Raw genomic sequence first — 243,793 nt, forward strand, 5'->3', positions numbered from 1 at the left:
AGGGCTTCCCGCCATAGGGTTAGGGCTCCTAAGGGTGGGGCACATGGAGCTAGGGTGAGGATTCTAATGGGTAGGGTGCCCCACCCTAGGGTTACAGTTCCTATGGGTAGGGCACTTGGAGCTAGAGTTAGGGTTCCTATCGGTAGGGCGCCCCACCCTAGGGTTAGGGTTCCTATGGGTAGGGCACTTTTAGCTAGGGTGAGGGTTCCTATGGGTAGAGGACTTGGAGCTAGGGTTAGGGTTCCTAAGGGTAGGGCACTTGGAGCTGGGGTTAGGATTCCTATAGGTAGGGCTTCATGCCCTATGGTTAGGGTTCCTAAGGGTAGGGCACTTCGATCTAGGGTTAGGGTTTCTATGGGTAGGGCACTTTTAGCTAGGTTTAGGGTTTCTATGGGTAGGGCTTCCCACCGTAGGTTAAGGGTTCCGATGGGTAGGGCACTTGGAGCTAGGGTTAGGGTTCCTATGGGCAGAGCTTCCTGCCCTAGATTAATGATTCCTAAGGGCAGGGCACTTGCAGCTAGGGTTAGGGTTCCTATGGGTAGAGCTTCCCACTCTAGGTTTAGGGTTCCTAAGAGAAGGGCACTTGGAGCTAGGATTAGGCTTCCTAAGCGTTGGGCATCCAGCCCTAGGGTTAGAGTCCTATGGCTAGGGCACTTGCAGCTAGGGTTAGGGTACCTATGGGTGGGGCATTTGGAGCTAGGGTTAGGGTTCCTAAGGGAAGGGCACATGAAGCTAGGGTTAGGGTTCCTAAGGGTAAGGCATTTGGAGCTAGGGTTAGGGTTCCTATGGGTAGAGGACTTGGAGCTAGGGTTAGGGTTCCTAAGGGTAGGGCACATGGAGATAGGATTAGGGTTCCTAAGGGTAAGGCACTTGGAGCTGGTGTTAGCATTCCTGTGGGTATGGCTTCCCGCCCAAGGTAAGCTTTCCTAAGGGTAGGGCTCTTTGAGCTACAGGTAGGCCTCCTACGGGAAGGGCACCCCACCATAGGGTGAGGGTTCCTGAGGGTAGGGCACTTGGAGCTAGGCTTAGGGTTCCTATGGGTAGGACACCTGGAACTAGGTTAGGGTTTCAATGGGTAGAGCTTCCTGCTCTAGGGATAGGGTTCCGAAGGGAAGGGCACTTGAAACTGGGGTTAGGGTTCCTAAGGATAGGGCACCCAGCCCTAGGGTTAGGGGTCCTATGGGTAGGGCACTTGGAGCTTCGTTTAGGGTTCCTATGGGTAGGGCATTTGGACTGAGGGTTAGGGTTCCTACAGGTGGGGCATTTGGAACTAGGGTTAGTGTTCCTATGGGTAGGACGCCCTGCCATAGAGTGAGGGTTCCTATGGGCAGGGCCCTTAGAGCTAGGGTTAGGGTTCCTATGGGTAGGACTTCCCGCTTAGGGTCAGGGTTCCTAGGGGTAGAGGACATGGAGCTAGAGTTAGGGTTCCTATGGGCAGGGTTTCTTGCCACAGGGTTAGGGTTCCTATGGGTAGGGCACTTGCAGCTAGGGTTAAGGTTTCTATGGGTAGGGCACCCAAACTTAGGGATAAGATTCCCATGGGTAAGGAACTTGGAGCTAGGGTTAGGGTTCCTATAGGTGGACATTCCCACACTAGAATTAGGGTTCCAAAGGGTAGAGCACTGGGAGCTATGGTTAGGACACCTATGGGTAGGGAACTTGGAACTAGGATTAGGATTCCTATGGGTAGAGCTTCCTGCCCCAGGCTTAGGGTTCCTAAGTGTAGAGCAGTGGGAGCTAGGGATAGGGTTCCTTGGGGTAGGGCTCCCGGCCCTAGGAATAAGGTTCCCATGGGTAGGTCACTTGGAGCTAGGGTTAGGGTTCCTATGGGTAGGGCATTTGGAGCTAGGAGTAGGGTTCCTAAGGGTAGGGCACTTGGAGCTAAGGTTATTGTTCCTATGGGTAGGATGCCCCATCCTAGCGTTAGAGTTCCTATTGGTCGGGCAGTTGGCCCTAGGGTTAGGGTTCCGAAGGCTAGGGCACTTGAACCTAGGGTTAGCGTTCCTAAGGGCAGGGCACTTGGAGCTAGGGTTAGGGATTTCATAGGTATGACTTAACGCCCTAGGGTTAGCGTTCCTATGCGTAGGACACTTGCAGTCAGTGTTTGGGTTCCTATGGGTAGGGCATCCGGCCCTAGGGTTAGGGTTCCTAAGGGTGCGGCACTTAGCGCTAGCGTTAGGGTTCCTATGGGTAGGATGCCAGACCCTAGGGTTAGGGTTCCTATGGGTATGGAACTTGGGGCTAGAGTTAGGGATTTCATAGGTATGGCTTCGCGCCCTAAGGTTAGAGTTCCTATTCACAGGGCACTTGGAGCTAGTGTTTGGATTGCTATGGGTAGGGCTTCCCGCCAAAGGGTTAGGGTTCCTAAGGATAGGGCACTTGGAGCTAGAGTTAGGGTTCCTATGTGTAGGTCACTTGGAGTTAGGGTTAAGTTTCCTAAGGGTAGAGCACCCTGCACTAGGATTAGGGTTCCTATGTGTAGAGCACTTGCAGCTAGGGTTAGGTTTCCTATAGGTTAGGCACCTCACCCTAGTGTTAGGGCTCCTATGGTTATGGCACTTGGATCTAGGGTTAGGGTTCCTATAGGTAGGGCTGACCACCCTAGGGTTAGGCTTCCTAAGGGTAGAGAACAGTTCTTTTGTGTAGGACACCTGGAGTCAGGGTTAGGTTTTCTATGGTAGGGCTTCCTGCCATGGGGTTAGGATTCCTAATGATAGGACATTTGGAGCTAGGGTTTGGGTTCCTATGGGTAGGGCGCCTCACCATAGGGTTAGGGTTCCTATGGGTAGGGCACTTGGAGCTAGGGTTAGGGTCCTACGGGTAGGGCTTCCCGCACTATGGTTAGATTTCCTAAGGTTAGGGCACTTGGAGCTAGGATTAGGGTTCCCATGGGTAGGGCACCCGGCACTAGGGTTAGGGATCCTATGGGTAGTGCTTCCTGCCCTAGGGTAAGGGTTCGTAAGGATAGGGCACCTGATGCTAGGGTTAAGGTTCTTATAAGTAAGACACTTGGAGTTAGGTTTAGGAATCCTAAAGGTAGGGCTTCCCACCCTAGTGTTAAGGTTCCTAAGTCTAGGGCAATGGGAGGTAGGGTTAGAGTTCGCATGGGTAAGGCGCTCCGCCCTAGGGTTAGGGTTGCTATGGGTAGGGCACTTGAAGCTAACGTTAGGGTTCCTATGGGTAGCGCACTGGGAGCTAGGTGTAGGGTTCCTTCGGGGAGGGCTTTCCACCAAAGGGTTAGGGTTCCTAAGGGTAGGGCACATGGAGCTAGGATTAGGGTTCCTATGGGTAGAGTTTTCTGACCTAGGGCTGGATTCCTAATGGTAGGGAACTGGGAGCTACGGTTAGGGTTCCTATGGTTAGGGAACCAAGTCCTAGGGTTAGGGTTCCTAAAGTTAGGGCACTTGGAACTAGGGTTAGGGTTCCTATGGGTAGGGCACCCCGCCCTAGGGTAAGGTTTCCTATGTGAAGGGACTCCCGCCAAAAGGTTAGGGTTCCTAAGGGTAGGGCACTTAGAGCTAGGGTTAGGGTTCCTATTGGCAGTCCACTTGGAGCTAGGGTTAGGGTCTCTATGGAAAGGGCTTCTGACCTTACAGTTAGGGTTCCTGACTGTAGGGCACTTTGAGCTAGGGTTAGGGTTCCTATGGGTAGGACACTTGGAGCTAAAGTTAGGGTTCCTATGGGTAGGGCTTTCCGGTGTGGGTTTAGGGTTCCTAAGGGTAGGGCTTTTGGGGCTAGGCTAAGAGTTCCTATGGGTAGGGCTTCTCGCCCTAGGATTAGGGTTCCTAAGGGAAGGGCACTTTGTGCTAGGGTTACAGTTCCCAATGGTAGGGCACTTTGAGCTAGGGTTTGCGTTCCTATGGATAGGGCTTCCCACCCTAGGGTTAGATTTGCTGAGGATAGGGCACTGGGAGCTATAGTTAGTGTTCCTCAGGGTAGGGGAATTGGAGCTAGGGTTAGGATTCCTATGGGTAGGCGATCCCGCCCTAGAGTTAGGGTTCCTATGGTTAGGGCACTTGGAGCTAAGTTTAGGGTTCCTATGGTTAGGGCACTTGGAGCTAGGGTTACAGTTCCTATGGGTAGGGCACTTGGAACTAGGGTTATAGTTCCTAAGGTTAGGGCAGTTGGAGCTAGAGTTAGAGGTCCAATGGGTAGGACGTCCCGCCCTACGGTTATTGTTCCTATGGGTTGGGCACTTGGAGCTAGGGTTAGGGTTCCTATGGCTAGGGCAATTATAACTAGGGTTAGGTTTCCCATGAGTTGGGCATCCCGCCCTAGTGTTAGGGTTCCCATGGTTAGGGCACTTGGATCTAGGGTTACGGTTCCTACAGGTAGGAATTCCTGCCCTAGAGTTAGGGTTCTTAAGGGGAGGGCACTTGGAGTTAGGTTTAGGGTTCCTATGCATAGGGTGCCCCACCCTAGGGTTACTGTTCCAATGGGTTGGGCACGTGGAGCTTGGGTTAGAGTTCCTAAGGATAGAGCACACCGCCCTAGGGTTATGGTTTCTATGGCTTGGTCACTTGGAACTAGGGAAAGGGTTCCTATGGGTAGGACTTCTCACCATAGTGTTAGGGTTACTAAGTAGGGCACTTGGAGCTAGGGTTAGAGTTCCAAAGGGTATAGTATGCTGCCCTAGCATTATGGTTCCTATGGCTAGGGCATTTGGTGCTAGGGTAAGGGTTTCCATGGGTAGGGCACTTGGAGCTAGGGTTAGGGATCTCATAGGTATGGCTTCCCACCCTAGGGTTAAGGTTCCTAAGGATAGGGCACTTTGAGCTAGGGTTAGGGTTTATATGTGTAGGGCACTTGTAGTTAGGGTTAGGTTTCCTATGAGTAGGGTACCCCACCCTAGTTTTAAGGTTCCTGTGGTTAGGGCACTTGGATCTAGGGTTAGTGTTCCTATGGGTAGGGCGGTCTGCCCTAGGGTTAGGGTTCCTATGGATAGGGCACTTGGAGCTAAGGTTAGGGTTCCTATTGTTAGGGCACTTGGAGCTGGGTTACGGTTCCTAAGGGTAGGGCACTTGGAGCTAGAGTTAGGATTCTTATGGGTAGGACGTCCCACCCTAGGGTGAAGGTTCCTATGGGTAGGGCACTTGGAGGTAGGGTTATGGTTCCTATGTGTAGGGCTTCCTGCCCTAGGGTTAGGGTTCCTAAGGATAGGTCACTTGGAGGTAGGGTTAGGGTTCCTATGGGTAGGGCTTCCCGCCCTAGGGTTAGGGTTGCTGTGAATACGGCTCTTGGAGCTAGCATCAGGGTTCCTGTGGGAAGGCCTCCCGTCCTAGGGTTAGGGTTCCTAAGGGTAGGGTACTTGGAGTTAGGGTTAGGGTTCCTATGCATAGGGTGCCCCACCCTAGGGTTACTGTTCCAATGGGCTGGGCACGTGGAGCTTGGGTTAGGGTTCCTAAGGATAGAGCACGCCACCCTAGGGTTATGGTCTCTATGGCTAGGTCACTTGGAGCTAGGGTAATGGTTCCTATGGGTAGGGCACCCCACCCTTGGGTTAGTGTTCCTATGGTTAGGGCATTTGTATGAGGGTTAAGGGTTTCTATGGCTAGGGCTTCCCACCATTAGGTTAGGGTTCCTATGGGTAAGGCACTTGGAGCTAGTGTTTGACTTACTATGGGTAGGTCTTCTCGCCCTAAGAGTTAGGGATCCTAACGTTAGGGCACTTGGAGCTAGGGTTAGGGTTCCTAAAGGTAGGGTACTTGGAACTACGGTTAGGGTTTCTATGGGTAGGGCTTCCCCCCCTAGGGTTAGGGTTCCTAAGGGTAGGGCACTTGGAGCTAGGGTTAGGGTTCCTAAGGGAAGGGCACTTTGAGCTAAGGTTAGGGTTCCTAGGGATAGGGTTTCCCGGCCTAGGGTTAGGGTTGCTAAGGGTAGGGCACTGGGATCTATGGTTAGGGTTCCGATGCGTAGGGTGCCCCGCCCTAGGGTTACGGTTCTTAAGGGTAGGGCACTTGGAGCTAGGGTTAGAGTTCCTATGGGTAGGGCACCCCGCCCTAGGGTTAGGATTCCTAGTGTTAGGGCACTTGGAACAAGGGTTAGGGTTCCAATGGGTAGGGCATTCCCGCTCTAGGGTTAGGGTTCCTAAGGATAGGGCACTTGTAGCTAGGGTTAGGGTTCCTATGTGCAGGGCACTTGGAGTTAGGGTTAGGTTTCCCATGGGTAGAGCACCCCGCTCTATGGTTAAGATTCCTATGGCTAGGGCAGTTGTAGCTGGGGTATCATTCCTCTATAGGTAGGGCACTTGGAGCTAGAGTTAAGTTTCCTATGAGTAGGGCACCCTGCCCTAGTGTTAGGGTTGCTATGCTTAGGGCACTTGGATCTAGGGTTAGGGTTCCTACGGGTAGGGCTTCCCGCCCTAGGGTTAGGGTTCCTAAGGGTAGGGCACTTGGAACAAAGGATAGAGTTCTTTTGTGTAGGGCACTTAGAGCCAGGATTTAGGTTCCCATGGGTAGGGGTTCTAACCATAGGGTTAGGGTTCCTAAGGGTAGGGCACTCAGAGCTAGGGTTAGGGTTGCTATGGGTAGGATGCCAGACCCTAGTGTTAAGGTTCCTATGGGTAGGGCACTTGGAGCTAGTGTTAGCGTACCTAAGGTTCGGGAACTTGGAGCTAGGATTAGAGTTCCTAAGGGTATAGCATGCCGGCTTAGTATTAGGTTCTCTATGGGTTGGGCACTTGGAGCAAGGGTTAGGGTTCCTGTGTGTAGGGCACTTGGAGCTAGGCTTAGGATTCCTATGGGTAGGGCTCTTGGAGCTAGGGTTAGGTTTCCTATGGGTAGGGAACCCCACCTTCGGGTTAGGGTTCCTCAGAGTAGGGCAGTTGCACCTAGGGTTAGGGTTCCTATGGGTAGGATGCCCCGTCCTAGGGCTAGGATTCCTATGGCTAGGGCACTTGGAGGTAGGTCTAGCATTCCTATGGGTAGGGCACTTGGAGATAGAGTTAGGGTTCCTATAGGTAGGGCACCCCGCTCTAGTGTTAGAGTTTCTATGGTTAGGGCACTTGGATGTAGGGTTTGGGTTCCTATGGGTAGGGCTTCCCACCCTAGTGTTATGGTTCCTAAGGGTAGTGAACTTGGAGCTAGGTTAGGGTTACTCTAGGTAGGGCTTTCTGCCTCAGGCTTAGAGTTCCGAAGGATAAGGCACTTGGAGGTAGGGTTAGAGTTCCTAAGGGTAGGGCACATAGAGCTAGGGTAGGATTCCTCTGGGTACGGGTTCTCGCTGTAGGGTTAGGATTTCTAAGGTTAGGGCACTTGGAGCTAGGTTTAGGGTTCCTAAGGGAAGAGCACCCCATCTTAGGGTCAGGTTTCTTATGGTAGGGCTTCCTGCTATTGGGTTAGGGTTCCTAAGGGTAGGATACTTAGAGCTAGGATTAGGGTTCCTATGAGTAGCGCACTTGGAGCTCAGGTTAGAGTTCCCATGGGTAGGGTACTTGGAGCTGGGTTAGGTTCGTATTGGTAGGGCTTCCCGCACTATGGTTAGGGTTCCTAAGGGTAAGACACTTGTGGCTCAGGTTAGGGCTTCTATAGGTAGGGCACCCCACCCTAGGGTTCAGGTTCCTACGGGTAGGGCACTTGGAGTTAAGGTTCGGGTTTCTATGGGTAGGGCACTTGGAGCTAGGGTTAGGGTACCTATGGGTAGGACTTCCCACCCTAGGGTTAGGGTTCCTATGAGTAGGGCACTTGGAGCTAGGGCCAGGGTTTCTATGGGTAGGGCTCCCCACCCTAGGGTTAGGGTTCCTATGAGTAGGGCACTTGGAGCTAGGGCCAGGGTTTCTATGGGTAGGGCTCCCCACCCTAGGGTTCTGGTTCGTAAGGGTAGGGCACTTGAAAGTAGAGTTAGGGTTCTTATGCGTAGAGTTTCCCATCATAGGATTACAGTTCCTATGGGTATGGCAATTGGAGCTAGGGTCAGGGTTCCTAGGGGTAGGGCACTTGGAGCTAGGGTTAGAGATCCTATAGGTAGTGCTTCCCGCCCTAGAGTTAGAGTTCCTAAGGGCAGGGCACTAGGAGTTATGGTAATTGTTCCTATGTGTAGGGCGTTCTGCCCTAGGGTTACGGTTCCTATGGATAGGGCACTTGGAGCTAGGGTTAACGTTCATAAGGGTAGGGCACTTGGAGCTAGGGTTAACGTTCATAAGGGTAGGGCACTTGGAGCTAGGGTTAGGATTCCTATGAGTAGGGTGTCCTGACCTAGGGTTACCATTCCTATGGTTAGGGCACTTGGAGCTAGGGTTAGGGTTCCTATGGGTAGGGCTTCCAGCCCTAAAGTTAGAGTTCCTATTAGTAGAGCATTTGGAGCTAGAGTCAGGGTTCCTATGGGTAGTTCATCCCGCCCTAGGGTTAGGGTTCCTAACGGTAGAGCACTTGGAGCTAGGGTTAGGGTTTCTATGGGTAAGGCTTCCCGCCCTAGGGTTAGGGTTGCATGAGTAGGGCATTTGCCTCACCCTAGGGTTAGAATTCCTATAGGTTGGGCACTTGAAGCTGGGGTTAGGGTTCCTATGGGAAGGCCTTCCCACTCTAGGGTTAGGGTTCCTAAGGGTACGATACTTACAGCTGGGGAAGGGTTCTTATGGGTAGGGCTTAAGTCCCTAGGGTTAGGGTTCGTCAGGGTAGGGCAATTGGAGCTAGGGTTAGTGTTCCAATGGATAGGGCACTTGGAGCTAGGGTTAGGGTTTCTATGGGTAGGGCTTCTCGCCCTAGGGTTACGGTTCCTAAGGGTAGGGCACTTTGAGCTAGGGTCATGGTTCCTAAGGGTAGGGTTTCCCAGGCTAGGGTTAGGGTTGCTAAGGGTAGGGCACTGGGATCTATGGTTGGAGTTCCTATGGACAGGGCGCCCCATCCTAGGGTTAGGGTTCCTAAGGGTAGGGCACTTGGAGCTCGGGTTAGGGGTGTGATGGGTAGGGCTTCCCATCCTAGGGTTAAGGTTTCTAAGGCTAGCGCATTTGGAGCTAGGGTTAGGGTTCCTATGGGTAGGGCACTTGGAGCTAGGGTTACGGTTTTTATGGGTAGGGCTTCCCGCCCTGGGTATAGGGTTCCAAAGGACAGGGCACTTTTATCTAAGCTTAGGGTTCCCATGGGTATGGCTTTCCTCCCTAGGGTTTAGGGTTCCTAAGGATAGGGCAGATTGAGCTAGGGATACGGTTAGTAAGGGTAGGGCACTTGGAGCCAGGGTTAGGGTTCCCATGGGTAGGGGTTCTTACCATAGGGTTACGGTTCCTGTGAGTAGGGCACTTGGACCTAGGGTTAGGGTTCCTATGGGTAGAGCTTCTCGCCCTAGAGTTAGAGTTACTATAAGTAGGGCACTTGGAGCTAGAGTCAGGGTTCCTATGGGTAGTTCATCGCATCCTAGGGTTAGGGTTCCTAACGGTAGAGCACTTGGAGCTAGGGTTAGGGTTTCTATGGGTAAGGCTTCCGGCCCTAGGGTTAGGGTTGCTATGAGTAGGGCATTTCGAGCTAGGGTTCCTATGAGTAGGATGCCTCACCCTAGGGTTACAATTCCTATAGGTTGGGCACTTGGAGCTAGGGTTAGGATTCCTATGGGTAGGGCATGCCGCCCTAGGGTTATGGTTTCTATGGCTAGTGCACTTGGAGGTGGGGTTAGGGTTCCTATGGGAAGGGCTTCCCACCCTAGGGTTAGGGTTCCTAAGGGTACGGTACTTACAGCTAGGGGTAGGGTTCCTATGAGTAGAGTGCCCGACCCTACGGTTAGGGTTCCTATGGGTAGGGATTCACGCCCTAGGGTTAGGGTTCCTAAAGGTAGGGCACTTGGAGCTAGAGTTAGAGTTCCTATGGGTAGGGCTTCCATCCCTAGGGTTAGGGTTCATCAGAGTAGGGCAATTGGAGCTAGGGTTAGTGTTCCAATGGATAGGGCACTTGGAGCTAGAGTTAGACTTCCTATGGGTAGGGTTTCCGTCCCTCAGGTTAGGTTCCTATGGTTAGGGCACTTGGAGCTAGGGTTAGGTTTCCTGTGGGTAGGGCACCCCGCCCTAGGGTTAAGTTTCCTAAGGTTTGGGCACTTGGAGCTAGTGTTAGGGTTCCTATGGGTTGGGCACTTGGATCTAGAGTTCGGATTACTATGGGTAGGGCTTCTCGCCCTAAGGGTTAGGGTTCTTAAGGGTAGGGCACATTGTGGTATGGTTAGGGTTTCTATGGGTAGGGCACCCTGCCCTAGGGTTAGGGTTCCTATTGTTAAGGCACTTGGATTTAGAGTTAGGGTTCCTATTCCTAGGGCTTCCCGCCTTAGGGTCTGGGTTCCTAAGGATAGGGCCCTTGGAGCCAGGGTTCGGGTTACTATGGGTAGGGCTTCTTGCCCTAAGGGTTAGGGTTCTTAAGGGTAGGGCGCTTTGTGCTAGGGTTAGAGTTCCTAAGGTTAGGGCACTTTGATCTATGGTTAGGGTTCCTCTGGGTAGGGCTTCCCGCCCTAGGGTTAGGGTTCGTAGGGTTCGTTAGGAAGTGTGGGGCCCATTCAAACAGTTTCGACGGGGCCCTGGCATGGATGACGTTAAAAAAAACCCATATGTAAAAAAACACATGGGGCTTTTATTCACCGGGCGGTGCTCTGAGTCTTTGGTGGCACTCTGGTGGTGGGTCCTTCACTTGCTCCAGATCTTCAGCGGCATTGAAGGACCCACTGCCGAAGTGTTGCCGAAGACCCACAGTAAGCGAAGGACGCGCCGCTGAAGTGCCGTCGAAGATCCGGAGAGAGTGAAGGACCCGCCGCTGAAGTGCCGCTGAAGAGCCAAATCGCCGCCTCGTGAGTAAAAATTAAAAAGGCGCCTCTAGCCAGGGAAGGGATTCTCACTGGGCATGGGGCCTTCTTAGGTGCAGGGCCCAATTCAGGGGAATTGGTGGAAGAGGCCTAAAGCCGGCCCTGCCCCTCACCCCTGCTCACATAGAGCAGGTACCTACCTGGTTCTAGCCCATTCTCTTTGTCTCTCTCTGCACTGAGCTGCCCCTCCTCCTGCAGCAGCAGGACAGGTTCTCTTCCAGCCCTCTGGGGTGGGTGTTGGGAGCGGGAGGAGCGGAGGCTAATGTGGTTACTCCTATAACTGGACATTTATTTTCCAGTCAGCACTGCTAACCGGACACTTAGGTCCCGTTTTCTACTGGAGTTTATAGTCTAAAACTGGATACCTGGCAACAGGGCTGCCAGAAAAGCCTGAGGGCGAGAAGAGGGACAAGCAATCATTTTTAAAAGTAAGAGGGCTAAGCCTTAAGGGGGAGGGGGAAGTGGTGGGTGGGCTAGGGAGTGGAGAGGAGCTAGTAGGCAGGGCCATGTGTGCTGTACTTCCCAGTAGGTTGGAGACAGTGGCGTAGCCAGGTTTTAACAGCAGGGGGAGCAAGCAAACATAAAAAGGCGCCCCCCCTTGGCTCCTCCTTTGGCCATGCCTCCCGGCTCCTCCAGCCATGCTCTGCCCCCTCCCCCCCTTGGCTGGCTCCTCTGGCCACATTGTGGCCATGCTGCACACCCCCCGGCCACACCACCCCCACCTCCCTCATGGCTGTACAGGGAGGCTGGCAGAGGATGGAGGTACGAGAGGAGGTGAAGGGAAGGGAAAGGCAGGGGCACGGGGTACATGGGAGGGGTACACAGGGTATGGAGTTTGGGGAGGGGTTACCAGGGATGGGAGTGGGCTGGGGTCCCCGGGGCTCTCCTAGCAGAGGGGGCTGGAACTGCCCCCGGGACCGGGAAAGCAGGGAGGTGCTCGCCGTGTGCAGCACCAGCCCAGGCTCAGCGCTAGCCCTACCCCTTGTGGGGTGGGGAAAGAAGGCAGCGAGCCTCGCCAGGCGCAGTCCAAGCGAGCTGCAGCCCGGCTCGCCTGCTCAGCCGGGGGGCGCTGTCCTGCCCAGGTCTGCTGGCGGAGCCTGGCTGTGGGTGAGTCGCCACGGTGGGAGGGGGAAGCGCTCTCCCCTTCTCGAGCGAGTTTTATTCCGCCGAGGCTCCTGCTGGGAGTGACCGGCCGCGGGTCTGCCTTGTGTGGCTGCCATGAACAGCGCAGAACCGCAGCGTCTGCTCCTTCTCCATGCACGGGCTCTGCCGCTGCCTCTGCTTTGTGGCCGCACTGTCGGGGCTCTCCTGGGCCAGCAGGAATTGCTGGCAGCGCCAGCCAGCAGGCGCCGCTTCCGCATCTGCCGTCCTGAGGGGAAATGGCTGCTTCCACTGAACCCCGCTAGCTACGCTACTGGTTGGAGACTGTGGGGATCTGCTGACACAGTGTACAGGGCCGGTGCAAGGATATTTTGCACCCTAGGTGAAACTTCCACCTTGCGTCCCCCCGCCCTCCCCAGGGCGTCACTTATTATAAGTTTTCAAAAACGAATACAGTGGAGTCACATCTTAGGCAGGGGTTAGGTTCTAAGATCAGCGCGTAAGAGGAAAATCACATACAATGGAAATTACCATAAACTACAGTATACATAGTATACACTGTATACACTAGAACAGGGGTCCTCAACCTACGGCACATGTGTCAAGGGTGGCAACGTGAGCTGATTACTTTTTTTAATGGCAGGCTGCAGATCCCAGCCCCCGCTGAACCTACTGCTGGCCTGGGATTCCGTTCACTCAGCTGCCAGCCGGGGTCCCAACTGGCGACTCCGCTCAGCCTCCTGCCGTTCACTGAGGCCGGCAGGAGGCTGAGCAGGGCCAGTGGCCAAGATCCTGGCTGGCAAGGGGCCTGCAGCCAGAACCCCAGATTATCAGTGGGCTGAGCAGGGCCAGTGGCTGGGACCCTGGCTGGCAGGAGCCATCCCATGCTGGCCCTGCTCCGCCCACTGCCAGCTGAATGAACAGAACTCCAGGTCGGCAGCAAGCTCAGCAGCAGCTGGGACCCACAGCCTGCCATTAAAAAAAAAAAATTGGCTTGCATGCCACCTCTGGCATATGCGCCATAGGTTGAGGACTCCTGTTCTAGTGTGTACTGTACTTTATAGTAATTTTCACTATATGCGATTTTCCTCTTACGCAGTGACTTTAGAACCTAACCCCCATGTAAGCTGTGACTCCACTGTAATGTAAAAAAATTTTTTTAGACACCACTTTTTGGCACCGCTAAATCTTGGCACCCTAGGAGGTCGCCTAGTTCACCTAGTGGTTATACTGGCCCTGACAGTATCTCCAGCCCAGGTGATGTGACAGCTAGTGGTGGATTTAGAGTTGGTGGGGCCCCCCAGCCCTGTGCTCAGTTTCATTTTTGGGGTTCCTTCTTGGGACCCAGTCAGAAAAAGAACATTCTCTCTTATCTCCCCCTGCCCCCATTTTTCATTCTTTTTGTCTTTATCCTTCTCCTATAAGTAATAGCAAGTAAATGAAAATAAAGTGAGGGACCTTGATTGTTCTTGTAGTCTAACTTATTTTTCGATAGACCACTTGAAAATCACAGAGGGTCTCGACGGACCACTTAATGATCTTTCCAAATATTGTAAAAAAAGTCTTTGGATGCAAGGTCTGGCTAGGAGCTAGGGCGAGAGAGGGGGCTCAGGCTTGGGGCAGGAGGGTAGGGTGTGGAACGCTTACGTGCAGCAGCTCCTGTTTGGTTCTCAGGATGGGGGTGCAGATGTGATGGGGTGCAGGAGTCAGGGCAGGGGTTGTGTGTGTGTGAGGAGGGGATGCAGGAGCGCTTACGTGGGGCAGCTCCTGTTTGGTTCTCAGGATGGGTCTGGGGAGGTGTGGGGGGTGCAGGGGTCAGGACAGGGGGCTGGATGTGTGGGGGGTGCAGGAGGCTGGGTGTGTGTGTGGGTGCAATGGTCAGGGTGGTCAGGGGGCTGAGGGTGTGGGGGAGGCTGGAGTCAGGGCAGAGGGCTGGGTGTGTGGGGGTGCAGGGGTCAGGGCAGGGGGCTGGGTGTGTTGGGGGGTGCAGGAGTCAGGGCACACGGTTTGGAGTATGTGAGGGGGTGCAGTGGTCAGGGTGGGCAGGGGGGCTGAAGTCATGGGGGTGCTCACACAGGGGGCAGGAGGAGGTATGCCCCTTCCCCAAGGCTTCATCCTCGCACCTCCTCCTCTTCCTCCCCGGAGCGGCGTGCTGCGGCTGTCTCCTTCTCCTCCGTTCTGCTGGCAAGCAGCTGATCAGGAGCAGGGAGGGGGGAGGGAAGGTAGCATGCTGGGGAAAGAGGTGGGAGAGGAGCCAGGCTGCTGCCGGCAGCATCAAGCTTCTCTGACCCCACAGGAGAGAGCGCGGGGCGGACAAGAGCGGGCCAGGCCCGGGCCCCTTTTAACCGTGGGCCTGGTGCCAGTGGTGCCATTGGAAATCCGGTATTGCCACTGGTACAAGTGAAGCTAGAGGCAGGTTGGAAAAATTTGGCCCAGCCAGGACCTGGTTTTTTGAGGTGCTGCCTGGTCACTGCTACCAATCCACTTCAGCTGGCGTTGGGGGTGCTGAGCCCCTTGGAAAATCTGCCTCTCTGGTTCTGTCTTCCTTCACTGCACTGTTTTGTTCTGTGTCTACTTGTCATTCACTCAGTGCCTGTTTCCCAAGCAATTCTCTTTCCTTTTCCCCTGCTTCCTCTGTCTCAAGTGTCCCCTCTCTACTTTTCTTGGCCCCTTGTAAATTTTTTACATAAGAACAGCCACACTGGGTCAGAACACAGGTCCGTCTAGCCCAGTATCCTGTCTTCTGATTGTGGCCAATGCCAGCTGCCCCAGAGGGAATGAACAGAACAGGTAGCACAGGGGGATCCAGTGGACATAGTGCACTTAGATTTCCAGAAAGCCTTTGATAAGGTCCCTCACCAAAGGCTCTTACATAAATTAAGTTGTCATGGGATAAGAGGGAAGGTCCTTTCATGGACTGAGAACTGGCTAAAAGACAGGGAACAAAGGGTAGGAATAAATGGTAAATTCTCAGAATGGAGAGGGGTAACTAGTGGCGTTCCCCAAGGGTCAGTCCTAGGACCAATCCTATTCAATTTATTCATAAATGATCTGGAGAAAGGGGTAAATAGTGAAGTGGCAAAGTTTGCAGACAATACTAAACTGCTCAAGATAGTTAAGACCAAAGCAGACTGTGAAGAACTGTAAAGATCTCACAAAACTAAGTGATTGGGCAAGAAAATGGCAAATGAAATTTAATGTGGATAAATGTAAAGTAATGCACATTGGGAAAAATAACCCCAACTATACATACAACATGATGGGGGATAATTTAGCTACAACTAATCAGGAAAGAGATCTTGGAGTCATTGCGGATAGTTCTTTGAAGACGTCCATGTGGTGTGCAGCGGCAGTCAAAAAAGAAAGCAGGATGTTAGGAATCATTAAAAATGTGATAGAGAATAAGATGGAGAATATCTTATTGTCCTTATATAAATCCATGATACGCCCACATCTTGAATACTGCGTACAGATGTGATCTCATCTCAAAAAAGATATACTGGCTTTAGAAAAGGTTCAGAGAAGGGCAACTAAAATGATTAGGGGTTTGGAGAAGGTCCCATATGAGGAAAGATTAAAGAGACTAGGACTTTTCAGCTTGGAAAAGAGAAGACTAAGAGGGGATATGACAGAGGTATATAAAATCATGAGTGGTGTGGAGAAAGTGAATAAGGAAAAGTCATTTACTTGTTCCCATAATATAAGAACTAGGGACCACCAAATGAAATTAATGGACAGCAGGTTTAAAACAAATTAAAGGAAGTTCTTCACACAGCGCACAGTCAACCTGTGGAACTCCTTGCCTGAGGAGGCTGTGAAGGCTAGGACTAACAGGGTTTAAAAGAGAACTAGATAAATTCATGGAGGTTAAGTCCATTAATGGCTATAAGCCAGGATGGGTAAGGAATGGTGTCCATAGCCTCTGTTTGTCAGAGGGTGGAGACGGATGGCAGGAGAGAGATCACTTGATCATTGCCTGTTAGGTTCACTCCCTCTGGAGCACCTGGTATTGGCCACTGTCGGCAGACAGGATGCTGGGCTGGATGGATCCTTGGTCTGACCCAGTATGGCCATTCTTATGTTCTTATGATAATCAAGTGATCCACCCCGTGTCGCCCATTCCCAGTTTCTGGCAAACAGAGGTAGGGACTTTTAGTCATCTCTTTTCCAAGCTGAAAAGTCCCAGTCTTATTAATTGCTCCTCGTATGGAAGCTGTTCCATACCCCTAATCATTTTTGTTGCCCTTTTCTGAATCTTTTCCAATTCCAATATATCTTTTTTGAGATGCGGCAGCCATTTCTCCATGCAATATTCAAGATTTATATAGAGGCAACATGATATTTTCTGTCTTATTATCTATTCCTTTCTTAATGATTCCCAACATTCTGTTTGCTTTTTTGACTGCTGCTGCACACTGAGCAGATGTTTTCAGAGAACTATCCAGAATGACACCAAGATCTCTTTCTTGAGTAGTAACAGCTAATTTATATCTCATTGTTTTATATGTATAGTTGGGTTTACGTTTTCCAAAGTGCACTGCTTTGCATTTATCAACACTGAATTTCATCTGCCATTTTGTTGCCAAGTCACTCAGTTTTGTGAGATCCTTTTGTAACTCTTCGCAGTCTGCTTTGGACTTAACTATCTTGCGTAGTTTTGTATCATCTGCAAATTCTGCCACCTCACTGTTTACACCTTTTTCCAGATTATTTATGAATATATTGAACAGGACTGGGTGCTGTACAGACCCTTGAGGGACACCACTATTTCTCTCTCTCAATTTTGAAAATGGACCATTTATTTCTATCCTTTGTTTCCTGTCTTTTAACTAGTTACTGATCCATGAGAGCGCCTTCCCTCTTATCTCATGATAGCTTACTTTGCTTAAGAGCCTTTGGTGAGAGACTGTAGCAATGCGCAAATCACCCCTGGGGCACCTCCTGCTGGTCCTGCATGGGAATTAGCTCTACAGCCTTGGAGCACCCTCTGCAGGCCAAAGTCCCACTGTCGCTGGCCCCATGTCCCTCCCGGACCCCAGTGCCCCTCTCCCTTGGGTGCTGCCCCCTGGCAGTGCCCCCCCTCTCTGGGCTCCCCTCTCAGGGGAATTCCCACCCTCTATCCCCACCTTGCCTCAGTGTTCACTACCAGTCCTGATCTAGCCTCCATACTCTGGGGCAGAGTGCAGTCTATATCACTCATCATTGGCAACGCGGAGTTTGAACCTGCTGCCTCCACTTGCCCCCAGGCTGCACATCTGCAATCCCAGTTCCTTTTCAGGCCTTCGGCTAGGCCTGCAGCCTGGGGGTTTTCCAGGCAGAAGCTCCCTGGCTCCCTTGTCCTATTCCCCAGCACTGTTCTACTCTGGTACTTTATTCAAGTCCCAGGCAGCCAGGCCCATCTCTCTCTGCGCCTAGAGAGAGACTGCCTGTGCTCCCGGCCCACAGCCTCTTTATAGGGCCAGTTGCGGCCTGATTGTGGTGTGGCCCAGCTGTGGCTATTTCCCCAATCAGCCCAGGTTTTCCCCTACCGCAGCCCTCTCCTAGGGCTGTTTTAAGCCCTTCAGGGCAGGAGCAGGTGGCCACCCCGCTACAGGGACCTTGTCAAAGGCTTTCTGAAAGTCTAAGTACACTATATCCACTGGATCCCCCTTGTCCACATGCTTGTAGACCCCCTCAAAGAATTGGCAAGTCATAATTTCCCTTTACATGTTGACTCTTCCCAAACAAATTACGTTCATCTATGTGTCTGACAATTTTGTTCTTTTCTATAGTTTCTACCAGTTTGTCCGGTACTGAAGTCACACTTACCAGCCTGTAATTGCCAGGATCACCTCTGGAACCCTTTTAAAAAATGGTTATCACATTAGCTATCCTCCATTCATTTGGTACAGAAGATGATTTAAATGATAGGTTACATACCACAGCTAGTAGTTCTGCAGTTTCAGATTTGAGTTCCTTCAGAACTCTTGGGTGAATACCATCTGCTCCTGATGACTTATTACTGTTTAGTTTATCAGTTTGTTCCAAAACCTCTTCCAATGACACATCAATCTGCTACAGTTTCTCAGATCTGTCACCTAAAAAGAATAGCTCAGGTCTGGGAACTTCCCTCCCATCCTCATCCATGAAGACCGATACAAAGAATTCATTTAGTTTCTCTGCAATGGCCTTGTTGTCCTTAAGTGCTCCTTTAGCATCTTGATCGTCCAGTGGCTGCACTGGTTGTTTAGCAGGCTTCCTGCTTCTGATGTACTTAAATTTTTTTTTTTTTGCTATTACTTTTTGAATCTTTGGCTAGCTGTTCTTCAAATTCTTTTTTGGCCTTCCTAATTACATTTTTATACTTCATTTGCCAGAGTTTATGCTCCTTTCTATTTTCCTCACTAGGCCCTAACTTCCACTTTTTAAAGGATGCCTTTTTGTCTCACTGCTTCTTTTAACTTGGTTGTTTAGCCAGGGTGGCACTTTTTTGGTTCTCGTACTATATTTTTTAATTTGGGGTACACATTTAAGTTGATCCTCTATTATGGTGTCTTTTAAACCTTTCCAAGCAGCTTGCTGAGATTTCACTTTTGTTACTGTACCTTTTAATTTCTGTTTAACTAACTTCCTCATTTTTGTGTCATTCCCATTTCTGAAATTAAATGCTACAGTGTTGGGCTGCTGTGATGCTTTCCCTACCACGGAGATGTTAAATTTAATTATATTATGGTCACTAAGTGGTCCAGCTATAGTCACCTCTTGGATCAGATCCTGTGCTGCACTTAGGACTAAATCAAGAATTACCTCTCCGGTTGTGGGTTCCAGGACTAGCTACTCCAAACAGCAGCCATTTAAGGTGTCAAGAAACTTTATTGCTGCATCCCCGTCCTGAGGTGATATGTACTCAGTCAATATGGGGATAGTTGAAATCTCCCATTATTATTACAGATGCTCCCCGGGTTACACAAACTCGACTTAGGCAAATCTGCACTTACGGAAAAAGTTCTGTAAGTTCCATAAGCTTTTTTTTTTGGCATGTGATTGTTGTATATACGTTCCCGACTTACGCAAAATTCGACTTAGGCAAGGTGTTCTGGAGCGGAACGCTTGCGTAAGTCAGGGAGCGTCTGTATTGAGTTTTTTTTATTTTTATAGCCTCTCTAATCTCCCTGAGCATTTCACAGTCACTATCACCATCCTCTCTACTGCTATATTCTTATTATTAGAGCATGGAATTACTATCCATAGAGATTCTATGGTACAGTTTGGTTCATTTAAGATTTTTACTTCATTTGACTCTACGCTTTCTTTCACATATAGTGCCACTCTCCTACCAGCACGACCTGTTCTGTCCTTTTGATATATTTTGTACCCTGGTATTACTGTGTCCCATTGAGTATCCTCATTCCAAGTTTCTGTGATGCCTATTATATCAATATCCTCATTTAATACGAGGCACTTCAGTTCACCCATGTTATTATTTAGACTTCTAGCATTTGTATACAAGCCCTTTAAATACTTGTTACTTTTTAGCTGTCTGCCATTACATGATGTAATTGAATGGGACTCTTTTTCATTTAACTGTTTCTCCTCAGATCCTACCCATATGTAAGCAGAGGAATGGTTCTGCTCTTCTGGGGAACTTTCCTGGCTTCTACACTACCCCGGTGAAGTGAGCTAGTGAAAGGATCTGAGTCCTCACTCCCACTTCCTTTACTCAGAGGCCTCCCTGCCCTTGAGGACTCCCCTTCCACTCTCCTGTCTGGCAGAGTCCTCGTAACCCCAACAAGGCTGGGCCCAGGATTCCTGGGGGGACTCGACCCCTAACCCTGCTGTGGTCAACTGGGACAGGGGCTAGGGTGTCCCCACTCCAGGGTACTCTGTGCACTGGGCACCTCCCTGACCCACTGATCACATCATACAATTTAAAGCAAATACAAGTTGTTTAATTAACAATTAATTAAAAAAAATAAGGAAAAATGGGAAAGGTTAAAGGAAAATATATCACCCTGCTCTGTGGCAGGGAACATTACAAAGAGTGTCTCTGGATATCAAGGCAGTTCACAGTCTGTTCCCTGTAGGTCCCAGATCTCCTGCCCAGGCCCTGGCTGTGCTGCAGGGACACTGCAGGTTGGACACTTGCTCTAGCGGTGGCCACACGCTCTCAGGCTCTAGGTGGCAGGACCCTTCTTCTCAGCATCGCCCCCACCCTGTCAGGGTTATGATCCCCCTCTAGGTTTGGCCTGCAGAGCCTCTTGGCTGAGGCGTCTCCCTGTGCTGGTCCCACTGCCCAGGGTCCCATTCACTCTCCCCAGCTGCTCACCGCACCTGGCTCTGGACTGCTCCAGCCCCAGCTCCAGACTGCCTCAGCACTGCTGCTGCTGCTGCTTTGCCTTCAGCTCCCTGGGCTGCTTCTCTGGCCTCTCTGGCTCTGGTTGCTACAGCTCTGCTCCCAGCACAGGATCTGCTCTCTCTGGGCTGTGTCTCGGGCTCTGTGACTGCGACTTTGTTCCCAACACAGGATATGCTCTGTGGGCTGCTTCTGTGACTCTGCTCCCAGCTCTGGGCTGCTTGTCTGACTCTGGTGACTGCAGCTCTACTCCCCAGCTCAGCTTGGGCCCCTGCTCTCTCCTTAGCTCCGCCCCACTCTGTCTGACCCAGGCAATTCCAACTCACATGGAGGACGGGACTCACCCTGGCCTCCTGTCTCCCTGATTAGCCTGCCCATCCTGTCAATCAGGCTGACCTGGAGCATTGGCCTCTCCCCATTGTTCCCGGGGACTGTCAGTCTCAGGATCCTGATTTCCCATTGACCCCTTCCCTTTTAGTGCTGGGAGCTAGCCAACCAAAACACCTCCACTGAATGTTAGTAAGGGGGAAACAGTCCCCTTACACATATTTTATCATCTTCCGCCCTCTCCTCCTTACTAGGACATAGAGAATCTCCATTAGAAAATTCTTTCCTAAGGGAAGTCTCTGTCCAAACCACCTGCTCCTCTGCACCTGTCAGTTTTCCATCAGCCCTTAGTTTAAAAACTGCTCTCCGACCTTTTTAATTTTAGGTGCCAGCAATCTGGTTCTATTTTGGTTTAGATGGACCCCATCCTTCCTGTATAGGCTCCCCCTTTTCCAAAAGTTTCCCCAGTTCCTAATAAATCTAAACCCCGCTTCCCTACACCATTGTCTCATCTACACATTGAGACCCCACAGTTTTGCCTATCTAACCAGCCTTGCATGTGGAACTGGAGGCATTTCAGAGCATCTATATTATGGTAGCTACTAGAGGCCACTACCAAGATGACAGCTTCTGTCAGGGTGCTGGAACAATTTGTATAGTGAGGGTGCTGAGAGCCATTGAACCAAACTGTAAACCCTGTATAAAATGGAAACCACTTCCAGCCAGGAGGTGCAGCAGCACACTAGCACCCCCAGTTCCAGAACTTATGGGGTCTGTACACACACAGACCCTATCCTGAAGAGTTTATAATTGAAATAGATAGGCCAGTCAAAGGGCGGAAGGGGTCACACAGACACAGAGTGGTGAAGTTGGAACTCCTGCTGCTGGTAAGGTGATGGGGGGGGGGTTGGGTAAGGAAGCAGGGGGTTCTGGGGGGCAGTCAGGGAGGAGGGGGCAGTTGGATAGGGTGGAGGTTCTGCGGGGGGGGCAGTCAGGGGATGGGGAACAGGGAGGGTTGGGAGTGGGAGTCCCAGGGTCACCCAGAAGGTCAGTGGGAGAGCTGGGAATAGAATCCAGGATTCCTTAGGCCCAGGCCAGAGCCCCTAAAGAGACAGGGATGTTGTTCCTGGTGTCAGCTGGGCTATTTCCACTTTTAACTTTTTCTTACTGAGGTTTTATTTTCTGTTTGTTTATGAATTCTTTCCCAATGTTTTTAAGTTGTCCGGTGTGTCTAAAGGGGATTTGCATTTTTATGACAAGGCCTCATCAGTGTGTTTTTGAAATACACATTGCAGGAGTGGTTTGCTTTTTACAACTCTATTTTTTCTGTGACATTACACTTTGTAATTTCTGCAAACTTGTAAATAAAAGGGAAAAAGAAAATGACCCTTCTGTGTTTAACAAGCTCACAAAGCAGCATAACTATGCTTGTTTTAATGGAACTGAAGGATATAGTCCCTGCACAACTGTCTGGTAGACCTGGATTGCATCAGGGATGTACGTGTCTGAGTAAGTTCCAAATGTCTGTTTTCAAAACAAGCTGATGTTAAGCATGTTTAAAACATCTGGCATTTATTATTACTAGGCCTTGTTCCTGGACTAATACATGACATGCAGTCAGGCTAGTAATTCACACTAGTAAAGAATATGGTGTCCAGATCTGTAGTAGTCTTCATGACTCAGCTTGACGTTTGTAGGCAATGGGGTGACACTGCTTTGGAATGGTCCCCACTTCCTGAACTGGATTGACACAGGAAGGTTTCAGGCACTGATAGCACAGACCCTGATGTACAGTGCAGTCAGGGAGCTCTTAAATTCTAGAGTTATTGCATGTTATTTATACAATAACCTCACAGCAGAAAACAGAAAAACAAGCTGCATTACAGAAAAACACTGACCTAGGCATACTGGCCCTGGGCTGACTAGAATAATAAGCTGGATCTAGCTCAGACGTGGCCAACTATGGCCCACGGGCCACATCCGGCCCAAGGGGCCATCCTGCTTGGCCCCATAGCTCTTGGCTGGGGAGCCTAGTCCCTGGCTCCTCCCCTGCTGTCCCTCCTAACCTGCAGCCGTGCTCTGGCCCGCCACTCCCGTTGGGCAGCATGGGGAGCGCAGCTGGCTCTGGACAGGTGTTGCAGCTGAGAGCACCTGCTGCTGGTAAGGGGATGCGCGGTGGGGGTTGGGTAAGGGAGCGGGGGGTTCTGGGGGACAGTCAGGGAGGAGGGGCAGTTGGATGGGGTGGAGTTTCGGGGGGGGGCAGTCAGGGGATAGGGAACAGGTAGGGTTGGGAGTCGGAGTCCCAGGGGGCCTGTCAGAGGGCAAGGATGTGGATAGGGGTCTGGAGGGCTGTCAGGGGACGGGGTTTGAATGGGTTGAGGGTTCTGAGGGGGGCACTCAGGGGGCAGGAAGTGGGAGGCAGCAGATGGGGGTGAGAGCCAGACTGTTTGGCCCCTCCCAGATCTAGCTGCACAATCAGAAAACAAGGGATTAGAGTTTAAAAGTTTTTTAACTAGATGTCTGAAGCGACGTTCCTAACTCCATAACTGGAAACCTAAAGGGAAGGAGCCTGGTTTTCAAAGGTGTTGAGGATCTACAATGTCACTTGAAGCCAGTAGGAGCTGAGAGTGGTCAGCTCTTACGAAAATCAGGTCACTTCTATTGAGATGAATTTAGGAGCCTAACTTTAGACACCCAGGTTTAAAAATGTTGGCTTCTGTCTTTAAAGCATCATTTCATGCTAATCTTTGTCACTTTCATGTGTGCGTGTGCACGTGGCCTAGGGTTGCCAACTTTCTAATCACACAAAACACCCTTGTCCTGCCCCCTACTCCACCCCTTCTTTGAGGCCCTGCTCACTCCACCCACCCCATTGCTCACTCTCCCCCACTCTCACTCATTCATTTTCACCAGGCTGGCTTGGGGGTTGGAGAGCGGGAGAGGGTGAGGGCTCTGGCTGGGGTGTGCGGGTTCCAGAGTGGCACCAGAATGAGGGGTTTGGGGTGCAGGAGGGGGCTCTGAGCTGGGGGTTGCAATGCAAGGGGGGGGTGAGGGCTCTGGCTACGGGTGGGGAGGAGGGGCTTGTAGTACAGGAGGGACCTCTGGGCTGGGGCTGAGGAGTTTGGAGTGCAGAAAGGGGTGTGGGGTGCAGGCTCCAGGCAGCACTTACCTCGGGTGGCTCCCCGGAAGCAAATGGCATGTCCCTCCAGCTCCTAAGATGGAGGAGTGGCCAGGGGGCTCTGCACGCTGCCTCCGGCTGCAGGCACCACCCCCACAGCTCTCATGGGCTGTAGTTCCCAGCTAATGGGGTGGGAGCAGCATGTGGAGGCCCCCTGGTCACCCCTATACCTAGGAGTCGAGGGACTTGTCCAGTGTTCCCTCTAATTTTTTCCATCCATGTGTGGAATGAATTTTGGTATGTGCACCATATTGAAGTAATGTGCAGATGTGCACCACCCGTAGAAACAAAAATCAGATATAATATATATGTTTTAAAAGTTATCATAGGGATAATTATTCCAACCAGGACAGGTTAGGCATTTTAGAACTCACTACTCAAAGAATTAAATTTAAGTGTAAGAGAGTAATAAAAATTATGAAATGCATAGACCAGTTAAAAAACTAAAACAACACACTTTGAAAGAAGTATCAAGAAGTAACAACAACAACACTGCCACCATGAGTATGTGTTGGCAGGTAAGTGTGAAAGACTGTGTGTGTGTGTGTGTGTGTGTGTGTGTGTGTGTGTGTGTGTGTGTGTGTGTGTGTGTTTGTGTGTGTGTGTGTGTGTGTGAGAGAGAGAGAGACACACACACACAAAGGGAAACCAAATGCATTTTAATACTATTTGTTTCCAACAATGAAATTAAATATTTTTTGAAATTACACACGTATGTTTTATTAAAACAAATATTAAAGTTATATGAATGTAAATATGGAGCAACTCTATGTTAGTTAATGTAGTTACTCTGGATTTACACCCATGTAACTGAGATCAGAATCTGCCCTGGTAAATCACTTCTTTAAGACTCCAATCCGGTAAACCATCCCCATTCACAAAGCATTTAGGTACATGCTTAACTTTAAGTACATGCTTTTAAATCCATTGATTTTAATGGGACTTAAGCACATGCTTCAAGGTAAGGGAGTAGAGATAGACTGGCTTTAATTGCTTTGCTGCAACAAGGGGCACTGGTAGGGGCAGTGTGCTGGGAGAGAAGCTGAGCCCTGATTAGGGTGCGAGGCTTCTCTGCTTAGGGGTCCTATAAAGGTAGCCAGCCAGCAGCACAGGAGCCAGTGAACAGAACTGTAAACAGGGGAGTTTCAGTGGGAGTTTGTGGGGGAGACTAAGAGACCTAGGCAGAGGAATAGATAGGCTAGTGAAGGGAGTGGGTGGTGTTCTGGTGCCTGTTGGGGGTTTGTTTTGCTGTGGGGGGTGGTGGTTTTGTTTTGTTTCCTGGACTAACAGGTTTTAGGTGGGAAGGCTATGACCGATACAGAGGTAGCAGTGAAAGACACAATGAGGATGACTGGATGTGGAAGCTGCGGCATGTACGTGATCCTGGAGGGGGTACCTGAAAAGAGTTTCACCTGCATGAAGTGCTGCCTGATAGAGCTGATGGAAGAAAAGATCTGAGGACTGGAGATGCAGGTGGAAACTCTGGTTGAGTTTAGAAGGGGGTTTGAGCAGATGATTGAGCAAAGACATGAGGAGGCTGAAGGGAAGAGCTCAGACTTGTAGATGGAATCAGGACCAAAGAATTCTGAGCAGAGACTGCTGGGTGAGGAAAGTGGACAGTGGAAGCATGTGACTAAGAGAACCAGGCAGAGGAAAAGATGGGCTAGTGAAGGAGAAATAGAACTCAAGAACAGGTTTGTGGAGTTGGAAAATGAAGAAGGGGCACAGCAGGTGGTCGCTGAAGGTGAGAGGGCAAGGAAGAAGAGAAGAGCAACTAGTCCTATAGGAAGAGGGGAAGAGTCAATGGAGATAACACCAAATGTGAGCCCCAGGAGGATACAGGATGGGTTGCGGAGGATTACAAGGGACAATAGAAATCGAGAGCACTTGCAGTCAGAGGGAACAGGGGATAGACCGGAGAATCATACCATCACCAGGAAAAGGCAGGGCTATGTGACTGGGGACTCCTTACTGAGAAGGATAGACAGGCCTCTAACTAGAGCTGATCCAGAGAACAGAAGGGTGTGCTGTCTGCTGGGTGCTAAGATATGGGATGTGGAACTGAGACTGAAACGGATCCTAATGGGAGCGGGAAAAATCTGCAGATTGTCCTTCATATGGGAACAAATGATACGGCTAGATTCTCGCTGAAATGTATCAAGGGAGACTATGCCAGGCTGGGGAAGACGTTTAAGGAAATTGAGGCTCAGGTGATCTTCAGTGGGATTTTGCCTGTTCCTAGAAAAGGGCAACAAAGGTGTGACAAGATTATGGCGATCAACAGTTGATTCAGGCAGTGGTGTGATAAGGAGGGCTTTGGGATGTATGGCACTGGGAAGCATTCATGGACAGAGGACTGTTCTCTTGGGATGGACTTCACCTGAGTAAGGAGGGAAATAGACTTTTAGGATGGAGGCTGGCACAACTGATTAAGAGAGCTTTAAACTAGGAATTTGGGGGAGAGGGTCGCGAGATGTCCAGGTAATCTCCAGGCTGGAATTTAACATTGAGAGGGAAGAAAACGAAGTAAGAAAGGATACAGCTGTGAGTAGGAGAATAGACATAAGGAGGAAGGGGAGTGTAGATACCAGTCTAATAGGTGATACTAGTGGTAGAATGTCTGTGCCAAATCGGGTAAAGAATGTCAGTGAAGCCAAATGGCAAAAATGAAGATGTTTGTACACTAATGCGAGGAGCCTAGGTAAAAAATGGAGGAACTAGAGCTACTGGTGCAGGAAGTGAAACCGGATATTATAGGGATAACAGAAACATGGTGGAATAGTAGTCATGACTGGAGTACAGGTACTGAAAGCTATGTGCTGTTTAGGAAAGACAGAAATAAAGGCAAAGGCAGTGGTGAGCTGCCCATTAGCAAGAATTTGTAATGAATCAGTAAACTCAGGGGGTTGTACTGTATAACTGGAGAATTGTTAACATAGTTCCTATTTTTAAGAAAGAAAAAAAAAAGTGATCCGAGTAACTATAGGCCTGTTAGTTTGACATCTGTAGTATGCAAGGCCTTGGAAAAAATTTTGAAGGAGAAAGTAGTTAAGGACATTGAGGTCAATGGTAATTGGGACAAAATACATGGTTTTACAAAAGGTAGATCATGCCAAACCAACCTGATCTCCTTCTCTGAGAAGGTAACAGATTTTTTAGACAAAGGAAACGCAGTGGATCTAATTTACCTTGATTTCAGTAAGGCATTTGATACGGTTCCACGTGGGGAATTATTAGCTAAATTGGAAAAGATGGGGATCAATATGAAAATTGAAAGGTGGATAAGGAACTGGTTAAAGGGGAAACTACAACGGGTCATACTGAAAGGTGAACTGTCAGGTTGGAGGGAGGTTACTAGTGGATTCCCTCAGGGATCGGTTTTGGGAATAATCTTATTTCATCTTTTTATTACTGACCTTGGCACAAGAAGTTGGAATGTGCTAATAAAGTTTGCGGATGACACAAAGCTGGGAGGTATTACTAATACAGAGAAGGACTGGGATATCATAAGGAAGATCTGGATGACCTTGTAAACTGGAGTAATAGTAAGAGGATGAAATTTAATAGTGAAAAGTGCAAGGTCATGCATTTAGGGATTAATAACAAGAATTTTGGTTATAAATTGGGGACACATCAGTTGAAAGTAACAGAGGAGGAGAAGGACCTCAGAGTATTGGTTGATCACAGGATGTCTATGAGCTGCCAATGTGATATGGCCGTTAAAAAGGCTAATACAGTCTTGGGATGCATCAAGCGAAGTATTTCCAGTAAAGATAAGGAGATGTTAGTACCGTTCTACAAGGCACTGGTGAGACCTCATCTGGAATAGTGTGCAGTTCTGGTCTCCCATTTTTATCTGGAACAGGTGCAGGGCTACTAAGATGATCTGAGGAACGGAAAACCTGTCATATGAAAGGAGACTGATAGAGCTTGGCTTGTTTAGCTTAACCAAAAGGAGGCTAAGGGGAGATATGATTGCTCTCTATAAATATATCAGAGGGATCAATATTAGGGAGGGAGAGGAATTATTTAAGCTTAGTACCAATGTGGACACAAGAACAAATGGATATAAACTGGACATTAGGAAGTTTAGACTTGAAATTAGACGAAGGTTTCTAACCATTTGAAGAGTGAAGTTCTGGAACAGCCTTCCAAGGGGAGTAGTGGGAGCAAAAACATATCTTATCAAGACTAAGCTTGATAAGTTTATGGAGGGGATGGTATGATGGGATAGCCTAATTTTGGCAATTAATTGATCTTTGATTATTAGCAGGTACATATGCCCACTGGTCTATGATGGGATGGGATCTGAGTTACTACAGAGAATTCTTTCCTGGATGCTGCTTGGTGAGTCTTGCCCACATACTCAGGGTTTAACTGATCACCATATTTGGGGTCGGGAAGGAATTTTCCTCCAAGGCAGATTAGCAGAGGCCCTGGAGGTTTTTCGCCTTCCTCTGCAGCATGGGGCACTTGCTGGAGGATTCTCTGCACCTTGAAGTCTTTAAACCACGATTTGAGGACTTCAGTAACTTAGACATAGGTTAGGGATTTGTTACAGGAGTGGGGGGGTGAGATTGTGTGGCCTGCATTGTGCAGGAGGTCAGACTAGATGATCATAATGGTCCCTTCTGACCTTAAAGTCTATGAGTCTATGAGAATCTACATCAGGTAAAAGGCAGCCGGTAGAATGTTGTTGTGAACTCCGGTCTCTGACCTGCTCCAACAGCTACCAATAAGATAACAAAAGCTACACCACTCATTTGGTGCTCTAGAAATAAAATATCTGGGACAGAATGTTGTCCCAGGGTCAGCCATAAAAATGAGAGTCTTGGCTTTTCCCCAAAACATTTATTGTGGATAAACACCTTTTGTGTCACCTCAGGATTTATTTAGGAGCTCAAGACCACTGACCTTTGGTGTTGTACAATTCCAGGGACATTATTTGTTAAACCCGTTGATCAGATGCATATGGCAAGGCAGATAAGCACCCCTCAGGAGAGGCCAGAATATACAACATTAACATTTAAATAGAGAAGCCACTAGCTAGAATATGTAGCCTGACAAAACAAAACAAATTTAGAGGCAAGGAAACCAATAGCCTCCAAAAATCAACCCCTGTATCAAGGAAATGGCATCAACCTCGACAGATGGATTTTGTACTATAACAAGTTGTTGAGGGGACACTGATTGATCGCCACCAGGATGATGTTTTGCAATAGAAAACTTTTTACTGAATAAATCTTGGCACCAGGCTGTTCCTTAGAGAAGCTAGAGATGAAATCCGACCCAGCGCAAATGTCAGATATTGGTGGGAAGCAGCTTTAGGAGAGAGGTGATCATGCAAACATTTTATGGTCTGGAAGATCTCTTTAATGTGAAGCTGGAACTCCCTAGAGAGGGAAGAGGAATAATATGCAGTTCATAGGCAACAAAGAGAACAAACCAAATTGTAACTAATTCTAACCATCACAGACCAATAAGAATAATATAAAGTGCCTGGGAATTAAAGAAGGATTTGAATCCAAACCTCAGATGTGCCCATCCCCTCACATTTTGGTGAAGCTTAGATCTGTACACTGAAGCTTGAGCTCAGTACACTGCTACTGAAGATCATATTTATCTAAACTTGTTGTGCAAATCTAAAAACTTTAGAACCCTAAAACTTAAAAAAAAATTCCCTTTGTAGTTAGTCTTTTCCGAAGACTTCCATGGGCTGTTAAAAAACAACCAACCTACCAACACCCCCCGCCGCCCCTAGAATATTCACACCAAATCCTAGTCAGTGGGAAGACAGGCAGACAGACATGGACTTTGCAGTGACTTAAAACAGTTTAATGTAATTCCAAGACAAAGTGTGATTACATTTCTACACATATACAATATGCATATGTGAGTTTACAAATTCTGATTAATAACTCGTTTCACCTCAGAGACCGAAAAAATGATCAAAAAGAAACCGTGAATAACAAGCTATAACATAGTTCACCACAACGGGACCTCCTTTCTCACCCTACAGTTAGTAATATTACAATTAAAATAACTATATTCTTCTATAATGTATTTTCTGTTAAAATCATCTCATAAATTTACAATGCTATTATTAGTTTCCAAGACTAATATAAATTCACTCCATTTTTCTACAACGAAAATGATTATTAATTAGAAGCACACAACGTCATGATGAAAAACACAAGCTTTTTTTTTTTTTAGTAGCAAGAACTTGATTGGTTAAGAATTAGTTTTCTTGTAAAACATTCTAAAGCCAAGTAAAATATCCATTCTTATAACATACCTATAATATGAGCCTAAGGAATAGGTTACATATAGGTCTACAACACATCAGTTTGTTTGTTTTTTTAAAAAAGAAGAAATATATATTTACCAAAAAAAAGGGTGGGGGGGGGGAAAGAAAAAGACAAAAAGGAAAAAGAAAAAAAGAGAGACAATTCACATAGGAAAAAAGCAGTACACAAGAAAATACCGTTGCATACAATTTTCACAAAGATTAACACTCATATTACAGAAACCATACAGTGGAGGAACACAACAGATCAGGGCTTTCATGGGGTTAGTGGGCTGAGATGACACTGTAGAGAAAGAACCATCCAAGATACCGGGAGGGGGCCAGAGGGCATTTTGTCCCTTGCATTTTTGATATTTTCATGGTTTTTTTCCTCTCTTCCTCTTTACAATTCTGGCACAGTGTATGCTAACTTCCACTTTCCATCTAGAGTACACTGGGTTTGTGGACAGTCAAAAGATATAAAACATTTTCTTACTTTCCCCTTTTATAAGTGGATTCACTATTTAGAAAAACTGTTTCACCTCTTAGTTTTAGTTGGCTACCCTAGTCTAGACTCTTCAACTTCCAAGATGCCCCTTTCTTTCTCTCTCTCTCTCTCTCTCTCCTTTTAATAAAGCTATTCATTACACTTCCTCTCCTTTCAGAAATTTGGTTTGGTATAGAATATACAAGCTACATTCTAATTCTGTCCAAGTAGAATCCGATACCCCCAAAATGCCTTGTTTACTTTGTTGGTAAAACACATGGGATGAGCAGATACTTTCTACATCTGAAATGGCTGTGCCCTGGAATATCCATGGAAGTATCATTTTAAGAATACGAAAACCAAAACTAAACAAATAAGGAATAAAGCAAAAACAAAACAAAAAAAACCCCCCAAAAGTGTTGTATGTAACCACCAAATGTGGAAGCATTGAAGAATATTGTATTTCCTTTTGGAGGACAGAAGTGCTATATGTAACCGTTCAGATTGTAAGGGATGTGCATTGCCAGTATTAGAAACCCCTTCTTGCTTTACAAGTTCCAAATATTTAAAAAGCTCTGCAGCAACGTCAGCCAAGTGAGCTGGTATTTCCAGGACTGGCTCGTGCCACAAAGAGGCAGAACAGGCTGTTGCTGAGGGCAGTAAAATGGTTAGTGGCTGTTGATTCTGTGACTGTGGCCAGTTAGGGGGTGGACATTTTCCAGTTTGCCCAAGGGCTGCTAACAGTTCTCTGTTTAGTTCACCAAATGGCAACCTCAGTCATGATAAGTTATCGCTTTGGTAATGTGAGTTACAGTGAGGGAACCTGGCACTGAATGCAGTTACTGGAGGGGCTTGGGACTAATTCTGCTCCCATTGAAGTCAATGGGGAGTTCTGACACTGATTTTACCAGCAGCAGCACAGGGGTCTAACTGTAAAGTGTCGCTGTTGTTTTCTAGTAACTTCATTCAACTGCCAAGATCAACAGTGTAGCTGTGTCAGGCCTCCCTGAGAGATGCAAGGAGCTTTGTTGAGATTACCTGAGCTCCACAACTGAAGCTCAGTACTTCAGACAGATTTTTTTTAAATGCCAATTCGTGTACTTTTACTATCTAAAATTACCACTTTGCCCAGCAAGACATTTACACTGTTCATTGGTTACTCAACTGAAAGAAAACAATGACAAAACTAGACAATACTCATGGTGTAGTGAGACTGAAAAAAAGAGGTTACATCAAAATGCAAAATATACGACAACCCATAACAATGAAACAGCACCAAACGGTACCACCATTCACTAATAAAATTTACAGAAAAATGGTCAATGGACTTTGTATTTAGTTCACTGGTTCAAAACGTTTCTAGGGTGGAGCCACTTGTATAAAGGGATGAACAGAATGAAAGCCAAATTACAGCATTGCCTCTCTGAGTGGCTGTCACACAAAAAAACCCCACAACAATTCCAAAACAAAATAGAGATTCGTTAGTTCAGGAATCAATAGTTCCGCTAATGAGTTATGAACAAAACAGTACATCCCTTCCTTTGAATATCCTTCTTTCTCATTATACAGGTATCTTCATCCAGGTTATGGTCCTACAGAGGATAGTTGGTTTGGACGTATTGTACTCCATGCTTCAACCCAAGGACTTTCATTAAAGTTTGTTATTAAAAAATAAATAGCTCATGTGTTGGACTATACTTCAGTATGCGTGGAGCGGTTTCTTAACCATACTTTGGAATAAGGTGGATTCTTTCATCTGAACTCACTTTCCAATACTATGTTATATCTCAAAACAGAATATATGTAATAAAGACACACCTGTACTTTTCTGTTTTAAAAGGGCAAAATTAAAAAAGAGGCAGCTGTATTGAGTTTTTGAAGGTGTCATTTACAAACAGAAATTTCCCTTAAAAAGTACCAGTTTAAATGTAAACTATAAAACACTGCAATAACTATAAAATGTAGCCAGAAAACTGTTTAAGTAGCCACAGTCTATTATTCAGTTCATATTGGTTTGAAATGTGACTCATTAAATATCTTCTAGAAGGCCAAAGCATTTTACAGTAGCTATAAACATATATACTTACATGTGCATTTTAACAATTGATTACAATACATAAAAGTGTAATCTATTCCTTGGTTTCTTTTGTTTTTGTTTTAAAGAATCACGGTCTTCAGAATTCACTCAAGCAACAATGACCAGGGTGGGCATTTATCATTATTCCGCCCATACAGAGTTTATAGTCTTTGAAACCCAAGTTCAAGCTGGCTACATGTTTTCAAAAAAGGCTAAAACCAGGATGAATGCCCACATTTGAGGTAATTATTGCCATTAGGTCACAGTTTGTGTAATATAAGTGTATCTAAATCCTTCTTCAAAAAACGGAAGGTATTCCACTATAGCTCCAGAATACCCTTTAAACCAATCAGAAACCAGAATCCTGATCAGATGGGTTTGCTTCCAATGAAGCCAATGAGTTCTAGAATGGTAGAACACATATAGGCCAACCTAGAACCCAGGCAAACAAGCCTCTAACCAGTCAAAGATGAATTAAGAAACAAAATATAACAAAACCCTAAGAGGCGCCATGTGGCTGATGAACAACATTTCTGATCAGAATTCCAGACTAAAGCTTTTCTAACTTACTTTCTCCTTTCCAGTCAATTCGCTGGAAAAAAAAAATCAAAACACATCTGCATTAACATCAACTCCATGCCAGTACTGCAAAAGCTCCTTGGCTATGTTCTGAAAGTGGGATAAGCTTTTCTTTTGCTCTCAGCATTGCTGTCCATTGCAAAGAGGAAACGGTTCCATTTTTATTTTTAATTTTTTTTTAAGAAAGAAAAAAAAAAGTCCCTGGCTGTCAGACCCACACAAGTATTTACAAGATCTATGTGAATCTGCACATAATTCCCCCTACAGCTAAAGAGTTAAGATCAGAGATGTCACAATATTTATCAGTGCAGTAAAAATATCATTTTTGGAAAAAATATACCTTTAGTATTGCCTTTCTTGGATTAACTATGACAAGCAAAAGATTAAAAACAAAAATTTTATCTTCATACACACATGAAGAGTCTGTTATAGCAGCACTGCTAAAACTGGAAGGACAAGCTAACCCGTATGTGAGAAATGTAAATTTCAATCTCATTCTAGAGATGCAGAAAGCAAAGCCTCATAGTATGCTTCATAAGACTCCTGTAAAGTCAAGCTAATTTCCCATTCAAATTTCACACTTGATGCAATATGTGGTGTTTCCTTCTCCAGTGAGAGCATCTTGTGTTTCTGAGATCAGTTTTGGTCTGCTTATCTAGCGCTGGATACTGCAAACATTTGCATACTTGAGCAACTTTACACACGAGTGGGTCCAGGAACACGCTGGGACCGAAGTGGAGTAAAGTTATTCAAGGGCATAAGCACCTGCAGGACTGAGTTCCAAATTAGTCATCTGGTCTGAACTCTTAACCCTGCAGTGACATTGCCTAATGCAATTAAGCAGCCTCAGGGCGGGGCTATGCTGCAGCCGCTGGGTGGCATCGGAACACAATGGCGTACTTTGAAGGGCTGGCATCTCGTGGTGACATACTATGTACCTGGAACCCAGGGCAGGCAGCATGGGCTATGCCTCTTCTTAAAAACAATTCTACAGCAATGAGCCAAGACACTATAGCTTACAGTAGTGTGACTGCAACATTGGCGACCTTTGCTGTAAAAGAATGTGTATAAAGGGTATTTGCTCAACGCGACTGATCGTCTTGACTCAGTCTTCACTCAGGCAAAATTCCCATTGGCTTCAAAGGGAGCTCTGCCAGAGTATGACAGCATATGGACTCAAGGACTGGATGCCCAGGGCTCAGGCCCATTTTCCTTTCTCTACGAACTGAGGCCTTAAATGCAGAGGAACTAAAGTGATCCCAATGCACAGGACCAGACTCCAGAGAGGGAATTTGGAGGACTCCACACATCATGCACATTGCAAAGTAGTTATCTTCACAGGCTGTCTCTATAGTAGTGCAGAGGAGATTTGGGGATCAGCAGGGGTATGGCCAGAGTGTCCACAACTGCAGATCCACTGACCTAAACATCCACACAGGGGAAGGGGAACACAGTGGGCACAGATGCTACTGCAGCCCATGGCCTGGATCACACTGGTGCTTTGCACTCTGGCAGGGAAGGAGAGGATTATTTCCCCCAATGCCTGCAGAACTCCCCGAACAAAGAATATTTAGTCAAACCCTGCACTCACAGCTGGATTTGGCCCGTAAGCAGCCCTACACACACCTTTACTGGGCTGACTGCCAACCCATGGCAAACCTGCTCAAACTTCCACAAACAATAATTCTGCATTTGCCCAACTTTGCAGAAGTTTTGTCCTTACAGGAGTTACAGCATTGCATTGACACACAGAGATTGCAAACAGAGTCCTAAAGCAGGAGAGTTAAATGCTACAGAAGCACGGGGCACTTACGGAAGCTTATTCCCATTACTCAGTTTACAATTTCAACACTGCGTTGTTGCCAGTGATAATATACATGGTAATTACTATGACTAATAATAAATAATAACAACAACAACAACAGTGAAAGAAGCATAACATTTTTGATGTCCCCTAAAGTTTAGGATAGCAGCAATATTTTAGTGTGACTGAATTTCTCCACTCAATAAGCTAGCTAAATAAACATAAACAAGTGACAGAAATAGAGAGAAAATAAAAAGGAAAAGAAAGAAAGAAAGAATTCCATGGCGTGTCATTATTGCCTGACAGTCAGGGCCTGTGACTTTATCCTGTATCTGTAATGGGTAGGGTCTCTTTCTCTCTCTATTTAAATGTATTTATTAAGCTTCTTTGGTTAAAGAAAGACATGGGTTTTTATCTTCCTTTCAGGTTTGGTAATGGAATTTCTTTCAAATAAAATTCGGAGGGATAATCCCTTGAGAATATAAAAAAGAAGTATGACAGAAACAGAAGCTTCCCTTTCCTGGAATGTTTCTTGACAGAACTATTACGGAGAGAGAGGGAGTAAAAATCTCCCCAGAGGGTCAAATGCAACCCTGGTATAAGCAGGTGCAACTCCACTGAGGGGAATGCAATTGCAGTTGCTTCTTCAAACAGCTGGATTTGGCCCAGTTTACACTGAGAAAAGTTCTAGCTTGTCCATTTATGCTGTTTCATTCTGCTTAAGGTAACCAGTCCTTCCACCTCTTTGTATATGCTGGTTTCATAGCAGCACTTTGAATGTCCAGCTGTAAGAGAAGCAATGTCTGTTCACCTCTCCCGTTTCCAGCATCAGACGAAAGCAAGACACAGTGCCGGGGAAAGGGGTTCCTTCTACACTGTGCCAACCAGGAACCACTGGTAATACTTCCAGTACTGAACCATTCACTGCCTACCTCAAGTTTCCAAGCAGTTTGCTCCACACACACAAAGAACCCCAAGCTCATTCCAAAACACATCAATCCAATTTCCTACTCCAAAGGTCTCTGCAAGCTAAATAATTCAGCTATTATTACTTGTATAGCACCAACAGTGTGCCTGCCAAGAATTTAGCTCCTCTACTAACATTATCTGCCCTCCTATGTGGCTAACAGTACTGCACTTACCATACTGTATTTTCAGAGAGAGAGAAGGAGGGAAAGGCATTTTTTTGCATCCCCCTACCGAGCACAAAACTCAGTCCTCAGCATTGCAACATAAACACAGTTCAAAACTACGGATACATTGTTAATCCTTATTACAACCTCTTCTAGCAACACTGACTCTGACAGCACTGGGATCAGAACCATTGCTAGCTTGGCTCTGCTCAGCACAAACAGGACAAATAACTGCCCCTTCCACTTTGCAATGCATTCCTTCACACCACAGAATGCACCGTCGTAAGCTCTGTCACCCTATTGCCACAGAAATCAGATTTGTGCGAGGTGGAGGAACGAAACAGACCCATGTACAGGCAAAACACAATAAATAAATGAAACATTCTGGTAAGTGAGATTAAAACCAACCCTTCCTCTCTTCCCTGCTTTACTGGCCCCAAGATAGTGATGCACTTAAGCAAATATTTTGACTTTAAGCATGTGCTTAAAGTCCATCCTTATTCAGCAAAGCACTCAAGCATGTGATTAAATGTGCCGCTGAATTAGGGCCTTTAAACAGACTCTACACCCACAGCTTTAATAAGAAGATGTAACAGAAAACATAATTCCATACAACAAAAAAGCTTAATAAAATTTCATAAGTAATAATTAAAAGACCAGCTATATCAAGGAGGAAGAAACACAAGCCAAATACCTTGGCCATATGGACACACCTTTAGTCTTCAGAAATGGTAGAACAGGAAAGGTATCTTGCTATTCCTGCTGCTCGGTTTTAATAAGCTAATATCTTCAGTGTCTGCCAGTGTTGTTTATCCAGTGACTGGACTGGGAGGTCACATTCTTTCCTCCATTCGGATTCTCTCATTCAGAGCGTGGAGGGTAGATAGGGCACCTTTTGAGGAGCCAACCATTTGTTTTCCCCTCTGAGAAACTGAGATCTAATACTTAGCCCCAGCTTGGGTTAATTAAAGGGCTTACGGGGACGTGGCCTGGTCTTGGTCTCATACAAGTGCCTCACCAAACATGCTACAATGTGATGGTGAGGCGGACTTTATGGACCCAGGCCCTCATGCTCTTTTAATCCAGCCCTGCTGCTAGAAAATGATGTAGGTTGCTGTTTGCTCTCTGCCTCCAAGGGAAAGTTTCTGGCATTGTGCTGAAATGCAGGGGTGCCATCAGGGATAATGGTTCACCCCTAAAGGACACGTTCTCACAGCATGTCCCTTCCCTGCTCCCTCTAGCTTTCTGCAGTTTGTCTTCTCAGAACAAAACTCTCTTCCTCTCTTCCTGCAGTTCTCACAGACACAATGACCCATCTGATGCCACTGATGAAGAGAAACTATTTATAATAAAATTAACAAAACAACATCAATAATAATACTAAGCGAAAAATAACACAAAGATGCAGGAATGCATGTGCAATTAAAACCCAGAGTAAAATATAATAAAATAATAATAATCAGAACAATCATACAGTAAAATAACAATATTATTCCTTTTAATGACACAAGCGGCAAGACGCTTTCATACCTGAACAAATAGGACATGAGAGGAATGCAACGGAAATGTACAGGGAGAATAGGGAATTTCCTGGCTTTGATAAATGGGAAAGTGTGGTCTTTCTAAAGGAAGAATGTAAGGTGCATGGACTGCTGAGAGATCAGATCCTGATTTACATTATATTTAGTAGGAGCGAGGGAGAGATGGGAAAATAAAACCGTTCAAGGATAGCCCATGAATCTGAAATGGCAAACATGAGGGATACTTGATGGTTTACCAAAATAAAATAATCTTGCCCAATCTATGCATATTGAGATCCCTTCCTTCTTCAAGGCTGGAGAAATGCTCATGAACAGATATTACAGCCGTGCTTGTCTCTTGCCAGTTTCTCTCTCTCTCTCTCAACCTTTTCCTTAACTCCATCCATGGAATCCATCCCTCTTCACTCTGCCAATTGACCTGCCATTTTCTAGCATCTTGCAGTAAACCTTGAAACACTCCTTGCTATAGTGGCACTGAATGGCCATGCAGACCTAATCTTTGATGGGCACACGCCACCAAACCTTCTTTTTATTGGGCTCTTCTCCCCTCACACTCAAGTACATATGAAATTCTAAGTATTGATGCAATGGTGCACCTATTTTTATTGCCTTTTCCCTCTTAACCCTCTCAGCTGTAAGAAAATCTCTCTTTGGAAACTACCCGAAAACAAGACCGTTTAGAGTTCCTTTGGAGCTGAGGACCCAGAGCAAGAATTTTTTCACCAAGTTCAAACAGCATTCTAATACAGCTTTTATACAAATGGGATGTGTGGGGGAGAACACGGTCATAACTACATTACAACAGGTAGGGCCTCGATGTCTCAAAATTTTCTCTTTTCACTCAGGAAACCTGAGTTTGACTCTCTAGACTGAATTCTCTCATTCTCTTGCTTTCTTTTCCCCCCATCTTTGGAATTCTACTAGAAGTGTTCTTAAGCATTCCCCTTCTGATGGATCAAATCCCCACTCTCCCTTCTCTCTGACATAGTACTCTGACAATGTAACGCTCTAGATGTTTGTAAAGCAAAGATGGGAGGAATCTGTCCTTCTAATCCTCTAAGAATGTTAGCAAACAGCAGAATGAGAATTAAACGTCTGATGGGGAAATTTTTTATTCCCAAAGAGGAAAAAAAAACAGTCCCACAACCTTTGACCCTTTGGGAAGCTACATGTTGGTCTCCTGACAATCTGGTCACTTCTAGCCTGTATATTATTAAACAGATATCTGGGGGTATGTCCTTCCAGCCCCCACAAGGCTTCCTGACACCTGCATGTTGGCAAATGACTACAAAGCAACAACAGGGGTGGAAAAATAACCTAGAAGAAGAAAATCAACACCACCACAAAATCAACACCACCGCAAAAGAAGAAGAGCTCAGATGAAATTCTGACTAGCCTCAGTCAGTTTCTAGGAGTACCAGTGGAAGTAAACCCTTAAACCGCATCTGTAGTTCGGTAAGGCACTACGAGGGAATGATGTAAAACTAAGACTGTGACAGTTGTAATGGCTGTGCTGAGGAACACACCACAAAGAGAAGGCAGCATCTGCACGCGTGCACGCACACACACACAAACATACACTCACATATACATACATACCTGGACAATCACATTTGTTACATGCCTATGTTATATCTTTTTTTTTTCGTTTTTGTTTTTGTGCAATCACATTGAGGAATAGTCTATTGGTATCATTGAAGTTCAACACAATATAGTAAAAAGGGTGTACGTACTGTATAGTGCTACATTCTACCAAGGGGCCAGAGAAATTTTCTACTCCTACATTAAAAGAGCTGGGGGTTAAAAAGAAAATTTCCAAATAAAACAAAATAAAGAAACTGAAATCCAACATACACTATTAAAGAATTTTTTAAGAATAACATTTCTCAGGGATTTATCCAGGGTGCTCACAGAAAGGGAAAAATAGCCCCAAATGCATCTGATCTTGACAAATGGTGTGTATTCTTGTTTGTGTGTACACATTTTAAGCATATCAGTGCTAGGTCTGAAATTAAGAGTGATGGAAAAAATTCCTTCTCTTCCCCTCCTCCAGCCCTGTCTGCTCCCCTCCTTTTACCTTCCCCCATGGAAAACACCTCATACACCTTTGGGTTACAGAGACCAGTGCAAAAATGGGGCATGATCCCTTTGAAATTTCTGGATAAATCCCTAATCTGTAGATTTACTGGGTTAAAAACCTAATGGATTTTGTTTTAGGTGTTCTGGACAACAAATTCCTAAATGTAGCTCATTATCAGATTAAAATAATCTTTAAAAGTCTATTGGTGAAGTACTCCAAAAACAGGACCCACTTTGGGTCCATCTGTTCCCCCCACCCCCGCCCCAGTTTGGTGCAGAATGATTTTGTATTTTGTGTTTTATTTTTCTCACTTTTTTTTTCCTTTTTCTTTTTTTTTAAATAAAAAGTGTAGAATTAGTTCTTTCCTTCTTTCCTTTCTCATTTCCCTCTTAAAATCTCCTTCGTTCAAGTTTCAAGTGAGCCTCCCATTGCATTGTTTGTCATGTTCTTCAATATAAAAACAGCCACCTCACTCCCTCTTTGCAGGTTTCTCTCTCATTCCAGTGTTTAGATGTACGGGTACTGGTTGACCTTGGCGGGGCTCAGCGGGTATCCAGTGTAGACTGTGGAAGCGGGTGAAGCACTGATATAGGTCTGATGGGCAAACTGAGCCTGGTACTGACTTGGGTGGATGGTGGGTGATGGCAGAACCCGAGGGCCCATGCTGACAGGAACCTGGTGGACAATGCTGGCTGGGTAAGTGGTGTGTTGCACAGCATGACGAGCAGACCCTTGGGAGGCCACCAGGTGAGCAACGGTGCCTGTGGAGCCCAGAGCAGCGGGAGCGGTGTATGTGTAGAGGTGGGGCTGGGTGGGGAGGTGAGCCGCTGCTGCCGCAGCCAGGTGGGGGTGGACCGTACCATGGCTGGGACTATTGTGTGGGAAGGAGTACGGAGCCTGAGCTATTGTTGGAGTGATGTAGGCTTGCTGTCGCCGGTGACTCCCTGTGCGATCAGTCGTGATGTGCTGCTGGGCCTGCACAAAGAGAGCACAATACAGGACAGTTAGAAGACAATAGGTTTTTCTTTTCCTCTAGCTCCTGGAGTGAGCTCCTTCCAGAGCCAAGGTGATTTCTATGATGGTTCTCGGGGCACCAAGGAGTATGAGTCACCTTGTTAACCCCCTGCCTCCAGGGGAGAGACCTTCTTATGCTCGAGTGGGACTCTGCTCCCTGACACCTCCAGCCTGTTCACTATCCATGCACTCTCCTCTGGGCTATGCCAGCCTTTCCTTTGCCTTGAAGATTAACAATAAGGGCACCCCCGTCTCTGAGCCCCATTGAAGCATTCCCCTGTAGAGTCCAACCCCTTCTTCACTGAACACTTACAGAAATACCAGGTCTGCTGTCCCCAAAAGAACAGAGTGCACACCAGCTTGAATGATTCAACTCATAAGAACAGCCACACTGGGTTAGACCAAAGGTCCATCTAGCCCAGTATCCTGTCTTCCGACAGTGGCCAATGCCAGGTTCTTCAGACGGAATAAACAGAACAGGGAATCATCAAGCAATCAATCCCCTGTCGCCCATTCCCAGCTTCTGGCAAAACCGAGGCTAGGGACACCATCCCTGCCATCCTGCTACAAGTCATTGATCAACCTATGCTCCATGAACTTAGCTAGTTCTTTTTGAACCCTAAACTAAGGATCAGCTCATTGTATAATACCACAGCACTGAGATATGTTTATAGAAAACAACAGTAAGGTTATCATCAAAGATTCAAGAGCGAGAGACAGTAAGGCTAATGGAAACAAACGGGCTACCAGATTTCTAGAGATTATACTTAACAGGCTAACCTTCTGTCTAAAGAATATAACCTCCCCTCACACGACCTTTGCAGCCTTTCAATCAATCAAGTTTAGTTGTGATCCCATTTTCAGGAATGCAATCACACTGCCCAATTATTTCCTAGCTGCAGATAAAGGGCTGCCTTTCTAGCCTTCTCCTTATGCCTCCCAAAGTTCATTGTCTCTACCCAAAAGCAAGATAAACCCATGTGACTTATTCTCCAGTCCGTCACCCCACTGATTTCATATGTAAATAGGGCTTCCTTTGTGTTGGCGTACAATGCTTAATTTACATGCAGAGAGATAAGTCAATAAATATCTTTTGTCTGATAGAAAACCTGTCTGTCAACTCTGCCTTGATACAGACTTCAGAACGTATTTCCAGTATATGGACATAACTCTTATACAGTGTCTGTACATACATTTCACAACAATATTAATGACCATCATGATCCTGGCTTTCTTTTAAGACCTCACATGACATTCCTTGGTAAACCAGAATGGACACACCTGAATCAGGAGATTCTGAGGGGTTTTGGGGTCACAATTTTCCATGTGTTTTTCCCCTCCTCCTCAAATCCTCAATGTCACAGTAAACGTCTCTTGGAAGCAGCGGGGCTGCACAGGGTCCCTCAAAAACCTATGTTCCATGGGTCCACCACAGCAGCTCTCTAGAGAACATTACAAGATTGCTCTCATTGCCTGGAAGGGCAGCTAACATGAGGACTCCCACTACCTTGCATCGCAGTGATGCAGTAAGAGTTTCTGCTGTGAGATCCACGGCTAGTTTCAGACAAGCCTTTTTAAAATTTGACAGTGAATTTAACACTGATGAAAACTGCTGAACTGAAAGCCCTGGTGTCCAACATGGGCAGAGGCAGTTGTATTGATTTAATAATGGTGGTCTTTGCTGCTCTTACTTCCTAGGTTGGCAGCCTAACATACTCCCCCAGCAACCCCGGGCCCCAACAGATCCTGAACACTGTCCTCTCTCAGAACTCTCATGTAATGAGCTGTAACTTCTTGAACAAAGGTAACTTCTGTTCTTGCCTTAAGAGAGAAGATATGTTCTTCCCAAACACTAGGGATTTTCTAAGATGGTTCCTTACATTGCATGATGGTGCCAAAGTGTTTCCTCAGTCAGTTACGACTATTGTGCAATCTTATAGTCAAAGTATTAAATAACCAAGAAAACAGGAACTAGAAAACAATTGCCAAACAAGAATGACACTGCTCCATTTTTCTTACTTCTATTTTCCAATTCCCCTTTATCATTTTCCTAAATCCTCCCCCTGTAATCTTTAAGGTCCAGAATGTTGCAGACCAGCTACACTCTCATTCTTGGAAGCAGGATCCCATCATCTCCACCTTTCACCAGTTTCACTCACTTTTATTCCCTCACTTTTAATTTAGAGATGGTTAATTTTTTTTCAAATTTTCAGTTAAATTTTGAAACATGGGCTTTGCCAGAAAATGTTGTTATTTTTTGAACAGCTTCTCTTTTATTCAGCGCTGTATCAAAGTCAACACTGCCCTCTGAGTTCTCAGAGCTTCCCACTCCTGAAATCTTGGCATCTTTGCTGTCCCCTCCTGAAGGCCATTAACTCAATAGAGAAGAGATGGGTCTCAGATGAAATAAACACAAAGAATATTCTTATTGAAACTGTTGGGCAGAACTGGGCTTCTCTGGCTCTGACTCAGAAACACATCTGGTGCAGCCTGCTGTCACCCAGCTGGGGTTGCTAAGTCTTGGCCCAGATTAAGCAATCTTGAAATGGACTTCTGACTACACTACATCTCTGGCTGGGCACAATTTGTATGCCCATTCCACTTGTCACCTCTGACTGGAAATGTCTTCCACCCCGACAGCCAGTCACACCCTCCCTTCAAACCTCACTCGAAAGGCATTGTCTTGAGATTTGACTATCATTGAGATGAATCCTCACCCCTTTCTTATACCCTCCCCCTCCATTCTCCCCTATAATCAGCACACAGACCTGTCTGTCTACGTTACTTCTCTTTTCTCTCAAGGTTAAATGTTTTAACTATTCAGATACTTTGTACATGCAATGTACGTGCAACCCTGCATGGTTTGTTAGCAGTGCGAATTGAACTGGGGACTTCTGGTTCTAAAAGCATGAGCCCCTCTTCTCTGTGCTGAAAGTTCCAATTGTCCCACACACCACTAGAGGGCAAGAGAGTACTACACTGAGTGGGTTTGGGTTACATAAGGAAGATGCTATGTCAAAATACACATTAGATGGCACATTTTTGTGGGACCTACTTGCTGCCTCCTTCCCAGGTTGCTTACCTGGCTGAGATTAAGAGGCTGCTGCTGCTGGAAATGTGGTCCTGGCCGCTGCTGCCTATAGGCAATGGCTCCAGACGAGCTCCCTGAAGAGTGACCACTGGTGGAGGTCACGATGTTGGAGGACTTGGACTTGTAGGAGGATGAGTGATGACTGGTGGTAACTGTGACGGGAAAGAAAACACATGTGTTCTTAAATAATGTCTTACATCATCTAACCAACCCTTCCCTCACTGAATCGCCTCTGGGTGGCTTGTGGAAGGAGACACATAAGAAAGGGTGCATTGGAAATGGCTCCTCCTAGCTATAGGAAGGTACTTACCTAACAGTACCTCTGGGAGCTCACAAATATGGGCCTGCCAGTTGCCCCCAAGGCAACAATACAAACTCCACTATGTGAATCGCTAACTGGGTCTGGAGGCTGGTTTACAGAACCCTCAGAAGTGCCAGAAAGTGTCCTGCTTGGGGAACGGCAGGAAGCGAGTGGGCAGATGCTAAGGAGAGAAAGGAAAAGATAGAGGCCTGGAATGCAGAGCAAGAAAAGCCCTTAGCTTGGCCAACCTCACTGTGAATAGGGAGGGAAAACAAGGGAGAGCCCACGCTCTGAGCCTTGGTGCACAATGTATGACACAAAAGGACAATCACACAGCTCAGAACCCAGCGCTCCAGGTGGGAACTGCAGAAGAGGGCCCTTTTTGATCCGGTGTGTTTTCCAGAACAGCAGAGGCTCTGAAGGTGGGTGAGCAAACCTGACACACCCAGTCCAGGGGAGCCTGTTCCCTAGAAACGCTAGCAGATTTGGATTAAAAACAGGGCTTTCAATCTAAGTAACTCTTGCCCATTTCAAAGTAAATATATAACCTTACACGGCAGCTCAAACTGGTGTAAGGACCCTGATATCAACGTCTGCAGTAGGGGCCAAATTCTGCTCTCGGGTGATCACTGATGTAACTGAGAAAAAACTTAGCCCTTATGACTCCCAGCTACACTGAAGTGCCTCTGTGCAACATGTTAATAATGCACTACGTCTCCCAAGAACAGCTGTGCAAAGTGTGCTGGGAGAGAGAAGGCGCACACCATCTATTTTTTAGAGAACCTGAAGAGTGAGATTCTTCCAAGATTGCTGTTTATTTCTTATGATTATTTTCTTGAGGGAAGAAGTGCAATTTACCTGGTACCAGGCTATCGCATTCTACCAACACCTCACTGGCTTGGGTTTTCAGTGGTGGCACGATTATAGTTCGGGGGTTTCCGCTGCAGTGGGTCTCTGGTACCCCTTTTGTATCATAGGTGTTCCCATTATTGTGCGGCCCACGGTGTTGCACTGAATAGGGGCTGTTGTTGCTGGAGGAATCAGAGTAGGGCGAATCGTGCACTGTGACACAGCTGATGACGTTTTTTCTTTGCTTGGACAGGGTGCTGAAAATCAAACAACATGGAAGATAGTGAATAGGCAAGAACTGTCTGAATACCAACATTCCATTCCATCCTCAGCCTACTCCTTAACAATGGGGGTGCTCGCAGGCTTAAAATTAAGCATGTGCTTCAGTGCTTTGCCAGATCAGGGTCACCAAGACAAATTTTGTGCTCCTAAACTCACTTCTTACTATTCAGGCAAAACCTCATTGAAGTCACGTGAGTTTTGTCTGAGCAAGGACTGAGTAAAATCCCGAGCAGGGATCTTATAATTGACCTTACATGCACAGCTTAGAATAGCGCTCAGACTGACTGCTAGACTTATTTCCAAGCTATTTACTATCTCTTGGCAGGAGAAGCTCAGCAGAGCACACTACACTAAGTTGCATTTCTTACCACTCACACAAAAATGCAGCATCTCCCCCCTCGCCCAGCAAAGATTTAATAATAGATGTTACAGTGAGGTTTCATATGATTAAAATTCCATTTTTACAAAATATATTTACTAATGCACTATAGAGCATATATATTCATAAATACTTGAAATGAAAGGACAGCTGAAGAAAATCAACAATGTATATTTGCTATGCAGAATCCTTGGGTTTTATTCTCTTGTTAATTTGCAACATTCAGTAATTCGCAACAGGTCTCCTGACATTAATGCGAATTACTGAGGTCCTGCTGCACCTAATCTATCTACGGCATCAAAGAAGTGATTAAAAAGGAACGTCAACATCAACATTTCCAGGATTATTGCTAGAAGTTCATTAGGCTAGACTGCACCCGCGCTGTTGGGATTCGCTCCACTACTGTGTCTAATTATTCCTGATGGTTTATCCTTCACATTATGAGCCTGTTTAGAGAAAAAAGAGAGAGAGGTGGGGGATGGGAGACAGGGGGAAGATTTGCTTAAATGGCTCATATCCTTGACAGCGCACAGACCTTGACTACAGAAAATAGCTGCTATGTTTCACTGATTGCATTATGTTGTTATGGCAACTGAAGTTTTTAAAATGATGAAAAGAAATGGATAGCGCATAAAGAGCTAAGTAATTAGACTCAGTAGTGGAAACAGTCCCAACAGGAACAAAAACACCATATAGAAATAACAGCACATCTCTTAACCTCTTGAGTGCCACTCTTTTTTCCCTTTTATTCCCTTCCCCATTGAGGCTCAGCTCAATTCCTTCCCTCCGACATGTTGTTAATTCAAGAGAGGATCTGATTATTCTGGATTCAGCCACTGGTGGGCATTTTGTCCTCGGCTCAGCATTACTAACTATCCAAGTTAATGTAGGCAAATGTTGCAGACCTCCAGACCAGCTTGCACTACAAGCAATTTTTATTTATTTGTGCATTTATTTATTTATTTTTACAGTGCAAGAAAAAGTGAGCTACACCTCTTTAGCAGCATTATTGATTTCACCACATTTCCCTGATAAAGAATCTTTCCAGCAGCCTTCCTTGGTGGCAACTGTCCAGCTTCCCCTTGCTTCTGGGGTTTGAAAAGCTTTTATTTAATTTTTTGTCCTTCACATGAAACGTCCACTAACGTGCTGCTTTAAAAACCAACTTCTCCAGTGCCTGATTCTGCAACGCTTTCTCAGGCGAGTAATCCTTACTCCAGGAGCTCCACAGATTTCAAAGGCTTTATGATTATTACAGGAGCACATAGGAAGCCCAGACCTAGATTAGAGCCTCAGTGTTCTAAGCACTGTACAAAATACATAGTGACAGTCCCTGTTCTGCACTTACAATTTAAATAGACAAGCCAGATAAACGGTGGGAGGAATGGTGACTCCATTGTACAGATGGGGAACTGAGGAGCAGCGAGATTAAGTGATCACAGAGGAAGCCTGGAGTAGAGCACAGAATTGAATCCACTCCTCCCATGAGTAAAGGACTTCTTTTAAAAGGGTTGCAATAACAGACTGTTCTATTCTTCAATTTAATCCCCTCTTCCATCAAGAGATGGACAGGGTGCTGTGTTTGAAATGGAGAGAATAATGGCATGTCTTAGAATGACAACTGCCTTATTCAAAGGAAGATGTAACAGTTTTGATATGGTGCTGCAAGAAAGAACGTTAAGCTGATAAAAATGACTCTTATCAATATTCCATTTGTCTAATAGAAATGCCGTAATTTCACATTTACGAGTATCTGTAATATTTGCCCTTTGCAACTGCCCTCTGCTGCCTGAGAAGGAGAGACGTATGTTCTCTAACACTGAGCGTTATTACCTTTAATAAAGAAAAATCAAGTTACTGAACTGTGTTCTGACAACTGATAAGGATCTGACTGCATTTCTTTTATAGCCCCTTCCTTACATACAGGGCTCAGAGGCTGAGCTGTAAACATTTGTTCCTGGCTGATACTTGGTATGCAAAGGGCTCAGCTGTGGGAGTGGAAGAGCACTTTTTCCTAGACATGAAATCTGGGTGTTTTATTATTCTAGACTTTTCATATTTTATGCCATTGTGATTGAGAGATCTTGAAGGCAGGGTCATCTTGTTGTTAGATGTTTGGACGTTGCCTTGTAGAACAGGGCTGGAGCCACCAGCCTCTTCCTATTACAAATAACAACAACGACAACGTTTAGTTATTTTCTTTTGCTACAGGAGGTAAGCTGGCATCATCAAGGAAAGAACTATGCTTCCATCAGCAAAGTTTTCCTCCTCAAGGTGCATTGGTTACAATAAGAAAAGCAAGAGCACTAGAAATCAAACATATAAAATGAACAAACCCCCAGCCCTCTAAAAGAGGGAAGAGTATTATGATCTTCATTTTACAGACGGGGAACTGAGCGAGACTAAAGCTCCAATCCTGCCAACACTTATGCATCTGCTTAACTTTACCACTACAAATAGTGCCAATGTAATTAATGGGCCAACTCCAGGTAGTAATGTTAAGCACATACGTAAACGTTTGCAGGATCATGGCCTAACCATGGTGCCTAACTTTAAGAAAATGAGTAGTTCCACCAAAAATCCAAGTTGATTTTCTTTATAAAAGTTAAGAACTGTAATCACTGTTAGAACCCATATATCTCTCCCTAGAGAACAGAGAAGCCAAATAGGACAACTCATATATTTACAACTAGGTACCTGCTTAAGTACCTTTCTGAAGTGAGGCCAAAGAGATTCAGGATGGGATTTTCAAAAGCATCTAAGTGAGTTAGTTGCTCAGCTTGCACTGCAAATAAATTGATTTCAGTGAGACTATTCTTGGGCTTAAAGTCAGGCATCTACTTCAACGGGCCTTTTGAAAATCCCACCCTGAAACCAAGGCCACACAGGAGCTTTCCCTTCTCAAAGCCTTCCAAGTAGCAAATGATTATACTCCCTTCTGATTTCCCATGAGAGTGTGATATGGGCATTCAGTCCATTGCCTGCTGTGTTACAGTACTAGGCCTGGCAGACCTATGTGAATCTGGGGAGGGGTGTTAATTCCCGGCTCACTGAAAATCAGAGGTCCTCTGCATCCTGTCACATGGCACTAAGGTAGCCTACTTGGCAGGCTTTCTGTATTTCTATAGCACAGCTGTAGCTTTCTGTGGAAGTTCTAGGTTATTCAGACACATAGTTAAAAACACTGATGTGGTCTGCACCCTTCTTATTACACCTGCGTATATTCACGGCTGCTGCCTGGACAGCAGCTCTCCCAGCTGCAGTCATAGTAGCCCATGCAAGCAGTCTCGAGAGGGGAGGCAGTCCACACTCACAGATAACAAAGTATCCATTCTGCAGCCAGGACTCCAAGATGCACTGTTATGTTGCTCTTAAAGTAGCATCAGCAAAAAATGTCTTTTAAGATGACTATTCTTTATTAATTATAAATTCCTATATGTATGCCTAGTGTTTTAACCAGGTACATAGAAAGAAAAGTGCCCTGCCCTACTGAGCTTGAGATCAAACTCAGACCACAGAACAGTTCACCTCCAAGAGGTATAGAGGCACTGAGCATGTCCGTGCTCTCAAACATGCACGGACTGCTTCCGGTGACTTCCATCAAAATGGCCTAGGTGCAGCTGAGAGAAAGAACTGGGCCCCTTTTCCAAGAGGAGATCAGCATAGCAAGGCCTGTGGTGTTTCAGAAGGGATTTGAAGGAGGAAAGGGAAGACGCTTGGTGCAATGGGAGAAGGTATGAAGCCAGACGGAGGGGCGGTCTGGCCAAATGGTGTTGTGATCTGGCCCTGGGGCAGTGATGTGCAAACTTTTCCGATTGTGCACCCCCTTACAAGTAACAGAATCTGTCTGCACCTCCCCCTCTCCATTACTGCACTGCCATGACTTCTTCAACAGTGGAACCTGGGCTGAAGGTGGAGCTGGGGGCAGAACTGGGGATGAGGGAGAAAGGAGCTGGGGCTACAGGTGAAGCTGGGATATGTTGGGGGTGGAGAGGGAATGAAGGTGGAGCAGGGGGCAGAATGGAGCTGTGGCTGGAGGTAGAGCGGGGTTGGGGAGCAGAGCAGGCCTGGAGGCAGTGCAGGACTGGGGGTTGAATGGGTTTGGGGGTGGAGCTGATCTGAGGCAGAGCGGCACAGGGCTGGAAGCATGGTGCTCCCTACCTGCCCCACCATGGGGGCTGGCACTGGACTGGAGACAGAGCAGGACTGGGGGCTGAATGGGGTTGGGGGAGGAGTGAGGTCGGGGTTGGAGCTGGTCTGGGGGCAGAGCGGGGCTGGAAGTGTGGCACTCCCTCCCAATCCCCCATGGAGGCTCTCCCTGGCCCTGCTGTGCACCCCTCTGAATGTTCCTCCACTCCCCCCTAAGGGGGCGTGCCGCCAGTTTGGGGACCACTGTACTAAGGTCTGGCACGGCAGCCTTTGTAAATCGACATCTCTCTATAGAAGCGGAGTTCTGCCCACTGAGGATTGGGCCCTGTGATGAGCTGCCAATATCTTAACAACTGGTTCCCTATAAACGTTCTGATTTAAGGGATGTGCCACAGTACGTATATTTGTACCAATAGGGTTACCACACGTCCGTATTTTCCTGGGAGGAATTTTTAAAGTTCTAAAGTTCTTTTTTAAAAAGCGTGGCCTGAACTAGAAATGAGCTCTGTTTCACATGTGTGGGTTCCCGCCACTCCCTGGAGGGTGTGCACATGTGTGGGTCCCAGCTGCTCCCTGCCCCCCTCATTGAAGCAGGTGGGCAGGGTTACTGCCGTGGGAACTGCAGGGCACCAGTGGACGTGGGGCCTGCTGCAGACAGGGGCATGGGGCTGGCTGCGAGCAGGGCAGGGAGTGCAGAGCTGGCTGGAGACAGGAGGGTGCGGGGTTGACTGGAGGCAAGAGGGTGTGGGGTTGGCTGGCTTCGGGCAGAGCCACAGGGGGGTGCAGCAGGGGTTGGCAGGGCTGGAGACAGAGGAGTGCGGGGCTGGCTGGCTTAGAAAGAAAGGTGCGGCAGGGGTTGGCTGGAGACAGGGGAGGGTGTGCGGCAGGGGCTGGCTGTGGGCAGGGCAGGGGGTGTGAGGCTGGTGCGGGCAGGGCAGGGGGTGTGGGGCTGGCTGCGAGCAAGGCAGGGAGTACGGAAGGGGCTAGCTGCAGGCAGGGAAGGGGGTGCGGGAGGGGCTGGCTGCGGGCAGAAGGTGCGGGGTACTCACGGGGAGAGCTTATCGGAGCAGCCTGAGCAGCAGGACGCAGCCCAAGCTCAGCAGAGCAGCCGGGGACCCACCAGGCAGCAGTGGGAGCCCCAGGGCCAGGCGGCAGCCCACATGGCTCCTGCAGTGCAGCGCCCCCAGTGGCCGGAGGAGGAATTACACACTTCCTGGCCAGAGCCCATCAAAGCTGCAGTGCCCCCTTCTCGCAGGGAAGCGGGTTAATAAGCGGTTCTAAAACTGCTTCAAAATTTAACAACCGGTTTACGCGAACTGGCTCCAGCTCACCACTGATTGGGCCGTAAGTCTTTTAGGACTGACGGTTTTTCATGACCAGGATCTTCTTTTCCTAACTGAAAATATCAAGTCCTAGAAGATGCGAAGGTAACACACTGGTCAGTATGTGTCAGGGCCTGTTACAGCTCTCAGCTTGAGAGTCTGCCTGCTTAGCTCAAACTGTGGCGACTCATGCTTCCAGCTGCGGAGGCTCCCTGGTTCAGGCGCCAGGGCTGACAAAAATGGCAGCCATTTCACAAACAGACCTTTTGGTTCACAGGCATTTACACCATACCACCTTACCTCTCTAGAAACCACATCATAGTGCATTCTGACATGGCCCAAAGCACAGAACAGGGTTAACCCTATAACACTCTCTTCTATGGCTTTCAAGGCCCAATAACTTGCAGCTTTCTGAATTGTTGCCACTTCAGAATGAACCACAATAAACTCTATGCAAAGAAAGTTTACTCACATAAACCCACAAAAACTAAGGACATCCCATGTGAAGGCTGAAATCCCCTAACACTGAAACATGACTTGCCACTTATTTCAGTACTGGGACCTTATGTATCTTTGCCATTCCACCTCCTCACCTGACCTCTGACATGTCCTACTATTCTCATTTCACCTCTCTTTGTGCATCACACAGAACTGTACAGTCAGTGCTTGTGAAAATGAGAAATATTCATTAGAAACTATATTGAGCCCACTGGATATGTTTTCACTTGTCTGAGACCCAACCCGGAACTTGAACTTGATACAGAATAAGCTGTATGTGTGTTCATCACTGTCCTCTACTGGAGGGAGTCAGACATGCTAAAGCATTTAGCAGTTTCTAACGGTTCTGCTACTGCAGGCCTGGTGGGAGAGCTTCTGCTGTCTGTTATTCCAAGCACTAGCTGCCTGGGGTAGTTTATTTGTTTACTTGTTTTAGAGAAAGGATAGGAATTCTAACTTTGTTCTCTGATGATTGTGATTAGTCAATGTGATGGCTATGTAGAACATTAATAATAATGCCATTATATATTAAATACCAAGGGTGAAATCATATCCCCATTAAAGTCAACATGAGTTTTGCCCTTGACTTTAATGGGGACATGATTTCATCCCAAGTACTTATGTGTATATAAATTAGACAGTACTTTTTTTGCTTTATTCCAGGATCAGCAACATCCCTTGGCCCGCGCCGCTTCCCACAGCCCTCATTGGCTGGGAGCGGTGAACCTGTGGACATGCCAGGTAAACAAACCAGCCTGGCCCGCCAGCGGATTTCCCTGATGGGCCGCATGCCAGAGGTTGCCGATCCCTGCTTTATACACTATGCTCTATGCTTCCTGCGTGTTTGTAAACAACACAATGGGCCCTGATCCTGACTGGGCTCTTTGAACATTACTGCACTGCAAGCATACACATATACACACACAAAGAAACCATGCTCTAGATCCTCAGTTACACTGAATTTATGCAACCCAAGGACTCCCCCCCCATGTAAGAAGAAAACCCAGCTGCCCTTCTAAGGAAATGCTCGTTGCCTTTGCAGTGTGAGGAGCAAGAATCTGGTCCAACACATGTAATATAGTAAGTATGAATAACAAATTAATCTCCTCATAATCAGTTGTATAAATGATAGGTCTCATACAGTTCTTTTTTAAGTTACAGGTGAATTTTGTGATAGTGAAGCGTGCCAATGCCTGACAGGTCTATAGGGCACAGTTACACTCTGCCTGCCTCGCCTAGCAGGATAGTGGCTCCTGTATGGAGCCTTTAGTCTGAGGGGTAGAAACAGGAAATGGAGAGGGGTGATCCTTAAGGCAGTGGTGTCCAAACTTTTTAGTAAGGCAACCCACCAGCTGCATTTTGTCTTTTTTGGGACTCACTCAGAGTCCAAATTCATGAGGGAGGGCCCAAAATCACAGCCCAGTGTCTTCTCCTTGTCTTCTGCCTCCTCCTCACCCCACTGAGGGGGCACCAACCACCCACAGCAGCTCCTCCATCCTTGCACCACAACCCTAATCCCACCCACTTTTAAGGAGAGGCCCCAAGGAAAGAGGGGTTGGAGAGTGAGCCTGCCCCTCACTCTGCAACGGCCCCTCCTGTCCCATGGGTCTGGGCCCCGCTCCAGGTGTTGGGACCTGGCGCACAGAATTGTTTTGGCCATGGAGGGGCAGCTGGGTCAAACCTGAGTGGCTCTGCAATTCTGTGCACCAGGTCATATCACCTGGAACAGGAAGCCAGGCAGAGCCCCACAGGACAAAAGCCACTGTTTTGGGGTGGGCTCACTCTCCAACCCACCTCCCCTCCACACTGGGCCCACAACCCATCTACAACCTTCCCACAACCCACTGGTGGGTTAAAACCCACCTTGGGACACATTGCTTTAGGGCGCCAACAGGGCTATAGATAACTGGGAGGTGAAAGATCTCATGCTTCCTTGTGGGTACAATCGCTGCTTCTTTTCTCTTTTAAAAGTCTCCTCCTAAGCCAAGGAATCATCAGTGTTTTCTTTTTAGAAAATTGTTGTGGGGGTTGTTGTTTTTATTGTTATAAAGTCATGAAGGGCATCTCCTCACTGCCCTCCTTTCAATCACTGCTTCCTGCCATGCTCTGCTATGCTAGAGTTAGCGGCATGTGAAATTATACCTCCTGCTGCTATTACCACTGGCCTAGTCCTGTATGTCATTCATTCACGAGCAGCACACGCACTCTCTCACTCGCTTATATCCATAATTTATTCATCCCAAGATGCACTTGTGCTTCTGTTCTATATTTAAGCTGTTTTATTTTTCTCCTGTTAACTTCAGAAGTATTTAATCAGCTGAGTATGTACACCTAAAAAAAGAACCTACAAAACGAAAAGTTATGGAAGGGCTACATAGCTCAGGCGACTATGAGTGAGGAATAGCAATCAGTTTGGCTGGCTGGCTCCCATTGCCATAGTATTGGAGGACTTTAGTACAGAAACTTACAAAAATGCCAAGTCTCTCAATTTATAAGAAATCTGTAAAATCTAAATTTTGTTTTGAATTTCCTCACGCCTCCAGGGAAACCAGTGGGACCTAAACTTCTCTCCCCAGAGAAATAACTCACAGAACTGTTGTTCTTCAGCCTAGCAGTAACCATCTTTTTTTGACCGAAGGATGCTGAGCTCAGGGGAGTTTCTTTGGAAAAGACAGTGAACTGAGAATGCCGTCTAAAGATCTCTTGGTGGTAAAGTCATCGTGCAAGCCTTACTCTTCTCCCCTTTGCAATCTATGGCAAGGACGATAATACCAGTCTCCAGTAGGTGGCACTCTTTTGTAATACTACATTGGAAACCACACGCTTCCAAAGACCCATAGGACTTCCCATGGAAACTTTATAGCTTCCTGCTGCTTCTGAGAACGGGGGACTCGCAATTTTTAAAAATATCTGTTGATTTTAAAATAGTTAAAGGAAGCTATACATATCAACAATGTAAAATACACAGAAGAATTAAACAAAAGTCCTGGACTGCCTGTTACACCACCTTGGCAACTTCTCAAAACTTTCACTTGCACACCTGTATTTTCCATTAGATAGGAAAGAAATTCTTCCCATAGCATGTGGAATTCTCCTTATTCTTACAGATAAAGGGTCTGACCCTCCTTTATTAGAAAGCCACTTTGTACTGCCCTGGCATTGCAGAAGCACCTTAATGTAGGAGTAAACTCTCACTTTAAGGCTTATTCTTCTAGAGCACTGTAAAGGGGCTTTAGCATAACTGAGGATCAGGCCCAATATATGCAAGTGGGACAATTTTGCCCATGTCAATATTACCGGTCTTTTAAAACTGGAAGTGCGACATAAGAATATTTTTATCTGCTAAGGATCAATCTCTGCATAACCATGGCCAACTGCAAATGGACTTTATTTATTTATTTGGGGGAAGACGACTTTCTAGTCCCAGGGACTCAAGGAAAATCATGTAATAAATTTAGGGCTAAATCCAAAATCAGGGAAGACAGTGGAAAGACTCCACTGACATCAGTGAGCTTTGGGACAGACTGTTAGTTCTGACTCAGCAAATTATGATTCCATACTAATTCTGTAACATTTGACCAAAAGTGTCTAATATTAGGACCTTGATAAATAATATGTGCCAAGTTACCCCCTTGGCTTTCACGCTACCAGCACTCATCGTTGCTGAACAGGCTAAAATTTCCACAAATACGTATGAGTCCAGTAAAGCCTTTGCATGATTTCCAAATGTTACAATTTTATTTTAAGTATCAGAGGGGTAGCTGAGTTAGTCTGAATCTGTAAAAAGCGACAAAGAGTCCTGTGGTACCTTATGGACTAACAGACGTATTGGAGCATAAGCTTTCGTGGGTTAATACCCACTTCGTCGGATGCATGTTGTGGAAATTTTCAGAGGCAGGTATAAATATGCAGGCAAGAATCAGTCTAGAGAAAATGAACTTAGTTCAATCAGGGAGGATGAGGCCCTCTTCTAGCAGCTGAGGTGTGAACACCAAGGGAGGAGAAACTGCTTTTGTAGTTGGCTAGCCATTCACAGTCTTTGTTTAATCCTGGGCTGATGGTGTCAAATTTGACACCATCACCTGTGGCCAACTACAAAAGCAGTTTCTCCTCCCTTGGTGTTCACACCTCAACTGCTAAACGAGGGCCTCATCCTCTCTGATTGAACTAACTAGTTATCTCTAGACTGATTCTTGCCTGCATATTTATACCTGCCTCTGGAAATTTCCACTTCATGCATCCGACGAAGTGGGTATTCACCCACGAAAGCTTATGCTCCAAAACGTCTGTTAATTTTATTTTAGGCTCATTTGCAGCCCCTGTTGTACAGTCCTGTATAGTTGGCCATTCTCTCCCTTCAAACACATATCCTTAATCTGAATTCCCATCTTTCTTTGAGAGGCACAAGAAGGATGATGAGGAGAAACTTAGCTAAAGGTAGCAAACTTCAGATAGGACACTACAGATTAGAACCTCGATTTGGCCATGTCAAGGGTCCCAAGCAACCTGACTTCAATTTCTCTGATGCTTTCACCAAAGATAACTCCCTCATCCTGGACTCTCTTCTCCCTCTGCTTCTGAGACTCTGGCCCTTCTCTGCTTCTCCAGTCATTCTGCTCCGAGCAAAGCTGGTGAATTTTTTTACGTGAATAGTTTTTTCAACAAAAAATGCAGATTCAGGCTGAATCAGAAGCATCCATACATTTTGTTTCAGCATTTCCAAAAAAAAATGTTTTGATTTTTCATTTGAGAAAGACATTTTGTTTCAGAATTTTCCTTAATTTAATTTAAAAAGATTTTAAAAAAATATTTAAAACTCTAAAACCAAAATGAAACAAAAATAAACTTGGGGTTGAACAAAATGTTTAGTTTGATCTGAAATGTTCTTTTTCCAATTTTTCATTTTAGTAGAGAAAAACAAACAAAAAATGTTGCAGTCCAATCCAAAACTTTTGGTGGGGGGGGGGGGAGTTCCAATGGCCAAGTAGAAAAATTGATTATTCAACTAGCCCTAGTTTGGAGCTTCTCCTCTACCTGTTCTCTGGCCAATGCCCTTCAGGCCTCTGTCCTCAGCCCACTCCTATCTTCATTTTACAAGTTATCCCTTGGAAACTTCATACACTCTTCCATGCTGTCATATTCTAACACTGCCTCTCCTCCTCTGACCTCTGATTCCTTCATCCAGCCTCTCCTCTGTCTCCCTCACACGTTAGAATGGATACTGTGCTTCCAGTTCAAAATGTAACATGATGAAAACTCCTGAGCTCCCCATTTTCCATCCTTGACGATCCCACCATCCTCCTGTTCACCAAGCCGCACAATGTTAGTTTTCAACTTTTATCTTTCCTTGTTCTCACAATACTAGCTGTTGCAAACACCTCCCCTCCAAAAAAAAACAAAACAAAACAAAAAACCTGGCACTATCTCTAAAATCCATCCTTTCCTTTCCATGCCTTGGTCATCTCTCACCTTGACTATTGCAACCACTTCTCCCCCTCATCCTCCAGCTTCCAACTTGTTCCCTTCCAATCCAGATAATCTTTCTGCTCTGCCATTCCAATAATCCTGGAAGACCGTGGCATTCTTCTAGACAGATGCTGTGGACTGGACTAAGTGAGGGGTTCTCTCAGATTTTTCATTTTGTGGATCGTTGTCCTCTTAACCATCCTTTCACGGGCTTTTTGTTCTAAACTTCTAGGCCCTGCAGAAATCCACACCTCTTTACCTCTCTGATCTCCTCTCTTTCCCCAGCCAGGCCTCTCAGCTTCCCTTTGTATCCCTCTCCCATTCTCATCTTTATACCTTCTCCCATGATATCACCAATAGTTAGAATACCTCTCTCTTACTGCACCTGGCTTCCACCCTCTCTTCCAAATCCTTTCTTGAAGTACACTTTTTCTGTGAAACCAACCGACCAAAGAAGTGTTATAATAATTATTTACAACAAAAAAAATGTAAAATATCCTGCGCTGCTTTATGATCTCTCCATCTTTCCAGTTCTCTGGTACATGACAGGCCTGATTTTGAGAGGTGCTGAGCTTCTACCAATCCAACTGAAATCATAGGAGTGCTCAGCACCTCTGAAAATAAAGCCCTGTGGTTCCTAGTTTCTCTCTACAAGGTTGTAAGATCACTGAGGCAGGCACCATCTCGTCTGTTCTGTACACATTTTCGGTGTACCACTAATAATCATCACAGCACTGAGATTCAGAGATATAGATATCTCAGATGACTGAAGGCCAAGCTGCTATGGAGCAGGTTCTAAATAAAGATGCTTTAATTTTATCTTTTATTATCGAAGGGACAGGGTTAGAAAATTCCCAGCTGAGTTAGTAGCGCAAAGATTCTGTAATTCTTCAGCTATTTGCAAGGCTGCTTCTCTGCAACTCCTAAAACAGACTGACATTTTGTGACTGGTGTAGGATGGGGAAACCTGGAGTACTCAGGCTTTGACTGTGCGCATGTGAAGAAAGGTGCTGAAATGAGAGCCTTGGAATAAGAAGTCCTCGCTTTATTCATGGACCAAGAACAGCAAAAGCAGCTTCCCTGTACCACTGTATCTACTGTGACTGGGTGGATCAATTCTATGAGAAGAGGGACGTTCAGTCTTCATGGTCCACTTGTGTTTTGCCTCCCTGCTGAGGCAACCAATGGGGTGCCAATTAGTTCCAAAAGTAGTGATATTTTTTGTGATATGACCACCAATGAGAACTGGACAGATACTCCTCACAATTTATTTCACCTAATGAGGTATTCATGACACACAATCATTAGAGTTTTTCAAGAATAAGTTAGGAGAAGCACTGTATATGGACATAATAGTGTGGTAGCCTTCTTCACAGAGGCTGAGGATTGGACTAGATAAGATATTCTCCAACCTTTTCATTCTATGGATCACCTAGAAAGAGAGATCTGATCCTGAACTATCTGCTCTCCCAACCCCAATTCCTCACTGCTTTGTTCTGTGTAGCTACCTTAGGCATTTATATAGCCCCTATTACCTTAATATCTGAGCACCTCACAATCTTTAATGTATTTCTTCTCACAACATCCCTGTGAGGTGAGGAAATATTATGTCCATTTTATAGATGGAGTAACTGAGGCACAAAGGGATCAAGTAAATTGCCCATGGTCACACAGGAAGTCTGTGGCAGAGCAGGGAACTGAATCCAGCTCTCCTGAGCCCCAGGTTAGCACTCTCATCACTGAACCATGCCAACTTTCTTTAGGGCAACTGCAGGAATTGTTTTCCATGCCACTGTTGGCCCATAGATTGTGTACCAATGGACTAGATTGTCTAGGTGGTCTTTGAGTTCCAACCTATTTCCTAAGACTCTATGGAGCTTCCCGCACCCCAGCCAAGTACAGAATCACTGCTCACCTGGTGGGTGCATGTTTCTGTTCTTCTTCTTCATCTGTGTCACTGCTGATAGTGATGACACTGACTGCAGGGCTGGGTGTGTCGGGAATGATTATCGTCTGCCGCTGCCGCTCCCGCGTGGTGCTGGAAGCCATGTCTCCCCACCCACATGTGACAGAAGTGCTGCAGGCAGGGCTGTTGTGCACCATGGCACAGCGAGGGGGGGTATTCTCCTTCACGCGTTTCGATCGCTGAGGGGAGCTGATGGCCTGAGAGGATGAAACCTCATATGTAGACACGTTTCTGAAAATGACAAAAATAATCAGCTGGTTAAAACTCGGATTGCTCAGATATTACTGTCTTTTGAGTCCTGGCATCAACTTCTCTCGCATTCTTTGTTGGTGACGGCTGGGCACACTACAAAACTGGTGTATTTGCTTCTTCAAGGGAGGGAGGAAGGGAGTGCCTCACATCACTCATCACTAGAGCTGGCTGAAAAATGTTTGGGTTTCTTTCCTGTGGAAAATTTAGATTTTTTTGGCAAAAAATAAAAATCGGTCTGAAAACCAAAATAGTTCAATTTGGAAATGCTGCCTCATGGGAATGCCTGGCCATGGTGCATCCTGGAAGATGTAGTCCAGCCAAGCAGCTTACCACATTGAAGAGAATGGGAACATGAGGCACCACAACTCCCATGAGGCACTACTGCTGCATTTCCAAATCAAAATATTTGGTTTTTCACCCAAAATATTTCAGTTTTTTAACACTCCCTCCCACCCCAATTGAAGTTTTCCATGGAAAGCAGACATTTTTCATTTAAAAAAAAAAAAACCTGTTTAGTCAAAAATCCAATTTCCTGTCACTCCCCCACCACACACACGCAAAAAAGTTTTGACAGAAAAATTTTGCCCAGCCTTCCTTATCTCAACAGCATTGCGGAGCAACACTGAGATGTTCCAGAGGGGGAGAGACTCAGTTTCATTTAGCTCTGATGTGAGGTGGCAAAGGCAATGGATGCAGGGTAGAAGAAGTAAATAGGTTTTTCTTCACTAGAGGAGAAATATTCTCAACTCCCTCCTTTCTATCTTCCTAGTTCAATCCCAGGCACTAAAAGTAAATAAGGAAAATGTGGGTTTATTTGCATCAGGACCCTAAACACAGTGCCTGCCCATCAGAGGGTAGAGGCAACAAAAAGCCCTGACTGAAGAAGGATTCTCTAGTATTCACATGATTATTCTCTAAAAAGCCTTTTTTCCCTCCCCCCAGCAGAACATTTTCAGAGTCAAAGGAAAAAAGACAGTTACCTTTTCTATAACAGGTGTTCTTCGAGATGTGTTGTTCATGTCCATTCCATGTTAGGTGTGTGTGATTGCCACATGCACTGGTGCCAGAAGTTTTTCCATTAGCCGTATCCTTAGGGGACCGGCTCTGGCACCCTCTGTAATGGCATCTGCATGGCGCGGTATAAGGGGCGCTACCAGTTCCCCCCACTTCAGTTCCTTCTTGCCGGAAACTCTTGACAGTGAGGAAGGAAGGCGGGTCATGAAATGGACATGAGCAACACATCTCGAAGAACACCAGATATGGAAAAGGTAACTGTCTTTTCTTCTTCGAGTGCCTGCTCATGTCCACTCTGTATTAGGTGACTCTAAAGCAGTAACCCTGGAGGTGGGTAGGAGTTAACGGACGTGTCTATTGGAACCCAGCTCTGCCAAACCCAATGTCGTCCCTGGCCTGCTGAGTGATGGCATAATGAGCAGTAAACGTATGAACAAAGGCCCACATTGCGGTTCTACAGATGTCCTGGATAGGGATGTGCACCAGGAAAGCCGCCGAAGATGCCTGCACTCTCGTTGAGTGGGCTCTGACAATCAGCAGCAGCGGAACCCCCACCAGGTTGTAACAGGTCCTTATGCATGAGGTTATCCAATTGGAAATCCTCTGCGAGGATACCGGGTGACCCTTCATCCTATCCACTGTAGCGATGAAGAGTTGAGTCGATTTTCGGAAAGGCTTGGTATGTTCTAAGTAGAAAGCCAAGGCCCTCTGGATGTCCAGGGCGCGAAGATACTTCTCCTCACTGATCTTGTGTGGTTTGGGACAGAACACTGGGAGGAAGATGTCTTGGTTCATAAGGTGGAGACCACCTTTGGCAGGAAGGCTGGGTGGGGCCACAACTGAATCTTATCTTTGTAGAAGTCCGTGTATGGAGGTTCTGAGGTCATGGCTTTAATTTCAGAGACCCGACTTGCCAATGTCACCGCAACCAGGAACGTGACCTTCCATGACAGGTGGGAAAGGGAGCAGGAACCCAGCAGCTCAAAGGGTAGACCGGTGAGCCTAGAGAGGACCAAGTTAAAATGCCACTGCAGGACAGGAGTCCGTACCTGCAGGAAGAGTCTCTCGAGCGCTCTCAACAATCTGACCATCATGTCATGGGAAAACACCATCTGTCTTTGGATCGGTGGATGAAAAGCAGAGATGGCTGCTAGATGCATTCTAATGGAAGAGTGTGCCATACTTCGGCTCCTCAAATGGAGCAGGTAGTTCAGGACAGCCTGTATGGAAGCACGCGAGGGAGAGATGCCATGCTCAAGACGCCTAGTGGGAAAACCTTGTCCACTTGGCCAGATAAGTCAGTCTAGTTGAAGGCTTCCTACTCCTCAGGAGGACCTGTTGGACTTCTTTCGAACAGGTCCACTCCTCCAGGTTCAGGCACGCAGTATCCACACCGAGAGGTGGAGGGACATGAGGTTGGGGGGTAAGATCCGGCTGTGATCCTGTGACAGCAGGTCCGGACAGTTGAGCAGGGGCCAGGGAGGGGCCGCTGACAAGCTCATGAGCATGCCAAACCAATGTTGGTGAGGCCACGACAGGGCAACCACGACAACCTGTGTTTTGTCTCTCTTGATCTTTGCCAGGATCCTGCTGATGAGTGGAATTGGAGGGAACGCGTACATCAGTCCCCCTGACCATGACAAGAGGAAGGCATCGGAGAGGGAACCTTTGCTCAGACCTTGCCGAGAGCAAAATCGGTGGCATTTCCTGTTCTGTCTGGTGGCGAACAGGTCCACTTGGGGAGTTCCCCACCTTTGGAAGATCATGCAGGCTACCTCTGAATGGAGCAACCACTTGCGGTGAGAGAAGAAGTTCCTGCTAAGCTGATCTGCTAGTGTATTCTTGACGCCAGGAAGGTGACAAGCTTCCAGGTGGATTTTGTGGCTGATGCAGAAGGCCCATACACGGAGTGCCTCTTGACAGAGAGCTGATGAGCATGCTCCCCTTTGCCTGTTGATGTAGAACATCGAGGCTGTGGTGTCCATCAGGACTCATACCACCTTGCCCGACAGCTGGGGCAGGAAGACTCCGCATGCCAGTTTGACTGCTTGGAGCTCTTTGACATTATGTGCAACTGCGCCTCCTCTGGAGACCACATCCACTGTGTCTGGAGGTTGTCAAGATGCGCATCCCAGCCAAGGTCTGAGGCATCTGACACCAACTCAATGGAGTGACGGGGGTTGTCAAACGGAACCCCTTCCAGGACTGTGCTGCGGTAGGTCCACCATTGCAGCAAGATAAGTATTGCCTTGGGAATGGTAATGATCTTTCCCTCTGGCCTGGGAATAGACCACCCCCAGACATTGTTGCAGGGGCCCCTTCCGATGCCTGGCATGGCGGACCACGTAGGTGAATGCTGCCATGTGACCCAGGAGGTGCAGACAGACCCTGGCTGTAGTCAGAAGGAATGTGGAGACTTCTGCAATGAGGTTCATCAACGTGTGGAATCTTTCCAGCAGCAAGAACACTCTGGCGTAGGGCGAGTCGAGGACCGCTCAGATGAACTCTTCCTCTGCACTAGCACTAATGTCGAGATTTTGTCATTTACCAGCAGGCTCAGAGAGCGGCAAATGGCCTGAAGCACCACAACATCCCGTTGGACTTGAGAGCTGGAGTTGTCCTTGACGAGCCAGTTGTCGAGGTATGGATAGATCTGAATACCCCGGTGCTTGAGGTAAGCCGCTACCACTGACATGCACTTGTTAAACAATCACGGTGCTGTCGCCAGGCCAAATGAGAGAACCGCAAACTGGTAGCGGTGGGGTCTCACTGTAAACTGGAGGAAGTGTTTGTGCCCTTGAAAAGGCGCTATGTGGAAGTATGCGTCCTTCAAGTTGAGGGCGGCATACTAATCTCCCAGATCCAGAGAGGGGATGATAGAAGCCAGGGAACCCATTTTATAGGATTTCAAAGTTCGCAAGAACAGAGAGGGAATCAATGCTAGTCAAAGCAGCAGACGTTCCAGCACCATCACTGGCAGCAACAAGGAACTGAGGGAGTGGGGAGCTGGCAGCGCCCCTAAAACCACGCCATGTGGCACCATTCCAGAGGGCGCCAGAGCTGGTCCCCTACGGACACTGCTGAGGGAAAAACTTCTGGCATCGGTGCATGTGGCAAGCACACACAGCTAATACGGCACGGACATGAGCAAGCACTCGAAGAAGCAGCAAAATTCTGGTTCTGGTTCCATTTTACAGGCAGGTTTTGACTGTTTTTGGTTTGGCCCGAAAGCTAACAAAAGGAACAGGTGGCATGTATCAAAGGGAAGAAATTATGGACATATCACACTGCACTGACTTACACAGGGTCCTCTGCATAACAAATGACTGCACAGTAGCATTTGCAGTGCCTTTTGAATACCAAAGAGAAACATGGAATATCCTCTACTCAAAAGGAGCATATCCCTCATTTGGATACAAAAGCATCACAAATATCGTAAAATAGAGGACTGTGGAAAGCAGCTGCTCTGAAAGTGTCGGATTCCTTCCTGATGCAGACACCCTTGTGCCCCGGTGGCAGATTACTGGGGGTGGGGGAGACACTTTGTATGTCCAGATGTATTGTGATTTATTCCCTGTTTTACTGGCTTGTTGGGTCTTAACTGGCTCTGTTCTATATTACAAATGAGGTAAGACGGCTGGAATCCTCCCAAAGTAAATGAAACATTACACATTAGAGAGCAGACAAACGGGAAGGATTTCAACACTGGCATCTTAAATACAGTGGAACTGGTTGTGAATTCAGTACAGTTTCTTTGGCCCCAATCTGGTCACCTAAGAGCTGTGAGCTCCTCTGTTTTTCCCCTTCCGTAGGTCCAGCTACCCTGCAGCAGCAAGTCTCAGAGCCCAGATCAACTCACTTGGTTTCACAAGGCTTGTGCTATGGGGCTAAAAATAGCAGTTTAGATGTTCCTGATCGGACTAGAGCCTGGGATCTGAGACCCTCCCCCATCCCAGGGTTTCAGAGCCCAGGGTCCTGCCTGAGCTCGAACGTTTTACACTGCTATTTTTAGCCAAGTAGCATGAGTCTGAGTCAGTTGACGCGGGCACTGAAACTGGCTGTTGCGGGTGTTTTTTTGCTGTGTAGACTTACCCTGTAAGAGTGGCCCATTTCTGAATCTCTCTCTCTCTTGCTCTTCCTTTTCTTAGAAAAATTCAGTGCTCAATAAAGGTGCTGGTTTAACAGCCCTAAAGACTTCAGCTCTCTGTCCACAGCCCAGGTACAGCACAAGCAACAGCTAAGTATACTTACATACCCACCCTGCCAGTGTGCCCCACCCACAGGGATTACCACAGGAGTGAGGAGGGTTATTGCACATGCATTCTTGCATTTTGTTCATGCAACTGCATACTATGGGCCAGAACCTGGCCCCACTCCTGAGGACAAAACATTCATAAAACTGATGGATCCAGCCCCCCAAAATTCCCGTGTAGGAGAATCCTTGGGTGGCACAAAACTCTCATATTGTCCTCTATGCCACTTCCCCTCCCAGACCTTGGCACAGGAGATGTCCTTATGCCCCCATGATTCCCCTGGGGCTACTGTAGATGAGCATAAGCTAGGGCAGCCAGAAGATTGCTCTAATGTATGCCAGGGACACATCTAGAATGAGAGAAGAGTACAGGTAGCTTAGGGCTATCTTTGCCCTTCACTTTGTGTTGAGTGCATCGCAATTGGACCAGTGGATCTATCCCTGCATATATGCAATCACCCATTTGCTCTTGAATGGATATATTCTAAGTGCACACCTAACATCCATTGTTTCTGAAAATGTGGCCCTTTGCAGGGCTGCCCAGAGGATTCAGGGGCCCTGGGGCAAAGCAGGGGAGCTGCGGCACTTGTACTCACCTGGTGGCGGTCTGGGTCTTTGGCAGCATTGCGGCGACGGGGGGCCCTTCAGTCGCTCCACGTCTTTGGCAGCACTGAAGGGCCCCCTGCCACCGAAATGCCATCAAAGGCCCAGACCACTGCCGGCCCAGGGCTCGCAGGTCCCCTGCGGGGCCCAGGGCAAATTGCCCCACTTGCTCACCCCTCCCTCCCCCAGCGGCCCTGGCCTTTTGGGGGGATGACAATGTTGAGGAAATGTGGCCATTTTTAGGAGTGTCATTGAGATCAGATAGAGGGAGACAGTCACACTTTTTGTCTGTGGATATGTTGGGATTGGGGCACACTGAATCAGTACATTTGAATTGCATAAACAGAACACAGATAGTTTTTTGTGGGGGGAGGGAGGGAGGTAATAAGAATTTTGATTGGCGTTAATTTGTGGAGACCTGTATAACTGACCTGTGGCTCTCCCACTCACAGTGTGGTGGTCATCCCAAACACAGGGCATTAAAATTGTATGCCACCTCACTTCATCATGCAGTCTATATTTATACCTACTCTGTTCTATATATATTCACTGAAGTTGAAGCAACGGGGCTTTTAAGTGGTTCAATATCCACTAATTCTGCCAAGACATCAATTTAATGGATTTAAACAGGCACGATTGCATGGCCTTCTGTTTGAGTGACTTTGCCTCTCTCATGGAAAGCTGAGCAGAACCCTACTACAGGATATATGTACACACACACACACACACACACACACACAGAATCAGAATACTATGGGCCTGATCCTCCTCTCACTTACAACTAGTTCAAGTCCACCTAGTTCCTCCTGATTTACACATGGTACACATGAGAGAAGAATCAGGCCATATGTTGGGAAAAAAGGATTTCCTCCCCTCTCTTTATACAGTTTCCACCAAAATTGCCATTAGCCTAAGTGCATGCAGCTCCGTCAACTTCAGCAGTGAATTTGGCCCTCGGAGTCCTTAGGCTGCCATTGTGCTCCTTGCCACTTACCTCGTAGACGACTGGTGCTGCTTGTTCTTCCTGGAGGAAGTGGTGCTGGTTGGCTGTTGCCTCATGACATGAGCCACACCCACATTCAAGGGCTGAGCTGCGGGAAGAGTCACGTGACTAGCTAAAAGCGCAGGCTGTTGCATGATGGGATTATAATGGCTGCCGTGTGCATGTGTGTTTCTGCAAGAGGAGAGAAATTGGAGAGAAATGCATTTTAAATGTGTATCAGTTCTTCAAAAGGCTTCCATTAGCCTCAGAAATGCCCCCAGCTAAAGGTGACCTTGGGCATGCCAGTCCTGGCATCAAGCTTGGGTTGGTGTTTTTCTCATGAAGGGCTGCTTCCCTTTGTTTTTCAGAGGCCTTTGCTTCATTCTCTCGCAAGGGTGGGGGAGGCATGCCCTAGGTTTATATTCAGGACACTGGAGCCACTCAGGGCCATTGGCTGAGCTGGCAGAAGAGGGCAGTTGAGTGTGATGCATATTGCCCTTTCCGCTGGTGCTGAACTCACTGCCTCTGCAGTTCTCCTATCTCCCCTCTGCCTGAGGAACAAAGGACTCAGCTCAGTATCAAACCAAACCATCTATGTGGCAGTATAAGCCCTGTCATCAGACTATAACAGTATGCCTGTGGATAAGGCTTAAAAACAACACACAAACACACATATTCCTACTTTGACCACTTGGGTATCTTTTTCTATATCGCTTGTTGTTCTGCCCACAGTATCCACCTTCACGCTCCAACCCCCCCCCCCCCCCCCGTCCTTCAGGAAGAACTCCTCCAGCTCCTTCAGGTGTGACTAACAAAAGCAATTCCCCACAACTCAGATGTCACATCAGGCTATCAGAGAAGCCAGAAGAAGTTTCTGAGTCCCAACGGTAACCGACACTCCCTAAGGTCCCAGTAGAACAAGGACTTTGGAGTGAGGTGCCAACTCACAGTGGAGTATCAATCTCCCACCAGTGCTGTTCTGTGGACCACCTGGGTATGGCATATAACCCAGATCATCAGGCCCCCTCTTCCAACTAAGTTTCAAAGTAGAGACGATATGCACAGCCCCCAGGCAAAAGGAGCGGAGACAGCCTGCTGAAACAAAATCTTCCACCCACCAACTGTTCACCGAGAAACCCTCCGGGAAAGAAACTGATGTTTTCACGCAGTAGTAATGTATTTATTTTCTGGAATAAACCACAGCAATGGAGCAAGTGACAATCTGACCAGGTTTCTTTGGGGATGGACAATGACGCACAGATTTCAAACTCCTTAACTATGCTGTGCTTGTGACTGACTGTCTTGGAGACTACAAGAGCAGAGTTACCATCTCTTTGGTGCCTGTTTTTATAGAGTACAAAGGGTGAAAATGACACGGGGACTTGCCAATCTGACATCTCATATGCATTTGCTTCAGGGGCAAAGGATTTGGCCTTCCAAGAGCCTCGAGGGACTCCCCATTTACCCGCCACTTTAATCCTCTTACTTTCAAGGCCTTGCATTTCTGCTCCCATCCTCACTACTGCCTCTCCTTTCAGTGCCTACTCGCACTGACCCTTTGAAGAAGTAAGAGCAACTTGATAGTGGAAAGACTATCAAAGGCAGACAGTCAAGACAGCATCATTGGAGACGTGCCAGGTAGGGATGTAAATATCAGTTAAAGTCCCACAGGCCCGACTGTGCCCAGCCAGAGCCCCTTCCCCAGCAGGCGTGGCTGCCTGGGCTGGTGTCCCTCCGACTGGTACGGGGTTAACGGTTAAGGGTAAACCTAATGCTTACCAGTTAACCTTTTACATCCCTTGTTCCAGGAGAGATGAAATAAACCACTAATAGAATGATTTCGGGAAGGGTCTACTGTGATAAAAGGGTTCAAAGTAATTGGCCTCAGAAGTGCCTCCCCATCCCTAATCCTTTGACAAGGGTCAGGATTTCACAAACAGCTGCAGCGCAGACAGGACCCTGCCAGAATTCCATTCCCACTCTGCCTGAAAACGCCAAAGACCCACTATCCATGCCCACACCGAGACTGCAAAGGGCCAAAGCTCTCCTGCATAACTCTCCACAGATGTCGCCCCCTCACAGAATTATCCCATTTCTCAGGAAGTTTTCACCAGCGCAAAAAGTGCTGCAAACCAAATCTGGGATACAACACGGAACAAAACAATAGAGCTATTCAGCTTTTTAAACAAGCCAAGGTGGATGTGGGAGAAGATGCTGGGATCAAGAATGGAACGTGTGTCTTTTTTCTTGTAAGATGTCATCCTGTCACAAGGACAGAGCTATATGGAGCAGCTTAAGAGAGACTAGACCTGCATTTGGTTTTATGATGGATGGTTCCCTTCATACTCAAAATATCCGAAAGCACCTTACAGACCAAGTCAGATTCTGGGAGTCCAATGGGCAAGGACTGCGCCCTCTGTGCACTCAGCATTAGCCCAGACACACAGCCTGGGATATTAGAAACTACTCAGACACAGAGGCTGTCAGACAGACATTCACATATAGTGGGTGTCTCACAGATATACACACAATAGTTCAGGTTTACCTCCATTCTGCCAGCGGCTGGGTCCCTGCCATGGTCTCTGGTATGACAGTTGCATGCTGGACTGAGGTGTGGGTGGCTACTCCAGTCAGTTGCTGCCAGGCTGGAGGAAGCAGGATCTGCTGGGTCCCACTAGGCCAGGCCTGCTGTTGAAAAGAAGAGAAGCTGGTGATTAAAAAGAATCATCATTCATTGCTTTGGTGTCAGCCCATCCTGGCAGGGAGGTTTTAATGCCTTCAGGAAACTACAGTAAAATAGTTTTCAGTACAGAGCACACAAATGAGTAGAGAAATCCCTGCTAATGTATTCCAAGGCTGCAGCTGGGTCACAGTTAGGGATAGGAAAATTAGAACTGACCCGAATCTCAACCCAAACTTCAACTAGAACCAGAATTTTTTATTTCTGTTTTTCAGATAAGTTTGGCTTAGAGGCCCCATCACACTCCCTCCCTCCCTCTCCCCCTATTGGGACCTCTGCCTTTGTGGAAATGCATCTTGGGGTCTCAGCAGGCCTGGAATATTTTCCTGGGCTGGTTGCTGTCTTCAAATCTCATTAGTTCCAGGGCTTCCTAAGAGTTGGTCAATAAAACCTGGGTCATCTCTGAGCTAGGGACATCCTAGTCTACTAAAACTGAAACAAAACAGCTGGCTAAAGGCCAACAGATAGTGTGCTAAATCAGAAATATCTTCTTTCTTGCCACCCCAAAGAGAACTGAACAGAATATAGAGACTCAAGAGGATCAGGAAAGGGAAAGGATGGGCTAGGAGGATTGGTGGGAGAAGCAAGAGGGATTTAAGGGTCAAAGACGGAGTTATGTATTAGGACTCTTGCAATAGAGAAGCAGAGAGAAAGAAAAGGGATAGTTGGAGGGAAGGAACTGAGAGTCAGGGGAATGGGAGGATGAGATCAAAGAAGAATGAAGGAAGGATCTAGTTGAACTGGAGAGAGAGAATGTGAAGGATGTGATGTGGAACAGGTCAGGTAAAAAAATAGATACTTCATGAGATTCAGCTAGGCATATCCACACAAAATTTACTTCACTAATTCCAGTTAGTTCACATGGAAAAATGTGAGATTTAAAAACTAAATTCAAACATAGACTACCAGAGGCAAAAAAGAGTCAGTTCCCTTATCCCTAATCCTAACACATGTATGATGATTAAGGGCCAGATTGTGCTCCCTTTACTGACATGGGTAATACTTTATTCTCCATACTGTCTCGTTGACATCAAGTGGATTTTCCACAGAGGAAAGTGCTATTCAGCCTGAGTAAAAGTATCAAAATCTGACCCTGAATTCACTTCAGCTAAAGGAGCTTTAGTATATGCAAGTCACTCAGGTGTAAAGCAGCTGGTTACTTTATACAAATAACAATTTCTGGTGCATGAAAGGTGTGAGCATCATGTTTTCACACTGATTGCAAAACAGTGGATTCTAAGCACTAATGCCCATTTTCACTGACTTGCTCAGACAGTAAAGGAGAGTTGAGGGATTTGGGAATGAGAAATATGCTAGGACCCTGTCTGTGCTGGAATACAAAGCACGAGAGTCACCATCTTGCTGGAAAATTGTTTGGAAGCACAGTTCTGCCAGCCAGCAGGCTTTGGTGCTCCAATCTGGACAGATAGTGTCAGCCTGGAGCTGGGGTGGGGGGCAATTTCCAGTTCAAGCAGACATACCCATGCTAGCTCTAATCAAGCTAGTGCACTAAAACTAGAAAGGCAGCCGCCTGAGTACTGAGACAGGCTAGCTGCTCCAAGTATGATCGCATCTGGAAGCCTAGGCACATAATCTGGGTGGCTAGCCCCTCCTGCTAGCTCGATTAGAGCTAGTGCAGGTTTGTCTGCTTGAGCTGGAAATTACAGCTCCAGCGTGGATACACCTAGGTTATTTTTTTCCGAGAAAAGTGCTAGCCAGAAGTGTGCATAAATTATGCCCACTAGCAGAGTTCAGGCAAGTTTCTTTAAAGTGGTTGGACTACGCTTGGTAATTGTGTTGAGTTACAAAACACACACAAACATGTTGCAACTATAACTGTGTTTGAAAATGGCTTCGAACATAGTTACAAGCTCTAGAGTTGACAAGGCCAAATAGTTTATCTTTGGCAAAAGACCATTTCACATCAGCTCTTGATTACTCCGTGAAAAGGGATAACAGGAAGAGATGTTGTTAGTAGTAGCAACTTACATTGATGTAGCACCTTTCAAACAATACACAAAGATTAGCTCATTCACCAGGGGGTGAAACACAGAAGCAGTTTAACAGCACATAGCAACATTTCCCAACAATTCAGGAGAGGAAGCGAAGGAGAATACTGTGTCTACGTGAAACTGCAAAGAGAATCCGAGGGAGTTGAAATGTAAGTTGCTCAGAGGTGTATTCTGTCATCCCTATTCCTGCATATTTGTATTTTACTCCACAAGCAGTTCCACTGAAACCAATGGGAATATTTGTGGGGTAAAGTATTATTCAGTGAGAGTCACTAAGTTAATATTTGCCAGAGCAAATGCATTAACAAATCTTTTCTTTAAAAAGTTCTCTAAAACCTTTAAGGCCTGGAAGTGGTCAAGATCTTGGTTTTAATTCATCTGAAGGGTGACACCTGCAGAATCAGTGTCCCTCCAACCCTGTTTCAACAGTAACTCAGAGGGAAAAATACCATCTAACAGATCACCAACATCCATTTTCTTCAGCACTTGGGACTCCCATCCACACTATGTCTACACTGCAATTAAACACTGCAGCAGGCCTGTGTCAGCTGACTTGGGCTCACAGGGCTCAGGCTGTGGGGCTGTAAAACTGCAGTGCAGACATTCAGGCTCGTGCTGGAGTCGGGGCCCCTCCCTCCTCGTGGACTTCTGGAGCTCGGGGTGGAGCCTGAGCCCAAATATCTACACAGCAATTTTACAGTCCCACAAGCCCAAGTTATCTGACACAGAACAGCTGCAGTGTTTAACTGCAGTCAGGGCCAGTGCAAGGATGTTTCACGCCCTAGGCGAAACTTCCACCTTGTGCCCCCATGCCCATGCCCTGAGGCGCCCCCACCCACTCTTCCCCCCGCGACAGCTCCCTCCCTCCACCTTGAGGCCTCCTCCTTGCAGCAGCTCCCCATCCCCCAATCAGATTACGTGCCGCAAGCCTGGGAGGTGGGAGAAGTGAAACAGCCATGGTGTGCTTGGGGAGGAGGCGGGGCAGGGGTGAGCTGGGGTGGGGAGTTCCCCTGCATGCCGCCCCACCCCTTTACTTGCTGCAGGTGGCCCTCCCCGTGATCCCCTGCCCCAGCTCCCTCCGCCTAAATGCCGGCGGCGATCGGGGCGGCTGAAGTTCGGGCCGCCGCAGTTGCTGCCGAAGAAAATGGCGCCCCCCAAATCTCAGTGCCCTAGGCAACTGCCTAGGTCACCTAAATGGTTGCACCGGCCCTGACTGCCGTGTAGATGTATCCACAGTGGCCCAATCCAACCCTGCTTAGCTTGTGAGATCTCAGTGAGATCACAGCACACAATAGCTTCTTGGTGTAATTGTCTTCCTGTTCCAAATTTATTTCTAATTTCAATTTTAATTGATAATCACAGAATTCCTATGGCTGATGAACAGAGGTGACAGTGGTAGCTGCTTGGTATTCATGAAGGGCTGCTTTCTATAAGCAGAGGAAATTGGCCATTATCACTAGTGCGAGTCATTAACATACAAAAGTGGATTTATAGCACATAAAAGGAATATCATTTATTTGTTAAAACCTAACAGTTTCTGCTTGTGCCCCCTTTAATGTTCATCCTTCCTTCTTAAAGATGCACATGAGTCACAAGCACTTTTACAGAGAACAGCCTTACCCAATGGTGCACAGTATACCAGAGCCTTGGAGCCCTATCAGTCTTATTCTTTAATCACCTACTCCTACATGAATGGGGCTTTCAGTCCATTATGAGCCTGCCCTGTCCAAACAACCCTATATTTTGAAATCAAGACCTACTGGGCACCAAGTGAGAACAAATGGCAGATGAAATGATAGGGGCAAGGGTTTGCAAACAGACAAAATCACTCCTTACCTCCTCGAATAACCTTTACAAAACATCAAGTGAATTTAGTGTTGGACTGACCTCCCTGGGGAGCGAACTCCTCTGGTTAGCCACGCAACAGGTACTGTGTAGCACAGGCAGTGCCACTACAAGCTTCCCCCACCCTGACCCTCCAACGTTCCCTCCAGCCGGACCTGGAGCCATCACCCCAAGGGATGTCTTTGAAACCTTCCTTCCTTAACTTCTTTGTTGAGGCCTCTAAAGGCTGGCAGCTGATATCTCTTGGGATGGTGGTTTCTGTGACATGAACATTTGACTGCTGGGAACTGGACTGAGACTGTTATCCCATTTCACATAGATCATTTAACAGTTCCCAGTAGGAACAAACTTTCAGCGATTACTTCCTTGGCCTGAATTCAAGACAGGGACAAGGATAAAAATGTTCCCCTGCCCATTACCAATTAGCTCAACCATCCAGTACCCAAGGAGACAATTTCCATAGCGGGAGACTGGAGGTCTTCCACATGGGGCATTTACTGCGCAGCTGATTGTGCTGTTTTCTTCTTCTGTGCTGCCTCCTTCTGTCTCCATTTCTGATGAGCACTTCAGAGGAGAATCTAAAGGTGAGCTGCAAGTGAACCAATCCCTGCCATTTTTCCTACCTCAGACTCCTCCTCTTAATCAGCCAAGTTTTTGACTGGGATTTTTAAAGGAGCCTTAGGGGAGTTAGATGTCCAAATCCCACAGAAATTCCCTTCCATTCTATACTATTAGACTATCCTATTCTAATTCTCTGTTGGGCTCCTTTGAAAATCCAGCCTTAGTGTCCAAAGCTGTATTTAAAGCATAATGGGTTAGAGTCTGCCCTCAAATATATATGCAGATCTCCCACCAATTTCAATGTGAGAGTTGCATGGATGCCTCTAAAGGCAGAATCAGGCCAAGTGGCTCGTGCGCTTGCCCCTAGCACAGGGGTCGGCAACCTTTCAGAAGCGATGTGCCGAGTCTTCATTTACTCACTCAAATTTAAGATTTTGCATACCAGTAATAAATTTTAATGTTTTTAGAAGATCTCTTTCTATAAGTCTATAATATAAAACTAAATTATTGTTGTATATAAAGTAAATAAGTTTTTAAAAATGTTTAAGAAGCTTCATTTAAAATTAAATTAAAATGCAGAGCCCTCCAGACCGGTGGCCAGGACCTGGGCAGTGTGAATGCCACTGAAAATCAGCTTGCGTGCCGCCTTTGGCACATGTGCCATAGTCTGCATACCCCTGCCCTAGTCACTGCCCGGCACAGCATCCCACATCACTGCTTTGGGAATGGCTGCAGCGTGACAGACACTGCTTAACACCAAAATCCATTCCATATGAACAGAAGATAGGAGTATTTCAGTCTAGCAAACAAGTCTGTGAATTACATTTGTCCTCTCCGTACCCTCCCTGGTATTTTCTAAACTGGTACCCTTTAGTGCCAGAGCTAGACTCTCTCCCCTGCAAGCTCAGCAATCACATCCCTGCATACGCATCAGTCCAGGCACACTATTACAGATATTTCCCAGGGTCATCTTGCTCTGATGACTCAATTTAGGAATTATATAATCTTTTACAACCTGGTCATATTCAGATGCCACCAACGTGAGAGCAAGGCAGCTTAATCTTTCGAGTGCTGCCCTACAGAGCGTGCGTGCTCAGAGACTGAGCCATGGAATTCAAGGGCATCAGCGACATCCCTCTCTAGGGTCATATCGGTGCCACTGGGTCCACATTGTGTAGCTACAGAGCACTGAGGGGGCTACACTATAAATAGAGTCTCTGCTTGAAGGTATTTCACCCTGTTCCTTCCTAAGCCAGATTCAGAGATTGATTAACACAAAAACTCTAAACCTCTCCCCACCCTGTAGCCCCTCCAGCCCCTGTCCCGTTCCCACCACCACCACCAAAAAAAAAAAAAAAAAAAACCACACCAAAAACATGCTTTCCAGCCCAGCTCCAAATGTTGATTGCCTTGAAATTTTCTGCCTTGCTGAGTCAGATGAAAGGGCTGCTATGGTGGGCTGCAGAACCAGGACTGGAAAGGGTACTCAGTCACAGGGCCCTGGAGAGCTGTTCACAACACTCTGCTATGACAAAGGACTAGCACTGGCAGGCAGGTGGATGAGGGGGTGGGGACATTTTTGTTTTTACAGCTTTGGTTTAAAAAAGGTAACTGAACTGTTGCTGCTCCCCTGCCAGAGATTACCGGAGTTTACATGCTAAAGCCACTTCCTCCCTCCTTGGGGAGGTAGCCTGAATTTGTTCAGATCTCCACCTCTTTTAGTGCTTGAATCTAGATTCAGTGTCAAGGCCCAGGCACAAACTCTCTACGTATCAGGTAAGGCCCACGGAATCATTTCCTCGGCAGGAAAAGATTGCTTGGGCTGGTCCATTGGGACAGTGCTGCCATGTCCACTGCTTCGAGTAAGACTGCCTGGGTGTAACAGAGCATACTTTGGCCCCTGGTGTCTCAATCCTAGGGCCAGATGAGGAAAGTGGGAGTGAGCCCTTTCAGCTGCATCAGAGCATAGCACGAATGGAGGTGGCCTATTTACTTGGAAGGGGCTGGTGGCAGTCGAGCAGGGTTTCCTGCCTAGGAGTGCTGTTGGGAAGGAGTGAAAGTGAGAAAATGCAGGGATGCAGAACACTCCTGAGGGAGAAGGGAAGGAAGGGACAAGCACTGGATCAGGCTTTTCAGTGTGTGACAACATCAGTCTCAGGCTGGACAAAGACACCCCTGAAATACATGGTGCCCTGCCCCTTTAAAATGTGAAGCTGCCAAACTGTTAAAGACTGGAATCAGAGCATCCTTGCACCTGCCTCCCCACTGCAAGCAGGTATACTTGCTCATGTGGGTGAAAATGGACCTGGTAAGGTAGGGTGTAAGGGTTATTTTCACCACCTGCTTTGCAGATTGCAGTCAGTGGTTTAGTCTAACTTTTCATTTCTGCAAGAACCAGCTTACAGAGACAATATACAAAATACACTACTATCCATCACCAGACGTGATGGCAGAGCTTATCCAAGGGCCTCAGGGTGAGGGACTTGCAGTCATTTGCAGAGCCCTGCTTCCTGGATTTGAAAGTATATAGAGAATAAGTGGTGAAGGGTCCAATTTTGGCTCTCAGTCACTACCAGTGCTGGGGTATATTGAAGTGGCGATGAGCACCAATGGCTGCTCCCAGATGGATGCATTGTCCACACTCACAGCAGCATGTAGAATACAGGCAGTACATGTGTAGCTACATGATGCAGTGAAAGCAGGCTGCATTCACACTTGTCACAGCAGCGTGTAGCTCTCTGCAGCTGTGAATGGCTCTGGCAGTGAAGAGGCAGCAAGAAAAGGATTTAGCAGTTCCCACTACCATGAAAGGTTCTGGCAGGGGGAGGCATTTGTGCAACCACAATTGCATGTGCTACATGCTGCAGTGAAGGCAGGTTGCGTTCACACTTGTCACTATGGTGCGTAGCTCCCTGCAGCTATGAAAGGCTCTAGCAGGTGGGAGGCAGTGGGGAAAGGGCCTGGCAGTTCCCCACTGCTGGAGACTGTCACTGCATCAAGGAAAGGTTCTTGCAGGGGGCAGGCATTTGTGCAAATGCAATTGCATGCACCTAATTTCAGTTTGCACATCTTCCTGCTCCTAACTTTGAAAATCTGTCCTTTTCGTTTCCACTGCTCTGCTTCTCAGATACCTGCTTTGTACTGAATGGGATACAAGGCCCAACCTTGCCATGCTGAAGGTCATGACAGTCATCAGCAAAGATGGATTCCATTTTGTGGCAGACTTACGCCAAGAGGCAGCTCTGTAACAAAGACTCTTTTATTGGGAATGGGCGGGGCACATAGCTAGTGAAAAACACACAGGCTTTAGCTTGTGTTTCTTTCTGTCTTCACCAGATAAGCTCAGTTGGCAGCTGGCAAAGGAAGTAATCACAACAACACTCGACGGCACATGTAACCCAGGGAATCCAATGCTCGGGCATGATTTTAAAGTCTGTTGAGATCTGAATGCAAATGAACATTCTGGCATGAATGAGTGCACAGTAGGCATGTACTTTACCTCTGGATCACCTTTTCCAGGAGGTATTGTGATGCTCTATGTGCCTTACGTTAAGTATATTTGTTCTCCATCAAAGACATTCCTCATACCAACGGAACAAATAAGTCTCATACCATTTAAAAAAGCAAAAGTTGGCCAGATTCACTGAAGCTGGCACAAGGAGGTACAAGTTGCATCTCCCACTAGGGTCCCCTCAAGCACTGCGCCAATAGAGGCTGCTTCAGAGATTCCCTGACTCAGCTGCCCTGGCCCTCCCTTCTGCCTATTCACCTTTTCCCACTACTCAAAAACAAGGCAACATTCAATAAAACTGAAAGGAAACCAATTTAAAACTAAAATAAGCAAAACATTTTTTAAACAATGCACAATTTACCAGTGGAACTCGTTGCCACAAGATGCCATAGGGCCAAGAGCTTAGTAGGATTCAGAAAAGTATTAATGATTAATTCTCACCATCGGCCTGACAACTCCCATCACCATCTCCCATTGATTGCAATTGGAGTTGCATCAGGCCTTGTGAAGAGGAGGACTGAGAAAGAGAATGAAGCTGGTAACTGTTATATTGTTAGAGCCTTTCAGAAATTAAAATTGGCCTGCAAGATGAAAGAGAGATTGAGGAAAGACAGATGCTCCATGGAAAGTTGGAGATGCTCGCTTGGGTGTCCCACTCTAAAACTGAGGCACAGAGGGACTGGGGAAAAAACCCTTCACCCTTGCCCCACTCCACATAGTTAAAGTAAATGAAAAAGACTTGCTCTGCATAGGACTATTCAAGTGTCACCTGTACTTGCCCAATCCATTTACCCAGACTAAGGAAATTACCTGTGCGAGGAGACCTGGCTGGATCTGCAGAGGCTGGGCCCCGGGAGCCTGAGTGACAATGGGAACAGCATTCTCCATCCGTACAGAATAGCCAGCATGCTTTGAAGGGGAGGCTTGTAACCCTGTTCCGTGAACAGAGAGGGACAAAGTTAATCATCATCAGCACCGCCCAGAAGAGGGGCTTGATTTTCAGAGGTTGTTCTACTGCCACGACTCTAACTGAAGTCGATGGGAACTGCAGGTGCTCAGCACCTCTGAAAAATCAGGCCCTCAATTCCCACTTATTACATCCAGCCAAATTTATTACACTCCAGCCCAGGAGATCTATCAGATTTTGGCAGACATGACACACACGAGGCTGAAGACAAGACATTTCCAAGGACACCAGGAGATTACCCCTCTTTAAACCTTGTGCATGCTTTTGGAATGTCTCAAACTTAGCAGAGACATCATAACATAACCTACATCTGGAGGCAATTCTACAAGAAGGCAGAAGTTAATGGTTTGTTTTCGAATTAAGCTTGTTATTCTCCAGAATAGAGTGTAGAGACAACCACCATAGATGGCTAGGAAAATACACTCCAGGGTGAGAGTGCTGCCTGCTGATGAAAGTGGGAGATTGGGAATCAAGAATACAGGGTTCTACACTCCACTCTGCAGCAACCCACTTTGTAACTCTAGACTTGACTAGGATTTAAAGGCATATCATCAGAACACATTAGTCAACACATTCCAAAACTATGGTGTCATTAATGCCCTGTCTACTTTGGGGGACTCTAGGCTTCAACTGGTGTGAAAGTTACAGTGCAAGATCCTGGTATAAAAGGGGTTAGAGTATTGCCAAGGATTATTGTTGATAGATCCTGCCCTACCAGGACCAAATCTCAAGTCTTGTCTAGCCTGGGGATTTGCCTCTGATATAGCTATTGGTGTAACTATGCAGGAGCAGCCCCCATCATAGACAGGCAAAGCTGCTATGTGCCCCAGTGCAGTACTTACCCTGGTTTCAAGCAGGAGTACTGTCCACTGGGGCAAACAGCAGCTATGCCTGTCTACACTAGTTGCAGTGGTGCAGCTGTACTGATGACTGGCCACTGACTGGGGCAAATTTCCAGGCTGGACATCTTATTCTCCAGCTCATTAACCTGCTGAGTCACTCTGTGGAAACTGGATCACTGAACCACCTCGCGATTGGTCAGTAAAATATTCCGTTCTTGTCATGTTTGCCAAAACTAGGTGGAGGTTCTTCAAAATACCCTGATCAGAGTAATGAACAATGAGCATCACAATCACACCTCCCTCCCTCCACCCCAGAGTCATCAGCCGCAACTCAACTGCTCCAGAGGTTCTCCTCACTTCCTGATTTTCTTCCTTCAGAAAGATTTACTGGAGAGAGTTTTCAAATGAGAACCCAATCAAACAGCAGAAGGGCTGGTTGCGAGGGGGAAGGCTTGTTTCTTACCTTGGAAACCTGGAGGGCATACAATGAGGGCTTGCTGGAAGGGGTCAGGCCGGGCACAGATCTGCGCCGTTCCCGTCTGCAGGGGCATGCTCCGCTGGGCCATTGCAGCCATGGATGCTGCTGAAGGCTGGTAGAGTGCAGATTGGTAGTTTAGTATGGAGACTTCAGGGTTGGCTAAGGAAATAGTGGCACTGGTGGAGGTGGGAGCCAGGTTGGTGGCCTAAAGGAATGATGGGAATTAAACAAAAAACAAAACAAAAAAAAATGAGGGAGATGGTATGTTGGAAGAACAAATCTAAAAATAAATGAATCTAAATAAAACCAGCAAACAAAAAATAAAGGAGGAGCAAAACAGGAAATTGAGGAACGCAGAGGTAAGGGTGGGTGACATGGGCAAAATGAGCACACTGAGCATGATCAGTGAGGCCTTCTATCAACTGGGGCTGCTTCCAACCACCCCACATCCCAGTTTGTTGTCCAAGAAGTCTCCAGAATGGAGCACGTCTCCTGAGGATGGGTTTGATTTGGGAGAATAGGGAGGAGACAGGAAGAGAAAGGGGCTCAAAAGGAACCAGTCACACAAAGTCAGGCTGCTCTGTAAATGCTTCTGGCACTTCCTGTGGGAAACTTGGCAAGATCAGTTCTGCCCCCAACACAAACCCTTTAGGAGAATTTGGAAATGCCCACACAATATTTCCTCCCATCACAAATACACATTTCTTTTGCTAAGAGAACCCAAGGCAGCTCTTCTCTCTCCCCCCTTCAAATAACAACAACAAAACAAACCCCTCCCCCCACAGGCGTTAGATGATTGGAAACCTAACCTAGGGATGGGAGATGAAATAGGAGAAATGGCCCATAAGTCTGGCTTTTGACTTACAGTAAGAATGTTGGAACTTCCTAATACTGGCAGAGCCTCACCCAAATCTTTGCTACTGTTTGACACGCAGGGACAGATTCTTCCACCCATATTCAAGCTAAGCAGTGCTAACAGTCTCATTGGAAGGAACTTTTGGTGGAGTAAGGAACTATTCAGTGTGAGTAAAGGTGACAGAGTCTGGCCCTTCCAGTAGTGATGATGGTGTCTGGTTATAGTAAATGCTGCCAATTGGTGCTTGGGAGAGGTTAAGCAGCAGGAATTTGGGGAGTTTGTAAGCAGTCTTACTCTCCAGTCTGAGTTCCAAAAGCAAGCATGGATACCTGTATTTTTAAACTGATAACCCACCACATTTAACCATGACACACTAATGACCCGTCATTGTGTACAACTGTGGTGCCCACTGCTTTATAAATAATGTAAAGAGGCCTTTTCTCAGCATAAGTGACAAAAAACTGAGCCAGCATGAAATCTAGATTTCTAAGATACATGGGATCACTTTGCAAACCTGGATGGACTCTTTTGGGGCTTCTATTCCTGTGGCACCAGTCCCTCATGCTACAGTTATGTTCATCACCCTTAAATCTTCTTGTTATAACATCAAAACAAGGCGGCTCCCACACCAAAGAGCTCTACAAAACCCTAAGGATGACAGGCTCACCACGCTTCAGTCTTTTACTGTCCTATCCATGAATACCTCCCCTTCCCTTTAGTTACTATAACACAATTCCAAGGGGAACAATTTAAGCTACTGTTTGTTTAAAATATGCCAACATTGTACATATCAAGATCATGTGATGGTCCCACTCTCGTGCACACGCGCCCTCTTAAAATCTTTAAAAACTCTCCTATGATGATACAGGAGATCAAAGTGCAGATAGTAGACCTGAATCTACTAACTTTGACTGCAAGCCCTTCGGGGTCGGGACTGTATCTCATTGTGTGTACATACAGTGCCTAGCACAGTGGGATCCCCATCGCAATGAGAGCCTGCAGGCACTACTGTAAAGACAAATAATACACAAGGAGAAATACCACCACCCAATGCTAAGACAAGAAGTGAGAGCACTTCATTTTGCTGATGCTGCAGAGTATTGTGTCTGTGATACGAGGATTTAATTTACCTCAGCAGTAATATGAAGAAATCACTCGTGTCTGCCTGATTATCGCTGAGCGCAATCCTACTTGTTGCATAAAGGGATACCACCAGATTTTTTTTTTCATACCAACTTTCCAGGGAGGCAGGGCAAATCATCTTCAACAAGATAGACTAAGAATATTTCACAGTCACACAAGTGCCATGGAATTAGTTCTCCTGTATCAAATACCACGCTACTAGACAGGACTCAAGGAGGAGGGTGACATGTTCTAGTCACAAGGCAGAAAGGAACCATCTTATCGAGTGTGTGCTGAGAGGAGCACTAGGTTCTGCTCTCCAGTTCCTAGGGCTCTCTAGCTTTCGGGCCCCAGCTGCTGCCAATTCCCATACCTGGTTGTGGACACTGTTCAGCTGGTTGTTAAAGGTCATGGTCAGGTTGGTTGATGTGCTCGGGGCCACATGAGTGATGAATGGTGTCTTGCTCTGGTTTACTGTGTCATACATATTCACCCGCCGCTTGCAAATCTCCATGTTCTGGAAACAGGACTTGACACTGTTTAGAAAAAGGGATGAGAGGGTGAGAAAGAGGGGAAAAAAACCCAGTGAGCATAGTTAACAGTCGGCTTCAGGTCAGCATTTCTTTGATGGCCGAGACAAGTGATCAGGCCATGCTTGGCACTTGCTAGATTAATCAGTGTTTGAATGTCCCCTTCTCCCCACAGCCCAGGTTCATACTGTTTATAATGAAAGTGAACTAGCTGGCAGTGAACAGAAGACGGCTTTGGCTTAGGATTCTTGAGTGTCCCATCCAGCCTCAGTCCTGCAGCATAAGTCACAGCCAGCAACCAAAGCTGTCAGCAGTCAGGTAGGATGGGAAGAAAAATCAAACCAAGAAATAGCGGGTCTTCTTTTGTAACCTGACAGAGAATGGTGAGGTGGGGAGAAGGGCCGGCTAGTCTTGGCTCATTTGGGATTTTTTTTAAGGCAGTTTTCAAAGTCTTTCCCTCTTAGGAGGAAGATTTTGCTGTGTGTGGTCAATGAGATATCTGAAATCTTGCTCAGCACTTTAAAAAAAGTTGGTCATTTGAGCTCAATCCTGCAAGATACTCAACACATTGGCCCCACTCCAGCATGGCACTTAAGCATTTGCTTAACTTTAAGCATATGAGTAGTCCTTTTGAAGTTATATGGCGTAAGGGTTTTGCTGAATCAGGGCTAGAATGCTCAACACCTTGCATGATCGGGCCTTGAGGTTGTCCTAACCTGAGAGCCAACAGTGGGGGAATGTTTAAATTCCCTCCCCTAGAATCCTTCCACACTACCAAAAAAAAACCCTACTTATTAAATGCACACACATATATATTATATGGCAGTGGAAGTATTGAAAAATATTTTTCATCCTCAGAATGCAGCAATATACCGACAGTGCAATATATTGTATATAAAACATGGCTGCCCTACTACAATACAGTCCTTGTGAGGTAGGTAAGTACTATTATTATTTCACTGCTACAGCTGGGCAAACTGAGGCACAGAGAGGTTAAAGGGACACTATCAATTTAACTATGGGCAAAATCTACTGCCTGACCAGGACCTTTACCAACCAGCTGAACACTGTCCACAATCAGGTACTTTTCAATGGTTTTAAAATCCAATTCAAATGGTTATTTTCCATCCAATATTTCTCCCAGAGTGTGATACCCAAACCTGAAACTAAGAACTGACAGTGAAACTGATTATAAAGAAAACAAAAATGCAATTGATTTCCTTGATTTTCATTTGCTAAACTGAGAGAAATTTTTTGAAATAAGTAATGTGCATCAGGTTTGAATTTGTAAAATTATTTAACTTTTAATAATCTCAGCTGTTATCAGTAACATAAGTAAAGCCGAGTGTTTACTTATGATACTTTATTTTTAAGATGATAGTGTCCATTTAAAGAAACGTGCCCCTGACTATAGAATGGTAAGGAACAGAATCCAGATCCCTTGACCACCCAGTCCTGTCCCTTAATGAAGAGACTATGCTTCCTCTCAAAAGCTCAATAGCTATTTGGTTATGATTATATCTGTTCAATAATTACTCAATGTTGAATTAGATGTAAGAGAAGATGTATATACTTTCATTGTGTACATACTTTTTAAATCTATGAAAGACAAGTAATCTGTAAAGTATTTAGAAATCTATGTAAAAGTAAAAAATCTATGTGACAAATGTAGAATGCTATTACATAGATTTTGTTGTTGTTGTAGGTTTGAGCAATTAACAACTATTTTTCAAAAAACTTTATCTCAAAACACTGAAAACAGCATACTTATATTTCATAAGATACTACCATTGCACGTTACAAAAAAGAGGACAGATGCTCCCCGGGTTATGCAAGACCAGAGTTACACAAATTCACACTTACGGAAAAAGTTCCATAAGCCAGAAATAGGATTTTCAAGTTGCGGAAATTTTTGTGCCATGTACGCATATGCGTTTCTGATTTATGCAAAATTTCAGTTATGCAAAGCTTTCCGGAATGGAACAATTGTGTAAGTCAGGGGGCATCTGTACTATAAAATATAACCTGTTCCCTGTAAGTTAGTGCAATAATATACTGTGTATGCAAAAACATGCATGGAAAGGCAACCAAACAGGTCAGAAAGACTGGCCTTTCCCACAATTTAATATCCATGCAATCAGAAATGCAAAGCTAGACACTGGACTCACTTTGCTGCTGCTTTGGGACTAACAAGTACAAAACCTCAAGGGTTCTTGGGACTTGTAGTCTCTCTCTGAAGCATGTCACAGTAAAAACTGCTTCCAGCAACTATGTCTTCTCTACATTTGCATCTGTTTCCTGATTTACTTTCAAGATAGATTACAGTCCCCAGCATTCCTGGAGGCTTTGAAGTTCCTATTCTCAGGACAATCACAGGCCTGACTTCAAAATCAGCCAACCCACATTGTTTAGAGCTTGTTGCAGTTCTGACCAATCAGCATTTCCAACGGAGGAAGAATGAGGTTACACACTGAGCTGGTGGGATGTTTAGCATCTAGAGACCTGATCCTGAAGGTCTAACTCATACAAAAATGTCCACTGAGTTATTTCTGAATAAGAGCTGTTAGGAGTTTCGCCCAAGAAGGGCAAGGGTAAGAACTTCAGAAATGAGGCCCTGATCCATGGAACGATTCTGAATGGCAATGGACTAGGCCCTGAGTCTCTAAAATTTTAAGCAGTTACTGCACAGGTAGAAAGGACTGTTGCAAATGAGAGCATGTGATTGCAAATATAAAAGTAGATTTTTGTATATTATTTCAATATTTTCATAAAACACTGACTTATTTATGAACAGCTTTGAATGAAAGTAGAGTTTATTTTCTCTCTGTTTATAACAATTATCCTGTGTTCATACTGCATTCATCACCTCAGTATCTATTTATCTATCTATGCAGTTATATGGTCCACAGGGTCTGAGCACCTCACAATTTGCAACGTATTCGTTCTCACACCAGCCCTGTGAGTTACGGCAACGCTATTATCCCCGAATCACAGACAAGGCGCTGAGGCTCAGACAGTCTAAGGCAGGAGTAGGCAACCTATGGCACATAGGCGGCACGCGAGCTGATTTTCAGTGGCACTCACCCTGTTCGGATCCTGGCCACCAGTCCAGGGGGCTCTACATTTTAATTTAATTTTAAATGAAGCTTCTTAAACATTTTAAAAACCTTATTTACTTTACATATAACAATAGTTTAGTTGTGTATTATAGACTTGTAGAAAGAGACCTTCTAAAAACATTAAAATGTATTACTGGCATGCGGAACCTTGAATTAGAGTGCATAAATGAAAACTCGGCACACCACTTCTGAAAGATCCCTGGTCTAAGGGCTAGATTATTAAAGGTTTGTAGGTATGTGCTGACGCAAATATGCACCTACTGGGATTTTCAAAACCAGGTGCCTAGGTCACTTTGAAATCAATGAGTTAGGCAGCTAGACACTTTTAAAAATCCCACTGTACACCCATCTTCATCTACATATCTCTAAAAATTTGGCCCTAAGTGACTTGCCCAGGGTCATACAGGAAGTCCATAGTGGTGAGGGAACTGCACCCAGGTCTCCAAAGTCCCAGGCTAGTGTATAATGCTGTTCAGGCCTTCTTATAAATGAGAATCAGGCCCTAATGAACCATGCCTTATAACATCCCTGTCGGGCAAGAAAGTATTTCTCCATTCTACAGATATGGAAACTGAGGTTCAAGTGACTTGTTCAGGGTCACTTAGCAAGTGTGAGAGAGAGCTGGCCATGGAACTGAGATTTCTTATTTCCAGTTTCTTGCTCTAAATCAGGAATTTTTAACAAGAGGGCTGCAAACAAGCGTTGGGGTTACAACCACTCTGCCCTCTCTCCAGACTGTTAAACAGAGAATGGTCCTGACCAGACTCCAGCTAGATGGGAAAGGGTTTCTGGGAGGAGAGGGTGGATTCCACTGTGGATAATGTTGAGAACCACAGCACCAGCCCCTGGACTATGCTTCCTCTGCCACATGCATAAGTCGAGTAGATACTATATCATACGCATATATTTTTTCTGTATTTTAATATGAATGTCTGTAATTACTAAATATTTACACAATGAATGTAATATTTTCTGCAGTCTTTTGAATGCTGTGCATCAGCAACACATTTCTTATTCATATCAGGTTTGTGGGTTTTTTTTTAAACAATTAAATCTCTGGGCCTAAACTCCTTAATGGTGTCCCTTTAAAATACTGTTGCTAGGCCCTTTTATCAACCAGATGTCCACCCTACAGCCCAGTCTCCTCTCCCACCCTCTTGATCTGCTTTTTCTCTCTGAAAACCCAGCCCAAGGCAGAGAGGAGGAAGCGTACTGTGTGCTATGGGGGAAATCAAGCAAGTGCGTCATGGTGACAAAGGGGTGGTTCAGAGTTTCAATCGGAGTTATCCTCTTATCCGCATCTATAGTCAACATCTTCTTTAACAGATCTATAAACTCCCGCCGGTCTGCCTTTTCCACCAACATATCGCTTCCTTCTAAATCCGTTGTCATATTCACCTGGAAAAGAAGGGACAACAAACAGTTAGACGGGAGATGCAGATAGTCAGGTCTCCAGCAGATCATTTTCTCTCTCCTGACTCCACCAGGTTTCTGTCTCTGGAAGAACAGCTGCTGAGGTCACAAGGAAGAATCTGAGCTGGCAAATCAAATCACCATCAGGCTAGTGCAAGACAAATCTCTACACAGGCTGTTAAGTATCTAGCTCATTTGGGTCAATGGCTGCTGAAGATCTTAGTCACCCTTTCCAGCTTTTGAACAGCTTCTGTGTGGTAATAGACAAGCTCTGACAATCATTATGTATCACATAAAGCACCATACAATTAGACTACTTAATTATGTGTCCTGCAACGATGACAACAACAAAAAAACCACAAACAAAAAAAGATCTCAGTAAGTTTACGGGGAACATCGCTATTTATATATCACGTGCCAGGAAAAGCCTTTATATTAAAATCTTTCCTGATCCCAAGCCTCACTTTCTACATTTTAGCTAATGAAGCTAAAATATCGAGAGTTATCTTATACAAACTCTGGATCAAAAATACCCTGAGTCATTTTGTTGGCATTAACTTTAATAACCCCATACCAAGTCCTCTGTTACAACAACAAAACAAATAGATAATAATAATAAACACTTTTCCTTTACAGGTAGCAAAGCGCTTTACAAAGTGGGTAAACATCCTCCTTATTTTACAGGCTGGGGAACCTGAGGCCTAGAGAAGTTAAGTGGCTCATCCGAGGTCACACAGGAAGTTAGTGGCAGAGCTAGGAAGAGAACCTAGCACTTGTGAAACTCCTAGTTACTCAACCATGCTGCTTTATGTCACTTATATATCTGGTCTTTTCTGGAGGGATCCAATGCAACACATGACAACTGGGAGTTGGCTGGATTGGTGTAGACCTGGTGTTTCTCAGGGGTTTGCCCAAAGCAGCATATATGCAGAAATGATGTCGTGCTCCATTTCTTTGCCTTGCACAGAAGCACTAGGAGAGATCTTGTTAGTTACTCACCAACATTCTTACCTGTGCCATATCATCCAAACAGTTGAAAATGTACTTCCTTGCTTCCTTCGACTTAATCCCCGTCTCTGCCTCATGATCATCTGGTGTCTGCTCAAGACAGGGGAAAGACAGTTACCTGGGCTGCCCTTGCATCTATGTAGGGTGATATGCCAGCTCAGATGGATACCTCAAAGCCCACCTCTATACAAAGCCATAGGCAACATTTGACTCTTATATTTGGGGGGGGGAGGAGCTCCAGTCGGGCCAATGGGGCTGCACAAGGGGGGGAAATTCCACGCCTATCCAAGGCTTGCAGTTTGGGGGGCAACATTCCCCATGCCCTACCTCCCAAAACTGCACCATGGACAAAGCCGCTTGTCTCTTCCCTGAACTAATAACCAGAATAGTAACTGAATACATTTATATAGCACCTCTCATATAGCCTAAAGAATCCCAAAGTGCTTTACTGACTAAGATGGTCACAATCATTCTAAGCTAGAGGGTGTCGAGAACACCAGACACAGAGCAGCAGAACATGTTGCTATCACTGATCTGGTAACCAATTTTTGTACTATTATCTATTTTAATTGTTAAAATGGAAACATGTGTCTCAACTAGACAGGTAATAAAAACAAATTCCACCCAGGGGCAGGTGAAATTAAACATCACTTCATCACCTACAACTATCAGCCACACATAGGGAAGACATAAACAACAACCTGAAATTGATGGGATAGTACTTCTCTCTCTAAGGGTATGTCTACACTGCAAAAAAACCTGCCTGTGGCAGTGAGTCTCAGAGCCTGGGGTTAGCTGATTTGGAAGCATGGGGCTTGCGCAACAGGGCTAAAACTAGCAGAGTAAATGTTTGCACTAGTGTACCCAGATTCTGAGACCCTTCACTGCGTTTCAGAGCCTGGTCTCCAGTCCAAATGGGAACATCTACACTGGTATTTTTAGCACCGGAACACAAGCCCAAGTCAGTGGACCCATTATCTGAGACTTGCTGCCAGGGGTTTTACTTGGCAATGCAGATATGCCCTTAGTTAAACTAAAATAATCCCGTCTGCAATATCCCCAGTCTGGGCAGCTCCTGATTGGAGAGATTTTAAGGTTCACTTTGGACTTAAAGCTTCTACAATGCAGTGCCAGGCACTAATTGCAAAGCCATTGGCCAGCCAAGGGCTGCATAATTTTGTTACAACAGCTTTACCTCAGCTCATATCCATCCCAGCATCTCAGTTTTTGGAAGCATCTCAATGCATTGCGAAGAGACAAGACCCATGCTCCGACTTAACAGAATGTCGTCTTACTTCCAGTCTACTATTGCAAGATGAAGGAAACAAGGAAATATCTTCCTACCTTTAGCCTCCACAATGGATACGGTGAGTCTGTATCCCTGTTGAAAAATCTTGTCGTCTTTGTCCCTGAACTTAACAAATACTCTGCTGGTAAGCCCTGTGTCTGTGAAATATAGCGAATCTGTAAGAGAAGGATGAGAGGTCACTGTTCATCCTGTGAAGATCTGTGATGGTCTTCATTTCAGGAGGGCAGGAGACATTTAAAATAATGGAACAAGGAAAGAGAGAAAAGGGTGATGTCAAGTTAGGCTTTATCAAGGATATACTAAAAGGAATGAAAGAAAGAGAATTCCCATAGACTTTAATGGCATTTCTATCTTTATTTTTAATGTCTCAAGACATTTACCCTGAAAGTCTATAAAACATTCTTCCTTTAGTTTCTAAAGTCTGTGGGAATTTCTCCCTTTATCTTCAGACTTTAAAGGTGAAAGAGAATGCCCACACCTTTTAATGGTGTGTTTTTATTGACTTAGAGCTTTTCATGGTAAGTTCTCATCTCTATAAGGTATGTCATTTAAATAATTTGGTACTACTTTTATTTTCTTCGGAGCAACTCAGACAATAAAGCAGATGAAGCCAATATTGGTGAACTGAAGCGGCCTATGTATTGAAGCAAATTTACATCTGCATTCTGTATCATGTACTAAATCCTCAGTATTTATATAGCTTACGGAATTTGTCATGTCGATGGCTTTCATGGACTCTGCCTAGCTGGCATACACAGAACCATGGGATGTTATGCATATATGTCTAAGAGTGGAGAATTCTTTTTTCATTTAGTAGAGAAAAAGTATGTGAGCATGTAATTAAAGGCTGACATAATGTTGACATATGAAACCTTAACTTCAGCATTTCCTGACTTCTTGATTGCCTCACTTTGAAAACTTAATATTCTTCTAATGCAGGAAATGCCACAGACAAAACACTAGGTATTTTTAAAAGAAAAAAGATGGAAAGAAAAGAAAAAAATCATATGCAGCAGCTGCAGTCCTGAGGACTTCAAAACGCTGCTGGCCCTCGCCCATACAAAGTGCCCACTCCTGCTGTGGAGCTCCTTAGGTACATCCAAGCAAGGCTCCCTCCTGCACACTTTACAAACTTCAGTAGCCCCTCTTCAGCCCACTCCCAACCTTACAAATCCATATAGGCCCATTTCACAAGCCCCACTAGAGCCATCAATATACTTGATTAGAGCAGACTTTGCACTACTATAAGTCAACCGCATACATGCGTGTGATGAGTCCTTCCTCAACAGTGTACTTTGTCAGTTTATCTCTGGAGGGGAGTCTACTGCTCATGCTCTGTATGCGATTTTCAAAGGCACACAACCGATTTCCTCTGGAACAGCTAAAGGCACTGAATCTCAGTGAGAGTTATTTCCATGCCAGATTTCACTTTTAAAGCCATGGCTGAAATACTATTAAAAAAAGAAAACTCTCAGGAATTTTTCATAATGGGAAAAGTATAGTATATTTCGGTTCATCACTCTTCTTTTCCCTTAGGCTTTCCCCAGAAAGATCACTTTCAGACAGAGCCCAAGCCCACAGTTTCAGAAAGGAATGAGCAACTGAAAAGAGATGGTTAGAACAGAAACTGCTATCTAACCTGAACTGTAGAGGTTGCTGCATCTCCTGTTATAGAGATAGCTCAGGAACATTAAAGTCTATGGGGCTGATCTTCAGTTAGCTTTAATTATCACAGCTCAGTTGAATTCAATGGAGCTATCACAGTTGACACCAGCTGAGGATCTGCCCCAAAGACCATTCTCTTTCTTTTCATTGATTTTAATATATGTCCTCATTAGGGGATTATAAAAAGCAGCTGAGTTCATACAATTCCTTATATTATAACAAATAAATCTTCATTTAATACTTGCTGTTAAGTGGAGTAAGGATGGCAGCTCTGTTCAGTGATTAGAGATCATCTACAGAGCTTTCTAGTCAATAGGAACTTATACTCTTGATTGACAGTTCACTTAGGCAGTCAGTTCTTAAAGGCACAGTACTAAATATCTTACTGATTACCTAGACCACTACAAGTGGATGCAAAAGTAGTCTTAGGATATTAAAAATCAAACACACACCTCTTCCATTAGCAAAGACTAGAATGTTAAAAATCCGACCCTTCTGACACAAGAAGGAAAAAAGTTTCTGTGTTTTTGTTAAAAGCAAGTGCAGCATCCATACCAACCTGATCGTACTCTGACGCTCCCGGGTATAAAGGCCAGCCCAAGAACAGCTCTGCAATAACACATCCCAGGGACCACATGTCGATTGCTTCACAGAATGGTAAACCAAGGATGATTTCAGGGGCTCTGCAGAAGAACAGATGAGGAAGCATTAACCATTGTAAAACACACACAGGCATTTGTTCCGAATTCCATGTAATCAGCAACCCTCAAGAAGCTATCTGCAGAGAACAAGAAGTTGTATTGGTCCCACAAAGCCCATGAACCATGGTATATATTCCAGAGTTCTGTCTTCTGGCATCTAATCTGTTAACCAACTACTAACACACATACAGACATCACCTTTATAGGACACTCCTATAACACCAGGTTTCAGAGTAGCAGTCGTGTTAGTCTGTATCCGCAAAAAGAACAGGAGTACTTGTGGCACCTTAGAGACTAACAAATTTATTTCAGCATGAGCTTTCGTGAGCTATAGCATCCGAAGAAGTGAGCTGTAGCTCACGAAAGCTCATGCTGAAATAAATTTGCTAGTCTCTAAGGTGCCACAAGTACTCCTGTTCTTTTTCCTATAACACCATATACTGAGCGCTAATATTTCACTTTTCATCCAAAGATTTGAATTTCCTTAACAATAGAGATAAGTGTCACTATCCCCATTTTACAGATGGGACATTGAGGCACAGTGTTGAAATGACTCGCCCAAGGTGCTGCAGCTGGAAATAGCACCCACGTATCCCGATGCTCTGCCCAGTGCCCTAGTCATGGCATAACCCTGATTCTCTTTTACATAAAGATGTTCATGTACAAAACTCAAAGTGATTTACAAATATTCATACACTAATTAAGTTTTACAACAGTCCTGTAAGGTACAAAAGCATTGTTGCTTTCATTTTACAGATGAATGTACTGTAGAACAGTACATGGAGTTATGGGCAATGCCAGGAAAAGAACCCAGGAGTCCTGGCTCTCAAGGTTGTGTTGAAGGCACAGGCCACATTTTCCATCTGCTTTCAGCTACAGAAGGGAGAAAGCGGATATTTAGGGTCCCCTTATCTGTCTCTCCAAATATGACTCTACGTTTGTTCCAACAGATGCCAACTGAAGCAAAGCAGACATCTGCGCGGCACATTTTAACATTAGCTCTGCTTAGGAAATGTAAAGAAGGCACTAAAGTCTCTTACTCCTGAGGCCGTTTGATACTGTATTTAATGATTAACTTAATTAAGTGCTTAAGAGCAAAAGCCATCTACTATCATCAAAGCTTTGGTCCATTCAGGTCAGCACAAGCAGAGACACCCATGCAACAGGCGAAATGCTTTTCTTCTGTTTTTAAACCACAGACTCCAGCAGTAAAATTGAGACCATTTAAAAAACTTACATTATGCTTCCGCAAACCACTAGTGTCCCAAAAATACTTTCATTTTCCTAGTAACTTTAGTCCAAGAGCTTCAAAGCACTTTATAAACAATGAAAACTCAACACCCCTATGATGCCTCAATACCCTTGTGAAGTAGATAAGTATCATTATCCCCATTTACAGATGGGGACATAGTGTTGTCAACTCTTGTGATTTTTATTGTGAGTCTCACAATTTTATCCTGAGTATCACACTACTTGATATTTCCTTAAAGCCTCAGTTTCTGGAGACAAGTGATTACGTTAGATTCTCAACTTCCTTTTCCTGCAGACAAAAGCTTAAAAACATGAACCCTAAAAACTCAAACACCATCAGAAAAATAAAGTTCCCCAAATGTATTATTTTTAAAGTATCATGATTTTTAAACTAATCTCATGATGGGGGTGTGTGTGTCTCAAGGTTTTCAAATGCTTTGGGTTGGCAATATTGATCAAATGCCTCAGTCGATATTAGAGTGAGAATTAGAACCCAGGAGTCCTGACTTCCAAACCCCTTCTCCAACCACTATACTGTCTTCTGAAGTATGTTATTTTTCATCGAGATAGCAGCAGGAGATTCAGACCTGCTAACTGCAGTTGAAAATATATTGTTTTCCAGCAAACGCCATTGCTTACTCATGAAGAGACATAACTTCAGAGAGGAGATGTGAAAATGGGGGAAGTTTTCTTTATTTAAGAATCAAGCAATGAGATCCCGTACCCCAATCTCAGCACAAAACCCTCTTCAACACTGGGCTGACTTGCAGCGATGAAAACATAAACTGTTGGCTCCAAACCCAGGAATCCAGAATCTGAAAATTAAGGCACCTTAAGCCTGGACTGATTCTGCCATCCCCACACAGAGTGTACTATAAGTCTGAGTTAAAAAAACCAATCATCCCTCATCAGTGCTCCTAATTTCTTTTGTGATTGCTATAAGCTTTTATTCTCAACATTCCTTTGCATTAGCATGCCTGTCACTGCCAACTTTTTATTCCAATATTACAGCGCCAGTCAGGAGAATGGCAAAGGGTTAATTTCCAGATCTATCATCTATATTCCCCTCCCTTCCTCGTCCGCTTCTTCATTCCTTCCACACTGTATGACACTCAGATGAAAATGCAGAAAGAGAAAGAAGACAGCTAGAATGACCTGAATCTCATTACTATGTAAATCCTGCATTCAAAGCCATCTGCCTCTCCCTGTCTGCCTGCATGTTATGAATGAAGCCTCCCTGGTCACTAATGAGAGTTCAATCCTGCACTGTCTGAACTTGAAATCCCATCCACTAACTCCCTGCATCAGGGAGGAGATAGAATGTTTCCCAGAAGCCTTTCCACCCATGAAAAATCATCTCCACTGCTGCCATACACAGGTATCACCCTTCCACTACCCACAACAACTTCCTCATCTCGACCATACAATGACATCCCTGGACACTGCAGTCCTCTGTTTCCCCAAAGAACAAGCTTCCACATGTGCTTCCAGATTATCTGCCATTGGATACCTCCTTTGTGTTTTACAGGGCTAAAATTCATATCAATTTTTGGGAGCATAGGAATTGACAAACTGAATCAGGTCTTGGTCCATCTGGTCAAGTACTTCAGAGAAGGGGGCCAGAAACCTTGTAAAGGAATAACCTGCCCATAGAAATTTTTTCCTAACCATTGTCTGTTAGACGTTGGTTTATGTCTTGAAGTATGGGCAGATGTTTGTTTTATGAATTTTATATAATCTAATCTAACAAGGGATAGTCTTCTTTTCCATCTATAGGGGCATAATCATTTTTTTAATTCTTACTAAGCCATTGACCTCAGTGATAAACTGTGGCAATGAGTTTCATAGGCTATGTGTTGTGTGAAAGTGTATTTGGTTTTATAGGATAAGTTTGTTGCCTTTCACGTCACGTTCCCTTGTTACTATATTGGGCAAAAGGTTAAAAGGGAGCACTGGTTTCATCTTCTCCTATGCCATTCATTATTTTTATACCTCTCTCATTTCCCTCTTATTTGTGGGTCTCTCTCAACTAAACAGTTCCAGTCTTTTTCAGTTTCCATCACGAGAATGTCCTTCCATGCATCCAATCATGTTTTGTGCCTGACTCTAAATTCCTTCTATTTTTACTATAATTTTTTAGGGATAGAGTGATCAGAAGTGAATATAGTACTCAAAGTGGGGGCGTACTATCAATTTACATAATGGTATTGTAACAGTTGCAAAATTATTTTACATCCCATTCTGATCCTAGCATTTTGTTTGCTTTGGACTGACACTGCATTTCAGCAGATGTTTAGCCTGTATACCACTACACAGGTATTTCTCCTGAGTGGTTAGAATCACAGAATATCAAGGTTGGAAGGGACCTCAGGAGATCATCTAGTCTAACCCCCTGCTCAAAGCAGGACCAATCCCCAGATTTTTACCCCAGTTCCCTAAATGGCCCCCTCAAGGATTGAACTCACAACCCTGGGTTTAGCAAGGCAATGCTCAAACCACTGAGCTATCCTTCCCCCCAGTTACAATTAATTTAAAACTCAACAGTATCTAGCAGTAGTTCCATTTTTTTCGCCTTTCAGCGTGCACTACCTTATATTTGTTAACACTGAATTTCATCTGCCACCATTCTGCCTATTCCCTGGTTCGGTGCCTGAGAAGTTCTTCACTGTTTTTGGTAGTCTTGATTCACCTACATAATTCTGTGGCATCTGCAAATTTTAGCACCCCACGGTTCCCTATTTTTTCAGATGATGAATAAATATATGTAATAAATTCTGGTTCTAGTATGAGACCGTGAGTCAGCCCTTTGTTTATCCTTCTATTCTTAGACCATTAAAATTTGGTTCAGATACTCAAAGAGTGACATAATTTTATTCCAAAGGAAGGAAAAGTTTGTCATATCTTAAGCACCATGTCAGCTGCACCAGCGTCTAGCAACATTAGGAGCCCTTGCATGCATGGCTCTACCATGTAGGGTGACCAGATGTCCTGATTTTATAGGGACAGTCTCGATATTTGGGACTTTTTTTTTATAATATGGGCTCCTATTATTCCCCATCCTCTGTCCCAATTTTTCATACTTGCTGTCTGGTCATGCTATCACCAGCCATTTTAAGCACAGAGTTAATTCAATCTGCTCAAAGTAAGTCTGGCTGAGGTTGTGTTGAACCAGTGTTGCAGGGGGACCTCGCGCAGGCTAGTGCAGCAGTGTAAGGTTCATGTGGTACCTGCTGTGTGCGTGGTGGATGCTGCGCTCCAACAGGACTGTGACTCCCTGACTTCCTAAGCAGTGACTGCTGCTCTAGGCTTGCCAATGCTGGAAAAAAGTTGTGAGGAGAAGTATCTCCCAGCCTGCCTAAGGCAATGAGGACCTAAAACCTCTGCTGACAGAGTAGTTCAACCTCCTCCCAAGGTCAGGAGTTTGTGAGGAAATGGGGAAGGTTCTTCAATACCACAGGAAGGCCCAGCAGAGACAAGCAGAAGATAATGGGTAGCAAATCACACATCAAAAACAGCCAGCAGAGTTTCCGAAGCCACCTGTGCAGTGAGGTTAACTGGAGCTCCTCATTTTCAGGATTATACAAATGCACCTTCCACATCCATCCCTACTCCTCCCCCACTCCGCCCTCCCACACCCCTCTCCACACACTCCAGCCCTACTCCCCTCCCACCTCTCTCTACTATCCGTGTCTAAAAGCACAAAACCTGGTCTGGGTGACTCACAATTTTCTATCCCAGGCCCTAAGGGGCCAGGAGTGGGGGGAAGGGAAAAAGAGAGAAAAGCAAATTTTGTATTTTGGATAAGCAAAACCAAAACTAACTTCAAGCTTTTATTGCCAATAGCATCCCACTCTTCAGGAACGCGCAGTAGAGCTGAGGGCCAGTAGGAAAGGAGAGATTCAGGAGCTAGTGAGGTAGCAGGGTGAGCTCACTGGACACCCCACCATGTGCAGGAATGTCCCAAGTTTATAATCTCTGCCCTGGCAATGCACGAATGTGTATTTAAAGCCCTGCTGCAGTACAGTCTGTGGCTCCAGCATTAGTCATTAGCTACGTGGGAAAAAACACTCCCTGCCCTCCTCTTCCACACACCTCCTCAAACATCTTTCCAACAAGACACCTCCCTCCACTCCCTACCCACAGGAATGAACTGGGTTTAAAGAACACAAAATCTGAGTAGTGTGACTAGGGGATAGAAAGTAAAAGCTTTCTGCAGCCAACCTGGAGGAGGTCAAAAAAGGGTTTAAGCCTCTGAAATAACAGCAGCCAGCCTTGCCCCCACCTCTTGGCACTCTCACCCCTCTTCCCAACTTAATTACTGCACCAGGTGAGCTGCAGTAAAGTGTCTGTAATGTTAGTGGGAACTCAGTGCTGCCTCCTTCCATTCCCTCCCTTCTCTTGGAGCTGAACTAGACAGCGGTTTTAGCTGGCCTGGGAACTCGGCCCTCTCTCTGTTCACTCAACAGGGATGCCAGCATCCTAAACCTGCTTGTGATGCCCACAATTTTCCAAATGAGGAAATGCGGCTTCTTTTGTTTGCTCGCTCCAGCATAGGGTCACGTGGCAGCTTTTAGGCCTGCCTCTGGCAGAATATTTACTTCAGTGACCCTGCTCTGCAGCAGGGTAATTTCATTGTCTGGTGTTTCTGTCAGGAAAATTAATTACCAGTCTCGTTCGCTGGCTTTTTCATCCACCTATCACAGGACGTCGAAAGCGACCGCCAAGGAGTTTTGTTTCCACAGAGTCGGATTCTGACAGCTGGACTCCTCCTGAATTTTAAAACTGCCCTAGAGGATGCCCACCCTCAGATCAGTGGTGGAGCTAACAGGGACCTGGGGAGGGGTGACCACACTTGTAGGTGTTATGTGTGGTACCTTTTCAAGCACATTATGCGCAGAGATGCTTTAGGCATAGGCAAGCTCGGCAGCTGGCTAGGGCAGAAGATTTGCAGGAAGCTGGGATGTGCTCTATCCCTCGAGCTTGCTGCGGTGTGGACTAACTATGTGCACCCTGACTCGTATTAATGGTTTCTTAACAAGCTTTGATTTAGTCCTCTCTGCATCATCATCAACACACCCATAGAGGTCACTGCATGGATCAAGTCCAGCCTGGGGGGGGGCCCACAGCGGTCTCTCCCTGGACCAGCTCGAGCAGAAGTGGTTCCCCAGGGCAGGTGGGAACCAGAAGAACAAATGGGATGGCAGGGACTAGGATGTGCAGTGGCCACCTCTGCCCCCATCTCCCCATGTCCTCTCCCATCTCAGCTGCCCCGGGGTCCTGCCCTGCCCCCTGCATCCTACCCCCACCTGCCTGCCCTCCATTTCCTACTGTTTCCTAACCCCCCACCTCCGCTTCACCCCTCTGTGTCCTAGCCCATCTGCCACCCAGCGTCCTGCCCCAACATCTGCCCCTCGGCTCCCAAGGGCCTGCCCCATTTCCAGTCTTCCTACCCAGCAGGGTCCTGCCCCCATGCCATCAGCTCCCTTCTCTAGCGTCCTGCCCCACCTGCCTCTGTATCCCATCCCCTCTATAATCTGTTTCATCTTCCTAGCCTCCCACACAACCACCTACCCTGCATGTAGTCCCTGCCATCCTATTTGTCCCCCACTGCATCCTGGACCCCACCCCGTCTGTCCCCCATGTCCTGACCTCCATCCCCACCCTGTGTCTAGACTCCAGCCCACCTGTATTATCCCCGACATTGTTCCACACACGTATGGTATGTCCCTCCTCTTCCTCCCACTTCATGTCAGGAATATCCCCTCTGGTCTGGGGCAGCTCCTCCTGCACCCTAGGGTACCCTTCAGATTGACACTAGGCAGATCCCAAGTGGGATGGGGGGAAGGGGACAGATGGAGCCAATGTTGCAAGTCTCGGTAAATATGTCCCTAATGCAGGGCTGGGCAGGGCAGCTGGCTCCTCAGGGCAGGGGATCCCAGTGAGGGTCCTTCCAGGGAAGCCTGTTTACAGAGGAACATGCTGATATATTTGCTCCTCTGTTACCCGGAAAGGGAAATTGACCTTGGGGGGCGGGGCATCAGAAGACTCAGAGAGTCATTCTTATCTGCCTGGGACGCCCCCTTTGAAAGGTGGGTGCTGTCTAGGTCCCATACACCTTTATACCAGATCTGGGCAAGAGGCGGTGGGAGTCATAATACGTAGGCGTGATAACGTGCAAAAGTACCAGCCAATAGACAGAACTGAAGGTGGAACTTACTAACAACCCATCACATAGCTCAGCCCACACTTGCCAAACCCGGTGGACATTATTTACCTCTCTTGGTGGCCTACATGAACATGAAATTGGTTGTCTCAGTCCAATTCCTAGCGGACAACTACCCACATCACAAAAAACCATCACCACACCCTTGGCACTGACTGGCACCCTCACTAGACTATGCTACCCTCTCACCCCCAATGGGGGCCATTCTACCAGAAGGCTGTGGGAAGCAAGGGGAAATTTTCACTGATGTTTCCCATTCTGTAGATGAATAAAGTATTTCGGCATCCAGGGCTATGCATCTCATATCTTTCAGTGTCCTCTAGAAAAGGCAAACTATGAAACACAACAGCTATTCACAGCCTGCACATCAAAGGCAGTAAACATTCTCTTCGGTGAGTTGGCAATTGTTTTAATTATTTACTAGCCAGATAACTCTGTTTCTTTGTCCAAGCTTCCACTATGAGATTTTTCAGGTCACAGGAAAGTGAACTGTAGTTCGGAGTGGAAGCTGTAGAGTTTGAGGAATAACCATTTAACCGGTGAAATGCCCCCTCTCAAGATATGGACTCACTGAAGTGAGCACTGGAGGGCTGGCTTCAGAGTCTGTCTAAGCAGCTTCTTACCCAGCCAGAGGAATTCCTATAAAAAAGCAGAAATTCATCAAGACCTAACAGGGCTTAACACCAGCTAGGTGAATTATGGATTTTTTTCAATTTGTAATGAACATTTAAAAAAAATAGCATGCAAGTTGAACGAAACATTTCATTTCAGTTTTGAGCATTTAATGTTTCTGAAGTGTTTTGGTTTTTTTTTTACTAAAATTGAAAGAAATGTTTAATTAAAAATTAAAATGTTTCATGTTGAAAACATCAAAATAAAAGAGTTCGATTTTTTTTGTTTCGTTTAGGTGAAACAATCTGACAAAACCAATACGAATTCAGTGCCACTGAATCGACATTTTTCACCAAAAAACAGTATTAGCGCCTAGCTCTAGTTAGCACCCTATCCCTGTAGTTGCCCAGCTCCAGTCACAAGAGATCTGCTATGGACCAGAGTCTCTCACACAGCACAATAGAGCATTACGACAAGCACTAGGCCAGAAAAATGTTGCATTTTTATAATGATCAATAGTCATAGACAGCTTTCAGCCGGGCCAGAGGACAGTGAAGGGGCAGAGAAGGACACAAGAAAGGGATGCCACCAATTCCATCAGATACATAGTGTATTGGGCACCCATTAAAATGTTTAATTTGTTTATGCTTGTAACAGAGGACAGAGCCTCTGATGGGCACCACTAACAATCCACCATGTTTCATTTTTCACTCTTCAAATACAGACACACCCAACTTCCTGCTAAGGATTCTGGGTGTAGCCCAGCAATCATTTCCTGTGTTACGCAGTATTGTCGTCATATCCATCACTAGAGAGCACTCATAATAGTATGCACACACCTATCATCATGATGAATCCCACAAGATTAGTTTCCAGGACATTCCTTCCCTCCCCCAAAAAAGGCAGACATTCAGCTCTTCAAACTCTGTATGAACTAAGAGGAATGAAGGTTGTATCACAGTGGTCCCCAACCTTTTTCGTCTGGTGGGTACTGGATGACGAGATACCGAGGACCGTGGCCGGTGGACGAGCATCCGCCAAAATGCCACCGGGAACCGGACACATCAATAGGCGTCGCCGCCGAAAGGCTGCCAAGAAGCAGCGTCATCCAGAGACGTTACTGCTGAAAATCAGTGGCATTTTGGCGGTGACACCTCTGGATCACACTGCTTCTCGGCGGCATTTCGGCAGATGCTCATCCGCCGGACAGTGAGCGGGCGCACATAGATGCCATGGCGCCCACGGGCACCGCGCTGGGGACCACTGTTGAATCAACTCAGCATTCGGTAAGGGTTTATGTTACAGCACATAAATATAATGGGCAGAACATGTATACTCGCCAATGACAAGGTTACAGTAATCCCTATATTTCTGTGCTAAGTAGCATGCAACTGGGAGTGCTGGAGGGAAGGGTGGGGCAGATCTTACTGTGTATTTACCAAGTGCATGCACAGTTAAATCTGTCTTAAGAACAGAGGGCATGTTACATGGGAATTACTTTTGGACCCAGTATGGGTAATTACCAAGTAAGCTTCAGGAACCTGTAGTTACTATAGAGTATTTAACAACAAATACGTCTCAGAATCAGGGACTAAAACAACTTCCGTCTGAGACTGACTATTAATGACCTAGCAGCATGCTGATAGGTAAGGCTGAAAAATACCTGCCTTGCCTCATCCCCAAAGGCGCAGCCCTCTGCAATTAAATGGAATAAAACAGCCGAGTATTGCCTATTGCATATTGTGCTTACTTGCAACATATTGTCAATCCAATATCTATATAATACATGTGAAAAAGTGTAACTTACTATTATGCCTTTGTTTGTACTCATTTTCCCTACTTGGCTTCACTCCACTTTTTTTTTTTCCTTTCCTTATAAAAGAGCATGACAACTCTTTTCCTGTTGGTCTTCAGTGATTGTTTCTTCGTTAACTTATCTTTCTTCTTCTACCTCCTTACCTCACTTTCTCTCTCTCTTTTCCTGCATTATGTTCTCTACCTCCTCCTCGATGTCTTCTCCCTCCAAACTCTCTAACCCCCCTCCTCTCCCGCAACTCCCATGCTTTCATCCTCTTAAACACATATGGCTAGGAAATATTAATCCCTAAACACATAACACGGGTGTACATCATCCTATGCATGCAGAAAAATGTGTGTACAAGTAGAACCATAGATGTGCTACTAAAGCAGTGGGCTGCACAAGTGCAGATTATGCACATCCACTTTTGCAGATGCAGTCATTTACAAGCACCACAAGCAGACACACAAGTCAGGAGCTGACAGAAAATATGACCTACACTGGGATCCTCACGGTCTGAAAACTGCTGAACCAGAGTTAAAAGAGGGCCTCTTCACATTAAGGAAATTGGCACTAGTTAATCCTGTAACTTATCCAAGCAAGCTGCAGGGGTGTAAGTCCTGTTTTGGGCCAGTGTTGCACATCTCCATTAGGGGTTTTACAGGGAGTCCTACATCCATGCGTACACCAGTGGGAATTGCCTTTAATAGAGACAGGGTCTGAAAGGAAACCTCCCGCTCACTTCAAACAAGAGACGGAGAAAGAGCATGCAAACAAACAGTGGAAGCTTTGAGCTGGAGAAAACAGCACAGCTGCTCACAGAAACAAGACAAAAGGTTCAGAACAGTTGCTTCGCCCCCTCCCTCCCCTTGTCATGTTGTTTACTGAAACCAAGGACTGAAATTTTGCAGGCAAAGCCACTGATAGCAGCCTGTCAGTCTTGGAGGGAGGGGAGCAAGGGCTTCTTTCAGGATTATGGACCACTGCTAAATTGCTCTATCAATTATTAAACCTATCACTCAACTCCTGATAACCAAAATACAGCAGATAAAGCATTTTTTATCCACTCTCCACCAGCTGCTCCCCTCTAGAGCCAGAGGGGAAAATCAAAATTCACCTGGTTTATACTTCATAAACATCATTCTGATTTTCCCCTGTGCCTTGGAAATGAGAGACCTCTCCAGCAACTTACAGTGTGTGTGTGTGGGGTGGTGGGGGTGGTGTTATGGAAAGACCAAGACTCTGGAAGTTCAAAGCGACTCCTGTGATTATGAAAATCATCACTGATCTTCCTGATTTTCAGGGGGCCACAGAGTTAAGTGAGCCTCTATAGATATAGTGAACGATGGGCTCAGCATTAGTGGCCACAGATTCCTCCTGGCCATTCCCACATGGCAAAGCATAGTTCAGTTGCACTGTAGGTGCAAAACACTTGTTATCTGAGGAGATCAGGAACCGCAAAGGGTTCTGATGCAATTCCAGTGGCTGGACATATAGAGTGAGACAATGCACACCCCTTTTTAAATGGGGAGAAAGTATTGTGGTTGGTAACAGGCCCCATGTGGCTGAAAGTGGGGGTTGGAGGAAAATCTGATATCCAGAACTGAAAGGATGCAAGCCTATTGCCTGGTGGTCTGTGGCATAGCTAGGAGTGGAAATCTGGGTGGGCCCCAGCTTATGGTGGACAAGCAATGACCAAAGGTCTGACATCACAGCAAATCATTTATGTTACATATAATAATATGTTACTGCATATCTGATTGTGGCCAACCATGGGCAGGTTCTGGCACATCTCTGCCAGTGGACAGGCAGTAACCAGGGCTGGGTGGCGTAACAGCAGAGCCCTTCTCTATTGGCATGATGGAGGGGAAGCCGGACTAAATTTCACGGGCACTGTAACCTGGCGCATGGGCTCCTGCTCCCAGTCCTGGGCTCTGCGAAGCCTGTGTCTATGGGGGAGCAGAGCAAAGCAGAGGCAGAGACTAGAAACAGCAGGACTCCATGTGCCAGGTTGCAATGCCACACAAATTTGGCCCAGCCACCCCCCTCTGCCAGCAGGGAAGGTGCTCTGCCATTACAGCACCCAGCCGTAGGTACTGCCTTCCCATTGGCAGACATGCACCCAGACCTGTACGAGTGATAGACAGGTGGTTGGGCCATTGAGCGGCTCTGTGACCCAGTGCATGGTGTCCCTCTGGCTCCCAGTCCCAGCCTCTGCTTTGTTCCCCCTTCGACACAAGTTTTGGCTCTGTGCCATGCCCACCAGCTCTGTTTACTTCCTCCCTGATGCATTACAGTGGCGCAGCTGCACCAATGTAAATATGTAGTGTAGACCTAGGCTGACCAGACAGCAAGTGTGAAAAATCGGGACGGGGGTGGGGGGTAATAGGAGCCTATATAAGAAAAAGCCCCAAATATTGGGACTATCCCTATAAAATCAGGACATCTGGTCACCCTATGTAGACCGGTCCTTAGGAATATTCCTATCTGGACTGGCTATGGCCCTGATTCAGCAAAGCACTTCAGTACGTGCTTACCTATAAGCAAGCACTTACGTCCCATTAGGATTTAAGTACATGGTTAAAAGTTAAGCTTTCTGAATTGGAGTCTATGGGCATGTCCTACTCACGCTTGAACTGCGAACCTTGTGATGCACAAGAAGCAATTCTCTCAGGTGAGCCAAAAGGAAACTGTGCCTTGGCTGAGCCAGTAACTGTGCTAAGCTTGTCTCAGCTGGGAGTTTCCCTGTGCATCTCTCAGGAAAGCCTTACCCAGTTGATCATGAGGATACACACAATGAATGGAAAGCACCACTGCTATTATCCGTAATGCATGTTCAGCTGCATGAGGATCCAGAAATTTAGAAAAGTGGGAAACAGCAGCTATATTCAATACGACGTGATCTTTTGTTGTGTGACACAAAGGATGGGGGCACAGAGTAGGGGAACGGGCCATGCCAGGGTTTTTCCCAGGTGATAGAAGAAATCACATAATAGAAAAATAATAATTTGAAAACAAAAGCCCTGTCCAAGGCTGGCCCTGAATGGATGAGAGACAATGTACTGGGTGGTGAGCTCCCCTGGAGGAGACATCTGATCAGAAGGGGAAGAATGTCAATTATGTGCTTCCATTCATGCCACAGCAATGAAAGCACAATTCTGATTCCACTTTCTGACCCTCACTATGCAATTTATGCAAATCTGAGCCACTCTCGCTTCTCTCAGAGCCAAACACCCACCAGTGCCAAGCTTTGGCTCTAACTCCACCCACCCTCTTTTTCATCTATTGTTTTCACTGTTAAATATTTAAGACTTTTTTTTTTCTTTAGACGGGAAATTCAAAAAAAAAAACAGATTCAGTCACTGGAGCTGACATCTTGTTGCTTACACCCTCCCTATCTTCCATTCCCAGCTCTGCAAAGGCAGCTAGCTCCAGCCCCTTGTTATTCCAGTCCTGGGCCCCTACCCTGATCAGCCCAACAAACATTCGCAGTTCGGACTTATAGCTCTCAATGCTGTTCCCATCCAGAGCAGACACTGCCAGACACACCAGGCTGTGGTGGCTTTATGACCTGGGCAACCTGGGATTACACTGACTATCAAGGTGATCGCCAATAGAAAGAGAATCCAGAGGCTTTCTACTTTGGAAACATTTATAAAAAGCTGACTCAGGCCACAATCCAGTGACTCACCTAATGGAGGCAGACCCCTGTGCCCAAGTAAAGCCAGTTGGCAGGATGTGGACCTAAAAATGTCAAATTATTTCAGGTTTTTCTAATTTTTTCCATTTACACCTCTACCCCGATATAGCGCTGTCCTCAGGAGCCAAAAAATCTTACCGTGTTACAGGTGAAACCGGGTTATATTGAACTTGCTTTGATCCACCAGAGCATGCAGCCCCGCCCCCCTGGAGCACTGCTTTACCGCGTTATATCCGAATTCGTGTTATATCAGGTCGCGTTATATCGGGGTAGAGGTGTATCTATGTGTGCTTGTTTTTGAAAGTTAAAAAAAAAAAGTAAAATATTTATACTACAAGCACTTCAGAGCAGGGACCTTGCCATTACGTATTTGTTTGTTGAAAGCTGTGCATATTTAATATTAATGTTATCTATATTAGTGTGATACACCCAGGCCCCAACTATGATTACAGCCCCATTGCACCAGGTACTGAACCCACACACAGAGAGAGACAGCCTCTGCCCCGAAGGGTTTACATTCTAAATAGACATATGGCAGGAGGTGAAACAAAGGCACAGAGAGGTGAAGGGATTTGCCAAAGATCACACAGCAGGTAAGTGGCAAAGCCAAGAACAGAATCCAGGTTTCCTGACTTCCAGTCCTCTACCCCAGAGGTTCTCAAACTGGGGGGCAAGTGGGATGCATTCTGGGGACTGGGGCGTGAGAAGCTTTAGGGGGGAAAAAAAAACTTTACTGTACACATTTAGACTTGGTTGGCCAGCAAGCGAGAGCTGCTGGCCAGGCACCCAGCTCTGAAGGCAGCGCCTCTGCCAGCCGCAGCACAGAAGTAAGGGCGGCAATACCAGACCATGCCACCCTTACTTCTGCACTGCTGCTAGCAATAGCACTCCCTTCAGAGTTGGTTGATTGGCCAGCAGCTGCTGCTCTTTGCTCTGCCTCCAGAGCTAGGTGGCTGGAGAGTGGCGACTGCTGGCTGGGTGCCGGGGGTGGGAGGGAGTAAACTACAACAAACACAAAGAAGATGGGGCATGGTCTCTACCGTGTTCACACTAGACTATTTCCCCTCCCATTTATGATGGTCTACAAACACTAAGACCTGGCTAACAGGATTTTTCTTTAAACTTTAAATTTTAATAATAGCATCAATAAACACTTAAATATCCTTAACTCCAATCATACCCAGCTAGGATGAAATTATACCACAAAGCAGAATACGTAACAGAGATGGAAGCTCTCAGTACAAATGACTGGGCACAGTGCTGAGAAAAATTATTCTCCTTTACAGAATTAAATGAACACATTAATTATGAATCACCTCTTTATTTCATTATTATTGTTTATTTGCATTGCAGTAGAACCTACAACCCCCCATCTGGGTCCTACTGTGCTACGTGCTGTAGAAATACATAAGAAAAAGACAATCCCTGCAGTCAAGAGCTTACAGTCTAATTATAGAATCCCACTCACTTGGGTAAATGGAACCTACCTGTACCAAGTAGTATTATTTGCTAAGCACTGACTATATAGTCAGACTACACAACACATAGCAGATGCAATCCCTACCCTAATGATCTTACAATCTAAGGCCTGGATCCTACAAATACGCTGCAATTCGTAACTTTATGTCCCACTGAATAGTCCCAAATAGGTCTTATGTAGACAACTAACACTCCACAGTCAGTTATTAACACAAATAACAAAATCAGGGGTAGGCAAATCTCCAGAAGAGATCAAGGGTCCTCTCTGGAATCTCAGGCTGCTGATAGCAAACAGCTGCCCAGAATAAGACAGTTTAGAATCTAGTGTTTGGAACTTGCAATAAAATATGGAAACCAACTATCATTTACCATCTTTTCTGAACTAGGCATCAGTGCTTAAGAGCACTCATGACACTGGAGAGGTGAGGTGCTGGGGGAGCCCTCAAAGAGCCAAAGCCTCAAATGCAGAGATGTGGGGCTCCCTCTTTCCACTGCAGACCCTATGCATAACTACTGCCCATCCTCCATCAGGTCCCTTGCACCAAAGTCCTCCCCCTTCACTCCCACACAAATCCCAACTAACATCATCTCTCTAAAGCCCTGCTTTACTCCTCATGTCCCTGTTCACTCTGCTTGCCCCCTTCCACATCACTGCTCATCTGCTTACAGTCTCCCCTAGAGATCATCCTAATACCTTCCAGTGCCCAGCCTGCCTCCCTCACTCCCCAATGTGTGCAGAGCACAGCTGGGAAGTCAGAGATAGTGCAGGTGGAATATTATCAATAAGAACAACATTCTTCATGAGCTCCCCCCCACCCATTTTCTCTACACTTTGTCAGACAATAACGTTTTTGAAAATTCTCACTTTTTTTGTTAAGAACAGACATAGCAGATGGATCAGAGCTGTTCTACTGGCTTGGGGGTAAAGTTGGTTGTGAGGAAAAAGGGGAATGTATTTAATTTCTAAAGTTCAAGAACCACCTTTGTAAGTTCAAAAACAGTTTGCGTGCATATAGTTTGTTGGGCCTGTGGCTGCTTTTCATGAAAAACCCAAAGAAATGTGAGAGAAACCAGGCAAAATTTCAAAAAGAAAACATTCTTAAATGTTTCCTCTGAAAAAGTTAGCTAATATTTTAAGCACAATAATACATAGAAAATTCAGTTGTCCTCCAAAAAGATACTGTGCCAAATCTGGAGGTTAAATTCAATCATTCAAGTGTGAAACAGAGGGATTTAAGTCCTGCTATAAGTGCAAATTTTAACACAATCTTAAGTATGGAGTTGCTACCAACACCTTCATAATATGTCAACACATAGTCATATATTAGTTTCTGGGACTCTTCAAGTGTCTCCTTTTCCAGGTGCCAACGCACATTTTTGAACTTACTTTGATGTAAAAAATATGAACATGTCGTGCATGTTAAAATCTTAGGTGACTAGGATACAGAATCACTGGAGATATGAAACTTAGTAGTTTTTTTTTCAAGTTAAATTTTTCTTTTCCTTAACCAGACAATGGTAGAGTTTGGAAAGATTCCCATCTGACTTACTTTAACTTCTGTCTTTGGCTCTCGCTGCAATAAGGATGTCATTTTTAAAATGTGACTGTTTTTCAAATAGCCAATACAGTGCTTGTAAATGATGAAGAAATTCCCTTTTTAACAGAAATTCTTTTGGCTGATGGGAATTCCACAGTTACTTTAGGGATACAAATGCCACAATCAAAGGAAGTTTCCAGGACATGGAAACAAAGGCCCATCCTTTCTATAAGATAGAGACCCACTTGTGTGTGCATTTGGGTCATGCAATTACTATGACTGCATGTCAGACAAGTATCTGCACACCATTCTTCCAAACCCACTGTGTATTTGGAGAATTACCAAAGGCATGCTTCAAAATTTCTGGCATGTTGGAAGCTTTGTTTGAAAGTCACAAACTTCTGACTCTAATGTGCCTGAACCAAACTCATTGTTTTTATCCTGGGTATACTGATTTGAAGCATCCATGTCGTTACAAAGAGTTCAGAGTTTAAAAACACCGTGGTGATCCTCACCAGGCGGATTGTTTGGGGGCTGTGGTTCAAATCAGTTAGACAGACAGAGAAAGTGACACACTGTAGACTGGGAAGGTCAAATGGTGACAAAGTCAAGCAGCAGGTGAAACAACTGGAGCACCATTTCCGCATGACAATATCTTTTTCTAGGCCCATGACACAAATCTTAGGCACATACATTAGTCACCTCTGCATCTTAGCTTAGGCAACTCCACTGTCCTGAACCACTAATCTTAGTGCACAGTTTAGGTGTCATCACCTCTCTCACTCTATAACACACGACTCCATTTCTGTTAAAATCCCCCCACCTGTGTCTATTTCAGTTCTACAGATTGTTCCATTTGGTTTAACAGCAACCCTGCCAGGTCAATATCATGTTCAGCAGAGTTGGCGATTATTACCTGAATGGGCAAACAATCTCTAGTATAATAAACTGTTTCCTTGCATGGGGGGAGAAATGACTATAAGGACTCTTCAAAAGGCATAATTTCTATTTCCCTTCAATATGATTTGCTACCCACAAACAGCAGTGTTCAGAACACAAGAATAAGGCTGAACCTGAGCGCGTTACTGAAAAACAATACTGGGAAGGGAATAACTATATTTCCCCTCTCAGTCTAAAGGGAAGTTCATGAAAAGGTCAGAGAGAAAACAATGCAGGCCATCGATCACAGAGACGGCTAACCTAGAAAGGTTACTGTGAGTTCCAAACTCATTTTTCAAATCTATAATTACCTCACAGTCTGATCCCGCCCTCCTCTCCCCAACATCCTACCGCTTGCCAAGAATTGAATACAACCCACCACTGGTTTATTAATTATGCATTTCGTTTACACTTGCTGCTACTGCCCTGCAGCATGGCCCAGTGGCTGAAGGATTAAACAGCACAACTCCTGCTAATTCCAGATGGACATGTGGAAAGGGGTCTGATTCCACCCCCCCCCCCCCAGCATGCAACACTGGAGGTTCAAAACACTCAGAAAGATCAGCGTGGGAATATATGGGATACAGAAGGCATGAGAACGGGGTTTGATGTTTGTAATGCAATGTAAAAAGGCAAAGCAAGATGTGTGAGGCAAAGACAATTCCTTCCTGGAAGTTTGAGAGTTATCTATAGATTTTCGTCAAGATGAAATCACTGGGACCACTGCTGAACATACAGCAGCTTCTTAAAGTACACTTTGACTCTGAACAGCGCCCACCTGAAAATGGTACCATGTCCCTCACTAGTGCCTGAACAGATGTAATCAGATTACAAAGAAAAATATGATTTTTCTCAGTGCCAGTCCTGCAAACTCAACTTGGGCTCTGAAATCAAGCTGGGCTCATTTCTTCTCACACATTCTCAACTAAGAATAAACTTTATTCAGGCTAAATTATGTTCTCAGTCCTGTGCAACATAGTGTTATATGGCTATAGACAAGTGAAACTCAAGGCATAATTCAATGACAATGATGGAGGAGACTCAGTAAATTTCTGTTTCAAAGTATGGTTCAGTGTTTCTGATATAAGCAGCCTAAGAATTTTCCCGTTGCTTTGGAAGGCTCACAATAACTTATTTTAAGAATCTATACTCTATTCTTATCTATATGATGCAATATTTCTTGATCCAACATTCCCTGTAGTGGGACAGAGGTAAATTTGTATCTAAAATAAGAGAACTTCCTTGTGCAGCAGTGACACAAAGATACTTCAAGCCCCTCTATCTTTAAAATAAGCTGATGCACAGAAACACTGGTATGCACTCTACCACCCTGAAAGTATTTTCCTCACCTGCTCTTTTTTCTACCCCATTAGAAGAAAAAAAAGCATTTAATTAGTTCTCCAACAGTGTTAAATGTAGGATCATGATTATGTTCTAATTTTAATAAACACATTTATGAAGCAAATCCTGCATTAATGCAAAGCTAAACTTAAAAATTTTAATTGCACAAAAAGTCAAGAAAATCAGAATTACGATTCCAAACGTAACCTTAGTTCTGCCCCTTTCCTTACATGTGTTACAACAGCATCTCTCATTACATGACCACTATAATGTGGTGTTCACCCCACACCACCCCCAAAGGGGTTAAAATGGCTCAGAAAGAACTACTTCCCTGGATGTGCTGCACGTGGTGAGGTGTAGGCTGGATATACAGCCCTAACTGAACCTGAAGCCCAGCTGGGCAGGAAGAGGAGGGGCTTGCATGAAGTCAGTCAAGCTGGGCAGGCATGCAGCCTCATGCTCTTTGTGTCCCTAGCCTTTGTTTGCCAGAAACTGGGAGTGGACAACAGAGAATGGATCACTCAATGATGGCCTGTTCTGTTCATTCCCTCTGAAGCATCTGGCATTGGCCACTGTCAGAAGACAGGATATTGGGCTAGATGGACCATTGGTAAGACCCAATATGGCCGTTCTTACATTCTTATGTCAGAGAGAGGTATGCAGAAAGGACTGCTGGGGGAGAGAGTCAGCAATCACTCAGAGGTTGAGAGAAAGGAGTAGGAAGACGTCTAAGGAAAGCAGCAGTAAGGGTGAGATGGCATGGACCTTAGCTGCTGATTGTAGGGTCCCTAGACTGGCTCCTAGTGTAAAGAGGAGGCCTGGGTTCCCCTACCAGCCACTGGAGGAGTGGCATGTACAGGGCAGTGGACTTTGAAGGCTGCCTGAGGCAGTTCCTTTGATACTCCAAAAGTGGCATGGAAACCGTAACGAGTTGGCCAGAGGGCCAAGCCCCGAAGAAGCACTGCAGCTTGTGGGGCATGAGAGGCTGCACAGTGAGAGATTAGGACAAGGGGCTGAGAAACCACGAGAGGGGACATCAAACCAGTAGTGAGCTAATCCTCACATGAACCGCAAGGAGGTGCCCCAGTGGTTGAGTGAAGTGAATCCAGTGACAATACACAACATGCAGGAATACAAAATGCCACAAATTTGCATCTAAGGGAACAGAAAAAGGGGAAACTTACAATAGTACACAGTACATAAATCTTCCCATGTACATAGGCTAATCAGACAGCCTCTTTGGCACCAAACGGGATTACCCTGCTTTCAAACTACAGTGATTCCTCTTCTAAAACCAGTGCCTGTAGAGGTTTAACATGGAAAGCACGGCAAGTGGCATATCACTCATACACTCCCATACATTAAGCCATAAAAAGGTGATGCTTGTGGAAAATCATTATGAAAAGTATAAGTGAACCAAAAACACACAAGAAAATGAAACAACCTTTCCCAAATACTGCATTCTCTCTTTATAGACAACCTTCCATCCTTTAGATTTGAGAGAAAGAGAGTTTACTATGCACAACTGACCTTTCCTATATATTATATTCTCTCTCCTCTTTAAGATATATTTGTTACCACTCCCATTTTATGCCCATTCTCCCTTCCCCATTTTCCTTTCTTTGCCTAGGAAGCTTCAAATGTGTGCAATCCCTGTAATCACACACTTAATTTAAAGCACTGCGCCATTCCAGAAAGATGATGAGCAATTGGAGGGAATTCAGAACACAGCAAACAGAAATGATTAATGGCCTGGAAGGACTGACTTATAATGAAAGATTAAAAGATCTAAATACCTGAGCCTTCGCATAAATGATGGGAGATGGAACTGCCTACAAATACTTAAAGGGTGTAACCCCCATGGACAGCATGGAACCGTCTGGCATGGATACCATGTTACTAAGACTAATAGCGTCATTAAGAAAAGAGAAAAAAAATAGACTGAATGTCAGGAAAACTGTCTTGATCCTCTGAATTGTGGAACAACTTCCCACACAAAGCCCTGGAACCCCATCCCTGGAAAAATGTAACACTAGTCTAAATAAAGCACTAGAGAGAGTAGAGCAGGAAACAGTCCTGCACTGGCATGGGAATAAACATAGCTTTCCCCCATTTCTAATTGCTAGGATTCTGTAATCCAAATATCTTCAGCCTCTCCTCCCAAACTCCCCAGTAGTAGCTGGTATGACTGCCTGCCTAAAGTGTACTGGGGCATTATTGTATTGCTTTGTTTTGTTAAGTTTTGGCAGCAAATTGTCCAAGAAGTCTGTCTGGGGACAGCATTTCAAATGTGCCTAAGGGATTTAAGAGCACAAGTCCCATTAGAAATCAACAGGGCTTGGGTTCCTAAATCAATTCAGGAAATTTGAAAAATCTTCCCCTTCGCAACCTCTTGAGAAATCCTAAGCCTTCATTGACCAAATTCCTTCCTTTCCTAGGCTTTTTTTTTTTTATAACTGCATGTACAGTTCTACAGTATTCACATGAAACATACAAAGAGGGAAGATTGCCTTTAGCTGAAAATGCATTAAAGATGTAAGAACTGCAGGAGTAGGTACAAGAGCTACCTCTCGTTTTTCATGCTAACTGCGGCAATAAAGTACTTACCAGGGGCATCTCCATATCAGACCCTCCCCACACAACCTTTGTAGCTCCCTGTTTTACTCAGTGGAGGATCCCATTGTTAAAACTTCTATTTGTTCTACAGAGACCATTGCTGATTAAAGGCATCCTCATATGTCTGTCAGGTCTGCCAACCAGCCAAGACCAAAAGCAAAACCTTCTAGGGGCTCTGATTTGGATTTGTTTCCATTTTTTTTAAAAAAGAAAACCCTGCACAACTCTTTCTTGAGCCTGACCTTTTTTGTTGACATTATCACATGCCCCTCCTTTGTTGAGGTGGTTCTTGACAGCTAAAAATGGTGTCAAGAGTACTGAGCTTTGCTATATGCTAAAGGACTGTACCCTCAAATCACAGTCCAGATCCCCAGCTGGTGTAAACAACTGTAGCTCAATTAAAGTCAATGGAGCAACTTCTGTTGGCACCTGCAGAGGAGTTGGCCCCCAAATTTCCATCTGAAAATGTTATACCTACTGCTGTTACCAGTAACCCCCGAAGATTTTTTTGAATTCTTTTGTCTAAGAATGTATTGTCTAATTAGTCAGCTTAAACAAAAATCAAGTTTACAGTGTCCCTTTAAGCAGCAAAGTGTGCGCTAGGGGAAGGAAGTATCTTAATTTTCTAAAACTATAAATCTTTTTTTTTTCTTTTTTAACTCCCCCTCCCCCCCAAAGCAAGAACAAAATAACCAAACCGTACAAAGCTGTATGATGTGGGTAAAAGCACGAGAGGCACCATGCTCAGTTTTCAGATAGGCCATTTGGGAACTCATTTTACTTACTTTTAAGAAATCCCTGCTTTGACATTGCTCACATCATCTAGCACCCCTCTACAAGGAGGAGTAATTAGTTAATGTTTGTAGAGCCCTTGGAAGATGGAAAGTGCTAAATATTATTTTTATTTTCAAGTTCCTCAATCAAGTCAAGAGCAAAACCCCTATTTGTTTTAAAAAGTAGTTTTAATATGAATGTGGAGCTCTGAATTCTTCAGAGGCAGAGGATGGCTTTCCCATGCATGTGGGAAATTACAGAAGTGGTTTTTTTACACACTTGGCATCTAATTGCTGATATTTCAGTATATTCCTTTTAGTTACACAGTCTTGGTTTACCTCCCATGCACTCTGTCACAGGAGTGGCTGAATGCTGCACTGGAGTTCCACTCTAACAGGCCATACATAACACAAAAAGATACCTGTGCTATCACACCGCCGCACAATAATTCTTTGGCAACTTCGATGGAAAAAACAAAGTTTACAAGTGGATCCTTCATGTGCCGGGCATGACCCTGCCCTAAAAGGACTGGACTGCAAAGGAAGACAGATCAGGACTGAAATGTATTAGCAGAGCTATGTTTGGGGCTTTGGACAGGAATAGGAGGGGGGCGGTCACAGGTCAGGACTGAAGCATGTTGGCAGTGGAGGAAAAGGGCAGGGAAGTTTGCCTGGTGTCTGCTACGTTATACCTTCCTCACAACAGCGCTTTTATCACATTTTTACAACAATGTTCACTTACTTTTTTTTTTTTTTTTTGGTAAAGTTACAGCACATTAGGTCCAAGTTGAACTGTTGGGTGCTACTGTAACCTAAATATTTTATTTGTATTACCAGTAATAATGAATGCCCAACTTCAGACACACCTCCCCACTGACTAGGGCTAATGGTTTCTACACTGGGCCTTTGATCTATGAGCTTTGTTTCACCTCACATGCTGTCAACGCAGCACTGGAATTCCACAGCTGCTAGGTTCTGCCCAGTCTATAAATTCAACTATACAGGGAAAGTGTAGGAGCACTCAGTTCAACCACAGTAGCCCCACCACCTGGGTAAAATAGTTCAGTCTTGCCGTGCAGACAGAAGCAAACCATGTTATAACAACTGCGTTGCCAAATGATGCTGCCACACAGATCAGGAACATGGTTCACATATAACTTGGTCCCATCCACACTGTGAGACCAAACTGGTTTTTAGCCATGTTCTGGGATTACCATGTTCTAACCAAGACCCTTACATGGCTAAGCCTAGAACGCAGACTAGATATTAGATACCACATGCCTGTTCTTTCCTGGTGGGTGAAAGCACTTGTGCAAACAGAGACTTTGCAAAGAGGAGTTCAGTTCATCTATGCAGCACTCTGGGGAAAGTTGAGGCCTCAAAGTTAGTACAAGAGCCATTTGTGTGAATGGGGAGAAGAAGCTCGATGGATTTTTGGCCCTCCAGTAAGACAACAGTGAAAGTAAAGTGTGCACAATGATGGCTCAATGCAAACATTCCAAAGGATAAATCACACAGTTTTCCTAATGAAGGGATTCTCTCTCCCTTCTTCCCTCTAATATCAGTGGTAGAACAACCCAGTAAGTAAATGCAAGGAGCTCCCTCTCCTTTCTCAGCCATTTCAGCGCTGCCTTTAATGGAGAGCAGGTGAGCAAGTTACAAAAGTTCTCCTTTCTGCCAGTTAACCTGCCATTGACACTTAGCCCTATGCACATGGACCAGCTACTTGTTCTCAGGATGAATTCAGGAGTGGCTGATTTATTCCTTAGAGTAAAGACAATCCATTTCCCAGGGTCATGATAATCAGCTTCCACCACAATAACCATAGTATTTCAGCTCCTAGGGTCTAGTAATCAGATTACAGTTGCTAACAGTTAACTACGTGCAAGATGGTGAGCCTCCTTCTGGAAGGTCCTCCCACTCCCACCCCATTCTTACTCCAAAGTCGCCACTCCTGCCTATCTCCCAACCTTCTGTAATGCACCTGCCGAGCGACCAATCTATCACCCTGCCTCCCTCGCCACCAACTCCCAAAGTCACAGATTTATTAGATAAGCCCCCAGATAGCTGCCTAAGATAATGTGATAACAACATTAGCTTGATTAGCATATGCTGCCACTGAATTCTACACACAACACAAAACAGATGCACAAGGCGGGCTAATGCCTAGGATAAGCAATGATTTGAATTTTAACAACCCCTGCCACTCTGAATTAAGGTAGGTAACAGCACTCTTCAGCCTGACATTCCCTGGGGGTGCTTAGTGCTCACTGAATGCGTTCTTTCAGATAAGCGCAGTTCAGGTCCAAGTTGAGGGCTGTGGCTTGTGTAGAGAGCTTGTGTTCTTCCCCTTATCTTTTTCCTCAGTTTTCTTTGGGGATTTTTTGATTCCTTTGTCTTTGTCTCCCTCCGATCCTTTTCCACGCTCTGACTTGTCATCAGGGCTGAAATGGTTTCCAGACACAGTTACAGCTGGACATATAGCTGTAGCATGATGTGTGCCCACATTCATCATGGGGACAGATGCTCCTGTACTTGCAGCTACGCAGCTCCCACTGTCTTCACGGCAAGTTGGGAACGTAGCCTCATGGTTACCTCACCCACGTTCTATGGTTATTCAAAAAAATCCTTGTCTACAGGGAAGCTGTGCTACAACCATATTAGCAACAACAGAGCTGGAAAGTAGTTGTCAGGCACAATTTTGGCAGTGCACGGTTGTTGCTAACGTGGCTCAAGGTATAAAGAGGGCAGGCTCTATTGTATGTAATGTTACATGAAAAATAAACCAGGAGGTACTGCACAATCCTGACATTCTGGGGCAAGCAAAATGACAGTCTGAGGACAATTAAGACATTGCCTATTTATTTTTACTTAAAAAGAAATATATTTGCATTTCCGTGCTTAGACAGCACTGAAATCCTAACATGCCACTCCCTCCTTCCACCTTCTCCATATAATATTGTACACCGGGCATAAACAAATATGCAAATAAGGCTCAGAGCAAAGACAGTAGATCTTATTTTAGCACATTAGTGCAACTCCAGGGGAACAGCTAGAGGAAAAATCCTATGGGTGAGGGAGAAAATATGTCTTGAAGAGCTTCAGGTTATAGGGAGAAATGTGTGTGTGCGTATGCACACACCCGCCTGCATGCACTAGGGACGAAGGTACTGAATTTCACCATGAAAGAGGGAGGTTTTTGGCATCACAATGAGGCAATACATTGTATCATGGAAAGTGCTGTGATCGAAAGACATAACGGTTAATCCTTTTAAATTACAGGTTGCAACACTGCTGTGTGAGAACTGCACCCTGAGTTTGCCTCTGTAAGGCTCTGTCTTGTGAAACTTACTGAAATGGTTCTGTTCTGCAAAGTGACTCTGTAAAAGTGGAATCATGGGATCCTATGTTTATACTGTCTCACTGATTCCATATCAGTTTTGATCAGTTTCCAGATAAAAGGTTATTTGTCTTTGTTTTGCTTTTTCCCACATGCTAGTTAGTCCTGCAAATACAACCAGGGATCTGAGAGCCAACCAGTTTCTTTTCTTCTCATGCATCATCACCAGTAATAAAGACTCTGCAGGCCAAATTCTACCCACACTTATGCTACTGGTCATCAGTGTGGTTGCAAATGTGCTTAGACATGAAAGCGAAGAGGACCAGATAAGTATCTAGCTAGGCATATCCAAAGATAGTTAACAGAGCTCAAATTCTGCCCTGACTTGCACTCTGCACAGCCCCTTTTGAAGTCGATAGCATTGCATCGGGTATAAACTAGGGCAGAAGTTGACTGTGGGTGTTTGCTAAATATACTGATTATGGTTGGAGCCAACTACTTTCATTAATTGGCTTTGTTTAGATATGTGTTGTGAGGATGGGTTAATGTTTGAGAAGCACTATGAAGATACTAATGTTTTACATTTCTATAGCATCTTCCATCCATAAAGCTGAAGCTCTTTATAAACATTAACAAATGTAAGCTGGCAACAGCCATGTGAGGTAGGTAAATATTATCCCTGATTTATAGATGCAAAAGTTAGGAATGTATAGATTAAATGACTTACTCAAGGTCACCCAGGAAATGTATGACACAGACAAGAATAGAATCCAGATCTCCTGATTCCCAGCCTTGTGCCTCAACCCCAAGACCACCCCTATATAAAAGAGCTAAGTTTTATTAATAATAGCTATCATTGCATTTTGCAACATCACATTCAGAAATATGATACTTTAAAGAGAGACTGCAATTTGTAAGGTTATATCGAGTACTTCCTGAGAACAAACAGTTTAAGATGTGTCACCTTTGGTGAAGAACCATTTGGAAGCCAGGTTCCCGCCTAGAAAGCTCACCTGCTGAAAGTGACAAGGGAATTAGGGCATGTGCCTGGACCAATAAAGTAGAGTTGCCAGGTGTCCGGTTTTCCACCAGAAAGCACGGTTGAAAAGGGGACTTGATAGCGTCCAGTCAGATGTACTAACCCGACACCAAAAGTCCAGTTACTGTGGGCGGGGGAAGCACCAGGTCATTAACCCATGCCAGTCCCTGCTCAGTCAGGGCTGCCTCCTCTCTGCATCACGTGGGCAGGCAGACAGCAGGCACTGCATCAGGCTGCAGCTCCCATCCCAGCCCTGGAGCAGAGGATTGAGCAAAAAGGAAAGGGATGGTGGAGAGCAGGAAGCAACGGGATGCAGGATGGGAAAGGAGTGAATGGGGAGCAGGGAAGTGGGGGGAAAGGCGGAGCAGGAGGTCCGGTTTTCAAGAATCAGAAAGTTGGGAACCCTACAATAAAACACAAAAGCAAAGTACTGCGTTAGGTACTACACACCTCCAGAGAGCTGGATTATAAGAGAGAATTCAAGCCCTTAGGAGAGAAGAAGCACTCAGCAGTGACACTTCTAGAGGATTAAGCAGCAGGGTTGGCAAGACTTCAAAGGGGCACCACCTGTCAGATGGAAGGATGGTGGAGGATGTTACACAGAGACTCAAGCACAGAAATGGAAGCAAATAAGGGTCCTTCGGAACAAAGCAGCCATGGAAAAATGAATATAAAGAACTTCTCTCTGTCCTTCTAGAGGACTGCTGGGCCAAACAGGCGACCTTGATGTGCTTCCTCCACCCATTGTGTTTGAAGCTTTATTCAAATATATCTTTAAAAAAGGGTCCTGGGAAACAAGAGAACAACTGAAGTCCTTGCACAGTTGATGTTTTTATAAGGAGTCTGAACCAAAGGCTGCTCAATCAATGGAGCAACTGCCATTGACGTCAATGAGCTTTGGATCAGGCCCAAGATGCACTGCTTTTCTGTGAATCACATACTGCACCATTATCTGAGAGGCTGTTTATTATTATTATTATTGCAGCCAGCTCTATAGGTCCATGTCTGTTCACTGGCAATGTCTTGTTTATCTGGGAAACATATACCTACAGTCGTTTCTATGTGGCACTGTGGGGGTTACCCACCCTCACACATCCTCTTCTGATGCTCAAGCAGCTTTCTTAGCCATTTTGTTTTTAAACGTCACCCCCTTTTTTTCTCCCCTCTTTCCCATCTCTCTCTACTCCACCTGAGCCCTGCAAGATGCAAAGGGCTTCCACATAGAAAAGAAGAGCTGATTTCCAATGCAGAAGAATGAAAGAACTTTCAAAAAAACATGGAGGACGCCTAGTTCCCATAGCAGATCTGGCAAACCCAAAGTCTGGAAAAAAAAAATCTTAGATCCTTAGGAAAGCACCTAACTTTTCCATTAAGTGGAATTTTGACAAGGAGGAACTAGATAATACCAGATGGATTATTAATGGACTATGGAACCTTTCACTTTTAGATTGCCAGTTTAAATCCTACCCAGTCTGTAGTACAGTATGTGAAAGTTGTTTCTCTCTAATGGCTGTTTGGTAACCTATGTGAAATACATTGATGGTTGCAATTCAGCCTCCGGGAGACAGGCGCATTACAGCAGCAAATACATTTGGTAGAAACTAGCACCATTTCTGACAGCCTTAGAGAGCTTAAAAACTGAATAGGTCAGGAGATTGATACACTCCAACTAGAGATGTGGTCTGTCCAGGTCATGAAAAACTGAAAAGTACAAAGGAAACTTCACCCACATATGAATAACGGGTAAAATTCTCTCATCAGAACCTCACAGTATAATACGCATCTTCTGTACCCGGCTCTCCAGCATGTGCCAAACTGCTGTTGAGGTAAGCAGGAGATCCTACATCTAAGGAAAGCACAATCTTAGAATTGAGTACCATGGTGTACATCTCCTAAGATGGGTGGGGTTAGTGGCCTGCAATATATACCAGAGGTCAGACCAGATGCCTTGGTGGCCCTATCTGGCCTTAAACTCCAAGACTCACACAGGTGTCACAGAACTGAATCTGACCCAGTGAGCACAGGGTCAAGCTGTCAAAGGTAAATATTTAAAGCCACACTATGCAATGAATAGAGAGACCAAGATCCAACTGGCACATGTTGCCACCCAGAAACTCTCTCCCCTCTCCCCCACCTTCCCTTAGCCTTAGTTTCTAACTGGTACTCACCGTTTTGGCTATTAATCACACAGGAAGAGTATTTTCACTAATACTAAAAAAACCTCCAATGTCTTTGCTAGGCCTCACTCAGCACTCAGATGAAGGGCTGACAAAGGGATGCTCCTCTTATAGGAACATGTACATATACACCATACTCAGGGTGTGAATAGGGAGCATTTACTATGGGAACTCCCCTCCCCTTATTAACATATGTTACATTCATCTCTTTGATTTCAAGGAATGGAGGGGAAATCACCACTTCTCTCATTCCCCCTGCATTTGAGTTTTGCATAGATTTCCCACAGACTCTGGAAGTACAGCATATAGGGTCAGGATGGTAGGGAACAGCATGGAGAAGCAAATGGAGATGTTATTACCCCCAGTGGGACAGAGCATATATAAAAAAAAAAGTCTCTGTCAAACAGCTAAGAGGACGTTGGAGTATTTTCTTACCTCTTACCCACCTTTTCTCAGCTGGCTCCCTGTTTAGAAACAAGGCTTGAAAGAAACAATTCAGCAGCAGTTTTGAAAATCTTTTTGCCCCAACTTCCCATAACAAGACCATCACATCTGTTAGAAGTTTTTTTGTTTTCTTTAAAAATGATGTTTTCCCATTCCCATGTTTTCTTTAAAAATTAATTTTCCCACTCTCTGTTATTGGGTCAAATCCTAATATTCTTCTTACTCAGGTCCAGTTCTCACTGCGGCCGGTCAGAGCCATGACCTCAGAATTTGGCCCACTATCTTTAGCTGCTCCAGTTACAATAGTACACTTAAAAAATTCCCACCTAACTAGGTTTGATGCTGAAAACGATGAGGACTTGGGGAAAACATTGGAATAAACAGGTATGGAAATTGAAGGTAAAACAGGCCTTATAGCCTCTGGGGTCAACCATGAAAAACTTTATCTCTTGGGTTACCCATGTTGCATTAGTGTTTGTTTCCCACACTCCCACCTCCCAGGAAATGAGCTAGTGAGTTAAGGGCCAAGTAGCCACAGAACGAAACTTAGGAGCAGAAGACACGTACCCTCTTCCTCCTTCCCCATCCTTCAGATCCCCTGCTAACCACCCCCCAGTTCAAAGTCACTGGAGGCCTTGGTTCTTATCATGGAATGTTCTGCCAAATCAAATATAAACAAATGACATGCACAGTTGACATGGCAACAAAGCAGCACTGCACGCAAGGGTGGCAGCTGCAGCAATCAATTCTCCTGAGCTCAGCACAAGTTTGCTCTAAAGGCCAGCATAGCCAGGAAACAAAGAACATATAAGGTGAGACCATTTCAGCTGCAGCCTGGAGATACGTATGGTTTAGTTAATTCACTGTCATTTGTTGAAGAACCAACTGGTCTCCCCACAACAAGGTGGCTGCTGAGCCTTTTAATTTTTCTGGATAATTTTAGATGGCAGGAGAAGGGCTCCAATAAAATAGCACCAATGCTCAGAAATGGAGACCAGACAGGATTATTAATTTTTATTATACAATGCCTAGAAGCATGCCAGGCACGCCTGTCCCCAACAGTTCATGATCTGAGGCCCTGAGCCTTCAAATTGCAGTGTGCAGGCACATCTCTGAGCCTGTGTGCTTCCCCACTCATTCCAGTGGGGCTCCATGCAAGTGTAAGGGTCTGCCCACACAGAGCTGCTTGCAGGGCCAGAGCCAAAGTGTACGCAGAAGGCGGCAGGGGAGGTTGATACACAGTAAGGAAGAGAATGTGGCTAGGAAGCACAAGGGAACTGCGATACAGTAATATGGTTACTCATTTTAGAATATCGGTATAAGTCCTAACAGTGCACCAAAAAATATAACCCTAGGCATAAAGAAGAAAAGCAGGGACAGCCAATATATTTTGGTCCACCTTAGACTGTGATCACGTCACATCTAAGAGCTGAGTAGGGTCAGACATGGTTAATACTTAAATCAAACACAGTCATTAGGTTGTCAGCTCTTCAGGGCAGGGACTGTGTGTGCGCAGTTTTATTGTGCCTTGCAAAATTGAGCTCCTTTGGGCCTTGTAGTTTCAGACAGATACAGTATTCTTCATTTCCTGCCCTAAAATATCAGGGTAAATTACCATGTTCTGTTAAGCAACTCCCATATTTGACCCCCGAGGTGGATGCATTTTAGTGGCAGGTGAAGGGATTCCTGTACAGACTGTGTGGTTTGTAAATCCTTTGGGATCTTTCACACGGAAAAGTGCTAGGTAAATGCAAAATATTATATTTTCATTTCCCTGAGAATCATGTCCAATCTCTGCGCTCCCTTCTGAAAGGAACCTGGCCAGGCATTTCTAGTCTACAAGGCAGAGTCCCTTTAAATGTCATCAATGCTAAGCTAAGCATCCAAGCAGCAAAAATAAGGAAGCTGGCTCTTAAATAATGAGTGTGGATGGTCCCCTCTGCTTAGACTCCCAGCCTATTTACTTACGTGGTTAGCTCATCACCATGTGCCTTTCAAATGTTTCTATCTAAAAATAAAAGATAACATCATTTGGAACAGGTAGAATGTCCACATAGGTGGGGTTCCTTTACTAGGGTCCCATTCACTTGGTCTCAATTTTAAGTGGGATGACAACACAAATAAATATTAGACTTACAAAACAAATCATTTTTCTTTAAAATGAAGGAATCTGAACTTTGTGAATTTGGGGACTAATATTACTGACTACTGGGAGACATCTGCTTGGGCAAGTACTGTACAAACTATTCTCAGCCCTCACTCCAGCTCTGCCAATGGTCCCTAGTCCTAGCCACTTGTCACATCCCTTCTTATTCCAGGTCTGGGCCCCTATCCAGCACTGTCAACGCATCTCAGTTCTAACCGACAACAGTCTCTGCTGTGCCAACCCTGGATTTGCCTGATCAAAGTCTTGTCATTAGTTTAGTGAAGATCACACAGGAATAAACATTTAACCATGAAACTTGCCTTCATGTGTAAGGTTAAATAGGAGTTGAACAAAGGTCACCAGATTTGAAGGGCTAATGCACTAATTCACCAGTGCTAAAGATTCCCCCATGTCAGCATATCTTATTGTTGGGGGTAGGGATAGGACAGGGGAAACCAGAGGGTGTGGAGGAAGTTGTAGGACCCTGCATCTGCCCACAGCAATGCAAATATGAACCTGCAGTTGTGTGTAGAGCAGCAGGTGCCTCGTCAGAAGCCTTCCCACCCTATTCCTGTGATGGTCCCTAGCACAGCCAGCCACAGGAGCAATTCCCACATATGAAGCCACAAGCTCAGGCAGCAACTGGCTGCTCATGCTTCTACTCTCTGCTCCCACATCTCTGAGCTCAATCTAGCCCGCACCAAGTGGCATGTTGTCTTATGCTAAGTCAGGAAACACAAACCAAGGCCCCCAATCCTGAAGGTGGGCAGACCTTTGCACTCACTGACAAACCCAATTGGGCTTCCTACAAGGGCGAGCTTATATGGATTCAGCTACAGGATCAGGACTCCAAGGTGCAAAATGGGAAAAGTACAGAGAAAAGGGAAAAATGAGAAGGAATGTACAGAGAGAACAGAAGCATAAAATGACAGGAGAGAAGCAAATCGACAGAAAATGATGCGCGCAAATATGCCAGGGCATGGACTAGGGTAGAGGTTCTCAAATTTTTTCTTTCTGAGCTCCCCCTGCCAACATGCTATAAAAACTCCATGGCCCAGCTGTACCACAACAACTGTTTTTCTGCATATAAAAGTCAGGGCCAACATTAGGCAGTAGCAAGCAGGGTAATTGTCTGGGGCCTTACATCACAGGGGACCTCACAAAGCAAAGTTGCTCAGGCTTCGGTCCCAGGTGATAGGGCTCGGGGCCCCGGACTGCAGTCCTGCATGGTGGGGCTTTGGCTTTCTACCCTGGGCCCTAGTGAGTCTAAAGCTGATCTTGCTTGAAGGACCCCCTGAAATCTGCTTGTGGCTCCTTAGGGGCCCTGGACCCCTGGTTGAGAACCATTGGACTAGGGTACATAGGATGGGTTTGTGTTCACTAGCACCCACAAGGGGGAGCCCCACCGGGTTAAGGCTGGGAACCAGTGCCTCAAGTGGTAATTCTCTTATGAGTTTCTGGAATACGCTTTTCCCCTTTAATTTGGCACCAAAATTTTGGCTGTAATGACTACCCTGGCACAAATCACCTGCCTCAGAATTTATCACATGCTTTTATACAAAGCTGTCAGAATCATTTATAGTTTCATATCTAACAATATCTGCTTTTGCTTCAGTCATTAAGGAAACCTGAGGAAGCTGGAAAAGAGGCGATATGAAAAAGGGGCCTTTATATGGGAAAAACAGCCATATTTGTTATCGAAGATCAGCAAACTCTACTCTGACTTAAAAAGGTGAGTGGCCACTCTCTGCTGCTAGTGTGGCTAATATGATGGATTACAGTAATAGCTTATTTTTCAAAATGCCACCTGGTTACTCTTCAAGCCAAAGAACAGTGGATTCAATTTTCAGTTACTCTTCTGAGCAATAGTGGATTCCTGTCTGAGTGGGGGCAAAGAGGTCATGGGACCCCGTATGGCCACATGCTGATGGTATACAATGGAGAAGTAATCGAAAAATAATCAGCAGCCTACTACCTCAATGAGAAAGAAGTCAGTAAACAGTAAATGGATTGCTTTCTGGATGAGCGCTGTAAGATACTGTCTTTTTGAGATCTATAATTTATGATAGATTGTTTTTATGAACCAGTAAACAGTGATTTATAACATTAATAACCCTGAGCACTGCTAGGTAACTTCCCAAATCAGAAAGAATCTCTTCTATATTATATACATATAATGAGAGAGACAGTGTGGGAGGTAAAATGAAGGACTGGTAGCTAGGATCTGACCCTACAAACAAAGGTGGGTGAAATTTTTCAATTGAAACTTTTTTTTTTTTGGCCAAAAAATGCAAAGTTGCGTGGACTGGAACATTTAGCAAACTCATGTCGATTTTGGTGAACTGTATCGATCAAACAAATAAATCAGCAATGAGCCATTTCAATTTTTTGGGCTACATTCACATGGAGCCTGAAGCACCATTCACAAAACCAAGGGTGAGGGTGATGCTGGTGCCACATCCCACCCCACTAATAGCCCGGTGGTTAGGACATACTGGGTTGTGGGAGGCCCAGGTCTGAATCCCTGTTCTAGAGCAAGGACTTGACTCTAGGTCACTCTCCTCCTCAACAAGCACTCTAACCTCCAGGCTATAGGCTGTTCTGGGATGGGTTGCTCTCAGTCCCTTCTGCTGAAACTGCTCCACTTAATTAAATATTAAGTGGAGCAGAAACTAAAACCCAGTTGCACTCCCTCCCAGGTGCGTGCCCTAACACCTGGCTGAAGAGTCACTCACAAACACACACATTCTCTTGCACCGCCAATGGCCCACTATTGCAAGATCAGGACCCGGTCCAAAACAGCCTATAGCCTGGGGGTTAGGGTGCTTATCAAGGGGGGCAGGGAGACTTGGACTCAAGTCCTTGTTCCAGAGTGGGGCTCAAATATCCCAAGCAATGTCCTAATCAGTGGGCTACTGGGCATCTCCTCCTCCATTTGGTCAATCTGGTCCTTTATTTCCTTTTCTTTTTATTAAGACCCTAGGTCAGATTTTCCCTCCTTTCAACAACCCTGGAATCCCGCTGACTGCTTGCCAAGACCAAATGCCAAGGCCGACGTGAACATTTTTTCCCTTCTACAGTATAGCTCTGGAACAGATTTAATGGCTCGGAGAAATCCACTACACCTACCCCAAACTCTCCCTGACAAGTTCTCATGAATTTCATAGCTCAAAAAAAAAAAAATTAACTGCCAAACAGTCGTTTATGACCCCTACTTCACCCCTACTTCCCCTGGAAGCCATGATTCAAAATACAGTTGTTAATGAAGACGTGCCTTTACCTCTAGAAAGCAATTCATTAGGAAAACAGGACAAAGGGAGTAGGGGAGACTTAGGCACAGCTGACAAACTATTAACAATTACTCAATGAATCTGGAGTCCAGTCCTGGGGAATACAAGCCGTAAATTGCTGAGTGGCTTTCTTTAATCTAATTATTTCACTTGCAATTCAAATTATTTCCCATTTAAAAATGAGCTAACACATTCTGAAATGTAAATCAGACTCCATTACCTTTTGTAATTGCAGTGCCGGCTTTATTCCCCTCTTTCCTCCAATGGATAAAAGTCAGGGGCAGATTTCAGTACATCCTTCCATAGTCCAATATATATTTGGATTATTTCATGCAGTATTCACTTGTTTCTCCATCCTCTCCTCATCTCCCTCAGCACCATGTGAAACAAGTTTGGTGTTCTCTGCTCAGTGAGCACAACAAAGTCCAGTGATAGAGGGTGATAAATTGCTCTCCTCTCTTTAAGAGCTCAAACCTAGCACCAAAGCGAAGCCTCTCTGTATTGCTGGCCATCACCGAATGTCAATGGTGGGCAAAAAGGTGTTTTCCAAACCTTGCCCTAGAAATAGAGCTCATTTTGTCTTCCTCATTCAGTGTAGATCCACTAAGTCTGATGATACTGACGCTGGGCTTACATTTCCCTTGCACTCAATGGCAGTGTCATATGAGAAGTTGAGGTTGAACACTGAACGGCCTGTCCACCGAGGGGTAGAAAGCCCATCCAGCTAATGAGGGAGCTATTGCAAACCAAGGCAGGGCACCTTCCAGATTGACATCCTCCAAGCCAACTTGTAGTGCTGTCGCAATCACTGAATCTTCTGCAAGCATCAATCTCTTCTGCCTCACATCACCATCGAGACAGACCTGGCTCCCTTTCCTCCAAGGACAAAGATTGAAGCAGAGTTCAGCCTAATACTCTGACCTGTAAGCAGCTCTCGCCCAGGATCTGGGGAGCTGCAGATCTCCCATAAAGCCTCCAGGAGGCCTGGCCTGAAGAGTTTCCCAAAGCAGCTGTGTCAACAGACCTGTTGGCGGTATTTCCATGAGCTGTTCCATCCAGAAAGAGGTATTTCAGTTCAGACTCCCTGTATCCTCCTAATGACACACCAGGAGTCAATAAATGTGTTTAATTTTATCTCTGATATTTTAGCTGCCCAGCCTGGTACTCTGCTAATTTAAGCACAACTGAGGCTCATTACTCAATAGCTTCAGAGGGCTTTCTCTGTCTTTTCATCTCTGAATCCCGGAGAGGCAGGAGGCTCGGGAGTTTCAGGCTTTTCATTTCCACTGGAAAAAGCACATAGGAAAGTTTAACCATTTGAGCGTCAGGCCTCCAAGTCTTTTAAAGGCGGAGTCCATTATCTTCAGTACAGCAGAGGCATGGCATGCAGCATGTATCCACAGTGCCAAGTACAAATGTCCTTCCTCGGTGCTTCCAGGGCTTGGAGGGATGAAGAATTGCCACTGGTAGGCTAATTTAGAGTGAGAGACCAGGGCTAAATAAGCACGGGGAAGCAAATACCCACATGCTACCAGTTATACCCATGGTGAGAAGGGTTCTTACAGCTCTAGATCTTTGGGTTTCAATATTTTTCATACTCTAACATATTTTAACAGAGAAAAGTTTTGGGACCTCATACCATCTTACCATAAAGAAAAGCAAGGTGGTTGTAACACCTCCAGACATGATCATGACTTCTCAGGGATCACCTCAGACTACCTAGCTTACTGCCAAAAGTCTCCAGGTGCCTGATCCTGCACTCCTAGCACCAGCAGAACTTCAGTTAACTCCAATTTGAGTTCTGCCTGTGTTAGGACTCCAGGATTGGCCCTTGGGGCTTCAAATCATGTCAAGTATAATATATATATTAAAGACTAAAATGAAAGAACTGGCTATGAGACATATATTCAGTGGGGCCAGTTTACTATGCCCTGCATCATCAATCGGTTTGTGTTGAAATCTCTCTCAAAGCACATGGATCATATAGGCCAGTCTGCATTTCTCTCTTGGTTGATGTGGACATCTGGTCAGAGAGTCGATGAACTAACTGAGTACTGAGAATTCCTCCTGACTGAATCAGGAATGTGAACTGAGAAGTCACAACGATAAGTAGTGTGGGACAAATTCTTCTGTCAGTTACACCATAACTCAGTTGACTACATTGGAGTGACTTCAGATTTGCAATGGTATAACTGAGAGCAGAAATGTCCCTACATCCATAAGATCACTGGTTCAAATTCTGCACTGATTTATGCCTCATGAAATTCCATTGATTTCAGTGGGATTGCATGAACATAAATCAGTGCAAAATTTACCTGCTGTTGGGTACAAATCTACTGTGATTTAAACACCCCTCCTCACCCTTCATTGTCTGTAACACCCTCTCAAAATCCTGAAAATAAAATTTCTCTTCCTACCAGCTCAGCACCTTCTTCATATGGCAAACATTAATTCCTCCCTCTTCTACTGAAGTTTGAAATTAACATGGCTTTTTCATTTCTTTCTTTAACAGCTCTGTGAAAACACTATTTATTATTTAACTGCCATTGCACAGGAAACCAAGAGGATAAAACAAGATTTTTGTTTAAGTCCTAAATGAAGTATTACATTTTTAAAAAACAAATCCTCTAAAGATGTAAAGGAGCGGATTTAAAAAAAAAAAACAATATATATTTAAAATCTGAAGGATGTAAACTAGCCAATAAGAGTTATAAGGTGACATGCATTCTGGGTTTAAACCACCACCAGTACCCTTTTAAAAATGTATGTAGAGATGTTTGAGAAGCTTCAGCCCAGAAAATGCAGTTTTAGAAAGCCTTAATAAGCCAGTAGATGGCTGCCAGATGTAATCATTTCATAGGGAAGGTAGAGAATAGATCCCAAATCCAGATCTCCTGTAACCACTAGAAAAACCTTCATAAAATTTGACTATTGATTAGTTTGATTATTGATTAGTTTGATATTTTAACCTTACATTGAAGGTAACATTGATGTTACATCATATTATGTGTTTCTCAGTTTTAAACGATTTATTGCCTGACACCGGCCAGGTTGGCGAAGAAATAAAGCTGGACTTTGTCAAAATCCTTCCTTTTAGACGGGCTCGCTGACTATCAGAGCTCCTCCATCTCTGCCCCTCTCAGTGGTTATTGACAAGTTCTGGATTTTCTGGCTTTGATCTTTTACACATTCTTTCCCTATAAAAATATTTCTAACAAAACAACAAAGCATGTAGTGGCCTTTTGTTGGACTTACTTTCTATTCTCCTCGTTTTCGAATCTAATGGCCATATATTCCCTTCCTTCCTGATCCTCACCTCCTTTTTGCATTGACCCTTGGCCACTTTGCCAGTAACGCCTCCATGACTATTACATTCTCCCTTTGTTTCTTCATTGGTTTACTTCCTGGAAAGTTTGTTCCTAATCTTAAGGGGCCAGAAAGTGCTGCCTGGATCTGCGCATGGAGAGGACCATCCATGTGCAGATTTCCCTGCTTCTGAGGGGGAAGTTCTAAGGGCTAAAGCCACATCCATGGCATCCCTCATGGAGACCTCTCTGTACCACACAGTGCCTGTGCTGAGGAAAGAGGTAGAGACTGGGTTAGCCTGGGGAGGAGGCGGTCGGCCTGTGGAAATCAGCCCCTCCAAAAAGATAAAAACAGCCCAGGCTTTCCATACAGCCCCACCAGGAAGAGTAGGGGCCAGCATGGCTGGGGAAGGCCATGGTGGCACAGCTCCAGTGGAGCTGCATTTAAGAGTTGCCAGGTGTCCAGTTTCTACCACAATGCCCAGTCAAAAATAGACCCTGGCAGCTCAGGTCAGCACCACTGACCAGGCCATTAAAAGTCTGGTTTGTGGCGCAGCAGAGCTAAAACAGGTTCCCTCCCTGCCATGGCTCCCAAAGGCAGCAGCATGTCCCCCCTCCAGCTCCAACGTGTACAGGCAGCCAGGACACTCTGCACGCTGTCCCTGCCACAAGTGCTGGCTCTGCAGCTCCCATTGGCCAGGAACTGCAACCGACGGGAGCTGTGGGGCCAGCACCAGTGGACTGGGTGGTGCACAGAGCCGTTCATCCACGCATCTATGTAGGAGCCGGAGGGAGAACATGCCGCTGCTTCTGGGAGCTCACTGAGGTAAGCGCTGCCTGGAGCCTGCACCTCTGACCCTCTCCCGTGCCCCAACTCCTTGCCCCAGCTCTGATCCCCATCCTGCCCTCCAAACCCCTTGATCTCAGCCCGGAGCACCCTCCTTCACCCCAAACTCCTCAACCCCAGCCCCACTCCAGAATCTGCACCGTCACCCCGAACCCTCACCCCCTGCCCCAGCCCAGAGCCCCTCCCATATTCTGAACCCTTCAGCTCCACCCCAGCCTGGAGTCCCCTCCTTCATTCCAAACCCCTTATTCCTGGCCCCAGTCCAGAGCCCACACTCCTAGCCCAGAGCCCATTCCCCGTCCCACACCTCAACCCTCTGCCTCAGCTCCCTTCCATACTCCAAACCCCTCAGCTCCACCACCCAGCCCGAAGCCCCCTCTCACACCCCAAATCCCTCATCCCCGGTCCCACCCCAGCCGGAGCCCTCACCACCTCCTGCACCCCACCCCTTTGAGCCAGCCCAGTGAAAATGAGCGAGTGAGTGAGAGTGGGGAGACCAAGCAACAAAGGAAGTGGCAGATGGAGTGAGCAGGGGCGAGGCCTCGGAGAATGGGCAAGAGGCGGGGCAAGAGTGTTCGGTTTTGTGTGAGTGGAAAGCTGGCAACCCTAGCTGCACTGCCAGGGAGTTAGACCCTGCCAGAGCGCACTGCAGAGGCACCGAGACTTCAGAGTATAACTCTGGTCTCCTGTAGATACTTGAGATTCCCAGGTTTGGCGTGGGTCCCCTGGGCTTCTTCATGGGGGATAAACACTGCCCTACCCTCCTATCACATACAAGGCAATAATGCATGAAGGGGATCTCCATGAGGGGATTGCTTTCTGCACAGAAACATATCCATGTGCTTTTTCAGATAACTGCAAAGGAGCTCCAATCTGAAAGCCCCTTTCTATATTAATAATGTGTGTGTCTAGGGGTGTGGGGGTGTCAACACAACCTGATCCTATCTGGGAACTGGAGGACCAAGATCTCTATGAGTTAGACCTCTTTGCACTTACACCAGTGTAAATCAGGACCAACTCCATGGAAGTCAATGGAGCTGCACTGTTTTAGCTGAGGGGAGAATCAGGGCTGAGTTTAACAATGTCAGACAGCCTTCCAGATATTTCCTCCCCCAGAATCCCCTCCCACAGATTTTCCCATGGGACAAGATGATCTGAGCTGGTATCTTATATTTGGCCACCCATTTCCTCAATTCCTCACTGACTTTGTTTGGTTTTTTAAAAATGTGGCTTGTTTACTAGGTTGCATTGTACTTTATCCATGGTATGTTGTACGTCCACATCCCTAAGCAAGGAGGCACTTAATAAATTATATTGTTAATAGAGAAGGGTCCAAATCAAAACCCTGGACTAGGCTGGCCCTAGATAAAAAACTTTGCAGGTGTTCCCCTGATTCACATTTGGACTTTGCAAATGGCTTTTATCCTTATAATGGGCTGAGGGAAACCACTGGATCAGAACACCTAAAGACTGCAGGGGGACAACATGTTGATCTGTGTTTTGAGGCTTGAATGGATTATTTTTATATTATGGTATTAATACTTTATTCCGATGGTGTCCTACCTCTGAGAGAGTTTCTGTAGGGAAAGTTAGAAAGCAGAAGGGAAAGTCAAAGCTCTCTCTTCTCAAATCAATCAAGACTGGGGGAGGGGGAGGGAATGCCAGTCTTTTCCACTCAGAACAGTGAACAAGAATGGCAGAATCACAATAAGCAATCAGGCTTTTTGAGGAGGATGAGGGCAAGGACAATCTGTGGACAAGTCACCTGGCTAGGCATATCCTCTTCCAATATTGCAAAACCCTAACTATTCAATAACCATTAGTCAAGCCCCCAAAACTCCTGACATCTGAAAAATCTTTATACATTTGGGGTCTTAATTGATCATCTTTTTTTTTAGCCCTCAGAAGTCATGGTTTCAAGTTTTTCTCCATAATCACAGGGCTAGAAATGTATTTTTTCTGTTTAAAAAGTGGAATATGAGATTCCCCCAAATCCCAGAACTCCAGGAGCTGAGACTTTAAGGAAAAAAATTCCACTAAATATGAGATTCATGATAAAAATCACAAGAGCTGGCAACACTGTATCTGACCTCAGTGAGTGGGGTCCTGGTTTCCTGCATGGGTAACTTGGTATTTTCACCCATCCTTCAGCAGCCTCAGTGTTTGACATCAATGCTATGGCGACTGCACATTTCTGTCCTGATCCCTAGCGAGAATCTTATGCCTCCAGCTGGGAGGACAATAATGCAAATCTAATTTTGGTCACATGACCACTTGTTAAACCAATGTAATTGGTTTGAAAAATAATCCAAGGGGTTAATAAATAGAATATATAATGGGATCTTGGTATGACATTTATCTTCATAGCCACTAGAGTTATCCTATCTCTCCTCTAGAATGAAGATAAATGTCAGACGAGATCAGCCATCATGTATTATACATATACAATGCATATTTTTTTCCTCCTGCTGTTTTGAAGAGCTGAAACGGCTTTAGATGACATGCATGAAATATTTAGAGAGAGTGTTCAGAATTTGTTGGAATAGAATGTTCTGAATCCTACTCAACTTTTAATAATTTGGAAGTTGTGATATCACCATTAGAACAACAACAGGGAGGTTTCTTTGCCAAGAAAAAACAGCTGAGGGAAACAGCCCCATTGTCACTGCACCTATAGGTATTGTTTACTAGGAAATCAGTTGTAATTGCTCTATAGCTTTGCTATATTTGTGCATTGTGCCATTAGTTTTAAAAATTATTTTAGAACAATGTTCTGAATTCAGTGAAATTTAACCAAGAATTCTTAGTGTAAGAGTATTAACATGAAATGTAACTTGCAATAATTATCAGGAAGAGCAAGATACACAGAAATTCTGTTATATAGTAGAGACACAAACTACTATTGTTTATTAGGTCATGGTGATTTTGCTTTCAGTTATATTTTATAGAACTTCATGGACACCGGCCTCAGAAATTCAAATTTAATATTACCACACAGCATGTTGTATTTGTGTATATATAGATACAGATGCTGTATAAATGCCCACTGCACCCATTTTAGCGCGCTCCTGTTAAGGGAAGCAAAAGTTTCTTTTTTTCCCCATTCTCAGTCAGGCACAAATATGTCCATCTATTCAGAGGAATTATTACACTAACAATGAAGCAAGCGATAATGTCTTGGAATTCAAATAGCTTTTGCTCAACCACCTTTGCAGCAGCACTCTGGAATCCAAACCCATATAGACTTTCAAGTGCATCACTTCTAGGATGACCAGACAGCACGGATGAAAAATCAGGATGGGGTTATGGGGTAATAGGAGCCTATATAAGAAAAAGACCCCAAAATTGGGACTTTCCCTATAAAATCAGGACATCTGGTCACCCTAATCACTTAGGGTGACCAGATGAGTAACTTAGGGGGGAGGGATAGCTCAGTGGTTTGAGCATTAGCTTGCTAAACCCAGGGTTGTGAGTTCAATCCTTAAGGGGGGCCACTTAGGAATCTGGGGCAAAAATGGGTCCTGCTAGTGAAGGTAGGGGGCTGGACTCAATGACTTTCAAGGTCCCTTCCAGTTCTAGGAGATCGGTATATCTCCAATTATAAGATTAAAGACGCTAAGACTCTTCAGCTTGGAAAAGAGGAGACTAAGGGGGAATATGACAGAGGTATATAAAATAAAATCATGAGTGATGTGGAGAAAGTGGATAAGGAAAAGTTATTTACTTATTCCCATAATACAAGAACTAGGAGTCACCAAATGAAATTAATAGGCAGCAGGTTTAAAACAAATAAAAGGAAGTTCTTCTTCACACAGCGCACTGTCAACTTGTGGGACTCCTTACCTGAAGAGGTTGTGAAGGCTAGGACTAACAGGGTTTCAAAGAGAACTGGATAAATTCATGGTAGTTAAGTCCATAAATGGCTATTAGCCAGGATGGGTAAAGAATGGTGTCCCTAGCCTCTATTTGTCAGAGGATGGAGGTGGATGGCAGGAGAGAGAGATCACTTGATCATTGCCTGTTATGTTCACTCCCTCTGGGGCATCTGGCATTGGCCACTGTCAGTAGAAAGATAATGGGCTAGATGGACCTTTGGTCTGACCTGGTACAGCAGTTCTTATGTTCTAAAGAGACACCTTCAGCACAGGAGCTTTGGCCATTCCCATCTGTGGCAGTCCAGAGAAGTCCATATATCCCCTTGCTTTTGCTCATAGTGACCTGGCAACTCTGTGTTTCCCCACCGTGGGGCCTCCCAAGGCATGGATCATTTCACTCCTATGCCCTCCTCCCCTTTCTCTGAAGGATTGCTTCCGCTTGAGTGGATGTTGAAAGGCTTGGTTTCCTGGAAAGCATCAGATTCTTGCTTAACCTAGGAATTCTTGTTAAGGAAGCCCAGTTCATGCAGGCCTTTCCTTCTTCCCCTCCGATCCGACCTCCACCCCAGTTTAGGAAATTCATCTTCCTGGAAGTCTCCACTGCGTCACGGCTGAATCCAAGCCTGGGAATAGTTTGTGATAGTTTTTTCAGTTGTGTGCAAACCTTTTACCTCCTGAATCATCCCAATCAAAGCCTGCACGGAGTATACAATGTTAGGGGAGTGTTACGTGTATGAAAGGACTATGTCGTGTAATGCAAACACAAATAATTTGCACATGTATCTTCACATGAGTGTGCTTCTGTTTGCCTAGCATGTGAGTTTGTAAGTAAGATCCTACTGCAAAATACTCCAATGATTCTTTCGCTCTCTCTCCTCCCCCTTGTTTTTTCTACCCCTCTCCCTTGGCATTCACTTAGGTGCTGTCACACCAAGTTTGTTTCATTTTGTGAGCACTGGCTTTCAGAAGCTACTTGGTGGAAGTTATTAGGGCTGCTTTGGTAAGGGGGAAAATCTCATTAACATCAGCAAAAGGAGGAAGAGTTCTGAAAAGCTCCCAGCTAATTTGCTTTCTTTCAATTTTCTTGCAAATGTAATAAGCAAGCATTGCTGCACTCTGGATAACTGAGTCTTTATCAGTGTGGCAGGGTCTTTGCTCTGCATCTGCTGTTTCCCAAGCTTTTAACCTTTTGATGGACTACATGGTTCCAGAACAAATGGATTTTAGTCATTTTCAGTAATTACTCTGCATGGTGGAAAACCCCTACTTAATCTGTTTGGGTTTTCTTTGGTTGGTTTTGCAGTCATCACAGTGATACTGATTTCCCACATCCTTTGCTTGGTATGAATTCTGTTTCTCTTACTGTAAACCTGGTTCCCAGTCTGTTTTTATAATGCTGCAATCCAGTTTTTGCTGAAAAAAGGACAGTGTTGCATATCCTGAGACAACTAAGTGGCTGATTTTTAAATCTCCTTATTTTTTCCTTCACTGTTTTGGAAAGCTGAAAAGTGATCCGATTGTATCCCAAGTTTCACCCTTACGTCTATTTCATTAACAAATGGGGAGGGGAGTGAAGGAGCTGACTTTGGTAATAGGATATGGAATCAGAACTGGTTGAATTCTCGCTCTCTCTTTTTTTTTTTTTTTTTGTTGTTAAACAAAAAGCTTTTTCCCCCCTCAAAAATGGGATTTCATCATTTTTGATAAAATGTTTTCACTGAAAACCCCCAAACCAGAAAAAGTCAATTTTTCAACAACTTTTCAGTTTTCATTTTTTCCATGAAAATCTAAAAAGTTTTGGTGACAAATTAACAAAAATGATAAAAAATTGGGGGGGAGGGCAAAATTTTGGGAAAAGTCATTTCCCAACTAGCTCTAAATGGAATCTTTGACCTCTAGGTCACTAATCTGCATCTAGTAAAGGTCAGTAAGCCCCCAAAACATCTGATGTCTGTTTCTATATTGCCAGCTTTCCTGATTTTATCAAGTGTTTCTTAAAACCTCAGCTCCTGGAGTCATGTGATTTTCAAAAATGTAATGCTTATGTAAAGCTAGCTTCTAGACTTTGTGGCTATGACAAAGATCTTGAAAACATGAACCTTAAAGGCTGAGAAAACAGAAGGCAAATACAAAGAACCCATTGTTTATTATTTTTAAACTCTCATAATTTTTAAGCCAGTCTCATGATTTTGGGGAGCTTAACTTGTGATTTTTTTTTAAACACACAATACTACTATTTAAAGAGCTGGAAGTTTTTCATTCTTGCTCCTGTTGAACACCTCACAAGCCAGCATTCACAATAGACCAGCTTGTTGACAGCCTGTGCACAGAGACTTAATATCACAGCAGCATGGAAACTTTTCTGTCCTCATCCTTAAATGAGGTCTCCCCAGGAAATGATTGATCCATCTTAGGAACTTATTAAAGCAGTTTGAGGGAAGCCTGCACTGCGCCTGTCTATTATGTACCTGTTCTTTGCAGCACATAAGTCTCCAAGGCTGTCACTCTGGCACATTTCAAACAGCACTAAATTGAGTAAAAACTGCATTGCACATGAAAATTAAGTGGTTATGAAAACTGCTGTTAGGTGAGCCCTTAACTGGACACATTTGTATGAAAAGCAGCTTCTTACATGTGAATTGTAAATAGCAGAAAAACCCACAGTGCCAACATCGGAAAGCAATTAATAAGTAAATTCTTTGTGTGTGGTGTGGAGGGGAAGAATGAAGACACATTGTTCAGTCCCTACTGAAATGCACTTGATTATATGGGCTTTTTGAATGGACAGAACAAAAAAAATATTTACACTCTTTATACTATTTTAAACTGTCAGCATGTAGATGAATTTTGCCTACACAGTATCATTTATAGGTACTGTACATGCTACAGAGTAAACTCACATTAGTGTGTTTGTCTATACATTTGACACTGTTAGATTCTGCTAAACACCATTTTGGGCACAACAATCACCATCACCCAATAGAAAAAAAAACAGCCAAAAGATCTCTACTCAAAATTTTAACACTCAATACATAAATTCACCTTGGGGGCAGAGATCAGGCAAGGAAAATTTCAGTCAAATGCATGAAATTTATAAAAAGCTGTGCACAAGTGAAAACAGGATTATAATGGAAGCAGTTTTGCAGACTTAACTACCACTAATAACACTTAGGTCTTCTTAGTCAAAGCATTTTACAAATATGAACTAACTAATCCTCATTATGCCCCTGTGAAACAGGTACATATTATGACCCAGTCTTTGGAGCTTTGCCCATTTACAGTAGCTGACAGCAGGGCTCAAAATTCCTAGTTTATTGACAAGGCAGAGAGATTAAGGCCCACATTTTGAAAGTGGCCTCTAATTTTGGGCGTCTCAGTCTTTGGATGCCCATTTTAGGGCCCTATATTCAGAGGGACCAAGGATCCACGGCACCATCTGAAGTCAGTGGCAGATATGAGTGCTAGCATCTCTGAAAATCAGAACCTGGGTGTCAAAAGGTGGACACTGAAAACGAAAATTAGAAGACATTTTTGAAAATTGGCACTAAGTCACTTGACCAACACCAGAGGAACACCACAAAGCAGAAGTACATCATTTTGTGAAAAATATTGTTGGACAAAAGCCATCATTTCATGACATTCCTGCTCCTCAAGGCATGGTTGTTGTCTGCAGGTTAGCAGGAACGTTGAAAACTTTCCCCGTTTCACAGTCAGAGATGACTGTTCTCATTCAGAATGTTGATTTCATGTCCTTCCCACAATCATATGATTAAAACCAGCAGTGGCACATGTGTTTGTGTAACGTGACTGAATAGCCAAGTAGACTGGATAGAGCTGAGCAAAATAATTTTGTCCAAAACTGTTCTCAGAGGAAAATGCAGATTTGGCAGCATAGAAACATTTTGCAAATTCTTGATCATTTTGCCTAATTGTTTACATTGGGGGGAAAAATGTAACAAAATCCAAAAAATCTTAACATTTTGTTTGATATTTTAAATGAAAATTTTCTAAGTTTTGATCAAAACGACTTTTTGTTTTGAAATTTCCTCTGGTTTTAATTTTAAAACATTAAACAATGATTTAAAATGCTGGAAATTTGAACAAAGTATTTAGTTTGATCCCAAATTAGTTTGTTTTTTTCAATTCACTTTAAAAAAAATTCAGTGATTCTTGGGTCCACAGTTTTTGAAATTGCCACCGGACTGAAAAAAATCAGTTCTTTGCACAGCTCTAGCTATGGAATCTTTCATGTGGAAAGAATGACACTGGTTTGAATCTGATCGACAGGTAGTGACTGAAAGTGGTTGTAACTGAGGGCTGTTTGATGGCCTGAGACAGACGTCTCAGTTTAGCTCTTAGCGGACAGGCCAAGGACTGAATGCTGAACGTCCTTTGCAGCATTAGAGTTGGTCCCCTAGAACAGGCGAGGCCATGTTGGCAGTGCAGCAGGGAAAGCAGCACTGCATGTGGTGGACCTGCTTCGAGGATAAATAGAGACCAGTCTCTAGTGCTGTCAGGCCAGCACCAGCATTCACTTAATTAAATGACTATCCTGATGTCTTGAAGAAAAGATGCTGAAAGAGTCAATTCCTCCCACCCCATTCAATAAAATTCTGTTCTCCCCAGAGCTATAGATTAATGCTGAAACACTCGACAAGGTGTTTTTTCCCCACCCATGCCACAGAATAATTGCTGTAGTATAATTTCTCATGATGGTTCTGCAGTAGTAAGTTCACTCCCCCACAAAAGATAAACACAGGCAGATAAGTTCACAGCTCACTTGTTTGCGTACAAACGCTCAGCTTTCTCAGAGCAGGAATCCTTTTACCAGCTGCTGTGCCTATATCTGATACCTATTTCTATGTCTTTTAAGGGGCCCACAATGAGAATGGGGTAAGGAGGGGCAAACACTATTATTTCAGAGTTATACAAAGCCAGAGGATGGTTCAGATCCCAATTTATTTGAATCCCCAAAGTTCAGGGTGGCAGGATAAATGGCTCTGAGTTTAGCCCATTTGTAGGCCCAAAGTTTAACCAGTTTAAAAATATTTATATCCAGATGAAGAATGCTTCCTGAACCTTAAATTTAAAAGCAGCAAGATGCTCTCTAGTTTGTCACTACATGTAAAAATAAAAAGCAATCATTTTGGTTTGACTTTCCCCACACTCCTGTGTGAAAGCAACCCCTGCTGGCTCTGGACTATTCACAGCTCTGTGCACATGCCAGATAACACCATTGATTTTCTTGTGCAGACACAGAGAATCCAATTTTTAAAAGTGACATTGGCTTCTGCAATATTTGCTAAGTAGATAGAAAAACACTAAGGTCACTAAGAAAAGTAATGCCATTTTCAAGCTACTAAGAGCTTGTTACAAAGGACGGAAAGCTAAAAAAATTCACTATAAAAATGTAGCTGTTTGACTTTAAATTACTGGTTTTATTTTCCAGATCCAAACAGTAACTCAATGACGGGGGAGTGCTCCAGCATTTAGACAGGAGATGCGGAACGGAAGGCATTCAAGAGCATTTAATTAAAATTAGTTGCATTTGAAGCATGTACACATGCAGGCAGGCAGAGAGACCCCAACACAGGCAAAGAGAGAATCATTCTGAGTATTTGCAAAGACCCTGTCTGCTTTTCAGCTCTTAGTTTTAGCAAATTAAACAAACAGCCATTGCACAGATCACTGAGATCTTTCCTTCTGCATCTGCAGACGCAGCTGCACTGCAAACAAAAATTATTATTCTCTCATGGCTGCATTAGACAACAATTGCTTTTGGATAACAATTCTGAGTTTTTTCTTTCAGGCAGTACCATTTGATCTTTTGGTTTATGTTATGTTAGTTGTTTTATATACACACAAAATCTTCATATATTAGCTAACAATTCACGGGGACATTTTTAATTAAAGCAACATTTTAACATGGACCCTGGCAGATTAGGTATACAAGATACACACATAACATTTGATACAGCAGTTATTGCATCTCAGTTAAATGCGATGGTCAGATTGTGAACTTGTACATGCACTGCAGAGCAATCACTCTTACAAGCTGTCTCACTGAATTCTATGGGACTATTTAGGTATGAACAGCATACCAATGTGAGTAAGGATTTTATAATAAGGTTCCAACACAGTATTTCAGATACTTATTGTGGCTGAACTACTACATTAGAGGTCTTCCCTGCCCCCCAGATTCTGTCAAATATTCCCTGATCCCTAATGAATGTCTTTATCACTGTTGTTGTTTATGAAGCACCGCTGGCCTGCAGGATAAACAAGACGTTATTTACAGGGTAAGGGCCTAATCCTGCTCCCACCAAAACTAACGGTAAAACTCCCGCTGATTTCACTGACGGCAGGATCAGACCCAGTGTCATCACCTTTCCAGCAATCGTTGTGCCACCATTATTCCCAATGTATCTAGCTGTCCCTTGTAAAGCCACAGCAACCCCTGCCCTGGCCTTTCCACTCCAACGTGGTTCTTCTCCCATGTCCGGCTGTCTGTGCAGTCCTTCATTATGGCAATCTAGCTGCTGACATCCCTGCTGCCCTACAGGTCAGCCAACAGAAGCTATGGCTCACCTGGGAGGAACGTACACACGCCATAGACACATGCACATGCTTTCCTTGTTGGTAATAAGGGCTTTTAGCCATTACAAAGCAGCAAGTGATATAACCCCAGCCCAGCCATACCATCAAAAAAAGTTTGTCTGCTGTTGGGAGAAGAGCTGGAACAACAAGTATAATGAGCCTATATGTACTGCACAGGCTTAAATCCATATAAATCAATAGGATAATAAAACACATATTACTCTCAAAGTGATGAAGGAATGAATGACAATACTGATCCATTCGCAGGGACACACAACACCTGCCTGGATCTGAAAGGGGAGTAGGGGAAATGAAATAGAAGTGGGCATCCAGAAAAGTCACCTGGGAATGACAAATAGCCCCCACAGGCACAAAGACCCAAGCCAGCCACCCCTCAATGCTACTCAGCCCTTGCTAGCCATTTATTTTGATCAGCCTGAGTGAGGCAAACAGAGAAAATCAGATCGTGTTTCTGCAGTAAAATAAGCAGCTCCCTCTTCAGTCTCCCCCTCCCATCCAACTGCCAGACTGTCGTCCTTCACAGAATTAAAGATTACAATTATTCTCAGTGTTTAGGGTCCTTACACACCTTAAAATACCCATTTCTATGTCAGTGATCCATTTCTGGGAATGCTAGTTTCAGTAGCCCCAGGCTAATGTAAAAGCTGTAGATGTGTCTACATGCTAGAGCTCCAGGGTTATTAAATAGCACACCCCTTAAACTGGATGTGACCCTCTCCAGAAACCCATATAAAAGACAACCCCATAGACCTGGGCTGTGAATACTCCATTCCTGGTAGGCGTATCAGCAGCCCCGCAGCAACCCTGGGCATGCTATTCTATAGCTTCCCTCTGCTCTCTATCACTTCCCCACTGTACTGCTGCTGCTTCTCTCTCAAACTTCTGTTGATTTAAGGTTAAAATCTGCCCTTCGAAGCCTGACCAACGTGTCAGACTTCCCAGAAAACAGTTTCTCTATGAAAATCATGCTGAAAAACAGGAACATGTCCAAAATGCAATTTATAGCTGGGACCAGTTTCGCATGGCTTCTGTCAGCTGAACCAGAGCAAAGCTCGCGATCAGTTCCCTTGTCAGAGGGGCTTCCGTGCACTAGGCAGGTTCTAGTCTCCGCTGCAGTACATGCAAGATGTGTGTGCAGCAGACAGGAAGACTGTGCACTGTCTGGGCACCAGCTGGCAAAAACAACATAATAAACACAATTTTATTTAAGATAATACCCAGCTATATGTACGCAGATATGCACATCCAGTATACGTACGTACAGTGAACACATTTCAGATGATTACCAGGATTCCTCATTTTGGCCCCCATCCAACATAGCACTTAAACACATACTTTAATATTAATTCACAGCTCTCGAAGCCAAAGGGGTTACTCACATGTTTAAAGTTAAGCACGTGTGTAAATGCTGCACTGAATCGGGGCCCTTAAAGGCCTTGTAAGATTGCAGGAACCAGGAATGCTTTAAAACTAGAATTACTATTTAAGTGTACCCATTGTGTATTTATATGAATATAAATATATACATCAAAATAAGTGAAAGATTTTTATTACTTTGCAGAAAAATGCACACAGACATTTCATGGCTTTTCTAGTATCAATATTGCATCTCCTTACTTCCAACACCACAGATCAGACTCGAAGGATTACTGATTATGCCAGTCAAAAAAGCTGTGTTTTCTTTGGGGTTTTGGTTTTTTTGTTTTTAGACTCTCAAGAACAGCCCTTATAATTCTGCCAAGGGCCAAAAACATGGCTACAAACCTTTTTCTAAATGATACAGCAAACCTAATTTGATGCTAGTCCAAATATATCAGTGGTTTTCAAACGCTTTTTCTGGAGATGCAGCTGAAGAAAATTGTTGATGCCCGCGACTCAGCGGAGCTGGGGATGAGGGGTGTGGGAGGGCCTCAGGGCTGGGGCAGAGGGTTGGGATGCGGATGTGAGGGCTCTGAGGTGGGGCTGGGAATGAGGAGTTCAGAGCTGTAGCAGGGGGCTGGGGTGCAGGAGGAGTCAGGGCTCTAGGCTGGGGGTGCAGGCTCTGGGGTGGGGATGAGGGGTTGGGGGGGTCAGGAGATTGGAGTGCAGGCTTACCTCCGGCGGATCCTATCAGCAGCGCGGTGACTGACTTCCCACCTGTCCTGGCACCGCAGATCGTGCTGTCCCCCGGAAGCGGCCAGCAGCAGGTCTGGCTCCTAGGCAGAGGCACCCAAACAGCTCCATGCGGCTCTCACCCACACGCACTGCTCCCCTAGCTCCCATTGCCCAGGAACCGGCCAATGGGAGTGCGGAGCTGGTGCTCAGGGCAGGGGCAGTGTGTGGAGACCTGTAGGACCCCCTCACCTAGGAGCCGGACCTGCTGCTGGCTGCTTCCGGGGCACAGTGAGGTGTCATGGAACAGGTAGGGACTAGCTTGCCTTAACCAGGCAGCACCACCAACGGGACTTTTAACAGCCCGGTCGGCAGCGCTGACTAGAGCGGCCGCAACCCAGTCCCTTCCATTCCATCCCACGGTTTGAAAACCACTGATATATATTATGTCCCTTTGCGGCCATAACAAAACTGAGAACAAGAGTTAAACAAAAGGCGGGGGGGAGGGGGGGGGAGGCAGGGAAGAAGATTCCTGTAATTACAGCATAATTGTTTGCTGAAAATGACATCAGCACTAATAACATTATGTCTCCTGAATGCAGTTTTATTATCTTTCAGCCCAGATAACAGTGCCTTTCTTCGTCTTCCTTCATTATATTATACATGAGGCCAGCTTCTGACCTCATTTACAGAGGTGTAAATTGGGAGTAACTCTACTGACGTCAGTGAGATTCACCAGAGGTATGTCAGTGTAACTGAGATTACTGTCTGACCCATGTTCCTGCATCTGCGCAGAAGAGATAGGGTATCAAATGAGTCTCCAGGAGACCTTTGTAAAACTGCTATATGGCTGGATTCTGTGTTTGTTTGTACCCAAGCAATCCCATGAATCTGGTCCACTGATTTACAATACTAACAACAACTGCTACATTTTGGTAACTTGGGGGACTATATCTCATGGGTAATATTTTTATTTTTAATAGAGGAGTTTGCCCCCCAGCCTCTTGCCTGCTGAAATCAACTTGTAATATTTCATCATCCACATCTTAGTGTAGTAGCTTGGAAAAATCAGCCAATCTGTTTACCTTTTAGATTTCAGCTGTCTTTCTTAATAGCATTTGTGACACTCAAAATGAAACACTCCATTTTCCTCTTGACTGAGGATTCCTTGTTTTTTAATCCCCCAGTGGCAGTCAAAATACTATTCTTAAGAAGTTTAATTTATTGTGTCTAAGAGACCAAATACTCCCTTTCCACCAGAAGTTTCCTCTGTGTCCATAGCCTTCAGTGTTGTAAATAGCAGCAACCAGTTTAAATCTGAATGCTTACCCTGTTAAACATGATTAAAAGACCATCCCTAACAGTTTTCACACAAAGAAGTACACACTAGTCCTCACAATCACATACATAATCACCCCCAGATACATTCACACAACTCCACTCCAGTTCTATTCACCCCCCAGACACAGATCCTTAACTCAGATAAACTTTCTCTAAGAGTATGCCTTCCGCGAGCAGTGATCAAGCCAGTGGGGATCGATTTATCGCATCTAGTTGACCCTTGAGCGCTCTCCCGTTGACTCCTGTACTCCAGCTCAGCAAGAGGCGCTGGCAGAGTCGAGGGGGGAGCGGTAGCAGTCAACTCACCATAGTGAAGACACCGCGGTAAGTCGATCTAAGTATGTCGACTTCAGCTACGTTATTCACGTAACTGAAGTTGCGTAACTTAGATCGTTCCGCCCAGTGTAGACCAGACCTAAGATTGTAGCAAATAGGAACAGGGTAAACTCCCTTTAAATAGTTTGTGAGCACTCCGATGGTACTCTTTGTATTCTGTATTTACAAGATGCTAGAAACCAGTCAGAGCAGAATGTGTGTGCAGCTAGGCCTGCCATGTTTGTATACAGTATATTTAATAAACACAGTTATTTAGAACCCAACTATACATGTGTTTTCTTCATGTTGTTTATTGTTGTGTCAAGAGGAAGAGACACAGAGATGTAATTTTTCCTTATGGAGCAACAGTTTATAAATAGCTGTGACAGTGCCTTGATTGCTCTCCTCTAAATGAAGAGAGGCCACCGTCATTTGTCTATCATAGGGCTGCCAGGTGTCTGGTTTTCAACCAGAAAGTCCAGTCGAAAGTGGGACCTGATGGTGTCTGGTCAGATCTAGTGACCAGATACCCAAAGTCCAGTTACTATGGGTGGGGAAGACAGGGAGGCACTGAGTCATTACAAGGCATGAGCCCCTACTCATCCAGGGCCACCTCCTACCTGCATCAGGCGGCTGCAGCTCCCAGCCCCGGCTCTGCAGGTGAATCCCTCCTGACCCACGCAGGGCCTCAGCAGGGAAGGGGTAAACAAGGACCAGGTCCTCAGGGGGAAGGAGCAGGGAAGGGGAGGTTCTGGTATTCATGGTGGTGTCCAGTTTTTAAATATTACAAATTTGGCAATCCTAGTCCATCACAGTTTCTCAAGTTTAAAAAATCGTGTGTGAGAGAGAGAAGTGGAAATGTTATTAACAGAAGCACAACTTATATATCAAGAAGAGAAAACCTTTCAACAGACTAAGCATAATGATTAAGCGTTAAAATGCAAGCAGACAGCTCATTACAATACCACCATCAGACTTAGCTGGAACATTACTGATTTTTGTTCTCAAAACCTGCACTGTCATTACAATCAATTACAAGAGCATGCACAGCTCTCTCTCTATTTTCTAAATACTTAGGCAGGGTAAAAACTGCCTTGTGAGCCAACTGCCTGAGTCTGGGTTCTGATGAGCACTCCAAATTTTGGATATGCCTGTGAAATTCATCTGAACCTGTTGAGAACTCTGATCTCCAGGCTTGAAGCAGCACAAAAAATTCTCTCTTGTACTTTGGAACTTCTGCTTCCACTCAGAACTAGGAACTGCAGAGATATGTGAAAAGGAAGAATAAGGAGAAAGAACTAACCTAACTCTGTGAACTATACAATTTTTGGTTCAGGTTTGCTTCAGTAAGATTACGGTAAATACTCATAGATCAAGACCACTCCTATCCTCCTCACAAAATTGCTTTGAGAAACAGCTCTGAGGTGTGTAAAGGGTTTTATGGGACAGAGCAATGCATAGAAAGCTTTTACTTCCCCTCCCCTGGAAATGGATGGAGGGCATACAGGGATGGGAAGTGGCAGAACATTGACTTCAACCCTCAACACACCAGCCAGGATAGCCAAGCTGGCATGAAAGGGTCAGAAAGCTGTGCCAAGTAAGGGTCTGATGCAGATTACTTCTGCCCTAGAGTCACTGGACCAAGGACCAATTTGTGACAGAGTCCCAACCAGAGCTGAGTGAATAGCTGATCTTTCATTTTGATGTCTAAAAAAAAAATAAAAAAATCTGAAAAAATAATTGTCAGTTTCAAACAGAAACTATTTTTTTACAGGGGGGTTTCATCAAGATGAAAAAAAAAATGTTATGCCAGCCAAACAAAATGCTTCAAATATTGATTCAAAATGAAATATTGAAAGTTTGTGTTGAAAATGTTTAAACAAAACATTTCAGTGCTTTCAAATTTTGGTGGGGGAGGGAGTGTAGGGAGCAGCAAAACTATTAGCCAAATTCAACCCAAATTCATGAATAGTTTCAGTGTCCACAAATTGCTTTTTTTAAAGGAAATTTACCATTTACTTAGAAACATTTTGCCTAGCTCTCATCTCAAGTTGTTCCTGATCTGCTCCTGGGGCAGCACAACTATACACCGTCCTTTACTCAGGAGTTATGGTAAATCCACAAGCAAGTCCGCTGAAATCAATGAAATGATTCACAGAGTGAGGAACCACTCACAGTGAATAAGAGTAGTAAAATCTAGCCTTACATTCCTCCCCACACCTTTTTTTTACCCAGGGAAGATAGCCTCTCAGGAACCCACATACTAGGGGGAAAATTGCTTGCCAAGTGTCTCCCCCCTCCAGGATCCTAGAGACATTCCTCTTTGATTTCTAATTCCCTCCTTGCACCAAATGTTTGTCATAGGGTACCTCTGTGTCCTTTTTCTTTTACAGCACCACAGAGTTCACTCTTCACAACCCTTCCTCAAAGGGCACAGCAAACTTTTTGTCTTTATTTCCCTATTTAAACAATTAACTAAGTAGCTACAGCTCAGTTAAAAGTGAGGCAGTGAGACAAGTATTACCCAGACAAGGCAGAAACTCTCATCTGATAGAAAATGTTCTTTTCCTCCAGTTTGACCTGGAGAAAGATACTGCAGGTGTTAGGTACTTCCTGACAATCAGCTACCTTTACCTCCAGCTGGGACTAATTTAAAGCATCACAGGTGCAGCAATAGTTTGCAGGCACGGAGGCAGAAACTTTAGGCACCAAAGTCAGTCTGGATGGAGTCAGAAGAGTGTGATTCTCTAACCCTCTTTTTATATATATATATTGACCAAGGTCTCTTCAGGTAATTTACCTCCACTTGTTCTGATGCATCCTTTTATAAACCAACTCCAATCACTTACCTAGCAACACCCCTATTAAGCAATAGGGTGGGAGATACTATCCCCAACTCCATCATGCTCTAGGGATAGCTCAGTGGGTTAAGTATTAGCCTGCTAAACTTAGGGTTGTGAGCTCAATCCCTGAGGGGGCCATCTGGGGCAAAATCAGTACTTGGTCTTGCTAGTGAAGGCAGGGGGCTGGACTTGATAACCTTTTGGGGTCCCTTCCAGCTCTATGAGATAGGTATATCTCCATATATTATAAGGCTAGTGTAATTTAGTTTCCCGAATGCACTGTACTGGCGAGTAGTTCACATGGACCTCATCAAAGAACTGAATTGTCTAATACACCTGTCTCTGTGTAACACATCCAGCTCTTGATTACTAAGAGCAATGTTGCTGGAAGAGGGGGCACTTAAGGTACAGGCTGATGTATTTAAACATTTGGTAACAAATCCCAATTTGGGCAAAACATCCATTGAAGTCCTGTGTAAATGGTGTCCTTAGCGCTGCCTTTTTATTCAGTAGGCATGGATGACAAATCTCCCTAGTAACTAATCTTATTTTCACACTTGGGGTGCTGATCTAGTGCCAATGGTTTGTCAGCTCATTGCGGTTCTCGGTGGCCATTCGCTAGCGAGCACAGTGACCTGGCACAAGTGTTGAAATAAGTGGCAAATGACACACAAAATGACATGTTATTTTGGCACTTTCTCCTTCATCAGCCACCTCTTGCTGGAGCAGTGCTTGTGGGTTGCCATGCTCTGCTGTTCCTAAAGAACAGCTGCCACCGTCCTGTTAAAATTCCTGAGAAAATGAGTTCTCTCACGTCAGTTTAGAGCTAACTCCTACCTCAGCTCCTGTTTAGGCCCTGCTAATTGTGCTGTGACTTGGAAATGACAATGAATAGGAAAGTACCTCACAGTATATTTTAATGTGTTCCTTCCCACCAGAGGATTATGGGTATATTTACTACCATGCAGTACACCTCTCACCAGTAGGGACCAGCAATCTAAGGTAGTGTTGCCAGGTGTCCAGTTTTCGACCGGAATGCCCAGTCGAAAAGGGACCCTGGCAGATCCAGGTCATTAAAAATCTGGTTGGCATGGGGCTGGCAGACTCCCTACTCAGCTCCTGGAAGTAGCCGTGTTTCCTGGAAGTAGCTGGCATCTCCCTCCACCTCCTAGGCACAGCAGCAGCAACGGAGGCTCCGTATGTTGCCTCCACCTCGAGCAACGGCTCTGCAGCTTCCATTGGCCGGGAACCACAGCCAATGGAAGCTGCAGGGGCAGTGCCTGTGGATGGGGGCAGCACACAGAGCCACCTGTCTGTGCCTCCGCCTAGGAGCTGCAGAGACATGCTGGCTGCTTCCAGAAGCCGCCCACAGCCTGCACCCAGAACTCCATCCTGCATCCCAACACCCTGGCCCTAACCCTGAGCCCCCTCCCGCACCAAACTCCCTCCCAAAGCCTTCACCCTGCACCTCCTCCCAAACCCCAATACTCTGCCCCAGCCAGAGCCCCCCTCCCACACCCTGAACCCCACATTTCTGGCCCCACTTCGGAGTCTGCAACCCCAGCCCAGAGCCTGTACCCCTTCCCACATCCCAACCCCCTATGCCAGCCCAATGAAAATCAGTGAATGAGCAAGAGTGGGGGACAGTGAGCGATGGAGGGAGGGATCCTGGAGTGACAGGGGGTGGGGCCTCACAGAAGGGATAGAGCAAGGGCACAGCCACGTGGTAGGGGGGTGGGGCAAAGGTGTTCTGTTTTCTGCAATCAGGAAGTTGGCAACTCTAATATAAGGGTATGTCTACACTGCATACTAAGCCAAGCTCTGACTCAGGTCTGAGCCCACGCCTCCCTTCTGTCCATATACAAATCAGTCTGACTTGGATCAGCAAGAACTCAGAACCTGGGTCCTACGACCTTTCTAGGGGCATGGATCAGAGCCTAAGTCCTGCTTTGACTCAGATCCAAGCCCTGTCATTTTGCAATGGGGATGCAGCTCAAGACACAGATCCAAGTCAGAAGGCCTAAATAGTGCAGTATGGACACGTTAGCACAGCTGTGAGACCTGATCTAGCAACTGTAAGTCCAGGTTTACAATGCATAGACTCATAGACTCATAGGTCAGAAGGGACCAATATGATCATCTAGTCTGACCTCCTGCAATATGAATGCTTGAGCATGGGTTTGGAAATACCAATTCCACAAGTCCGAGTCTGTTTACAATGTAGTGCAGACATTCCCTAAAGTACCCCAGCCAAGGGCTGAAACAGGATGCTTTGGATTTCTGCTGCTAAATAAAACAAACTCTTTATAGCCATTTCAGGGCCTGCCCTGGTACAGTAAATAGCACAGTGACCTTGAATTTTATATCACCTTATCAGGCTGCAACCCAGGAAGAGACTTGTTGTGCTTATAGAACTTGAAAGAAGAAAACAGAAGGCAGGAAATCCCGTGACTTGCTCGTTCTTGTGGTAATATCAGAGACAGAATATCAGAAAAGAATGTGACTCAGTCTAATGTATGGGGAATGTAACCTTGAAATCCTGATCATTCCTCACAGCTTTACCAAAACTAGTTTTCCAGCAAAAGCAGGGATGATAGGTATTACACTACGATGCAACTCTGGCTGAATGATTCACTGAGTAATTCACTTAGTGCTCTGGCTCCTGGGTTACTGTAAATGGAGCTATGCAAACCGCTAACAAAGCTTATTTGACTGTTGTCTTCTTTTCTGTTCACAAGTGTTCTGATCAGATCACAATTTTCCTCGAATTATGTGGTGTTTGACATTATTCACCACTGAGGTTTGGTGAATAATACTTGCAGGTATTTGAAATGTCAGCTCTTGCTTAGATTTGATGTGACACCCTACAGTACAGTCCTATTCCCTGACTGGGTAAGTGTAATTTACAATCAAGTTTCCAATGCAAAATTGTCTACATAGTCAACGCTGGCTTTCCGTGGTTCCTCCTCAACAGCCCTTAAAATCTGGAATCATTCCTGCCAGGAAACTCATTCGCTAGGATATCGGTGGAAAGTGGATACCAGAGGTGTGCAGACACTGCCGAAGCATCTTTGTTTCAAAACAGGGATGCATGGGGTTTTTTGTTTATAGTGTTTGCCCAGTTCTGGAGGTCAGCAAAGATGGCATTCACAAGGGTGGATCCTCACCCTGCCTCAGGTCAATGCACAAAACAATTGTGATGCTATATCCTGATGTTATGTTGCAATGTGTGTGAAATATACCTTGCCAGCTGTCAAATGTATCTGTGTATGTCTCCTGGCACTGGCTCAGAATATGGCGCTATATCACAGTGATGCAGATGTAATAACATAATGGCAAGATGTTACTCTGTAATTATTTTGGGGCTCTGCAACTCCACTTAATACAAAGATGGCCCTGTAGCTTTGCCACGATAAGTACCTCTGCGCTGAAATGATACCACTACCAGAGGCTGCTGCATTAGTCACCTCGATCCAGGCACAGAATCTCTCTTTATCACCCAATAATCCCTACATTTATTTGTGTAATGGTAGTGTCCTGCCCAGGGTTGGGGCCCCATTGTGCTAGGCACTGTACAAACACACAGAAAGAGAAAGTTCCTGCACAGAGAGTTTAAAATCTAAGTAGACAAGACAAAGGGTGGGAGAATAGAAATGTTATTATCCAACATTTTACAATTGTGGGTCTGTGGCATAGAGAGATGAAGTGACTTGTCCAAGGTCCCACAGGCAATCTGTGTCAGAGCTGGGAATTGAACTCTCAGTACCAGTCCACTGCCTGAACCACAAAAACATCTGACCATTTAAAGGAGACATACACAGATACATCTGAAAGCTGTGGCAAGGTATATTTCAGAAGGCACTGTCTGTTTTAAAGTTTTACACCTGCTATGATGGCGAATCACTGACACACTTGAAGAGCTGCTGATGCTTTGGGAAAACATTCTTTTTTTTGTAGAAACAAATTTGCATTTCTCTTATTTTCTGCATTTCTCTTGTTCTTTTGAACAATGGCCATTTTCATAAAAACAGGATCTTTGCTTAGAAATTCCTCTGCTCCTGCTGCTTATTTCCACACCTGAAGTCTTAATCCACCTCTGTCATTCTTGAAATTCTGTCCATTTCCACATTAACCAATTGTGATGCCCCTAATGTGCAGGGATTGTGACTTCAGGTCAGGGAGATAAGCAGCTGGAAATTATCAACTGTTCAGAAACAAACATCCTTTTTAATGCAAATAACCCTAGCAGCAAAGAACAATGGGAAAGAAATACAGAAAATACAGGATATAGATAACAGATGGGCTAAAGCCCAGACTGTACAGTGCCTTTGGGTCTCTGGTTGCTCCTCCATTTAACGGTGACTTTGGGGGCAAAAATCTTTTTTCACCTGTATGTGCAATGGGATGTCTGCAACCTTTCCTCTCGGATCTGGGAACCATGCCTTTGTGTCTCGTTGGATTATTGCAATGTTCGGAATCTACAGCCACTGTAGAATGAGCCGGCTCACCTGAACAGCAGTGATAGCCATTGGGAACATATTAGACCTGTCTTCTAACCACTATGCTGTCTTCTTGTTTGCTTCTTGGTACAATTCAAGCTTTTAACTTTGCTCTATAGAGCAAACTCTACAGAGTAACTGGTCTGGGGCCTGGCTCTCTCTCCATGAGCTGCCAGGAAGCTGAGATGGGCTGGGGTGTTTTATCTCAGAGGCCCTAGACTTAGTCACCTAGAGTAGTGGCTCTCAACCTTTCCAGACTACTGTATCCTTTCAGGAGTCTGATTTGTCTTGCCTACACCCATGTTTCACTTCACTTAGAAACTACCTGCTTACAAAATCAGACATAAAAATACAGAAGTGTCACAGCAGACTATTACTGAAAAAGCACTTACTTTCTCATTTTGACCATATAATTAGAATATACATCACTTGTAACATAAATATTGTACTTCCATTCCAGTGTATAGTATACAAAGCTGTATAAATAAGTCATTGTTATGAAATTTTAGTTTGTACTGACTTCGCTAGTGCTTTTTATGCCATCTATTGTAAAACAAGGCAAATATCTAGATGAGTTGATGTATCCCTTGGAAGACCTCTGTGTATCCATTGCCTTAGGGACCATTAGATACAGCATTCTAAGTAGAGAGCCCTCAGTTCTGGAATTCATTTATTCTTCGGCTCAGGCAGAAGCATGGATTAACCTTTAGAGCAAAGCACAGGACCGCTCTCTTTCCTCAGGCTTTAGGGGCTTGGGTTGGGGATGTTTGGATGAGAAGTGTCTCTGTTCAGATCAGCAATGTTCTGGGAAGTGTCCCTCTATTTTCTTCTACACAAATAATGTGTTTTATTATTATTATTATTATTGTGTATCTTGTGATATGCATAACTGGACATATTTTATACATTTAATTAATAAATACATAAACAATCCTTTCTTGAGCCTCCCTGGAACAGAATGGCAGCCTTTAATAGTCTGCATAGGGACGGATACCAGGCTCCTTTTTTTTAGTTATCCTGTCAAGTGCCTGCCCCAGGCTGAGAGATGCAGTGTAATTACTGCTCAGTGATAGAGAAAGGGGTTGCTTGTTAACTCCAACAGGACAAAAGAGGAGCTGGAATATCTCTCTCTGGGTACGTCCAGACTACCCGCCGTATCGGCGGGTTAAAATCGATTGCTCGGGGATTGATATATCGCGTCTAATCTAGACGCGATATATCGATCCCCAAGCGCGCTTATATCAATTCCAGAACTCCATCAACCCGAACGGAGTTCCGGAATCGACACGGAGAGCCGCGGACATCGATCCTGCGCCGTCTGGACGGGTGAGTAATCCGATCTTAGATATTCGACTTCAGCTACGTTATTCATGTAGCTGAAGTTGTGTATCTAAGATCGATTTCCCCCTCCTAGTCTGGATGAGCCCTCTCAGTGGCAGGAACTAGGGGTGTAACAGAGGAGGTTTTGCAGGGAAAACCCTGGGGTCAGCCAGGCTTGAAGAGAAAGCTTAGGGTGAGGTCTAAGTTTTGTTATTCTCAATAAAACCGAATCCCAAGAAGAGGGTAAATTTAGAATATACAGAGTGCATAACCTCTGTTCAGAGCAGGGTGGGAGCTCCACTGGCTTTTCATCCCCATTCTGTGGTCATTTAGATAAAATGGAACCTGGTTGAGAACCACTCCTGTTTTGGTTTTGCAAAACCAAAGCCATACTGGCTTGGCCATCAAGAGCTGTGAGAAAGCCAAAAGCTTTCAAGCTGGAACCTCAATTTCCCTCCCAACTTTGGTGGTTTAGATAAAATGAAACCAAGATTCAGCTAACCCCAGCATTGGTTTTGCAAAACTTCGTCAGCTTAGCTTTTGTTCTGCAAAAGCAAATCCAAACTCCAGCCTCCTTGGTACATGTCTGGTATAGATGCAGAATTATTTTAAATGGGATATTTGTTTTCTCTCCACCCCACAAGCCTTCTAAAATGTACTCGCCATTCTGCAACACTGTGGCACCCAAAAGTCACTGCATGAAACCTGAAATTTTTGCATCCCTGAAATGGGAGGAGAAATTAAATAGACCAGACTTTACCAACTGCGAATAGGAACTCCAGTCACTTCCCCTTATAAAATCCAGTATTGGTCTGTATCGTCTCTGCTATAGACTATAGTCCAAAGTACCTTTATATCACAGCCAACCCACTGGGACGGAGACAAGGGAGTGTGAGAGACCAGTATGGAAAGATGAGGGGACCTCTCATGTCAATACAGATGGGAAAGGAAGATGTTCACACTCTTGTACCTAGGAGCACATCTGCAGGCTAATGTGCCCATCAGCTTGCAATAAGATGCTGGTAAAGGGGATTATGGAAATGCTTTTCATGGAAGAACTTAGACTGACCTTCACTTCATACTCACAAGTTCAACAAAAATTAAAAAGTCCAGGCTGTCCAGCTCTGAAAAGCAGGAAAGCAGGCTGGCCAGCTCTGAAATGAGCCAATGGAGCTAGCCAACGGGTGCAGAATGCATGGCCTTCCTAATCCCTTCAGAGCTGGATAAACGGCTCTTCAGGCTTCTTACTTTTTAAAGTGAGGACCTGAAAATAAAGACTCACAAAGAAAATTCAGCGATGCAGCAGTGAGAGGGGCAGCTTAGTGGAGGAGTAGGAAGTGCCCTGTAGGTAGTGAGTTTGTGCACTTTGCATTTAGTTCAGTTCAGGGAGGCTTTGTGACCTTAGATTACCAGTGATGAGCTTGGTGGTTTCATTCTAGTCGAGAGAAGGAACAACCTCTCAAAACCATCAGGTAGTGTTGCAAAATTGACGGTCTGGACCTCAGAGACACACAGGACAGGCAAAGCAGAGAAGGACTAAAGCGCACTGGGAGAGTGCACTGGGTGTGGCAAGACAGGAATAAGGGGTTTTGACAGAGCTAAGGGTCAGGAAATACTATGTCCAGTTCTTGCCATCACAAATACCAACGTTTACCTGGCTAATCTAACAAATTCAGGCAAAAGAAACTTGTAAAATAGCCAGAAAGCCATTTACTCACTAAAATAGTCTAGAAATTTGTCAGCCAATAAGTGTGTAGTATCATATGGCTAGTATTTCCAGATACGGCAGGAAAGCTTTGCACACAATATCTATACATTTCCCTACAGCATCTGAAATAGTGGCAACAATGAAATCATCTTTCCAAGCTGCTCACAAATATTATTCTCGACAGCCTGGATATTTCAGTATTTCCCACTTACCTCCAGCATAAGTATCCAAAGCCCTGGCCACTTATACTACATTCCAAATGCTTTTAAAACAAAGCATTCCAATTATTTTTGTTTATAGGGCAGAGGTGATAATCATAATCTTACATTTGTAGTATTCTGCCTCCTAAATGATTGCAAAGCATGTTACGCGTTGTATTTTATATATATATATATATATATATATATATATATATATATATATATATATATATATATACACACACACACTTCATAAAGTGATTATTTCCCCACAAGTGAAATATAGCAACCTCTGCAGTGAAACACAGCAGCTGTTTTAGCAAGGCACAGCAATACCATTTGGCAGACAAGAAATGGAGAAGAACATATCCAGTTGAAACTGCAGGGGAATTTAGGCATACAGAATGTAATTCCCCAAGCTGGAATTTGACTGGCGTGAACATCCCTATTCATAAGAAAAGTGACATGGGACCTTTAATGACTGCCTGGAATCAAGACCTCAGTTTTATGTGTAATTCGAAAGATTGTACTTGTAAGAGTACAGTGACCCCTAACACCAATGAGTAAGTGCTGACTCAGATGGAGCAGTGACACCTACTGAACCACGGTCACCACTCTCCACAAAAAATCGGTTTTCCTAGAAAGTATCCTGTTTATAGATTCATAAATTATGAAGTCAGGAGGGACTGTGGTGATTAGCTAGTCTGACTTCTTGCATAACATAGGCCATGGGGCTTCCCTGAACTAATTCCTGTTTGAGCTAGAGCAGATCTTTTAGAAACCCATCAGATCCTGATTTTAAAATGTCCAGTGATGGAGGATCCATCACATCCCTTGAAAAGTTGTTCCAATGATCAATGACCCTTACTGCTAAAAATTTGCACCTTATTTCTAGTCTGAACTTGGCTAGCTTCAGCTTTCAGCCATTGGGTCTTGTTTTACCTTCGTCGGCTAGACTACTGAGCTTCCTCTGGTCATATTTCTGTTCCCAGGGTAGGTACTTATAGATTGTCATCAAGTCACCACTTAACCTTCTCTTTGAAGGTTCATTGGTCAGACCCAAACCGCCTTAGCTTGTGATACTTGGCAAGAACAGAGCCCCTGGTTATTGGGATGCAGGTTAGGAATCATTTCTACTAGAAAGTTAAAGCAGCACCCAGCCGTATGCACGGGTATCATTTTATCTACCATTTAGGCATCAGGCAGGGTAGAGGAGTGATATAGGATGCATATTGGTCTGATTGAAACTGGCATGATTTATATCGCAGTGAAGAAGTCGAGGAGAAAAAAGGCTTCTCCTCACCACACCGCACTCCCCTTTTCACCGACATCTCTGACCACAACACTGACAAAATTTCTGCCTGGGGTGAAAAAGCTAATGCTAAAGGCTTACAACTAAATTAGAACTAAGTGGGATTGTCCCTGAATGGCTGATCAATGAGTTAGAGAAAAAAAGTATGCAAGTGTAATTGCTCCTTGGTGATGAAACCATCAGGTGTCTGGGCTTACACTGATGAACTGGTAGTGTTAGCAGTTTGGATACAGCTTCCCGCACACAGGCTGGGGGTGGGAAAGACAGGGGACATCTTGCCTGTGGTTTCTTTCTTTCGGAAGCAGCCACAACCAAATATTTAAACCCAACCCTTAAGATTTGAAAGAGCAACCAAGCCAGGAGCCCTCACTTTTCATTCAAGATCTGAGTTTGTTCCCAGTAAAGGTCATTCTGCTAGAGTCTTCACTTGGAGCAAACTCAGGGCTATCAGTGGCACTGGGGCTTTCCCATTGCTTAGATGTGAGTCAATACATAGGCAAGATGACTTCCCAGCATTCACACTTTTACACTGGCACTGTCAGGCAACCGAAACACAGATTTGGGACAGCAAGGGCTAGAGAGCGCCGCATTCCTAGAGGCTGCACTCTGGCACCTTAATACCACTGGAATGACAGAAAAGGAGAGAAATCACTGAGGGGCGCCACAACAGCCCCACACGTAGCAGGTGCTCTAGCTATAGACAAACTAGGCAGCTGCCTAGGATGGCAGATTTCTGGGAGAGGCAGCTTTTGGGGCTTGTCTACACAGCACTGCAGACCAGTCTATAGGGGTGTGAATTAAGGGGGCACTATGAACTATTGTGCTGAGTGTAACAGTTCCCGCTGGCACAAACTAACAGTTTCCGCTGATGTAGCCATGTTTCAAACTCTATGTTAGCATGCATTAGGTCCCTTTTAGCTCATGCCGGCAGGGTCTGCATGGGGCAGTTAGAGCGCTACACATTAGAGCACTCTGCAGTTCACACCCTCGAAGACCGGTCTGCGGCGCCATGCAGACAAGAGGATAGGAGGAGGGCGGCATACTGAAGTTTTGCCCAGAGCAGCAGATTACCTTGAGCAGCTTGTGCCTACAAAGATTCCCCCTGCAGCCCGTGTTGTAAGGATGTGCCGGGGTGAGAGGAGGCAAGGTCAATATTTTACACTGCAGCCATGCCATACAGACCATAGGGGGCCACTGAATACAAGCCAGAGCAGCCTTGAGGCGGCTTAAACTTACGCTAAGGGCTAGGCAGGCCTTGGACAGCCTAACAATACCCAGAGCACAAAGGTTTAATGCCACCTTTGCCCCACCCTTCCCTTTCCTGCATGTGCCACAGAAACACAGAATCAGGCCCTTAGTCTCTGGGAGTAGAGAGTGTCTTATGTTTCTGAGCAGTGACTAGGATTGCCAACTTTCTAACTGCAGAAAACTCAACACACTTGGCCCACCCCTCCCCTGAGGCCCCTCCCCTCCCCACCCCTTCTCTGAGGCCCCATTCCCATTTACTCCATCTCTACTCCCTCCATCACTCGCTCTCCCCCACCCTTGCTCACATGCTCATTTTCACCAGGCTGGGGCACAGGATTGGGGTATGGGAGGGCTGAGAGTTCCGGCTGGGGGTGCAGACTCTGGTCTGGGGCCAGGGATGAGTGGTATGGGGTACAGGAAGGGCCTCGGGGGTGGGGCTGAGGAGTTCAGAGTATGGAAGGGGCTCTGAGCTAGGGGTTGGGGTGCGGGAAGATGTGTGGGGTATGGGCTATGGGAGGGAGTTTGGGTGCGGGATGGGGCTTATAGCTGGGGCAGAAGATTGGGGTGCAGAACGGGTGTGGGGTGCAGGCTCTGGGAAGGAATTTGGGTGCGGGAGGGGGTTCCGAGCTGGGGTAGGGGGTTGGGGTATGGGAGGGCAATTGGGGTGCGGGCTCCAGGCTGCGCTGACCTCAAGTGGCTCACAGTAAACAGTGTCATGTCCCTCTGGCTCCTAGGCAGAGGGGTGGCCAGGGTGCTTCACATGCTGCCCCCGTCTGCAGGCACCCACCCTTGCAGCTCCCATTGGCCATGGTTCCCAGCCAATGGGAGCTGCAGAGTCAGCGCTTGGGGAGGTGCCTGCAGACAGGGGCAGCATGCAGAGTCCCCCTGGCAGCCCCTACACCTAGGAGCTGGAGGGCCATGCTGGCTGCTTCCTGGGAGCCACGCAGAGCTGGGCATGGAGCCTGCTTGCCCTGCTGGTGCTGCGGCCAACCAGATTGTTAGCAGTCCGGTCAGTTGTGTTGACCAGCGCCACCAGGATCCCTTTTCAACCAGGTGTTCTGGTTGAAAACCAGACACTGGCAACACTAGCTGTGACTGTCCTTAGCTAACAGAGTCCCAAGGAACTCCCCTCAGATGGAAAGAAAATCACAGTTATACCACAGTGAAGTGAAAAAGGGAAAAAGTTGTTAAAATGTGAGATGAGGGGGAACTTGGAGACCCCAGGTGACTATAAAAGAAGCCACAGAAAAGAAGAGAAAATGAGGTCCAAAGGAGGTAGTGTAACACACAAATCAGAAACAATAAAGAGTCCGGTGGCACTTAAAGACTAACAGATATATTTGAAGTGAGTTTTTTTACCCACGAAAGCTTATGCCCAAATAAATCTGTTAGTTTTTAAGATGTTACCAGACTCCTTGTTGTTTTTGTGGATACAGACGAACACGGCTACTCCCTGATACTTGACACAAATCAGAAACATTACAGCCATATGGCCTGATTTTCAAAGCAGGCAGCAATCACCGACTTCAGTCAGAGCTATTGTTGCTGAAGATTGGGCCAGCAAGGGCCAGATTCTGGGATGTGCTAAACTGGTTTTAAAAAGCCCGTCTTTTCATCCCCCTGATCCTGGTGCAGGTCTACACAGTTCAGTTCCCCTGTGCTGTGCTACAGTAGCCTGAGGGGGCTAAAAAACCAGCTGAGTATCAGAGTAGCCTAGGGGCTTCCTGGCCACACCTGCTCTCCTCCAGCCATGCCCCTTTTCCATGGCTACACCTGCAACAGGGAGAGAGAATGATGTAAGAACCCCTGTGTCAGCTCTACACCATCAGATGATCATTCTCACACTGGGGTGCTCGTCCCTCGACTGCTTATACTGTCTTTAGGGCCCAATTATACCTACTAGGTCACTGAGTCCTTCCTCCTGCCACTTCAGGAGTGCCCTCTGCAGTCTATTCCCTAGTGCTTTTTCTAGCCTGGTTTTAAATGTTTCAGGCAAGGGGACTTCTGTCACTTCCCTGGAAAGACTATTCTTAGTCTAATGGGTTTTTTCGTTTTCTTGACACTCAACTTATACTTCTCAGTTCTTAATGTCATAGAGTTTAAGGCCAGAAGGCACCACCAGATCATCTAGTGTGACCTCCTGTATATCACAGGCCACCACATCAGCCATTACCCGCTCACTAAACCCAACAACCAAAATGAGACCAAAGTATCACAGCCCACAGGAGACCAGATTAATATGTGCTACAGGCAGAGAATAGGGTTGCCAACTTTCTAATTGCACAAAACCGAACACTCCTTTCCCGCCTCCTGCCCTGCCCCTGCCTCACCCCTTCTCTGGGGCCCCGCCCCCCGCTCATTCCATTCCCCCTCCCTCACTCACTTTCACCAGGCTGGGGCAGGGGGTTGGGGTGCGGGAGGGGGATGAGGGCTCTGGCTGCAGGTGTGGGCTCTGGGGTGGGGCCGGGGAGGCGGGGTTTAGAGTGCAGGAGGGGGTTCCAAGCTGGGGCAGGGGGTTGGGGTGCAGGAGGGGGTGAGAGCTCTGGCAGGGGATGTGGGCCAGGGATGAGGAGTTTGGGGTGCAGGAAGGGGCTCAGAGCTGAGGCAGGAGTTTGGGGTGTGTATGGGGGTGTGTGATCCAGGAGGAAGTTTGGGTGCGGGAGGGGATTCCAGGTTGGGAGTGCTTACCAGGCTCCCAGGAAGTGGCCACCAGGTCCCTGCAGCCCCTAGGCGCATGGGCGGCCAGAGAGGTTCTGCGCACTGCCCTCGCACTCGCAGGTGGCCACTTTGGGGAACTATGCGGAGCCAGGGCAGGCAGGGAGCCTGCCTTAGACCCGGGCCCCACTGCGCCGCCGACTAGATTTTTAATGGCCCAGTTGGCAGTGCCAACCAGACCCGCCGGGGTCCCTTTTCAACTGGGCATTCCAGTAGAAAATCGGACACCTGGCAACCCTAGCAGAGAATAGGGGGGACCAAGATGCACCAATGCTCAAGGCCCTCACAATGGCAGGGAAATGATTAAGTGAGAGATACCCAGAAAATCTTGGCAAGAGACCCACTCCCACATGCTGCAGAGGAAGGTGGAAAACCCTTGAGTCACTGCCAATCTGTCCTGGGGGAGAATTCCTTTCTTAGGGCAAACAGTTAGGCCATGAGCATGTGAGCAAGAACCAGCCAGCCAAGCACCTGGGTTGTCATACCATCACTTCTTTATAGCCCTCCTAAGAAAATCAAGTGTAAATTAAATGGATTTATTATTCAAGATGTTTACCCCAGCATGAAAATGCATCTCTTTGGAATAGAGCAGGCCTTTATTTTCTGCTATTCCCCCACACGCACACCCTCAATAAGAAAATAAGAAGAATATGAATTTTGTCCATTATTTGAATTTAGCTTCAGCAGAAGCCCCCTGCCAATGTAATTCATCTCAATTACTTTTTTTGATGAACTACTGTCCTTTCCCCCTCGCATCAGGAATGGAAAGCAGGAGAGGAATTAGTTGAGTAAAATAAAATTTCAAAGGATAATAAGAGAATGTTATTAAGCTTTTTCTTCCCCAGAGACTATAACAAAAACACGTTGTGACTGTCACTTAGAACTAACCATTTTTCACTTTCATTTCTGTTTTCTATCTCACGTTTCATTACAGCTGTCCCTTCTGTCTTTCAGCTGAGGACCTGGGCCGCTCAAGCAGATAACTCAACAACAAAATGCCCATATTAGCATTATATTTTTTCTTCTTCAACCCAGCAAGGTAATTGCAGCCCTAAAAGCTTTTGCATATTTATAGCAGAAACATGTCTCCCCTGGAAGATGGGACTGTCATCAGGTGGAATATTTCATTTAGTAAGCCTCTTCTGAGGTATAAACTGGCTTTTCTTCTCTTTTTTTGGCCTTCTTCAGAGGAAAGGACAAACAGATAAAAATCAGCTGCTGCAGTTCTACAGCTGTCAAAATTCCTGTTACTGGCAAAATTAACTCTTCCCCACCTCCCAGCTCTGCTGGGTTTTGCCTGTACTGTCTGAAAGCTGAGTTATTTGGGGAGAAGGGGGTTGAAAAGTCCTCCTGTTGTAAAAGATGAACATCCTCTTTAGAAGTGGAGCAACTGATCTGCTTTTACATAAGAAACAGCTATTGTATCTAACCCATGAGCCAGGCATGCTGCCATGCCAGATTTTGATCAAATCAGTCATCAAGTTATCATTTCACGGAAGTCATCATCATTTCAAGAAGTCACCATATCACTGTTCACTGCTGTTTCAGAGACTTATGACAACAGAGAGAATTCCCGAAAATGTCTAAATGACGCTGTCATCTGTAAACTAATTCTCTCTCTGTATATAACAGAGGTACCACAGTTCTAAAGCCTTGGAATGCTCTGGGTCTAAGCGGCTGGGACAACAGGAAGGTTCTTGAGAGAGAATATCTGCACAGGAAGGTTTGCTTCCTTGAGTTAAGACACACTCCAAGGATAAAATTAACCCCCATGGGGCTGCACAAATAATACCTAACTCTTATGTAGCACTTTTCATCAGTATATCTCACAGCACTTCACAATCTTTAGCAATCTTTATCCTCCTAACCCCCTTGTCAGGTAGGGAAACACTATTATCCTACATTTTTACAGATGGGGAACTGAGGGACAAAAAGGCTAAAGGGCAAACAGGCAGTCTGTTCTGGAATAGGGAATTGAATCCAGGTCTCTAAAGTGCAAGACTAGTGTCCTAACCCTCTTTCCTCTCTATGCACAAGGATTAGGTACTAAGAAAGCCCTATATTACAGACTTAAGTAGAACTTAAATGGCACATATGCCTTGTGTGTGCCGTCTGCACAATTCTGAATTTCACCCTAAGACAGCACCTGCCTGTGGTTAAAGGGTAAAAAGCACAATGAATGAAGATGAATAAACCTTAGCCAGGATACCAGTCCCAACCCCACCCAGAAATATGGACAATACTCATTCATCCTTCTTAATGGCTTTGACATTACCCAGGGTAGAATCTGGATAGATGAACTGCTGTGTCCCCTCAGTTCTCCAGCCTGTAGTTCAAGAGAGAGAAAGTCTGTGGGGATGAGAACTTCCAGCAGTTTCTTTTCCTCTTAACTGGGTGATAGTCCATTTGATTTTGTCGACACCTGTCTGAGGCATCAGTTTGCCTTTTGTCTTTGAATAACTGGTTTGTGCCTGCTTTTCCAAAATTGGAACTTCGCAGTAATGTTATATAGTAGAATTTTATAATTTTACATACAATGTTGCCACAAATATTTTATCAGGACAATAATGATCAGCAAATTATGAGTTGTCAAATGATACCTAACAAGGCATAGTCTGTACAAAATTTATCATAGTCTTGTAAAAGGGGTGAACATAAGACTACAGACTGTCACACTGAGTAAATTTCAAACACTGAAAATAAATTACTACTAAAACAAAGTTATATACTAAAATGTGTTCCAGTATGGCCTGACCCACAGCCCACTGCAGTCGATGAGACTCTGACTGTGGACTCCAATGGGCTTTGCATGGGGCCCACAGCCTGGAAAACTACTATTTCAAGGAAACTGTTGGATTTGGACAACTTCTTTATATGGTTGCACATCATTTTTATAAAGTCTATCATTTCAGCCATACAAAGAAGCCTGTAAATCTGGTTATTTATATTTAAAATGCTAATTCATTGTTTAGGGTTAAAAAAAAAGCTTTCTAAAAGCAAATCGCTGTAGCTTGCATTGACTTTGCAGGGAAATGCACCAACTCAACAACCCTGAGGATCTGGCTCACACTGTGGAATCAGATACATGAGTATTGGCGGTGAGGGGGATGCTTTTCTAAATTATATTGTCAGTTTTAACTGACAAACTCTTTTTCTAATCAGTCAGTTTTTGAAAGTTATTTGCAAATTAACAATGGTTTTTATCCACATCACCCTAAGATGTTAAATTACTTTTCTTTCATTTTGGCAATGAACATACAGCTCATCATGAGAGCCCAGCCATCACAATTCAGCATTCAGTACATACCCAAAAGATGGCAAGAAAAAACAGCTGACCATAGAGGTTTTTATAGGACCTTCCAGAAAAAAAACATCTTCCTTAACATTATTTGACACAACTCTCTTACCTGTAATATCTGGATTGAAGGTAGGTTGAACACACAGCCTTAGACACGTGGCTAGCTGAACCAAAGTCTATGACCTTGACCCTGTATGGTTGTCGGGATGGGTCTACCAACATGATATTCTCTGGCTTGAGATCTGCATGAATCAGTCCCAAGCTTTTCAGCTTCATTAGGGCTGTTGCTACCTGCTGGAGGATTGGCCGGATATACTTAAGGGGCAAAGGGCTGAATTTGTTTTGCTTTAGAAAATCATAGAGGTTCTGCTCCAACATTTCAAAGACCAAGCAAGTGTGATTTTTGTGCTGGAAGCACTCATAGGCTCGGACAAAGTTGTAGTCATCTGCACTTTCTGTACTCAACCGAGCCAGGATGCTCACTTCAATCTGACCTTGTCGGGCATAGGAAGGATGGTTCTTAAGGATTTTGATAGCTACAATCTCGTTAGTGCCACGTTTCCAGCATTTGACCACTTGTCCAAAGGTTCCCCGGCCAAGAAATTCTAATACTTCATACGTGTTGGTCATGGAACACAGCACTTCATGTTGTACCAGCTGGTAATCCCCTTCACTGTTGGAGCCACTGTTTTTGGATGTGGCAGTGGATGTGGTGGCAGTGGCTACCGTGGCCCCACTGGCATTGTTCTGAATCATTGGTGGATGCTCTTCAATTATCTGCACACTGCTTGTGTTCTCAATTTCCTCGCTCTTGCGCTTAAGTCCACATTTTTGGTAGGTGTCCAAAAGACTCACAGTGCTTCGACGCATCAGGTTGTGAGGTCCGCCCAATGCTTGCCCAGACACTGCAACGACACCGGAAGTGCTGCTGGCAGATGTCACCACGATGTGCCCCGTGCTTGCTGGAAAGATGATGGTCTGTTCGTAAGGGATACTTGGGTTGGGAATCTGGAGGGAGGCGTTGACTGCTGCTGCTGCAGCTTGAGAGGACTGCACGTTCTTGGTCTGGCTGTAGACTTTGCTATGTGTGCCGTACCCAGTCATATCCCAGTTAGAACTCGGTTCCACTTTCAGTTTCTTCACACTACAGAAGGCACTTGACTGAAGGGTGTGAGGGGAGAAAACTTGCACATGCGAGGCCATACCTGCAACATAACATTTAAAGAAACAACAATGTCAAGATTCCTTCCCTAGCTTTTTATTCATTTCAGTTTCAATACGGGAAAATGGGATGATGGGGAGGGAAACCTCAGCAACAGCTAGAAAATGATCAGGCTCTTACAAACCGGGAGACGTATCCATTGCAAATAAAGTGCAGTACAGTAAAACAAAGGGTCAGTACTAACTCAATCATACATATTAATAGCGACCATTAGTCTCTCTCTCTCCTTTTTTAATAACAACAACCTAAGGATTAGGTTTACCTTTTGCGACTAAGCATCCTTCTCGTCCCATTGTCTCCAGCAACAACTTAGGGCTTTTCTACACTTACCGGGGGATTGACATGCAGCAATCGATGCATCAGCAGTCAATTTAGGGGGTCTAGTGAAGACTCACTAAATCGATCGCAGATTGTTCTCCCATCGACTCCTGTACTCCACCTGAACGAGAAGCAAAAGGGGAGTCGACGTGAGAGTGTCTCCTGTCGACATAGCGTAGTGTGGACCCCGTGGTAAGAAGATCTAAGTACGCTGACTTCAGCTACGTTATTCACGTAGCTGAAGTTGCGTAACTTAGATCGAACTCCCTCTGTACTGCAGGCAAGACCTTGGCATTGATAGAGAGATGGTGTAGTGGGGTACTGAAATAGTCTTTTACCTCTGTGGAGCAAAGTTCAACCCCTGATGTATGTCATACATGACATAGTTTTTTGGGACGGGGGGGGCATCTCACTCAAGTCCTCTTTCTGTACACATAAAACCACTGCACAGTTCATGTTTTCTGCTCAGTAGAAGTCCAGGATGGGAATAGGAAGAGGTGTTGAAAGTCAGAATTGAGGTGTGCTGACAGAGAAGTTTGTGGACCCAGGACTGGAATAGCTGGTGATGTTTCAAGTCATAATTGAAGTCCCTTGCCAGAACTGTATGTGGGAATCTTGCATAATGCTTCTCAGCATTTATGGATAGTGAAAACAGGTATTATGCAAAGATTAGCCTTAGCTCCTGCCATCAGTTCCCTTGGTTTCATAAATAGCAATGGGCCGCATTTTTTCCATTCATATTCACAATGAGTAGTACCATAGCTAGAAAATAGATCCTGCTGAAAGTTGAAAGGACTATTCTTAGAATAAGGTAACATTTGCTATGAATAAGAGAGCAGCAGAATCTAGCTCTAAATTAACACAAAATTAAAAAAAAAAGATATAAATCTATTTTCCTGCAATCTTTTTCTTTGAATCTAAAAATGTTAACATTCTGTAGATATTTATAAAAACAACGTAACAGAACTAATTACCCAGGTACTTAAAAAAAAAAAACAACCTAAGCCTTGTGATTAGAAAGGCACAAATGTGGGAACCCCCCGGAGATCCATAGAAGGTGGAAGACCAAGTACAGAACTTCTCCCAGGTTTCTCCTCCCAGTGTGGAGACTATAGGGCTGGCAAGAAGAATTAGTGAATTGCACAAAGCTGAGTGTGGATATGTATTTAAGAAGCCAACACTATGAGTGAGTTAAAGCAGAAAGCCATACCCCTCCTCAACCCCTTCTCATCAAGTGTTGCAAATCTTTATTTTGTAATAAACCCCAAGAATGACAAGGGAGGGGAAAAAAACTATGCTGATCTTTCACCATCACTGAATTTTTAAGAGCAAACATACCTTGACTTGTTTTCAATTTAAAAAGAAAATATTTGAAGGGTGAATGTTTCACTAACAAAAATACAACAAAAACACAGATGACCTGAAACATCCTTCCAGGTGAGGGGAATTGAGAGGGCACAATGCTCAGCTTTTTTTCCTCACAAATCTTTCAGTTAATTCTCAGGAGGCAGAAACCAGGAACCTCTTATGAAATAGCTGAGGTGAGCTGAAAGTGCATTCGGTATAATTGCATGTAAATGACCACCACGCAGAGGTGAAAGTGGGCGGTACAGCGTACCTTTAACAAGTGGCCGCTGGTACGGGCTCGTACACATCTGACGTTAAAGTGCTGCCGTGGCAACGCTTTAACGTCACGGCCCCTTTTGCCCCCCCAGAGAGGGCTGGGGCCCGACGATTTAAAAGGGCCTGGCGGCCACTGCTGCCACAACCAGAGCCCCAGGCCCTTTAAATCACCGCTGGAGCTCCAGGGAGCACGGACTGGGCAGCACTGAAGGGCTGGCGGGGGGAAGCTGATCCACAGCCCCGTCCCTTCCAGGGCCCAGAGCCAAGCCCCAGTACTGCTAAGACGTTTAAGTAACTTTCACCCTTGCCAGCATGCTGAGCACTCCACTTTGCTCCAGAATCCCTATATTCAGCCCTGGTGCCCCAAGCAGCTTTTAAAGATAGAGCAAAGTCGAAGAAACATGTAATCAGGACAAGGGGAACACCCACCCCAACACCAAAACCTGCTGTGTAAAGCTCCTGTAACCTCTAGCGAAGAAGCAGTATAGATGGCTCTCATCTACCGATGTGACCCCTAGCTTTAATGTGATTTTCTACACTGTTTGCTGACACTTGTATAAACAAAAAACAAAAAACCTTCAAGGTCCCTGTTATTCAGTCTCCTGGGCTCTTTCAACCCTTCTCCCACAGCGCCTGCTTTCCTCCCTACTTTCCACAGGGTGACAATGTTGTTATGAATGACTTAGGATGTGGTACACAGTGAGCTCAGAGAAGTGCAGCAGAATTACTCAACTTGTCATCCTGTACACCAATATCACATGTGAGGCAAGGGCAATGTTTGTTTTCCCACTAATTACAAAGAGTCCCAGTGTTCATTCTAGTACTGACTTTTCAGGGGTAGTAGGATGGTTGCATGCATGTTTTCCCCTGGGACATGAATAATAAAGCAGAGGTAATTGGTAACATATTGTGGATCTAGTAAAGGTGTAACTTATAGCTTTATGGCTTGAATTCCAGTCTGCTTGCTCACCATCCCTAAGGTTAAAAAACCTGACAAAAAAGGGGAGAGAGCCATAAGAGATATCCCTAAACATAACTTTAAATGATCTAGTCACCCCAAAATTAAAGCCACCGATACAAAACGCATCAGCTGTAATTATCTAGGTTAGTGGTTCTCAACCTTTTCGGCTCAGGAACCATTTGTAAACTTCGATGGCCTCTCATAACCCAGTAAATAACTTTAGTGCAAAAAAAAAATTTGCTTACTAAATATTTCTTACCCACAATAAATAATATACACATTGATGTAATAAGTGCTAAATAAGCACACCATGTGTACCAGAGTGGCATCTCCTGCATCTCCTATCCCTATTCTGCAGGGCTGGCTGGGCTCAGCTTCCTGCTCCAAACGTTGCAACCTCTAGGGTCATAGTGCCACTCAGGTTTGGCCTGGTGGATGGTGGGTCACAGGCCAAATTTATCTGAGTGGTCCTGTGACCTGCCTTGCCACATGGGGTCACAGAGCTGCTCTCCAATTTGGACTTCCACCCCCCATCATCATGATGGAGGGACAGCTGGACCAAACCTGAGCAGCACTGTGATCTCATGCACCAGGTTGCAACACCTGAAGCAGGGAGCTGAGCCCAACCAGCCCCATGAGACCAGAGCTGCAGGAACGCCACTGCAGTAGTGTGGGGTGTGTTCTATAAGGCCCGTGGGTCTCCCGTCTCCCAGGGCAGGACCCAATACCCCATCCCCAGGACTCTCATGCAACCCTTTGACAAATTCTGGTGAGCCAATTCTGGGTCGTGACCCAGGGGTTAAAAACTCTGATCTAGGTGCTACAGTAATTAATAGCCATCATTAAGGGCCAGATCCCCAGTTAGTGTAAATTGGCATATGCCAGTTTACATCCTCTGAGAATCTGTCCTGATACCAACCAGGGTAAGCGGTTACTGAAAAATTGCTGATGTCAGATCTCTGTATATGCCCCTTAGTGAAATAAGTTGGTGGTCTCTGTCCCATTTCTCTGGAGACAGAGGCACATTTAAAAATCCCTCTGCACCAGACACCAGATTCTTGGTAATCTCTACAGAGAGAACAAACACAGAATGAGCATAAAAACTGAACTACTCTGTCACCACAAGAACTCATCCCTCAGATAAGGACTATGGACAAAGAACTGTGGCTGCCTACACTGTACTTGACTTCTGCCTAAATAGAGGGCTCTGAACTCTAGCACTGTCAGTCCAGCACCTTTCACTCTCCATGAGGCACAGCATTCACTAGAACAGTGGCTTGAGAGACTACTGTATCCCCTTCAGGAGTCTGATTTGTGTTACATACTCCCAAGTTTCACCTCACTTAATAACTACTTGCTTGCAAAATCAGATATAAAAATACAGAAGTGTCACAGCACACTATTACTGACAAATTGCTTACTTTCTCAGTTTTACCATATAATTATTAAATAAATCAACTGAAATACAAATATTGTACTCACATTTCAGTGTATAGTATATAGAGCAGTACGAACAAGCCATTATATGAAATTTTAGTTTGTACTGACTTCACTAGTGCTTTTATGCAGCTTGTTGTAAAAAAGACGGTTACTCACCTTTGTAACTGTTGTTCTTCGAGATGTGTTGCTCACATCCATTCCAGTTAGGTGTGCGCGCCGCGCGTGCACGTTCGTCGGAAACTTTTTACCCTAGCAACTCCAGTGGGCCGGCAGGTCGCCCCCTGGAGTGGCGCCGCCATGGCGCCCAATATATATCCCTGCCGGCCCGCCCGCTCCTCAGTTCCTTCTTGCCGGCTACTCCGACAGTGGGGAAGGAGGGCGGGTGTGGAATGGATGTGAGCAACACATCTCGAAGAACAACAGTTACAAAGGTGAGTAACCGTCTTTTCTTCTTCGAGTGATTGCTCACATCCATTCCAGTTAGGTGACTCCCAAGCCATACCTAGGCGGTGGGGTCGGAGTGAGAAGTCGCGGCACGGAGCACTGCAGTTCCAAAGGCCGCATCCTCCCTCAACTGCTGGACCAGGGCGTAGTGGGAAGCAAAGGTGTGGACTGATGACCAGGTCGCTGCCCGACAGATTTCCTGGATGGGCACACGGGCGAGGAAAGCCAGCGACGACGCCTGCGCCCTGGTAGAATGCGCAGTCACACGGCCCGTAGGGACATGGGCCAAGTCATAACAGGTCCTGATACAGGACGTAACCCAAGAGGATACCATCTGGGAGGAGATAGGAAGCCCTTTCATACGATCTGCTACCGCCACGAAAAGCTGGGGGGATTTTCGGAAGGGTTTGGTCCTCTCTATGTAGAACGCGAGAGCCCTACGGACATCCAGCGAGTGGAGCTGCTGCTCCCTGCCTGAGGAGTGAGGTTTTGGGAAAAAAACCGGAAGGAAAATCTCTTGGTTGACGTGGAAGGCTGAGACCACCTTGGGCAGAAAAGCAGGGTGTGGTCTCAGCTGCACCTTGTCTTTGTGGAAGACCGTATATGGGGGGTCTACCACAAGAGCTCGGAGTTCCGACACCCGTCTAGCTGAGGTGATAGCTACTAGAAAGGCAGTCTTCCAAGAGAGGTAGAGCAGGGAGCAAGTAGCTAACGGCTCAAAGGGGGGCCCCATGAGCCGGGACAACACCAGGTTAAGATCCCAGGTCGGAGCAGGGGGACGGACGTTAGGGAATAAACGTTCCAGCCCTTTAAGGAATCTCGACACCGTCAGGTGAGAAAAAACGGAGCGACCGTCCGCACCCGGGTGAAAGGTGGAGATAGCTGCTAGGTGGACTCGCAACGACGATAAGGCCAGACCTTGCCCTTTGAGGGACCAAACATAGTCTAAGATTTCGGTTACCGAAACTTCCATAGGGCGGAGATTTCTCTCTACGCACCAACAGGAGAAGCGTTTCCATTTCGCCGAATATGTGGCTCTTGTGGACGGTTTCCTGCTGCTCAAGAGCACCTCCTTCACAGGCGTGGAGCAGCGCAGCTCGGAACCAGTCAGCCACGCAGGAGCCACGCCGCTAGGTTCAGCGACTGCAGGTCTGGGTGACAGAGGGTCCCGTGGTCCTGGGTAATCAGGTCCGGATGAAGGGGCAGGGGAACTGGGTCGGCTACGGCCAAGTCCAGCAGCATGGTGTACCAGTGCTGCCTGGGCCATGCCGGGGCCACCATGATCACTAGAGCCCTGTCTCTGCGCACCTTCAGGAGGACCTTGTGGACCAGGGGGAACGGGGGAAACGCATAGTACAGGTGGGTCGACCACTGGATGAGGAAGGCATCCGCTATCGACCCCGGCTCCCTGCCCTGAAAGGAGCAGAACGCTTGGCACTTCCTGTTCCCCTTGGACGCGAAGAGGTCCACCCGGGGATAACCCCACCTCCGGAAAATGGAGAGAGCGACGTCTGGGCGAAGGGACCACTCGTGTGACAGGAAGGATCTGCTCAATCGATCCGCCAGCGTGTTCCGTACTCCAGGGAGGAAAGAAGCCCTGAGGTGAATGGAGTGGGCTACGCAAAAGTCCCAGAGTCGTATCGCCTCGAGGCACAGGGAGGAGGACCTGGTGCCGCCCTGCTTGTTGATATAGTACATGGTCATCGTGTTGTCCGTGAACACGGCGACACAACGACCCTGAAGCTGATGACAGAACGCTTGACAAGCAAGGCGGACCGCTCTCAACTCCCGCATGTTGATGTGTAGCCCCACCTCCTCCTGAGACCACAGGCCCTGTGTCCGCAGGGTCCCTAGGTGGGCCCCCCAGCCTAGATCTGAGGCATCCGTTGTCAGGGATACCGAGGGCTGAGGGGGGTGGAAGGGAAGACCCGCACATAATACGGACTGGTCTAGCCACCAGCCGAGAGAATCTAAGACCTTCTGGGGGATTGTGAATAACATGTCTAACGGTTGCCTTGCCGGCCTGTAATGACTGATAAGCCACAACTGGAGAGGCCTCATGCGGAGCCGAGTGTAGTCGGTCACAAAGGTGCAAGCCGCCCTGTGGCCCAACAGGGTTAGACATGTCCTCACTGACGTCAATGGGGCTGACCGCAAACGTTGAACGATCGCCACCATGGTCTGAAACCGTTGCAGAGGCAGCGAGGCCCTGCCCACAGTGGCGTCCAGGACGGCCCCGATAAATTCCACCTTCTGAGTGGGCCTCAGGGTGGACTTGTCTGTGTTTATCAAGAGGCCCAGACTTGCAAACATGCCGGTGATCACGCGGACATGGCTGTTGACTTGTTGTTCCGACGTGCCCCGAATCAACCAGTCGTCCAGATAAGGGAACACGTGGACACGGTTGCGCCGAAGATGCGCCACGACAACTGCCATGCATTTTGTAAACACCCTCGGGGCCGTGGACAGGCCAAATGGGAGAACTGCAAATTGATAATGAAGAGTCCCCACAACGAAGCGGAGGAAGCGTCTGTGGCGCGGCCAAATGGCAATGTGGAAATACGCGTCCTGCATGTCGAGGGCGGCGTACCAGTCTCCCGGATCCAGGGATGGAATAATGGTCCCCAGGGATACCATGCGGAACTTCAACTTCACGAGGTATTTGTTGAGCTCTCGCAGGTCGAGGATAGGCCTGAGGCCCCCCTTGGCCTTGGGGATCAGAAAGTAGCGGGAATAAAACCCCTTGCCTTTCTCACTTTCCGGAACCGCCTCTATAGCTCCTTTGCTGAGGAGCGTCTGCACCTCCTGCCGAAGGAATTGCTCGTGAGAGGGGTCCCTGAAGAGGGACGAGGAAGGAGGGCGGGAAGGAGGGAATGAAACAAACTGCAGGCTGTATCCCGTCTGCACCATGCTTAAGACCCAGCGGTCCGATGTTATTTGGGACCACGCCGGGAGGAAAAACGAAAGGCGGTTGGAAAACGGGGGGGAAGGATCCATAGGGGAAACTGTTACTGCGCCCTCGGGCGCACCTTCAAAATGAAGGCTTAGGACCAGGCGGGGGTTTTGAGGAGCCTTGGTTCTGCCCCCCTTGGTTCCCCGAGTGCCTGCGCCTTCCGTTCCTGCCGCGGCGCCTGTAAAGGTCCTGCCGCTGGCGGAACTGGGAAAACGGCCTGCGTTGTTGTTGTTGCTGCGACCTAAAGGGTCTACGCTGCATCACGGGGGTGTGCATCCCGAGGGACCGCATAATGACCCGGTTGTCTTTCAGACTCTTGAGTCTGGGGTCTGTCTTGTCAGAGAAGAAGCCCTGGCCTTCGAAAGGAAGGTCCTGTATAGTATGCTGGAGCTCCGGCGGAAGGCTGGAAACCTACAGCCAGGAGATGCGACGCATCGTAACTCCTGACGCGAGGGTACGGGCAGCCGAGTCCGCAGCGTCCAAGGAGGCTTGCAAGGCCATGCGTGCGACCTTCTTGCCTTCGTCCAAGATGGCCGCAAGCTCTTGGCGAGCATCCTGTGGCAGCAGCTCCTTAAATTTGTCCACTGCCACCCAGGAATTAAAGGCATATCTGCTCAGCAGGGCCTGCTGGTTGGAGACCCTGAGCTGCAGCGCCCCAGCCGAATACACCTTACGGCCAAGGAGGTCCATCCGCCTGGCTTCTCTGGATTTGGGGGCTGGAGCCTCCTGGCCATGATGCTCCCTTTTGTTCACTGATTGCACCACCAGTGAACCCGGAGTCGGGTGTACATGGAGATATTCGTATCCCCTAGAAGGGGCCATGTACTTCCTCTCGACGCCTTTCGCCGTCGGAGGGATGGAGGCCGGGGACTGCCAGATGGTGTTGGCGTTGGCCTGGATGGTCCGTATGAAGGGCAGGGCGACCCTGGTGGGAGCATCAGAAGAGAGGATGGTCACAATTGGATCCTCTATCTCCGAGACCTCCTCTGCCTGCAGACTCAAATTTTGAGCCAAACGCCTGAGGAGGTCTTGGTGCGCCCTGAGATCCAGCGGGGGGGGACTGTTGGAGGAGGTACCCGCCACCGCCTCATCCGGGGAGGAGGATGAGGAGACCCCAGGCACGAGAGTGTCTAACTGAGGGTCTTCCTCAGCCCTCGCCTCTGCCTCAGGAGCCACAGCGGAGTCTTGCTGCTTGGACCCTTCTTCCCCTTCCGGGGAGGGAGGGGGGCGAGACAACGAGGCTTCAGGAGCCCTACGCTCCGCAGTCGCCGGCCTAGCAGGGAGCTGCTGGGGGCCCTGGGCCTGATGGTATGCCCAGGGTGTCCAGAATCCCCACTGTTGTGGGCCTTGGTCCTGCAGCGGCGGATCACCGAACAGCGCCGTCTGCCGGTCAGTGCCCAGCGCATACTCGCTGTCCGTCTGGGAGGATACGGACGGCTGTCTAGAGGGCCATGGAGGGGCCGACCCTGGATGGTAAGGGTCTGCGCGGGCCGGCACGGAGGATCGTCTCGGTGCCGGGGACCGGTGCCCGGAGTCATATCGGTGCCGGGATCGGGATCGGGACCGGGTTCTGTCGCGGTGCCGGGATCCTGATCGGTACCGGGCGCCGCTTCGGTGCCGGGACCTGCCACTGGCTCGGTGCCGGGAGGTCGACCGAGACCTGCCACCGGCTCGGTGCCGGGAGGTCGACCGAGACCGGGACCTGCCACCGGCTCGGTGCCGGGAGGTCGACCGGTGCGGCGAGTAGCGTCGGGACCTGCTCCTGGAATCGCGGTGCCGGTCTCGGCGACTGGAACCTGACCGCGATCGTCTCGATGTCGACCGGTGCCGCGAGTGCGACCGGTACCGCTGAGGGGAGCGGTGCCGGGACTGCGAGCGGCGGCGGGACCTGGAGCGCCCAAGACGTCGGGACCTGGATCGTGAACGAGATCTTCTGGGCGGTGCCGACATCATGGGCTTGCCTCTGGACACAACCCGCACCGGAGGTACCGGGGGTGGCAGCCGAGTGGGCTCAGTCAGGGCTATGAGGTCCCGAGCCGAGGCGAAGGTCTCCGGTGTGGATGGGACCATTGTCTCAACCCCAGATCTCATGGGGGAGCTCGGCGGTACCGGACTCGACGGACCCGCTGGGCCCGGAGTCGACGGTGCCGGCGGCGCCGCGGCCGATGTCGAGGCCGGGCGCTCTAGCCGGGTCTGCCTGGCCGGAGTATTGGACTTCGACGGCCTTGGTTCTGACTCCGGTGCCGGAGAGGGTCGGTGCCGGGGAGTCTTCTCTGTGCCGGTGCGATCCGGTGCCGGCGCCGAGATCACGGCCTGCGAAGCCGTCGGGTCAAGTGCCGCCTCCATGAGGAGAGTCCGGAGCCTTTGATCCCTCTCCTTCTTTGTCCTTGGCTTAAAAGCCTTACAGATGCGGCACTTGTCAGATCTGTGCGATTCCCCGAGGCACTTCAGGCACGCTTCGTGGGGATCGCTGGTAGGCATGGGCTTCTTGCAGGCCGCACACTGTTTGAAGCCCGGCGAAACAGGCATGAGCCTGGCGCCGGGTGCCGGGAAGGGCTAAGCCCCCGGCGAAGAACTACTTAACAACTATTTAACTTAACTATCTACTTAACCAACTAATTAACAACTATAATGGACTAGAGATGAACGAAAGATAAACGATAGAGAACTAGGAGAGCTAGGGACGTGGAGGACAGCTATGCCGCGCTCCACAGTTCCAACGACCGACACGGCGGTAAGAAGGAACTGAGGAGCGGGCGGGCCGGCAGGGATATATATTGGGCGCCATGGCGGCGCCACTCCAGGGGGCGACCTGCCGGCCCACTGGAGTTGCTAGGGTAAAAAGTTTCCGACGAACGTGCACGCACGGCGCGCACACCTAACTGGAATGGATGTGAGCAATCACTCGAAGAAGAACTAGGCAAATATCTCGATGAGTTGCTGTATCTCCTGGAAGACCTTTGCGTACCCCCAGGGGTATGCATACCCCTGATTGAGAACCACTGCACTAGAAGAGTTTTTCTTTTAAAAGAAATATTAAATCTCTCTCCCTTTGCTGAGATGATTTTTTCACAGTTGATATTTTGGGGGCACATGGCATAGGAGAATGGCGTGGCTAGCTGCTCAGTGTAGTTTGTGCCAGGAAATTATAATCTGACTGACAGCCCAGGGGTGGGAAAGAGAGTTTCTGCAGCAAAAGTAATGTTTATTGTAATGCTGTCTGCATGTCTAATTTGAGAGAAACACGAACCCAAAGTATTTGGAGGATGATTGTGGAGATGATGGTGGGTTTTTCCTTAAGATCTCTGGTCAATTATAATATTAAAAATACAAAACATGAATAGGGTCAGGCCCTGTCATTATTGCTCTCCAGTTCCCTGTTAGAGACCTGATTATGATTCACAGTTCTAACCTCTTATTAGTTCCTTGGGTCAACAAGGATGTAAAGGAAGCAACAAACCTATGCTGCTATGTGATGACCCAACTCGGTCAATCTAGATATGACATTGATGTGCTCTGAACATCCCACCCAGCTGCTAAAAAAATACCATCATTCCATGGGTCTTCAAGAGACTGAAAGGCTAAAAATTGTGGAAATAGGGAAATAGGGTATTACACTTCATAGAACATGAGTTCTAAAACTGCAGCCCATAGACCTACAAAGACTTCCTGGGAGTAGCTGCACCACTAGAACTGCCTTTGTCTCTCCCCTCTAAAGTCATTTCAGACAAGGATCCTGCCAATGTGGTGCCACCTCTCATTGCTGAAGGGGACTTAGGCTGGTCCCCAGCTGCATCCTTTCTCCCACTTTCCAGTCAGGAACAGGAAAGGGAAGAGTTAAGAAGCAGACTTTTTCTCTCACAGCACAGAATTGGCAGCTATGTTTACAGGGCTTTCTGGCTACCGTGAAGTTAGCCTCCGGAGCTCCACCTAAGTTCTCAGAGGCTTTGTCTTGACTAGGAAAAGTGATTGCCTTTAGGTTGGGCTTACCTAACACATACAAACTAAGCCTGACCTAAATGTGGCCTTTTCCCAAGCATAGATGCAGGGTAACTCCCTGTCACTCCATTTAGATGGTCAAGAGGTAACCAGGACTCTGGAATCAGGGGCGGCTCCAGGCCCCAGCACACTAAATGTGTGCTTGGGGCGGCAAGCCACGGGGGGCACTCTGCCGGCGCCGCGAGGGCGGCACGCAGGCTGCCCTCGGCGGCTTGCCTGTGGAGGGTCCGCTGGTCCTGTGGCTTCAGCAGACCTCCCGCAGGCGTGCCTGCGGAGGGTCCGCTGGTCCCGCAGCTTCGGAGGACCTCCCGCAGGCGTGCGCCGAAGCCGCGGGACCAGCGGACCCTCCGCAGGCAAGCCGCCGAAGGCAGCCTGCCTGCCGTGCTTGGAGTGGCAAAATGCCTAGAGCCGCCCCTGTTTGGAATATCAAAACAACCCCTGGAAAATCAATATCTGGTTTTACATAAGACCCGTGCATATTGGGTCATGACTGTGACAGTTTTAGTTATTCCTATGCAGAAATAGGGTCAGATAGGATGTATTAAATAAATCTGATAGTTCTTTCCTTTAATAATGAGTTTTAGTGTAGTCATTTAAGGCTCTCACACAACAGATAGTAACTGGATTTAATGGGGACTGCTCTGTCCTTGATATGAGTTGTGTAACTCTCCCTAGCATTAACAGGAGTTAACGTTTGTAGAGTGCACTAAGGGAACAATTCTAAAACTAATTGAAGGGCTTCCGTTGAAAGATTTGAGTCTCAATCACCCCTTCTTACCCAGCCTTCACTAACTAGTAATTTCTAATTCAGACAGCATTTTCCTTCATGTGTACACAAATCATAGATCTGCCTCTGAATAGTTCATATCAAATCCAATAGGTTCCAGAGAAGCAAACATGGGAAAGATCACAGCTCCTTCTCCCCAAACCTCTCCCCAGATTGAAAGAACTACAGATGGTAGCTAAACAAGGAACGATCTGAAAGACACTGCTGTTTTTCCTCTCTATCTGTTGCACTGACTGCTTATGTATAACCAAGACCTTTGGAGTGGCAGGAGAGTAAGACCCTGCCCTGTATTAACCAGGAAATAAGACCTTCTGCAATACCTGCAGAGCTGTTGACTCACTGAAACCAGAGGCTGCTGACTGCAGAGAGAACAACAGTGGCTGTTTGAATAATACTGTAGAAAGAAAAAGAACTAGGAGTACTTGTGGCACCTTAGAGACTAACACATTTATTTGGGCATAAGCTTTCATGGGCTAAAACCCACTTCATCGGAGGCATAAAGTGGAAAATACAGTAGAAAGATATATATATATACACAGAGAGTCCTGTGGCACCTTAAAGACTAACAGATGTATTGGAGCATAAGCTTTCGTGGGTGAATACCCACTTCGTCAGAGACATGCGGGCATTCACCCATGAAAGCTCATGCTCCAATACATCTGCTAGTCTTTAAGGTGCCACAGGACTCTTTGCTGCTTTTTACAGATCCAGACTAACAGGGCTACCCCTCTGATATATACACAGAGAACATGAAAAAATGGGTGTTGCAATACCAACTCTAATGAGACTAATCAAATAAGGTGGACCACTCTGAAACTGTAGAAAGTGCATGGCTTATGTATAGCATATAACTGATGCACCCAAGACACACTTGAAAATAAATATCTTCCAGTTTCCCAGAGGAAGCAGGAGCTAAAATATTCCTTTCTGTGCCTCAGTTAAGAAGGCAGAGAAGGAAAGAACTGTAGGGTATGGAGAATCTGCTGTGTTCTTCTTTAATGTGGCCCGCCTCTGAATGGTCTAATTTGTGAGACATGTTTCCTGGTGCTGCTAAGCTTTGAAAAGCACCTATGCATAATGAGACCACATGAGACAGCTGCAGCAGCACAGGAGCCAGCAAACAGAGCTGTAAACAGGGGAGTTTCAGTGGGAGTTTGCAAGGGGAGTTTGCGGGGGTGACTAAGAGAGCTAGGCAGAGGAAAAGACAGACTAGTGAAGGGAGTGGGTGGTGTTCTGCCAGTGTTCTGGTGCCCATTGGCGGTTTGTTTTGCTGTGGGCGGTGGTGGTTTGGTTTGTGTTTCCAGGACTAACAGGTTTTAGGTGGGAAGGCTATGACCAATACAGATGCAGCAGTGGAAGATACAATGAAGATGACTGGATGTGGAAGCTGCGGCATGTACATGATCCTGGAGGGGGTACCTGATAAGGGTTTCGTCTGCATGAAGTGCCACCTGATAGAGCTGATGGAAGAAAAGATCCAAGGATTGGAGATGCAGGTGGAAACTCTGGTTGAGTTTAGAAGGGGGTTAAAGCAGATGATGGAGCAAAGACATGAGGAGGCTGAAGGGAAAAGCTCAGACTTGCAGATGGAAGCAGGACCAAAGAATTCTGAGCGGAGACTGCTGAGTGAAGAAAGTGGACAGTGGAAGCATGTGACTAAGAGAACCAGGCAGAGGAAAAGACGGGCTAGTGAAGGAAAAATAGAGCTCATGAACAGGTTTGCGGATTGGAAAATGAAGAAGGGGCACAGCAGGTGGTTGCTGAGGGTGAGAGGGCAAGGAAGAAGAGAAGAGCAGCTAGTCCTACAGGAAGAGGGGAAGAGTCAATGGAGAAAACACCAAATATGAGCCCCAGGAGGATATGAGATGGGTTGCGGAGAATTGCAAGGGACAATAGAAATCAAGAGGACTTGCAGCCAGAGGGAACAGGGCATAGACCGGAGAATCGCACCGTCACCAGGAAAAGGCTGGTCTATGTGATTGGGGACTCCTTACTGAGAAGAACAGACAGGCCTGTAACCAGAGCTGATCCAGAGAACAGAAGGATGTGCTGTCTGCCAGGTGCTAAGATACAGGATGTGGACCTGAGGCTGAAGAGGATCCTAACGGGAGCAGGAAAGAATCTGCAGATTGTCCTTCATGTGGGAACAAATGATACAGCTAGAGTCTCACTGGAATGTATCAAGGGAGACTATGCCAGGCTGGGGAAGATGCTTAAGGAAACTGAGGCTCAGAAGATCTTCAGTGGGATTCTGCCTATTCCTAGAGAAGAGCAACAAAGGTGTGACAAGATTATGGCGATCAACAGATGGCTCAGGCAGTGGTGCTATAAGGAGGGCTTTGGGATGTATGGCCACTGGGAGGCATTCATGGACAGAGGACTGTTCTCTCGGGGTGGACTTCACCTGAGTAAGGAGGGAAATAGGCTTCTAGGATGGCACAACTGATTAAGAGAGCTTTAAGCTAGGAATTTGGGGGAGAGGCTTGGGAGATGTCCAGGTAATCTCCATGCTGGAATTTAACATTGAGAGGGAAGAAAATGAAGTAAGAAAGGATACAGCTATAGGCATGAGAATGGACATAAGGAGGAAGGGTAGAGTAGATACCAATCTAATTGGTGATACTGGTGGTAGAATGTTTGTGCCTAACCGGGTAAAGAATGTCAGTGAAACCAAACGGCAAAAATTAAGATGCCTGTATACCCATGCGAGGAGCCTCGGTAACAAAATGGAGGAACTAGAGCTACTGGTGCAGGAAGTGAAACCGGATATTATAGGGATAACAGAAACATGGTGGAATAGTAGTCATGACTGGAATACAGGTATTGAAGGCTATGTGATGTTTAGGATAGACAGAAATAAAGGCAAAGGTGGTAGAGTAGCATTGTATATCAATGATGAAGTAGACTGTAAAGAAATAAGAAGTGATGGAATAGATAAGACAGAGTCTGTCTGGGCAAAAATCACATTGGGAAAGAAAGTTACTAGAACCTCCCCTGAGACAGTGCTTGGGGTGTGCTACAGACTGCCGGGATCTGATTTGGATATGGATAGAGACCTCTTTAATGTTTTTAATGAAGTAAAGACTAATGGGAATTGTGCGATCATGGGAGACTTTAACTTCCCAGACGTAGACTGGAGGACAAGTGCCAGTAATAATAATAGGGCTCAGATTTTCCTGGATGGATTCCTTCACCAAATAGTTGAAGAACCAACAAGAGGGGATGCCATTTTAGATTTGGTTTTGATGAGTAGTGAGGACCTCATAGAAGACATAGTTGTAGGGGACAGCCTTGGTTGGAGTGATCATGAGCTAATTCAGTTCACATGAGATGGAAGGATAAACAAAAATAGATCTGAGACTAGGGTTTTTTTATTTCAAAAGGGCTAACTTTAAAGAATTAAGGAAATTAGTTAGGGAAGTGGATTGGACTGAAGAACTTGTGGATCTAAAGGCAGAGGAGGCCTGGAATTACTTCAAGTCAAAGTTGCAGAAACTATCAGAAGCCTGCATCCCAAAAGGGGAAAAAATTCATAGGCAGGAGATGTAGACCAACCTGGATAAGCAAGCATCTCAGACAGGTGATTAAGAAAAAGCAGAAAGCCTACAAGGAGTGGAAGATGGGAGGGATTAGCAAGGAAAGCTACCTTATTGAGGTCAAAACATGTAGGGACAAAGTAAGAAAGGCCAAAAGCCATGTAGAGTTGGACCTTGCAAAGGGAATTAAAACTAACAGTAAAAGATTCTATAGCCATATAAATAAGAAGAAAACAAAGAAAGAAGAAGTGGGACCGCTAAACACTGAGGATGGAGCGGAGGTTAAGGATAATTTAGGCATGGCCCAATATTTAAACAAATACTTTGCCTCAGTCTTTAATGAGGCTAATGAGGAGCTTAGGGATAATGGTAGGAAGACAAATGGGAATGAGGATATGGAGGTAGATATTACCACATCTGAGGTAGAAGCCAAACTCAAACAACTTAATGGGACTAAATCAGGGGGCCCAGATAATCTTCATCCAAGAATATTAAAGGAACTGGCACATGAAATTGCAAGCCCATTAGCAAGAATTTTTAATGAATCAGTAAACTCAGGGGTTACACCATACAACTGGAGAATTGCTAACATAGTTCCTATTTTTAAGAAAGGAAAAAAAAGTGATCCGAGTACTATAGGCCTGTCAGTTTGACATCTGTATTATGCAAGGCCTTGGAAAAAATTTTGAAGGAGAAAGTAGTTAAGGACATTGAGGTCAATGGTAATTGGGACAAAATACAACATGCTTTTACAAAAGGTAGATCGTGCCAAACCAATCTGATCTCCTTCTTTGAGAACGTAACAGATTTTTTAGACAAAGGAAACGCAGTGGATCTAATTTACCTCGATTTAAGTAAGGCATTTGATACGGTTCCACATGGGGAAATATTAGCTAAATTGGAAAATATGGGGCTCAATGTGAAAACTGAAAGGTGGGTAAGGAACTGGTTAAAGGGGAGACTACAATGGGTCATACTGAAAGGTGAACTGTCAGGCTGGAAGGAGGTTACTAGTGGAGTTCCTCAGGGATCGGTTTTGGGACCAATCTTATTTAATCTTTTTATTACTGACCTTGGCACAAAAAATGGGAATGTGTTAATAAAGTTTGCGGATGACACAAAGCTGAGAGCTATTGCTAATACAGAGAAAGACCGGGACATCATACAAGAAGATCCGGATGACCTTGTAAACTGGAATAATAGGAAGAGGATGAAATTTAATAGTGAAAAGTGCAAGGTCATGCATTTAGGGATTAATAACAAGAATTTTGGTTATAAGCTGGGGACACATCAGTTGGAAGTAACAGAGGAGGAGAAGGACCTCGGCGTATTGGTTGATCACAGGATGACTATGAGCTGCCAATGCGATATGACCGTTAAAAAAGCTAATGCGGTCTTGGGATGCATCAGGCAAGGTATTTCCAGTAAAGATAAGGAGGTGTTAGTACCGTTATAAAAGGCACTGGTGAGACCCCATCTGGAATATTGTGTAAAGTTCTGGTCTCCCATGTTTAAGAAAGATGAATTCAAACTGGAACAGGTACAGAGAAGAGCTACTAGTATGATCCGAGGAATGGAAAACCTGTCATATGAAAGGAGACTGAAAGAGCTTGGCTTGTTTAGCCTAACCAAAAGTAGGCTGAGGGGAGATATGATTGCTCTTTATAAAATATATCAGAAGGATAAATATCAGGGAAGGAGAGGAATTATTTAAGCTTAGTACCAATGTGGACACAAGAACAAATGGATATAAACTGGACATTAGGAAGTTTAGACTTGAAATTAGATGAAGGTTTCTAACTATTAGAGGAGTGAAGTTCTGGAACAGTCTGCCAAGGGGAGTAGTGGAGACAAAAGACATATCTGGCTTCAAGACTAAACTTGATAGGTTTATGGAGGGGATGGTATGACGGAATAGCCTAATTTTAGCAATTAATTGATCTTTGATTATTAGCAGGTGAATATGCCCAATGGTCTGTGATGGGGATGTTAGATGGGGCAGGATCTGAGTTACTATAGAGAATTCTCTCCTGGGTGCTGGCTGGTGAGTCTTGCCCACATGCTCAGGGCTTAACTGATCACTAAGTTTTTGATTTCGGAAAGGAATTTTCCTCCAAGGCAGATTAGCAGAGGCCCTGGAGGTTTTTTGCCTTTCTCTGCAGCATGGGGCACAGGTCACTTGCTGGAGGATTCTCTGCAACTTGAGGTCTTTAAACCACAATTTGAGGACTTCAGTGAACTCAGACATAGGTTAGGGGTTTGTTACAGGAGTGAGTGGGTGAGATTCTGTGGCCTGCATTTTGCAGAAGCTCAGACTAGATGATCATAATGGTCCCTTCTGACCTTAAAGTCTATGAGTCTATGAATCTATGAGCGCCCTGCCCTGAAGCAAGGAATGTTTGGAGCCAAACACAAAGGGCAGTGTGGTTCTCAACTGCCTCAGCTCCTTTTCCCTGGCTAGCTGAGGGTGTCAGGACCCCCACTCCATGTCCACATCCTTCACTTGGTTTTTTAGATCATGCTTTCCTGTGTCATCAGTAATAGTTAGCAACAGTATTGGTAGTTTTCTTAGTGTTTAGATAGTTTTTAGAAGAGTTTATTTACTCTATAGAGTCTATAAGCTGCACCATCACAGTTCTATTCCCAGATGAGCTGTTGCACAGTTTTAGGATTGTGTGTCTGATCTAGACCTTACAGACCCAGAAATAGCTATATAGACTCATGAATCGTAAAGAGGTAGGGCTGGAAGGGACCTTGAGAGGTCATACAGTCCAGCCCCCTGCACTGAGGCAAGACCAAGTAAACATAGACCATCCCTGACAGGGCATTTGTCCAACCTGTTCTTAAAAACCTACAATGACCTGGATTCCAAAACCTCCCTGGGAAGCCTGTTCCAGAGCTGAACTACCCTGATAGTGAGAAAGTTTTTCCTAATATTTAACCTAAATCTCCCTTGCTGCAAATTAAGCCCTTTACTTCTTGTCCTACCTTTAGTAGACATAGAAAACAATTGATCAACAACCTCTGTATGACAGCCCTTCACATAATTGAAGACTGTTATCAGATTCCCCCACAGTCTTCTTTTCTCAAAACTAAATATGCCCAGGTTGTTAACCTTTCTTCATAGGTCAGGTTTTCTAAACCTTTTATCATTTTTATTGCTCTCCTCTGACCTCTCTCCAATTTGTCCACACATGTTTCCGGTACCGAGTAGAGCAGTACAATTACCCCCCATGTCTTCCCTATGACACTCCTGTTAATACACCCCAGAATAATATCAGCTTTTTTGGCAACTGCATTGAATTGTTGACTCATATTCAATTTGTGATCCACTGTAACCCTCAGATTCTTTTCAGCAGTTCTGCTGCTTAGCCAATTATTACCCATTTTGTAGTTGCATTTGATTTTTCCTTGCTAGGTGTAGTACTTTGCACTTGTCTTTATTGACTTCCATCTTATTGATTTCAGAACAAATCTCCAATTTGTCAAGGTCATTTGAATTCTAATCCTGTCCTCCAAAGTTCTCACAACCCCTCACAGCCTGGTGTCCTCTGAAAATTTTATAAGCACACTCTACACTCCATTATCAAATCATTAATGAAAATATGAATAGTTCTGGACCGAGGACAGACCCCGGCAGGACCCCACTAAATACAGCCCCCCAGTTTGACAGTGAAGCGTTGCTAACTACTCTTTGAGAATGTTTTTCAGCCAGCTGTGCCCACCTTATATTTAGGGCCCTACCAAATTCACAGTCCATTTTGGTCAATTTCACTGTTTTAGGATTTTAAAAATCCTAAATTTCATGATTTCAGATATTTAAAACTGAAATTTCACAGGGTTGTAACTATAGGGATTCTGATCCAAAAGGAGGATGTGTGGGGGGACAAAAGGTTATTGAAGGGGGGTCACAGTATTGCCACCCTTACTTCTGCGCTGCTGCTGGTGGAAGTGCTGCCTTCAGAGCTGGGCACCCAGCAAGCAGCCGCAGCTCTCCAGCCCCCCAGCTCTGAAGGCAGCGCAGAAGCAGGGCAGCAAATCTGTATCCCTCCTACAATAACCTTACAATCCCCCACCACCACCACCAGCTTTTGGGTTGGGACCCCCAGTTTGAGAAATGCTGGTCTCCCCCATGAAATCTGTATAGTATAGGGTAAAAGCACACGAAAAAGCAGATGACACATTTTTCACAGCTGTGAATTTGGTAGGGCCCTATTTATAGTAATTTGCATCCACCTCACAGTAATTTCATCTAGACCACATTTCCCGAGTTTGCTTATGAGAATGTCATGTGGGACTGTGTCAGAAGCCTTACTGATATCAAGCTATAACACATCTACAGCTTCCCTTCATTCATTAGGCCAGTAACCCTGTCAAAGAAGGAAATTAGGTTAGTTTGTCGATCTTGATAAATCCATGTTGGCTATTGTTTATTATCCTGTTATCCTCTAGTGCTTACAAAATGATTGTGCAGTAACAGATTGTTCCAGTACCTTTCCAGGTATTGAAGTACAGCTGATTGGTCTATAATTCCCTAGGTCCTCTTTGTTTCCTTTTCTAAAGATAGGTACTATGTTTGCCCTTCTCCAGTCCTCAGGGACCTCACTTGTTCTCCATGAGTTCTCAAAGATAATCGTTATGGAATCTGAGATTGCTTCAGAGTACCTAGGATGAATTTCAACAGGCCCTGATGACATGAATATATCACACACACTGTACCAGAACAAAAATAATCTCCTTAAGATATTGCAGTTAGGAAAGTCAGGAAATGCTGTTATGATTCCAAAAACAACCGTAACGCTTCCCCCTTCCTAGTATCTGTGACCTATACCTGTATATCAGTGACATACTTGCAACCATACACCAGACTTCTCCTGCATTTACAGTATGAGCAATATATACCCTGAAACTGTCCCACATTCGACTTACTACTGTACGAAACATCCACTTTTAGGTGTAACTACTGCTAAATACTTACATGTAACTACTAATTATGAGCCACCCACCCAACCACAGACCCTCCTCCAGTTCACCCTTTCTTTGTCCCATCTACACCGTTTCACATTTTTCTTTCCATACATATGCCAAAGATCTGTTCCTACCATATCAAACCTTTCCACTGGAGTCAAGAGACCACACTGTCACATCCTATCATCTAATTACAATTCACAGACAATACAGTATAAGCCACAAAGCCCAAACTATCCTATCTACTCTCTATATACACTAGAAATATCACTATTTGTATTCCTCCTCTTGTGGTCTAGGTACCCAAGATCCAAAGTATTAAGCCCCAGGCTCTTTTGACATCCTCTTGATCTAGCCACTTAACAAAGAATCCCAGGGGCAGATCAATATATTTATATTTGGAAGCGTAAGTATAATTTAGCAAAGGATGGTGTTTTGAGAATTCCTCGGGGGTTTCCCCGCTTCATATTTGAATTGTCACAATGGAAACAGATCTTATCTATTTCTTAAGTAAATCATGGGGCTATGTTTCTGTTTCACATGTTATTTAATTATTAATGTAACACCTGAGGATGCAGGTTAAAATATACCTCACTTGAGTCTCTGCTACCTAATTACTTCTCTGCAGACTCTCCTCATTTGACTGCCAGAGACTTCTAGGTCTTGGTGAGGGGAAACTGACAAGGGCCCAACATTCAGAGATGCACTCCCAGGATCTGTGGACATCCCTTAACTATTAAGCTACTGTCTTAGGGACAGGAGGTGGGCAGTGTGGATAATGGAAACTTATAAGAAGCCATCTCACCTTCCTTTCCTCAGTCTGCCTCAAATATTATTGAAAGGGAAGTAAAGGATGGCGGCAGGTGCAGAAATCAGATAGGTTATGCCATTGACAAAATGGAGCTAGACTCTGGCAAGCTAATCCTCTTCAGCAGACTTGTCAAGAATGGCAGCAAGACCATCGCCTCTGTGAAAATCGTGGAAATCCACCAAGCCGTCAAAGTGCTCTTCAGACTCAGGCCACATCCAGACTACCCGCCGTATCGGCGGGTTAAAATCGATTGCTCGGGGATCGATATATCGAGTCTAAATCTAGACGCGATATATCGATCCCCGAGCGCACTTATATCGATTCCGGAACTCCATCAACCCCAACGGAGTTCCAGAATCGACATGGAGAGCCGTGAACATCGATCCCGTGCGGTGTGGACAGGTGAGTAATCCGATCTTAGATATTCGACTTCAGCTGCGTTATTCACGTAGCTGAAGTTGCGTATCTAAGATCGATTTCCCCCCCCTAGTGTGGACCAGCCCAAATAGAGGATATCTGGGAGTCCGCTGTGCCTGAGGCAGGTCTCGATGACTTAACAATGACAAAGTCTTGCCATATTTATCTTGCTAAGCAAAAACCTCTACAGCCAGGGTAGGAAGCCTCTGGCTCTTGTGATGACCTCTGGAGCGAGGCACTTAGCAGAATCCCAGGATCAGGTGAAGATGAAGCATGGTAAAGAATGACGGAACAACAGCAGCAGAAAGCAATTGAGATCTACAAAGGGGTGTGGAGAGTCCCAAGCAAACAGCATAGTGCAAAGACATTTTAGAAAAGCATATCTCAGTGAAGTCAGGAACCAGTGCTGCCACCAAACATTGAGATTTCCAAGGTCCTAAGAGGGAGACGAGAGACTCTGCTTAACACAGATAGCGTGGGAAGGGGGAATATTGCCAATCCAAGTAGACTCGTAATTGTGACAGACAGAAACTCTGTTTTGAAGCTTTATTGTCATATCTATTGGCATGTGCTGAAAAAAGTCTCAATGAGGGTGTTTTGTTCAAGAGTTTCAGCTTTCAGTTTCATAATGAAAAGGCAAGGCAGAGCATGGGAGTTTAAACATTACCCAGTTGGGGGATGGATTGGCAGATTTAATCTTCTGATATTCTGAAGACGAGCTATGTCCTGTACATATGTTGGGAGCTCAGTATTCCCTACAGAAGAATCCTTGCATAGCACTGGCTTTCCAGGTAGCCTTGGACAAGTCACTTAACCTGTCTGCCTCAGTTTCCCATCTTCAAAAAAGGGTTATCGGTACTAACCTATCTCACTGGAAGGTTAAGATCCTTAATTATTTTATGGCCTAGATTTATACAAACTGCACCAGCTGGTCCCCCTCTTTGCCCGTGAGCGGGGATTGATCTGGAGGAAAGAGTGCCTTTGGTTTCCATCAGGAGCTCCAGCAAAGGCTACAGAGGGGATGAACTGCATCAGTGCATCCCTCTTCTGTCCTATTCATGCCCCCTCCCCTGCCTAGCACTGACACATTTTTGTGCTTCTGGAGTCCTCACTGGAAGGGATGTTGTGGCTACTTTCCCCCAACACAGCCTCCTCACCTGGTGACTTTCCACCCATAAAGCCCTCCCCTAACAGTAGTGAAACCACAGCACCTCCTCTGTGCCACTGTCACCAGCAGGAACCCTTTCTAAAGCAAGATGTCGGCAGTTTTCTGCAGTCCCTGTCTGAGCCTCTTATGCTCAGGAGTTTTAAGTGTTTCATTTGCAAAGAGGCCATTGCGTGACATTCAGCATTTCATTTTGTTTATGAGATCTGAAACTCATACCAGCCACTAGCCGGGCTGAAAAGGTCAGTTTGCCTATTTGCGAGTCCCTCTCTTCAGTTTGTTTCCATCAGGAAATAGACCTGGTGGACAGAGACAAGCCTCTGGGTAAGGTTAGTATGATAAACAGGAACCTAGCTACATGGGCATGGATTACTCTGCAGGGGGAAAAGAGAACTTCAAGCCTGCTATGCATACCTCAGACAATTCTGAGAGAGAGGGAGAGAGAGACTTTTAACTGTCACATGATCAGGGTTAACTGTATCAACACCTCAGGACTAAATAAGTGCTGCTAAATACAAAGCTTACTACAATCCCTCACAAAGAATCTCCTGCTAAATACAGGATACTTTGGGAAGCTAAGGATGAGAACTCATCAGGTTAGTCAACTTGCTTTCATTTTAAGTAATAAAAAAAGAATGTTATAAATGCACACACACACAAGATAGCCCTTTGGCTCCACAGGGAAACACCTGTCTAAACTGTGATTTTCTCCCTCTCTTTCTATCTCCTTAGCCTTTATCCTACCAAAATCAATCAATCAATCAATCTGTGCAATTAAAAATTATGACCAAACCCTCAGCAATCTCCTTTGTTTTGATTTGTCTTTTAGGTGACTGTTGCAAGACTGTTAGGCCCAAAAGGGTTGGAGATGAGAAGGGAGAGGGCCTGGAGAACTCAGAACTAGAGCTGGAGCTGAACAACAAAATTCAGTCAGTCCAGATCCAAACATCCCCAACATTCTGGGGGCCTATGAACTAGGATTTTGATTTGGGTCCTTTTCGCCTTAAAATACAAAAATGTTATCAGCTTTTCATTTAAGAGGCAGCAGCTGAAAAGAAGGCCCTACTATAAGATTCCACTTAACTAAACGATCCCCAAAATTCCTTCTCCCACCAGATGTGTTGAGCAGTTTAAGGGAGACTGAAAGGATGGTGAGGTGGAACATTCTACGCGAGAACATTACACACTGCTACAGGCAAAGAGAACATCTTTGGGTTCCCCTATTAATGTGTAATACAGAACTTCCCAATTGTTTATTTTCTTTTAGGTAATGTAAGTGCTCTCTCTCTCTCTTCCCCATATACTTGCAGGGCCATGGGATGTGCCACTGCATGCAGTGACATCTCTTTTCCAGAAAGAAGTGTCAGACTCTTCAGCCAAACAGAGCAATCCCATCAGATTAACTTCTAGTCACATGCCAATATAAGCCCCCTATCCCCATCTGATTTGTAAACTCCTAGTGAAACTGGACCTGAGTCCTTTGGTATGTACTGATGGGTTTCCAAATATCTCCACCACTGCTCTGTTTGAAATAAGATACTGTAGGGCATCGGTCACTTACGGTTCGGTGTGGAGGACGATCCTGTCTAACTGAGGGGGATGAACTAGATGATCCAAGAAGCTCTTTCTAGCCCTAAAAGAAAACCCAAGTTGGGGCTGGGGATGAACTACAGGATGGATTTCAGGGCTCTGAAGAGGAAACATCCAGAAGATCAAGAAAGGATAACTGACTTGAGGAGAAAGGATATAAGACCCTCGAGTGTGATGAAGCAGCTGAGTAAAAGCTGTTCAGGGAAACTAGTAAGTACTACCACTCAAACCTCTGAAGGAAAAGAAAGCAGAGGAAGAGAAGTTGTTAAGAGAAAGAAAATAGTAAAATCCTCCACCTGGATCAGCTGAACTCTCTGAGTGCCATCAATCTGCATACCAGGTTTCTCTTTCATGCAAGTTATATTTATTGACATATTTATTTCCTTGTTTCTGTTCTGCTTAATGCCATGGCAGCTAGACCACTTCCATTAAAGAAACTATTACACAAAAGAAAAGGAAGAAAGCAAAAGCAGAAAATCAAGTGCTATGCAAAATACTGACCTTCTGCAGCCTGCCTTGAAGGTTACAACACTCAGGCGCTGATGGGCTACCAAGGGGAGTGAATTCCAAAAAGCAAGGCCCCATCTGAGAAAAACCTGCTGGCAGACATGGGGTATTCATACTTTATGGACCAATTGCAAGCGTTTTAACTGCCTCAATGGGGTGTAGGGTGAGAGACCACCTCTCAAATAAACAGGCCCCATAAATCAGGGCTTCAACATCAACACCTCAAACTGCACTCAGAATGGAACAAGAAGCCAGTGCAGAGACCTACGCACTACTCAAGCAATGGGCAACTGCATTCTTTAATAGTTTCTGTGTGGTATTCATGGACAGAGCACAAGTACAGCACTCAAGCCTAGAGATTCATAGGTTATAAGCCCAGAAGGGACCACTGTGATCATCTAGTCTGGCCTCCTTAACAACACAAGCTATAATAAAAGCATGGACGACCGACCACTGCAAAATCCACGTTAGAAAGGATTAGCCATAGTCCCCAGGCCAGCTATAGATGATGAAACGCAGAACAAGTCACCACTCTCATCTAAGAAACCAGGAGCGGTGATGGATCCAACATGACCCTTTTAAACAACAGGTGGGCATACACCATCCGTAGATGGGGCAGACACTTACTACCATCCATTCCTCTAATGGTTATCCCTGCCAACAAGCATCACTTCAGTATTATCCTACTTGAGTGGCAGTCATCCCCCTTTCATCCAGAACCCCCCTCCCTTTCAGACATTGAAAGAATGAAATTGTAGTATCTAGGCTTGATGAACAGACAGAGAGCTAAATATAATCAGCATATTAGTGACATTGCACCCAAACTGTCCCACAGTCTCACACAATGGCTTCATATAAACATTAAACAGGAAGGGTGGCAAGACTGAACCTCGTAGAACCCCACTCCCATCTTTGGGAAGCCTTTTGGGAGAACCAGCCATTACCCAGCACCACTCTGTGGGATTTTTCTGACAGAGAAGAACAAACCCACTGAAAAGCCACATCGTCCACTTCCACAAAATCCTGCAGACAAGTTAACAACACTTCGTATATCAGAAGCTACTGATAGATCTAATAGAATCTTGGACATCCTACCTTTGCCTACCACAAGAATGACACGAGAGAGAAACCATCAGGGGTAGTCCCATGTTTGTTGCTACGGTGATCATGAGAACCCAAGTAAATGCACAAAGGGAGAGATTTTCAAAAGAGTCCTTAGGGATTTGGGAGCTAATGTCCCATTGACTTTCAACAAGATTTGTGCAGTCAAAAGCCATGGGTGCTTTTGAAAATCTCTCCCCAAATGTGACAATCCAGGTGGACACAGATCAAGATGAACTAAGCAACCAGGTCCAACCAGAACTCGGCAAATTAGGAAGGCATTCCACTGAGCTGAGGATCTGCACACTGTCAAAATCCCAAATTCATTTTATTCCAGGACAGACACACTCCTTGGGTTTGGGAAGAACAGCCACACTCCTTCTTCAACCCATCCTGGGTTCATGCTGGACTGAGATGAGTCATGACAGGACTATCTGAGTCATCCAGCCAAGGCTTGGAAATATCCGCACGATTAGAATGTGGATGATGTCAGTCTTCCTAGCAACCAGTCATGCATTAACCAGGAGGAGCTGAAGGTTGGCATCACTACTAGCCATTACCTCATCCTGCTGAGTTAGGACCTGATCTTGTGGTCCCTTCTGTTCTTAAACTCTATGACTCCGTGAGTTCAGATGAAACCAACAGAACAAATAACAAGCACTGGCCACCTGGTCTGCAGCTGACAAAAGGCCCTTTTCCACCTAGTCTCCCCACACCAGTCAGAACAGCTCCCCACTCCGGAAATGGTTTCCTCTTCTGTCCACCAGATCTCTGGAAACTGCTAACCCTTTCTTCACACTTTTACAGACAAAGCACCGATTCATTCCATTTATCCAGACTGCCATCAAATCTTTACGAAACCTGTTTCAAGTTCAAAATACAACCTCTCTGAGTACAGATAATTGTCACCTTTTTGAAAGCACAGGTCTGTGTTTAATTTAGAAGTCTATTGTTTTCAGAACAAAAGCAAGCAGGAACAATTACTTTTGTGCACAGAAGATGTATTTGTCTTACAGACTTTTTTATGATTATTATAAAAGTTTTGTTAGCAAGTGTAGTGCTCATGAAAAAGGGTGACGGCTAGAACTGGCCTGAGCTAGACATGTTGGGAGCAGATTCTGTGCAAGCTTCTATCCACACCACACATACGTCTAACAATGCACTTCAGTTCTGAATGCAATACCGTGATCCTGACCTGCTACACCACCCTTAGGAGCAGAGGCTGCCCATCATGACACACTATATGACAAATTCTAAAATGGGTTTGAATAGACTAAGATGAAAATATTGTATTGATTTGGGTTAGGCCTTGATCCTGCAAACACTTATTCACATGCTTATCTTTACGTATCTGTGCAAAGTGAAAAACATATATAAGTTCACAGGACTACCGACACACCAGTGGAGGAGGAGGTGTATCTGACACAGCAGTGGAGGAGGAGGCTCACGGTGGACACAGCCAGCTGGTTACTTCTAGCAGCAGGCAGTGCTCCACCCCTGCTGCGAATCCTCCTGCTGTGGTAAAAGATAACTGTTATGCTCTTCTTGATACAGGAGAGAAGGAATCACCCCCAACAGTTAAGGAGGTGAAGCCTCGTACCCCTAAGGCTGGGAGGTCTGCTGCCACCACTGATAAGAAACGTAGGGTAGTGGTGGTTGGAGACTCTGCTGAGGGGGACGGAGACACCCATCTGTCGCCCTGACTGTTCATCCTGGGAGGTATGCTGCCTGCCAGGGGCCCGTATCCAAGATGGTACAGAGACCTTGTCGAGGATTATCCGGCCTTCTGACTACTACCCCATGCTACTCATCCATGTGGGCACAAATGATACTGCGAGGTGTGACACTGAGCAGATCAAGAGTGACTACAGGGCTCTGGGAGTACGGGTTAAGGAGTTTGGAGCGCAGGTGGTATTCTCTTCGATTCTTCCTGTTGAAGGTAGGGGTCCGGGCAGAGACAGATGCATCGTGGAGGTGAATGCCTGGCTGCGAAGATGGTGTCGCCAGGAGGGCTTTGGCTTCCTCGACCACGGGATGCTATTCGAGGAAGGACTGCTAGGAACAGATGGCGTTCACCTTTCAAAGAGGGGAAAGGCCTTATTTGCGCACAGACTGGCTAACCTAGTAAGGAGGGCTTTAAACTAGGTTCGACGGGGACAGGTGAGCAAAGCCCACAGGTAAGTGGGGAACAAGACCTGGGAGATGGGTTGGAAACAGGAGGGAGCATGGGCTATAATGGCAGAGAGAAAGGAGGGTCAGGGCAAAGCTGGGAGGCAAGATCAAACCAGTATCTTAGATGCCTATATACAAATGCAAGAAGAATGGGTAATAAGCAGGAAGAACTGGAAGTGCTAATAAATAAATACAACTATGATATTATTGGCATTACTGAAACTTGGTGGGATACTACACACGACTGGAATGTTGGTGTGGATGGGTATAGTTTGCTCAGGAAGGATAGACAGGGGAAAAAGGGAGGAGGTGTTGCCTTATATATTAAAAATGTACACACTTGGACTGAGGTGGAGATGGACATAGGAGACGGAAGTGTGGAGAGTCTCTGGGTTAGGCTAAAAGGGGTAAAAAATACGGGTGATGTCGCGCTGGGAGTCTACTACAGGCCACCTAATCAGGTGGAAGAGGTGGATGAGGCTTTTTTCAAACAACTAACAAAATCATCCAAAGCCCAAGATTTGGTGGTGATGGGGGACTTCAACTATCCAGATATATGTTGGGAAAATAACACCACGGGGCACAGACTATCTAATAAGTTCCTGGACTGCATTGCAGACAACTATTTATTTCAGAAAGTTGAAAAAGCTACTAGGGGGGAAGCTGTTCTAGACTTGATTTTAACAAATAGGGAGGAACTTGTTGAGAATTTGAAAGTAGAAGGAACCTTGGGTGAAAGTGATCATGAAATCATAGAATTTGCAATTCTAAGGAAGGGTAGAAGGGAGTACAGCAGAATAGAGACAATGGATTTTAGGAAGGCGGATTTTGGTAAGCTCAGAGAGCTGATAGGTAAGGTCCCATGGGAATTAAGACTGAGGGGAAAAACAACTGAGGAAAGTTGGCAGTTTTTCAAAGGGACGCTATTAAGGGCCCAAAAGCAAGTTATTCCGATGGTTAGGAAAGATAGAAAATGTGGCAAAAGACCACCTTGGCTTAACCACGAGATCTTGCGTGACCTACAAAATAAAAAGGCATCATATAAAAAATGGAAACTAGGTCAGATTACAAAGGATGAATATAGGCAAATAACACAGGAATGCAGAGGCAAGATTAGAAAAGCAAAGGCACAAAATGAACTCAAACTAGCTATGGGAATAAAGGGAAACAAGAAGACTTTTTATCAATACATTAGAAGCAAGAGGAAGACCAAGGACAGGGTAGGCCCACTGCTCAGTGAGGAGGAGGAAACAGTGACGGGAGACTTGGAAATGGCAGAGATGCTTAATGACTTCTTTGTTTCAGTCTTCACTGAGAAGTCTGAAGGAATGTCTAGTATAGTGAATGCTTACGGGAAGAGGGTAGGTTTAGAAGAGAAAATAAAAAAAGAGCAAGTAAAAAATCACTTAGAAAAGTTACTTGCCTGCAAGTCACCAGGGCCTGATGAAATGCATCCTAGAATACTCAAGGAGTTAATAGAAGAGGTATCTGAGCCTCTAGCTATTATCTTTGGGAAATCATGGGAGACGGGGGAGATTCCAGAAGACTGGAAGGGGGCAAATATAGTGCCCATCTATAAAAAGGGAAATAAAAACAACCCAGGATACTACAGACCAGTTAGTTTAACTTCTGAGCCAGGGAAGATAATGGAGCAGGTAATTAAAGAAATCGTCTGCAAACACTTGGAAGGTGGTAAGGTGATAGGGAATAGCCAGCATGGATTTGTAAAGAACAAATCGTGTCAAACTAATCTGATTGCATTCTTTGATAGGATAACGAGCCTTGTGGATAAGGAAGAAGCGGTGGATGTGATATACCTAGACTTCAGTAAGGCATTTGATACAGTCTCGCATGATATTTTTATAGATAAACTAGGAAAGTATAATTTAGATGGGACTACTATAAGGTGGGTGCATAACTGGCTGGATAACCGTACTCAGAGAGTAGTTGTTAATGGCTCCCAATCCTGCTGGAGAGGTATAACAAGTGGGGTTCCGCAGGGGTCTGTTTTGGGACCGGTTCTGTTCAATATCTTCATCAACGATTTAGATATTGGCATAGAAAGTACACTTATTAAGTTCGCGGACGATACCAAACTGGGAGGGATTGCAACTGCTTTGGAGGACAGGGTCAAAATTCAAAATGATCTGGACAAATTGGAGAAATGGTCTGAGGTAAACAGGATGAAGTTCAATAAAGATAAATGCAAAGTGCTCCACCTAGGAAGGAACAATCAGTTTCACACATACAGAATGGGAAGAGACTGTCTAGGAAGGAGTATGGCAGAAAGAGATCTAGGGGTCATAGTAGACCACAAGCTTAATATGAGTCAACAGTGTGATACTGTTGCAAAAAAAGCAAATGTGATTCTGGGATGCATTAACAGGTGTGTTGTAAACAAGACACGAGAAGTCATTCTTCCGCTTTACTCTGCACTGGTTAGGCCTCAACTGGAGTATTGTGTCCAGTTCTGGGCACCGCATTTCAAGAAAGATGTGGAGAAATTGGAGAGGGTCCAGAGAAGAGCAACAAGAATGATTAAAGGTCTTGAGAACATGACCTATGAAGGAAGGCTGAAGGAATTGGATTTGTTTAGTTTGGAAAAGAGAAGACTGAGAGGGGACATGCTAGCAGTTTTCAGGTATCTAAAAGGGTGTCATCAGGAGGAGGGAGAAAACTTGTTCACCTTAGCCTCCAATGATAGAACAAGAAGCAATGGGCTTAAACTGCAGCAAGGGAGATTTAGGTTGGACATTAGGAAAAAGTTCCTAACTGTCAGGGTAGTTAAACACTGGAATAGATTGCCTAGGGAAGTTGTGGAATCTCCATCTCTGGAGATATTTAAGAGTAGGTTAGATAAATGTCTATTAGGGATGGTCTAGACAGTATTTGGTCCTGCCATGAGGCCAGGGGACTGGACTTGATGACCTCTCGAGGTCCCTTCCAGTCCTAGAGTCTATGAGTCTATGAGTCTATGAGAATCTGGGGTTTAGACAGTTAGCTCCTCAGGACACAGATCTTGTCTTTGTTCATGTTTGGTAAAGGACTCCTTACCTTCATGAAATTTATAGCAAAAATAGAGGGGACTCAGAGATAGGTGATGAGAATGATTTAGAGCCATGGATAAGCTCTCATATGAAGAGACAGAAATGATTGCGATTGTTTACCTTAAAGAGGAGGCAAATAACAGGGGACAAGCTGAAACTATATAAAATAATGGATGCTTAGAGAGGGTAGCTCTCTAGAGAATGTCTGTTCTCTCTGTGTCATAACAAAAGAATTAGGGGATATTCGTTGAAGAAAAATTCAAAACTAATAAAAGGAAATACTTTTTCATATAACACACAATTGGCCTGTGGAACTCATTGCCACAAGATATCATTGAGGCCAAGAGCTCAGCAGATTTCAAAAAAGGAGTGGATATTTATATGGATAAGGGAATATCCCATATTATAATAAATATTAAAAAATAAACAAGTTTTGAAAGTGATATAAACCCTCAAACTTCATGACATAAGCTAACATCAAACTGTTGAGGGTTAGCAAGACAAAGTCCATGGGGATAAGTTTAACCCATAACTGCCCACTGCAGAGTTTCTTCCTGTGAAGCATCTAGTGTTGGCCACTGTCAGAGATAGGATACTGAGCTAGGAGAACTGATCAGATCTGTTATGGCAAGTCCTACTCTCCAAAGACATTTTCACTTGTGAAAGTGAAATTTCTCATCTGTCTTCAGAGCACTAAACTGTTCTGCCTCTCAGTCCCAAGCATATCTATTGCTTCAAGTGTGCAGTTTACCCTTTTGGTGATTCTAACAGTCTCTATTAATATAACTGTTTCATTCCTAGGGTCTTTGCTGTATGTGGCATTGATTGATCTGAGGGATTTAAAATCTCTTCTTTTCACAGTCTTTTCTGAAAACTGTTGCCACTTCCCAGTTTAGGAAAGGAGGAATAAAGAATCTCCCATGCCAGGCCAGACCAGTAGTTTATTAAGTATAGATTGGTATTCTGCATCCTGTAGTGGACAATACTGGAAACATAGTGCCCCATAACGCAACTGGCCAGCTACACATGAAGGGACCAGGCAGAGTTCCTTTCTGACCTCCACATGTGACAATCTTAAATCTGAAACAAAAGATAATTTATCCCTTTTAAAAACAGCCCCCCCCCCCCAATATATGATGGACTCGATGATATTCCACATTAACAAATCCCCCCATATTTACCAGTCATTAGTTCCATGACACTTCCCTTTGGAACTTCAGTGGGTCTGTCTCTCAGGCCCACCTCCAGATTTCAGTTGAACTGTGATGCAGCCCTCTCACCGTCTCTCTGTGCCCAACCATCTGCAATCTGCTCTCTCTGCATCAGCGGAAAGAATCAGGATGTGCTGCATTGTACTGTCTTGTTCCCTGATGCCCTGACAAATTCATTTTATTTACAAGAAGAAAGATCTCTGAGAGAAAGAAATACAGACATCTCAGTGACCAAAGGACCCAAACTGTCAGGATAGTGTTTAAGCCTTAGGGAAGTTAGATATCAAAAAAGGAGCAGGTGTGACGGACAACTAGACTTTTAAAGGCTTGGTGGAGGAAAGTCTTTAAGTTGTTAACATGAAATAACAATATCCTTCTGGTACCTGTAGTGACAAATACCACCTCCATCCTGACACCAAACACAATGTTTCAAAGTCAGACATTGGAGGTGAAAACCTGACAGGGAAAGTAGCCTGACCCTGAAGCCACCAGATTTTATACTGTATTCCTCTACATTGTAAATAAATATGAAATGGAGCCTGGCAAGATCAATAGGCCCCAAAATTGGTGGTTTATTTCTTTTGTCCATCCATTCCAAGGTCCATATCATTCTTTGTTATTTAAAAAAAAAATTTAAACCTATGTTTCAAAGCACTTTCTATTTTAAAAAGTCAATGTTGGTATCTCATTTTCTTAGCAGCCCTACCACGAATCAATATCCAGGTCCCAGCTCTCATAAGCAACCCTACAATAACACAAGCCGGACCATAGAGTTTGCTTATCATAACTACAATAGCAAACCAGAGAATGCAGCTCACTGCTCAAAAGCAACCTTACAATAGCATAACAGACTGTACAACCTCTAACTCATGTTATTGCTACAACAACAAACCAGCATGTGCAACCTCACGCTCCCGGCCAGCCCTGTGACAACAAACTAATGTAAAACATCCCACCCATGGGCTGTGTTTTTGCCACAGCCAGGGCCGCCCAGAGGATTCAGGTGGCTGGGGCAGGGCCAGGTCTTCAGCAGCAATTCAGCGGCGGGTCCCTCTCGGAGGGAGAGACCCGCCGCCAAAGAATGAAGCGGCGGAGGTAGTGCCGCCTAAGTGCCGCCAATCGCGGCTTTTTTTTTTCCCCTGCCACTTGCGGCACTTGTACTCACCGGGCAGCACTCCGAGGCTTCAGCAGCACTTCAGCAACGGGTCCTTCACTCGCTCCAAGTCTTCTGCTGCACTGAAGGACCCACCGCTGAAGACTCGGAGTGAGTGAAGGGCCCGCCGCTGAAGTGCCACTGAAAACCCAGAGCGGCTCGTGGGGCCCCTGCGAGGCCCAAGGCCTGGGGCAAATTGCCCTACTTGCCCCCCACCTCCCTGGGTGGCCCTGACCACAGCTATCACAGGAGTCAGATGTTTTATCAATGATGTGTTTTATATATATCCCTCACTTTTGACACTTTTGACACTTGAATACTTTTACAAGTGGCTGAGTGGGGTAAGGGTAACAGCTGAACTCATCCCACTGAAAATGTTAAGACTTGCCAAGTTAAAACCTGGGCAGCATAGGAGCTTGTGAGAGATGGAACACTCATGTCTCAGGCTACTTGTTTGTCACAGATGATCATGGGATTGCTTGGGGTTTCTACGGAACACATCTTGGAGCTTATTTAGCTGCTTTAAGAGGTATCTGCCCAGTGCTGCTCTTCCTGCTGAATTTGTGGAGACTGAGGCAGGAAAACAGCACTGCAGAAGCAGCACTGACCTTCTCCTAATCATGTTCCTATACTTGCTCATGCAGCTGTGAGGCTGAGCCAGCCAGCGTGACAATAGCAGTTTAAATGGTTTCCATGCTGTCCCCCAAACCCTTTTTAAGCTGTTCCGCCACCCTATCCACGCACAGATCCCTCCAGAAGATCCACTTCTGTGATGATGCCTACAAGAAATTAGTCAAGTAATAATAGCCAGCTGGAGAGGCAACGGGAGACAGTTGTATATTTCTCTTTTAAAACTTTGCAAAATCTCATAGGCCACATCCTGCAAACACTCACAGACATGCATAACAGTACGGCACAGTATTGCAGTAATTGTAGGAAATTAAACAAACCAACAGACCAAGGGTAAGGGAAAAGGATAAGTATTTGCCGGACTGGGGCCTTAGACAGCAAATGCTGCAGGTCAGGGACTGTGCTTGTATTTGACAGGATTTTGTATATCCTAAGTTTGACTCTTCCCCCTGTATAGTCAGACAGACTCTGATACTGCAAACATTTACGCATGTGTTTAACTTTAAGCACATGAGTTGTCTTACTGACTTCAATAGGACGACTCGCGCTGAGTTAACCACATGCATAAGTATTTGCAGGATCAGAGCATTAGTCAGCTTCCCCTGTTGTGTGCGTGGATCTTTCACACAGCAACAGGAGAGAGAAAAACATTTACCACAAAAATTGGCAGGTGGGGCTCAGGGACAGGAGTAGCACTTGAAACAACTTTAACTCCCTTTTTGAAATTGAATAGTTTTCAAGTTGATAAATGTCCTCTTTAAGGAACAGAGGAAAGACAGTAAAACACGTGACCCGCTAAAGCTGTTAAAGAGCCATTGCTTTATTCAGGAAAACTTTGAAATGCTTTATCTATAGAAATGCTGCAAATTCTGCACTTGTTACTCAGGCAAAACTCCCAATGACTCAGCAGGTAGTTTTTCCAGAGTAAAAAATAAATCTTCTGACATTATTTTTCCCTCCCCTCATTCTTTATCATTAGCGATGTGTATAAAACACGGTCTTTGATTTCTGAAAAGTTCATCTACTCCTGCCGCATATTCCCCACCTGGAGTCAAAATCCTCTCTTTATGACACATAGTTTCCACTGCAGCCAATTGTGATGTCACAGACAGACCATTGTGACTTCAACTGGAAAATAAGCAGCAGGACCAGATGAACTCTTCAGAAACAAAGATACTGTTTTGATGTAAATAACCCTCACAGTAGCAAAAAAACACCAACCAAAAATAAAAGTCACGTGAAGAGAAATACAGAAAATATACAGAGTTTTCGCTTTTTGTTACACAGAATGTTTTTTGAAGTTCTACAGCAGACAAGGAAGGATCTTTCATTTTGTTTCCACTGTGTTAAGAAAGCAAACTGGCTTCATCAGCCTTTGGAATATATATTTACTACCCTTTTTTCATTAGGTTTTTAAGACCTCTGTGTCTTGTCCTTGTCCCAGAGTGAGCAAACACTGTTGCTGTGCAAAAGAAACAGCTCTCAGGAAATAACATAGTGTGTGTTTCCAAATGCTTCATAAATCTACAAGCAGCTGGCAATGCTGCCCATGTTTCTGCAAGATTTTTTTCATTTAAGTCACTTATTAATGTATCTTTTTTTAAAAACCCAACCCCCTCCATCTCAACCCCCTTCCAGACACGTACTGAAAAACAGAGGTTATAATCATAACCAGAAGCAGAATTAAACCAAAGAAGTACTGGTGCCAGCCTGCTGGATGTTTATGAAAAGGACAGGAAGCAGATACATTGCAGCCCTAGCCATGAGCTCTGACCTGACAGACAATGCACCTGACTAGCACGCTGAGATAGGTGAGAGTGGATGTTCACAAGACATTTTCAAAGAGGCAGTAATGAAATGATATCTCCTACATAAGGCCAAGTCCTAGACAGGTAACATATAGCATTAGGACTTGGATCTTCAAAGGGAACAAGCTCTCTCCCTGCCTTCCAACTTCAGTCTTCAGCCTCTGGAATTTTATTAGCTCTTCAGAGGGAAACAGGAAAGGAGGAAAACACCCTCTGCACTTATGATGCCCAATACCCCTTAGGATTTTTACAATAAGCTAATGGTGACCTGTAGTAATGGTGTGATACACAGGAGTGTTACAACAAAGGACAGATAATACCCTACTGACTCCAGAGGCTGCTGTTATAGACTCTGACCCACAAAGGAGTTTAGAAGATTAATTCCAATTTAAATCAATGAGAGTTGGATGCCTAAACACCTTTGAGGATCTGGACGGGCCTCTGTTTCTAAATCTGAGTTCTTCAGGCTGATGGGCTTGCTATTGGCCCTTCCCCCAGAGGAGGCCAGTCCCTTCAGCAGCCTAACCCAAAAATACAGCATGGCGTTGCATCTTTAACTCTGCAACAGGAACAGTTTAAGAATGACCGTAGGTTTCCCTCTCCCCAGACAAATAGAGATCAGGCATTTAGAGTGATTCATTCACATAAGAGTCACCAACCAACTACATACCTGAAGCATGGGGAGTAGAATTCACCACCTTTCAACAGTAAAAAAACCTGAGCTTCCAGCTGGTGAGCTAAAGAAGCGGTTCGCTACTTTAGGTGGTCAAAGGAAGTGATAGATACTGAAGCTAATTTCATTCCAGCAGAGGGCAGCAGTACACAAACACACAAGCCCACTCACTATCTCTTGTCATGGAGCTGACCCATGGTCAACCCTTTCTCTGGAAAGAAAGATTCCAACAGACATCTCCTCCCCTTTTCATTATCTCTTTCCCTTTTCATTATCTCCAGTGGTTGTACAATGCTGAGAAACGGTCCCAGTTCTCTTCTGTAAGCCAAAAGGTTGGGGAAGGATGGAGCACTGTTAGAGAAGAACAACCAGAGTTCTCTTGAAGTGGGACACTAGACAACAAGCTTCCACTACCACATAGTCCTTCCCATACCATTTCTTGGTGGGATCAAACACCATTGTGCTGCAGCCTGACTTCCACTCTGGCCACAGGCTGAAACCATGAAGTAAAGTAGTCCACTGACTGCCAAGGGATGCACGTGGCTCAGTGATAGGCCCTGAAGGGGGAGTGAGGTACTGTGATGTGGTGTCTTGGTGTTCTCTCTAAATATCCAGGTCAATGGGAAGTTTCCAGTACACTGAGAAATTGTCAGAGGCCTGTAAAAAGCAGGGTCCGTAGTCTGTTATTCCACTAGTAAAGGGCCTTCCTTCCAATAGCCAGAACAAGGTTACATATCAAGTGACATTCAGAAGCCACAATGGGACATTCTCACGGTCAATTAGCAAAACTATACCTGCTTTTATCCCCTTAGATGTTTGCAAATTCCATATCATTCTTTTAGTGTGTGCGAGGGTGGGGATGTGCAAAGGGGTTCCCATTAAAAAATACTGGTATTGTTGGCTGAAGGGCAAAATCCAAGCCAGTAGCCTAATACTCATAAGTAACTCTACAATAAGAAACCATTGTTTGCAGCCTCACAACTGCCATGACAAACCTATGTGCAAATTCACATGGAAAGGAAAAAGGAAAGGTTTCTGTAGGGAAACGGATTTCATTTACAAGCTGGTAATACAAACAAGAGAGAGAGAAAAATATACAAATTACCTGGATGGTGTTTTCTTCTGAAAAAGAATGAAGTTTGAGTGATTTTGCTTTCTGAAAACTGCAGTGGTAACAAGTAAACAGATATGTAGTTTATGCAGAAACTCTATGGGAAAAAGTGACTGTGGCATAACCAAATGACTACAATCAGAAGAGGCCCTGGTAGTTATTTGAGTTTAGTTTTTAAACTGTGAATGGATTTTAGGGATTATGGAAGTGAGGAACTAATAAATCCCAGTTTGACTCATAACATAGGAAGAGGTTATGCAACCTTCTTGTACACATACAGCTCTACAATGCACCTTCGTCTTGAACTGCAGCACTTGAAGACGTGGGTATCCGTACAACTGTAGCAACGCATCTAAATCTTGACTTGTAGCATTCCATGCTCTTCCACTACTAGTCTAGCACGGAGTTTTATAATGACCTGCTACTCCAGTACCGAGCCAACAAAGAAGACACAGTCAAATTTACCAGCCTTTGTGGTGCGTCTGTGACCTGGGCAAACATCTCCAAAAGAGTATGATCAAGCCATCTAACTTTTCATTAGTGACATGATCATAATTTGAGCTAAAACCTCTAGGGTTTAGAGTCTAGTACACTAATTCATGTGCCATTCAGGCCCCCAAGAGGGCAGGAGCTGAGGGAAGAAACCAGAATTCTGTACTCCCTAGATAAAACTCAAGATTTCATTCCTATAACAACCATACCAAATAGTTACATTTCTGATCTTATCCTGATTTAAAATAATGATCAAATGTGGTGATTCGAGCCATTACTGTATAATGCTATTGAATAGTTTTGGAAAGCCAGCAGAAACTAAATAGTCCCCATAATTAAAAAAAGCATCCCATTTTTTTATTCCATCCTTTAATTTGCCCCATTTTTTGGCGCATCTGTGTTCAAAATCTTAATCTCCTGGTGCAGAGCTTCAGCAATAATATTTTGCTGTAGAGGAGGAAGGCCCTAGCATAGCCCTTTTGTTTCCTGATCCAAAAGTGACACCTGTTTACTCATGCTTGTGTACATGTTACATATACATTTATTACACACAAAAATTACATTAAAGGAATATTATTAAGATTGAAAGTCAAGCACTCACGTGTTAGGAAATGCCAGAATTAAGGTGTCCTGTCTAACCTTAATTCAGTCCCTTGTGCATATGTATTATGATACAGTCTTTAATGACATGATCACATGAGAATCTCCTTTCTCTTCCTGCAGTCCCCTGCTGTATTCTCTACATACCCTCCAACTTCTGCAACAAATGAGTCATAGGTCCTACAGACAAGTTTCCTTCACTACACCCTGATTCATCCACAGAACAGGTCCATGTTACGCACTGAATAAGGTAGAGGAACTGTGGAAAAAATAATTGGTGACTGCGCAGGCAACCTTAATTCTGGCATTTCCTGACATATGGGTGCTTGACTTTGCAACCCTAATAAGGTTCTTTTAATGTCATTTTTGTGTGTAACTTCCTTGAATTTCAAAAAAGCGAATTAAAAAAAACAAGTGGCATCACACGGACACCCACATGGGTTGTCAGCACTGTTGGAACCTTTAGTTCAATGACAGAGACCTCTGCCACTTGAGTTAATGAAGTAATTATCCGCCTCGTGGCTGAGGGGTGAAAACATTATCTAAAGTTGTTATACCCTGTGTGGACAAGCAATAGAGGGGGATGGGATGGGACATTTTGTCAGTGGGGTTTGAAAGACATTGGCTGACAGCAGAGGAATGATGAGACTCAGGAATCTTGGCTTCCTTTCCAGCCTCTGGAGGGGAGTGTGCTGTAGTGGGCACAGACTCTTCTTCCCATTCCTAGCAAACTTGTCCTATTCTGCCCCATCCCCTGCAACGTGTTCCTGCCCTGATCTTGTCTCTTCCCCACCTGTGGCTCCTCATCCCAGCACCATTCTGCTCCCCTAGCCAGTCCCAGTCTCCACTCCTCAGACTTCTCATCCCAGTTCTAGTCTCCTTGTCCAGCAAGTCCGAGTCTCACCCTCTCAACTCCCCATCCCTGTGCCTGTCCTCCCCAGTCCCAGTCTCCTTCCCGCTATTTCCAGTTCTTCTCCCAACCTCCCAGCTCCTTTTCTCCTGTCTCCTTACCTATGCAGTCCCAGTACCCCCAGTATCCTCAGCCATTCTGTTTCTCTCCTCTACCCTGGCCTCCAGTACCATCTCCCACCAGCTCCTTCTTCCCCAGATTCCTTGGCCAAATTCAGTGTCTGCCTCCCCAGCTCCTTGTCTCAGTCTCTTTGCCCAGCCAGTCCCAGTTCTCCCTCTGCACCCTGGCTCCTTCTCAGATCTGTCGCCTATCCCCCCTCATCGACTTCCCCCTGCCCTACAGGTTCTCAGTTCCAGTTTTCTTGTCCAGCCAGTCCCAGTCTTCCCCCGGGTCCTCATCTGATCTCATTACCCCTCCCCACCCCCCGCCTTATTTCCCTTCCGGGCTCCCAAACCTAGTCTCTTTGTCCAGCTAATCACAGTACCCCGGATTCCCAGTATCCTTGCCTAACCAATTCCAGTCTCCTCCCTACTCAGTTTTCCAAGCCCAGTTACCCAGTCTCCATCTCCCACCCCCACCTACCTCCAGTCACAGGCTCTCTTCCTCACCTGACTTCTTGTCCCAATCTACTTTCCTTACCACCCTTGCAGGTCTGGCTCTTGTCCCCTCTGCATTTGAAGAAGACAGATTCCTCCATACTGCCTGGATGCCAGCAGGAGGGTCACTGAGGGAACAGAACAGACAGGCCTGCTTCTTCCAGTTCAGGTGCCTGGATCCAGACCCAGCATTGTAAGCAGCAGCCCAGAACTGCAACTGCAGGGAAAGTCTGGCTCCACCCTTAGCTGGAGCATGCTCTGTGGGGATGGAATCTTTGGGGCAATTTAGCTGCTAAAGTTTAAGATGTCTCTATTGAGCATACTCAATCTGCAAAAAATTTTAAGGCTTATAACTTGGCCAAATTTGGGTGGATTTTCATGGGGACTGCAAAAGGAAAATCCCTGGCATAAAAACTACCCTCCTGCCATATTTCAAGTCCCTGCTCCAAAGTATGGAGGCACTAGAGTTTCTCAGAGAAAAGGTTGCCAGAATTTTTTTAAATGAGAGGAAAAACTTATTTTTCTCTAGCCTCGTTCTCTGAAACAATTGAATTATTTTTGTTGAACTCTCCCCAGAAAAATCAACCTGCAGCAGACACTCGGCATGTAAAATTTGAGCCCAAATGATTACAGTTTGGCAAAGCTATAAGCATCTGAAAACAAGGTCTTTTAATGGGAAGTGTTGGACAGCCTTAATAAAAAGTAGCATTACCAGCCCTGCCTATAAATAAAATAAATAGACATGTAAAAGTTTCCTTCATATACTGTGTTATCCAGTTACAGAAGAAACCACATACGCCAGATGTTACACAGACACAATGAAGCCCAACTGAGATGCAAATTGCAGATAAAGCTCTATTTTATTTCCTGGTTCTGTTCAGATAAACAGGAATCATTTATTTCTAATCTTAATACACAGTAACAAAGTCTTGTTACTCACTTCTGAACAGCAGCTTCTGCTTACAGTCTTAACTCTGTCTAGCCTCCTGTTCTGTTTGTAAGAGAAAGGAAGTTAAATAAAAAGCATTTTGGATGCCATGGTGATGAGAAAGAAAGAAAGAAAGAAAGAAAGAAAGAAAGAAAGAAAGAAAGAAAGAAAGAAAGAAAGAAAGAAAGAGAAAGATTGATCCGAGGTTCTTCAGAACAATAAATTACTTTTAGTACTACTTTATTAGAAGCATAAAATTCAGCCTTGCAACTGTCCATCAAATATGCGCGAGACTCGGAGATGGAGTGAGATGATAAGAGTGCTAGCAAGGGAATTGGCAGAGAAGCCAATTCACTTCATGAATAAGCAAGGTCTATCCCTTGAATAATTCCTGATGATTCCTCTTGCCACCCAAGTTATATTCCTGGTGAATGACGTTATGTGCTGCTCCCCTACCCCAACCACTCGTACCACACACACACACACACACACACACCCTAGATAAACACATGCTTAGTTTCTGTCTCCTGTTCTGAGACCTCACTCCATATTCCTGCCTCACAGCTACAGTTAAGTCTCCTGGCTCCACTAACATAGACTTATGTATTATTTTTAATTACAGGGGGATTTAGAGCAGTGCACTACAATGCTCTCTTTTATTATACCTGCTGTTTCTACTGGATCTGGGTATCCACTACATACAGAGTTGCATATTACACAAGTAACACTGCACATTAGATAAATCTCTCTCTAGAAATGGAATTAAACCAAGATGCAAATCTTCCCCATTCCTAGAGTATAAATTAATATCTCCACAAAGTAAGATATGTACATCAATTAAAAAATAACAATCCAAACCCACAAAGCAAATTTCTGTAAGAGACAAATGCTTTTTTTCTTGTTTTGCTTAATACATAAAACAGCTGGTCTGAGGAATCAGGTCAATCAGTATCTGGAAAAAGCCCTATCAAAGCTGCTATATAACCTAGTTTTTCAAGCCGCATGAGACATGCTAATATTGGGAAAGCATCAGCCCATGATGAGAGAGCCTGTTCCCTCCAGCTTCTGTCCCGTTCAGGTTTGTGGAATGTATTTATGATGGAAGAATGTGGTACTTGAGTTCTCCTGGTAAACTGGTCAGGGAGCCAGGCTTTGAAGGATCATAGAGCAGGTTACATAATATACTTAGGCCTACATTTTCAAAAGTGGTGCGTGATATTGTCTGCCTCAATTTTTGGGTACCCAACTTGAGACACTTTAGAGGAACCTGATTTTCAGAAAGAGCTGAGCATGACATTCTCTGGGAATTGGGTCTTTTCAAAGGGCTTCAAGTTGGGCACCCAAAATTAAGGCACTCCAAATCACTAGTCACATTTAAGCCTGAGCTTGTATCTAGGATTTTTTTATCCAGAGATCTCAAATCTCTTTCCAAAGAAAGGTAAGTCTCATTATACCCATTTTACAGATGCAGAAACTGAGGTACAGCAACATAAAAAGGCTTACCCAAGTCACATAGCAGGTCAGTAGCCAGTCCATTAAAATAAATATTCTCTCTCCCCATAAAAAAAGAAGAGGGGAGGAAACTGATAAATATTATCCAGCTGCACTAAACATGGTCCCTTGAGTGCTGAGTCCCACCTCCCTTCCCCCGCTCCCCATATACAGCTGTTGGAATCTCAAGGATCAGCTCCTTCATTGGCACAGGAAATATTCTTGGCGGGGAGGGGACTGAATAAACCTGTCAGGCTTCGCTCTCCAGTGTGTGTGTGTGTGTGTATGTGGGTGGGTGGGTGGGTGGATGGAGGGAGGGCGGGGTTGCTGTCTCTGTCCTGGCCTGGTGCAAAGGACAGGCCTTGGAGAGTAGGCTAGAGAAAGATCCTGCTCCACACTCACCCCACAGCGATGGCTCTTGGCCCGTGGGCTGGGCCTAGGCCCAGTTCCCTACTCTGGCTCGTTGGCTCTTGCCACTTGCAGATTTGCTGTAGCGGGCTCCTCTAAATGAGGTGGGGCTAGCCATCTGATCACCCCAAGAAGACAAGGAGCAATAGGGGAGGAGAGAAGGGGGGGAAAGGTCACCAGCCATGCAAAACACTCCAAATTGAAGCTAGGACGCTGATGTCAGGGCTAAAAGAGTGAGGGGCCCTGTGGGGGATTCATGGGTGAGCCAGAAGGGACTGGAGTACAGTAATTGAAGAAGGGAGCCAGGAGTTAGGGGCCTTTGGGCTGATCTGTAGGGTAGATGGACTTGAGAGTTGGGGTCAGCAGAAAGATCCTGGGAATGGTGGAGTGGCAGAGAGCAGGGGTGTAGAGAGCAGGGCCGGCTCCAGCTTTTTTGCCATCCCAAGCGGCAAAGCAAAAAAAAAAAGATAAAGCCAATCAGTGGCACTTTGGCGGCAGCTCAGTCGCACCGGTTCATTCTTTGGCGGCAATTCGGCGGCAGGTCGTTCGCTCCCTCTCTTCCTCTTCGGCAGCACTTTGGTGGCAGCTCAGAAAGGAAGAGAGGGACTGAGGGACCTGCCGTCAATTGCAGCCAAAGACCTGGACGTGCCGCCCCTTTCCATTGGCCGCCCCAAGCACCTGCTTCCTTCACTGGTGCCTGGAGCCGGCCCTGGTAGAGAGAGGCTGTGGGGAGAGAAGTGGTTTGGTGAAGGTGGGAATGGGGGAGTAGGGGAGGTTTTAAGAGGTGGGTTTATTGGGAATTGGTGTTTGGGGGAAGGATGAGCAGGGGAGGGTTTGGGGGTGGGGTTGTGGGGGGGGTTGAAGGGAAAGGGTGGGAGCTGTGGGAGGGGAGGGTTGGGGCTGCAACAATGGGGTTATTTGGGGGTCTATGGTGGGGGTGAGTGCAGGCAGTGAGAAGAGCTGGGAGCTGTACGAAGGTATCGGTGGCTACAGCTGGAGACTCACTCTGCCATTTTATCTAACAACAAAAACTATGAATGTAGCACATTAGCTGAATGACTTAGATTTTGGGTCAGGTTGCAGGGGTCCCTAGCACAACCCACAGCCTGGTTGGGGGCTAGGCGGCCCTACTGTAATACAAGTTATAGTAATATATTTCCTCCAGAACAAGTACAGCATTGTAATAGCTGTGCAAGCTTCCTCCACACTGCCCTGCCCGTGTGCCTCAGCCTAGAACTCAGCCTTTGCCCTCTTGGCTTGAAAGGTACTAGCTAGTACTGCTTGTGTGGCTACCTGTCCATAGGAAACTGGACTGAAGACACACCACAATTCACTGCACATACTGTAGGCCACCAAATAGTCATCAGCTGGTATTAGCTTAGGGTACATCTTCACTACCTGCCGTATCGGCGGGTAGCAATCAATCCCCGAACGTGCTTATATCGATTCCGTAACTCCACCGACCCGAACGGAGTTATGGAATCAACAGGGGGAGCCGCGGACATCGATCCCACGCCGTGAGGACAGTAATTCGATCTTAGATACTTCGACTTCAGCTACGTTATTCACGTAGCTGAAGTTGCGTATCTAAGACCGATTTTCCCCCGTAGTGTAGACCAGCCCTTAGAGTCATACAAGTGTGAGCTGGTAACCTAGAGGTGAGAGGCCACTCTTTCATATTAAAATTTAATTTAGGGATGCTGGCTCACGAGGAATGACCCGGCTGTGGGACAAAGATTGGGGGTGGGGGGCCTGATTAGTGACTCCACACCCCTTCCTTTCTCTGCTTAACATTTTGTTTTAATTGAGAAACCAAAGAAGGAGTTTTACATGTGTATTTATCTTTCACGGTCCCATGGTATGTTGGACTAAGTTACAGATGTTAGCCAGTAAATTTCTGCTGTTTCCTCAGAATCCCTGACACTTGTAAAGTGACTGACCCACCTCCCTTCACACTACATCTGATTTACCTCTGCGGAAAATTATTCTGTTTGCAATAGATGGATGATTGCAGACACGCACTCCAGCTACATACAAGCAGAGCACAGCTGAATGTACATTGGGCATCCAGTCATTCCATGATACCAGTGCAATGTTCAAGGTCTGTGACAGTGTGGTAGGGGTGAAGAACAGGGTGAAGGCTGAGCCTAGATTTCATGGGGGTAGCCCCGCTTATCACAGTGCAAGCCATATGACTTGCTTTTAGGATATTAATGCACCTGAGCAGAGTTCAGGCATGGCATTATGTCACAAGATTGTGCCACTACATTTGGAAGCAGTGAAATGTCACCAACAGCATAGGCCTGTGGATAGTGCACCACACTGGGACTCAGGAGACCTGGATTCTATGCTTGGCTCTGCAACTGACCTGCTCTGTGACCTCGAGCAAGGCACTTCACCTCTGTGAGTCTGTGTTACCCCCTCCACCCCTTGTCTGTCTTGTCTCTTTACACAGCAAGCTGTTCAGGGCAGGGACTGTCTCTCACTATGTCCGTGTTTAGTGCCTAAGGTAGCAGGACCCCAATCTCAGTTGGGGTACCTAGGCACTAATGTAATATAAATAAAAATAATAACTATGTGAATCAGTGCAATGTCATAGCAGCATGTGACAATGTCATTAGGTCATGCTGGAACATTTCTGCAACCAGGCAGACTCACAAAAGACAACCACTAGCACCACTCACTGCTCATGATATAACCCTTACTCAGGTTCCATGGACCTGCCTGCATTTTGCCTGGCATAAGCCACTGCTACTCATTCTGTGCTCTCACAAGCACCGAGTTCACTACACACACCTTTCCAAAACACAGCTTAGTGACACCAGTGGGACACTGCCCTGCCTCTTGTATCGAATACACAAGTGTATTTCTCATCCTCAGGATACAAGTATCCCCTCTCACTGTGGGCCCTAATTCCTAGAATTGCTGATGGGAATGACACACATCCAGAGAGACTACACCGCTAAGGGATCAGTGAGACTTTTGTTGAAAGGGTGCAGGAACACTGGGGAGTCCATTCCTCATTCCCCATAATCCCAGCTGCCCCATTCCCTCTTAGTTACTCACTTTGTTGCCCATTCTAGGAGAACCTTCTGCAGCACAGGGTAGGGAGACATAAAAAGAAACCACCAGTTCTACTTCCACACTCCCTCCTGGCAGAGCCCTTTCTCTTTTCTTAAACATCTCCCAGTGCCTGGCTGTTTTATAATCCCCACTGAGTATCCCGTTAACTCTTACACGGCTGAGTCCTCCCTCTCTCTCCTTCCCTCTCTCTCCCTGAAAGACCAGATAGAGCCATGGCAAGATGGAGGGAAACCTGGATCAAAAGTGAACAATTGGAATCAACTGGAAGAAGAAAAGTAAGATAAAGGAGTAAGTCAGTCACTTTTTCCAGCTTTCTTTTACACAGACTGCTAAATCCTCTGTTAAGTGATTTGTTCTGTGGACATTTATGTACAGTAGATGCTTACTTCCCTCTTGCTAATTCCTCTTGCTTATTCATATCATGACATCATATGCCTCTGCTGGTAACATCACGGTAAATCATACAGCTTGCCCTTTGAGGTCTGAATTAAAAACCCATCTTGAATCACAAGAGAAATTGAGCTGGATGGTGTCATTCCCCATTTGTGCACTTTGCAAAACCACAGCACAACCCACAGCAGCCAGCCATCAGTCGGTGGCTCAAGAGATGCCCGGGCCTGAAAGCCCAGCTAGGACCAGGGCTGCATCTCAGGACTGAAGTGCTTTGGCAGAGCGACATAAGGTTCCCATTTCCTAGAGCGGCACTGGGAGTTGCAGGGCATCACTGAAGTGTATTGATGAGGGCTGGTTATGTGATCAGCACTAGAATAGCCAGGAGTGCCGCAGGTCAAGTTAGGACTGAGCCACACAGGTAGAACTGGAGCAGGGACAGACTTAGAAAGGCAGGAAATGCTATAGGTCATTCCCCACTGAGGTGCATTAGTCCTGCTGTGTGGAGAGGGTCACATAGCACACACATTGGGGGAGATGGTGGAATCCACAGCCTTTTGATTTCACAATGTCAACGAACTGAAAAATAAGAAAGCTTCTTTTTCCTACAGACATTTTAGATAAATCCCCATTTGGGGTAAGGAACAAGGAAAACAGTGGAAAAAAAGGAATGGCCTTCACACAGCCCCTCCAGGATGGGCGTCTCATGCATACCTGACTTTCTGGGCCCACAAAGGCCACAGCTGCTTCTTCCACAAAGAGAACCTTGAGAGTATAACTAGTGGCTAGCATTCCAAAGTCTGTCACCATGCCTTTTCCCCTCAGATACTGGGGTATTCATGACTCCTGTTACAATCACCCAGGGCTGGCCTGTGGGAGTTTGGAAATGGGTCTCTTGATGTTTAAGGGGACCTCAGACCAATCTGCAGTGCTGAGGAGAAGTGTGTCTTTAATGGCAGCAGGGTCACCAGAAGCTGCTTCCCAGCCATCAACAGCTGCTGAGCCAACTCTTCTGCTGAGCAGTCAGCGTGGCCTATAGTTACAAGGGATGGAGGACTCAGGGGGCAGCTCAACAGCATGAGAGACAGACTGGTCTGGTGCAGTAGTTCTCAACCTTTTGGGGCTCTGGACGGATGCATTTGTAAATGTTGATGGCCTGTCATGACCCATTAAATAGGAGAGAGGAGAAGGGGTCGGGTCCTTCCCCCAGAGGGGTTGGGGACTTTAGAAGGTGGTTGTAGAGCCCTGTTCAGGTACACAAATATGTATCCACATCCGATCCGCGAGCCACAAAAATTATCTGCGGATTTGCAAGGCTCTACACCGGGACCTGGACTGAGGCTCCAAGGCACACCCCCTCCGGAGCCCGGTAGGGGAGAGACGCATTGGCAGCTGTGTGGAGCCGCGGTGGGCCCTCCACCTGCCTTCGGCTGGGGGCCCAAGTAGCCCCCTGCCCACTGTCCCAGCCCCCCACCCAGAGTAGGTGGAGTGATGCAGGCTCCCCACAGCTGCCAGCGCGGCTCTCCCCAGGGAGGAGGGCGGTTCAGAGCCGCAGCCCAGCCATGATAAGAGCTGGGCAGGCAGCTGTGTGGAGCCGCGGAGGACCCTCCTCCTGCCCTGGGCATGGGGCCCAAACAACCGTCAACCCTTGTCCCTGCCCGCCAGGCCCTCTGCCCAGGGCTCGTACCGTCAGAGCCCTGCATGGATACAAAATTTTTATCTGCATCTGTGCTGCTATCCGCAGAAATGGTCCACGGATATAAAGTGGATACCCATGGATTTGCAGGGCTCTAGTGGTCGGGTTCAGCCCTTCTCAGTGGGAAGACCCGTGACAGTCCAGTAATCAGGCTGGAGGAACTGGGCCTTGTTCCCATGTGGGGGAGGCCCTCTGGAGGGTTGGGTCTTGCCCCAGGGGAGCGGGTCCTGCGGTAGGAGTTTGCTGAACCCTCTCCACAGCAGCAGCTGCTGCAGCTCTGGTCCTACGGGGCTGACTGGGATAATCTCCTCACTCCAGGCATTGTGACCTCTGGGATTGCAGCACTGCTCAAGTTTGGCCCAGGCCCCCTGATCTGGGACCATCTGGGCCAAATTTGTGACCTGACACAAGGTCACAGCGCCATTCACTCAAATTTGGCCTGGCCAGCCCTGCAATTGTCATGATGGAGGGGCAGCTGGGCCAAACCTGACCAGTGCTCTGATCCTGCACACCAGGTCACAACGCCCAGAGCAGGCAACTGAGCTCAGTCAGCGCCACGGGACTGGAGCTGCCATGCGACCCTTTGAAATATTCTGGTGACCCAGTACTGGGTCATGGCCCATCGGTTGAAAAACTGTGGTCTAGTGGACTAAGCATGGGACAAAGAGCAAGAGGCTCCTGTGTTATAATCCCAGTGTTGATACTGGCTCTGTTCCTGGATTTAATGTAGTCCCTTAGACCAAAGTTTTCAGAAGCAACCACTGTTTTTGAGGTTGAGGGTTTTTGTATATCTCCCCACAAGCACTGAGGCTTCCAGAACCAGTGATTACACTGGTCTACAATTTTTGAGAAGTCGTCTGCTTCAGAGATAAAATGTGATATTTATTATGTATTTTGATGTGCTGAATTCAAATATGACAATTAAAACAACTGATTGGCTACTGTTTCTAAGATATTTAAGTTTTTACATTTTATGTCTATGTATATTATGTAGATAGTAGAGTTTTAATCATAAATTGTAAACCTAGGTCTTTTCATGTGTTTATGGTTGCTTTACATGATAATATTTCACCTGTCCTATTTATGTAACACTTTAAAAATCAGCAAAAGGGTTATATAAATTTATTATGAAACAAAAGGCAAAAAACTATTATGTACATAGTTTAGTCCTATTCAGTGTCTACTCGGCGCTTCTTGGCTTGTCTCTTGTATTCATTAAATGGAGCATCTCTTGTTACTGTCCAGCAATAGTCTGCAAGCATTGATGGGCTCCATTTGCCCTTATAGCCTGCCAGGAGGTTCCACTGCTGTAGTCTGGAGCCCAACAGCTCTTACTCTTGGGTAGTTCCAAATCCCTGACAAGCTCATTCATTTCACCTTGTGTTATGAGGTGTGGTTCAGAGGAGGAGGATGGGAGAAAATGTGGGTCCTGTGACATTGATGGTTCAGGACCAGAAGTTTCATCCTCTTCCTCTTCCTCATCTGACTCAAGTGAGAATGATTCTGGTGCATCAGGAACCGGCAGTCCTTCTCCGTGGGGTACTGGGCATATAACTGATGGAATGTTTGGATAATGCACAGTCCACTTTTTCTTCTTTGACACACCTTTCCCAACTGGAGGTACCATGCAGAAGTAACAATTGCTGGTATGATCTGTAGGCTCTCTCCAAATCATTGGCACTGCAAAAGGCATAGAATTCCTTTTCCTGTTCAACCACTGGCGAAGATTTGTTGCACAAATGTTGCAGCATATGTATGGGGCCCACCTCTTGTCCTGATCTCCAATTTTGCAGCCAAAAGAAAGGTGATAGGCTTTCTTAACCATAGTGGTTATACTGCGCTTTTGTGATGCAAAAGTCACTTCACCACAAACATAGCAGAAGTTATCTGCACTGTTCACACAAGTACGAGGCATCTCTGCTCACTTTGGCTAAACAGAAATGTGTCCCTTTGCAAAATCAAACACTGACAAATAAGAGAGCACGACACTGTATGATTTCTAGAGCTGATCTAGGGCAATTTGTTCATCAGAGTGATGTAAGCTTCGTTATGATTGCATCATCCATGACTTCTAGGAATAACATGATGCAATTCAGATCATGTATGACACAATACCAGCTTCAGATTGCATCATTCATTGTTCTGCCTAAAAAGCAAGTACTGTCCAAACCCAGTCATAGATTTATTCATAGATCCAGTCAAAGATGTATTTTAGTCATTTCTGGTTTAAATTGAGATCCCTTCCCTTTATAACTCACTTATCCTCCGCCATTCCCAAGTCAAGGGCCATATATACTGACCCAATAGCATATCTTGAAAACTAGAGCCAATCAAAAATTTTAAGCATCATTTTCATTCTCAGTGACCCAGAATTAGTAAAGTTGGACTACATTTATTTCAGAAGCATTTTGGCTGTAGAGCAGTGTTATTTTTGAAAATGCTGGTCTTAATCATTCTCCCTTAGAATGTCCATATTTTCCCAAGAATCCGTCCCCGCCCGGCACGGGGCTGGCCCAAGTCCTCCCTGCCTCCTGCCTGCGCGAAGCTAGGCTGAGGTCCCCCTCTCTCCCAGGTGCTTGGAGCCAGCCCCAGCCGCCCACACCCTCTCTAGTGCATGGGGCTACCTAAGGTCACCCTCACCCCCTTGCATACACGGTAGGCCAGCTGGCCTGAGCTGCTCTCCCTAGCCCTCCCTTCAGCATAGGGCTGGCATTACCACAACTCCTCCCCCTCTCCCCCAACTGATGATCAGTTGGCAAGAACAAATGGGGCGAGTGCCCACTTTTGTCAAAAAAGTCAGGATGGCTGGGATAGGGCCTAAAATAAGGACTGTCTCGGCCAAAACAGGAGGAATGGTCACCCTATCTATCTATACAAATATGGATAATAATACTTAACCACCTTGTTCACTATAATAATTAACTTGTTCACGTGTATAAAGTCCTACAGAAGTGCTAATAAAAGCCCACTAGCATATATACAAAACCCACTCCAGCCCCTTGGGGAGAGGTGCCAAGACCCCTCCTCGCAGCAGGGCAAGCCAGTGCTTGCTGCTCCTGCCCTGTGGGGTGATGCCACAGGCTGCATAAAATTAACCATGGGGCCTTATCCGGCCCATGTGCCCTAGGTTCCCCACACCTGCCCTACACGTAGGAGCTGGAGGGGGGACATGCTGGCTGCTTCCTGGGAGTAGCGTGGAGTGGAGGCTAGCAGGGAGCCTGCCAACCGGACAGTCAATGGTCAGCTCTGTCAATTGTCAGCTCCCAGGTCAAAAACCAGTCAAAAACCAGACACCTGGTCACCCTACTCTAGCAGCTATGGACCTAGTGGCCTGCAGAACCTCTTGAAAAAGTTTTTTGTAATGTTGGCAGCTATGAACAGGCCCAAGCATGAGCAGCTCAGCTCCGCTCCTGCAGCACAAGACTGGTGGTGGTCTGAATATCCATCTCCCCTTCTTATGTGACACGAATCACTGAAAGTTCAGAAGTGCCCCAAAGAATCACCTTGCTGACCCTATGCCTAGCGGTAAGATCATGGTTCACAGGAGCTGGTTACTTTTTGTGAGGATGGGGACAAAAAATTATTCTGTAGGCCCACCACAAATGGCTCAGGCCAGCTCTGGCACCATGTCACTCAGCAATGACCTCCTGCAGCCACTGAAAGAGCGGCCTTGAGAGGGCTTCAGCCAATCCTCTTCAGCCAGGAAGCTGGTGGTCAAGGTGTGAGATATGGAGGTTGTGGGAAGATGACAGTTGTACATTGGCCTGGGGCTGAAAGTTGAAGAAATCTAAGGGCTGTGAAAGTGAAAGGAATGTAGAGGCCCCTCCTTCCCCAATGGGAAAAAAATAGGCAAAGGCACGATGTGCCTGGAATGAATCACAAAAAAAACTACAACTCACCATTAATTTTCATATCCTCTCTCTAATGCTTGACTAATGCTAACAGTGGAATTCTTATGGCATCCATGTCACCCCTGCAAATACTGAGTGAATTACTTTGTGGCTGGGCTATGGACTATGGCATCAAACAGCATATTCATTACCAGTGATTGGATGATGAACAACAGCTCCCAAATTCCTCTTTTCCAATGTTAGTGACACTAAGATGCAATTTGAAGAGAGACAGACTGAGCCAGAGGGAGGAAGTTTTGACTCAACCTATTGAAATAACACTGGCTGTCATGCCTCCCACTGGGTCTTGTATCAGTGGATACCATCTCCTCCCTCCTCTCATCTCTTCACACCCAGCCCCAGGTGCTAAAAGTGGTGTCAGGAAAATCACCAGTGTGGCAAGACAGCATGGCAGGAAGTCACAGACCCAATCATCACAAGCACATTGGTTGCAGAACTGGAGCTGAGATAAATCTACCACATAACTTTTCCTCCCCCCTACTGCACCCCTTCGTACAGCAGCATCTGGGGGAGGGGTGTGATGCTGGGACAAGAGATGAAAAATAACAAATGGGATTTCGCCCTGGTTTTTAAGTTGTAATATTTTCAAGTGAATCAGTGAGACAAAAGATTCATGATTGACAGCCCTGGAGAGAAAGTCCTCTTCTCCCAAAACAAATACAGCATAGGTAGGGGCAGTGCAAGTTTCCTCCACACCCCATGGCCAGTGCATTGCAGTTATATTCTGGAGGGACTCCTTTCAGAAGTGAAAAGGATCTTCAGTCCTAGACATCTCTGCAGGGATTGTCAATAAAAGTGCCAACTGTATTCTTGATTCTTGTGATGCAGGCTCCTGCCCACCACCTTGTGGGTGAGGCCACAAAATGGTAATAATTTTTGGTTACTACCAGGCTGGGATGAATTTGAATTGTAGACCTAGACTCCATATTCACACTCCCCTGATACAGCTAATCCCCTCTGCTTTTTTCTTCTGATAACATATAAAAGACAAAAAAATCCATAGATCTCTAGTTCTGGGAGGTTCCAAAGTCTTCATCTTCACTCCCAAAATAATGTGCAAAATAGAAACTGAAAGCCTCCCTTGACCAAACTGAAAAATTATATCAAAATGAGTCCAAACTAAATTCTCACTTTTGTGAAGTCAGTGCATAGTTGGGAGAAGGAGAAATCTCCTTAACATTGGAACGAAATGCAAACAGGATTCAGGATTTACATCCATCTCCTAGCCTTCAGTTTGTGTTTTTCTCTTAGCCTTGGTTAATAAACCATCTGTCTTTCTACAAAGGTCAACAGTCACCTATGATCCCTTCTCCAGTTCTAGACACATAGCACAAAATCCTGCGAAGATGCTTATGGCTCTCAATTCCCACAGACTTTGATGAGATTTGAGGGGATTCAGGATGTCACAACAGGCTCCTCCCCCTACATGTGTACACACCTGTCCAAATATACACAGGTATGTACACAGGCACTCCCACATCACACACATTCCTAAAACTTAGGGTGACCAGATGTCCCGATTTTATAGGGACAGTCCTGATTTTTGGGTCTTTTTCTTATATAGGCTCTTATTACCCCCCACCCTCTGTCCCGATTTTTCACATTTGCTGTTTAGTCACCCTACTAAAACTACAAGTTAGCCTCCAAAGCAACTCAGCAGTAATTCAACACACCTCCTGCCTCCATTCTCTAAAAGTAGACCTGCCTTGTTTCTCTTCCATGTGTTCCTCCTAAAGCAACAGCACAAGTGTCTCTAAGTGAAGAGCCTTTAAAGTAAAATAAATTGACTGTTACAGGCCCCAAAAGTCCTTGGAAATTAGACGAACAGGAGGAGCCAGACCCTCAGCCGGTGGAAAAAGGTGCAGAGCTCACTGGGGCCCAGACCTGAGGATGTGGCCTAAATGCTGCAGCAAGGTTATTTCTTTGCTGTCTATAAAAGTCCTTTGCTGAAAAATTCAAAGAACAGTCATAATAAATAAATAAATAAATAAGAATGAAAAGAGACACGTTACCAGCCCAAGCCCCGGGGTGATTATCAACAAGCTGAAGAGCGCTTGGTGCCAGCAACGGGCCGAGCCTTGTATTCTCACAGACAAGAAACTCCAGCCCCTGGCACCACGGCCAGGGTCAGGAGCTGTGACTGCACGGGTGCATGATGAAGGGGGTGACTGTGTAACGAGCAGCTGTGGGCGAAGAGGGGAGGGAAGGGGAGGTGGGCTTGAGAGGGGAGAGAGGGGCTGCTTCTGTCTGAAACCCCTTGCAACAGCAAAGCTGCCTGTAGAAGGCTGGCTTCCTTGCAGGGAGGGAATCTGTGGGGGTGTTATTTGCTACCAGCAACTAGCTGTGCCCATTGCTAAGAGAGAAACAATTGGGATGGGGGGCAAGGAGAGAGAGAGAGGGGGGGGTTCACTGTGACGATAAATATAGTAACATACATAGCTAAATCTGTGCAGATGTGCTGGATAATAGGAGCAATCTAATTGGCTAGTCATAGAATCATAGAAATGTTGGTCTGGAAGGGACCTTGAGAGGTCATCAAATCCAGCCCCCTGCAGTGAGCCAGAACCAAATAAACCAAGACCATCCCTGACAGGGCTTTGTCCAACCTGTTTCACAACCTCCCTTGGAAGCCTATTCCAGAGCTTAACTACCCTGACAGAAAGAATTTCCTAAAATCTGACCTAAATATCCCTTCCGGCAGATTAAACCCATTATTTCTTGTCCTTCCTTCAGAGGACATGGAGAACAAATGAGTACAGTCCTCTTCGTAACAGACCTTGATTTAAAAATTGTCATTTATGTAGAATCCACCAAGCCCTTTGTTAAGTTGGTCCAGCAGTTAATTACACTCACTGATAAACACTTACACCAGTCTGAATTTGTCTAGCTTCAACTTCCAATCATTGGATCATGTTATACCTTTCTCTGCTAGATTGAAGAACCCATTACTAAATATTAGTTCCCTGTGTAGGTACTTACAGACTGTGATCAAGTCACCCCTTAAGCTTTCCTTTGCTGAGCTAAATAATTGAGCTCCTTGCATTTATCACTATAAGACATGTTTTCTAATCCTTTAATCATTCTCCTGGCTCTTCTCTGAACCCTCTCCAATTTATCAACATCCTGCTTGAATTTGTGGGCACTACACACCGTATTTCAGCAAAGGTCACATCAGTGCCAGATACAGAGCTAAAATAAGCTCTCTGCTCCTACTCAAGATTCCTCTGTTTATGTATGCAAGGATTACATTAGCCCTTTTGGCCACAGCTTCACACTGGGAACTCCTGTTCAGCTGGTTATCCACCAATAACTCCAAATCTTTTCATGGCTACCCAGGATAGGGTCCCCCGTCCTGTAAGTATGGCTAGGGTGACCAGATAGCATGGTGAAAAATTGGGACCAGGGACAGGGGGTAATAGGCACCTATATAAGAAAAAGCCTTGAATATCGATATTGTCCCTATCAAATCAGGACAGCTGGTCACCCTGAATTCTTTGTTCCTAGATATAAATATTTACATTTAGCCACATTAAAATACATATTGTTTGCTTGTGCCAAATTTACCAAGTGATTACATTCCCAGGCTCTCACATGAACCCTGTAGCTTTAGAGTCTTCCAGTATTACTGTCTTTATTTCACAGGAATGTTTTTACACACACACACACACACACACACACACACACACACACACACACACACACACACACACACACACACACACACACTCAATTCTATACATACAGGCTGATTTTTTTTCAGGAGCCTATGGGAGCTGGGTGCCCAACTCCCATTGAACATCAATAGATTTAGAAAGCCTGAGTCTTTTATGTCCCTTGGCAAATGCTATCCATGGTTCATTGCCATGAAAACCCTGGATGGGCTAGAAATCTATGCCTGGATGTTTAGAAGCTCTCTCTTGATGTGTTAAAATGCTTTGGCAATGTCCTTATCACTTACATTAAAACCCCCTTATGGCAGGGATGAGATGGTTTCTATCTGCAAAACCCTGGTTCTGCAATCAAATAAAATCATAAATAAACCCCAGTAATCCTAGTGGCTGCTGGAGCAATGGGGCAGAATGGGGTGGCCCTTACATCTACCAGTTGGCTATCCTTGGGGGTTGGAAGCTTGTTTGCTTTCTCTGTGTCGAGTCTTCTGCTGGGGTAGATTTGCTCAGCCATCTACCATCTACCAGCCACAAATGCCAGAAACACCCCATAAGCATTGTGCCAGTTATACAGTGCTATAGAAACTGTCACAGGGTGCACCTGAAGAGCAGCGGTCATGAATGGCTGAATGTGGGGTTGGAGGAGGAGAATTGGTTGAGAGTGCCTATTTTGCTACGATTTAATAAACAAACAAACAAACAAACAAACAAACAATAAATAAATAAATAAATAATAATGGGCTACTTTAGTTTTAGCAACTTTTTTAAAATGGTGTCTTCCAGGCTCGGACTTGAAAAGGCCTGTTTGAGTTGGGGTTTAGTAACAGAGAAGGCACTGGCAGGCCTTCCCCACCTGAGTTGCTGTGCAATGTACCATACCTACAAATTCACATATATGCTGAGCACAGGGCGACTCTCAGCTATTGCTTTAATGGCTAGTGCACCGGGGAACAAGAATGTCACTTACTAACACTCCCTTATCTCCAGACACAAGGCTTCCCCTTTCCTCCTGTCTCCTCCCACCACCTGATGTATTTTACAGTGACTGGCTGCCAGTGGCATTCAACCAAGCTAGCGGAGAAAAGCTATGTCTACACTGCACTAAAAGACCCATGGCATGGCTGTGAATGGCCCAGGTCAGCTGAATGGGGTTCGCAGGGCCCAGGCTGAAGGACTATAAAATTGCAGGGTAGCTGTTCGGGCATGGGCAGGAGCCCAAGGTCTGAGAGCCTGCAAAAGGGAAGGCTCTCAGAGACCAGGCTCCAGCCCGTGCCTGAGGGTATGTCTACACTGCAATTAAACACCTGTGGCTGGCATGTGTTAGCTGACTAGGACTCGTGATTCTCAGGTTGTGGGGCTGCAAAATTGCAGTTTAGACATTCAGACTTGGACTGAAGCCCAGGGTCTGGGCTCCTGACCATTGTGAGGTCCCCAGTCTGAGCCCAAGTGTCTACACTACAATTTTACAGCCCAGCAGCCCAAGCCCTGCAAGCCTGAGTCAGCTGACATAGCCCAGTCTACATGGCAATTTTCAACCCCGCAGCCTGAACTCACAAGCCTGAGTCAGCTGACTGGGTTCTGAGACTCGGTGCCACAGGTTTTTTATAGCATCATAAACATACCCTAAGAGAGAGAGTGAGAATATTGTGCTAATGAGCCACAGAAATGTTGCAAAACATATGATGGGAATAAAGGAAAGGAAAAGATCAGGCCACTTTGCAAACACATGCAATAACAGAGAGTGAGGCGGCCAGGACTACTGACTGCATCTGCAAAGCATTCAAGAGAACTTTCCAGCTGTTGACAGCTGCTGCGGAGACATAATTAAACGCAACTGAAAATCGATGACCTGCGACTTGTTCCAGCAATGCCAAATGACATACGCACATTTTCCCCACTCACCCCCACTGCAACCACAAACATCTGTTTTATTACTCTCTGTATCAAAAGTCACAGGGATCTCACCTGAAAACTTGCCCTACCCTGCAGTTCACTCATACTGCATCGTCTCCTCCCTTGCTCTCCCCATACTGTTTTCAAAGTTCAGATCCTTTTTGGCAAGGACAGCCCAGGCTGTGTGTGTGATGGAGAACAGCAGGAAAAAGGCAGACATCCCCTCGTAAAGCATCCTTTGCCTGAAATCTCTTCAGTCTTTCATAGCTTAGAGCAGCGTTTCCCAAACTTGAGATGCCACTTGTGCAAGGGAAGCCCCTGGCGGGCCGGGCTGGTTTGTTTACCTGCCGCATCCGCAGGTCCAGCTCGCAGCTCCCACTGGCTGCTGGAAGCAACGGCCAGTATGTCCATCAGCCCATGCCGCTTCCAGCAGCTCCCATTGGCCCGGAACAGCGAACCGCAGCCAGTGGGAGCTGCGATCAGCCGGACCTGCAGACGGGGCAGGTAAACAACCCGTCCCAGCCCACCAGGGGCTTTCCCTACACAAGCGGCATCCCAAGTTTGGGAAACATTGGCTGAGAGGAAATGTAGAACTTGATGATGAGTCGTGTGCTCCTCTGGGAAACTGGAATGATTTCAGAAGAAAAGGAAAAACTTTTAAATCGGATTTAGTATAAGACCAAACCCAATCCTAAAGGGGGCAACTCCAGAGACAGGACACACTGTCCATGCAATGCAATCATCCACATTGGAACTGGAACATAACGATGGCTCAGAGGCCTAAGGAGTGTTCTGGAAAAGACTCAGCTCCTCTACTGAAATGGGTTTACCTCAGCTACCATGGTGACTGGTATTGGTATGGCATGGCATGGGTGGATAGATAAATACTGATCCCCTGATACTGCATTTGTCTATATTGCTGAACTATTTTTGCACTCAGGTGACTGGCATGATTTGGTCTGGGACTGAAATCGTGAAGGGTACATTAGCAGAGCTATAGAAGAACCCTGAAACTGGAAACACAGCAATGCCAATGGTGAAGGCTGATATGCATCAGCAGAGCAGTGGGCGGGGTCCTATGGCTGTTGAAGTTGCAGGCCAGGTGAACTGGCAGATCCAGAGTTACAGATCACTCCTGAAGAAGGCTCTCACTGGTAAGACACACTCAGCCATCCTCACACATGCTGTCACAACATCCCTCTACAGAAACACACTGACCTCGTTCCCAACGCACAGAAACGCTGAAGCAACCTCACACATCCAGTGCACACATCCATACAGTCACCAAACACACTGACGCAGGATCCTCTGGGCACAAATTCCCATCCTGACAGAGTCTCACATACACACACTGAGGCTTCTTTGCACCACGCTGACAGCCTAAGGGGGCCTTCACGTGAGTGCTCGAGTCATGCTGGAACGCTCAGGAATGCCATGATGACACCTTTTTGGGCGGCCAGAACAGTGTTCCAGTACTTTTGCTGGGCCAGGGCCAGGCGTCTCTTTTCCCTCCCCAGCTGCAGAGCGTCTCCTGAGCCAGCAGGTGACGGTGCTGGACCCGGGAGCATCCCTCAGTGGTGGCTGAGTGAGGAGGGAGCTGGGGATGCTGCAGGCAGAATTGTAGAGGGGAATATAGGAGCTGGAGCCACTAGGAGCCTGGGATAGGGCAGAGCTGGAGTCAGGTAGCAGGGCTGCCTGGATAGCAGAGCTCCCCCATGGAGAGCAGGAGACAGGCACAGATAATGAGAAGGTAGCAAGGACAGGCTCTGCGGGGAGTCAGCCTCTTCTCCCTGGGGCCTCTGCCAGCGCCCCCACTGGCCCTATCTTCTTCTCAGCTCCCTCTGCTCCCACGCTGGGCCTCCCAGTGCCCTGCATTCTGGCACTTCCTTTTTTAGCATTTTTTAATGTGGATTCAAATTTAGTTTACTGACAATGCAGTATAAAGAGGTCCTAATGAGAATTACATACATTGCCCTCCCTATACACAGCTGACAGAACCCTCCATGCCCTGTGCCCCACAGCCCCTGCCATGGCCTTACATATGTACTGTCACTTGTGTTTGCACACACACAGAGCATCCTCTCCTTCCTCTTCATACTCACATGTGCTTTCCAATTGCTCCAGCATTCAAGCTATAAGAAACTGCCAGCCTTCATTCTCCAGGAACTCACTTTCCAGTCAATGAGAAAATGACAGTGCAAGAAAACAAATGGTCACCACCAATGGGATCATCTCAGGTCTGGGTTACAAACTTCTCCGTCATGTTGCACAGCTACTTTACAGCAGGTGTATAAAACGACTGCATCCCCTTTGCAGAGCACAAACACAGTCTGATGTTCACAGAGAGGGAGTTTTATGGGGATGCAGGTTTCTGGTGGGTTGGTGTAGCAGCCAGAAAGTGGATGGAACATAGATTTTCACCCCTGCTTGAGTGAGCTCAATGGCCCATTTGTCACACGATACATGACTCTGGTGTGTTGTTAGATCCTGGGCTGCTCCTGGATGTCTATGTAGTGGTTGTGGCCAGAAGCGCTCCTTTTCGGCTAAGTCTGGTGAGAAAGGTGCAACCTTTCCTCCTATGCAAAGATGTTGCCACAGTTGTCACCTGCCTTATTCGCCTTGAGATTTGATTGATGTCATGCATTCTACAGGCAACCACATCTTGAGACTACCGAGACACTTAGGTTACTGCAGCACGACAAAGTCTGCTTATTAAATGGGGTTGCACAAGGGGGAGCCCATTAAATTATGGTAGTATGCTGGGTCAATAAGCAATAAGTAGAATTCAGCATGTTTAACCAATATTGCTTAGGACCTGGTCCTACTGACACAGCTGAAATAAGTCCAGTACAGCGGCTCCAGCCAGAACTCTCTCACTATAAATGAAGAGGGTTTCTCCATGAGGGATCTTGGAGCTTGGAACTCCCCTCTTGGTCTGCCAGAGCCTGGTCTTCCTAACCTACTAGGCATGAAGAAAAGGCTGTGGTTTTTCTTGGGCTTCGAGGTTAGGGACTGGGTGTGGCAGTTACTGATTTATTCATGGGCAGCCCTTCACATTATATTGTATTGCATATTTAAATCTATGGGATAGGCACTTGTAGCATAGGAAGTGCTTCAATAGAAATTTACAGAAACAGAGCTCCCTCCAGGGCTCTCATCAGCGACCTCAATCAGAGGGGGCTGCCTGAGAGCGACATGAGATGCTGTTTCTACCACATTCCCCGCCTGGTCTTCTTCACCAGGAAAGAAAGGACCATGTTTCATCCCCAAATTTGAACCCCACGTAATGATGCCCTCTGACACCACTAGGCCAATTTGTTTACGTGCTTTCATCAAAATTGGACTGAAAAAAAATCAGTCTCCACAGTCATTCAGCACTGGCCCTGCTGGTCTAAAATACCACTCATGAGGAGACGCCTACAAATGCGGGGTGTCACAGTTTCAGGACTTGGCAACGTAAACCTGTGTTCTCTGTGACCCATCCAGGTGTCCTCCCCACTAATTCCCAGCCAGGTGCTCTATACTCAGGTACACTCCAAACTACTTTAAACCCTGACTACACTTCACACAAACTGAGACACTTCAATTCCCAGTCTGTCCTCTCCACTCTAACAGCTCGGTAAAACCCACCATTTGACATGTAGCAAAATCTGTCCTTCCCAGATGTTATGGGCATCCCAGATCCCTGACCTAAAGTTCAGAAGTCACAGAGATGTGTTGTAGTCTAGTAGAGTGAGCACAAGACTGAGAACCAGGCATCCCAGAATTCTAAACCCAGCACTGCCACTGTCTTTCTATGAGGCCTTGGGAACATCATTTAAAGTCTCTGTAAAATAGAAATAATACCACCACCCACGGACCTACCTCATCAGGGTGTTGTGAGGATTAATTATGGCTTGTAAAAGGCGACGGAAATATTAAGTAAATTGTCTCACCGTCATGCTCCTGAGGTGGACACAGAGAGCCTGAAGATGAAAAGAATCCCATTTCCTCCCAAATGATTCAGTTTACATGAGAGAGATTAAGAATGGTAATTCAGCAGTGGTCACCACATTCTATCCTATTCAGGTTCTTATTTTGCACTGATCGCTGTGGTATCTGAGTGCCTGCATGTTGGCCTACAGAGCCTATACACCAGAGCTGGCCAAACTTATTCAGAACTTACTCAGAAGTTCGAGAGCCAGAGAACACCTGCCAGGAGCCGGGACTTGAGGCTTCAGCCCCACTCCTGTTGAAGCCCCGAGCCCTGGCAGGTGCGCCCTACAGGGCTGAACCCCCAAGCTCCCCTCTCCACTGGACAGAAGCTCCTATTCCCCTCCACCCCCCACTGCAAGGCAGAGGGACCGAGCTCCCCATCCCCTCCCCCAGGTCTGGTAGGTGGAGAATGGGAAGGCAGGAGGAGGGGGCGCTTGCGAGCCACGCTTTAATGGTAAAACAGCCACATGGGGCTTGCTGGCCACAGTTTGGCCATGCCTGCTATACACCATTGCTTGGACAATGAAAGTGTCACACAGGGCTTGCCATGTCCAATCAGACCACTGGTCTGGCTATTTCAGTACTCAGAGGTGGCTGTTAGACTGAGAGGAGAGGAATCTAAAGATCACATCATAACATAAGAACATAACAATGGCCATACTGGATCAGACCAAAGGTCCATCCAGCCCAGTATCCTGTCTTCTGACAGTGACCAATGCCAAGTGCCCCAGAGGGAGTGAACCTAACAGGTAATGATCAAGTGATCTCTCTCCTGCCATCCATCTCCACCCTCTGACAAACAGAGGCTACGGACACCATTCCTTACCCATCCTGGCTAATAGCCATTAATGGACTTAACCTCCATGATTTTATCTAGTTCTCTTTTAAACCCTGTTATAGTCCTATCCTTCACAACCTCCTCAGGCAAGGAGTTCCACAAGTTGACTGTGCACTGTGTGAAGAAGAACTTCCTTTTATTCGTTTTAAACCTGCTGCCCATTAATTTCATTTGGTGGCCCCTAGTTCTTATATTATGTTCTATATACAAGTAAATAACTTTTCCTTATTCACTTTCTCCACACCACTCATGATTTTATATACCTCTATCATATCCCCCCTTTCACCACTTTCACACACACTTTCAATGTAAAATGTATCCAATAAGCTAGGGACATGTCCCAAGAAGCTTCTTACCAACTTTTCCCCCAACTTCTGAGGCCAGTCCTTTGCATAGTGAGGTTGATAATGGTGGCTATCAGTTGACTGCGGTTGGAGGGAGAAGTGAGAACATTTTGCAGGTCTGCTTAAAAATATTAAGACCTTCTCTGCCAGCATTCTGTATTTGGAATCCGTCAGTGCAAAATGCCTCACAGGAAGGTAAAAAAAAGTCCATAATGCACCTGGCTAAATGCCCTTCACTCCCAGCGTCAAGCCTTAAACACATGACCATCCCTTCTATCCATGGAAATAGAGAACACTACAGACGTTACTACAGCAGTTTCAATCACATTGTGGGCAAAGCCAGCAGATGTCTGAGGCAATGCTCTTGAGCCACCAAAAGTGCATCAATACTGCCAAAAATCAGGTATCTACTTTACCACCAGTGCAATGCCACCAACAATAGTACTGGTGAAAGTAAAGTATAGACAGACAGATCACTGACATATTTACCACTGTTGTGGCCCTAGTGGGTTAGACCAGAAGTGCTGGTGGTACCAAGGTCTGAGCCCTGTCTACACTGAAACATCCACCATTTCTACTGCTGTGAGATGTCTGTATTTCTGCTACGACTGTTCATTCTGTTGCCTTATCCTCCCAACCACACACAGTCTGTTTGTCTGATGTGGCCACCTGTTGTGTCCTTTCTGACATAAGATTGTGAGCTATCTGGGAAAGATACTTGCCTTCTTTGTGTACATTACCTAGCACAATTACTTTTGATTTACGTTCTTAGCTGCTATTGTAATACACATAACAAATAGTAATAATGATTGTGAAGCTGCATCGGTTGTGAATTATACTTCCAATTTTTCCTAGTGTAGATGCACCTTCAGGAGACACACAGGAGAAGCTATCGCTGATATCAAGAATAAAGCACAGCAAACCAGACCTGAGCTGACCCATAACATGTGCACATATTGTGCTATCCACTGTGTGTGTGTGTGTGGGGGGGGGGTGTTCTACCTTTCAAAGGAAAGTAAGACAGAAAAGAAATCAGACAGACAGCATCCTTGGAATATATGTAGGAATATATAATCATGCACTCTCTGTCTCCCTCTTTCTCTCTCTCTCTTACACACACACCATAATTTATCTCTTCCTCCTCCTGTTTGACATTATCCTCTGTTCTAGTATCATAATCTGTTGCTACGGAAACAACTATGATGTCACAAAGAGAGGATTATGGAGGCCTTGAACAGGAAGAAAAGGTACATTATGATGGGACAGAAAAAGACGCCTACAAACAGCTGCTGAGCAGGAGACATTCCAGGAACAACAACTGTGAAATGGAAAATAAACAAACCAGTGGCACTGATGTCTCTGTAACTGGGAATAGAATTTGGCCAATCATTTTCAAAATAAAAAAGTGTTTACAGTTTTTGCCCCAAGAAGCAAAAAGCATCTGTGCAAAGCTGTTTAAGCATTTTCAAAAACTAGTTTTTCTCAGAAATGCTTTGCAAGTTTCCTTGTGCAGGATATTCTCTCAGCCTGACTGATTCAGGCTTGGTCTCTCTCACACCACTACACTGTGTGTGTTCCAGAACTCCCATCAAAAGTGTTGGCATCATGCCCCTATAACAATATGACTGATCGGCAGGGATCTTGTTGGTTGGCTGCCATCTTATGGGTCCTTTTGATCTTTAATCAGAAATAAATAGAGACGCTCCGAACCTGTTTCAAAGACACTGATAACTCAGAAGAAAATGCTCCTGAATACTTATGGGTCAATGTCCTAACAGATAAAGCACAAGGTGCGGTATTAGTTGGTGTCTGCTACCAACTGCTAAATCACACTAGGAACAGGATGACCGGCTCCTTTGACACCTATCTATAATGTGTAGGAAAAAACGTTCTATCCTGAGGGACTTCAATATGAGTGACATATCCTGGAGATCTCATGCACCCAGTACTAAAACATCCTTTCTGAACATTATAGATGAGAATTTCCTTACTCAAAAAGTGTTGCAGCCAATGCAGAGGAATTCTATACTAGACCCTGTCTTGACAGATAAAGAGGAACTGATCACAGAACTAGAAATTAATAGTAACTTAGGTAAAAGTGACTCATAGATTTAAGACAAGAAGGGACCATCATGATAATCTAATCTGACCTTCTGCACATTGCAGGTCACAAAACTTCATCCAACCACCCACCCCTGTAGTAGACCCATAACCTTTTGTTGAGTTACTGGAGTCCTCAAATCTTGATTTAAAGACTTCAAATTCCAGAGAACCCACCGTTTACTCTAGTTCAAACCAACTAGTGATCTTGACTTGTGCAAGCAGAATGTAGTCCAGACCAGGGATATATATCCTTGGTGCTTAAAAAGGGTCAATTTCACTCAGCCGAAAACAACTATGAGCCAATCATCTGGGAGGAATAATTTTAAAAGAAAAAAATTTAAATGATAATCGGGAATTGTTTAAGAAATTTACTTTACTAGATGCCCCAAAAGCCACAGTCCCATAATTGAGGAAGAAAGCCATACTGGTTAAAAAATTAACATCAATAAAGATAAATGCAAAGTGTTCCACTTAGGAAGGAACAATCGGTTTCACAAATACAGAATGGGAGGAGACTGTCTAGGAAGGAGTATGGCAGAAAGAGATCTGGGGGTCATAGTGGACCACAGGCTTAATATGAGTCAACAGTGTGATACTGTTGCAAAAAAGACAAATGTGATTCTGGGATGCATTAACAGGTGTGTTGTAAACAAGACACGAGAAGTCATTCTTCCGCTTTACTCTGCGCTGGTTAGGCCTCAACTGGAGTATTGTGTCCACTTCTGGGCACTGCATTTCAAGAAAGATGTGGAGAAACTGGAGAGGGTCCAGAGAAGAGCAACAAGAATGATTAAAGGTCTTGAGAACATGACCTATGAAGGAAGGCTGAAGGAATTGGGTTTGTTTAGTTTGGAAAAGAGAAGACTGAGAGGGGACATGCTAGCAGTTTTCAGGTATCTAAAAGGGTGTCATCAGGAGGAGGGAGAAAACTTGTTCACCTTAGCCTCCAATGATAGAACAAGAAGCAATGGGCTTAAACTGCAGCAAGGGAGATTTAGGTTGGACATTAGGAAAAAGTTCCTAACTGTCAGGGTAGTTAAACACTGGAATAGATTGCCTAGGGAAGTTGTGGAATCTCCATCTCTGGAGATATTTAAGAGTAGGTTAGATAAATGTCTATTAGGGATGGTCTAGACAGTATTTGGTCCTGCCATGAGGGCAGGGGACTGGACTCGGTGACCTCTCGACGTCCCTTCCAGTCCTAGAGTCTATGAGTCTATGAGTCTATGGTGTAGTGAGCAAGTGAAGGCAGCTGTAAAATAAATATATATATATGTGCTAGGAATTACAGAAAATTGATAAAGGAAGCAAAAGGATACACGAATAAATCTATATCCAGCAGTGTTAAGGACAATAAGGAATTTTTAAAATATACTAGGAACAAAAAGAATCCTAACAGTGGCATTGGTCCTCTACTGTACAGAAATGGCAGAATTATCAATAATAATACCAAAAAGGCACAAGTGTTCAATAAATATTTATGTTCTGTATTGGGGGCGGGAAACAAGTGATATACTCATATATGCTAACACTCTTTCCAGTCCACTAATATCTCAGGAGGATTTTAAACAGCAACTACAAAAGACAGACATTTTTAAGTCAGCAGGTCCAGATAAATTGTTTTTAAAAAGATGTTTGAGGAGCTTGCTGGATCATTAACGTAGATTTTCAATAAGTCTTGAAGCACCAGGGAAGTTCCAGAAGCCTGGATGAAAGCTAACATTGTGCCAATATTTAAAAAGGGAATATGGAATGGACCGGATAATTATAGACCTGTCAGTCTGAAATTGATCCTGGGCCAGATAATGGAGCGGCTGATCTGAGACTTGATTAATAAAGAATTAAAGAGGGGTAATATAATTAATGCAAATCAACAGGGGTTTATGGAAAATAGATCTTGTCAAACTAACTTGATATCTTTTTTTTTTTAATGAGATTACAAGTTTGATTGATAATGGTATAGTGTTAATGTAATATACTTAGATGTCTGTAAGGCATTTGACTTCGTATTACATGACATTTTGACTGAAAAGTTAGAAAGATATAAAATTAACATGGATCACATTACATGGATTAAAAGCTGGCTAAATGATTGGTCTCAAAATGTAATTGTAAATAAGTAATCACCATCAAATGGGTGTGTTTTTAGTGGGGTGTGGCAGGGATCAGTTCTTGACCCTATGCTACTTAACATTTTTATTAATGACCAGGAAGAAAACATAAAATCATCACCAATAAAGTTTACAGATGACACAAAAATTGAGGGAGTGAGAAATAATGAAGATGATTGGGCACTGATACAGAGCAATCTGAATTGCTAGGAGCAAGCTGGATGCAATCTAACAATCTGTATTTTACTATGGCCAAATATAAATGTGTATATCGAGGAATAAAGAATGTAAGACATACTTAAAAGATATGAGGGTTCTATCCTGGGACGCTGTGACTCTGAAAAAGATCTGGGGATCACGGGGGACAATAATCTGAGCATGAGCTCCCAGTGTGATGGCCAAAAGGGTGAATGCAATTCTTGGATATATAAACAGGAGAATCTTGAATAAAAGTAGAGTGGCTATTTCACCTCTATAGTTGGCACTGGTGCAACCATTGCTGGAATACAATGTCTAGTTCTGGCTCCCACAATTCAAGAAGGATGTTGAGAAATTGGAGACAGTTCAGAGAAGAGCCACAAGAATGATTAAAGCAGTGATACTCAGACTTCAGTGGTTCAGAAGCCAAATTAGCCATCAACATTATCCAAAAGAGCCACAGTAATGTGAATGCATTGTTTCATTTACTATAGTACTACATATTCATATGTAAACAGTATGATGGGGAAATATATTATTCTCACAGCAAAATGACTGGCCAAGTATTATTAGTGTATCAACTGCAATTGGTTAATAACATAGTAAAAGCATCTGATTGGTTAATAACTTAGACTGGTTAATAATTAAATCACACAGTGTTTTAATATCATGTGCTGCAAAGAGCCGCAGGGGACACATTAAAGAGCCACTGATGGCTTGCAAGCCTCACTCTGAGTATCACTGGATTAAAGGATAAGAAAACATGCCTCAGAATGATATACTCCAGGAGCTCAATCTAGTTAGTTTAGCAAAGAAGAGGTTAAGGGATGACTTGATTACAGTCTATAAGTAACTACATAGGGAACAAATATTTAATAATGAGCTCTTCAATCTAATAGAAAAAGGTGTAATATGATCCAATGGCTGGAAGTTGAAGCTAGACAAATTCAGACTGGAAATAAGGCATACGTTTTTAACAATGAGAGTAATTAGGCATTGGAACAATTTACCAAGGGATGTGGTGGACTCTCCATCACTGACAATTTTTAAACCAGGATTGGATGTTTTTCTAAAAGATCTGCTCCAGGAATTATTTGGGGGGAGTTCTGTGGCCTGTGTTTTACAGGAAATCATACTAGATGAACAGAGTGGTTACTTCCAGCATTGGAATCTATGAAAAAAACAATTAGATTACATCCAAAAGCAATACACTCACTAACCTAAAACGATAAGCAAGAAAGACTCTTTCTTGTCCTCCTAGGCAACGATAAAAGCAGAGCCTCATTGATACAATGGCAAATACATTGGTACAGCTGACCTGATATTAGAGAAAAGAGAATGTTGGGACCAATGCTATCTAAAGCTATCCAGCTTTCATGCCACACACACCTATTTACTAACTCTCTCTCTCTCTCTCACACACACACACACACACACACACACTGGATGCACCTCTAGATTTTTATACATTTCAATCACCCGGCCTGAGAATGGAGCAGACAGATGGAAAGGAGAGATTATATGACAGCCATACATGCCTTTACCGCATTATGTGTGGACATAAGATTGCAAAAAAATTCAACCCTCAGAGATTGTAGGGGTCTTCCAGTGGGTCTATTTGCATTGCTTCTGTGTTTGAGCCCTCGATTAGGAGTGGCTGAAAGCAGTAATGGTGGAATTTCAGTATTAGGAATCAGAGCAATTAAACCTCCAAAAATGTTAATACTTCACCAAAGTTTACCCAGATTGTATGAATTTCTTGATCAAGTGGAACTGAACTGGGAATCTCCCGGGAATGGAATTTCTCATGCAATAGCATTCCTTTTGCTTCCATTCCCAGCTGGAGCCAGGAAGGACAAAAATTAAAAACAACAGGACAGGGAAGTTGCTAAATTAACTTTGTTCAAGTTTTGGACGCAGGTTTGGCTCCTAGTTTACATGAACCTGTTTGCCTTTCCCTAGTTTTCCAGAATCAGGAGAGCACAGTGGGAAACAAAGCTGATATTCTGATGGGGGGTGAAATTTGAGCATGTCCCTTTAAGCATAGCCACTATGTCCCAATGAAGTTGTCAGTCTTTAGAGGAGTTCAGTGAGGAGCTCTGCATTGTGGAAATGTTATTCCAGATGATCAAACCTTGCTAATCCCCTTAAGTGTAAAGACTGTAATGAACAGGAAACACTGCTGCCCTCTTGAGTTTCCTGGGATTGCCAAGCATCCTGGAATATCATTGGGTCTGACAGAACATCATCACATTGTCGTGTGACTATTTTATCACATTTTGAATGTGGCAGCCTTAAGTGATCTCTTTACCCGTTCTTCTCGAGGCAGATGTCAATGCAGACACTGGAAGCCAACCAGGGAAGAGAAAGAGGCATGATTCAAAGCAGCACTCCACTTTTCTAATCAAATGACCTATTCATTGGAAGTTGACAGACACTGCTACATTATCAAACTGCTGGGGAGACCTTAAAAATAAAGGGCTAAATTCTGTAGACCTCAACTCAGCAAAACTCCCACTGACTTCAGAATTCAGTCTATGGGCCCTGATTCTAAACTCACTTACACCAGTGTTATACCTGTGTTACTCCATTGGTTTCAGTAACATTACTGCTGATTTACACCTGGTATCAGTGAGATCAGAATCAAGCCCAGAACTGGCTAGAAAGGCTTGGGAGTGGGGAAGTTCATAGTGCTGCTGCCCTTTTTGTACCCACATTGCAGGTAAGTAGAGGACTTCATTCTCCAGGGCTGACATTCCTCCACTAGCTTGAAATTCACCTGGAGTCATCAGCCAGTTTATGAAATACTTTGAACATGTAAAGAACTACACAAGTGCACAGTGGGAATTTATTATTATTATACCAATAAACAGTAGGGTTTATTTATTCTTTTTAACCCGGACTTTTGATTCTCTAAGGTTATAAGTGTGGATCCAGAAATGTACCTCATACCATGCTATCGGAACACAGGGAGTTCATTTACTTCAGTGTGACTCCACTAGTCTTAATGGAATGACTCTTAGTTCAGGTCACAATTCAGAAAAGCATCCATATTCCGGAAAGGCGCTTAAACCCATGCTCAAGAGCTTTCATGAATCGGGGCCTTACCCTGGTGTGAGAGGAGAATCAGGCCCATTTTCTCCACTGGTCAGCTGTAAATGCTCACACGAAATAAAATGCCTTTGCTTTTTCTATGCTATATACACACAAACTGAGCAGCTGCTGACTTGGAGGAAAGTTATCATTTGGGTCTGAATATAGATTTTTAGAAAGGTTAAAAAACTGAAATAATCTCTATAATTTTTAGGCCAACAGTTTCAAAAGAGGATGCCTAAAGTTAGGCTCCTATATCCATATTTAGGTATATAAATAGGTAAGAGACCCTTTTTTCTAATTAGGGTTTACTTCTTTTTGTTATGCAGGAATGTTTGTAGATGGACTGGTCCTTAATAAAGAGGTGGATAAAGTAAACAAATCTTCCACTAGAGCAACAAATAAGAGACAGCAATAATAACAGTAATACACTGAACTTACAGTATACAAATTCCTTAGTAAAGGTGAGTGGGTCCATTTACAAATGGACTAACTAAGGCACAGAGCCTAGGTCAATGGGACTGCTCTTGTGTTTAAAGTTAGACACATATATAAGTACTTTCCTGAATTAAGGTCATAGATTAATTTTCAAAACACACAGTCCTGGCCTAACTCTACTGCATAGAAACCTATTGATTTCAATGGGAGCACAGTAAAGCCAACACCAAATGCTTTTGGAAAATCCTACTCTAACAATCAGGTCCAAGGTCACACACCAAACCAGCTCCCCAGACACTTGATCTTACCACTGGTCCATGCTACCTCATCCTGAAGTGGAATAGTCTTTGTCGGTCTGAACACAGGGATGCTGTACTCACATCTGAACTACAGTTTTCAGTAATCACAGAGCGGGGGGCTCTATAACTTTCTCATGGGGGGGACCACTTTGTGAGACACAGAGACTCTCACAAGGACTCACCTCCACTCCCCACACCCCAATCGTCCAATGGCTTGGCTCTCAAAAACCTTCACTCTGGAGACCACCAGAGAGGTTTTCCACAGCTACCATATGCCAAAGGTTGAAAACCAATGCTGTGCGGTGGCCCAAACTTATAAACTTGGGTAACTAAAAGTAGGCACCTAGATCCAAGCCTAATCTCCAAGTAAGTGGCCTAATTTGCACAGGTGATGAGCGTTCAAAATACCCATGGAAGTTAATTAGGGTTGTGGATACTCACCACCTCTGAAAATCAGGGCAATCATTGAGATGCCTAAAATAATGAATAATAATACTACCCAGATCTTATATAGTATTGTTTTATCCATGATCTCAAAAAGCTTTACAAAGGAGATCACTATCTTTATCCCCATTTTAAAGATGTGGAAACTGAGGCACTGGGAGGGATGGTGACATGCCCAAGGTTGACCTTTAGGCACCTAAGCTCCTATTCTGCAAACTCACCATGATTTTCAAATTTGGGCCTGATGCTGCACACACTTATGGATGTGCTTAACTCTGTACATGCAAGGTTAGGAATCCACCTGAAGCCAATGTGGTTTGTCACTTGTGTTAACTTAAGCCGATGCATAAGTCCACGCAGGAGCCAACCTAAGGGTACGTCTATACTACCCGCCACATCGGCGGGTAGTGTTCGATGTATCAGGGATCGATTTATCGCGTCTCGTCTTGATGCGATAAATCGAACCCCGACTCCATACCTGTACTCCTCCTCGGCAGGAGTAGTAAGCAGCGTCGACTGGGGAGCTGCGGCAGTCGACTCACCGCCATGAGGACGGCCAGGTAAGTCGAACTAAGATACTTCGACTTCAGCTACACAAATAGCGTAGCTGAAGTTGAGCATCTTAATTCAATCCTCCTCCCTCTCCTTCCAGTGTAGCCCAGACCTAAGTCTGAAGTGTGGCCAATATGCACATTCCTGCATTCTGAGTTGCTGTCCCCCTCAGAACACATTGTCTATCGGCTCGCACTATCCTAGCCTTTACAGGGTTTCGTCCATTTCAGGAAATAAAACAGCATCTCTCACCCATTACATCTCAATAATATTTAATCATTGGACATTTCAGTATGATAAAAAAATAATTATAACTGGAGGGGAGGGGGTTTCTGTTATCTTGGAAACAACCATGTCTTGAGCTAATAAAAATCTATGACTTTGGTCCCAGCACTGATTTAGCTCAGGTGATGGTTATTACCTCACAAACAGGAAGCGCCGTTCAGTTATTATCTCGGCGCATAGAGTTTTGGGGCAAAGCCCTTCACAAAGTGCCAGCAATTAATCCATTAAAAATGATCACATGTTGCCTCTGTAAAGTGCCTGTCCCAGAAGCTCTGGGAAAACACTAGCCAATTAAATAGGATCTGACCTTAGACATGTTCAGGGTCAGAATTTCATGCCTCCAATGACCTGATCCTGCAAGGAGCTCCCTGTGGGCAGACTTTCTGCCAGCATGAAGCTCCATCAATGTCCCTGTAGTGGCTAGGTAGAATTTACAGAAAATACAGATATTAATTCTATAAGCCACCCACACATAAAACTACTGACATTGCTGCTATTAATACACTGCAAATTGCAACAAAGTTTTCACAGATAAGTAATAAGCAAAGCAAAACAGCATAACACCAAAACAGGAGGCAATAATCATTCTAAAAATAAAGGTTAAAGTGAATTAACACTCCTTTATGCTGTGCTCTGAAGGCTGCCAATCTCAGTGAGCCACCCAGGAAAGGGCAGGTGAAATTCAATTCTATGCAGAAGGCTGCACAAAGCCTTAGCACCCCTTAAGTCCATTTTATGCACCCTTAAAATAGGGCTTGAGTGGAACTTCAGTGGTGCATAGGCTTTGTGCTTCACCTCTGCACAGGGCAGAATTTCACCCACCAAGAATATCACAACTGATTTGAGCAGTAATGTCAATATAGGGTGAGATGCCATCATCTCTGAGTCATGGTGCCAGATGCTTCACTGGTGTGACTCAGGATAGCTCTGCTGAAGCCAGGGGAACTACATCAGTTAACACAACTCCGAAACTGGACAACTGATTTTTAATGCCAGAGAGGACCGTTATGCCTCATCCAGCCTGACCTCCTGCCACAGAACCACACAGAACCTGCCACAGAACCTCACCCAGTGACTCCTGCATTTAGCTCAATATGTTCTCCAATCTCCAATATGTTCTCCAATCTCCATTAAGATTAAAGCAACTCAAAACCAACCCAGATGTTGAATGTTAGTTTTACTTGCCTTTCTATTTTTATTCTGCTCAGTCTATTTCATTTCCTTCATTTGACCCTTTCAGTTCTAAAATAGAAAAAGAACAGGAAAGGCTGGAGAACAGGAATGTGGCAGGTGAAATCCTGGCCCTACTGAAGTCAATGACAAAACTCTCCTCAATGTCACGGGGGCCAGGATTTCATCCTATGTATTTACTTATTATGCACTGTATGGCTCACAAGAGCTGCTACTTGGGCCAGCAGTTTAGTATTGTCATGCACAGCACTCACCGAAGTATTCAGAAAGGTCTTTGTACATAGCTCACTTAAACAGAGACGTATTGGAACCGTTTAATAAATCCTTTAGGGTGTCACATTTTCTAACAACATGTTTTTGTAAAAGAGCCTGTGCTTTCAAACCCACACTGTTGGGAAAGATATCTTCCCACATATTCCATCCTCCGTTTTGGTGGTGGTGGTGGGTGTGGGAGGGTATGTGTGTTATAATAGTGATCCATTGATAGCGCAAGAGTCAAACCATAGGAACAGAGGAGCTGTTACATACTACAGCATTGATCCAACACCTCTGCTATTGTGCTTCCATCAGTGGCCTAAATATACCTGATGCTCCGGAGGAAGGCTCTGAGAGAGCCTGTGATATGCAGGCTATCATTTCTGAAAGGGAAGACCAGAACCACACACTCTCCTTTTAAGAGTAGATTCACATTCCACATGCAAATAAATACAAGTTTCCATCCATGCCTTATAATGTGTCAAGAACTCTGGAGAACTTTCATGACTATTAGGGAGGACAGAATATCCATAAAACCCTCCCACCTGCAAAAACAGTCCAACCCACAAACCTATTTTAATGCAAAATTCAACCCCCTTTGTACCTTATGTTGACTCCTGAGAGTTGGGATGTTGCAGATTTGCCAGCTTTAAGGACTGGGATGTCTTAATAGGCTGCAAAGTTTTGCTGTGGGACCTTCCCTGCTGCAAGGCTGTTATACATGGCTTCAAACAGGAATTCTTTATAGGTTGTTGGGTTTTTTTCAATCACCCAAGTGCCCAGAAGCAGCTGAAGTGAGAGTGCAGTAACTGCTAAACTCCAGCTAAAAGCCTCAATGCGTCACCACAGATCTAGAGAAGAATCCCATATGCTGGCTCCCACCAGGCTGATGTCCATTAGACTCTTTCTTCCTATAATATTTCACAATTGGGGATGGTGCCATGTACCTTCGCAGAAAGAATGCTTAATGAAACATTTACAGAAATGAGCACAGTTTTCCACAAAGGAGATGAAGTAAAAATCGTGTTCACTCTACCCTATGGACACGGTTCATTATTCTATCCTCACATCAAGGGGGTGAGTGGGACAGTAAACTAAATGTCCCTCTTCTGGAGACCTGGGGGACATCATAAATGATCTTGGTAGGTTCATCCTATCCCACAGTGGATTTTAGTCCACATCACAAAATCACTGCATAATCCAACCTGATTAGTAGACTAAGGCCATGTCTACACCTAAAATTTTGCAGCGCTGGTTGTTACAGCTGTATTAGTACAGCTGTATAGGGCCAGCGCTGCAGTGTGGCCACACTTACAGCAACCAGCGCTGCAAGTGGTGTTAGATGTGGCCACATTGCAGCGCTGTTGGGCGGCTTCAAGGGAGGTTCGGGGAACGCGGGAGCAAACCGGGAAAGGAGACCAGCTTCGCCGCGGTTTGCTCTCGCGTTCCCCGAACCACCCTGCAAACAGCAGGGAAGGAGACCTGCTTGCTCGGGGGTTCGGGGAACGCGAGAGCAAACCGGGAAAGGAGACCAGCTTCGCCGCGGTTTGCTCTCGCGTTCCCGGAACCACCCAGCAAACCTCAGGGAAGGAGACCTGCTTGCTCGGGGTTCGGGGAACGCGAGAGCAAGCCGGGGAAGGAGACCAGCTTGATTACCAGAGGCTTCCTCAGGTATGCTGGGATACCTGCTTATTCCACGGAGGTCAAGAAAAGCGCTGGTAAGTGTCTATACTTGATTACCAGCGCTGGATCACCAGCGCTGGATCCTCTACACCCGAGACAAAACGGGAGTACGGCCAGCGCTGCAAACAGGGAGTTGCAGCGCTGGTGGTGCCCTGCAGATGTGTACACCTCCTAAGTTGCAGCGCTGCAACTCCCTCACCAGCGCTGCAACTTTCTGATGTAGACAAGCCCTCTGTTGCAGAGAGGCTCAGGACAGGGACAGCAGGCACTGTGATGCAAGACAGGCCTAAGGTGCATTGGTCTAGCTGTGTAAGGGGTCCAGCGATGGAACAGCAGGGAACTGATTTGGTCAGGATTAAAATGCACTGGTCGTGCTACCATCTGTGGGGCCCCAAATCTAGACTAGCAGGGAAGTGAGGCAGGTACAGATCTGATGCCCTTACACAGCTGAGAAGTATGGAGCCCAGGACAGGAACAGCAGGGAATCATGCAGGTCAGGATGGAAGTGAAATGCCACAGCAGGGTGCACACCTACTTGCCTCTACCAATTTCTGTCAGCATCTCGCTGCCACAAGCCTCACATCATCCAACCATGAACATGGGTGTTTCAAAAGAAAGACTTTCCAGATAGGGACACTTCTTTTCCCTTGGAAGGGCAAAGTCAGCTCCTAACAGTTCTTCATTCAGTGGCAAGTTTATTTTCTAAAACAGACCTTAAACGTCCAGCAGAGGGCGAGTTCAGGATTTGTTTAAAGAGAAACATTTCATTTCATTTCAACACCCCAGACAGTTCCAGCGCTGACTGTAGCCCCTTTTTACAGATACAGTTTAATAATAAATTACCCTCATTGCTTTGCGAACTCTCTTTTTTCAGCAGATCTGTTGCATTTGCCTTTCATTAGCTCAAACTGCAGGAAAAAATAATGGCTACATTAAACCTATGCTCTTCAGGATCAGGGAAGAAAGGACTGGAATAATACTTATTTTTGTTGCCTACAAACAATCCCTTTTGTTTCTTTTGGAGTTCAAACTATTTACAGGCCATACAATTTTAAACCACCTTGAAGAGTCCCAGCCATCAATAAGCACATCGGTAACTTTACACCGTCAGGAAAGCTGGTTCATTTAGAACACTTCAACTAATACTAGATTTTCTTCCCAGATACGTTTTATCAGACACACTAGAGATAAATTATTGCTTCCCGCATGCCTCTTCCCCGGCCAGACATTAAAATCTCCCTTGCTATAAATCGATCGTCAAGACATTTCTGTATAAAATAAAATAAACCGGGGATTTCTATCCAGTTTATATAAATGCTCTCTAACCAATTCTCAACCAGAAAAAAAAAGGGGGGGGGGGAGCGGAAAGGAAGGACATAAATGCAACACTAGGTGATTTAAATTAAGCCGGATTTATTTTTAAACACGAGTCCTAAATAGAGGGAGAGAGAGAGAGAGAGAGAGAGAGAGAGAGAGAGAGAGAGAGAGGAAAAGAGAGAGATTTAAAAACTGGGAAAAACTAAGTTCACTTTCAATTTTCACTGCAATCCCCGGTTGGATTTAAGTAGAAACTGAAAGAACAGACGGTCTGCTGCTAGAATTTTTTCCTGACATATGTGCCTAGATATGCTATTTTTTAACCTAAAAATACAGTTGATCAGCAAAACCCCAGAGCAAATGCCTTCTGGAGTACAGGCTAAAGGAATAGGGTGTTCAGCCCTTGAATTTAAACTACATTTCATACATACGCACACACATACACACACAGCAATTACAGGGCAATCTTAGTCAATTTCATTGTTCGGCTCGGCACTGAAATGGACTTTTCCACCCATTCCCTTCGTGACCACGGACCGAAAAAATCAAAATAAAATAAAATAAAGAGGGGTGAGGAATTTTACAGACAATCATAGGTGGAGGGGAGGAAGAAATGGAGAGCAAATTTAAACCAACCTCCATTCAAATACTAAGAATACTAATTTTTGTAAAAGGCAGAGCCATACATTTAACCTCACAGCTGCGACAATGAGCTGTGCTATAATGTTGATTTCAGATCTGTGGTCATTTTCTTTCTCTTTCTTTGGTGGGAGGTGAGGGGTGCCTGGTGCCAAGAGATGGCCAAAGGACAGGGATGGGGAGGGGTGGAAGGAAATAAAAGACCCAGAGCTGCCTTACCTTCGTACATAGGGGCCATCGGTGCAAGAATGTGTTATTCATGGCAAAAAAAAAATCTTAAAACATTTAAAAAATGAAGCGAGATCTCAGCCCCCCAAACTCAATACAAATCTGCCATCTTGAGCCTGTGTCGCTCCGTATAGTCGAAGCTGCCAGCCTCCTGCATCACCGCCTCACTTCATCGGGGAGAGACAGAAAAATCCAACCTTGATCCTGTCCATCTAACAAAAACACCACAAAAAAAGGAGCAGGGAGTGGAAGTGGTGTGGGGAGGGTCGATGCACAGTGGACAGGTCAAGGGTGAGGAGAGGGGTGGTTAGAGCCCCCCCCAGATTTGGGACCTTAGGGTCGGGGAAGGGGGACTCGGCCGATCCCCCTAGCTCTCAGCTCAACATGTCTGTGTGTGTTGGGGGTTTCTGCAAAAGTTGCATTGGAGACGAGAGCGAGAGCGAGACAGACACAGAGACAGAGAGGGAGAAAAAAAAGCAAAGGGAGTTTGCAAATAATCAAATACCGATGGCACTGATCGCAGTTTCCCAGAAGGGGAGAGAACGAGAGAGAAACCCTCTACTGAGATTATGTGGGATCTTGTTTAACAACACATTTCAATCAGGAGAAAAAAGGAACAGTCAACAGAAGTTGGTGAAACAGTTCTGTCTCCCTCTCTCTCTTTACAGAAAAGAAAAAAAAGGCAGCTGATTGAAGCTTTGCAATTCACTGGATGTGGGGATCATATAATTTGAGCTGATGTTTTACAATAGCATGGAAAATTCCTACCTCTCGCCCCCCTTCCCCAAATAAATCTTCTATTCCCTCTAGGCATTTCACAATCTGTTTCTCTGAAAAAAGTTCCGGGGATTTTTAAGTCCATTCTTCCCATTTAAGTCCAGTTTTGTAGTGTAAATATTTCGAGGATGCATTTAAAACAAACCTACAATGTTGCTTTCCGAATTATTCGCTTTAAAGAACCACATCAAATAAGTGTTTACTTATAGAAACTGACAGCTAATGACCCTCCTCCTGTTTTCATTTTAACAGATCCATCTCTTTCCCTCAGTTA

The 243,793-nt window shown here is 45.4% G+C and overlaps 1 protein-coding gene across 2 annotated transcripts; it reads right to left on the minus strand.

The window, feature by feature from the left end:
• Positions 1–39,998: 39,998 nt before the first annotated feature.
• On the minus strand, positions 39,999–243,190 carry HIPK2 (homeodomain interacting protein kinase 2). Of its 2 annotated transcripts, none has more exons than XM_030544271.1 (15): positions 242,734–243,190; positions 163,145–164,240; positions 90,653–90,776; positions 88,464–88,583; positions 87,123–87,209; positions 85,912–86,096; positions 81,423–81,585; positions 79,057–79,183; positions 77,595–77,716; positions 68,661–68,803; positions 66,128–66,307; positions 58,962–59,243; positions 44,960–45,207; positions 43,792–43,952; positions 39,999–40,670 (listed from the first exon to the last, which is right to left on the minus strand). In XM_030544271.1, the coding sequence occupies exons 1-15, from the start codon at positions 242,750–242,752 to the stop codon at positions 40,203–40,205; spliced, it is 3,525 nt and encodes a 1,174-aa protein (XP_030400131.1). In that variant the 5' UTR covers positions 242,753–243,190; the 3' UTR covers positions 39,999–40,202. The 2 variants fall into 2 exon arrangements, with proteins under 2 accessions (XP_030400131.1, XP_030400126.1); XM_030544266.1 differs by having other exon boundaries at positions 79,057–79,276.
• Between the last annotated feature and the right edge of the window lie 603 nt (positions 243,191–243,793).

This window comes from Gopherus evgoodei, chromosome 1 (assembly GCF_007399415.2).
Source record: "Gopherus evgoodei ecotype Sinaloan lineage chromosome 1, rGopEvg1_v1.p, whole genome shotgun sequence".
Taxonomy (NCBI): domain Eukaryota; kingdom Metazoa; phylum Chordata; order Testudines; family Testudinidae; genus Gopherus; species Gopherus evgoodei.

What these genes read in the sequence shown, in the direction of transcription:
- HIPK2 (XM_030544266.1), bottom strand. An exon ending in CTTCAATCCAGATATTACAG is followed by an intron (nt 90,777 to 163,144) that starts GTAAGAGAGTTG and finishes GTTCTTCTGCAG; the next exon opens with AGCCCCTGAAATCATCCTTG. An exon ending in ATGCGATAGCCTGGTACCAG is followed by an intron (nt 43,953 to 44,959) that starts GTAAATTGCACT and finishes TTCCCGTCACAG; the next exon opens with TTACCACCAGTCATCACTCA.